Below are 237,500 nucleotides of genomic sequence, written 5' to 3'. Positions count from 1 at the left end.
TCATAACTGATGCATGTCTCCAAGGAATTGACAAAGAATTCCGAGAACAAAATGTGTCTGGGTCACTTCGTCATATCAGCAGTAGAAGATTACTCGTAAGGTGACCGCTAGGCCGTCTATGTATTGGTATCGCAGGTCATTAACATTGGCTGAGATACGATCGTCTGACAAAAGTTTGAACGATGTTACATCGAACAACAAAAGATGGACACGAAATAAAATTGACGTAAAAGAAAATCGACACGATGTAAGATTGACGCGACAAAACGACGGACGATCTGTTTACTTCATATGGCACACAAGCTGTAAATGAATTGGTGCATGTCGCACGTGCTCTGTATAATAATGTCTGTGCCCTGCTGTCACAGGTGTGATCGCTGGGCTGCAGAACCTCGCCCAAGCCACCGCCAACACGCCCGCGCCCGGAAAGAGAGATGTCGAGTGAGTGCACATTTTACACCCGAAGATGGAGTGTGGCTGCCCTTAATGGTTGGGCACAAAGCCCCATAGTTATGAGGAATTCCAGTCTAGCTGGGAATGTATGCCCACGAATGCAAAAGAAGAAGAGGAATCCAGGCTGAAAGGCTGAAAGGCTGAAAGGCGGTACTTTCCGCAAAATGATAAAAGGCGACCAGACTTTTGACTTTGAAAATGTCACACGCATACGAAGTATTTAAATACTTAGATGTGATATAGAGTTTGACTTCCTATTTGGCGGGATGGGGGAGGGGAGGGGGGGGGGGAGGGGGCATGCGCGCATAAACCAACTCATTCAAAACACGAGTGTACTAACTATACGCGAGAGGTCACAGCAGCCCGCAAACGCAGAAGAAGTACAAGAAGAAGAAGTTAGCTTACAGGGACATCATTTTGAGAAAAAATGCCTTGGAACCAGAGGGAATAATGTTTCAAAATTAACCCTTCCTAATACAGAACTCCCAAAAGGTGGAAACTCTTCTTTCCCGCACATACAGTAACTGTTCTAAATAAACCATAAACTTAATCTCTTCAAATCTGAAAGGCGTCCAACGAACCAGCATTGCTATTTGACTCGACTGATGCGCAATTTGAATGCATCAATTGTTGTACAGAAAATAGACTCAGACAACAACAAAAATGATTTACTGATATTGTAAGTACGCTATTTACATTCAATTTTGCTACCGACACTCTAAGACTGGCGCGATATCCGGAAATAACTCTGTCAAGTTTGTATGGGTTGTGAAAAGAGTTGTTTTTCCTTGTTTCCATAGAAGCATTGAGACAAGCCTAAATATTACGTGTAGCTTGCCTCACTCTTTTTATGAAAAAAACCCAGAGGAAAACAAGGGGAAAAGGGAAACAAGGGGAAAAGGGAAACAAGGGGAAAAGGGAAACAAGGGAATTCTTCCAACTCTTCCCCACCCCATAAAAGCCCGACAGAGTTATTTCCGAGCATCGTATATTAAAAGGATGTGTGTTGTTCCAGCATGGAGACAGTCTTGAAGGTGGTGGAGTTTGTGGAAAGTCACCGCAACCTTCTCGATGACCTTGGCAACATGGTGCAGAACGTCACCCACGTGACCTTGGACAAGATCGACGGTCTTGCCAAGCAGTTCCTGGACAACCCCTCCGAGGAGCTCCTGACCAAGATGATTGCCTACCTCCGTTAGTATACGTTTATACAGTGGAGCCCCCTTTAAAATCCCCCCCCCCCCCCCCATTATTTAAAACTTCCTCCTTTTTAAAACCGTCTTTCTGAGATGTTCTGTTGTTAACCTCTGCTTTACTACCGCTTTAAGACTTCCTCCTTATTATTAAGACCTGGTTTTCTCACATTGTTCAAGGTCGTAAAGGGGTGGGTGGGGGTGGGTGGGGGGGGGGGGGTCGAAGCGCATACATGATTGTTGATAGTTTATTGCCGTTCCTACTATACGTACTGACTTTATGGTCTGTCTTATGATGATATTTAGTGTTCTGAAGTGCTGTTCTGGATACCTTTTATATCATAGTTAGATTACGATCAAGGGTATATAGATATTATATTGCCACCATAAATGCGTCGCTTCCATCCAGTGGAAAGCTAGCGGCAACAAGAGTCTCGCTAATCAGCTGTAGGTGTGTTTAGGTGTAATCCGCCACCTGCGCTTAAGGCAGAATGACCGAGGTCTTTTACGTGCCACTGTGGTGACACGGGGGTAGGGCATAGATACGGTCTCTGAGTCTGCACATAAAGTTGACCCGTGTCTGTCTCGGCCTGGATTCGAGCCCGTGACCCAAGGATCATAAGCTCAGTGCTCTACCAACTGAGCTACTAGGTCGGTCCCCTACATAATTGTAATCTAAGCATTATTTATCTATGTCTTCATGTACTGTTGTCCGTGTCGTTGCAGAGGCTCACCACATCATCCAGAACAACATCATGCAGTTCCTGGAGAAGAACGGAGCTGGTCTGGTCTCCATGGGCCTCCAGGACCTGCTGACGTCACACAAACGTGACACGGACCTGCTCGGTCAGGTGACGCAGGTGGGATCCAAACTCGCCGACTCCTTCGGACCCATCGTCAGCAGTCTCAAGGGCGTAAGTCGTCACTATGTTTGTTTGTTCCCTTTGACTTTTGGCAGAATGATTGAGGTATTTTACGTGCCACGGTTGTGACACGGTGGTGGGACATGGATACCGTCTCTGAGTCTGATTTGCACATTTGAAGTTGACCCATGTCCGTCCCGGCTCGGAATTGAACCAGTTCATGCTCAGCCAACGCGCATATGCACACGATAAAGATCCCAAGCTCACATCGAAAGTCTCGGGGCTTGGAAAACACGAATACACGCATGCAGGAAAAAAGAAGAAGAAAATGAAAGTGCGATTCTGTCGCCGCACGCTATCCTCAGGGAAAGCAACCCAAAGGTCCTTGAGAACGTTACTCAAGGACAATAAAATATACCAAATACATCCCTGCCACCCCCCCCCCCCCCCCCCCCGCAACAGCAACAGCAACAAAAACACAACAAAAAAACAACGATAAAAAAATAAAAATAAAAATATTTGAACACATTTCTGTAACAAGTTTTGAACACAAAGTAGCACACATAGTGTCCACTAGTCTTTCTTTATTTGGTGTTTAACGTCGTTTTCAACCACGAAGGTTATATCGCGACGAAGTGTCCACTAGTGTTCACATAATAAACACAAAGTGTTCTGAAGTATGCATTTGAACACCATGTGTTTATTATCTGTGCCTCTTTCACTAGTAGAACTATGTACATGTACTATGTCACAAAGTGTTCAAAACTTAGAACGCGTACTTCCTATTGTTAATCATATCTTTTGAATGTCTCTCTGCTTCATTTGTTAAAGATTATTTTTGTGTTCAAAACTTGTTGCAGAAATGTGGTCAAAATGTGTTACAGAAATGTTTTACAGAAATGTTTTACAGAAATGTGTTTCAGAAAGGTGTAACAAAAATGTGTTACAGAAATGTGTTACAGAAGTGTGTTTAACATGTGTTTAAAATGTGTTTAATTCTGCTTAGAGTGTTGATAACCTTCCTCTTTCTGTGTGTCCAGTTGGTCAGCGGCCTGGGCACCCAGTTGCTGGGATTCTTCAAGAACCTGCTGCCCAATGCTGACCAGCTGGTGGCGGCCTTCAAGCCTCACCTGTCCGCCCTGCAGGAGCACGGCAACAACCTGCTGGACACAGCCAAGGGCGCTCTGGACGCGGTCAAGGACGCTGTCGGTGACATTCTGCGTGAGTTACTTTCTTCTTCTTCTTCTTCTTGTGCGTTCCTGGTCTCTGTGTGTGTGTGTGTGTGTGTGTGTGTGTGTGTGTGTGTGTGTGTGTGTGTGCGTGAGTCTGTCTGTGTCTGTCTGTCTGTCTGTCTGTCTGTCTCTGTCTCTGTCTCTCTCTCTCTCTCTCTCTCCCCCCCCTCTCTCTCTCTCTCTCTCTCTCTCTCTCTCTCTCTCTCTCTCTCTCGCGCGCGCGCTCTCTCTCTCCAAAGTTGTACAAAACGTCGAAATAAAGTTATGGAATCCAGGCAAACACCGACGTCGTGTGTTTTTTTCTGCACCACACCAGAACCACGTTTGTACTCAGTAAGACAGTACAAGATATTTACGAATGTAAACACTTGTATTTGCGAACAATGTTACTTTAAGCCTAATTCCATTTTTTTCAGAGGAAACCATGAAACAGAGCGCCCCACACGTCAACGGAATCCTCGGCCACATCGCCAGCGCTGTGCAGAGCATGGCCGCCACCACCCCTGCCCCTTAATTGCGTCATTGCTAGTGACGTCAGCAGACTTTTAGCAGAAGAACAGTATAGCTTTTGTATGGATTCAAATAAAACTGCACACAACCGGATGTAGATCGCGTAATAAAACGTTTTATTGAAACCTCTTTGTAGTTACGATTGAGTAAGTAAACCTACGAATATTTGTTGCGCGCGCAAACGTGCGTGCGGGCGTGTGAGTATGTTTGAGTCTGAGTGCTTTAGAGAAACACAGAGACAGAAAAACAGACAACAAACAAAAAATGTAAGTCGTTGGAACGTTGTTATTAAAAAAAAAACACGTTACAATCACAAATATATCGACCCATCGGTCTTTTAAGTGAACAGACAAATAAATAGCCACAGAAAACTGAACTTAATGGAATCAGTTTTCACCCACTCGCCAGGAAGCCGAGCGAATTTTGTAGAAAGACAGACAGACTGACAAACAAACAAGTTCACAAACAGAGAAGAGCTTGCAATAAAAACAACAACAAAACATTATCAACAACAACAACAACAACAACAGAGACAAACAGACAGACGGACAGACAGACATGCAGGGAAGAACTTACAATAAAATAAAAACAACAACGAACATAAAAGCAAGAACACAAACACCCAATAATCTTGCTGATAATTTGTTCCTATTTTTCAAAAGTGAGTAAGACTACATTTTCAGGTGTTTTATTTTTTTTACTACACCAATACCTTAAAAAGGAAACACAACTTCAATGTTCAACCAAAACTCTACATAAGTCCATCGTGCCTTCATTCAAACGGGTACAGTAGTAGGATTTATTTGTAACCGGTTGTCATGGAAATCTCCGCCTTCGCGGTAACATTCATTTCAGCCGCCTAAGCTGTTATAAACTCGGAGGCAAAAGAAACGCAAATAAAGGATGCGTTAATTAAACCTTTATGGACTTGAAATAAAAAGAAAATCATGATACTAGCATGTTCTGCACATGTTGTTTTGGCGGTCTTATCTTGTCAGAACCGTGTTTGCCGTTATCTGGGTCACACGCGAGGTCTTGTTGACGGGGATCCCAAACCGTCATGGGGACAACTTTTAGCACGTGCAAAATGTGGAAAAGCAGCGTTTCGTGTTCAGAGTGTTCAGGCAAGCTGTACCGTACTCACAAAACTGTTACAACATTCATTTCTGCGACACAGGCGCGATGCCGAGACTATCACCAGATCAGCGCCAACAGGCGATCGGGAGACTTGATACCGGACAATCAGTTCAGCAAGTTGCTAGGGCATTTGGAGTAAATGTCACCACGGTTTATCCCCTGCAGCAACGTTTTCATGTCACTAGCAGTACCTGCGATTTACCAGGACGTGGCAGACCCCGGGTAACAACTGACCGACAAGATCGCCATCTTGTCCATCAACACCAGCGAGACTGATGCATTCGAAACTGCCACCAACACAGCCCGTAACACATTCGGGGTGCACGGATAACCCGTCAGTGCCAGAACTATACGCCGGCGCCTTGGTGGGCAGAACCTGGTAAATCGGCGTCCTGCTCGACGTCCTGTCTTGACAGCTCAGCATCGCCTGGATCGTCTGGTCTGGGCCCAGCAGCATGCCCAATGGCGCCATCGGGACTGGCGAAGGGTTCTTTTTTCGGACGAGAAGCGCTTTTGCCTGGAACCTGGCGATGGGCGTGTCCGGATCTGGCGAAGACCTGGACAGCGGTTTGCTAACAATAACATCCTGCAGCATGATCGATGGGGAGGTGCCAGCGTCATGATATGGGGCGCCATTGGTGTCAGTCAGCGAGTGGGACCTGTCGTCTTTCAGAACGTCGGTCAAGGTCGTGGGAATGGTGTCAATGCAGACCGCTACATCAATCAATTCCTGCGTCCCTATGTGGTTCCATTTGTCCAGAGGCACCGGAACTGCCTGTTCCAGCAAGACAATGCCCGTCCCCTTCTGCACGTGCTACCCAGGACTTCCTGCGTCACAACAGCGTGAACCTTCTGCCTCATCCTGCTCATCTCCGGATCTCAACCCAATAGAACACTTTTGGGACATCATGCAAGGAAGGATTAATGCCCTTGCCCGGAGACCCCGCACAGCAGCAGAACTGCGTGCTGCCGTGACCCAGGTGTGGGTTGAGGTCCATCAGCAGCAGATTAATCACCTCGTCCTCTCCATGTACCGGAGGTGCGCCACAGTCATCAACGCCCAGGGAGGAGCAACACGCTATTGACTTTCAACAGTCTTCAAACAGTGTCCGGTGGAACATGGCACGTCATGCTCTCATCCCAATACACTTTTCCGTATGGTTTTTGTATCGGTCAATTCGTTTCCTTGTTATTGTTAACCCGAAATAATTAATTCGACATTAAAATTCATGTGTAACCCATCTTCACTGCAGCATTTGCGTTTCTTTTGCCTCTGAGTTTAGTTGGAATTTCAGTTGTCGTTACCATAGTTGTTGTTGGAACTGCAGTAGTTGTTACCGTAGTTTCAGGAACTTTGGTCGTTGTCACCGTGGTTGTTTCCATAGTTGTGCTCCCCAGTGTGGCAACAGCCACACGGCAAGGTCAAGGGCAAGGAATTGCAAGGTCAGATACAAGGTCAAGATCAAACACAAGGTCAAGATCAAACACAAGGTCACGATCAAAAACAAAGTCACGATCCAACTCAAGGTCACGATCAAACACAAGGTCACGATCAAACACAAGTTCACGATCCAACACAAAGTCACGATCCAACACAAGGTCACGATCAAACGCAAGGTCAAGATGAAACACAAGGCAGGGCCGGACCCAGGGGGGGGTGTTCCAGGGGTTCCAGAACCCCACCCCTGGAAAAAGCATGTACCTTGCTTTGAGTGGCTTTTTTTGTTGTTTTTTTAAAAATAAATTTTGTGTGTGTCTCTAACAAATTTTATTCAATGTGAAACCCTCAAAACAAGGCCCAGAATGCACCAGATTGCACAGATTTTAACCGTTTTTAAAAAAATTTCCGGGGGAGCATGCCCCTGGACCCCCCTAGCCACTTCGCTGATTTTCCCCCCCAAAAAAAGGAGGACCCCCCCCCCCCCCCCCCCTTACAACTCATTTGGTCCGGCCCTGCAAGGTCACAATCAAACACAAGGTCACGATTAAACACAAGGTCACGACCAAACACATGGTCACGATCAAATGCAAGGTAAATTGAGGTCAATATCAAAATAAATGCTAAGTCCAGGTCACACATAACTTCTGACAAAATGAAGATGTACAGCAACAGTTAATTCGCTGCAGCACGAGCTCGAAAGCGGCGTATGGCTAAATGGCGGGTTAAAAGCCGTCATACTCGTAAAAACCGTGGGAGTTTCAGCCCATGAACGAAGAAGAAGAAGTAAGCTGCAGCACGAGGATGTATCACTTCTTGAAACAAGTCAAAGTCAGGCTGGCTGTGCCGTACCATAATTCGCGATGTAAATGAAAAGAAAATAACATCAAATGAAGAAGAAAAGTTCGGAACGAAGAGGAACCACACATCCACAGTGCAACACTGATGTACTTCATCTTCTTCTTCTTCGTTCATGGGCTTTGACTCCCACGTTCACTCATGTTTTTAGCACGAGTGGATTTTTCCATGTATGATCGCTTTTACCCCGTCATTCAGGCAGCATACCCCGATTTCGGGGGACTGAGGCATGCTGGGTATTTTCGTGTTTTCATAACCCACCGAACTCTGACATGGATTACAGGATCTTTTCCGTGCGCACTTGGTCAGTCTTGTGCTTGCGTGTACACACGAAGGGGGGTTAAGTCACTTGCAGGTCTGCACATAAGTTGACCTGGGAGATCGGAAAAATCTCCACTCTTAACCCACCAGGCGGCAGCGACCGGGATTCGAACTCACGACCTCCCCGGCGATTAGGAAGCGGCCGACGTCTTACCACCACGCCACTGCGCCCGTCACTGATGTACTGAACACCCTCGAGATCAGCAGGTGCGCCACAGGTGTCTTCCTCTGACAGATAATTGACCAAAGGATTATGCAAGGTGTCCTTTATAGGAAGGTGTCCTCTCATTAGAGAGACCGGCTTTAATGACAGCCTCATACACCTGCGCTGAAAAAAAAGCATGATCACCAACTCCGTGGGACTTTTTGTGAGTGTTTTTGTAATTTTGTAAAAGGCAGAAATGTGGGCCGGGGTACCTCAAGGTCATATGTGACCCTCCACCACGAAATGAGTCGCATGTCACCTCGCGCGGTTCTGCGCTAGGCTTAATATAAGTCCGGGGAGTGTCTGTTAACAGTGTGAGGGTCACCTTAGTCACAGGCTTATAACTCAAACAGTTTTCGCTCTTTTCCAAAACGGTTTTTACCACTGGATAGAGCATAACAAACTCTGTAGGAAAATGTACAAATATGAAAATCATGCAAAGGTGACATGCGACTCATTCCGTGGTGGAGGGTCACATATCTGGTGCTCGACTGTCGCATTAGTGGTTCCAAAGCAGCGTCCACTCTGAGAAAGTAACACTCCTTATTGCTCTTCGCCAGTAAGACGTTCTGTTGAGAGAAAACAAACACCTAAGACTGTATTGGTTTCGGTTAAACGCACACCCAGGCATAAACACACGCTTGCACGTACGGACACAAAGCACAGGCGCATGACTGCACGCTTGCAAGGCATGAGTGAACACACCCAGCCGACACAGACAGACAGACAAACAGACAGACAGATAGACAGACAGATAGACAGACAAAGACAGACAAACCGTCAGACCGCACACACACACAGAAAAGCAAATGTCTATAAGAACTAATACACACACTGGCTACCTGACTCTATGCATAATCCATTAACGAGCTCGTTCATGTCTTTTTTTTTTTAAACGCAGGCACAGATATTTGAGAAATTCAGTGTTTTTTTTTTAATGAAATAGTCTTGAAATGGATCTAAGAATGCAAGGTCTTGAAATTGGAAAATGAGACATAGGTAAGGGCGAAGTAGTGGAGGGGAGGGGAGGGGAGGGGAGGGGAGGGGAGGGGAGGGGGTGTCTTAAAATGATGTTTCTACTCTACTGATTTACTACACACGCACACGCAAACACTGACGCACATACACACACACACACACACGCACACACTGACACACACACACACATACACACACACCACACACACTACACACTGACACACATACACACAGACACACACTGACACACACACCACACACACGCACACACACGCACACACACACACACACTCACACACACTCACACACACACACACTGACACACACCACACACACACACACCTCACACACCACAAACACACACACACAAACACACACACACACACACACACACTGACACACACTGACACACACACACACACCACACACACACACACTGACACACACACACACACACACACACGCCCACGCCGACACCAATAAACTCTTGTTTGTCACGGCCTCAACCCCCCCCCCCCCCCTCCCCGCCATACGGTACCCTCAGTTGTTAAAATCGTAATTTTACAACACATGGTATAGGTCAAATCGTGTTTTGGTTTGCATCAGCTATACATAAGACAAGAAATTCCTCCGAGGTAGGAAAAACACCCCCGTTGGTCAAAGGGAAATAACCATTCTCACTGCCACCAACTGAGAAGGTTATTTCCCTTTGACCATTAATATGTCCCGCTATAAGTCCTTGTAGAATCTTAATCCACCAATAACTCCCTAACCGTGTGTTTGACTGGTCCCAATTTTTGTAAAGACCGTCTCAGGAATGTATAGAACCTGTTCACCAAGTTTGGTGACGATCGGTCCGTTCATTCTTGAGATCTATATGCGAACACAAACACTCACCCAAACAAACAAACAAACACATCGAGCGAAACCTATACACACCCCTATACCGGGGGTGTAATAACGGACCATCTTGCGAGAACTGAGACCTACAACACTGACACAGACAGCAACAAGTCTCTGTCCTGGATGTGTTGAAACAGAACCATGAATATTACGTGTTTGTATATCTGGTTTGCCTGTTTGTTCGTTTGTCTATCTGTTTGTTGTCCAAACAAAAAAGAATTAATGTAGGCTATGTGTCAAACTTTAGCGTGGAAAGTGGAGTTCTACTGTAGGCCTATTCACAAATGATAAAGAGGGGGAGGGAGGGGGGGGGGACGTAAAAAGCAGCAGATTTAGAAAAAAGTAGACTTGGAAGGAAGTAGACTTAGAAAGAATAGACTTAGAAAGAAGTAGACTTAGAAAGAAGTAGACTTAGACAGAAGTAGACTTGGAAGGAAGTAGACTTAGAAAGAATAGACTTAGAAAGAAATAGACTAAGAAAGAAGTAGACTTAGAAAGAATAGACTTAGAAAGAAATGTTTCGGTAGTACATGTAACTGCATTCTCTCCATCTTTCCCTCCCCCCCCCCCCCCTCACTCACATCCATCCTCCCTCTCTCCATGCACCCCTTCCCCCCATCTCACCCTTTCCCTCTCTTGATTGTTCTTCTGGATACTCCGGTCACACTGACAAAGCAGACAAAGAAACGCAAAAATATACAATAAACTTTATTATTTTTCAACAAACACAGATGAATGTGTTTATACATCAAACATGATTTAAATACTTGAGCAGTAATAAAAAATATTCAGTGTGCTTGTTTTAAAACAAAACAACAACATAGAAAATAAGGCTTCAGTGTGTTTGTTTTTCAACATAATTAAGGACACCACACACTAGAGGCAAGTACCTTTTCTCAAGGCTTTGTGAGACAGTAGGTTTCCTGCAAGAGAGATGTTTGATAGTTCAGATCACAGTGCAACAACCCCTTTTAAGACCCACAATTTTAAGACTCCCTCCTTTTTAAGACCTTGTTTTCCCCATTTTCTGTTGATAACTTGTGAAAAGGAGGAAGGGAGGTTGGGAGGGATGGGCAGCTAACATGATCTTTGGGGGTCAAAAAGACCAAACTGATGACAAAAGGCACGAAGAATAATTACAAACTGCATGAAGAATAATTACAAACTGCATGATATCACACGGGAGACGAAAACGGACATGCAACGAATGTATCACAGTTCAAGGTAAAATACTCCTTCATGGTTTAATACGCATGTAATACTTTGTTGTGAGCAATGAAAGCCAAAAAAGTGCTTCAGTATACATATAGAAAAATGTTTATAATTGTTGACAGGAAAGCAGTAATAATGAATAAATCACATGGCATCATACCATGAAAATACAGAGAAGAAAAAGACAATAAATACACCCATAAAATGATCAGTTATATCAGCAGCTTTTCTGCTACTTTCTTCATAAAAATCTTTCTGCCAAGAATACTGAGTAATAAAAAAGGCTCGCATCCGGAAATCCCAATGAAGATCACCTTTAAACCAAGGCATCAAACAGATAAAATCTCTAGTCCAAGAATCCATTGTTAGCATTTTAAACAGACATCATATACATCTGTAGTACACATTATAACCAAGTAATACTGATTGTTATACATTTACCCAAGTTTAGCTTGTGTTACTGGAATCAGAGATGACCTGAGATCAGATTATGGCGCCACAATTTTGCTTCTTAGTGGTTTTAGCAAATTAGCCATTGAGAAAGTTTTGGTGATTCACGTTTTGCTTTGTAACCACTCGAAAAACAGGCTTCATTGTGAACAACACTGAATTAAATCATTGTAAAATCACAAGGTTGAAACAAAATAAGGCAAACAGCAAGTGCTTGAAGCCAGTTCTCACAAATTCCTATCATGATGTTAAGCTGGTGAGACACTAAAAAATAGATATGTAAATATCACAGCAAAAATGTAATACATGCCGTGCTCTTTGCACTGAACTTGTACAAATCCACATAAAACCGAAGAAAAGAAAAACTGAGACAGAAGCATTTACAATAAGCACAAACAATAGTTTGTATCACATGTATTATCGTTTCTGGTTCAATGACAATAGGGGAAAAAAAAGAAGCATGCTCTGATGCAATAATACTGATTATAATCCTACCACATTGATAATGCTGAACAGTTATAATCCTACCACATTGATAATGCTGAACAGTTATAATCCTACCACATTGATAATGCTGAACAGTTATAATCCTACCACATTGATAATGCTGAACAGTTATAATCCTACCACATTGATAATGCTGGTCAATTTAACACTGTGTCCATACTCATTTGGTTCAAGTGAAAAAAATCTTCAGCATTCTGTACAGATAGTGTTACCTAAATTCTAGGGTTTATCTCCAAGTGCGTAAGCTTGGCAGAATTTACAAATATATTTTCTTTGGTAAAAAAAAGTGTTCGCAATAAGACTTAAGTGTCCAGATGCCTTCACAGATGGAATGCTGATATGGTACAATGCAAAACATCTGACACACAAAGGAGAGAAAGCAAACACGATATCTACATGCAATTGTTATATGCTTGTGTGCTTCAGCTGTAAATGATACGTACAGCACCAAAAAAAAAAAGAATATAAAGATAAAATAAGTTAATTAAAACTTATTTGACAAATTCCCCTTCCTTACTGTGCATTATATTCCACTATTCAACACTTAAATCTTGTCAGTTGTCATGCGTACAACCAGAAGAAGAAAAAAAAGTGGACTTAATAATCTTCTTCAAATTTTACTTTTAACTTCTGCAATTATTTAACTTCACACAAAGGAATTTTTCACCTCTGTATTTTTTTCCACGGACAAAGTATTTCCAAAATGACACATTAATACTTCATTGGGAGTTTTGTTTGTTTTAATACCTTTCAACCGAATATTAACTTCCAATAGTTTTTGTTAAACTGTTACTTTGCTGTCGGAGTCTGAGACGTCAGTCTTGTTTTCATTTCAATACAACTAGTGCTGTACAGAAAACCAAAGTAAATGCATCTTCGGATCTATTTACAAATTTTGGATCGCTGAATGAAAAAAAAAAAGACAAAGAGAGAGAGAGAGAGATAGAAAGAAAGTCAGGAAGTGTGACAGTGTGTAAGGCGTAAAAGACCCAGCCACCGTCCTCCAAAGCCAAAGGGTGACCAGCATCAAATTGAGACATGTGGAAAATCAGGGGGACAGGCGGTTGTACAGATGGAGCTCAAAATGGACGGAAGTTTCTCTGGCGACTTCATCATGGTATGACTACGAAGGTGAAGGTCCTTGAGGGTCCGGTTGACCGGGTGCAGGGTGGTGGACTCCATCTTGGGCGTAGCATAGCGCACCTTGACCATCTTGTCGTTGGGAATGTCTTGGTAGCTGACGGAGTAGGTGGACATGTAGTCACCCCTGGCCTGGTCGGCAAGCTGCGCTGACCACTCCCGGTGCATGTGACCCAGCAGGCCGAAGTTGGTCGGAGGCTCTGCAGCAAAAAACAAGCAAGACATGGTACAAATAATCTAAAGGTTAGCAAGCTGCGCTGCCCACTCCCGGTGCATGTGACCCAGCAGGCCGAAGTTGGTCGGAGGCTCTGCAGCAAAAAACAAGCAAGACATGGTACAAATAATCTAAAGGTTAGCAAGCTGCGCTGCCCACTCCCGGTGCATGTGACCCAACTGGCCGAAGTTGATAGGAGGCTCTGCAGCAAAAAACAAGCAAGACATGGTGCAAATAAACAAAGGTTAGCAAGCTGTGCTGAGCACTCCCGGTGCATGTGACCCAGCTGGCCGAAGTTGGTCGGAGGCTCTGCACCAAAAAGCAAGCAAAGAGTTTGTTTTTAGCTTATTCATAAGCAACAAACAAACTAAGGTAAACAAGTGTAACCGAGTGCCGAAACACAACGATCACCTCGGGAAGCGAAGTGCAATCAAACAGGATTGAAAATGTTAGGGCTAATTTCTTAGCCCTATAAAAACTGTTATGCAAACCCGAAGGTTTCCATGAACATACAGGTCGACAATCGGAAACCACCAGACCCCATCACAAACAGAATCTCACAATCCACGGGTGTTGACTTTAAAGGCCAACAACTCGGGTGCAGAGTCTGCTGTGAAAGGAGCGGTAGCCTCCCCTGGATGTAACCGAGTGCCGAAACACTACGATCACCTCGGGAGGCGAAGTGCAATCAAACAGGATTGAAAATGTTAGGGCCAATTTCTTAGCCCTATGAAAACTGTTATGCAAACCCGAAGGTTTCCATGAACATACAGACAATCGGAAACCACCAGACCCCATCACAAACAGAATCTCACAATCCACGGGTGTTGACTTTAAAGGCCAACAACTCGGGTGCAGAGTCTGCTGTGAAAGGAGCGGTAGCCTCCCCTGTCACACAAGCAAGAGTCAGTTTTCATAAGCTTCTTGTCATTCTTCTCTCTGTTCTATTGTCTGTCTTCTTCTTTGTTCGTTTTGTGTGTTGCCTGAAGAAGACCCTATGGTTGAAACGTCGCCATTACTTGTTGGTTATTTCTTCGTTCACACGTGAGTAAAGTATTTTTGGTCGTTTTGTTTATTGCTCTCACACGCAGTCATCTGATTGTTCTTCTGCTTTTCATAAGCAACAAATAAACTAAGGTTAGTAAACAAGAGTGTTTGGAGTTTAAAAGGTCTGGCTTCAAAAATATAAGAGAAAGTGATAACTTTCCTTTCTTCTTACACATACTCGACCCCTACAATTCTCTTGAACATTGACGAAGGATCAACCAGACTTGCTGCTTATCTGGAGGACATCAAACTTTAGTAATGTGCAACGTTTCACAGCTCTAGCTTCAATAAGATCCCAGGAAACCTACACACGGCAAGCCAGCCGGACGGCCTAACACTGCAGGGCTGGGGTGCACGAAGCGAAAGTGGGTGCCACCTGAGCGGGAGAGAACAAACCGCGGGGTCTGATTGGTTGAAATTGCAACAAATCTCAATTTCAACAAATCAAACACTGCGTTTGGCTCCCGACCGGTTGGTAACTTTCTTGTGCACCTCATCCCTGATTACTAAGAGGCATCTGATTACTAAGAGGCATCTGATTACTAAGAGGCATCTGATTACTCGGGAGAGTTACAAATATGGCTGCAGCAAGGGTGACATTCTCACCTTGAACGGGGTGGTCGTTCTTCTCCGGGATCCAGGCCAGCTGATGTGAGTTCCAGCCTCTCAGTTTGGGCAGAGTCTTCTCCCTCCAGCGCCCGTTGTAATCCTCGTCGTACCACGACACCATGTTGCTGGAATACCTGTTGCCGTTGTGGTGATGGATGAGGAGCTCTGCCGGCAGACCGTGGTTACGCAGCTCCCCCCTACGTCGCACGGTCACGTCTGGTGCTTGTCCGCCGAACTTACGAAAGTCGGTGCGATGCGTGCTGTTGTGTTTGAAGTCCCCTTTTATGAACTGAAACAAAGATGGAATTTAATAACAAAGGGAAGTAAGCGCTCTACAGACTGTGGAAACCTTCCTTTTAAAAACTTCTCATGTAAGACATCCCCCTTGTTCAGATTTTATGTTAATACAAGGTATATAATTTTACCCCCACTTTACAACTCAGACTTGCAAATAGAAGAGATATCGGCTCTAACAGAAGGACTTACTGTACAGGTTATGCAAGAGTAGCTTCCAAAATTTATATGTACAATGCACAGAAATAGGTACAGTGGAACCCCCCTTTTAAGACCTCGTAAAATCTAAGAAAATCAGATCTTAAAAGGGAGGGAATCTTAAAATGGAGGTCAATTTACAAGGGTTATGAACAGAAAATCAGATCTTAAAAGGGAGGGAATCTTAAAATGGAGGTAAATTTACAAGGGTTATGAACAGAAAATCAGATCTTAAAAGGGAGGGAATCTTAAAATGGAGGTCAATTTACAAGGGTTATGAACAGAAAATCAGATCTTAAAATTGGGGGTCTTAAAAAAAGGGTTCCACTGTATCATACATTCTCCTTGTCTTTGACCCAGTTCCTTTGTCTTTAAAAGTGATTCGTTTTGCTGCATGAAGAAAGCTAATTATCTCTTGTCTGGAAGAGCATAGTTCAGACTGTCTATTCATAGGGAAATCTTGCTTTGAAATAAATCTACTTGAACGAAACCCGAGTTCATTCCCTTATTAGCAGGACATGGGTTCAGCCTGTATCAGGTAGGTCCACTAATTTTTTCAAAATTACTTCAAGTATGTAATTTGTTGACCGCGTGTAGCCCCGTCACGATATAACCTTGAATGGTTGAAAACGACGTTAAACACCAAATAAAGAAAGAAAGAAAGAAAGTAGTCGGCGTGCTAACTAAGAAGGTTGCAAAATTTCAAGGATGTATGACAAATTGTTTCAGAGATATGGACGTTCAAATTTGCCATTATTTGGCGTTATTTGCTGTTTTGCGTTGTTGGTCATTTTTGCGTCGACACAACGCTGGCAATGTTTGTTGTAGAAATGTAAAGTTTTTTGGATAAACCGACATACACATAGTGTATATCTCGAATTTTTTTCAAAGCTGTATCTGCGTAATCTGGTGAAATAATGTGCCCCAAAAATGACAAAAATGACAAAAATCACAATAATGGTCAAAAAATTGAATTTTTGTTGAAAAATCACTTCGGGGGCAGTTCTTAAAGGCACAGTAAGCCTCCCGTAAACCATCACAGAGCTCCCCGAGCGTCTAAATACAGTACAAGCATACTTCCATTTGAACGCTCACCGGACGGGAACATCCTGGCTGCTTTCTGTCGAGCGTGAGACATTTTCCAAGAATTTATTTTCGTAGACTTGTTCCGTTAACAACAACGGCGCCTCGTTTTTGCGCTAGACCTAACTTTTAAAATCTAAATAATAAATTGACAGCTTGTTACACAAACATTCTTTAATCATAAAAGAATTCGTTTTTCATCAAGACAAGATCAGAACAATTCGAAGTTGTGAAAGTTTAAAAAAAGAAAAGCCCGGAAGCAGGGTCACGCAAGGGTCGTAGCAGACGACGGCCGGTTTATCAGTGCAAATCGCCGTTCCTCTCAACAGTCAAAAGCCATCGCTAGAGTTCTTGTGAACCACAGCCGTTGTTTCGTGCATAAAAAAAACGTGCTATTGTAGATAAGCTCACGTCGAGTCGCATTCAAATGACTAACTATGACGACTGCATTGTGAAAAGGGAAAACTGGATCACACGGGTTCACGATGACTCAGGGGTAAGATAAACCACGCAAAAATAAATTCTTTGAAAATTGTTCGCTCTTTACGGAGGGCACCTAGGATGTTCTCAATTGGTGAGTGTTTAAATGAAAGGGTGTTTGTACTGTGTGTAAAAGCCTGACCGTATCTGTGATGGTTTACGGGAGGCTTACTCTGCCTTTAAACATTATGAACAGTGCCAAATTATACATCGTTGGAAAGAGCAATGCCTGCTCTTTATTCTGACCTAGGGTATACTGCATTTATGTGATACTCTCTAATCTACACTTGAATGAAACAAGAAGAGCAAACGCTCGATCGAGTCACTTTCGCAGTTCTGAATATTATATGAGGCATCAGATGGACAGGAAGAAATTGCTATTCACAACACAATGAGTCACGTTCACATAAAATTTGAGCCCGGTCACTTTTATAGTTTCCGAGAAAAGCCCAACGTTAAGTTGTGTGTTGCCGAACAGAAAAGGCTAGTTATCTCCCTTGTTTTTCTGATAACGTTCGTAAAAGGCTACAGATGTAAATACTTTGATGTAAAGAATAATCCTACAAAGTTTCAATCACATCCGATGAACTTTGTCAAAGATATAAAATGTAGAGAAAGGGGGAATGTACGTTCTGGCTCACCGATTCCGACAGACCCTAAATATTAACGCAAAATAGGCTTCTGGACTAAACTTTTACTAAAATGAAACATGCGACAAAATCAGAAAAATACTGCATAAATCCATACAAAAAAAATACAGTAAAGTAAGGTTGTTTTGAACCAATGCCGGGTCTGTCGGAATCAGTAACCCAGAACGTACATTCTCCCTTTCTCTTATACAACATTCTTAAGCTCAATACGCTCTCTCATTTACAAACTTTACTTCATATGTTCTTTCACTGTTAGAATTATATCTGATACATGCAATGTGACTGTCTAAACGAATAGTTAACTCTTTACAAGTGATTCTATTTTTACTTTTTCTTCCCGTCCTATTTGAATCCCCTTTTTTAAAAACTGCTTTTTCAGATCTTCTATATCGATTGGCTTGTTATATTCAGCTCGTGTTTTTGTTTGAATACTTGCTTTCTTACTTTTGTAGTCATCAAAGTCTGTTTGTATCTGTTTGAATTCTTCGTCAGAAACTTTTGAATCTTCAAGTGCTTTACTGATAGACAGTTTTAGGCTAGACAATTTTGATGATGCAAGAGTGGAAATGGATTCGTGTTTTTCAAGCTTTTTCACAATTTTTTTCATTATAGCTGATGCTATAAATGATAAACCACCAACTGCTGCTGCGACACCACCTAGGATTAGAGAAACTGGAGTCCCTACTCCGGTAGCTAACAGAATTGTTCCCGTTACACCTGCAGCTGATGCAAGGATAGTAGAACCAGTGCTGGCATTAGAAAGGCTGTTGTAAGTTGTTGAGTACTTACGTCTAGCGCGAGAATATTTTTCTAATTCATCTTCTAGTTGTTTTTGTATATTACTAATGTGTGCCAGTCTGAATTGTTGACTTTCTGCTGCACTTTCATCAATATTAGGATAAAGCTTCACACTGCTAGTCATCTTTTTAATGCAAAATATAAAATATTTATCTTAATTCTCACTGGCCAGTGTTTCTGCTAAGCTTTGAAGCTGTTCATTGCTTAACACCTTATCTGTATAGTAGAAAGCAATCAAATCAAGATAAGTAAGATTAATACTTCTTATTTCTGTTAAATTATTTATATCTGCGTTAACAACAACATTTTGGTTTGACGTCTGTTTTTTTATTGTGTTAGAATCCTTTTGAACAGCAATAAATACTCTGACTTCTTCAACATTTAATGGTCTCCAGTTGAGATTTATTCCTCTCATTAGAACAGTGTTTGTGGTTTCTTCCCTTTTCCTGACAACTATATCAAATATCATAGTTGCATTCTGCCCTATTGGAAGCTTGGGTATAAAATCGACAATGGTGTCAGCGTCCTTTTCAACACTTTGTTTTCTGTGAATGAGATAGTTGTTCTTATGGAAAGGTTTAACTGCAACTTCTCCCCTGCTGTTAAACGCAGGAACAAGGCTAACAATTAGTGGTTTAGCATTGATTGACTTACGGAATGTGTCGTCTTTTCCAACAAGAGTGTATGGACTCACAAATTCAAACTTCATTTCCCAGTCAATCTTTTTCATAACAGGACTAAGTACCCATTTTTTATTCTGATGTTTCCACATGTAGTATATGTCATCGACAATTGGATCAGGTACATTAACATCACGGATTTGACCTAGTTTGAGAAATCTTGGTTTCTTTTCATCGTCGATTTCCTTTCTCTTGTAATGACCGGTGTCTGTAAACTCGAATGCATACACTGCACCAACTTCAGCATTGCTCTCAAAGTCGATAGCGTCTGCTAAATCTTTCAACTCTATAGTTGAACATGCAACAGGATAAATTATTGTAGGTCCACTCGACATTTTAATACTCAATATTTTATGGAACTATTTCCAATGTAATGTTAAACAAACAATCAACTGGTTGTCCACTTTGATTTTTCAGATCAATGTGTAGGAATTCATGACACCCTTCCTCCAAGTCCTTGAACTGAAGTGTCTTAAATGTTGGCACGTGCATTTTACAAAAAGAGGCATCACTCGGTGGAAGAATCCTAAGCAGATCAGAACGCTGATCATTAAACAGATTATAGGATGTGTTAAGCTCTCTCATGTGAACAAACAGTACACTGTTAACATCCATGTCAATGGGACGTGTTCCCTTGTATATTTTTGTAATTCCAAGCATATCAAGGAGTTTGGTTGGAAACTCAAATGATCTGTTTACTTCTCTAGTTTTGGGCATAGTAAGAGTAGCAATGAGACTTGCATGATTTAAACTCGCTGTAATACCTACTGGAGCAAACAATTCTTTCTCTAAAGTGCAGAAGTCATAGTAACCATCTTCTACAGAATGTGTTTTACCATTAATTCTAACCCAGTTGTTATTCTTTTTTTTACTGATATTATACCAAGTAACCTTGTACATAATTTCATGCAGTGCAACTTTCATTCCTCCATTTTGATTGTTGATAGGGGTTGCAAGTTTAACTGGCACACTAGTCTTCACATTTGTTAGTGTGATAAACATTTTTTATTCAACAACAAAAATGAGTCAGTATAAATTCAACAAAGACGTTAAATACAAAACTGGACCATATTACAATCCAAAGACTATTTCTTTCCATGAGTTGGACTTTGCTGTAACAGAAACAGAATCCATTCGCGTTAAAGTGCCTGACCCATTCCATTCTTACCTAAATCCCCCAATCAAAAATGATAGTGTTCCAAAGATGTGGAACTCTCACCCAATTCAGTTCTATCAGAATCAGTTAAACTTTGCAATATTCTGTGCAACCACAGGATGTGGAGTGTCCTATGCAGACCACATGAATAATTCAAACTTACTGACAAAGTGTGTGTACACATTTCACGTTTACTATCAGTGCAGGAGAATCTTGTCTGAACTTCAGGCACCAATGCCGCATGAAAAGAGCTGGAACCCATTCAACAATAGGATAAACATGAAAGTGTATGAGCGTCTCTGCAATGAATTCAATATAGATTTTAAGACCGACTTTAGGCAAAAGCAAGACAAAAACCATGGCATGGGAACACTATATTTATGGGGTGTCCACAGGAGGTATAATTTTGATTACTGGCCAGGTCATACATCTTTTTCTTCAAATGTGCAGGTACAGTTAGGATCAATAGAACAAGAGCACCACAATGCATGGACTACTTTTATATTAGACACCGGCAAAGGTTTCACTGGATCAGGTGTTGAAAGGATCAATGAATCTATCCGAACATATGCGTGGTGCTTGCTAGGCTCGCAGGCACAGACACGATCAAACATAATGAGAACAAGCACAGGGTTTGGTGCACAGAAACAGTTGTTATCAAATTTAGAAGATGTCATAAACTCTGCAGTTGATCTGCCTTCCAGCATCAAAAGGTATCAAGACTCTCTCCGTTATGCAAGATCAAAAGTTGACTTTGCTGTTGGTAACGGCCTTTACATGTTACCTTCTGATCTCCAGCTGCAGATTGGAACAATAACAAATTATAACAATGAAATCATTATTGCTAGCGACACCCAGCCGCTTGGAAAGGGTGAAGAACTGAATTCAGAAATCAGAACGATGTTACAGCCATATCACAATGAACAGAAACAAAGCGTGACAAGTGAAGATCACGCTGCAGGTGAAGATCATTCTGTCACTAGTGATGATCAAGCTGTTAGTATTAGTGATGATCATGAATCGCAGAAGACTGCTCTAGTAATTGGTGGAGTGGGTGTAGGCTTACTTTTGCTTTATTCTCGTTAGCAGAACACCTGCAATTAAAACTATTAGAGTCCAGAGATGTTCAGCCATGAAACCAACAACTTTACCTGCAAAAGATAACAGCCAGCTAACAATTGAACCAATGATTCCTGGAAGTGCATCCAAAGCTTTTGCTGCTAGTTTCTTTAATAGTTCTGCAATGTGTTTGAGTTGTTTCTTTACCCATCCCGGATCAGATGGAGATGAAGGTGAAGGTGGAGGTGGAGGTGGAGGTGTGACAGTGCCACCTGTGAGTGTTAACACTAATGTGCTTATTGCAAATCCTAACGCAGTTAGTATACTAGCTATTGTGATTCCCTGCTCTCTGAAAAGCGTTCTAATTCTTTCAGCAAGAGTTGTGTCTTCGTAAAGGATTCTTTGAATTGTATTTTTTATTCTGCTGACCTGTGTTCTCAGTTGTTCTCTATTGTTACTTAGAACTTCTAACCTTATGGCTTTCTCCTCCTGCAAATCTTTTAAACGCTTAGAAATTCTGTTTTTTACTTCTTGTTCTAGGTTCAAATCATCAGCATCAGCAAGTTTTTGTTTCTCTTTGTTTATATCTTCATCCAGCTGACCTAGTTTTGACAGATTATTTGCTATTTCACCTCTGATGGTTTGTAGTGATTGATTAAGGGCTTCTATTTCTCTCATAGGTAATAGTTCATGTGGAGTCTTCAGTGAAGTTTCCTCAGAAAAAGAAGTCTCTATCTCTTGTATAAGTTGATCAGCCTCATCTGCAAGTTTATTAAGATCTTGCAATGGAACAGATTCTATTTGAGTAGCAGTTGGTAGTCCTAGTTCTGCTTGTTGAAGTAAGGAAACAACCTGGGAAGGTGATGACCGTGTGCTAGGCACAATATCTAATTGCCTAAGTCGATTAGCAGTAAGTTTTTGTTTTAGTGAAACTTTTGATAGAAACTTAGCAGGATTAGATTTATATGTAAGTTGGACTTTTTCTCCTTTATCGTTAGTTGTATATAAATGATTTGCTTCCATTTTGAACTGGTTTGGATCTAAAACATCAGGTTCTTCTCCTAAACTTTTGTAGAAATCTCTAACTTTACCTTCCAGAAGTTCATGTCGTGCCACCTCATAATGCAGTGAATGATGGTAGGGAACCAAAGGGATTGCTTCGCTCATGTCGTCCGCTGGCTCAAATAAATCTTCAAATCCACCTTCTGCCATTTGTAACTTATTTTTTATTTTGAAAATAAAAAAAGATGGCACAATCGTTCGGTTCTGTTCTTGATCCTTACAGAAGGCTGAAAGAACCTCTCGGGGTAAAAGGAATAAGGCAAACAGTTATAGTTACAAATAATCCTTCTACTATTGATCAGAATGAAATACTTACTGTTAGGTTTCCTAATCTGGGTAAGAACGATGTTATTGTACCAGGCACTGTAAGACTATCATTCAAATTAGAATTAGAATCTGGCTCAGATGAAAATAGGACTTTGGCTTATAATGTAGGAAGAGCAATTGTGAGGAAGATTACTGTCAAACTGGAAGGGCGGGAAGTGATGTCATTGAATAATGCAGATGTATTTTTAGTTTATGCAGATAATTGGTTAACTGACAATGAAAAGAAAAACAGAGTGTTTCAAGGGATTCAGTCAGACAATGGGATAAAAGTTAGAATAGGAGCAGGAGATAAAGCTGACAACAAAAAAGATAACGCTGTCAATGTTGCTTTTGGAAACAAATTTTGTATTCCACTTGACTTTGAACTCATAAATTCACATCCTCCCTTCTATCAAGGAGCATTGCGTGACAGGCTGTCATACGACCTGACTTTCAATAGTTATGATCGTGTTATGCTTTCACAAGACCCGGAAGCAAAGTATAAGGTGTCTGGAATTTCTTTAGAGTTTGATGTTGTAAACCATCCTGAACTGGCTAGACTTATAGAAAATCAGTACAGTTCTAAGCTGCCTATCTATTATGAAAGAGTGTTGAATCACAGTACACTTTCAAAAAGCCAGGCTGATCCAATCTGGAACATTAACTTGAATACACCAGCTAGGTCAATGAAGGGAATACTTATGTTGTTTGAGGAACCAAAAGATTCATATGAAAGGCAAATAGAAAAGTTTTACAATCCACTAATCAATAGAGTATATTGCACAATTGAAGGGCAGCCAAACCAAATATTTGCATCTGGCATGCTGCCATACCAACACTATGATGAAGCAAGAAAGTACTTTACTGGAGGAAGATTGAAAGACCCAACATCTGATCTTGTGGCTAAAGATCTACATTTACACGGTGTTGGCGTAGAAGATTTCTTGACAAATAAATATGCGTTATGGCTGGATCTCAGAACAACTGACGACAACAAACTGCATGGAAGTGGAAGGCGAATTGAAAACGGATCAGAAGGAATCACAATACAAATTGAAAAGGAAGTAGGGAGTAGTAGTAAATCAGTTAAGATCTACGTGTTTATTGTGTCAGATGCGCAGTTAAACATCTCTGAAAGCAGATTACAGGATATTGTTTATTGAACGTGTTAAAATGAAGTATCTAGATTTTCTTCCAAAAGATCCACACTGTTCTTTGATTTGTGGGGCAACAGGTTGCGGCAAAACAAGATATGTTTTGGATTTATTACAGACTGTTTACATAAATCACTTTGAACACATAGTCATATTCTGTCCAACCATAAAGCATAACAGAACATACAAGGAGAGAAAATTCATATGGTCTGATCAAAATATATTTATTGTAAATCCTTCTGATCGTCTAAATGTTTGCTTGGAGCATTATTTCGATCTTTTTCAGAACACGCCAACACTGTTTATTATTGATGACTGTGCAGCAGAACGTGACATTGTTAGAAAGAAAAGTGCACTAGCAAAGCTTGCATTCAGTGGACGACATGCATTAATATCAGTTTGGATATTAACACAAAAATACAATGCAGTTCTGAAAGACTTTAGAGAGCAACTCAAAACAATAACATTGTTCTATTCAAAGGACCGTGACAGTTTTGAAGAGTGCCTTCGAGAAAATGATGTCATTGAAAACAAACAGGAGAGAGAAAGAATAAAGAATAATCTGAAATCTTCTAAGCACTCGAAACTGGTTTTAAAAACTGATCAACCAGTTCAGTATGTATGTTTGTAGAAATCCTTGCTAAGTTCTTACTCAAGTTTTTACTCAAGTTCTTGTCAAGTTCTTACTCAAGTTCTTACCCAAGTTCTTGTCAAGTTCTTACCCAAGTTCTTACTCAAGTTCTTGTCAAGTTCTTGTTAAGTTCCTACCTAAGTTCTTACTCAAGTTCCTACCTAAGTTCTTGTTAAGTTCCTACCTAAGTTCTTACTCAAGTTTAATTACTAGATTTTAATTTTATTCTGCATCAAAATAAAATGAACTGTGATGAATTGCTGATGCAGACTGCTACAGATATTGAAATCTGTGACAGTAGGACTATACCTGATAAAAAAGAAAGATTGTATTCACTTGCTGTTTGTGGAAAAACAAAACACTACCTTGGGCAGCAGTTAACTGTGGAAGAAGTACAACATCTTTCCTCAGAAGATATAGAAAAGTATCATGGACGGTATGAATCAGTGCTTGGTTCTAAGATGGTTAGAAGTATTGGACAGACTGTTATAGGTTTGTACACAAAGATTTTTGGACATTTTACACCTCTCGACTCGGAGGAAGACTTAACACATGATCTAACTCATGACCCTGTTGTTTCCAAGTCCCTCGAATCTCTTGCCTGTGGCCTGTATTATCGATTTGGTGCTTTATTAGTACCATTTGTTGCTGGATTAATTACTTTCAAACACATTAATTTTCAGAATAAAAAAGATGACGGATCAGTTGAAGCAGACAGTGGAGCAGACGAAAATACCAGAAGTGAACACAGTGACAAAGAAACCTGGTAGAGTAGAAGCAGGAAAAAAACTAGCCGAATGGAACAGACAAAAAAAGTTAAATCAAAAGGCAAAGCAGAACATTATGTCTGAAGTTGAGCAGACACCAAACATTCCTGAAGTGACTAAGGTCACACAAACTGATCAAGAATTAAAATCTTCATTTCTATCATACAGAAAAGTAGCTGTAGCAGCTGTTGTTGGAGGAGGTGGATACTTGCTTTACAAACTTTGGCAAGGCAAATATAAAGTGTCAGAAAAACCAAAATCAGAAACACCAAAATCAGAAACACCAAAACCAACAAACAAAGCAGTACAAACAATAACAAAGCCCACAGTAGTACCTGCAGTGGATTCATTTCATATGGAATAATTTTAATATTTTAATTTTGATAACATAAAAATGAGTTCTGAAAAGACAATAGTTAATCTAGTTTATCACGCTGCAGTGATTGGAGGCTTGAGTGTAGGTTACACAATGCTGGGTAAAAGTCTCCTCAGAATGAAACCAGCCGACTTGGGAAAGTTAGACTTCGAAGACGGTGCTAAACTAATTGGTGTTGTGACAGCTTCCTTTGCAACAAAAGACTTCCTGGTGAAGCAAGGAATTATTCCAGAAAATATAAACATGTAAGACAATAAAATGGCTAGCTTGGTTATGATGGTGGGAGGTGCGATTGTAAATGCGCTTGCATTTTCTGGCAGCAACTATTTGTTTTCTAAACTGCAAAATGGTGAAGAGAGGGAAAGGCACAACAAAGCCATGGAACAACTGGCGAAAGCACAGGATGAATACGAGAAGAAACGAATTGCGCAGTTAGACTTTATGAATGATAAACTCAGGCAGCAAGGACATGCAAACAAAACCTTTGCCAATGTTGATGCAGCCATTCAAGAATACTATCTTGTAACTGGAAAGAAAATGAAGACAAGTGCTCCTCCAAAACTGGGTGACTTTTATCAGCCTTCAGAAGAGCAGAAGGTGGGCGAGATTGTTTTCATTGTTATTGGTATGGCTGTTGTTTACTTTATTGCGCGTGCTGTCAAATCTTAATATTCTGTCATTTAAAAAACCATGAGTGATGCTTTGTTATCTAAAATATATTATTCCCCAAAAGGATACTGGAAAGGAAGAACTGCTATTGACAAGCTCAGTGACGCAGCAGGTGTTTCTCAAGATATAGCAAAGAAATGGTTGTCAAAGCAGGCAGTTTGGCAGATCTATTTACCTGCACCAAGAAAAATTACACGACCACACTTTGTTAACATTAAACCGAATGACACTCATCAAATAGACCTGCTGTATTTACCGCATGACACAGTCAGAAGGAAGAAATATAAGTATGCACTGACTGTAGTTGATGTTGCAACAAGATACAAAGATGCTGAACCGTTGACAGAGAAAAGTGCTATAGCTACAGCTGTTGCCCTGCAAGAAATTTACAGACGTGGACCACTAAAGTATCCCAGAATGATTCAGTGCGATGATGGTAAGGAGTTTAAAGGAGCTGTCAACCAGCTTCTGTTAAAACATCATGTTACAGTGAAGAGAGGTATTCCAGGAAACCACAGGTCACAGGCTATTGTTGAGAGCTTTAACAAACAGTTGGCAGAAAAACTGTTTTCATATCAGTACCATCAGGAATTTTTGGACACAGAAAGTAAATTGCGTAACACTGAATGGGTCAAAAGATTACCATCAGTACTTAGAGCAATGAATCTGGAGGTATTTAAAGCTACAGGGTTAAGACCAGTTGATGCAATCAAACAGAAAACAATACCTGTTGCTCCAAAGTCAACAACACCAGTGGCATTACTACCTTTCAATCAGAAAGTCAGATATTTATATGCACCCGGTGAAGCTGAGGGTGACAGCAGGAAGCGTGCAACGGATCCAATCTGGAGTATTGACATTCATGAAATCAAGAGAGTAGTAGAGACAAATCCACCTATATATTACTTGAGAGAACCAGCACCGCAAAGAGCCTTTGTAAAAGAGGAATTACAATTAGTTCCACGTGGTACAAATGTTAAATGATTTTTTATTTCAGATTTTATAGTGTTAACAAAAATGGAAGCAACTTCATTTTTTTGATTTATATTTTTATTTTGAGTTATAAAATCAAACTCACAGCGATGGAAGACTCTGTATTAGAATCTTTATCGACAGTATTTGACACCGTTGAATTACAAGTAACGGATCCTCAAAATGTGCAGTCCAGTGTGCAAGACGCCATTGAACAAATTCCAAACAATTTGTTGATTGAACCTCCAGTAAAAGTGCAGATAGTCAGTTTAATAAAATACAAAACAGTCAGTGATGAGGTGCTAGAAGTTCATGTTTCAACCAGACAACTAGCACTTAATTCTATGGCAGAATTGAATGGAAACTGGGCAGATGAAATGATGAAACGGTTTGAGCAAGCTGCAGAGGATGCAAAGATGAAAGGATCCGGATGGTCAGAAGGTGAAATTCTAAAAATAGAATTGAAGCTAAGTAAATTTGCCCCCATCAGAGGTAGAAGTTACATACCTTTACCTCCTGCTCTTGTCAAAAAACGTGCTGTGCTGAACATAAAGAATGATGATGACAAATGTTTTATGTGGTGTGTTCTGGCAAGACTGTACAGTGTAAAGAAAAATGCAGAAAGAGTGTCTAACTATCATGCATACAGAAATAAACTAAACTTTACTGGTATTGAATTTCCTGTCAGCATTACAAGCATTGACAAATTTGAACAGCAAAACAAACCCATCACCGTAAATGTTTACACGTGGGATGAGGAAGATGAACTGAAACCAGTCAGAATATCAAAGAACTCACCAACGATTGGCGATTGTGATACTAACCATGTTGACATGTTACTAATGACTGATGGTGTAAAATATCATTACACTTTGATTCGTACAATGAGTAGACTGATGGCGAGCACAAGCAATCACAATAGTAAACAAGACTTTTGTAGGCGATGTCTCTTGCGTATTCCATCAATTCATGCAGCACTTATACACAAGCAACATTGTAAGAGCGTTGATGATGCGGTTGTGAAGTTAACAACACCGCCGCCAGACAGCAAAGTGTATTTTAAGAATGTATGCAAACTACAGAAAAATCCTTATGTTGTTTATGCTGACTTTGAATCTATCATTGTGCCATATGAAGGACCTTTACCAAAAGACCTACCTAAAACAGTAACTCTAAGTAATCATCAAGTCTGTTCATATGCATTTATTGTTGTTAGTTCAGATGGTAAACATTCTAAACCGCAATTGTACAGAGGACCTAATGCAGCAAAGAACTTCTTACAGCAAATGAACCAAGTGCGAAATGACTGCTCCAAACAACTGAATCTTTCAGACATTGTTATGAAACCTGAAGACCAAGAACAGTTTAACTCTACCACACAGTGTTGGATATGCGAACAAAGTCTAACACCAAACACAGACAATCCAATAGTAAGAGATCATGATCATGTAAGTGGGCAGTTCCGAGGAGCAGCACACAGCAAATGTAATCTACAATTAAAGTTTGATCCTAAGACTTGGAAGCTTCCAATCTTCTTCCATAACTTGCGCGGTTATGATTCACATCTGATCATGCAGGCAGTAACTGATGAATACAAAGCAAGATGCATTGCGCAGTCTTCAGAAAAGTACATGGCCTTTACTCTGAATAGTTTACACTTCTACGATTCTGCTCAACATCTGATGGGAACACTTGAGTCTTTATCTTCATCACTAACTGCTTTCCCAATCACATGTAAGTACTTTGACAGTGACTTAGTTAGAAAGGGAGTCTATCCATATGAATACATGGATTCGTGGGAGAGGTTTGATGAAGATGAGTTACCACCAAAGGATGCTTACTTCTCACGGCTGAAGGGTAAAGGTATAAGTGACGAAGACTATGAACACGCTAAGACTGCATGGAATAAATTAGGATGTAATACAATGGGTGATTATCATGATCAATATTTGTTGGCTGATGTTTGTTTACTTGCAGATATATTTGAGAATTACAGAAGAACATGTATGAAGCACTACAATCTAGATCCTTCACATTACATATCTGCACCAGGCATGAGCTGGGATGCATTTCTTAGATTTACAGGAGTAAAGATTGACTTGCTATCAGATCTTCCTACACTTCAGATGATTGAAAATGGACTACGTGGAGGAATCAGTATGGCTTCACACAATTACTGCAAAGCCAACAACAAATACTTGGACGACTTTGATCCTATGAAACCTTCTAATTACATCATGTATCTAGATGCAAACAATTTGTATGGTTGGGCAATGTGTCAGACGCTTCCACTTCGGAACTTTAAGATCTATTCAGGACCATTTTCACAATGTGTTGTGCTGACAATATTAAAAGCAGGCCCAGACAGTCGAAAGGGATGGATACTAGAAGTTGACTTAGACTATCCACTATCACTTCATGATCTACATAATGATTATCCTTTAGCGGCTGAGAGGTTAAAAGTAAACCCAAGAGAACCTCCAAAGCTGGTGCCCAATCTGTTTCACAAAAAGAAGTATGTGTGTCACTACAGACTGTTACAGTTTTACATTAGACATGGATTAATTTTGAAGGCTGTTCATCGTATAATTTTATTTGATCAAGAACAGTTTATGAAACCTTACATCATGAAAAACACAGAACTGAGAACCAAAGCCGCTGATGCATCAGAGAAAGACTTTTTTAAACTGATGAACAACAGTTGCTTTGGTAAGACAATGGAAAACCCACACAAGAGAAAGGATGTTAGACTTGTTACAAGAGAAAATGAGGCCATCAAGCTGACATCCAAACCACAGTATCAAGACTTTAAATACTTTCATGAACAGCTGTATGGTATCTTAATGAAAAAACTTGTAGTCAAGCTTGACAAACCAGTATTCATAGGCTTTACTGTGCTAGAGTTGTCAAAACTGTTGATGCTTGAGTTTTTGTATGATTATTTGAAACCAAGATATCCCAAATCGAGAGTACTTTACACAGACACAGATTCATTCTTACTTGACATTCCAGCGAATGACATTTACAAAGATCTAGAAGCTGAAAGTCCTGCAGTAAAAGGAAAAGATTCTTTTTATGACACTTGCGACTACCCTAAAGAATCACCATTGCACTCAAATGTTAACAAGAAGGTTATTGGAAAGATGAAAGATGAAATGAATGGGAAGATAATTAAGGAGTATGTTGGATTGCGTGCAAAGATGTACAGTGTTGCAAGTGAGAAAGGGGTGGTTAAAAAAGCAAAGGGTGTAAGCAAACAGGTTGTAAAGTCGAGCATATCGCATGATAACTACAAGGAAGCACTGTTTCAGAAGCGAGTGTTTCACCATGACAACCCTAAGATCAGTTCCGCGCTTCATCAGATCAACACAACTATTGTAAACAAGAAATCTTTAGATGCTAATGACACAAAGCGCGTTTATTCATCACCAGAATATTCTTATGCAATTGGGCACTGGAGAACAAACGCGGCTTCAAATAGTCTGAGTGTGTAATAAGAATTTTTGTCAATCGGGAAAACCCGCTATGACAGCTTTGTTTTGACTGCAGCGGGGGAGAGGACGTTGCTTGCGTTTGGGAAGTGTTTGTGAAAGGGGAGTTAGTAGGCTTTGTTGAGTTTCAAAGCAGCCACCAAGTACACTTGTCAAAGCTTGAATCAATAAACAAGTCATTTGCATAAAGTGCACTCGGCGGCCGCCCGAAGGCAGCCTTTGAAGCGAAGCGAAGCGAAGCGAAGCGAAGCAGGGTGTTGACCTATTTTGGCGCAACTGCCAGTTGCGTGACCTGATTGCAGTGTTAGCTCTAACTCTTTTTTCCTACTCTTGTGATTGCTGTTGATGTATATTTGGAACCATTGACGTCACTTTCTCAGCCCAATCGCGAAGCAGGGTGTTGACCTATTTTGGCGCAACTGGCAGTTGCGTGACCTGATTGCAGCCTACTCTTGTGATTGCTGTTGATGTATATTTGGAACCATTGACGTCACTTTCTCAGCCCAATAAAGCCTGATATCCTCATTCTTTTCAAACATGGTTTTGAGTTCTTTTCTCATGTTGAAGACTTCATAAAAAGACATCCCAACTGTGCTGAATTTGGCTCTGTATGGAAATAGTAAACGGGCAATCTCCCTCAATCTCCGTGCATACGTAGAAGAAATTTTAACGTTTCTTTCCAACCAGCCATCCCAGGTCTCATTATGAATGCCTTGTTCTGCTTCATAAAACTTAAATGCGATTTCTAGAACCATTCCATATTGCAAATTGAAGCCCATTGAAGTTGCCTCCTGTCTTTGTATGTGTCTATATCCCTCAACTAACTTTTCAATGGCACTTGCTGATGATGTGATATCTTCCGGATTAAAAAAGAACACTTCCTTCCTAACTTTCATGCTTACATCAACAATTTTTGACTTTAAATATTCGTGGAGTTCATTGAACGTCATTGTTGTTTTGGTTTTCTTTGGTTTTCCTCCATACAAATCTGAAAGTTTCCGTTTTGGGCGTGAAGGAAATTTAGGTAGTTTTCCACTCGGAGATGGCCCTTCATTTTTCATTTGCGATAATACTTCAACAAAATTGTTGAGGTAACTGAGGTGCTCTTCAATAGTTAAAAACTGCTCAGAATTCCATTCACTCAATGATTCCGGTATATCCATAGTTGGTGAATGTAAAATTAAAGTTGATGACTGTGTTGAAAAATCTAATAGATTTTGATGAGCAACTTGTGATTCAAGAATTTCTCTCTCTAATTCTTCAGAAATGCTATCTTGAGACATAAATATTTAGCAAATATAGTGACAGTAAAAACACTTCTCTCACAGAAAACACAACCGCACGGCAGGCGAGTCCGGAATGAAATGACAAAATCACCAGGCTATGTTACAATCAATACCAAGTGTTGGGCGGACGTGACGTAACTGTTGCTATCACATGATTTAATCTTGTCTTGCCATTGGAGGAATATAGAAGACAGGCTTGCTGTTTGTTTTTACCAGATCAATACGGTAGTTATGGCAGATTGGATCAATACGCACGCTGGCTGCAACTAGTTAATATTTCAATGGAAACTAAATTTAGCGTTGCACAGAGAGAAAGGGAGAATGTACGTTCTGGGTTACTGATTCCGACAGACCCGGCATTGGTTCAAAACAACCTTACTTTACTGTATTTTTTTTGTATGGATTTATGCAGTATTTTTCTGATTTTGTCGCATGTTTCATTTTAGTAAAAGTTTAGTCCAGAAGCCTATTTTGCGTTAATATTTAGGGTCTGTCGGAATCGGTGAGCCAGAACGTACATTCTCCCTTTCTCTAATGTCTAATTTTTCCTTTGACGCTGACCTGTGACCTTGAAAAAGGTCAAAGGTCAACGAAACCATCGTTAAAGTGTAGAGGTCATTGGAGGTCACGACTAAACAAAATATGAGCCCGATCGCTTTGATAGTTTCCGAGAAAAGTCCAACGTTAAGGTGGTGTCTACGGCCGGCCCGCCGGCCGGCCGGACAGACTAACACTGACCGATTACATAGTCACTTTTTCTCAAGTGACTCAAAAAGGCAATATTTCAGTCTTTCTCGCATTTATATCCTTTAACATTGTTAGTATACCCCAGACCAGCTTACAGTCCATCCTCTTACCTTTCGTTCCATGTATTTGGTTTGTCTGTACGTATAGATTAAAGGGTGCCCCCGAAGCGATTTGAAAACACAACATTTGCAGGCTTCAAAAACGCCATTGAAAAGCTTAACCACGAGTGTTTTAGATCTATTTTCATGCAGGGGCGGAGCAGTTAAGCCAGAGGGGGGGGGGGGGGGGTTACAACCTGGGGTCCAGGGGTAGACCCCTTGTGGGGTACATGGGCAAGGCCCCGTTGAAGATGAAGATTTTTTGCTATTTTATGAACAATTGTTCTAGTCGGAGTGGATTTGAAGAAATGGTGAGCTAAAAACGCGACTGTTTCCATGTCGCAAAGGAGTGGACCTACATACCTGTATACACACAAAAAAAGGCTTTAGTTAACTTAAAAACCTTCCCATGCCATACCCAGTAAAATATACACAGATAGCATGAGTATTTTTCTACTATCGTCAACTTTAACTATCCGCATTATGCCATATGTCACATCCATACACACACTCAACTTGATATTCTGTGGTAATCTTTACGTGAAGGTACAAAAATAAACAATGTCCTTTTTTTACACTGGACCCACTTACATTATCGCGTTCTTCCGACCAGTTGCCAATCAAAACACCCGGTGCGAATTTCTGTTCGATTCTCCATCCAGGTAAATTCCATTTTCTCGGGTCCTGTATAGCTCCCGACATCTTTATTTAGGTTTTTTTCAACTGTAAACCTCTTCTCGTCCTTACACTTTCTCTCTCTTCTCTGACCGCGTGCAGACGACTGCGCAGGAATACTTTCAAAGTTCGCGTTTCTAAATTCTCTCTCAAGTCGACAATGTTTATAAAACAATTATAAAGATACTACACAATTCTACGGTCTACAGATCTGTAAGAGAAAATAAGGGTCTTGTATCGTCTTCCAGAAACTACTACTCTCTGAAGCATTGAATTATTTTGTTGCGGCGGCACACAACTGTGTAGAGTTCGCGCACCGTTGCTACCAACGTTGCTATTTCTTAGAGTTCTTTCCCTTGGTTTAAAAAGTAAAAGGTATGGATCGGAAAGCAAATGTCCAATGAGTCGGTCCATTTACCTGCGCGGGAACAAAATGTCGCCAATGTTGTTAATTTTACGTAGAACTTGGATGTTGATATTAAAAACACAGGGACTTGGGTGTTGGTTTTCTTTTACTTCCGATTACAATGAGTGTTTTTTCTCTCCAAACCGAGGCTGACCGGTGTGACGTTTTCATCTTTCGCCGTGTTGATATTTCGCTTCTCGGCCTCGTTGATCTAGTATAAACTCTACACTGAACAAAAAAACACCCTTCGATAGTACTGATGAGCGACCTTGTGTACCTTACATTCGTGGGGCCAAATTTGTCCAACCAATTTGTTTTATTTAACTTAGAAATTTGATTCATCCTAAAATGTTTCCCTTCTCATTCAAGGGACGTAACCACTCAGGACACGTTTTCGAAGAATTCGATTTTGGGGGTGAAATCTATTACATTTTACCACCAATTTTCTTCACATGCAAGAAACTGACATGCTTTTCGTCCTTAAATAATTTCACTTCTTAATTTTACCAGGTGAACAACATTTCAGTCCCGACACCGTGACCTAACTACTCAGTGATAGGCCGGTGTGACGTTTTCATCTTTCGCCGTGTTGATATTTCGCTTCTCGGCCTCGTTGATCTAGTATAAACTCTACACTGAACAATAAAACACCCTTCGATAGTACTGATGAGCGACCTTGTGTACCTTACATTCATGGGGCCAAATTTGTCCAACCAATTTGTTTTAATTAACTTAGAAATTTGATTCATCCTAAAGTGTTTCCTTCTTACTCAAGGGACGTAATTAACCACTCAGTACACGTTTTCGAAGAATTCGATTTTGGGGTTGAAATCTATTAAATTTTACCACCAATTTTCTTCACATGCAAGAAACTGACATGCTTTTCGTCCTTAAATAATTTCACTTCTTAATTTTACCAGGAAACAACATTTCAGTCTTGAGTATATGTCGAGGGGGAAATATGTACACAGACGAAAGATGAAATCGTGACACCGGTCAGCCTGTCTCGTATGGCAATCCGAATGGTGCAAAAGTCCCTTTTAGCTCTTGATGTCTAAATAACACATTGTTTAGCTAAATAACGCGTTATTTAGCTAAACAATGCTTTATTTAGCTATATCATGCATTATTTAGCTAAATAATGCATTGTTTAAATTAAACAATGCATTATTTACAGATACAGAAAAAAGAGAGCCCAGAGCACTAAATAATGCATTGTTTAGCATAAATAAGAGATTGTGTTTGTAAATAACTCATTATTTATAAATAATTACGCGTTTTCTCTAAACAATATATTATATGTAAATAAAGTGTTATTTAAATAAATAAAATATTATTTAGATAAATAAAATATTATTTATCTAAATAAAATATTATTTAGATAAATAAAATATTATATGTAAATAAAATATTATTTATCTAAATAAAATATTATTTATCTAAATAAAATATTATTTAGATAAATAATTTATTATTTAGATAAATAATTTATTATTTAGATAAATAATTTATTATTTACTGTTTTTGCCTTGAAATAGTATTATTACACTAAATAATGCTTTATATAGCTATATAATAGGTTTCCGCTATATAATTCATGATTTGGTAAATAATACATTATATACCGTAAATAAAATATTATATACCGTAAACAATTCATTGTTTAGCGCATCGCGAAGCCGTTTTTTCTCTTGTTGTTTTTTTCCACGTGTTTCCGTGGATCCACGAGAGCTCTGTTGATTCTCAAACTGACCAATCAGACAACTAGCATCTGTACACTAATTAAAGTCCCATTGTTGAGTGTGACGAAAACTCGTGGTGACGATTTTAAAACATGTTGGGTCACGCATGGTCCAATCTTACATGGTCCAATCTTACATGGTCCAACCTTACATGGTCCAACCTTACATGGTCCAATCTTACATGGTCCAATCTTACATGGTCCAACCTTACATGGTTCAACCTTACATGGTTCAATCTTACATGGTCCAATCTTGCATGGTCCAATCTTACATGGTCCAACCTTGCATGGTCCAACCTTGCATGGTCCAATCTTACATGGTCCAATCTTACATGGTCCAACCTTACATGGTCCAACCTTACATGGTCCAACCTTACATGGTCCAACCTTACATGGTCCAATCTTACATGGTCCAATCTTGCATGGTCCAATCTTACATGGTCCAACCTTGCATGGTCCAACCTTGCATGGTCCAATCTTACATGGTCCAACCTTACATGGTCCAATCTTACATGGTCCTACCTTACATGGTCCAACCTTACATGGTCCAATCTTACATGGTCCAACCTTACATGGTCCAATCTTACATGGTCCAATCTTACATGGTCCAACCTTACATGGTCCAACCTTACATGGTCCAACCTTACATGGTCCAATCTTACATGGTCCAACCTTACATGGTCCAACCTTACATGGTCCAATCTTGCATGGTCCAATCTTGCATGGTCCAACCTTACATGGTCCAATCTTACATGGTCCAACCTTACATGGTCCAACCTTACATGGTCCAATCTTACATGGTCCAATCTTACATGGTCCAACCTTACATGGTTCAACCTTACATGGTCCAATCTTACATGGTCCAATCTTGCATGGTCCAATCTTACATGGTCCAACCTTGCATGGTCCAACCTTGCATGGTCCAATCTTACATGGTCCAACCTTACATGGTCCAACCTTACATGGTCCAATCTTACATGGTCCAACCTTACATGGTCCAACCTTACATGGTCCAATCTTACATGGTCCAACCTTGCATGGTCCAACCTTACATGGTCCAATCTTACATGGTCCAATCTTGCATGGTCCAACCTTGCATGGTCCAATCTTACATGGTCCAACCTTACATGGTCCAACCTTACATGGTCCAATCTTACATGGTCCAACCTTACATGGTCCAACCTTACATGGTTCAACCTTACATGGTCCAATCTTACATGGTCCAATCTTGCATGGTCCAATCTTACATGGTCCAACCTTGCATGGTCCAACCTTGCATGGTCCAATCTTACATGGTCCAACCTTACATGGTCCAACCTTGCATGGTCCAATCTTACATGGTCCAACCTTACATGGTCCAATCTTGCATGGTCCAACCTTACATGGTCCAATCTTACATGGTCCAACCTTACATGGTCCAATCTTACATGGTCCATATATATTATTGGACCATGTAAGATTGGACCATGCAAGGTTGGACCATGTAAGGTTGGACCATGTAAGATTGGACCATGTAAGGTTGGACCATGTAAGGTTGGACCATGTAAGGTTGGACCATGTAAGATTGGACCATGCAAGGTTGGACCATGCAAGATTGGACCATGCAAGATTGGACCATGTAAGATTGGACCATGTAAGGTTGGACCATGTAAGGTTGGACCATGTAAGATTGGACCATGTAAGGTTGGACCATGTAAGGTTGGACCATGTAAGGTTGGACCATGTAAGATTGGACCATGCAAGGTTGGACCATGCAAGGTTGGACCATGTAAGATTGGACCATGCAAGATTGGACCATGTAAGATTGGACCATGTAAGGTTGAACCATGTAAGGTTGGACCATGTAAGATTGGACCATGTAAGATTGGACCATGTAAGGTTGGACCATGTAAGGTTGGACCATGTAAGATTGGACCATGTAAGGTTGGACCATGTAAGGTTGGACCATGTAAGGTTGGACCATGCAAGGTTGGACCATGTAAGATTGGACCATGCAAGATTGGACCATGCAAGATTGGACCATGTAAGATTGGACCATGTAAGGTTGGACCATGTAAGGTTGGACCATGTAAGATTGGACCATGTAAGGTTGGACCATGTAAGGTTGGACCATGTAAGGTTGGACCATGTAAGGTTGGACCATGTAAGATTGGACCATGTAAGGTTGGACCATGTAAGGTTGGACCATGTAAGGTTGGACCATGTAAGATTGGACCATGTAAGATTGGACCATGCAAGGTTGGACCATGCAAGGTTGGACCATGTAAGATTGGACCATGCAAGATTGGACCATGTAAGATTGGACCATGTAAGGTTGGACCATGTAAGGTTGGACCATGTAAGGTTGGACCATGTAAGATTGGACCATGCAAGGTTGGACCATGCAAGATTGGACCATGCAAGATTGGACCATGTAAGATTGGACCATGTAAGGTTGGACCATGTAAGGTTGGACCATGTAAGATTGGACCATGTAAGGTTGGACCATGTAAGGTTGGACCATGTAAGATTGGACCATGCAAGGTTGGACCATGCAAGGTTGGACCATGTAAGATTGGACCATGTAAGATTGGACCATGTAAGGTTGAACCATGTAAGGTTGGACCATGTAAGATTGGACCATGTAAGATTGGACCATGTAAGGTTGGACCATGTAAGGTTGGACCATGTAAGATTGGACCATGTAAGGTTGGACCATGCAAGATTGGACCATGCAAGATTGGACCATGTAAGATTGGACCATGTAAGGTTGGACCATGTAAGGTTGGACCATGTAAGATTGGACCATGTAAGGTTGGACCATGTAAGGTTGGACCATGTAAGATTGGACCATGTAAGATTGGACCATGCGTGACCCAACATGTTTTAAAATCGTCACCACGAGTTTTCGTCACACTCAACAATGGGACTTTAATTAGTGTACAGATGCTAGTTGTCTGATTGGTCAGTTTGAGAATCAACAGAGCTCTCGTGGATCCACGGAAACACGTGGAAAAAAACAACAAGAGAAAAAACGGCTTCGCGATGCGCTAAACAATGAATTGTTTACGGTATATAATATTTTATTTACGGTATATAATGTATTATTTACCAAATCATGAATTATATAGCGGAAACCTATTATATAGCTATATAAAGCATTATTTAGTGTAATAATACTATTTCAAGGCAAAAACAGTAAATAATAAATTATTTATCTAAATAATAAATTATTTATCTAAATAATAAATTATTTATCTAAATAATATTTTATTTAGATAAATAATATTTTATTTAGATAAATAATATTTTATTTACATATAATATTTTATTTATCTAAATAATATTTTATTTAGATAAATAATATTTTATTTATCTAAATAATATTTTATTTATTTAAATAACACTTTATTTACATATAATATATTGTTTAGAGAAAACGCGTAATTATTTATAAATAATGAGTTATTTACAAACACAATCTCTTATTTATGCTAAACAATGCATTATTTAGTGCTCTGGGCTCTCTTTTTTCTGTATCTGTAAATAATGCATTGTTTAATTTAAACAATGCATTATTTAGCTAAATAATGCATGATATAGCTAAATAAAGCATTGTTTAGCTAAATAACGCGTTATTTAGCTAAATAATGTGTTATTTAGACATCAAGAGCTAAAAGGGACTTTTGCACCATTCGGATTGCCATAGTCTCGCGACGCGGCCGGACTCAGAATGGCCGAAGTAATGTTGCGTCACTGAGTTGACCTTAGTTGGCCCATGGCCAGCTGACCTCACTGTGACCTTAACCGCCGCGTCGGTCATCTCTGACTGACCCCTAGAGAAAGGGGGAATGTACGTTCTGGCTCACCGATTCCGACAGACCCTAAATATTAACCCAAAATAGGCTTCTGGACTAAACTTTTACTAAAATGAAACATGCGACAAAATCAGAAAATTACTGCATAAATCCATAAAAAAAAAAATATAGTAAAGTAAGGTTGTTTTGAACCAATGCCGGGTCTGTCGGAATCAGTAACCCAGAACGTACATTCTCCCTTTCTCTTATACAACATTCTTAAGCTCAATACGCTCTCTCATTTACAAACTTTACTTCATATGTTCTTTCACTGTTAGAATTATATCTGATACATGCAATGTGACTGTCTAAACGAATAGTTAACTCTTTACAAGTGATTCTATTTTTACTTTTTCTTCCCGTCCTATTTGAATCCCCTTTTTTAAAAACTGCTTTTTCAGATCTTCTATATCGATTGGCTTGTTATATTCAGCTCGTGTTTTTGTTTGAATACTTGCTTTCTTACTTTTGTAGTCATCAAAGTCTGTTTGTATCTGTTTGAATTCTTCGTCAGAAACTTTTGAATCTTCAAGTGCTTTACTGATAGACAGTTTTAGGCTAGACAATTTTGATGATGCAAGAGTGGAAATGGATTCGTGTTTTTCAAGCTTTTTCACAATTTTTTTCATTATAGCTGATGCTATAAATGATAAACCACCAACTGCTGCTGCGACACCACCTAGGATTAGAGAAACTGGAGTCCCTACTCCGGTAGCTAACAGAATTGTTCCCGTTACACCTGCAGCTGATGCAAGGATAGTAGAACCAGTGCTGGCATTAGAAAGGCTGTTGTAAGTTGTTGAGTACTTACGTCTAGCGCGAGAATATTTTTCTAATTCATCTTCTAGTTGTTTTTGTATATTACTAATGTGTGCCAGTCTGAATTGTTGACTTTCTGCTGCACTTTCATCAATATTAGGATAAAGCTTCACACTGCTAGTCATCTTTTTAATGCAAAATATAAAATATTTATCTTAATTCTCACTGGCCAGTGTTTCTGCTAAGCTTTGAAGCTGTTCATTGCTTAACACCTTATCTGTATAGTAGAAAGCAATCAAATCAAGATAAGTAAGATTAATACTTCTTATTTCTGTTAAATTATTTATATCTGCGTTAACAACAACATTTTGGTTTGACGTCTGTTTTTTTATTGTGTTAGAATCCTTTTGAACAGCAATAAATACTCTGACTTCTTCAACATTTAATGGTCTCCAGTTGAGATTTATTCCTCTCATTAGAACAGTGTTTGTGGTTTCTTCCCTTTTCCTGACAACTATATCAAATATCATAGTTGCATTCTGCCCTATTGGAAGCTTGGGTATAAAATCGACAATGGTGTCAGCGTCCTTTTCAACACTTTGTTTTCTGTGAATGAGATAGTTGTTCTTATGGAAAGGTTTAACTGCAACTTCTCCCCTGCTGTTAAACGCAGGAACAAGGCTAACAATTAGTGGTTTAGCATTGATTGACTTACGGAATGTGTCGTCTTTTCCAACAAGAGTGTATGGACTCACAAATTCAAACTTCATTTCCCAGTCAATCTTTTTCATAACAGGACTAAGTACCCATTTTTTATTCTGATGTTTCCACATGTAGTATATGTCATCGACAATTGGATCAGGTACATTAACATCACGGATTTGACCTAGTTTGAGAAATCTTGGTTTCTTTTCATCGTCGATTTCCTTTCTCTTGTAATGACCGGTGTCTGTAAACTCGAATGCATACACTGCACCAACTTCAGCATTGCTCTCAAAGTCGATAGCGTCTGCTAAATCTTTCAACTCTATAGTTGAACATGCAACAGGATAAATTATTGTAGGTCCACTCGACATTTTAATACTCAATATTTTATGGAACTATTTCCAATGTAATGTTAAACAAACAATCAACTGGTTGTCCACTTTGATTTTTCAGATCAATGTGTAGGAATTCATGACACCCTTCCTCCAAGTCCTTGAACTGAAGTGTCTTAAATGTTGGCACGTGCATTTTACAAAAAGAGGCATCACTCGGTGGAAGAATCCTAAGCAGATCAGAACGCTGATCATTAAACAGATTATAGGATGTGTTAAGCTCTCTCATGTGAACAAACAGTACACTGTTAACATCCATGTCAATGGGACGTGTTCCCTTGTATATTTTTGTAATTCCAAGCATATCAAGGAGTTTGGTTGGAAACTCAAATGATCTGTTTACTTCTCTAGTTTTGGGCATAGTAAGAGTAGCAATGAGACTTGCATGATTTAAACTCGCTGTAATACCTACTGGAGCAAACAATTCTTTCTCTAAAGTGCAGAAGTCATAGTAACCATCTTCTACAGAATGTGTTTTACCATTAATTCTAACCCAGTTGTTATTCTTTTTTTTACTGATATTATACCAAGTAACCTTGTACATAATTTCATGCAGTGCAACTTTCATTCCTCCATTTTGATTGTTGATAGGGGTTGCAAGTTTAACTGGCACACTAGTCTTCACATTTGTTAGTGTGATAAACATTTTTTATTCAACAACAAAAATGAGTCAGTATAAATTCAACAAAGACGTTAAATACAAAACTGGACCATATTACAATCCAAAGACTATTTCTTTCCATGAGTTGGACTTTGCTGTAACAGAAACAGAATCCATTCGCGTTAAAGTGCCTGACCCATTCCATTCTTACCTAAATCCCCCAATCAAAAATGATAGTGTTCCAAAGATGTGGAACTCTCACCCAATTCAGTTCTATCAGAATCAGTTAAACTTTGCAATATTCTGTGCAACCACAGGATGTGGAGTGTCCTATGCAGACCACATGAATAATTCAAACTTACTGACAAAGTGTGTGTACACATTTCACGTTTACTATCAGTGCAGGAGAATCTTGTCTGAACTTCAGGCACCAATGCCGCATGAAAAGAGCTGGAACCCATTCAACAATAGGATAAACATGAAAGTGTATGAGCGTCTCTGCAATGAATTCAATATAGATTTTAAGACCGACTTTAGGCAAAAGCAAGACAAAAACCATGGCATGGGAACACTATATTTATGGGGTGTCCACAGGAGGTATAATTTTGATTACTGGCCAGGTCATACATCTTTTTCTTCAAATGTGCAGGTACAGTTAGGATCAATAGAACAAGAGCACCACAATGCATGGACTACTTTTATATTAGACACCGGCAAAGGTTTCACTGGATCAGGTGTTGAAAGGATCAATGAATCTATCCGAACATATGCGTGGTGCTTGCTAGGCTCGCAGGCACAGACACGATCAAACATAATGAGAACAAGCACAGGGTTTGGTGCACAGAAACAGTTGTTATCAAATTTAGAAGATGTCATAAACTCTGCAGTTGATCTGCCTTCCAGCATCAAAAGGTATCAAGACTCTCTCCGTTATGCAAGATCAAAAGTTGACTTTGCTGTTGGTAACGGCCTTTACATGTTACCTTCTGATCTCCAGCTGCAGATTGGAACAATAACAAATTATAACAATGAAATCATTATTGCTAGCGACACCCAGCCGCTTGGAAAGGGTGAAGAACTGAATTCAGAAATCAGAACGATGTTACAGCCATATCACAATGAACAGAAACAAAGCGTGACAAGTGAAGATCACGCTGCAGGTGAAGATCATTCTGTCACTAGTGATGATCAAGCTGTTAGTATTAGTGATGATCATGAATCGCAGAAGACTGCTCTAGTAATTGGTGGAGTGGGTGTAGGCTTACTTTTGCTTTATTCTCGTTAGCAGAACACCTGCAATTAAAACTATTAGAGTCCAGAGATGTTCAGCCATGAAACCAACAACTTTACCTGCAAAAGATAACAGCCAGCTAACAATTGAACCAATGATTCCTGGAAGTGCATCCAAAGCTTTTGCTGCTAGTTTCTTTAATAGTTCTGCAATGTGTTTGAGTTGTTTCTTTACCCATCCCGGATCAGATGGAGATGAAGGTGAAGGTGGAGGTGGAGGTGGAGGTGTGACAGTGCCACCTGTGAGTGTTAACACTAATGTGCTTATTGCAAATCCTAACGCAGTTAGTATACTAGCTATTGTGATTCCCTGCTCTCTGAAAAGCGTTCTAATTCTTTCAGCAAGAGTTGTGTCTTCGTAAAGGATTCTTTGAATTGTATTTTTTATTCTGCTGACCTGTGTTCTCAGTTGTTCTCTATTGTTACTTAGAACTTCTAACCTTATGGCTTTCTCCTCCTGCAAATCTTTTAAACGCTTAGAAATTCTGTTTTTTACTTCTTGTTCTAGGTTCAAATCATCAGCATCAGCAAGTTTTTGTTTCTCTTTGTTTATATCTTCATCCAGCTGACCTAGTTTTGACAGATTATTTGCTATTTCACCTCTGATGGTTTGTAGTGATTGATTAAGGGCTTCTATTTCTCTCATAGGTAATAGTTCATGTGGAGTCTTCAGTGAAGTTTCCTCAGAAAAAGAAGTCTCTATCTCTTGTATAAGTTGATCAGCCTCATCTGCAAGTTTATTAAGATCTTGCAATGGAACAGATTCTATTTGAGTAGCAGTTGGTAGTCCTAGTTCTGCTTGTTGAAGTAAGGAAACAACCTGGGAAGGTGATGACCGTGTGCTAGGCACAATATCTAATTGCCTAAGTCGATTAGCAGTAAGTTTTTGTTTTAGTGAAACTTTTGATAGAAACTTAGCAGGATTAGATTTATATGTAAGTTGGACTTTTTCTCCTTTATCGTTAGTTGTATATAAATGATTTGCTTCCATTTTGAACTGGTTTGGATCTAAAACATCAGGTTCTTCTCCTAAACTTTTGTAGAAATCTCTAACTTTACCTTCCAGAAGTTCATGTCGTGCCACCTCATAATGCAGTGAATGATGGTAGGGAACCAAAGGGATTGCTTCGCTCATGTCGTCCGCTGGCTCAAATAAATCTTCAAATCCACCTTCTGCCATTTGTAACTTATTTTTTATTTTGAAAATAAAAAAAGATGGCACAATCGTTCGGTTCTGTTCTTGATCCTTACAGAAGGCTGAAAGAACCTCTCGGGGTAAAAGGAATAAGGCAAACAGTTATAGTTACAAATAATCCTTCTACTATTGATCAGAATGAAATACTTACTGTTAGGTTTCCTAATCTGGGTAAGAACGATGTTATTGTACCAGGCACTGTAAGACTATCATTCAAATTAGAATTAGAATCTGGCTCAGATGAAAATAGGACTTTGGCTTATAATGTAGGAAGAGCAATTGTGAGGAAGATTACTGTCAAACTGGAAGGGCGGGAAGTGATGTCATTGAATAATGCAGATGTATTTTTAGTTTATGCAGATAATTGGTTAACTGACAATGAAAAGAAAAACAGAGTGTTTCAAGGGATTCAGTCAGACAATGGGATAAAAGTTAGAATAGGAGCAGGAGATAAAGCTGACAACAAAAAAGATAACGCTGTCAATGTTGCTTTTGGAAACAAATTTTGTATTCCACTTGACTTTGAACTCATAAATTCACATCCTCCCTTCTATCAAGGAGCATTGCGTGACAGGCTGTCATACGACCTGACTTTCAATAGTTATGATCGTGTTATGCTTTCACAAGACCCGGAAGCAAAGTATAAGGTGTCTGGAATTTCTTTAGAGTTTGATGTTGTAAACCATCCTGAACTGGCTAGACTTATAGAAAATCAGTACAGTTCTAAGCTGCCTATCTATTATGAAAGAGTGTTGAATCACAGTACACTTTCAAAAAGCCAGGCTGATCCAATCTGGAACATTAACTTGAATACACCAGCTAGGTCAATGAAGGGAATACTTATGTTGTTTGAGGAACCAAAAGATTCATATGAAAGGCAAATAGAAAAGTTTTACAATCCACTAATCAATAGAGTATATTGCACAATTGAAGGGCAGCCAAACCAAATATTTGCATCTGGCATGCTGCCATACCAACACTATGATGAAGCAAGAAAGTACTTTACTGGAGGAAGATTGAAAGACCCAACATCTGATCTTGTGGCTAAAGATCTACATTTACACGGTGTTGGCGTAGAAGATTTCTTGACAAATAAATATGCGTTATGGCTGGATCTCAGAACAACTGACGACAACAAACTGCATGGAAGTGGAAGGCGAATTGAAAACGGATCAGAAGGAATCACAATACAAATTGAAAAGGAAGTAGGGAGTAGTAGTAAATCAGTTAAGATCTACGTGTTTATTGTGTCAGATGCGCAGTTAAACATCTCTGAAAGCAGATTACAGGATATTGTTTATTGAACGTGTTAAAATGAAGTATCTAGATTTTCTTCCAAAAGATCCACACTGTTCTTTGATTTGTGGGGCAACAGGTTGCGGCAAAACAAGATATGTTTTGGATTTATTACAGACTGTTTACATAAATCACTTTGAACACATAGTCATATTCTGTCCAACCATAAAGCATAACAGAACATACAAGGAGAGAAAATTCATATGGTCTGATCAAAATATATTTATTGTAAATCCTTCTGATCGTCTAAATGTTTGCTTGGAGCATTATTTCGATCTTTTTCAGAACACGCCAACACTGTTTATTATTGATGACTGTGCAGCAGAACGTGACATTGTTAGAAAGAAAAGTGCACTAGCAAAGCTTGCATTCAGTGGACGACATGCATTAATATCAGTTTGGATATTAACACAAAAATACAATGCAGTTCTGAAAGACTTTAGAGAGCAACTCAAAACAATAACATTGTTCTATTCAAAGGACCGTGACAGTTTTGAAGAGTGCCTTCGAGAAAATGATGTCATTGAAAACAAACAGGAGAGAGAAAGAATAAAGAATAATCTGAAATCTTCTAAGCACTCGAAACTGGTTTTAAAAACTGATCAACCAGTTCAGTATGTATGTTTGTAGAAATCCTTGCTAAGTTCTTACTCAAGTTTTTACTCAAGTTCTTGTCAAGTTCTTACTCAAGTTCTTACCCAAGTTCTTGTCAAGTTCTTACCCAAGTTCTTACTCAAGTTCTTGTCAAGTTCTTGTTAAGTTCCTACCTAAGTTCTTACTCAAGTTCCTACCTAAGTTCTTGTTAAGTTCCTACCTAAGTTCTTACTCAAGTTTAATTACTAGATTTTAATTTTATTCTGCATCAAAATAAAATGAACTGTGATGAATTGCTGATGCAGACTGCTACAGATATTGAAATCTGTGACAGTAGGACTATACCTGATAAAAAAGAAAGATTGTATTCACTTGCTGTTTGTGGAAAAACAAAACACTACCTTGGGCAGCAGTTAACTGTGGAAGAAGTACAACATCTTTCCTCAGAAGATATAGAAAAGTATCATGGACGGTATGAATCAGTGCTTGGTTCTAAGATGGTTAGAAGTATTGGACAGACTGTTATAGGTTTGTACACAAAGATTTTTGGACATTTTACACCTCTCGACTCGGAGGAAGACTTAACACATGATCTAACTCATGACCCTGTTGTTTCCAAGTCCCTCGAATCTCTTGCCTGTGGCCTGTATTATCGATTTGGTGCTTTATTAGTACCATTTGTTGCTGGATTAATTACTTTCAAACACATTAATTTTCAGAATAAAAAAGATGACGGATCAGTTGAAGCAGACAGTGGAGCAGACGAAAATACCAGAAGTGAACACAGTGACAAAGAAACCTGGTAGAGTAGAAGCAGGAAAAAAACTAGCCGAATGGAACAGACAAAAAAAGTTAAATCAAAAGGCAAAGCAGAACATTATGTCTGAAGTTGAGCAGACACCAAACATTCCTGAAGTGACTAAGGTCACACAAACTGATCAAGAATTAAAATCTTCATTTCTATCATACAGAAAAGTAGCTGTAGCAGCTGTTGTTGGAGGAGGTGGATACTTGCTTTACAAACTTTGGCAAGGCAAATATAAAGTGTCAGAAAAACCAAAATCAGAAACACCAAAATCAGAAACACCAAAACCAACAAACAAAGCAGTACAAACAATAACAAAGCCCACAGTAGTACCTGCAGTGGATTCATTTCATATGGAATAATTTTAATATTTTAATTTTGATAACATAAAAATGAGTTCTGAAAAGACAATAGTTAATCTAGTTTATCACGCTGCAGTGATTGGAGGCTTGAGTGTAGGTTACACAATGCTGGGTAAAAGTCTCCTCAGAATGAAACCAGCCGACTTGGGAAAGTTAGACTTCGAAGACGGTGCTAAACTAATTGGTGTTGTGACAGCTTCCTTTGCAACAAAAGACTTCCTGGTGAAGCAAGGAATTATTCCAGAAAATATAAACATGTAAGACAATAAAATGGCTAGCTTGGTTATGATGGTGGGAGGTGCGATTGTAAATGCGCTTGCATTTTCTGGCAGCAACTATTTGTTTTCTAAACTGCAAAATGGTGAAGAGAGGGAAAGGCACAACAAAGCCATGGAACAACTGGCGAAAGCACAGGATGAATACGAGAAGAAACGAATTGCGCAGTTAGACTTTATGAATGATAAACTCAGGCAGCAAGGACATGCAAACAAAACCTTTGCCAATGTTGATGCAGCCATTCAAGAATACTATCTTGTAACTGGAAAGAAAATGAAGACAAGTGCTCCTCCAAAACTGGGTGACTTTTATCAGCCTTCAGAAGAGCAGAAGGTGGGCGAGATTGTTTTCATTGTTATTGGTATGGCTGTTGTTTACTTTATTGCGCGTGCTGTCAAATCTTAATATTCTGTCATTTAAAAAACCATGAGTGATGCTTTGTTATCTAAAATATATTATTCCCCAAAAGGATACTGGAAAGGAAGAACTGCTATTGACAAGCTCAGTGACGCAGCAGGTGTTTCTCAAGATATAGCAAAGAAATGGTTGTCAAAGCAGGCAGTTTGGCAGATCTATTTACCTGCACCAAGAAAAATTACACGACCACACTTTGTTAACATTAAACCGAATGACACTCATCAAATAGACCTGCTGTATTTACCGCATGACACAGTCAGAAGGAAGAAATATAAGTATGCACTGACTGTAGTTGATGTTGCAACAAGATACAAAGATGCTGAACCGTTGACAGAGAAAAGTGCTATAGCTACAGCTGTTGCCCTGCAAGAAATTTACAGACGTGGACCACTAAAGTATCCCAGAATGATTCAGTGCGATGATGGTAAGGAGTTTAAAGGAGCTGTCAACCAGCTTCTGTTAAAACATCATGTTACAGTGAAGAGAGGTATTCCAGGAAACCACAGGTCACAGGCTATTGTTGAGAGCTTTAACAAACAGTTGGCAGAAAAACTGTTTTCATATCAGTACCATCAGGAATTTTTGGACACAGAAAGTAAATTGCGTAACACTGAATGGGTCAAAAGATTACCATCAGTACTTAGAGCAATGAATCTGGAGGTATTTAAAGCTACAGGGTTAAGACCAGTTGATGCAATCAAACAGAAAACAATACCTGTTGCTCCAAAGTCAACAACACCAGTGGCATTACTACCTTTCAATCAGAAAGTCAGATATTTATATGCACCCGGTGAAGCTGAGGGTGACAGCAGGAAGCGTGCAACGGATCCAATCTGGAGTATTGACATTCATGAAATCAAGAGAGTAGTAGAGACAAATCCACCTATATATTACTTGAGAGAACCAGCACCGCAAAGAGCCTTTGTAAAAGAGGAATTACAATTAGTTCCACGTGGTACAAATGTTAAATGATTTTTTATTTCAGATTTTATAGTGTTAACAAAAATGGAAGCAACTTCATTTTTTTGATTTATATTTTTATTTTGAGTTATAAAATCAAACTCACAGCGATGGAAGACTCTGTATTAGAATCTTTATCGACAGTATTTGACACCGTTGAATTACAAGTAACGGATCCTCAAAATGTGCAGTCCAGTGTGCAAGACGCCATTGAACAAATTCCAAACAATTTGTTGATTGAACCTCCAGTAAAAGTGCAGATAGTCAGTTTAATAAAATACAAAACAGTCAGTGATGAGGTGCTAGAAGTTCATGTTTCAACCAGACAACTAGCACTTAATTCTATGGCAGAATTGAATGGAAACTGGGCAGATGAAATGATGAAACGGTTTGAGCAAGCTGCAGAGGATGCAAAGATGAAAGGATCCGGATGGTCAGAAGGTGAAATTCTAAAAATAGAATTGAAGCTAAGTAAATTTGCCCCCATCAGAGGTAGAAGTTACATACCTTTACCTCCTGCTCTTGTCAAAAAACGTGCTGTGCTGAACATAAAGAATGATGATGACAAATGTTTTATGTGGTGTGTTCTGGCAAGACTGTACAGTGTAAAGAAAAATGCAGAAAGAGTGTCTAACTATCATGCATACAGAAATAAACTAAACTTTACTGGTATTGAATTTCCTGTCAGCATTACAAGCATTGACAAATTTGAACAGCAAAACAAACCCATCACCGTAAATGTTTACACGTGGGATGAGGAAGATGAACTGAAACCAGTCAGAATATCAAAGAACTCACCAACGATTGGCGATTGTGATACTAACCATGTTGACATGTTACTAATGACTGATGGTGTAAAATATCATTACACTTTGATTCGTACAATGAGTAGACTGATGGCGAGCACAAGCAATCACAATAGTAAACAAGACTTTTGTAGGCGATGTCTCTTGCGTATTCCATCAATTCATGCAGCACTTATACACAAGCAACATTGTAAGAGCGTTGATGATGCGGTTGTGAAGTTAACAACACCGCCGCCAGACAGCAAAGTGTATTTTAAGAATGTATGCAAACTACAGAAAAATCCTTATGTTGTTTATGCTGACTTTGAATCTATCATTGTGCCATATGAAGGACCTTTACCAAAAGACCTACCTAAAACAGTAACTCTAAGTAATCATCAAGTCTGTTCATATGCATTTATTGTTGTTAGTTCAGATGGTAAACATTCTAAACCGCAATTGTACAGAGGACCTAATGCAGCAAAGAACTTCTTACAGCAAATGAACCAAGTGCGAAATGACTGCTCCAAACAACTGAATCTTTCAGACATTGTTATGAAACCTGAAGACCAAGAACAGTTTAACTCTACCACACAGTGTTGGATATGCGAACAAAGTCTAACACCAAACACAGACAATCCAATAGTAAGAGATCATGATCATGTAAGTGGGCAGTTCCGAGGAGCAGCACACAGCAAATGTAATCTACAATTAAAGTTTGATCCTAAGACTTGGAAGCTTCCAATCTTCTTCCATAACTTGCGCGGTTATGATTCACATCTGATCATGCAGGCAGTAACTGATGAATACAAAGCAAGATGCATTGCGCAGTCTTCAGAAAAGTACATGGCCTTTACTCTGAATAGTTTACACTTCTACGATTCTGCTCAACATCTGATGGGAACACTTGAGTCTTTATCTTCATCACTAACTGCTTTCCCAATCACATGTAAGTACTTTGACAGTGACTTAGTTAGAAAGGGAGTCTATCCATATGAATACATGGATTCGTGGGAGAGGTTTGATGAAGATGAGTTACCACCAAAGGATGCTTACTTCTCACGGCTGAAGGGTAAAGGTATAAGTGACGAAGACTATGAACACGCTAAGACTGCATGGAATAAATTAGGATGTAATACAATGGGTGATTATCATGATCAATATTTGTTGGCTGATGTTTGTTTACTTGCAGATATATTTGAGAATTACAGAAGAACATGTATGAAGCACTACAATCTAGATCCTTCACATTACATATCTGCACCAGGCATGAGCTGGGATGCATTTCTTAGATTTACAGGAGTAAAGATTGACTTGCTATCAGATCTTCCTACACTTCAGATGATTGAAAATGGACTACGTGGAGGAATCAGTATGGCTTCACACAATTACTGCAAAGCCAACAACAAATACTTGGACGACTTTGATCCTATGAAACCTTCTAATTACATCATGTATCTAGATGCAAACAATTTGTATGGTTGGGCAATGTGTCAGACGCTTCCACTTCGGAACTTTAAGATCTATTCAGGACCATTTTCACAATGTGTTGTGCTGACAATATTAAAAGCAGGCCCAGACAGTCGAAAGGGATGGATACTAGAAGTTGACTTAGACTATCCACTATCACTTCATGATCTACATAATGATTATCCTTTAGCGGCTGAGAGGTTAAAAGTAAACCCAAGAGAACCTCCAAAGCTGGTGCCCAATCTGTTTCACAAAAAGAAGTATGTGTGTCACTACAGACTGTTACAGTTTTACATTAGACATGGATTAATTTTGAAGGCTGTTCATCGTATAATTTTATTTGATCAAGAACAGTTTATGAAACCTTACATCATGAAAAACACAGAACTGAGAACCAAAGCCGCTGATGCATCAGAGAAAGACTTTTTTAAACTGATGAACAACAGTTGCTTTGGTAAGACAATGGAAAACCCACACAAGAGAAAGGATGTTAGACTTGTTACAAGAGAAAATGAGGCCATCAAGCTGACATCCAAACCACAGTATCAAGACTTTAAATACTTTCATGAACAGCTGTATGGTATCTTAATGAAAAAACTTGTAGTCAAGCTTGACAAACCAGTATTCATAGGCTTTACTGTGCTAGAGTTGTCAAAACTGTTGATGCTTGAGTTTTTGTATGATTATTTGAAACCAAGATATCCCAAATCGAGAGTACTTTACACAGACACAGATTCATTCTTACTTGACATTCCAGCGAATGACATTTACAAAGATCTAGAAGCTGAAAGTCCTGCAGTAAAAGGAAAAGATTCTTTTTATGACACTTGCGACTACCCTAAAGAATCACCATTGCACTCAAATGTTAACAAGAAGGTTATTGGAAAGATGAAAGATGAAATGAATGGGAAGATAATTAAGGAGTATGTTGGATTGCGTGCAAAGATGTACAGTGTTGCAAGTGAGAAAGGGGTGGTTAAAAAAGCAAAGGGTGTAAGCAAACAGGTTGTAAAGTCGAGCATATCGCATGATAACTACAAGGAAGCACTGTTTCAGAAGCGAGTGTTTCACCATGACAACCCTAAGATCAGTTCCGCGCTTCATCAGATCAACACAACTATTGTAAACAAGAAATCTTTAGATGCTAATGACACAAAGCGCGTTTATTCATCACCAGAATATTCTTATGCAATTGGGCACTGGAGAACAAACGCGGCTTCAAATAGTCTGAGTGTGTAATAAGAATTTTTGTCAATCGGGAAAACCCGCTATGACAGCTTTGTTTTGACTGCAGCGGGGGAGAGGACGTTGCTTGCGTTTGGGAAGTGTTTGTGAAAGGGGAGTTAGTAGGCTTTGTTGAGTTTCAAAGCAGCCACCAAGTACACTTATCAAAAGCTTGAATAAAATAAACAAGTCAATTGAATAAGTTAACACTCGGCGGCCGCCCGAAGGCAGCCTAAATATTGAAGCGTAGTGAAGCGTAGTGAAGCGTAGTGAAGCGAAGCGTTGAAACAGAGTGAAGCAAAACCAATAACACAGCTGAAGCAGGGTGTTGAAGCAGGATGATTAAGAAGACAGCCAAAGCAGGGCAGGCGCAGCAAACCGTACATGCATGATCGTTACTATATTTAGAATCACGTCATTACTATTTTTGAAACCGTACATGCATGATCGTTACTATATTTAGAATCACGTCATTACTATTTTTGAAACCGTACATGCATGATCGTTACTATATTTAGAATCACGTCATTACTATTTTTGAAACCGTACATGCATGATCGTTACTATATTTAAACACTTGTCTAACAGTGCAGGCGCAGTGTGATACTTCTGTTGTTGCGCACAAACAAGCACTGTAAGTCTAAGACTGGGACTGTTGGAGCTCTGATGTGACAGGAATATGCGGCGTTTCTGACCAGTACTCTCTGTACTCTTCGATCTGGAGCATCTCTTCGATTTGTTTAAGTTTGCCCATGATAAAACTGATTGGCAAACCAACAGTGGTAAATCGCGGAAATGCATAAAGCGATCTAGCAACGGCGCGTAGTCTACGCGCATGAACATCGGAATAGCCAGTTTTTGCTTTCAACCAGTCAGCCCACGTTTCTTTCATTCTCCCTTCTTTTCTTTGCTTCTCCTGCCATTGTTTGCACATAATCAAAAACTGTCCAAACTGAATGTAAATTAAGATTTGTTGTGCGTCCTGTCTTTTGAGATTTCTCATCCCTTTTTGCAGTCTTTCCACAATATCTTTTTCATTTTCTGCTTGAGCAAAATAAGCATTTGTGAAAGCTTCTGTGGATATAGCATGGCTAACATCTGCTTGGTTTGAAACGAGATAGTGATGTAAATCATTTGGCGTTGTTGGTTCTACTCTCTTTTTCTTTCCGTCTTTTTCTTTGAACAAATCTTCTATCTTCCTTTTTGGTTTTTTGGGCAGTCTCATTAATCCTTCTGTTTTAGCCTTAACTGCTATTAAGGCCATCTGCTCAAAATATTTTCTATTCTCTTCTAGTACATGCTGTTCTTCTTCTGTCCAAAATTCTGATGGTGTTGGCGCTGGTAGTGGGACATTACAAGCTTGTTCCATGTCAGGTAGAATTAAAGTTGTTGACCGCCTAGAATAATCTAACAATTCTTGATGAACATTTTGCGATTCAAGAAGCTCTTTCTCTAATTCTGCGACATTCACCTTGTTAAATTAAGCACTTTTTTCACTGAAACACATACACGTCCTCACAGAACAGCACCGCAATACGAAATGGCGAGACAGGTCTGCCTGGTTGCTAACAACACAAACTAGATCGGGTTGTTATCAACAGACAGTGGTGGGCGGAAGTGACGTAACTGTTGCCAACACATGATTTAATCTTGTCTTGCCATTGGAGGAATATAGAAGACAGGCTTGCTGTTTGTTTTTACCAGATCAATACGGTAGTTATGGCTTACCGACGAACGGGCAGATTGGATCAATACGCACGCTGGCTGCAACTAGTTAATATTTCAATGGAAACTAAATTTAGCGTTGCACAGAGAGAAAGGGAGAATGTACGTTCTGGGTTACTGATTCCGACAGACCCGGCATTGGTTCAAAACAACCTTACTTTACTATATTTTTTTTTTATGGATTTATGCAGTATTTTTCTGATTTTGTCGCATGTTTCATTTTAGTAAAAGTTTAGTCCAGAAGCCTATTTTGGGTTAATATTTAGGGTCTGTCGGAATCGGTGAGCCAGAACGTACATTCCCCCTTTCTCTCCCCTGATGGGACGCCTCAGTCACTGACTGTGTGGCCAAGCAGTTCTCTCGGGTGCGTATCGCTGGCGGCGCTACGTGTCATTTGTGCTACGTGTCATTTGTCCTACGTGTCATTTGTGCTACGTGCCGCTATCGCTACGTTGATTAGTGCTACAAATAATTTGTCTATGAGTTGCTATCATTCGTTCATTATCACTACGTGTCGAAAGCACTACATCTTTTAGCGCTACGTGTCATTATCACTACGTGTCGATACCACTACTTACTGACGACTCTCTCTTTGCTCTCGCTCTCACTCCTTCTGGTTTGTGTGTGTGTATGCATGTCTGTTTGTGTGTGTGTGTTTGTGTGTGTTGTGTGTCTGTGTGTGTGTGTATGTGCGTGTGAGTGTGTGTCTCTCTATCTTTCTCTCTCTCTTGCTCACTCGCTGGTTCACTCACTCTGTCTTTGTGTGTCTCTGTGTGTCTGTGTGTCTGTCTGTCTGTCTGTCTCTCTCTCTCTCTCTCTCTCTCTCTCTCTCTCTCTCTCTCTCTCTCTCTCTCTCTCTCTCTCTCTCTTTGTGGCCTTAATATAATAAACCATTCTGAGTTCTGAGTAATCTCTCTCTCTCTCTCTCTCTCTCTCTCTCTCTCTCTCTAGTCTCTCTCTCTTTCTCTCTCTCTCTCTCTCTCTCTCGCTCTTTCTCTGTACCTCTTTAAAATCGCACTCTCCTTGTCTCTCCCGCTCTCCTCTTCCTCTCTCTCCCCATCTGTCTTTCTGTCTTCTCTCGCTCTTTCTTTCTCGCTCGCTCTTTCCCCCTCCCCCTCTCTCCCTTTCTCCCTCTCTCTCTCTCTCTCTCTCTCTCTCTCTCTCTCTCTCTCTCTCTCTCGCATTATACCGTATATACATACACGGATGTTTTTTTCTGTGTGTGAGTTTGTGTGTACGATACCGTTAGTATGCATGCGTTTGTGCGTGTGTGTGTGTGTGTGCGTGTGTGTGTGAGAGAGAGAGAGAGAGAGAGAGAGAGAGAGAGAGAGAGAGAGAGTGCTCAGAATGGTTTAGGCCACAGACTCATATATATATACAAACCACGCAGGATGGGGGAAGAACAAAATCAAAACAAAACAAACACACACCAACAACATCCATGAAATAAATACGTGGTTAAAAAAAGAGAGAGTGAGAGCGATCGAGAGAGAGAGACACACACACACACACACACACACACACACACAGACAGACATACAGATCCGACAGACAGCTATGCAGACAATATTATTACACACACTCACACGCACACACAAAGGAAAGTGTATGCCGTTTGAACATGTAGTAGTGCTATCGACACGTAGCGCTATCAACACGTAGCGCTATCGACACGTAGCGCTACAGTACATTGGTTTTTCAAAAATAGTGATATCGACACGTAGTTCTATTGAGACGTAGTGATAATGGCATGTGTGTATTGTGGCAATAGCACTACGTGCCGATAGCACTACTGTTTTTGGCAATTTGTGTCGATAGCACTACAGAAAATAGCGCAAACGACACGTAGCGCTAGCGGGACGCACCGGTTCTCTCTCTCTCTGTCCCTCTCTCTAACTCTCTCTGTGTCTCTGTCTGTCTCTCTCTTGGCTGCACAACTTGACTGAACGGCATTTCCCTAATTGAAACAAAACAGGGTACATACTGCCTTTTTTAAATTCTTTTGTGTGCGTGTGTGTGTATGCCTAATTCAGTCATGTTGTTGTTGTTGGTTTTATTCGCTTGATCTCATTTCAAGTCATTTTTTTCGCTTGGATATGCAGATGTGTAGACAGTCAGTCTTGGTCGTTATCGCAAGGAACCCGACAACTATGATATCGCTATATGGCACTGAAGGAAGAGAGTGAGGAAGGCAACAGGATCATTCGCCAGGATGCCAGATTTCCGGCTCAGTGACAATGTGACTTCAGTCACAGTGAATGCAAATCAGGTTACCTCTCAGTCTCAGCGACCATGAGACCAGCAAATGTTCCAAAATTAGGAAACTAAGCCGGGGTCCAGGGGCTGCATAGGCCCCTGGTCGGGTCCAGGGGCAACGCCCCGGTAGGGGGTTCAGGGTGGCAAAGCCCCCTGACGGAAAATCAGTGAATGTTAGAATTATAAAGGCCATTTTGGGGCCTCTCCTGATAGCAAAAAATTAGATCATGCCTTTTTAAAAAGCCATAAAAACCACAAGAATAATATGTTTTAGCATTTTAAACAAAAGTGTAATTTATAACAATCACACACACACACACACACACACACACACACACACACACACACACACACACACACACACACACACACACACACACACACAAAAAACTTACCCCAAAACTTTTCGATCGTAAGAGCTTCCACAGCCGACAAAACAATACGGAATCCAGACGCCATGATGCTACATTTTTCACCTTCGGCGTTTGGAGATCGGCAGCCAATCAAAACAAACCGCAAACCGCCATCGGTGAATAATTAAGCCTAGGCGATAATCGTCGGAGATCGACAGCCAGTCAAACGCGACCCATGATACTGCTATGGGTTCACGCGAGTGCTGGGGTGCGAATGCACTGACTTCAGACGCAGACAGCTTCAGCTGAACGGTTCATACCACCACCACCCCCCCCCCCCCCATTTTTTTCTCAACGAATTTGCATCGATCTCAAGAATGGTCTGTGAGCTAAGAAAAATATCGGAATTCCGATAAAATTCGGACCAGTCCCATGTCTGAAGTGTGACTCAGACACTGATTCAGATGGCAACAGGCACTGACGATCAACAATTAACACTGACCGTAATAAAAATATCATCATTGTTTGTCCCATGTGTTCGTCTAATCAGAGATATTGTAGCAAGCTCTACAGAATAATTTTCTAATCAAGTTAGGGGAAGGGCTCCTAATATGGACCGGCTCCTAATATGGACCACCTCTTGATCTGACAAACTAACGGCGCTAGAGCGCTAAAAACAATTTCATTCGCTGTATTCACCCTATCTGGATAACTTGCGCGTGTCAAAACAGTTGCAGAAACACAAACCTCAAAACTGTTAGGCTTTTTATCTTTTTTTTCACTTTTGGCAGCGTTCACTCTAACCGTCTTTGACGCCTAAAACGGACTCGTTTCTGTCCACAGCCAAAGCTTTTATCACACAAACATTGCTATATATGACAGCTAAGACCGTATTTGTTACATTTTAGCAGTTTTGACCCGAGTTTCTACTGCAAACAAAAATAATAGCAAAATCTCAAAGTATGTGTGAGTCCCCTAATATGGACCACCTTCAACAAATCGAAGAAAATAAAAGCTAAAGGCTATTTTCATTAATTCATTCAAAAGCTTGCTGAAAATAACCTATAACTAGCCTTCGAGCTTTCAAAAAAATATATCAAATTGTCTTCTTTTTGCGGAAGTTGATAATTTCACTTATTTTCACTCTGTTTTTGATAAGCTTCTTCAGTTTCCTGGTGTGCTTCAAATAATGCTCTCATCAACCCGAAACAGATAAATCTAAAGCATATTTGAATTAGTCTGACATGCACAATAAGTTGTATCATGTTATTTTGAAGTAAAGGGGGCTTTTGACAGTGATTCGTGAAGGCTGCTTCACTGGTCCATATTAGGCGCCCAGGCTCCTAATATGGACCCTTTGTGATTTTTTCTGTATTTAATTTTTGCTGAATATCTATCAAAGCTATTTCACTCTAATTAGGCCTAACGGTTAACCTAAGAGAGAAGGACTACCAAACACAAAATGAAACTTCTTCGCAAGAAAACAAGCTAGTTATCAGCATGAAACAAAAAGTGGTCCATATTAGGGGCCCTTCCCCTACTGATAAAATCCCGGCGCCTCCTCCGCCGGCCGTGTGGGCGCGCGAGCGGGCGACCGACTAACTTAATCGGATCCACACAAATTAAGCTCTACTAAGGCTCTACTCTGTGCCAGTGTCAGTGTGTGTGTGTGTGTGTGTGTGTGTGTGTGTGTGTCAGTGTCACTGTGCCACGGTGTGGGTACAGTGATGATCATACTGACTGCATAACTAAACTATGATCAATTAAGCCTGTACTAACAGGTTTTTATCGTCATCCAGCCCACATTTTTTGCAAATAGATCCATTTTTTTGCTTTATCAGCTAGCAGTTTCGTATTACATGTTATTCAAACTGATGCATTCGATATGAGAGTGATTCAAGGTTTGGAAGACTGATTCTGGCCAGTCCGGGCATCAGTGTTAGATTCCGCTGGTTTCCGCTCTCGTGCGAATCAGCAACAACCACGAGGCAAGTCATGTGATATAGTCTGGTCGTTTCATTGGCTAGTCATTGTGCTATTCCTTTCGTGGGCTGTGTACTGTTTATACCTCACACCTAACGGATTGAGGATGGGAGACAGAGGTAAGAACTTGCTTTCATTACATTTCGGTTATTTCGCCACGATAACTGCTGTAGGTGGGCATGTGTGTTCATTGGTAGGATAGCTTGCGCTTGTGTGTTTCACAACGGAGGTTGCCGGTAACCACGGTGTGAAAAAACGGCGAACATTTCTGCGCAGTGGTTTCCCAAAGGGGGTCGTGTCATTGACTGTGCAGTGATTGCACGAGAGGGGCGTTCCGCTGTGAAGCACGTGAACATGCTGGCAATGTTACCTGTGCAGCTCGTTTTACAAGTCGCTTCGTCGGGATTTTTATTATGTCTTCCACAGTCACGCCACAAACCTATTGATTTAGACCTTGAAACCCCATATGTTGCCACACGACTTAACACACAGCTACGGTAGTTTCTTAAATGCTGCGGATGCTAACACAAAGTAACCGGTAATCTTGAACTTTAGCGTGTTAAATTCATAGCTCAGAATCCAGAGGCATTTAACTTTTTAAGTCTCCAAATTTGTAGAACCTGCACTTGTAATCATAACAAGTCATTTTAGATCCATTTGAAGTTACGGAATGAACTCCGATGAACTGTACGAATGCATTTTGTTTACATGGGTCAAAGAAGGAATTATCCGTAGGATCAGACAAGGGAGACAATTCTTTCGTGTAAATGATGTCCCATGGTTGACAACGTACGCCATTTTCAGTGCATTTTCGTCGATTGAACAACCAAATTAATTAATTATGCTTTAGTTTAAAGCTCAATTTCACGACAAATGTTCTTTGGCTTGCTTACATGGACTTGTATCAAAAATAAGTAAAGAATGTCACTGGATTCTGAGCTATGAATTTAACATGCTAAAGACAAAGTTCAAGATTACCAAGTAACCTTGGTTTGCAGAATACACTTGCCAGAGTTAGATGTAATATTTTGATATTGTGTTCTTCTTCCATGTAGCACGCAGGGTCTTCAGGTAGACCATCGTCAGGCCCTACTAGCGTGTTAGTTTCTTTACCATCACTTGGTCTGTCAGTCATTCATTTTTACAAAGTTTAGGGTTAATTACTATTACTAGAGTCTGAAAGTGACATGAAGAATTTCTTAATGTTGTAGGGTACCCAGACTCTGACAGCATTCCATCCCCAGAGAAATCAAAAGTAGCTTTCATCTTGAATACGAGACCCTACTTTGGAAGAGATGTGTCATGGGCCGGGTGGTGATGCCTATCTATCTTTGTTTCTTTACTTCGCTCTACATGTTGAGTCCACAATAATACAACTTTTTTTTCTACTGTTTTAACAATATTTAAAATAAACAAATGCAGTACTTGTTACAGTATTTATAGTGGTAATTGATGGGTGACAAATCAAACACCTGTCTTGATATAACATTCTTTGAACAGAGAACTGAAAGTAAGACTGCAAAGTTTTGCGTTCCCCCCCCTCCCCCCCCCCTCCCCCCCCCCCCCTGCAGTTGAGATCAGTTGCCATATATATGAGAGAGAGAGAGAGAGTTCAGACAGAGATAATCCAGACATAGAATAATGATAGTGTGTGTGTGACTGTGGTGTGTGTGAGAGAGAATCGAGACAAAGATATAGAGTATGGGTACGTGCAGTGAAGGATATGAGACCAAGAAACGGATGCAAACACTTGTCTTGATACAATATAATTCTTAGAACAGAACTGAAACTGAAAGTATCAAGTTTCCACCTGCTATTCTGATGTCAAGGTTAGGTAGCATGGCGGTTGAGTAGGAGTGCGTGCATGCCATGGAATATATGAGATGAAGAAATGGATGTCAATAATTTGCCATGTGCAATGTTGCAGAGGGGTCTGCACCTTGTCATTTGTCACAAGCATTATTTTTAATTTCTTTGAAATCAGCGTGCCCTAAATTCTGTTATCAGCAAGTTTTTGTGAGTAAAATGAAAGTTATGTCAAGAGATATCCTTTCCCAGAAAAGCACAGAAGCATTTTCATGCTACATGTATCATTTTCTCTTTCTGTCTATAACCAGTCCACAGCCTGTGGTTCTCCCACACCTATACTGGCCTGGCTTTTGTACCTTGGCAAACCTCCCAGAGGGAGGTGCTATTCTTGTGTAATGGCTCTTCTCCCCAAATAGCTAGCAGATGATATTAGTTAAGATGTTTAGTCATTGCAACATGATTTATAACTCTTCCCATTTGTTAGTTTATGGTATGCTGATACATGTACAGTACATACTCTGAAGATTTCAGTATTAGGGAAGGTAGCATGCAGAAACGTGAGTGATTGTATTCTCATTTACTTTACTGATGGCACACACCATAATCTGTAGTCGTAAGAATGTATTGCGTAATCTCATTGGCTGGGGATGTCAGAGAGAAGAATTAGGGGTTATCATGCACTGTCTGGTGGTACAACAATGGGCCATGTTCCACTTCCACAACCAGACCAGAGACTTACAAAATGATGCCTTTCTACTGGTGTACACAATCATCTACATCACCACAGACAATCAATCAATCAATGAGGCTTATATCGCGCATATTCCGTGGGTACAGTTCTAGGCGCTCTGCAGTGATGCCGTGTGAGATGAAATTTTATACGGCCAGTAGATTGCAGCCATGTCGGCGCATATTTACCTTTCACGGCCTTATTCCAAGTCACACGGGTATGGTAGACAATTCTTAAATGTGCCTAAGCAATTTTGCCAGGAAAGACCCTTTTGTCAATCGTGGGATCTTTAACGTGCACACCCAATGTAGTCTTCTTCTTCTTCTTCTGCGTTCGTGGGCTGAAACTCCCACGTACACTCGTGTTTTTTGCACGAGTGGAATTTTACGTGTATGACCGTTTTTTACCCCGCCATTTAGGCAGCCATACGCCGTTTTCGGAGGAGCCCAATGTAGTATACACGGGGGGTGGTTCGGACACCGAAGAGAGTCTGCACACAAAGTGTCTGTGAAATAAATTTCCGCCGAACCTGGGATCGAACTCACGCTGACAGCGGCCAACTGAATACAAATCCAGCGCGCTACCAACTGAGCTATATCCCCGCCCCATATAGACAATCATCTACATCACCACAGCCACAAATGAACAGCCTGGCTGCTTTCTCTGCAGAGTGGGATTAGTTTTGCTGAATTAATTTTGCAGATTGCAATAGGTGTTAGTTACATATATTACGTGTATATTTTTTATTCAGAACATAATTCCAACTCCAGACACAAAACAACCAGGCCTCAATGGAAGAATACTCTTAGTCGTATCCCAGGTAAAAGCAAAGATGGATATCATGATTACACAAAGATTTGCAGGGGGAGGAAGGCATCCTTCATCTCACAGAAATGGAGGTAGAAGTTTCTCTTTGCTGCACTTGCCCAGGTTTCACAGTGTGACAGTGAGGAATGCAGTGCTCAGCACTACAGCAGTGCCTGTAGATTGGCAGTCACAGCTCAGGAGACTAAAAAGATGTATTGCATTACTCTCTGCTAGGAGACTAAAAAGATGTATTGCATTACTCTCTGCTTCAAGTAGATTTTCTTCGTTGTGGTTTTGTTTTAGCACTAAAAAGATGTATTGCATTACTCTCTGCTTCAAGTAGATTTTCTTCGTTGTGGTTTTGTTTTAGCAGCATCTTCATCCTTATACTGGAGGGCTATTCAGTGTGTGCAGTCTGGCATCCACCGCTCGGGAGACTGAAATGATGTACTGCATTTTTCTCCGTGTCAAGTAGCCTTCTCCCTTTTGTTTTGTTCTTTCTTTTTTTCAAGCAGCATCGTAGACTGGAGGGTTGTCGGCCTCCATTCAGCAGTGAATGTCGTAATGTCTTGTTGCTCAGACACTTCGTTTTAGACCGGCACGGTTGGCCTAGTGGTAAGGCGTCCGCCCCGTGATCGGGAGGTCGTGGGTTCGAACCCCGGCCGGGTCATACCTAAGACTTTAAAATTGGCAATCTAGTGGCTGCTCCGCCTGGCGTCTGGCATTATGGGGTTAGTGCTAGGACTGGTTGGTCCGGTGTCAGAATAATGTGACTGGGTGAGACATGAAGCCTGTGCTGCGACTTCTGTCTTGTGTGTGGCGCACGTTATATGTGTCAAAGCAGCACCGCCCTGATATGGCCCTTCGTGGTCGGCTGGGCGTTAAGCAACAAACAAACAAACTTCGTTTTAGGGTGGGTGCGCCATTGTGACATGCCAGTGCTCACCATCATGCACTGATGCAGGCATGCACAAATGCACATGAACTCATACACACAGATGCACATGAACTCATACACACAGATGCACATGAACTCATACACACAGATGCACATGAACTCATACACACAGATGCACATGAACTCATACACACAGATGCACATGAACTCATACACACAAATGCACATGAACTCATACACACAGATGCACATGAACTCATACACACAGATGCACATGAACTCATACACACAAATGCACATGAACTCATACACACAGATGCACATGAACTCATACACACAGATGCACATGAACTCATACACACAGATGCACATGAACTCATACACACAAATGCACATGAACTCATACACACAGATGCACATGAACTCATACACACAGATGCACATGAACTCATACACACAAATGCACATGAACTCATACACACAGATGCACATGAACTCATACACACAGATGCAGACATGTGCACACACGTACACATACATGGTGTAGCGTACTAACTTGAAAACGGGGACAGACTTGGGAGAGTGAGGGTGTCAAAATGAGATGCCTATGGGTTAAGTGATTTTAAAATTTGCGTCGATGTTTAGAATACATTAATTGTACTGACTTTTTATATGAGCAGTGCCTAATCCTTGGATTCTTATGTCTGGCCCACCTGAGTAATAATTCAATAAGTGAGTCTTACTTCTGAGCAGTGTTTGTCTGTATGGACGACTGTCGGGCAGGAGATGTAACAACCATTAGTTTCGTTGTACGTGTAGCTGTACATGAAGTTTTATCAACAGTGATTTGTAATTGCAGGAAAGAGCTTCTTCCTTATGAGTTTGAGCTTCCCTTTCCTTCCAAGTTTTGGTGGAAGTATTGAATGCAATAGTTAAGTGTCACACTTGTGGAGTTTTGCTGTGTGTGCAAAACTTTCTCGGTCCTTTCCTGTTGAGCACACACGCCTGGTCAGCTTCGTTTACGGGAAGATAAACTTGCGTTTACTTGCAGATAGACTTGTGTTTCAGTTGCTGTTAACAGAAAGAGACATACTGATTTGTCTTCAAGTATGGTTTTGAGCAGTGAACTCTTCAGTTAAATGAGATTATAATTGACGAGGAGAAACTTTGTTTTGTTTCACTTGCTCCTACCGCTGTGGGGGGTGGGTGGTGGGGTGAAAAAGCTCTGTTTTGTTACTTTTATTAATTCACAAACAGGACAAACGGACAACGCTTGCCATTTGTAGACTGAAATATCACAGTATCATCAAGGGCTGATTCAGGTACAGTGGTACCTGAGATGTGAGGCCCCTTCGATGAAGGGACAACTTTTTTATAAAGGAAACTTTCTCTAGTTCCCTGGGCTAGAGTTCCCTTGGCTAAAATGTTAAGCAAAATATACTTGTCATGACATGGTGCCTACAATATATATATACATGTGACAGTTTGGGCTTGTTCCAAGGGTGTCCTTTCACCACAGGTACCACTGTAAATTCTAATGAGTAAGGGCAACATGGGTGCAGTGGTATTGTTGCTTCGCAAAATTATTAGAACAGCACGCACACACAGTCACTTTACTTATCAAGTTGTGACATCATTGACTGATATGATTTCTCTTGTTGCAGGAACGCGAGAGGCGTGGGTAACGCTAGCTACAAACGATGCGTATGCATTGGGAGCTTTGGTGCTGGGCAATTCCCTGCGAAGGGTGGCCACCACGCGGCGAATCGTGGTGATGCTCACAGAGGGAGTATCTCAGGAGATGAGGTATGGCCTGATTATAATGACTAACAAATAGTAATATTTAGCTAAGACGTAATTACTAATTTGGGGTTGAGTCTAATCTAATAGGCCTGATTAAAATGACTCAACATTGAGCCAAGATATTATCACAAATTTTGGGTTAAGTCTAATCTAATAGGTCATTGATCAGTGATTCATTGACATGCTGTTACAATAACAATGTCCATTCTCAGGAATGTGAAAACAAGTTAGTAGAATGTGGCTTAGCTGCTAATGTGGGAACTGTGATGCTATTTTCTGGTTCCTTGTGAAGACTATGGAGATGAGAAACACCTAAACACGCATACACCTAGGTAGCGCGACTCTGTTGCTGCTAGCTTTCCACTGGGAGGAAGCGTCCCGAATGTCCCAGTGATGGGACAATAAAGTAATGAAAATGAAGTCTGTGCTATAGTTTCTCAATCACTTCAAAGGGACATGCTGAGTTTAGACCCCTATTTTTTTCTTGGAAAAAAGGTGTGTGTGTGTATTCTGTGTAGTTTGAAAGCACCCTGCCGTCAGGAAGAATAATGAACAAACATCACCCCCTAGTTTTGCAACAGTTTAGTGTTGATCAGAAGCGCTGTCCCTCAGAGGAAGAAAGCTTGCTTGTTGGAGTAGAAGGCAGTATCTGCCCTGTATAGCCTAGCCCTGGTTATCAGTGGTAACCTTTTGATAATGGTGGCCTGTCTAGTCTGTCGGCTCCCATTAGGGCCTGCTTTTGCTCATCCTAATAGGCTCTGCTGCTTAGTTTCCAACTCACAGTATTACATACTACCAAAAAGTACCATGATTATGTTGGACAATTTGAATCACACTCAAAAGCACACTTGTTGCTTGTTGGACTAGGCCAGCTTCTTGCTTGTGGACTTGACCTGAATGGGACCAAATAGTCTGTGTTTCTTTCGCAATCCAGTACTCTTTTTTGGGGTAAAGTATTTTAGGCAGAAGAAAGTCTCGCTCTGGTTCTGTTCACCGGAAAACTTTGAAAATACCAGCAACTAGTCATACCAACAGGTTGATACTCTATTTTGTTCTATTTTGCATTTGAAATTAAAATGTAAATACTTTTTAAAAGGTTAATACTTTGTGTAAATCATGTCAGGATATGTGGCCTTTATAGAGGTGGTGGTTTGAAAAATGACCAGGGTGATCACCAAGATACCATGCTTGATTACGGACTGAAGTAAAGATGCTTTTGTATAAACTGACGAGAAGAGGCGACCTGCTTGTACTGTGGTTGTATCAAGAGAATGCATCAGAAAACCTTGTGATCTTTGTCAAGAAAGAGAAAAGAATGAGACCGTAGTCAGATTATGCCCTCCAAGCAATCCTCTTATCTGGAGTTCTGGCACCTGTCCTGCTAAGTCTCAATCAACTCGGCTGGCACCGGACTAAATCATCCTGTCTTTTTAGCCTGTATGCAGGGAATCACTGACTTGTGCTTTCTGTGTGGCAAGAGTCATGCAACTCTGAATGTCTAGTTTAGGCTTGATGGGGGCCCCGGTAGCTCAGTTGTTAGAGTACTGGACTTGTGAGGTTAAGGTTCAAGTCCGGGCCGAGACGGCACAGGTCAACTCTTATGTGCAGACTCAGAGACAGTATCCATGTTCCACGCCCGTGTCACCACTGTGGCACCTAAAAGACCTCCATCATTCTGCCATAAGTGCAGGTGGCTGATAACACCAGAACATGCATACTCTGTTGCTGCTAGCATTCCACTGGGAGGAAGCGACCCGAATTTCCCAGTGAAGGGACAATAAAGTAATGAAAAAACGGATGAAAAAAAAGGTCAATAGACGAACTTTGGAAATAAGTCAGTCGGGTTTTGTATGGGTTATGAAAGCGTGAATACTCTTGCTTATATTGAGACAAACTTTTGTGAAACACACCCCTCGCTTGTCACTGGCCTATAATGTCACGTGTTTCAGACACGCCCCTCGCTTGTCACTGGCCTATAATGTCACGTGTTTCAGACACACCCCTCGCTAGTCACTGGCCCACGTGTTTCAGACACACCCCTCGCTTGTCACTGGCCTATAATGTCACGTGTTTCAGACACGCCCCTCGCTTGTCACTGGCCTATAATGTCACGTGAGAAAGTTTGCCTCGATAAAAGCAGGACTATTCACTATTTCACAACCCATGCAAACCTAACAGTTATATCCGAACATTGTCTATTGGTGTGCATTTGTGTGTAGACACAATTCATGAGAGAATTTACATTTGCACATACACACAGTGACACACAGACTGAAACGGACAGACACAGTCACACACACACATGGTAGGACATGAACAGGTAGACTGAACAAGTGTATGCAAACCTTGCTTTTTAATCAACTCGGAGCATGAATATGTTCATGTCGCATGCAGAGAAGTGTATACAATGAGTATACCCTAACCCTAATCCTACGTGTGCGACATGACTTTTCAGAGAGCACATCAAATGGCTCTGGCCGACATGACTTTTCAGAGAGCACATCAAATGGCTCTGGCCGACATGACTTTTCAGAGAGCACATCAAATGGCTCTGGCCGACATGACTTTTCAGAGAGCACATCAAATGGCTCTGGCCGACATGACTTTTCAGAGAGCACATCAAATGGCTCTGGCGCATGCTATGCCCTGTGATTATTAATGTTAGGCCAGCCGTTTTCTGAACAGGTCTTGTTTTGCAAGCTGTACAAATCCTGGCTCTCCCAAAAAACATGGAATGCCAAGCAGTCAGATAAAGTAATTACACTTTATACTTTTATGATTGCACAGACGAATTAGCAGCGGTGTGAAGTCGACTGCCAGTCTGTTACCGATTTTATCTCTGTTATTTTCAGATTGGTAAAGGTTGAAAAAAACCATACTGGAAATGTGTAGTTAACGCAATGAGTGCTAAACCAAAGCCTAATTGTTTGCGTGCAGAGGTCAGCTACAGGCTGTGTACGATGAGTTGGTGACCGTGGGCACAGTGGACAGTGAAGATGAACGCAACTTGGCCTTGCTGGGTCGCCCCGACCTCAACCTGACCTTCACCAAGATCCACTGCTGGGAGCTGACCCAGTACCAGAAGTGTGTCTTCCTCGATGCAGACACTTTAGTGAGTAGCCCTCGCTTTTTTCACGTATCTTTCCTTCTTGCCTTTCCTAAGTCAATCAGCAGCTTGTGTTCTTGCTTGTATGTTATTTATGTTTGGTTGTTTCTTTGTGTGTTCAATTGTTTGCTTGCTCGCTCGTTCTTCCGTTTGTTCTCTTGCTTGCTCATTCCGTTAGTTCCTTGTTTCATTCGTTTGGTTTTGTGTTTTGTTTGTGTGGTAGAAATGTCTTCTTGGATGTAGACACCTTAGTGAGTAGCTTTTGTTTGTTTCCTTATTCATGTATTCACTATTTGCTTGTTTGTTGTAAATTCTTTATTTGATCACGCATTGTTTACTACCAAGTGAAATGGGCTGGGTTATCCTGACAAGAGAGAAAGATACACACTCACAACAAAGACGAGGGAGAGGAGGGAGGGAGAGGAGGGAGGGAGAGAGAGGAGGGAGAGAGAGAGAGAGAGAGAGAGGGAGAGAGGGAGAGGGAGGGAGAGGGAGAGGGAGAGAGAGGGAGAGGGAGAGAGAGAGAGGAGAGAGAGAGAGGAGAGAGAGAGGAGGGAGAGAGAGAGGAGGGAGAGAGAGAGGAGGGAGGGAGAGAGAGGAGGGAGAGAGAGAGGAAGGAGAGAGGAGGGAGAGAGAGGAGGGAGAGAGAGAGAGAGGAAGGAGAGAGGAGGGAGAGAGAGGAGGGAGAGAGGAGAGACACACAGACACACACACACACACACAGACAGACACACAGACAGACACACACACACCTGCCAGTACAAACACACACCCCCACACATCCCTTTACCATTGCTTGTCAGTGTCAATGTGCAGGCAGTTCTATTGACCTGGCTGTTCTTGTGGTGTGCAGGTCTTACAAAACAGTGACGAGCTGTTTGATCGGGAAGAATTGTCTGCGGCTCCTGACGCAGGGTGGCCTGACTGTTTCAACTCCGGCGTTTTTGTTTTTCAACCGTCATTAGAAACGTACCAGCGGATAATGGCATATGCACAGTCCATAGGCTCGTTTGATGGTATGTCGCTCTTCATTTGTATGTTTTGCGGCATTTGGACATTGTTGTTAGCTGAAATGAACTGGAAGCATGACCAGCAATTTGGTTTATGCACTGGGGCTTACAATTTCAGAAGTGTTTGTTTATTTTGATGGGCAAAAGATGGAATAAATGCCAGTCATAATTTTATTTTATATTTTTTTTCTATAAATATTCATGGTGTTAGGGTTATTAGAGTTATTCACTTACAAAAAAAAAATCAAATGCGATTTTTAATCTTTTTGGAGTTAAATTGGCCGCATCCATGAGTAATGGTCTAGATTTTGTGATGATGAAAAGAATTAGTTGATCAGCCTTACTGACACAGGTTTACAATATTACAAGCTGAAAGGCCGTTAGGAGATGGCAGCTCTAGTTCTAACTTAAAAGTTAATTAGGGATTGGCAGCTCTAATTCTAAGTTTAAAGTTAATCTGAGATTGGCTGCTCTAATTCTAGTGTTAGTTGGGGATTGGAGCTTTAATTCCTAATTCTAGTTTGTAAGGAATTGGCAGCTCTATTTCTAAGTTAAAAGTTAGTTGTTCCCTTTTGCAGTACTTAAGATGTGTGAATAAGTTACAGTGACTGAATTGTGAATCAATCAAGATGCAGGCAAGACATATGTCTGTCGTTTGCAGGTGGCGACCAGGGGTTGTTAAATAGCTACTTCAACACGTGGTCAACACAGGACATCCAGAAACACTTACCTTTTATCTACAATGTTGTGTCTCAGGCATTCTACAGCTATCTACCTGCTTTCACACAGTAAGTCTGACATCGTCAAACAGTAACACTGGAACCCTCCTCATTTAACACGCACCCCCTTTTGTCTACAATGTTGTGTCTCACACAGTAATTCCATCGTCATACAGTAACGCTGGAACCTTCCTCATTTAACACGCGCCCCCTTTTGTCTACAATGTTGTGTCTCACACAGTAATTCCATCGTCATACAGTAACGCTGGAACCTTCCTCATTTAACACGCGCCCCCTTTTGTCTACAATGTTGTGTCTCACACAGTAATTCCATCGTCATACAGTAACACTGGAACCTTCCTCATTTAACACGCACCCCCTTTTGTCTCCAATGTTGTGTCTCACACAGTAATTCCATCGTCATACAGTAACGTTGGAACCCTCCTCATTTAACACGCGCCCCCTTTTGTCTACAATGTTGTGTCTCACATAGTAATTCCATCGTCATACAGTAACACTGGAACCTTCCTCATTTAACACGCACCCCCTTTTGTCTACAATGTTGTCTCACACAGTAATTCCATCGTCATACAGTAACGCTGGAACCTTCCTCATTTAACACGCGCCCCCTTTTGTCTACAATGTTGTCTCACACAGTAATTCCATCGTCATACAGTAACGCTGGAACCTTCCTCATTTAACACGCGCCCCCTTTTGTCTACAATGTTGTCTCACAGTAATTCCATCGTCATACAGTAACGCTGGAACCTTCATTTAACACGCACCCCCTTTTGTCTACAATGTTGTGTCTCACACAGTAATTCCATCGTCATACAGTAACGCTGGAACCTTCATTTAACACGCGCCCCCTTTTGTCTACAATGTTGTGTCTCACACAGTAATTCCATCGTCATACAGTAACGCTGGAACCTTCCTCATTTAACACGCACCCCCTTTTGTCTACAATGTTGTGTCTCACACAGTAATTCCATCGTCATACAGTAACGCTGGAACCTTCCTCATTTAACACGCGCCCCCTTTTGTCTACAATGTTGTGTCTCACCAGTAATTCCATCGTCATACAGTAACGCTGGAACCTTCCTCATTTAACACGCACCCCCTTTTGTCTACAATGTTGTCTCACAGTAATTCCATCGTCATACAGTAACGCTGGAACCTTCCTCATTTAACACGCGCCCCTTTTTGTCTACAATGTTGTGTCTCACATAGTAATTCCATCGTCATACAGTAACACTGGAACCTTCCTCATTTAACACGCACCCCCTTTTGTCTACAATGTTGTGTCTCACACAGTAATTCCATCGTCATACAGTAACACTGGAACCTTCATTTAACACGCGCCCCCTTTTGTCTACAATGTTGTCTCACAGTAATTCCATCGTCATACAGTAACGCTGGAACCTTCCTCATTTAACACGCACCCCCTTTTGTCTACAATGTTGTCTCACAGTAATTCCATCGTCATACAGTAACGCTGGAACCTTCATTTAACACGCGCCCCCTTTTGTCTACAATGTTGTGTCTCACACAGTAATTCCATCGTCATACAGTAACACTGGAACCTTCCTCATTTAACACGCGCCCCCTTTTGTCTACAATGTTGTCTCACAGTAATTCCATCGTCATACAGTAACACTGGAACCTTCCTCATTTAACACGCGCCCCCTTTTGTCTACAATGTTGTGTCTCACACAGTAAATCCATCGTCATACAGTAACACTGGAACCCTCCTCATTTAACACGCGCCCCCTTTTGTCTACAATGTTGTCTCACAGTAATTCCATCGTCATACAGTAACGCTGGAACCTTCCTCATTTAACACGCGCCCCCTTTTGTCTACAATGTTGTGTCTCACCAGTAATTCCATCGTCGTACAGTAACGCTGGAACCTTCCTCATTTAACACGCACCCCCTTTTGTCTACAATGTTGTCTCACACAGTAATTCCATCGTCATACAGTAACACTGGAACCTTCCTCATTTAACACGCACCCCCTTTTGTCTACAATGTTGTCTCACACAGTAATTCCATCGTCATACAGTAACACTGGAACCTTCCTCATTTCACACGCGCCCCCTTTTGTCTACAATGTTGTCTCGCACAGTAATTCCATCGTCATACAGTAACACTGGAACCCTCCTCATTTAACACGCGCCCCCTTTTGTCTACAATGTTGTCTCGCACAGTAATTCCATCGTCATACAGTAACACTGGAACCTTCATTTAACACGCGCCCCCTTTTGTCTACTATGTTGTGTCTCAGGCATTCTACAGCTATCTACCGGCTTTCACACAGTAAATCCATCATCATACAGTAACACGGGAACCCTCCTCATTAAATTACATATTCCTACTCCGAATCACATGTAGCATTGACACAATCGGAGATGCTAGGTTCTGTACAGGCTAACCGTCTAAGGGAAGCAACCCCAACCACAAAAGTGTAAACGTAGCCATGGTAATGCCCATACACCCGGGGAGTTACCTCCCCTCGTGCATGCCACGTCACCACTGCTACTGAACACGTGGTTCCTATCATTCGACCTTACAGCTTTCGAGGGAGCAGGTTGTTGTATTTTTTGGGCTCCCCTGTGGCTGCGCTGTTGGTGTTGTTTTGACACCCACCGGCCACGTTACCGTCTATCTTGCCTCCTGCTTCGTAGTTGGTGAGCTCTTTCCATTTTGGTCATTATTTTGACAGGAAATTTGTGGTAGTTGCTGATTTTCGTCCGTGTTTGGACCTGTGATATTTCAGTGACTACTGTTGGCCGCCATTTTTGTTGTCAGCATGAGTTGACAGATTTTTGTGGCTAGGCCATATCTTTTGGAGGTAAACGTAATTTTACCTTCTTACTTGCTTTCTGCTTTGTTTAGCTGGTAAGCTTGTTCCTTCTTGTCTTTAGTTTGACAGGAATTTACCTATAGTTGCTGACTTTTTTGTCCGTTTGGACTCCTAAATGCGTTTCAGTAACTTATCTTGTGGCCGCCACGTTCGGTTGCTCAGCTTTCCTGACAGCTTATTTATGTGGCTAGGCCTATGTTATGGTGAGGTTCTCCTTACTTTACCTGCGTTTTTGCCTTCTGCTTTGTTAGTTGGTAAGCCATTTCATATTTCGTCATTTCTTTGACAGGAATTTTTGTTTTTGCTTAATTTTCGTCCGTTTTGGACTTCTAAATTTTGTCCAGTAACTTATCGCTTGGCCGCCATTTTGTGTATCAGCGTCGCTGACAGTGGTTTACTTGGCTAGGCTTTAGCAGGTATCTACCAGTCCGTAGGACTTGTCGTGGTTTCGGATTTAACATGTTTTTTATGTTTTGTTCGTTACTCTTTCTGCCTTGAACAAACACTTTGTGGGGCAGTCATATACTGTTGTACGTCCTGTTTCTTCTCCTCGCCTTCTCTGCCGTTAGCAGATCAGGTGTTGCAGGTGTCTGCGTTATCTTTGTGAAGAAATTGTCGCGTGCCAAGCCTGCGTCTTCCGTTGGTCCCGCTGTCTGTGGGCGACGTCACCTTGTTGGCTTCTTTGACGCTTCCGGCCGAGACGTTGTCTAGGGCGGATGTTTTGCTTCTTCGTCTTCTACCGCTGTGGTTGGCGATTCAAGTAAGTCGAGCTGGTCCACAGGCCCTCGTGAGGCCGTCGGACAGTCCCTGCTGGGACACAGCTCTTTTCGGCGGGTTCACGACCCGCAAACCCCTGTTCAGTCGCACCCTGGCTTCACTGAAGACCATTGTGTGGCTGAGCAATGGCGGCAGTTGGTTCCGGCTACTTCTCCGACGTACGCACCCGCTGGGGTCGTTTCCGGAGTTGTCTAGCCGTTTCCGACTGCTGCGCTTCCGGCACTCGCCGGAAGCATAGGTCCCCCGATGTACGCACCCGCTGTGGTCGTTTCCGGGGTTGACCAGGTCCCCCGATGTGCGCACCCGCTGTGGTCGTTTCCGGGGTTGACCGGACGTTGCCCACCGGGCATTCGTCCTCTGTTCAGTCGCACCCTGGCTTCCTCGAAGACCATTGTGTGGCGGAGCAGTGGCGGTAGCCGTTTCCGGCGCTGCGCTTCCGGCACTCGCTGGAAGCATAGGTCCTCTGACGTACGCACCCGCTGTGGTCGTTTCCGGGGTTGACCGGACGTTGCCCCCCGGGCATTCGTCCTCTGTTCAGTCACACCCTGGCTTCCTCGAAGACCATTGTGTGGCGGAGCAATGGCGGTAGCCGTTTCTGGCGCTGCGCTTCTGGCACTCGCTGGAAGCATAGGTCCTCTGACGTACGCACCCGCTGTGGTCGTTTCCGGGGTTGACCGGACGTTGCCTTTAGGGCATTCGGCTTCCGGCCTCCGTCCTCGCATTCGGCGCTTCCGCTTTTCGCGGTCTCGTCTGGTGCTTTCCGGCTCCGCCCGGATGTACTGCTCCTTTCGCTTCCACTTCCTTCAGGATGTCGGTAGCTGAGGAGCAACGCCAGCCCTTCGGGCAGGTGTTGTCTTAGCCCTGGCCGATGTAGTCAGCGTTTCAACCTTCGGTTGTCGCGTCGACTGCCGTTCCGGTGCCGGCGGCTGCAGACTTGCCGTCTTCTCTCTCTTAGCCTGGTCAAGGCATGAGTTAGGACGACGTCGGGGGGGGGACGGATTTCCGGTTTTCCGGTTATGCCGTTTCACCGGCCTTCCACCAGTACGTGGACTTCGGTTTTTTCGCTGGTTGTGTCGGACATTCAGTCTGTCGTCAGCGATTCCACACGTGCTGGTTATCGGGAAAAAGGCTTAACGCTGTCCTCTTAGCTGCGGCAGAGGTCACGTCGAAGTTTTTTCCCGGACGGGGCTTCGGCCTCCTACACTTCCTGTCTGGAAGCATAGGTTCTCCATCACAAGCGCACGTTGTGGCTTGTCTGGGGTTGATCGAGGACTGGCCTACGGGCGTTCGGGTTCCGGCCCCAGTCCTCTTCTGTTCTGTCTCACTCTTGTTCCGTCGTGGGCATTTGTGTTTCACAGGGCAGCAGCCGTTGTCGGCGTGGCGTTTCCGGTTTTACTGGAAGCATAAGTCCTCCATTTCAAGTACACTTTGCGGTTTTGACTGGAGTTGACAGAGGACTGGCCTACGGGCGTTTGGGCTTCCGGCCTCAGTCTACTCTATGCAACTTTCGCTTCCGTTTTTTGCGGTTTTGTCTGCTGCATTTCCGGCTCTGTTCGGATACACTTCTCCTCTTCCTGACACTCCTTCGGAGGTCGGGGGGTGAGGAACAGCGGCTGGCCTACGGGCATTTAGGCTTTCAGCCTCAGCCGGGGCAGTCTTCACTTTACCTGTTGGGTGTTGAGTTTACTGCCTATTCAGTTCGGGTGGCCCTGGACGTTTCCCCTATTCACGACCGTCATTAGGGGGATGAGTCAGGTCTTTTTCCGGTTGGATGGTTTTCCGGTTTCCGGTCATCTCATTCATCAGTTTACCACCAGCAACTGTGACTTCGGTTGCGTTCGTAGCTGAGCTATTCTGGTTTTCAGTCTTTGGTCAGCAATCGAACACGTTCTGGATTTCCGTCGAAGCTCGGAGCTTCGGCTCAGGATTTCCCGTTGGGTGCATCGACATTGGTGGCTTCCTTGTTGGTTGACTTTGTTGTCGATGTCGGACTTCCGTTCCGTGAAGATAGGATGTTTTCCTACTTCCGGTTCCTTAGTCACCTTTTGTAGGTACCACGGTTTGCAGGTTTTGGCTAGGCCATCTCCTCCCGAAAGTGGTATCTCTAGTGTTTTGGTTCTGCCGCTGTTTCTACTATGGTTCAGTTCCGGAACATGCTCAGCCTTGACTGGCCTCGGCTACACGGGCTTCACCTTCTGTTCCTTCTTGCTTATTCAGCCTTTGGAACTTGCCTCCTTTCTCTACTCTGTTGGCCAGCCCTTGCTAGGGTGGGCATGGAGCAGATGAGGCTGCCCTTCCTTCACTACGCTCGTACGGCGGGTGTCGGAGGGACTCGTTTCTTTCGCATTCTCAGTTCCCTGAACAGTCAAAGAGAGTCGCTTAAACTTTGCCTGCAGTAGAGTTTCAGTCGAGTAGAGATCAGCAGGTCTCTGACTGCTTTACAAGGGTTGAAGGAAGGTAAGGCTAGCATACTCAGAAACATGCTTAGCAGAAGCATGCTCATTCCTCTGGTTAAGCTAAGCTGGCAGCCTATAGGCAGCCTTGGCTGGGCAACAGCCATTCCACGTTGCGGCGATGGTGGTTGTTGCCTTCCCGTTTCTTGTGGCTTCGGACTTCGTCTTTTCTTTCCTTTGTTCTCTCTTTTTAAGAGATTGGATAGGACGATTTTCGTTTGGGTGGGGTTCTCTGGATTCAGGTTACCCCTGTTTGGCCACAAACGTTTGGACTTTGGTCCTTGTTGTCTTTCATCGAGTCGGACTATGTCTTTCTCTAGTGATCAGACGCGTTCTGGTGTTTCGTCCAAACTTAAGGTACGCTTGAGTTGGCCTCGGAGGTAACATTCAGATTTTCCTGAGGGGGCATTGTCTTGGACAATGGATGTTTGAGGAGTAGTTCTTTGTGGCTTTCCTCCTCTCTCTCAGGTTTTGGCTACTCTTCTCCTTCGGGCAGAGGTTTAGCTAAGGTTTGGTTCCTGTGACTTCAGTCTTGGGCCTTTCCTCTCTTCTTCCTCATCTTAGTATGAGGCGAGTCCGGATGACGTCCGTTGGGTCGGGTTTCCTTACAGTCGCCCGGCTACAAAAGGCAACTTTGTCTAGGGCCGTTGTCCGTTTTTCTCCGCGTTGGACTCTGTCTTCAGACAGGGACAGACGCGCTCTGGGTTTCTGGCCAAACTCAGGTAGGCTCTTGATTTGGCTAGGAAGTTAACTGCCTGTTTTTTCCCTGAGAACGCTGGTTTCGGGAGTCTTATGGCTGGCTGGCTTCACGGTTTACGTTTACCAGTCTTGGTTTTCTGCTTTAGGTTTTTGATTCACTCTCGATTACCTTCAAGCAGACTGTTTTGGGAACATTCTGGCTTTTAGCCATTTTGTTTATGGTTGCCAGTCACATCGGTTTTGACCACCGTGAGTCCTCACTTCCGGTAGCTTACGCACAGTCGTAAGTGGCTGCTGTCGGGTGCTACCTCTCTCCCTGCGTTCGCAGGGACTGGTAGGGGATGGCTGGCGACCTTCTATTGTGAGTTTTCTCTTCGAGGTGGACTCTGGTACGTAGTGCTTGGATGTCTCTCTCTCGCTCTTTCGTGGGGATTGGTCACTCTTATTTTGAGCTGACTTCTTTCTCACAAGCCTTTTGGGCTTTACTACATCCCAAGGTTTGCAGACTTTGGCATGGTTGTCTTAAGGTCACCGCGGGGGTTCGTCCTTCTCAGTTGAGGGGACAACCTTACGCACGGATCTTCTCAGGACATTAGCATTTCCTTCCAATAAAAGGGGGGGGGGGGAAGCTTGTCTTTCCCTTGGCTCGCCAGGGTTATTAATCCAAGGCTTGGGTCTATTCCTGTGCTGTTTTTTACGGCTAGGAGATTGGAAGAAGTGCTGAGCACAGCTTTCTGGATCTCTGAGGTTGTCTCTTACGCTTTTGCCTGAGATACTTCTCGGCTGTCAATCAGGACTTTCCTCGGTTCCCTCACTGCCTGTTGGCAGTGGGCCAGCCCTGCCAAGGGCTTTTTGAGTGGGTTAGATTTTCTTTCCCACTGGGACCGCCCTGATTCTTTGGCAGCGGTCCAGGTTTTCGGCAAGGTTTTTTGAGTGAGTTGGATTTTTCTTTCCCACCGCCTTGTTGTTGCAATCTGCTACATGTGATTCGGAGTAGGAATATGTAATTTAATCGAAAATTTTATTGTAAATTTTCATTTAATAAATATACCTACCCGAATCACATAGTATATTCCCTCCCGCCAACCCCGCTTTTGATTTGGAGAATTTATTCTTTAGGTCGAATGATAGGAACCACGTGTTCAGTAGCAGTGGTGACGTGGCATGCACGAGGGGAGGTAACTCCCCGGGTGTATGGGCATTACCATGGCTACGTTTACACTTTTGTGGTTGGGGTTGCTTCCCTTAGACGGTTAGCCTGTACAGAACCTAGCATCTCCGATTGTGTCAATGCTACATGTGATTCGGGTAGGTATATTTATTAAATGAAAATTTACAATAAAATTTTCGATTTAACTTGCACCCCTTTTAGGATACTTCTTTCTCACATTTTCTCATGTAATGTCTGAATGTGGCTATGTTATTTCTTCTCTCTTAACTTTAAGACTGGATCTTCCATATGCAGATCCCTGGAACACCCGCCACACATAATGATACCTATGACACATATTTATTTCCACTTCTACTGGCTTCCTGCAATGTTTGAACATGCAGTTATAATTTTGAAAAACTTGCTTCAGTTACTTTGCTAGGATTTGTTCAAGTTTAAAAATGACAGCTACTTTCCATGCCTTGGGGGTCAACGTGTCCTTCTCCTGACCAAGCTCTCTTGTTATGACTGCTTCAGCTTTCGGGGGAAAATCAAGATAGTCCATTTCATCGGCGCCATCAAGCCTTGGCACCACCCCTACAACACAGCCACCAAGACGGTGACCACGTTTCCAGAGACGGGCCACTGCCAGGAATTCCTTCAGCTCTGGTGGGATCTGTTCATGGAGCTGGTACAACCCCGACTCGACCCCACCTTGGTAGGTGACACGTAGTTCACAGTGCTGATTCTTTGTTGGCAACAATAGTCATGCTAACAGGGATGGACACTGATAAAAGTTGAGGTTTACTGTTGGTTTCAGAGTAGGATTAACTTCGGTGATAGGGGATATGTTCGGATTAGCTTTTGTTTTTATTCAAAATTGTCGCTGTTTATGAGTGAAAACATGGGTTTTTTATGAACTCAACAACCACAAAAAAGAAGAGAGAAAAAGCGTAGCAAAGCATATGGTAGACTTTTGTGTCCATTCCTGTACCAATGAATTCAATAATGAAGGAAAGAATTAGGAATGCCTGCTTGTGTTCCATTGAATAATTGTGTGCGTTTGTGTTTATGCATGTCTATTTAGTTAGGTACAAACAAAGTTTGGTGAATGCCTTTGATTTACAGTGTTGTGAAGCCAATAACACAACTGACATTCAATTAATACACACAAAACAGACAACCACAAATAGATAAACAGTTTCTCAGAAAAAAATTATAACGCAAATCAATGTTTCATGAACCAGCAATTTTTGTGGTGGTCATCTTTTTGATGGTACATGTATAACAGTCGCTGTCATAGCTTGTGAAATATTGTATTTGAACAATTTAAAAAAAATTACATTTGATTTTCTTTGCTGGTGAAACTATGAACAGGTGTCCTCAAAAAAAGAAAAGAGAATAGCTCTGTATCTTGAACTTTTCTTGATTTTGTTTCTAACCTGAACCATACAAAATGTATTGAAAACGTGCCTTGTTGTCTTTTGAATGCTGCATTAGTTCATACACGAATTAGTAAGTATTCAGCTACTTCTGTATTACTGTATTACTTGAGTGAGGAGGGTATAGTACTAATTGTCATTTTTCACAGAATAGTACTAATTTTCATCTTTCATGGGGTAGTACACATTTTTGTAAAACAAATTAATTTACGGGTCTTGACAAGTTTAAATACACTTTTATCTGTGAAAAGATACAGTGACAAGACATTGAAAGTTGAAATAAAATTGAGATTGAACAGTGTTTTCAAAACAACGAAATGAAAATTGCTTTACACTTGCAGAAAGATAAATGTTTCCACACGTGGGAAGATATTGATTTCACATTGTGTAGGCTTCTTCCCTCTTTTTTGTAGGGTTTTTGTGTCAGATTTGTTAAAAGTTCAAGGAAAACAACCTGAAAAAATAATAAGATTGAAACTTGAAAAAGGTTCTTGATATCTGCTTCATTTTATGTTTTTGCATTCATATTTTTTTGTATATTTCAAGGCACCTCCTAACATGTTTCTACAACTCTGTTCATTTATTAATTTTCAAGGTAAATGACGAAGCCAAAATATAGTTACAAGATAAAAAATAAAAAAAATTGAAAAATATCTCTTGAAATCTCTTAATTTTTGTATTTCATATTTTTTGCTTCAAAAGGGAGACAAGGTAAGAGAGCAGTTGCTGGTTTAATAATTTGTGGTATTTCTTTCATTTCTTTTTGGCTATTTCATTTCATTGTTGTCGGCATAGCCAACGTTAAACTTTTTGTTGAATATCTAGCATGGTAGTTTGCACAAGTTCACGCCTTTGGTTTTAAACGTTATATGTGTTGTTGGGTGTACACTTCACAAGAGTAGTCAGTATACACGAAAGAGAGTTTAGAGCACGTTTAGTATTTTTTCTCCATTTTTACATGCTTCCGACACCTTGACAGTTGAGGACCTCATTTCTCATCTGTATCTCCTTTCTGACGCTCTACTTTTCCTGCCTTAGATGTGCAATCCAATCACTTTGCCCACCCTGTAATAAATCCTGCAAAAGAAATTGGCATTAACAAAGATAAGAACTCAAACTTGGTTAAGTAATATTGAGGTGGCAGTAGTTTTTTGTTTTCTTTGTATTTGCTATGTTCGTGATTAGAGACAGTTTCTTTTTCTTGTCAGCTTCCATGTGTTGTAGGATAAATGACTCCTTTTATTTTCTTGTCAGCTTCCATGTGTTGTAGGATAAATGACTCCTTTTATTTTCTTCTGCTTCTTGTTATCCCTTATCCTTCCTTGAGATTGTCTGGTCGGTGGTATTTCACTCTTTCTGATGACCCATCCTCTATCTTCCCCTAGCAAAAACCTGCACACAAAACCATGCGTGTATTGCAGATATTGTAGGAAAGATCTTTTTACTAGCACATTTCAAAATAATGAGATTATCTTGAAAGTGTGATTATTTTCTATTTCCCATCCCTTTTATACATGGAGGTTAAGAAAACAGCGTCATATGAGCCTGTGTCTTATTTTTCTCATTTTTAATAAATGAATATTTAATCTTGCTAAGGACCAATGCTGGAAGATTGTTTTTGTTGAATAGCTGTGAATGACAGTTAAACTGTGAGATAAAAGTGAGCTCTAGCTATAGTTCTCTAGCTGTTAACCTATTAAATACACACTTAATTCACTTCCCTGTCACAACGTGAGGAAAAAAAGGGTCAGCAATTGTCAACACAGATTTGCAAGAGATAACAGATCCAGGATACACTGAACGTCGTTTTGATTTTGACATATGCACAGGAACTGTTATCTTGCTGTAATCGATGAGCCCATTCATACAGGCTGTCATCAGCCTATACCAACCCTTTGCCTTCAGTCACGACCTAAGTGCACAACTTGCGTTCACTTCCATTATCAGTCTGTGAGGCAGGCTTGGAAGAATATAGGTGACTGAGTTCCGTTAAACATGACCAGTTCTGTCAAACATTACGTCTATAAAAGCGTCTGGTCTGGATTGTCAAGAAGTGGGTTAAGATCATTGTTTGCCCAGGGCGGTTCAACCAGTGACAGGCAGTAGTCATGAGGTGGCATTGTGTAGAATTTTGTGATGAGGTTGTAATGTGTAGAGTTTTGTCATGCGGTGGTATTGTGTAGAGCAGTGAATGAGTGCAGAATGATGAAATGGGGCGTAAGGGCTGTACTGGGAAACAATGGCTGAGCTTGGCACCAACATGTGCAGGTTATTTGAACACTGGCAGCAGACGCCAGAGAAGCACATGCAACTTTGGGACTGGTGTCCAGATGGGTCTTGGGAGTATTTCTCAATGTGGAGCATTTCTCAGTGTGTCTGGGATGGGGAATTTTAAGAAAAAGAAGTTGGGTAGTACCATTGTATTTTTTTTGGGGTGGGGGGGGGGGGGGGGGGAGAGAGAGGAGAGGAACAGTGTTTTGTGGCAGATGGTATTCAGCATTTTTGTGCTGAGGCAGCAGTACTGATTAGCTGACACTGTTTTCTGGGACCTCATTTAAAAAAAAAAAGTTCCTCCATTGCTGTTCTATTAAAAACATACTGTAGGTACAAATGAAACCCGACATTGTTTCCTGAGGCCGAACGAGAAAGTATTTATTTTTGTTTTGGTTGTTGTTCACTCTTTTGAAAGACTAACTACAGGAACAAAACAAACTACCCGACAGCAACGGGGATACAAATCTGAGTCAAAATCAGAAAGTTAAATAGGGTAAAATCCATGAGATGAGTTTGGCCACCAGTATCATGTTACCCAGAGCATCACAGATGTACAATCTAATCCATTGTGTTGGGTGTGAGTCAGTGGAATGTTCGAGTGTCCATGTACTGTCCACATGATCCCCCTGTCACCACTTTATGTTTTAGCCATGTGCTGACTGTTGTTTAGATGTTTTGGTTATTGCTTGAAATTGATTTTGAGCCTTGTTATAGTGACTGGGTGCTGTGTTTCATCCCTTGGCTTAATCGTGGCTTTGCCAGGCTCAAAGATTTCATGAAACTTATCCAGTCTTCTTTCTTTTAACGTCTGTTATTTTATGTATCCTATCCCTAATTTAATGTGTCCAGCTTGATTAATTTTGCGGTTGCAATTAGAAGGGCTCGCAGCTGTAGCCAAAGGGAAGAATAAGAGAAAACGTCAGGAGGCCAAGGGAATTAAGTTGTTTGAGTGTGATTGGGTGCTTCCGTGTATAATGGAGATATGTCGTGTGAGTTGTACGCTGCTTTTTCGTGTGGAAGGGGTTGGCATGGGGGGATGGGTGTCATTTTTTTTCAGGAGAAGTATTGTTTTGTGCAGGTGAGGACATTTGTAGGCTTGTGTGCAAGACTTGTTTGTCCAGTGCAGCGTATTGCTAGTTTTCATTCAGCGTACAGCGTAACTTTAGGAGATATGGCCAGATCTCACACAACCTTTTTGTCCACTCAGTCGCAACACTTCAGAAGGATGCCGGCCAACTGGACACTGAAAATGGCAAGACTTTCAAAAGAAATGACCTGTCAAATTTAACTTTTTTCTAAATCTTCTTACTAAGTAACCAAGTTCAGAATTGACTCCTCGGTCTGTGGTAATACCACATCACACTTTCAAGTTTGAAACGCACTCCCCCTCCCCCTTTTATTTTAAGAATCCTTGTTTCATTTTCTAACCAGATTTTTTTCATGTTATAAAAGTTAACCTCATTTTTTCCTCGTTTTTGTTCTGGGACGCCCTTTTCTTTTTCTAACTGCAGGTTATGAAGTTAATCCTGTTTCTGTCAACTTAAAATGTTGTGCTTTTGTCAAACCAAGTAGCTTTTGAACATGATCGAGCTTTTGTTTGCATGCGCTTTATTTTGTTTGTTGCGCCTGCTTGTTGCACGAATGTTGCGCCTGCTTGTTGCACGAATGTTGCGCCTGCTTGTTGCACGAATGTTGTGTCGGTAGTGAAGGAGTGTGGTAGTATAAATGTAGTTGGTAAAATTTATCTTTGGCTCTAAGGAGGAGGCAACAGTGATTTGAAGAATGACATTAACTCCACTGAAATAGACCGACTTGGAAACAACTTTTTCAGGTTAGTATGGGTTTTAGGAGAGTGAGTACTCTTGCTTTTACCGAGGTAAGTTTTTGACACATGCTCCTTGTCAATGTGTTTGACACACCCCTCGCTATACTTACTAGCCTGTGATGCCATGTGGGGAAAGTTTGACTTGGTAAAAGAAAGAATATTCACTCTTACATAACCCATACAAACTTGACACTTATTTGCGAGCAATTTGCTGGTAGTGTGTAGATAGGATAGCAAGCGTTTAGCCACTATGGAAGTCAGCTGTGTAGATAGGATAGCAAACGTTTAGCCACTATGGAAGTCAGCTCAGCCCACGCTGGGACGGGAGATATTGTAAAAGAGAGATCGCTCACTCCTTCTTTGGCCTTGCAATGGAAATTGAAGCCAGAAATGTCATTTTGACCAACCCACAAGAAATCATTGAATTGTCACAAAGAATTGTGGTCTCACATGCTTTCAGCATGTCCAATTTTTCCTGCCTGCACTATTATGACCAAGATGGCTGAAGCTTTTCCAGTGGCATACATTATGGATTGCTTCACCTTATTGACTAGAGTGAGAGATCTCTCTTTTGTAGTGTCTCTGCTGCCAGCTGAGCCGAGGCTGGAAATTGACCTTGTGGTAGCCAGTGGAGTCTTGCCATGGGATGGAACACTGCCCCAGAGGGTTAGGCATGGCAGGGAGGGATGTGTGTGTCTATGGCCGTGGGCTAGCATGCCGTGTGATCTGCTCTGTGTGCAGACACCCTTTATTCGCTATGAGTACGTCCTGCCCTCCACCTCCCACCCACCTCCTCCTCCTCCCTCCTCTGGGCATGGCATGGAGGGGTCTGACCGTCGTGAGGGCCAGCCTACATCCTATCAAGTCATGTACCCGTACGTGCCCCCGGCCCTCGACCAGCAGTTCTACACCCCTCCGGAACCTTGCCCTCCCCCACCTCCCCCTGCAGAGTGGGGTTCTCGGGAAGAGCATCATCGCGAAGAACACAGTGAAGGTCAAGGCTGTTCAGATTTTCCCAGGGTGGTGGACATGCCCATAGTGTCGCGTAGCTTTCACCATTACGAAACTCACTATGCCGAAGATTCCTTCCTTTTTGTGGACCCCGACTCCCCGCCACCGTCTGCGTACCAAAGCAGCCAGTTTGAGAGCAGTCTGGTCCATGAGGCGGAGAAGCTGCAGCCGGAGGAAGAGGGAGAACTTGTCGTTTCTGTTGAGGACGAGACTCCGCAAGGCGCTGCAGAAGACAGAACCAGTGTTGAAGCAAGTGTAGAATCCGGTGCAAAACAGACTAGTCAAATTTCTGCCGGTGATGTTAAACGTGAGACAAAGAAACAGGGTCCAAATTCCCATCAAAAACAGCAGAAAAAAGAGGCGGTAAGTCTTGAACCTGATAAGTCTGTTGCTGTGTATTCAACTGCAAATTGTGTATTCTGACGGTTGTAAATACAGGCGAAAATACAGGCGAAAACCCCCTCACCCAACAACCCGTCAACGGTGATAGTCAGAATTAGAACATTTTGAATCGCTCTTCATGCCACCACTGCACACTGCATCTCCCCCCCCCCCCCCCTTCACCATTTTTCTTGTTTCATTCACATCCCATCCCCACCTCACCCCCCATTATGGCATCCATTAGCTCCCTCTCCCCAAAAGGAAATAGGCCTGTCTACCTATATATCCATTTTCCCCTTCCCCCTATCTCATGTAGTACTCCCTGAATGCCCTCTGAATTCCCTTTGACCTATATATCAATGTGGGGGGGGGGGGGGGGGGATTCAGTGTGCAGTGGTGGCATGAAGAGCAGATTAGGTAGGCCTATAATCTTTGGGAGGGGGGGGGGGGGATGATGGCCAATCTGTCACATAGCAAACTGAAGTGTGAATGAAATGGAGAGAGGGGTGTGTGTGTGACAAGTGGTGGGATTTCAAGGTGGCAGACAGGGAAGGTTGGTGGTGGTGGTGGTGGTGGTGGGAGCAGCTGTGGTTGGAAAGGAGGGGAGATGGTGGTAGGTGGGTAGAGAGTATGTATGTAACCCTGACCCTGATTTGGGGTCATGTCTGATATGTGTGCCACACGTATAGCCAGTGGTTGTGCTGATCTGTGCACTCTGTAGTAACACACCACTATAGGAATGGAGAGAGGTATGCAGCGCGAAGGTGGGGGAGGGTGTGTGTCACAGAAGTGATGTAAGGTGGAGGGAAGGGGGAGGGAGCTGCAATGTTGTGTGAGGGGAGTGGGGTTGAAACAGAGTAAAATAGGGGTGAGGGGGGGGGGGGCGGAAGGGAGCTAAGGTGGAGGGAAGGGGGGGGGGAGGGAAGGGGAGGGAGCTGCAGTGTTGTGTGAGGGGAGTGGGGTTGAAACAGAGTAAAATAGGGGTGGGGTGGGGGGGGGGGGGGCGCGGAAGGGAGCTAAGGTGGAGGGAAGGGGCTGAAGGAAGGTTAGAAAACTGAAGAGTGCTGTGGGAAGGGAGGGGGGTGAACTTGGGGAGGTTGCACAAGTTGGAATGATGGAGGGGGGGGTCCAGTGACTCCAGTGTTGCCAGGGTATAGGGGGGGGTCCAGTGACTCCAGTGTTGCCAAGGTATAGGGGGGGGTCCAGTGACTCCAGTGTTGCCAAGGTATAGGGGGGGGTCCAGTGACTCCAGTGTTGCCAAGGTATAGGGGGGGGTCCAGTGACTCCAGTGTTGCCAAGGTATAGGGGGGGGTCCAGTGACTCCAGTGTTGCCAAGGTATAGGGGGGGGTCCAGTGACTCCAGTGTTGCCAAGGTATAGGGGGGGGGTCCAGTGACTCCAGTGTTGCCAAGGTATAGGGGGGGGTCCAGTGACTCCAGTGTTGCCAAGGTATAGGGGGGGGTCCAGTGACTCCAGTGTTGCCAAGGTATAGGGGGGGGTCCAGTGACTCCAGTGTTGCCAAGGTATAGGGGGGGGTCCAGTGACTCCAGTGTTGCCAAGGTATAGGAAGGGGGCAGGGGGGGGGGGGGGGGTAGAGAACGTGGAAAGTAACCCAAGTTGTGGAGACAGATGTGGTAATAGAGTTCAGTGTTGTGTTGTGTGTGTGTGGGGGGGGGGGGTGGTAGGGGGATGCAGAGGTAAGGGGGGTAGTAGAGGGGGAAAGTGGAGAGATGGTATGGTTCCTAACATGATGGTGGAGTGGGGGTTGGGACGTGAGGGTGGTGTGTGTGTGTGTGTGGGGGGGGGGGGGGTTAGGGGTATGCAGAGGTAAGGGGTAATAGAGGGGGTAAGTCGAGAGATGGTATGGTTCCTGACATGATGGTGGAGTGGGGGTTGGGACGTGAGTGGCTGATTTAAATTGAAAGTAGGCTATCAAACGCATGTTTAAAGACGTATAAGCTGTAGATACGTTTGTGTATATCCTGCTCGCCTTGTTGAGGGCACTTATACACTCGACCGGCTTTGTTCTGGATCGATTTGTCAGTTATTTGTCATCTTATCCCCCCCCCCCCCCCCCTAATCTTCCTCGATCCGACCACAGGCGGAAGGTATTGTCCACTGGACTACTACTATCACAGAAAGTCTTTCTGTGATAGTAGTAGTCCAGTGGACGATACCTTCCGACTTCAGGTACATGACGCTGGTCAATTTTAAATGGCGTGGGGGATGTAAGTGTGCGTAACCGCAGCTGAGAAACTACCCCCCCCCCCCCCCCCACCTCGATACATGTAAGTGTCATGTGCCTGTGTATCAGACAACCCCCTGGATCCCCGCCCGGGCCGTGCCATTTGCCAGGTGAAGGAATGACCGATGATTTGCTCTCTTCGATCTTGATCACAGACTGATCTGGTTCCCTCAGCCAGTGCACAGACTGATCTGGTTCCCTCTGCCAGTGCACAGACTGATCTGGTTCCCTCAGCCGGTGCACAGACTGATCTGGTTCCCTCAGCCGGTGCACAGACTGATCTGGTTCCCTCAGCCGGTGCACAGACTGATCTGGTTCCCTCAGCCGGTGCACAGACTGATCTGGTTCCCTCAGCCGGTGCACAGACTGATCTGGTTCCCTCAGCCGGTGCACAGAGTGATCTGGTTCCCTCAGCCTGTGCACAGACTGATCTGGTTCCCTCAGCCAGTGCACAGACTGATCTGGTTCCCTCAGCCAGTGCACAGACTGATCTGGTTCCCTCAGCCAGTGCACAGACTGATCTGGTTCCCTCAGCCAGTGCACAGACTGATCTGGTTCCCTCAGCCAGTGCACAGACTGATCTGGTTCCCTCAGCCAGTGCACAGACTGATCTGGTTCCCTCAGCCAGTGCACAGACTGATCTGGTTCCCTCAGCCAGTGCACAGACTGATCTGGTTCCCTCAGCCAGTGCACAGACTGATCTGGTTCCCTCAGCCAGTGCACAGACTGATCTGGTTCCCTCAGCCAGTGCACAGACTGATCTGGTTCCCTCAGCCAGTGCACAGACTGATCTGGTTCCCTCAGCCAGTGCACAGACTGATCTGGTTCCCTCAGCCAGTGCACAGACTGATCTGGTTCCCTCAGCCAGTGCACAGACTGATCTGGTTCCCTCAGCCAGTGCACAGACTGATCTGGTTCCCTCAGCCAGTGCACAGACTGATCTGGTTCCCTCAGCCAGTGCACAGACTGATCTGGTTCCCTCAGCCAGTGCACAGACTGATCTGGTTCCCTCAGCCAGTGCACAGACTGATCTGGTTCCCTCAGCCAGTGCACAGACTGATCTGGTTCCCTCTGCCAGTGCACAGACTGATCTGGTTCCCTCAGCCAGTGCACAGACTGATCTGGTTCCCTCAGCCAGTGCACAGACTGATCTGGTTCCCTCAGCCAGTGCACAGACTGATCTGGTTCCCTCAGCCAGTGCACAGACTGATCTGGTTCCCTCAGCCAGTGCACAGACTGATCTGGTTCCCTCAGCCAGTGCACAGACTGATCTGGTTCCCTCAGCCAGTGCACAGACTGATCTGGTTCCCTCAGCCAGTGCACAGACTGATCTGGTTCCCTCAGCCAGAGCACAGACTGGTCTGGTTCCCTCAGCCGCCAGAGCACAGACTGATCTGGTTCCCTCAGCCAGTGCACAGACTGATCTGGTTCCCTCAGCCAGTGCACAGACTGATCTGGTTGCCTCAGCCAGTGCACAGTCTGATCTGGTTCAGTGGTCTCAAACAGCCTGCATTCTGTGCATGAGAATCGTATCATTCTCTTGTTCTGAAGATTGCCGGGGGAGGGCAGGATACATGATTTTAGGTACCGGCACGGTTGGCCTAGTGATAAGGCGTCCGCCCCGTGATCGGGAGGTCGTGGGTTCGAACCCCGGCCGGGTCATACCTAAGACTTTTAAAATTGGCAATCTTGTGGCTGCTCCGCCTGGCATTATGGGGTTACTGCTAGGACTGGTTGGTCCGGTGTCAGAATAATGTGACTGGGTGAGACATGAAGCCTGTGCTGCGACTTCTGTCTTGTGTGTGGCGCACTTATATGTCAAAGCAGCACCGCCCTGATATGGCCCTTCGTGGTCGGTTGGGCGGTAAGCAAACAAAAAACAAACAAAATGATTTTAGGTATGACGCCAATAACTGCTTTTATCGCGCTGCAGTGAAAAACAGAATAGACAGAACAGGACAGACAGTTGTTTAAAACAGAGAATAGACAGAACAGGACAGACAGTTGTTAAAAACAGAATAGACAGAACAGGACAGACAGTTGAGTTGTTAAAAACAGAGTAGACAGAACAGGACAGACAGTTGTTAAAAAGAGTAGACAGAACAGGACAGACAGTTGTTAAAAACAGAGAATAGACAGAACAGGACAGACAGTTGTTAAAAACAGAATAGACAGAACAGGACAGACAGTTAAAACAGAGAATAGACAGAACAGGACAGAACAGAATAGACAGAACAGGACAGACAGTTGTTAAAAACAGAGAATAGACAGAACAGGAGCTGGACAGTTTATCACCCTTTTTACGGACCGCGTTTTATAGTAGGACGAAGTCGTACAGCAGTCCTGGCCTGACCACAGGCGGAAGGTATCGTCCACGACTACTATCACAGAAAGACTCAGTGATAGTAGTAGTCCAGTGGACGATACCTTCCGCCTGTGGCCTGACTACCCTGTGCCAGTGATGTACTGCAGACAGTAGACTGTTGCTTCACACGGCATAACATGCGCTTTCCAATCGTCTGCCACTAGTGTACCGAGCTTGCGTGGAGGCGGCTTTGGCCTACCAGCCAGGAATATCAAACCTTGCGTTTCGCATACAACCTTCACCGTGAAAGCTGACCTTTTATGACCTCGCGACAGGGTTCAAGGTTACGTGTGGCAGACGCGAACTCCGCGCGAGGACACGCGATTACGAAGCTGCTTTATTGGTGCAGACGATCGTTTGGCACATTTCGCTGTTGTGTGCGAAGTTTACTCTACGTGAGTGTGGTTTTGGCTTTGCTAGCTAGCACACCGGTGTTTTTAGGAGACCGATGTGTATGTGCACAGGTAGGGGTAGGCGAGTCCAGTGATGTGTAGCTCCAGACATGGGAGGTGAGAGGGGGGGGGGGGGGGCTGGGTGTCACTAAAAGTATCTAAAGCATGTTTGAAGACGCAGAAGCTACATTTCTATACTTTGCTCACCGTTGTAGATGAGACTGACCACGGTGTCAGTGCGGTTAATCTGGTGTGTCCTGACGCATAATTTTACGGCAACGTCATAAAGAAAAAAAATAAGCAAGTCGACGTAAAGACAACATTTAGTCAACCATCGGCTCCCTGCAACGCTGTATACCGGAACCAGTGAAGCTTGCGCGGCAGAGCCGGTGTCTGTGGTTACAATCTGGTGTTGTAGTTGAGTCAGCTCTTTTCATTCACCGGTGCGTAGTACAACACACACACTGTAGGTATAGTGGAGACAGGTGACTGTACACGTGACAGGGGTCGTGGTTGTATCTACAATCTCTACACCTAGTAGCGTAGTGTCTCCCACCACCACCTCCGACCGTTAAAAAGGTGTGGGGTGGAGAGGGGGGGTGAACACGCCTGCTGAAGGGCAGTGTCCTTTTCCTGCTCAGTGGTGGGAAGGTGGAGGGAGTTGTAGATTGGGGGGGGGGGGGGGGATGCTCACTCACTGAAGCACCGTCTGCCTTTCTGTGGTGACAGCGGCCTAGATTTGTAAGTTGGAGCCAATTGGCCAGTCTTGTTTGCATCTCACTTATCCTCCGCCCTCTTCGGATAAACAGACAGGCTATCAGACAGGCACGCCTACCACCATGACTGACCTCAGCAAGGTCAACCGTCTGCCGGTCCCATGACACCACCCCCCTTCCCTCCTCAGCTTGCTTGTAACTTTAGGTATTTGCCTTCCTGGCTGTCTGCATCTCTCTTTCCCCTGTCCCTCTCTATTCCTCTCCTCCTCTGTGTAAGTTTGTGTGTGTGTGTGTGTGGGTGTAGAGAGAGAGAGAGAGCAAGTATGTGTGTGTGAGAGAGAGCAAGTATGTGTGTTTGAGAGAACGAGTAGCCTATGTGTGAGAGAGCACAACAGTGTGTGTTTGGTGTGCGTTCCAAGCCGCAAAGGCTGAGTTAATTAAGTTTACCTCCAGGGGAGTCCTTATGCGTTTACTGCACCCAACTGGACCCGGCAATGCAAAGGGTTTTAAAGTCAGAACATAAGTTGCCATTGTTCAAGTCCAGTTCTCACTGTCTACACATCTGTCATGGCAATGATTCCTTGCTCTTTTGAACTGAAAAGCAGAGGCAGGGTATGTTGCCAGGATATATTTTCTGCAGCAAAATTATCAAAATGGCTGTAATGGATTATGCACTTTGGGGAAAGGTTTATGCATTTTATGGAAGTTTTAGGCATTCCTTGGTGTCTTTCCCACACTGTGAAAAAGTTTAACAAGTCTGTCGAAATGGGGGCAAAGCTTTTGGCAAAGCTTTTGGCGATTTGAGACAAGTTTCAGTGTTTCGCTGACGCGGAAGAAGGGCTCTGGGCCCAGACAGTTTTGTGTTTTTGAGATGTTCCCTGCGCCCCCTGCTGGATTGACAGGCCTAATAGCTTCCTGGGGGGAAGGAACATGGCTTGTTCATTGGTTTCCCACCTGTTGCTTGCTTGGGGCACAGGGAGGGGGTGTACTGCCTGGCTTTGGTTCCATTTGTCACACCTGTCACCTCCTTGTATTGCTGGCTGGGAAAAAGGCTTTTTGTAGCAGAGGAAAACAGTGGCTGCCTCTATTCCTTCATTCATTAGTATAAGTTGCGTAGTGCTTGCTGATAGGGTTATTAATGGTCGAAAAACGTTTGAAGGAGCAGTTCGTTATGAAGTCAGTTGGAACTCAAAATCCACATTCTGATGAATTTGAGTGTGCTTTGTGCAATGTTGTAAATTTTTTGGAGATTCTCTCCTTCTGCATCAAATTCTGTTGGCTGAAAAATATTACAGTTCCTGCATATCTGCTTGCAATGAATTGCCATTCCCCCCCCCCCCCCAAAAAAAAAAGGAATAAAAAAAAGGTTCTAGTTCTTCTGTGTTTAGTCCTTATTTGTTTTTGCCAAGTTTTTTTGCAGGCCCCCCTAACTCTTCACTCTGTGCCCTTGCCTGAACATGTTTCTTAAATATAAATCATTCATTTTTCTCCGATTTTATCTGTTTGGGTTTTCTGCTTTGCAAAACCTAACTGCACTTTGAGTATATTTGTTCATTTTCTAATGACTAACAGCATGACTTATTACTTGTTCATTGTTTCTTGTACCTATGGCTTAAAGCTATTAATGACAAAATAATTTTGCATCATTTCTTAGACCTTTATCTTGAAAGACTATCACTGACTTCCTAATTTTGCATTGTTTGTTAGAACTATAGCTTAAAGCTAGCATTGGGTAGTTTTCGTTCTTTGGGTTCTTTGAAGTGATAGATGTGACTTTATGTTATTTGTTTGCATAAAATAAATTGTGTAGCCTTGTGCATGATTCAGGAAGCACTGTGTGCATTATTTTGTTAGATTTGGTAGCATACTGAGTTAGTTTTCATGCTAGTTTGTTGACATGTTTTGTTAGATTTTGTTAGTATTTTGAATGATGCATTCTTCATTAAAAAAAAAATGGGGGGGGGGGGGTGGAGGTGAGAGGGAGGGGGGGGGGGGGTTGTGACTTCAGTTTATATTTTCTTTCTAGTTTTTGACTCACATGCGAAGCAAAAGTGAGTCTATGTACTCACCCGAGTCGTCCGTCCGGCCGGACGTCCGTCCATCCGGACGTCCGTCCGTCCGTCCGAAAAACTTTAACGTTGGATATTTCTTGGACACTATTCAGTCTATCAGTACCAAATTTGGCAAGATGGTGTATGATGACAAGGCCCCAAAAAACATACATAGCATCTTGACCTTGCTTCAAGGTCAAGGTCGCAGCGGCCATAAATGTTGCCTAAAAACCAGCTATTTTTCACATTTTTCCCATTTTCTCTGAAGTTTTTGAGATTCAATACCTCACCTATATATGATATATAGGGCAAAGTAAGCCCCATCTTTTGATACCAGTTTGGTTTACCTTGCTTCAAGGCCAAGGTCACAGGAGCTCTTCAAAGTTGGATTGTATACATATTTTGAAGTGACCTTGACCCTGAACTATGGAAGATAACTGTTTCAAACTTAAAAATTATGTGGGGCACATGTTATGCTTTCATCATGAGACACATTTGGTCACATATGATCAAGGTCAAGGTCACTTTGACCCTTATGAAATGTGACCAAAATAAGGTAGTGAACCACTAAAAGTGACCATATCTCATGGTAGAAAGAGCCAATAAGCACCATTGTACTTCCTATGTCTTGAATTAACAGCTTTGTGTTGCATGACCTTGGATGACCTTGACCTTGGGTCAAGGTCACATGTATTTTGGTAGGAAAAATGTGTAAAGCATGTGAGTCGTATGGGCTTTGCCCTTCTTGTTCAATTTTGTGTGCATTTGAATGGAATGATGCCCTTAGCGCATGTTACAGCCTAAACAAATCTATGATGTAGGTATTACTTGGTAAGGAAAGTATTTTCAACATGCTCATTTTAGGTTTTGTCAATTCCCAACATTATCTGCATGCTTGACATGCTTTTGTTTTTACACTGTTTGCATGCCGCGCCATGGACATGTAAAGCTTGCCTTTTTTCACAACAGACAATAAGTGTTTGTTGTTGTTTTGAAACGTTTTAAATGGCGCATGTTTTGCTGATTGCAGGGAGGTCTTGTGGGAGAGTTGGCCCAGATGAAGATCGGGGCAGGCGAGGCGGCGGCCGATTACATCATCCTGGACGACCGAGAGCGACGGTTGGCGTGGGAACGAGGCCACGCGGATTACCTGGGAGCTGACAGCTTCGACAACATCAAGAGGAAGCTGGACGAGAAGCTGGTGCCGTTGCCGCCCAGCAAGGATCCCAAGGATGTCACCAAGCAGCGCCAGATCGGCCAGGGGGAGGTGTCGGCTGACAAGTCCACCGAGGTAAAGCAGGCCCTAGATCTCAGCCCTGTGGATGCGCCCGTAGCTAACGTTCAAGGGGTAGATGATTCCGCAGGTTCGCAGCCCTCCGTTCCCCCTCCCATTCAGCTGGTAGAGAGGGAGGTAGAAGCTAACGTTGAGGGGGGAGATGTTTCCACAGATTCCCAGCCCACTGTTCCCCCTCCCATTCAGCTGGTAGAGAGGGAGGTAGAAGCAAAGCCTGAACTATCCCCGGGTCTCTCGGGACATCCGGCCTTTATACCGGTAGAATCTCCTCCCGAGCCAAAGGCAGAGTCGCTGCCCACGCCCATAGAGCATCCGGATGTGACTGCCGTACCAGACGTTGAGTCGGCGTCCTTCCCTCTCCCGTCCCAGGCCCCGGTAGCGGAGGCAGACGTCGAGCCTGTCCAGGCCTCCGTCAGTTTCCCCCCTCCCGCCCAGCCTGAGGCGTCTGCCAGTGTCTCTCTGGGTGGCAAGGAGACGGGGGAAGCTGTCACGGTCGCGGATGTCTCCTCTGCTACCTTTTCCGCCCCACCCCCTGTTGCAGAGGCCAGCCTGGCACAGGACACAGGGGAGGCCATCACAGTGGCTGACATCTCCACGGCAACATTTACCGCCCCGCCCCCAGTAGCGGTTGAGGCCAGCTTTGCTCCTCCTGCGGCACCGGTAGAATCGGTCAGTGTGTCCTCCCCCCCGGTCCCTGTAGCACAGCCCTCAGTAGTGGCCACACCTGTCGTGCCACAAGCCGTGTTAGCGACAAAGCCAGCCCCCCCTGAGAAGCCCGCCATCCCCTTCGTTACGCCCGCTGGTCTCAGTGCAAAACCCGCTCCTCATGAGAAGCCTGTTGCTATCCCGCCTAAGCTCCAGGATAAACTGCCGCCTCTGCAGATAGGCAAAAAGCCCTCTCCGCCTACCCCTGAAAAGCCTGCTGGTGTGCTTCCCAAGTTTCCCCCGCCCCCGCTATCTCAGAAACCCATGTCGCCCCTATCGCCTGGCGGGGCCAAACCCCCTCCTCTGGTGCCGGCCAAACCAGCCTCCCCTGCGGCCACAGGTATCATGGCGCAGAAGAGCATGTTTGAAACCACCCCCGTGCAGCCCAAGCCGACCCCTAAGGTAGGCAGCTCGGTCTCGGCTTTTGCGTCTCGCTTTGAGCAGAAGCCGGAGTCGAAGCCCACCCCAGGGTTTATGGCCAAGCCCTTTTCCCCCCCCTCTGCTGGGGTAGGTCCCAAACCAACCTCCCCCGGGGTGGGTCCCAAGCCAGGTTTCCCTGCCGCGGGTGTTGCTCAACCCACTGCTTCGGGTGTGGGTCCCAAACCCACCACGCCTACTTCCCCTTCGGCTGCCTCTGCTCCTGCTGCCGGAGCTAAGAACTCAGACTTTTTGTCCAAGTATGGGCTGAAGAAAAAATGATTCTCTGCTAAGGGTAGGGTCTGCTAAAAAGACTATGGTCAATCCTGTATTGCGTTACTTTTACTTGTCTTTCTGTTTGCACTGTAGAGACTTTCATTTGCCTGTACCTTATGCGGTGATCATTTTGCACTGTAGAGACTTTCATTTGCCTGTACCTTATGCGGTGATCATTTTGCTCTTTCAAATCCATGTAGTTCAAACAAAGGAAGTCTTCTGTGACGAGAAGAGTGAGTGTGTTTGTCGGTTTGCGTTTAAATTATTTTTATTGTGCAGCACTGACTGTGGTTATTCAGTTTCTTTTTCTGCAAGTTGTCCGTTTGCAATTATTACAGCTGGAGAATGATATGTTAAGACTAAGAGTATAATTTGCCCTGTTGACACACATAGAAGTGTATGTATCGATTGGACATTGGATTTCCCTTCTTTGAGCCATGTGACGTCAGAGGCCTACAAAACTTCATATTTGGGCGTTTCAGGTTGACCGAAACTTTAAAGGAACTACAAAACACACGTCATGTGTTTGATTGCATGTGTGTGTGCTGTTCAATGTCAAAACAACAACAAAGTCAGTACATGACGTGTGTTTTGTAGTTCCTTTGAAGTTTGGTCAACCTGAAACGCCCAAATATGAAGCTTATGTGTTTGTTTGCATGTGTGTGTGCTCGTTCAATCGTCAAAACAACAACAAAGTCATAGTACCTGAAAGGAATTCGATCGATACATAAATGTTATTTGCGTTTTTGACCAAAATATGACATTTTACACAGATCGAGACAGCCATTGTTCACCTCGACCGCTAGCGCGGTCTCGAAGAACAATGACTGTCTCGATCTGTGTAAAATGTCATATTTTGGTCAAAAACGCAAATAACGTATAATATTTCAACATCACTGATCAAAGTCTAGTTGGTAGACAATTTGTGAAACATGGCTGACTTGCCTTTTTATTGATGCCAGTTTAAAAAAAAATTTGAGCAGTCAAAAAGAATATCATTTTAAGGTTGAAGAGAATCATTATACTGGATGACAAACGTTTGTTAGTCTTCACTCAATCTCTCTGCAATTTCTCTGTCTAAAAAAAAAGTCATGAACATTTTTATGCCAGTTGTAAAGTGAGCATTGAGATTCCACGAGGGATGTATCAACAGAACATACATTTGTAGAGACAAAAGTTGATGCACAAAAAATATTGTTCACGCACTGTGTTCTTATTTTAGATAAACTGATTTTCTGTGATGGGTTGCTTCGTTTGGGTTTTATGTTATTTCCATCCTTTGATTTTGTGACTGAATTTGAATTGAAATTCTCATTGTGTCAACTGAAAATGCACATTTTTGTATTTGTCGGCACACTTTCTGTTCAGTTTTAATTTTAGCTTTTTGACTCCTTTTTGTATGAACATTTCTTTGGTTGGAGCACTGAATTAATGTTTCCTCTGTTTGGGCATACAGTAAAAGAAGGCATTGGTTATTCATATTCTGAATATGCAGAAACTGTTTACTTTTTTATTTATTTATTATTTATTTATTTTTGTGCGAGTGTGGGTTAGAAATTCACTGATTTTCCAGTTGTTCCTTGAATTCATGAACAAAAATGTATGATAGTTCTGTGAGGTAATAATATGCCGAGTTTGACTGCTGATGGAAAGTCTCAGAGCAAGTAAACCATGTTTCAAAGTTTGATTGCTGATGGAAAGTCTCAGAGCAAGTAAACCATGTTTCAAAGTTTGATTGCTGATGGAAAGTCTCAGAGCAAGTAAACCATGTTTCAAACAAAGTTTGGATCAAGTTCCACTTGCCTCATCAGTCAAAAGGAAACATAGCGGTCTGCTTTCCCTTAGTTTGTTGATGCAGTTTTCCAACTGTAAGTGTAAGGGTTACTCTTATGATAATTGTGAATAACTGAAGTAGATGAAAAGGAGGAACTTGTGATGTAGTTACACGATACGAATGTCACTTTTAATGTCAACATGTGTAGAGGTCGTCTTTTAATGTAAACATGTGTAGAGGTCGTCAGAAGCGACGGAAAAAAAAGCAGCACAAAAGGCGCTTAGCAGACAGCGCAGTAAGAGTTTGGGGGAGGCGGCGACCCTCAAGGAAGGGAAGGAGGCCCTCGGTGAAGGGAAGGAGAAAACTGACTCGTGAGAAAACACCTGAGTTATTGTTAATGGTTTTAATTTTCTGACATTTATTCGACATTTGTTTTACCGTTGGGTGAGCATGTTCCAGTTCAGTTCAATGAAAAATTGTTCCTGGTGTCCACTTTTCTCAATTCTTTCTTTCCTTGTTTTTGTTGTTTGATATTTTACTGTAAAATCATCGCTGCTTCCACCCAATGTTTTTATTTCTGCGGGATTCAACTGTTGGGCTCCTTTTGCTTTTGACCAGGATTCACATAACTCCCAAGTTTGGTTGTAGAAACATCGAATCGCACAACTGGCTTAGCAAAAAGACAATAATTATAGGACAAGGTTGAAATGAGCGTGACAACACAGGCCTTGAGGAGAACGGCAACAGTGATGCTTTGACCTTGTCATTATTCTCATAACGCCAAATTATTTTGGCTGTGCGGGAGTGAGGAGAAAGGGCTGAGAGGTGAGGTTAATGCAGGCGGCCAATTCCCTGAAGAAAACCAAAGATGTGATTCCTCTCAGACTTGATGCCTTCTCTCAAAGTGAATCACTTGAATTCCTTTTTCGCTTTCCCTTGAGTGAAGAGACCTGTGTGTGCATGAATACGTTCCATGTTTGGGTGGCCCCTTTTTACTGTGGGTTTTTACTGAGCTTTTCACTTGAACGTTTTCTTGGTTTGGCATGCATCTTATGACTGCTGTGTGAACTGATCTGCCTTGCTGATTGTATTTGTGCGACACTTTATAGCTGCAGACAGGAGATAGTCATTTTGCACTCGATGAATGTTCTAGTGATGGGGAAATGGGGGATTTTCATTTCGGGAATCGCTCTTGTCAGGATTCTATGGGTTGTGAAAGAGTACCCTTGCTTTTTTTGGACAAACTTGAGACACGTGGTTCTTGTACTTGTGTATGTGACACTACACACCCTGGCTAGTGACTGGCCTATAATGTCACGTGGTTCTTGTACTTGTGTATGTGACACGTACACACCCTGGCTAGTGACTGGCCTATAATGTCACGTGGTTCTTGTACTTGTGTATGAGACACGTACACACCCTGGCTAGTGACTGGCCTATAATGTCACGTGGTTCTTGTACTGGTGTATGAGACACGTACACTCCCTGGCAAGTGACTGGCCTATAATGTCACCTGGGAAATGATGTCACTTGGAGTCACTTTTCCACGTGACATTATAGGCCAGTCACTAGCGAGGGTGTGTGTATCATACACGGGTACAAGAACTGCGTGTCGTAAGTTTGTCTAGAAAAAGCAAGGGCACTCACTCTTTCACAACTCATACAAACTCGACAGTTTGTCCGGAATTTTTTTCTCACCTTGAGTTTGAAGAAAATCAGTTTTGATTAATTTGTGCACTTTAATTTGTTTGTTGATACCTAATCTTCATTGTTCAGATAAGATGAAGTTTCATTGCTAATAATCAGTGATTTGGGATAGTAAGAAAGAAAGAGGGTCAGGAGTTTGAATAAGTCTCATCTGCTAGGCATTTGCTACCATGACTTAGTCCATGCTATTCAATTACAAGTCAGCGCCATGGAAGGCGGAGAGGTCACCAGAAGAAAGACTCAAATATGTCATTTTGTTGTTGTCATCTTTACTAATGCTCATCACCCTAGCTTGTTTTGACGTCAGGAAAATGTCAGTGACAGATGGAGAGCACGCTCGGCTTGGTTCGTCTGTCAGGGGCAGTCAACGGCGTTCACATTTTATCAACCCTTTTCAAGGCACCCTTTTCCCCACACTGATCACCCTGTCGGTGACCTGCATTGATATGTCCAGACTTTTTGGAGGTAGTAGCTGTTACAAGATGAGGGCCCCCTCCCACTGGGACACATACCAACAATTTATTTTTAGTATGCATCCAACTAAAAGGAAGATATCGCAGGAAAAAAGTCTGGACGTATCTATTGCGATTGAAAACTATGGTCCAGTACAAGGGAAGGAGGGTGCCTTGAGCTGGGGTGACCTGTCTTGATCATTTACTCACACCATGTGCTTTGACCCCTGCTAACAAGTTGTGTTTCTCTTTCCTCTCTGTTGGACAGTAAGACAAACTAAACTGTGCCTGTTGATGATGCTCTGCATGCGACGCTTGACCCCACCAGCCAGTTTAAAATGACCTTGGAGGAAGATGACCCTGAGATGACAACCTTGACCTCTGAAGATGATGACCTTGACCTCTGAAGAGGATGACCTTGACCTCTGAAGAGGATGACCTTGACCTCTGAAGAGGATGACCTTGCCCTCTGAAGGGGGTGTGTGCATGCTTGGAACACGGCAGAGATCAAGGCACTGCTCCTTTTGTTGAGGCTGCTACTGCTGCTTTGACTCCCTACACCTCAACCACCACCACCACTATCACCATCATCACTACTGCTACTGTCAGTGTCAGAGCCAGTGTGATATTTATGGCCGGCCCCCACATGCTGACGCAAACAGTATGGTGACATACTGCCACCCCCCTATGTGGCTCAGGGCTGAGAATATGTGCATCAGTCAGTAGGTGCTGCTGTGATTCTAGCTGTTCTTTTCGTGTGTGTGTGATGGGAGGGGTTTTGTTCAGTCTGGAGTGATACAGTGGTACCTGTGATGTCAGGCCCCTCTGATGAGAGGACACTTGGCAATAAAGGACACCTGGACTTCCTTTAATATCTTTTTTTTTTTTTTTTTTTCTCAACCGAGCAAAATTTAATCACAATGTCCACCAATACTAGCAAGAATAAGGTTATATACTGCAATTCGTTGTCTGTCAATGGACAAATCCACCATCAAATCAACAATCAACTCAGTGCTGTAGCACCCAAAAAACTACCCAACCTATCAAAATCAAGCCGTCAATTGAGAATTAGTTACAGAGCCAGAGAGTCAGAACATGATACAGTGATCGGGCTAGCCATTATCCAGACCTTTAGGCTACCTTCTTAACCTTCGCCCGACCGGGTTATCGACTACACACGGAAGGAAAAATATGCATACCCTTCCGTAGACCCATGCTTTCCAAAGAAGCAAAAACGTGCATCCCCTTCCGTAGGCGCCGTGGTTAAATTTCCGCGAGAAGTAATTAAATTATTTTTTTAATTATTACCGTGCTCACTAAAGCTTCTCAAAAAAGGAAAAACGTGAATACCCTTCTGTAGACGTCGTGGGGCCGTGTAGACCCACATTGTTATGTATTAATTTCTCCTTTAATATCTTGACAAAAATATATGTTAAGAGGCCACCTGCAATGTAGGGACACTTTGAACCTGGACTCGAGTGTCCTTTCTTCACAGGTACCACTGTGCTGCTGCCAGTGCATGTATGGTTTGGTGTGGTTTGATGAATGATCCAGTGCCATTCTCTTTCATACCATTTTTGCCCTTTCAATGATTTTGCTTTTCTTTTTCTTCCTTCTCTGAATAACATTATGGATGGAGTTGTGTGTGTGCCATCTTCTGTCCTGAGACTCAAAGAGAAGTACTAATGGCAGGAATGTTTTGTCTGCCCAGGGCTTTGATAACATTGTGTGTGCTCCCCTGTGACGGAGGCTGAAAGTTTGCTTTCTAATGGAGATTTTCCACGAACCTCTCGGTGAGAGCATTCATTTGTATATCGTAGCTTTGTGTGGCAATGGCAGACAGGCATCTGCAGTCTGTTGCGAAAGAGACAGTCAGAACATGAATTTTGTTTGCCATATAGCGTAAAAAGCTTGCGGTAATTGTTGTTGAAAGGAGATCAGCATTACCGTCTTCTACAGGGAATAAGTGAATGAGGAGAGTATATTTCACAAAGTAAGCTATAATTAAATTTTCCTAATCGTTCCCATGTCAACACAACTCGTTAGGTGTTCTCTTGACATGGGAACGATTAGGAAAACTTTTCATCAAGTCCTTGCCATAGTCCGTCCAGTTTGACGTCGTTTGCAAAAGAAATTTGTAGATCAAGGCACAACTCGGCCAGGAGGAGAACTTGATTGTCATTGTGTGTTAAAGGAGTCTAGTCCCAAGTAAAAAGAGTAATACGTATTATGTGTGGAGTTTGTGCAAGAAATGTGAAAGAACTTGATCTAGGAACAACTCCATCACGAGAAGCAAGTGTTTGTCATAGTTTGTAGGTAAAAATAGTCGGAAATCCCAGGTATAAAGTTTAATATTATGTGTAGCTTGTAGTCTCGTCATATTGAATGTGTTGCAAGGATGACGGATAAAACTGGGCTATATGTTGTGTGGGCATTTATTGGACACTTATTTCCAGCATACGAAACTTACTAACATTTCTTTTCGATCCCTAGTGTTCTTTGTCAGTATTAGTTGTTTTTCACTCTTGTTTTGTAGCTGATAAGTGTTGATTCATACGCCCTGTTAGTAGCTTGCTTTGGTGACCAGTGTTAAAAAAGTAGAGAAAAGTTGTTGACTGTCGGAGGGCTTTGATTTGCATGGTTTTGTAGTGGTTTCATTCACCCTGCATCTTGTGCTTGCGTTGACGCCAAGTGTGTTCACTTTGAGTTAACCTTTTAACTACCAAGTTTATTGTTGTGTAGACTCCCTCAGCTCCCAAGTTATTTTGAGCAGAGACGGTCAAAAACGGGTATGCGTGTTTAAATTATTATTACTCAGTTTCTCTTTGTCAGATTGATAAAAAAAATTGGTATGTTATTGGATAGGGATCAAACTTCAAAGAGTATGTGTTCTTCTTCTTGGTGGTATGTATGTCGCAGTGTTATCATGATTTATCTACCTGTTGACCTGTCAATAAAGTTGAAAAATTACGCTTACTTGTTGCTCCGGTATATCATCCGTTTCGCTGTCACTTGTTGATATTCATTGAACGATCAAAGTAGGTCAGATCAGCAGTGTTCACAGAAATGCTGATGTCGAAGCCAGAATCTTCTAATTGATGTCTATTTTCGTGGAGATAATCCAGCATAGTCATGAAATCAGGATCACTGTCATGTCGGCACCAAGCGCCCAACAAATTTGGTGAAAAAAGATCGATTGTAACTCTCACAGAGATCGAAAGCACATGGGGAAAAAACAAGGCGGAAGTGAGACAATCCCACAATGCATTTGCAACCGTCTTATTACTACTGCTCGCGCACAACAACCGCAAACAACCGAAACAGACGCTACACCGGCGAGGGGCGGTATCGGGCGGTATGGGAATGGCGGCAATGGCGGAAGACGGGCGGTATCGGGCGGTATGGTAGTTAAAAGGTTAATCGGGTTCACAGATGGGAAGAGTTGATCATTTTCCAGTGTTATTCATAAACACCTGTGTAATATTTTCATATATATATGACTAAGTGCCAAAAGGTGCGCACGAAAAGCGGACAAAGGGGCTAAAAAATAAAAGTTGACAAACACGACTGATATTGTGATTTTTGTTAAGACAACAGATGCTGGAACCCAATTACGAAAAGAAAAGATAAATTTACCCAAATGATTTTACAAATAACGATAATTTTGTTCGTTATATCATTCAAAACGGCACTGAGTCATAGCATTAAGGTTATCTCGCACGTTTTTAAAGCTAGGGCTTTGAAACTTGGCACACAACCAAAGTATAATGACCTCCAGGTATGGTGCACATCACATTAAACAACATTGAATTTCAAGGTCACAGCGAGGTTAAATTTCCTTTGCAAACTGGAAAATTGTCGTTGTCACGTCTTACATGTTTTAATACTAGATCAGTTAGACTTTACACACTTCACATACTTTCAGCATTTTTATAAAACCTCATTAAAAGTGACCTGCTTGTTAATCTTTGTCAAAGTTCAAGGTCACAGCGGGGTCACATCTGGTCCAAATGTGGAATATTTTCAATTTATTCAGCGCGTTTATAGCACGAGCTTTGAAAATACACACAGTTCTAGTGTATAATGTTCACACACGATTAAAGTCTGGTTGAAAAAGTCAAGGTCACAGCAGGGTCGCGTTGAGGTCAAACATATACATTTTTCAATGAGGTTTTCTCATATGTTTTTGAAGCTAGGGCCTTGAAACTTGGCACACTACGCAAGTTAAATTAAACCTCATCAAATTCCAAGGTCACAGTGAGGTTAAAGATCCTTTAAGGATATTTTCTAAAAAAGGTGACCGCCTGGTTAATGTTTGTCAAATTTCAAGGTCACAGCAGTGCCATCTGGCTTAAACTTTGAAAAATTGTCAATTTCTTCAACTAGTTTTATAGTGTTTGAAGTCATTCACACATGATGAAAGTCTGGTTGATAAAATCAAACGTCAAGGTCGCAGCGGGGTCGCATTGAAGTCAGACACATACAATTGTCATTTTCACGAACGCCTTTTAAGCAACACCTTTGAAACTTCACACATTCCAAAGTTTTGATGTTGTTTGGTTATAATCAAAGTGTGGTCAATTTCCATGATTGAGAGCATTCAGAGGGGTCAAGTTGAGGTCACACAAAAGAGATTAAATTGTCGACACAACAGATGAGACTGGCTACCACTGTTTATTTTAATACACTTTTATGCAAATTTTAAATTGTGTTCAACCATATACACCAAACTCACCCAAACTCCGGAAACATCCAAGAAAAGGAAAAATGTGTCCAAGCAAGGAAAAACGCCATTTCTTCAAAGGCTGGAATAACTACAGAGGCAGCCGCGTCATTACACACAATGCAATTACGTCATACATCATACATTTCTATGAGTCATGTTGAATGGAATGGTGGCATGTGCCTCTATTCTAGCTAACAACAAAGCTGAAAAAATGAATATTATCTGTTTGTTTTGTTTGCTTTACCCGTACGAGACCTTTCTGTGACCTTGACATGTGACAAGGATCTACCTTAACTTCTTTAAGTCGGAGTTGAGAGTTGTGTGATGTTTGAAGGCTCTCCCTTTAAAAACAACTGAGATAATGATGCATTTTCGTGTTTTTGATTTGCCCATGTGACCTTGAGATTCGACAAAGGTCAACAAGACTTTAACCGTGTATGGAGGCTATTAAGCCCAAAGATGTGAACTTTCAAGGTTCTTGCTTTGAAAAACTCTGAGAAAAAGGTTATGTTTTTTTTTTTTACCCACACGAGACCCTGCTGTGACCTTCACATTTCTCAAGGATCAACCTTGAATTCTCCATGTTGAACAATCATTAAGCAAAAGCGTTGTTTGAAGTTTGAAGGTTCTAGCTTCAAAAATCTCTGAAAAAATATGTTTCATCCGTTTTCTGAACCACATGTGACCCAGCCGTGACCTTGAAATCTGACAAGGGTCAACAAGACTTTTACCATGCATGGGGGCGATTAAACCCCAAATGTGTGTGAAGTTTCAAGGTTTCAACTTAAAAAACGTCTGAGAAAAATATACATTTTCCTTTTTGGACAATGTGTTGCACGCAAGACAACACGACAAACGCTCGTGTTATCATTCTTTTACTTTAAGGTCGACTTGCGTGCCCGCTCTTTCGCTAATCTCAATTAAAATTCATCTTAGAAGTTCGGTTTTATTACGCTTTTAATTAAGAAGATTAAACTAAGACAACAAATAGTTAGTTTTACCCATTAAACTCGATAAGGTAGTGACATTTTATGTTGAACGCAAGAAGGTGTCGCACGCAAGATCTGAAAAGATGTTGACGACATAATTTCAACACTTGATAGCGCAATCGTGGTTCGTGATTTCTTCACAAATTTTGAACACAGAATGTGTCACGTGGTTCCGTAAATGAAGTAGATCTTTGTACATGTAAATTTTGTTTTTAAAAGAAAATAACCGTTAATTACCGAACATTTTGTCGCACGCAAGATATGACGAAATTTTCAAATCGTTTTCAAAAATGCTGTTCAAAAGTTCTGCAGTCTTTGCTGGATTACTTGAAAGACAGCAGTTTGATACACCGTTATCGCTTGACGTGTCGACATCAATTCCAGAGTTTTTGAAAAAGAAATTTAGTAAATATCTGCGATTGAAAAATGTATGCCGTGATGACGAATCATCTTGCGTGCGACACCTTAAAATTCGGTTATCGAAAAAAAAAAATTCTCTCGAGATTTAGATTTGACGTTTGGTCTCGTCTGTAAAGCGATGTTTCAGGCATTCAATCAAACTAAATGCAATTCATTTGTGCTTCTTGTTATTTTTCTGTGGCATATTCAAAACACGAGGTATCACGATGTCCTTTTTCAGATGGCCGGTTTTGGCGTTATTTTTGACTTTAAACAAAGATAACTTCAAAACCGTTCAAGTCAGACACACGAAATTATGTCCACTATCTCTTCGCACATTCATCCACACACACACCAATTTTCAGCAGACACACGTTTTTAGAAACATTTTTATTGTAAAACAAAGTCGTCTTCTGTTCTGTGAGCACCTTTTGGCACTTAGTCATATACACATTTTGCAATCCATGTATCAGTCTGTGTAGATACTACCACAACTGCCAGTCTTCCATGGACCAGTCAGATTGATTTGTGTGTGTGGTTTGTTTGGACATCTGTGGGGTTTGCGTAACGGGAGCTTTGAGATGACAAGGAAATATAATTGATAGGTTTGCATTGGGGACTTCAAGGGTCAAGATTAAGAGCACTGAGTTATCATTCATCATTGGTGTAGAGAATCATGGTCAATGCATTTCCTGGTAGTTCCCTTTTTTCTGCATTCAGACTTTCACATCATGTACGAGAGCAATTTAACTGCAGCACTTGCTTTATTTTGATGGTTTTTTCCTTTCTGAAATTGCTTGGTATTAGTTTTGCAGTGAAGAGTCTGAAGTATTATGTTTATACTGAACTGCGTTCAGATTAGTTTGATGTGATAGAATATTTTCCTTTTTCTCTCACCAAAGTATTGATATTTACTTTTACCAGATTGTTCTGTGGGAAGCTTTTGAAATGCTTCAAGCAACAAAACATTTTTTGAGCATTTTTTTGCTCCTCTGTCTGCTATTTCAGGAATTTTTTTGATAAATGTTTTTTAAGGACTCTGGCAGCCACTTTAGACCTAGCTTTTATATGCAGAAAATGTTCATTTGAAAGCTGTGCTTCCTTTCGTGATAAATGTATGCCAGTTGCTTTGCATGTTGACCATTGCTTTTTTGTGTGTTCTGATATTTATTTTAGATAGAATGTTAGTCGTTAAATTTTGTTCTTTTATTTTGTTCCATTATCAATTCTGAGTAAGACTGCTTTAATATGTACTGTTTATTACACTATTTTTTCTTGTTTGACAATCCAGTCGCTCTGTACAGTACAGAAAGTTGTGTTAATGAGTGGGAATAACCACGTTTGTAGGTTTGTTTTGTCCCTTGTATCGAGCCCTTTTGTATATATATTTTTTTTTACAGAAATTGTAATCCATTTCTCATACACAACTCTTTGTCATGAAAGATCTGTGAACGATGATTAACATTGACAATACCATTGTTAGATTGGGTATTTTGTTTGTATATTAAAATTTGGTTGAGTGCTATTGAGTGATTGGCTTACACGTATCTATATATATTTTGCTGTGGAAAGTGAATGTCTGCGCATCCATTATGTAAAAGTGGGTTGTGATCTGTATACCATCTTTTCTTTAAGCGTACCTGATAGAAAAGCAAGGGAAGCTAAGGTATATTGCACTTTCTAATAGAAAATGTGCCTAAAAAACCGTACTGATTCTACGCAAAACAAAGGGGTTTAAGGTGAGAGGGCGCCTGGCAGGGGATGAAAGGTGGGGGGAAAGATTTGTGTTTAGAGCATGTTGTACAAGTTGAACAGTATTTTGTTGAATCATTTTCTTTCTTTGCTTGCTGAGCATGGCAGGAGTTCCATCTCAAACAATAATTATGTCAAAAGTGCGAGTTTAGTTGTTGCAGAATGTATCGGCAAGAGCTTCATTCGGTTTCTACATATTTGTAGCCAAGGAGAAATCTGTGTTCGTAATTGATATAATTTCACCAGTGATAACTGCCTCAGAACTACAGTACAGTAATTTTATGTTATTTTAGTTTATTTTGTTTCCAACAGATCAAAGTACCCGTCAGTGCAATTTCTTACACAAGCTGTTTTGTTATGAGTGTTGAATTGTTCTGCTGGATAATAAATGTGGTATTTATCCCTGTTATTTGTATCTGAGTGTATTTATTTGTGTGTGTACATCTGAATGTATGTGTTCTGCGCGAACTTAGAATCCGGTTTCATTCTAGAATGGACCGGGTCCAGGTTGGAATTCTAACCCTGCGCAAGTACAGGGGTGCCATTCTAGAATGAAACCCTTGAATAAAGGGGGCCGTAATGTTTGTAGATAAGACAGAGTTGTCTTCCCTTGAATTATCTCCACCTGCACCTTCCCTTTGATAAAATGGGGCTGATTTGTCTACCCCTGAAAAAAATCCTTTGGCGATCTTGCGATGTCATGTCATGTCAAGAAAGTTGACACTCCTGAGTACGCAATAAACAAAGGCAGACCATAGCAAGGGGGACTACCAGGGCGGTAATGTTTGCAGGGCAGTTGTTTTTGTGATGAGAGCCGGTTGCGGCCGCTTGCAATGTCAGCGCTGTCTCCCTCTCGGAAATGTCCGGTTTTTTGACAATTTTTTTGACACTGAGACAGACAGACAGACGGTCAGACCGACTAACCGACAGACTGACAGACCAACAGAAGGACAGAGTGAGTTATAGAGCTGTTGTCACAGGTTTAAAAAAAAGTTGACATTATATCTTCACAATTCAGAAGACCAACTTCATGTATATGAATAAGATTAAAAGTTACAAGCGAGATCAGCAAAACACTGTCAGTCCGGAAATTTCCGTTCGTAGCGATCAGTGCTGAGTGTCTCTCAAAATCGTAATCACTTTCAGAACATCACAATCCCAATTCACGGTGTCTTTGAGTAAAGTGTAAAAAACCCGAAAAAAAACCCAACCAAACACACAAAAAACAAAAACAAACAGAAAATCCACATTTGTGGCTTTGGCTGTGTGATAGTATAACTGAAATGACTATTCCAACTTGGACCCAAATTCCAACCTTGCGCACGGCCGATTCTAGAATGGACCAGCAACAAGGGTTTCATTCTAGAATGGCACCCCTGTACTTGCGCAGGGTTAGAATTCCAACCTGGACCCGGTCCATTCTAGAATGAAACCGGATTCTAAGTTCGCGCAGAACATATGCATGTATAAATTTTTTTCTGCATGGATACAGTATCTGAAATGCAGAAGCTCACTCTCCAGAACCATGGGACTTGTTCCAAGAATGGTGCTTTGCTGGTTAAATTAAAAGCAATTTAATGAGTCGGCATGAATTGATGCTAGAGACTCACGGAAAACAGGTGCTTGTAAGGGTAGTTAAAAAAAAGCATACCCAAGTTGCAAGCTATAAGAGACGACATTAAGTTTTGTATGGGTGGGACTGAAAAAGGTCATGAATCCTGAAGAACCAAAAACAAAACAAAAAGAGAGAAGGCCATAATGGAATCTGGATTTCCAGCATATACCGGAAGAATCCTACCCATGGGTTTGTTAAGAACGTCAGAGTGAAAGTGAAAGAAAGAAATAGCACAAGTTGGAGGTGGCCGACTCCATCTGGTCTGGAAGCTACTGCATGCACACATTGACAGCTTTCCTCGTTCATGATTAGCCTGGTAGCGCTGACCTCATGAAAAGATTGCCTGTATACTGAACATTAGAAAACGGACATTATAGAATCAACCTTAATCTGTTTTTGTTGTAAAGGGAGACATGTACGCAATATAAATGTAGTCCACATGAGAGAACAAAGTTCAAAGGTCTGCCTTGATTATGGGTTTTCTCTAAACTGAGATTTCCAGAAACTGGCGGTGTCTATAGCGATAAAATCCCTGTTACCTTGACATTTGTGTCAGGAATTCACCTGCACAGCCTTCCAATAGACCATGTTCGGAAATAACTGACATGTTTGTATGGGTTGTGCAAGAATTGCTTTCACCTGTTTTCATAGAAACACTCAGGCAAGCCTACAATGTCATGTGCAGCTTGCCTCAATGTTTTCGTGGAAAAACAAAGAAAAGCAACTCTACCACAACTAATAAGAACATGATAGTTATTTCTATCATCCTTTTTAAGGCCTGATTTTCTCAGATTAGTGAAGATCCAAAGTAGTTCCATAGTGTAAAATTGATAAAGCAGATTATTGTCACATACTGTCACAAATAGTGAATGATTACTAACTTTCAGTCAAGTGTGTAATGGTAGCAGTATTCTTGTGTGTACTCATTCATACACCATGGTTCTGAAATGAAAAGCCTAGTTGATTACATATTATTCAATGTGTAGCAATTTACTGGACTGTTGAATGCAAATTTAACCATTAAAGTTCAGAAAGGCAACACATCTTTATTGTTGTGTTTGTATATTGTTGTGTTTGTATATTGTTTGTATATTGTTGTTTGTATTTTGTATATTGTTGTTTGTATTTTGTATATTGTTGTTTGTATATTGTGTTTGTATATTGTTTGTATATTGTTGTGTTTGTATATTGTTGTGTTTGATTTGTGAAAGACCTGTTTTTTTGTTTTTAAAGTTCAGTGCTGGAACATTGTAAAACATGAACAAGATTGGGCATTCAGAAACACATCAACTGTCACAAACGTGCCGAGCTGCTAACTGCTTTCAGCGTGTAGTAGAAATTGCAATGCTGTTACCCAAGCCAAAATTTGCAAGGCTCAAACAGTCAGAAAAAGTTCCAGGGACAAAAAGATAGGGGAATGGGAAACGCTGATATATATATTTTTTTTAACGAAGATGAGGCTTCACAAGGGTTGCAATGTGGCAAATTATAATTGTTTTTGAACTTTGAGCGTAGCAAATGGTTTTAAGTATAGCATTGTCTAAAATGTATTCGCGCATCCGCATTTATGCTATTTCGTGCATGAAACAGGAACATAATTCCCAATAGGGTTTGTCTGCAGTGCCCCTTTTTAGTGTGGAAAATGTATGATCCATATTCTGACCACTATACGGAGTAAGAAGCAGAAATGAATACCAGGACTCGCAAGAAAGAGCAAACCATTGCATGCTTGTAATAATCTGTTTAAGCGTAGCAATTTTAAGCTTGGCGTAGGATGCTACGTTTTAAGACAAATTTCTACACCAAGCTTAAAATTGCTACGTTTAAACAGATTATCACAAGCATGCAAAGGTTTGCTCTTTCTTGCGAGTCCTGGCATTTGGAAGCTCTATTCTCATCACATACATACAGCGACACACTCTATCTCTTTCACACACTGTCAGCATGAAGACTCACACAGTCTACATACAGCGACACACACTCTATCTCTTTCACACACTGTCAGCATGAAGACTCACACAGTCTACATACAGCGACACACACTCTATCTCTTTCACACACTGTCAGCATGAAGACTCACACAGTCTACATACAGCGACACACACTCTATCTCTTTCACACACTGTCAGCATGAAGACTCACACAGTCTACATACAGCGACACACACTCTATCTCTTTCACACACTGTCAGCATGAAGACTCACACAGTCTACATACAGCGACACACACTCTATCTCTTTCACACACTGTCAGCATGAAGACTCACACAGTCTACATACAGCGACACACACTCTATCTCTTTCACACACTGTCAGCATGAAGACTCACACAGTCTACATACAGTCACAAAACCTACATTTATTCATATATTTACACAAGTGTATCCATTTCTTAACCTATTTACATTCAAACACAATGCTGTGTCCGTGTGATTTTGTGTGTATGCAAGAGAAAAAGAGAAAGGATAGGTAGTTTTAAATACGTATTTTGATTTGTGCTCCAAGTATGAAGTGCAAATTTTTTTTTGTTTAAATTAATTTTCTTCTACCAAGTAGATAATGACCTAAAAAATCCTGTTATGCAAGAAATACAAGAGCGAGACAAAAGAATAGTGCGTGTGTATGGCAGTAACGAGTGCATGCTAACAGTTGAAAATGAGATAGAGAATTGCACAATTCCACAACCATTATCCCCACTTGACCCTAAAGTCGGACTACACTTGTAGGGGGATGCAGCAGTCTCAAACATTCTTCTTCTTCTTCGTTCGTGGGCTGAAACTCCCACGTACACGTGTTTTTTGCACGAGTGGAATTTTACGTGTATGACCGTTTTTTACCCCGCCATTTAGGCAGCCATACGCCGTTTTCGGAGGAAGCATGCTGGGTATTTTCGTGTTTCTATAACCCACCGAACTCTGACATGGATTACAGGATCTTTTTCGTGCGCACTTGGTTTTGTGCTTGCGTGTACACACGGGGGTGTTCGAACACCGAGGAGAGTCTGCACACAAAGTTGACTCTGAGAAATAAATCTCTCGCCGAACGTGGGGACGAACTCACGCTGACAGCGGCCAACTGGATACAAATCCAGCGCGCTACCGACTGAGCTACATCCCCGCCCCGTCTCAAACATTAACAATTGTCTTAAAGGCACACTCCCTCCCATGTAAAGTGTTCTGCTCACCGTCTCAGATCTGGTCAGGCTGTTACATGCGATAAGGCCATCATGCCTACACTTGGTCACATACACACAAATGAACAGTAATCACGCAGTGGGATTGTTTTGATGAATTAATTTCATAAAAGCCACTAGTGGCGTATTTACGCAAATGGCGTGAAAATTGGTGAAAATTTGTCAGAGTCTATCTCTGGGGTTTATCATTGCATCTTCATAAAATTGTGCACACTAATGTAAATATCTATCAGCATGGTATGACACTAATGTAAATATCTATCAGCATGGTATGACATTAAAGCCTGAACAGATCTGTGGTGGTTTACATTTTGTTTTCACAGAAAAGAAGTAAAGTACTGCACCTTTAAGTTTTAACAATACATTCAACCTGGCATTTAAATACATTCCGCTATAAACCACCAAACAAATATGCAGCAAATGCCAAACGAACACAACGGGAGCACGTATGATCACACGAATCAGAGTATATACCCTCCCAAGCATCTTCAAACTTTGTAACACAGGCAGGGAGTTGAATTTAAAGGTCCTTGTCTACATTTTTATACCGAAATCGCCATTTGACCATTAAAATGCAGTCTATTATCTACAAATATCAACAATACACCCCCTTTCGATCAGGAAAGACGAAGCCAGTGTAGCCGTTTGAAAATTCATTGTAGTATTCCAGCGTAGTACTCATAGTAGGATATCCTTATTTGGAAAATGCCAAGCGCAAAACTTCTCTCAAATCCCGTGCATTTCGTGCGTTTAAAAAAAAAGCGTGGACAGCGCTCCTGTGTCAAACTGTTGCTGCACTTGTTTGGGCGTGGCTATAAGCATAGTGACATGAATTTGATTGGTCAGTATTTTTAGGCAAAGCACATGTTCTCAGCAAACAGAAAACAAAATATTGGAAGCGTGAGTCACGCTACCCAAAAATAAAATCTTTTTTTACATATATTTTTTTTCTATAACTTTTTTCCCCATGGTTCATTCATCATTTGACATAATTTTGTATCGAAATCTAACCATAAGATTATTGAAACAAGAAGAGCAAACGCTCGATCGAGTCACTTTCGCAGTTCTGAATATTATATGAGGCATCAGATGGACAGGAAGAAATTGCTATTCACAACACAATGAGTCACGTTCACATAAAATTTGAGCCCGGTCACTTTTATAGTTTCCGAGAAAAGCCCAACGTTAAGTTGTGTGTTGCCGAACAGAAAAGGCTAGTTATCTCCCTTGTTTTTCTGATAACGTTCGTAAAAGGCTACAGATGTAAATACTTTGATGTAAAGAATAATCCTACAAAGTTTCAATCACATCCGATGAACTTTGTCAAAGATATAAAATGTCTAATTTTTCCTTTGACGCTGACCTGTGACCTTGAAAAAGGTCAAAGGTCAACGAAACCATCGTTAAAGTGTAGAGGTCATTGGAGGTCACGACTAAACAAAATATGAGCCCGATCGCTTTGATAGTTTCCGAGAAAAGTCCAACGTTAAGGTGGTGTCTACGGACGGCCGGCCGGACGGCCGGCCGGCCGGACAGACTAACACTGACCGATTACATAGAGTCACTTTTTCTCAAGTGACTCAAAAAGGCAAAAATGTAGACGACCACCTTTAAAATAAACAAGTCGTGTAGGGCGAAAATACAACATTTAGTCAAGCTGTCGAACTCACAGAATGAAACTGAACGCACTGCAATTTTTCAGCAAGACCGTATACTCGTAGCATCGTCAGTCCACCGCTCGTGGCAAAGGCAGTGAAATTGACAAGAAGAGCGCGGTAGTAGTTGCGCTGAGAAGGATAGCACGCTTTTCTGTACCTCTCTTCGTTTTAACTTTCTGAGCGTGTTTTTAATCCAAACATATCATATCTATATGTTTTTGGAATCAGGATTCGACAAGGAATAAGATGAAAGTGTTTTTAAATTGATTTCGATTATTTAATTTTGATCATAATTTTTATATTTTTAATTTTCAGAGCTTGTTTTTAATCCAAATATAACATATTTATATGTTTTTGGAATCAGGAAATGATGAAGAATAAGATGAACGTAAATTTGGATCGTTTTATAATTATTTACAATTTTTTTTACAATTTTCAGATTTTTAATGACCAAAGTCATTAATTAATTTTTAAGCCACCAAGCTGAAATGCAATACCGAAGTCCGGCCTTCGTCGAAGATTGCTTGGTCAAAATTTCAATCAATTTGATTGAAAAATGAGGGTGTGACAGTGCCGCCTCAACTTTTACAAAAAGCCGGATATGATGTCATCAAAGACATTTATCGAAAAAAAGGTCCGGGGATATCATTCCCAGGAACTCTCATGTAAAATTTCATAAAGATCGGTCCAGTAGTTTAGTCTGAATCGCTCTACACACACACACGCACAGACAGACAGACAGACACACATACACCACGACCCTCGTCTCAATTCCCCCTCTATGTTAAAACATTTAGTCAAAACTTGACTAAATGTAAAAACTAAAAACAGATTACTTTGAAAAGTCTTTTATACAATATCACTGATTTCTTCAGCTTATTTTGACTGACTGAGTGACCGGTTTCAGAAGAAGCCAGGCTTTGTGCTTGCAAACAAAACGTAGTTTGCAAAGTGGCTAGCGATATCACTGTCCTATGCACTCGTGTTCACATCAAAACGTGGAAGACCTTTAACAGATGGCATGCAGCAGTCACACAAGAGAGAAAGATTTCCACTTCCAGTCTGCACACGTTTCAATCCACACAGGAGTGCTCCTGGAGAACCTCTGGAGCTGCCACTAACACCCGCAAAAACCTGCATGGACTTCATCCACCAACCAGACTTCAAACTTAACTGTACCACACAAAATCTGAATGCAGGATGTCAAGAATTCAGACACACACACAGAGGAGAAGACGTGACAGATCTGGTCTTAAAACGGGGGAGGGGTGGGGGGTGTGTCTTAAAACGGGGGTGGGGGGTGTGTCTTAAAACGGGGGAGGGGTGGGGGGTGTGTCTTAAAACGGGGGAGGGGTGGGGTGTGTGTTATAAAACGGGGGAGGGGTGGGGGGTGTGTCTTAAAACGGGGGAGGGGTGGGGGGTGTGTCTTGAAATGAGAGCTCAACTGTATTAGCCAACAGAGGATGACCTCCTCTATACCACTTTGCACACAAATTCACATATATACACTTCCAAGTTAAGGACAGATGTCTGTCGTTGGATCAGATGGCGCGAGATCTCTGTCGGTAGCCGGCGAGCGGTGATCGTACGGTGGGCTCCTTGACCTTGTAGTGCTGATTGAAGTCAAGACGGAAGGACAGGAAGCGCAGACTGACGTCAGGGTGAGAGGTCACCATCACCAGGAACCGCAACACCATGTCCTGCACAACACACACACAACGCGTCGTTAGTACATAGTGCACAGCGGGGTGAGAGGTCACCATCACCTCTGTATATTTACAGTCAACGTGCGTATGGCGACCCAAAGGACCAACAGTGGTAGTTACAGACAGGTGTCACTGTGGAAAAGTTAATTATATCTATACATATAAATAAAAGAGAGTGTCTGTCTGTCTGTGTGTGTGTGTCTGTCTGTCTGTGATCGCCAAAGCTCCGAGAAGGGAGGGTGCAGGAAGACGATGTCGTGCATGTGCACTCCTGTGACTGTGAAGATGTGCACCTGACCACCACCGCTGCGCTGCCAGCCCTCCAAGTGTCTGTCTGTCTGTGTGTGTGTGTGTGTGTCTGTCTGTCTGTGATCGCCAAAGCTCCGAGAAGGGAGGGGGCAGGAAGACGATGTCGTGCATGTGCACTCCTGTGACTGTGAAGATGTGCACCTGATCACCACCGCCGCTGCCGACGCCGCTGCGCTGCCAGCCCTCCAGTGTGTGTGTGTGTGTGTCTGTCTGTGGTCGCCATACCTCTGAGATGGCAAGAGGCAGGAACAAGATAGTGTGCACGTACACTCCCTAGGTGGCGCAGATGTGCACCTGGGTTTTAGTTTCTTGATTCATTGTTTCCTTTCTCAGATTATGGACCTCCCATTTATTGAATACAGCCTATATGGTGCAAGACCAGTTCAGTGCCTACTGTTCACCTGTAGCAAGCACATCATGCCAGTGATATTAGAGACTTGCTATTGCTCCTATGAGGGGAAGAAATGAAGAATGAAAAATTAACTGGACAGTTCCGGAAATTTCTAGAAGGTAAGGGAGATAACTCTTTTTTTGTATCCAAACAAAGGTAAAGCTAATGATAATGGGATAGCGAGCGTCTTAAATTGCTACAAGGCTCTGCTTACTCCCGGGCGAAGCCGGGCTTAACTCTATCTATCTATACATATAAATAAAAGAGAGTGTCTGTCTGTCTGTGTGTGTGTGTGTGTCTGTCTGTCTGTCTGTGATCGCCAAAGCTCCGAGAAGGGAGGGGGCAGGAAGACGATGTCGTGCATGCACACTCCCTAGGAGCCGCAGATGTGCACCTTGGTTTTAGTTTCTTGATTTATTGTTTCCTTTCTCAGATTATGGACCTCCCATTTATTGAATACAGCCTATATAATGCAAGGCCAGTTCAGTGCCTGGTGTTCACATGTAGTAAGCACACTATGCCAGGCATATTAGAGACTCTGTAAGGCTCCTATAAGGAGAAGAAATGAAGAAAGAAAATTAACTGGACAGTTCAAGAAATTTCTAGAAGCTAAGGGAGGTAACTCGTGCTTTGTTATCCATGGACAGGAAGTAACTCTTATCACACCAACACATCGCATCTACGGGTGTAGCATGATCAGTTGAACCTGCAGGTCAATTATCTGGAATTTTCTCAAGAAAGGGAGGTAACTCATTCTATAAAAACCATGTAAGTAGGAATTGAATATATATTGTGACACTCTCAGTGGGCAGCACATGCCTTTCAATGCTTTTGAGGCCACCCCCGGGCGAAGCCGGGCCCTGAATGCTAGTATATGTAAAAAACACAGCTTGTCGACGATCCTTTTGGAGAGTCGTTATCGGAAGGGAGTCATTATCGGAAGGGAGTCGTTGTCGGAAGGGAGTCGTTGTCGGAAGGGAGTCGTTGTCGGAAGGGAGTCGTTATCGGAAGGGAGTCGTTATCGGAAGGGAGTCGTTATCGAGAGGTGTTCGCCAAGGCAGGTTTGACTGTACAGGCAAATCCGGATAAGACGAAATTGAAGGGACCGAATTGTTATTGTGTCCTATCCGAAATTTCGACTTGGTCATAGTACAGTGGAACCCCTCTCTAGCGACCTTGAAAATGTTGACAAAAATCGGTCCTTATGGAGGGGGGTCCTTACAGAGGGAGGGGGCGGGGCCACAAAGAAAGTCACCTCAGATTTTCTTAAAAAAAGAAAACAGAGAAGTTTGAGTTGCTGACGACCGTTTCCTCAAGCAAACTGCTTCGATTTCATGTTTGACATTGTCGATGGTGTCCACCAGTTCTGGTGCATGTTTCAATGCAAAAAGAGTTAGTTTCTGAGCAAGCATTTCTTTACAGCAGTCCCTGCAATGATGAAGGCCCTCCGAGAAAGAGAGTGAAAAATCGGCCACCGTTCTCAGCATCGCGTATCTGTGTGTAACCTCTTTCATTGACAAGATACTCTTGTTTCCCTGCAGCCTTGACCAGTGAGTCGGTTACCTAATCTGTGAACCCTTCAGTTGTGTTGCTTTGTCAAAAGTTAGACACAGTCAACTAGTTTTGCTCTGAGTGAACAGTGCAGCTGGCCTCAATTAGCCGGTGACACCTCTCTGGCCACAGCACCAAACAGTACATGGCTGGGGGGAGAGAGAGAGAGAGAGAGAGGGGGGTGGGGGGGGGGGGGGGTAGCTGGCTAAACTCAGTGGGGTGTCCGGTGTCACTGAAGTCAGCAGGAAGAGCATTGGAGAGAAATAGAGAGGTGTACTCTTCCAAACAATTTCCAAGGATCAGTTGTCAGGGCTTAGGGTAGTCAGTGAGGGAGAGTGAGAGCGGTTTGTGTACAGTCCGACTGAAGAGTGAAAAGTCACTGCCACAAGATCGGCATGCAGTCAATAAAGCCAGACAAGAAGAATGATTATGACATGCGGCTCTATCTGCTGTTTTTTTTTTTATTCAAACTGGTTTTCAACGCTTATTCTCACAAAGCATCTGCACACCTGCCTCTGCCTCTGTGCTGTGTTTGTGTGGCTGCTTTCGTATGATGTCAGTGCATGGTGAGTGCGTTCACTGCCTTCCTAACTTCAGTTCATACTTTATTGCGTGCCGACTGACCAGTCGGTGTGGCGTCCGTGTAGAGAAGAAGGGAATAAGGTTACACAATGCGCTAGTGTGAGACGCCAAGTTTCGTGTTTCGAGTTGCTGTAGTAAATATAGAGTAAACTTTGTCTTTGGGACTGACTTTCTGTTGTGTGCTATCCGTCTTTCGACTTACGTAAGAGAAATCCCATTTCGAGCTCAGGGTACTTTGTACACATAGATAAAGAGGGATAATTCCGGACCAGAATTTCTTTGTGTGCTAAGCGAATTTTTGACTTAACCGTTTGTGAGTTAGCTGGATTTGCCTGTACCTCCATTTTCAGACTCCCTCCTTTTTAAGACCTGATGTTCTCAGATTATTGGAGGTCTTAAAAGGGGGGTTCCACTGTACAAGATAACAATGGAAATGTACTGGCCAGATACAAACAGGGTTTTGAATCATGTCTTCTTCACCAACAAAATAACATCTCATTTTGTTCCTAAAGACAAGACTAGTCGAGTAAGGTGAAATTACTACATTTAGTCAAGCTGTGGAACTCACAGAATGAAACTGAACGCACTGCATTTTTTCACAATGACCGTAGTCCGCCGCTTGTGCATAACGGAGTGAAACTGACGAGCCTGTTCAGCGCGGTAGTGGTTTCGCTGTGCTGCATAGCACGCTTTTCTGTACCTCTCTTCGTTTTAACTTTCTGAGCGTGTTTTTAATCCAAACATATCGTATCTATATGTTTTTGGAATCAGGAACCGACAAGGAATATGATGAAATAGTTTTTAAATCGATTTCGGAAATTTAATTTTGATCATAATTTTTATATTTTTAATTTTCAGAGCTTGTTTTTAATCCAAATATAACATATTTATATGTTTTTGGAATCAGGAAATGATGTAGAATAAGATGAACGTAAATTTGGATCGTTTTATGTGTGAGTTTAGATAGAGCGGACAGCGTCAGATAAACTCTATTTAAACGAGACAGATTAGCCGCGGGTGGAGGAGGAGGATGTTAGATACTTGAGGTAGGCCTAAAGGGATCAGTGTTGGCAGGTAGGGAAGAGAGGGTAGTAAAGCAGGATATCAACACTTAGGCCCGTAATTAGAAAGAGAGGGGAGAGGAGGACTTGTGAAAGTCAAGGAGAATAGCCCAGCCGCAATGTCCATGTTGCCGGGGGGCTTGCACGTGTGATGCATCAGCGGGGGTCTATAAGAACGGGAGAGCAACACATTGTGGCGAGTCCTTACCTACACACGTAATCAACAAATTTATTACAATTTTCAGATTTTTAATGGCCAAAGTCATTAATTAATTTTTAAGCCACCAAGCTGAAATGCAATACCGAAGTCCGGCCTTCGTCTAAGATTGCTTTACAAAAATTTCAATCAATTTGATTTAAAAATGAGGGTGTGACAGTGCCGCCTCAACTTTTACAAAAAGCCGGATATGACGTCATCAAAAGTATTTATCGAAAAAAAGAAAAAACGTCCGGGGATATCATTTCCAGGAACTCTCATGTCAAATTTCATAAAGATCTGTTCAGTGGTTTGGTCTGAATCGCTCTACACACACACATGCACAGACAGACAGACAGACAGACAGACATACACCACGACCCTCGTCTCAATTCCCCCTCTATGTTGAAACATTTAGTCAAAACTTGACTAAATGTAAAAAAGGAAGTGTGGAATTAAGAAAACCACACCACACATGTGACCCAACTGTTCAGCTTTGCTTTCTGTGGCTTTAAGTTTTGACGGGCATTGAAGAGTAAGGCCACTGACCTGATAGGACTGAGCCAGCACCGTCATCTGAGCGCGCGTGGAGGGAATGATGTTCTTGAGGAACGTCCTCCTTCTCTCCTGTTCCTCCTGTTCCTGCTCCTCTGTCACCGCCCACTCCCCCTACACACGTAAACATTATAATCATCACATTTGTTGGTTGCTACGCTCAGCAGTTTTAATCCATTTTAAGTTTAACTACGGAAAAGGGAGACGAGAGAGAGCATACAGAGGAAGATAGTGTGTGTGTGTGTGTGTGTGTGTGTGTGTGTGTGTGTGTGTGTGTGTGTGTGTGTGTGTGTGTGTGCGTGTGTGTGTGTGTGTGTGTGTGTGTGTGTGTATGTGTGCGGGCGAACCTGCGCGTGTTAATGTGGGTGTCAGTATCCATGAGCGATTGCTTAGAATGGATGTTTTTAGTGAAATTTTGAACTGTTTGTGAATGAGATGTTTTATGTGTTTTAAACTGCCTAACATTGCAAGACAATTTTCCTTGTTGTTATAAGGACATTAAAATCTTTGAGTCTTTGAGTCTTGTATATGTTTGTTTGCTTCAAACATCCACAAGGTCGACAAGCTGGCGAAGGTCTGTATTGAATGTTATCAACCTTCACTGCGCCACATACGACCGAGAAGCTAACAGAAACGTCTGTATTTCTGACAGTACTTAGAGTATTTCTTTCGAATATATAACCTAAACTTAGCGAATAGAAGTTACCTTACTTACGAGTGCTAGACAGAGAAAGTGTACCTTTTTACCAATGAATAAAACAAGGTTGCCAACTTTAAGATTTTTGTCAGTGTACCATTAGGGGGAGTAGCCTCTCTTGCTAGTAGTACTAGTGTTTTTTTTGCCCCCCCCCCCCCCCCAAATCAATTTGTAATCCTGAAACACCAAAGGATCTCCCCTCAGAGTATATATCAACCCGTTATACTGGTTATAAAACCCCACAAATAAACAATTATGTAACTTGAACCTCAGCAGCGCTGAAAGTCCACAAAAAGTAGCACTGGCCTTTGGCTCGTACTTCTCATAATTTACTAGCCAGAGAGCATATTTTACTCGCCAAACCAACCATTTGTTTCAGCAACTTTACTCGCATTTGGCGAGTAGATTAACATTTCTACTCGTCATTTACATGTTTCTACTCGCCATGGCGAGTAAAATACTCGCCACTTTCAGGCTTGCTCAGTCACACAGAGTGGGTTATGTACGAGCCATACCCTACCAAAAAGTTCATTCCCAGTTGCAAGAACACGTTACAGTATCTGGAAGCTGGCATCAAAACTAATCAAACCTATTAAACTTAAAGGCTTTAATTGTATAAAGGATATTCACAAGAATCTGTACTTTTTGCAGTTGACCAAAATGTGAACATTTGACACACTTCAAGCACATGTCCAAACAAATATCACCAGCATGGGCTTGGGTAACATGCAAAGGAAACAAGGGCAAAGCCCATACGACTCACATGCTTGACCTTGACATGACCTTGACCTTCAGGGTCAAGGTCAAATAACTAAACCTAGCAATGACATCATACACTAAGAACTGCTTTACACATTTTTCCTACCAAAATACATGTGACCTTGACCCAAGGTCAAGGTCATCCAAGGTCATGCAACACAACGCTGTTAATTCAAGACATAGGAAGTACAATGGTGCTTATTGGCTCTTTCTACCATGAGATATGGTCACTTTTAGTGGTTCACTACCTTATTTTGGTCACATTTCATAAGGGTCAAAGTGACCTTGACCTTGATCATATGTGACCAAATGTGTCTCATGATGAAAGCATAACATGTGCCCCACATAATTTTTAAGTTTGAAACAGTTATCTTCCATAGTTCAGGGTCAAGGTCACTTCAAAATATGTATACAATCCAACTTTGAAGAGCTCCTGTGACCTTGACCTTGAAGCAAGGTAAACCAAACTGGTATCAAAAGATGGGGCTTACTTTGCCCTATATATCATATATAGGTGAGGTATTGAATCTCAAAAACTTCAGAGAAAATGGGAAAAATGTGAAAAATAGCTGTTTTTTAGACAACATTTATGGCCCCTGCGACCTTGACCTTGAAGCAAGGTCAAGATGCTATGTATGTTTTTTGGGGCCTTGTCATCATACACCATCTTGCCAAATTTGGTACTGATAGACTGAATAGTGTCCAAGAAATATCCAACGTTAAAGTTTTCCGGACGGACGGACGACTCGGGTGAGTACATAGACTCACTTTTGCTTCGCATGTGAGTCAAAAACCACAACAAGAGGCGAAGCCTTCAAGGCTCCCGTAAGAAATCAACAAACAGTAACATAACACAAACTCACTCACTCCGTAACACACACACACACAAACACACACACACACACACACACACACACACACACGCACACACACACACACAGTTAAAACTAACGCATCATATCAACTCCATGTATAATTTTCAAAAGAAGGCAAACAGATAAAATGACTAGGGTAATAGGTTAGGTACCTGCCATGTGGGCACTTTTTCCACTGCTGTCCTCAGTCCTATACTTTTCATCAAGACTTGTCACCATGCCGAGTAGATCTAAATTCGGAAGTCTTCATGTGGCTGAGGCATATATCTGACATAGCGTCGATCTTGTTGTAGGTTAACCTCCTTTCTGAAACAAATGGCAAAATATGATTAGTTATGATGACTACAACAAATATAAACAGTGTTTTGAAACAGAATAGTCAGGTTATACAAGCCACTTTACCTATGCAGCATGGTAACCCTACAATATGCGAAACATGTCGACTGCAGCAGCCTGGTTCTTAAAATAATTCTGACGGTCAACACAGCCAGAAATGCCAACAAAGACAAGAAAGCTGTGGCAAGGTAAGCTTACCAAACGTTACATAGCGAATCATATGATAGTGCGTAAACAGCAAACAGTAGATCTACAATCAAAGAGAGGATCGAGTCTGGAATGAAACGCGATACAGATCTAGCATTCAAAAACTGTCTTTCACGTTCAAGGAAGTTGTTGCAAAGTACTTAAGACTTACTAAATTGTACAGACAAAACCATGACAGTGCATGTTTTGAATCTGAGGAAAAAATCGTGATCATTTTGACTTTGAGAACAGATTCATTCCGTTTCCTTATATCTGCATGTTCAAGTAAATGGTGGACAGTTTTTTTCGGGCAGAGTAAACTTAACTTGAGACTCTACTGCAAGTCTTGAAATTCACATAAATCGAACCACGAGCAAAGACATCCAAACATTACAGGCACTTTAGATCAACTCATTTCACTAGAGGTGACTGCCTAGCACTGTGTTTGACATCCGTGTCTGCTGAAATAAAAAGAAATTAAAACAAAACGGATTAACAGTAGGTGACACGTTATCAGAGTGGGAGACACTAGATCTGTCTCTGAACTTACCGGGATACGGCTGCAAGATCGACACTGACTGCCGCGCTTTCGACAGCTCTTCCTCGCGTGGACATTGGAAACACGCTGTGCAGATCAAATTGTAGGAAATCTCCCTTTGGTATCTTCTTTATTTACTTTTCTGGAGCTTAGAAACCGAACAACATGAAATCGTCTTCCCCGGCGAATCGGCGAGGTGAGAACTGGACCACAATCCTTCGCGCGACCCCTGACCTGATCTTGACACCTGACCTGCCGTCTACATGCCAAACACGACACAAATCAGTCAACTGCTTGTACCCCTTCAAAACCCCCCACCACCCGTTTTCTTTGGATACACGCTTTAACTACACACATGCCGACACAATGTTGATCATTGCTTCAATAATTTGAAGATGGTGCTTGAAAATTAACCACGTGAAATGAGTATTTCGGTGTTTAGCCAAAAATGTTAAAGTTTCTACCACAGACATACACACATACATACATACGCACGCACGCACGCACAGACAGACAAAGTTTACCATCGCATAGGCTACACTTACGTGAGCCAAAAACCACAAACAAATAAATGTTAACTGCCAAGAACTTGAAAAACAAGTAACTTAACGTAAAGTAACGTATAATTCTTGACAAAACAAAACTTTCACAAGCACATCGACCTATTACAGACCTGTTTACCCCCCAACACTTGACAGGAGTAATGGTCAAGTAAAAACGTAGTAATCTGGTGACCAAAATAGTAACCCAGTGGTTACAAACGCCAACATTAGCAACACAAACCTAATTTGAAGCACATTTGAATATCGTAGTCTGGACTCAAATGGAGTATTTTTCCCCCAAAATCCAAAAAAATAGTAATAAATTACTCCAAAATAGTAAGGGTAAACAGGTCAGCGGACAGAAAAACAAACAATTAACATGAGATGAACGAAACTTACCTGACAACGTTTTTTCGTTGAATCTCTTGCAAGGTGGGACTGTCACCGAAAGGCGATTTTGTAAAAATGTCAAAAATTAAACGTTACATTAACAAACCATTCTTGATTTTTTATTCTGAATTTGGAACGCTAGCAGTCTATGTTTCTTTACATTTTTGCCAAGAACTGAGTGGCTGAGCGGCTAATTCCTCTATAATGTGAGTACAAAAGAAGTGTACCTCCTCGGTGCGTTTGTGTCGCTGCTGGTCAAAGTGGTTGCGAGAGTCCAGCTCCTCGTTAGCGGCCTGGTACAAGTTGTCCTGTGCCGTCTCAAACTGGATGATCAGGTCAAAGATCGTCCGCAGCTGGGTCAGTATTTCCTGCAGCACACCATTATCAATTAACATTTGTGTGTCTGTTGTCGGAGAGCGGTTTGTTCACCATGGGGGCCATCATCTCCTGAATGTTCTGTATTGTATTTCAGACCAAGAAAAAAAAAGTCAATGTTTTTGATTCCCCGACTGACCCTATTTTTTCCAACCAAAGCCCTGATGTTGTTGGCCTTGTCATCCGAATCAAACATTACAATTTTGTGTGTGTATTATCAATTGGCAGATGCCTTACATTTTTGAGTCTTTACACAAAAGTCGTTTTGCAGCTGGGTGACATCTTGTTTCAAAACCAGGACCGCTAGTGTCTGAGCTATCTCCCCGCCCCTCTAGTCTACTGACCCTTGACTTTTCGTCCAGCAGACAGCGGCAGAGCAAGGTGTTTTCCCCCTACCATTTAGGTCGTCATACTCTGCTTTCAGGGGAATAATGACAGGGCATAGCATTGGCAAAAGTGAGTTGGGCGTATAAAAACAAAAAAATTTGAAAATCGGGAATTCCCGATTAATTCCTTCTTTACAAGACTAAAAAATAAGAATAAATAAATAGGTTGGCGTATATACGCCGTTTTGTGTACAATGCAAGGCCCTGTAATTAGGATGGAAACTTGGTGCACTGACCCGTGACTTTTCGTCGAGCAGACAGCGGCAGAGCACAGTGTCCAAGAACACCTGGTGAGCGGCGATGAGGTGGTCAAGGTCCGCCGCCTCCTGGACCTTGTGCAGCAACTCGTCCCACGAACACTCCAACACCTTAATAGTGCCAAATAAGGATAAGGATAAGATTGATATCGTCCTGTCAGGTTACCCTCATGGAAATTTGGGCTGCTTTCTTCCTGGGGAAAGCGAGCTGCCATACAGTATACGGCGCTACCCATTTTAAAATATTTGTTCCTGCATGCGTGTATTGATGTTTCCAAGCCCTGAGACTTTCGCTGTGACCTTGGGTTCTTTATCTTACGCATACCTGCACACGGGGGTGTTTGGCCACCGAGGAGATCCAACACACGCTGATAGCGACAACTGGTTTTGAAGCCAGCGCGGCTGCCGACCGAGCTATTTCCTCACGTCTGTTAGACATTCTACTCTGTGGGGCAGCACCCAGGACCTCAAACTGACAGCCCACTTTGTCAACATCACAGGCCAAAGAATATAGACACTGTACAATCGTCGAACGCTGAAGAAGAAGAAGAAGTCATTCCACTGTCACTGTCCCACAAACACCTGTGAGGGGCAGTCACGCACTGTAAGAAACTCAGCCAGGCACGAGATCATGCTATTGTAAACTTCTTCTTCTTCGTTCATGGGCTCAAACTCCCATGTTCATTCATGTTTTTGCACGATTGGGTTTTTGCGTGTACGACTGTTTTTACCACGCCATTTAAGTAGCCATACGCCGCTTTCAGGGGAAGCATGCTGGGTATTTTTGTGTTTGTCAGAAGACGTCCTACATGTCAGAACTATCGGACGGTTGACCGGCCAGGGGTCAGAGCAATGCGTCAGATTAAATAGGTATGTGTCATTATAAGATGTCTGAGAACAATACTGGGGGGAGTTTGAATGCAGAGAAGAGCACTGACCTCAAAGTTGATGTAGTACTGGACCTGCTGAATGAAGTGTTGCATCTCACAGCCCAGCATCTGACACTGGTGGAGGATGTGGCCCAGCTCTGAAACACACACCGCACAATGTACACACTGCAATAAAACACCCACACACACACCACACAAACACAAACAATGTACACACACATCACACAAACACAAAGAACAATGTACACACACATCACACAAACACAAAGAACAATGTACACACACATCACACAAACACAAAGAACAATGTACACACACATCACACAAACACAAAGAACAATGTACACACACACACACATCACACACAAAGAACAATGTACACACACATCACACAAACACAAAGAACAATGTACACACACACACCACACAAACACAAAGAACAATGTACACACACATCACACAAACACAAAGAACAATGTACACACACACCACACACACAAAGAACAATGTACACACACATCACACAAACACAAAGAACAATGTACACACACACACCACACAAACACAAAGAACAATGTACACACACATCACACAAACACAAAGAACAATGTACACACACATCACACAAACACAAAGAACAATGTACACACACACCACAAACACAAAGAACAATGTACACACACACCACAAACACAAAGAACAATGTACACACACACCACAAACACAAAGAACAATGTACACACACATCACACAAACACAAAGAACAATGTACACACACACACACAAACACAAAGAACAATGTACACACACACCACAAACACAAAGAACAATGTACACACACACCACACACACAAAGAACAATGTACACACACACACACCACACACACAAAGAACAATGTACACACACACCACACACACAAAGAACAATGTACACACACACACACAAACAAAGAACAATGTACACACACACACACACAAAGAACAATGTACACACACACCACACACACAAAGAACAATGTACACACACACCACACACACAAAGAACAATGTACACACACACACACAAACAAAGAACAATGTACACACACACACACACACAAACAAAGAACAATGTACACACACACACACCACAAACACAAAGAACAATGTACACACACACCACACACACAAAGAACAATGTACACACACACACACCACACACACAAAGAACAATGTACACACACACACACCACACACACAAAGAACAATGTACACACACATCACACAAACACAAAGAACAATGTACACACACATCACACACACCACACACACAAAGAACAATGTACGCACACACAAAGAACAATGTACACACACACACACCACACACACAAAGAACAATGTACACACACACACACAAACACAAAGAACAATGTACACACACACACACCACACACACAAAGAACAATGTACACACACACAAAGAACAATGTACGCACGCACGCACGCACAAACAAACACACACACACATCTCACAGCCCAGCATCTGACACTAGTGTAGGATGTTGCCCAGCTCTGAAACACACTCGCCATCCTATAAAAACACACACCTCCCATCTGCTTAAGTACATCAGTATCGGTATCAGTCAAGGGACAGTCGTGACCTAGCAGCAGTCAATCACTCACCTAACGTTATGTATATGAACACTTGAAATGTTCTCACAAATATTCTCATAGGATGAAACCATGCTGAACATACAATTCCACTGCTTTGCTTTTTCTTGGCCCAGACAGAGCGACCGACTCAGAATCAACGTCAATACAAGAAGAAATGAATTAAAAGCTCAAGTGATGCAATTTCACTAAAAAAAATTCTCAGAAACTTGTGGAGCATGCCTTGAGAACTTAACATGGGAATGAAGGTACGAGTATTGAACATCCGGTTCTTCCAGATGCAAAAAGACTTTGATAATTTACCTGGGATGGGGATGAGGGCACGAGCGTTTGACACCTGGTTTTTCCAGATGACAGCCAGGATGTACTCCATTCGCTTGGCACGCCACAGGAAGTTGAACACTCGCAGGTACATGATCATACACTCCGGGGTGAACACCTGTTACAAGAAGAAAAAAAGGTAAGTTTATGGTTCAAACACCTGTTCCAAGAAGAAAGAACACAAAAAAGGTAAGTTTATGGTTCAAACACCTGTTACAAGAATAAAGAACACAAAAAAGGTAAGTTTATGGTTCAAACACCTGTTACAAGAATAAAGAACACAAAAAAGGTAAGTTTATGGTTCAAACACCTGTTACAAGAATAAAGAACAAACAAGAAGAGCAAACGCTCGATCGAGTCACTTTCGCAGTTCTGAATATTATATGAGGCATCAGATGGACAGGAAGAAATTGCTATTCACAACACAATGAGTCACGTTCACATAAATTTGAGCCCGGTCACTTTTATAGTTTCCGAGAAAAGCCCAACGTTAAGTTGTGTGTTGCCGAACAGAAAAGGCTAGTTATCTCCCTTGTTTTTCTGATAACGTTCGTAAAAGGCTACAGATGTAAATACTTTGATGTAAAGAATAATCCTACAAAGTTTCAATCCCATCCGATGAACTTTGTCAAAGATATAAAATGTCTAATTTTTCCTTTGACGCTGACCTGTGACCTTGAAAAAGGTCAAAGGTCAACGAAACCATCGTTAAAGTGTAGAGGTCATTGGAGGTCACGACTAAACAAAATATGAGCCCGATCGCTTTGATAGTTTCCGAGAAAAGTCCAACGTTAAGGTGGTGTCTACGGACGGCCGGCCGGACGGCCGGACAGACTAACACTGACCGATTACATAGAGTCACTTTTTCTCAAGTGACTCAAAAAAGGTAAGTTTATGGATCGTTTAATTATGGATAAAACAAAACAATCAATGTTACATTCCCTATGTTTTAAATTGACTGTTCTCTAGATTCACTGTTACTTTTACTTTCAATAATACAAATAATAAAATGTCTTCTACAGCGCTATTCACCGAGTGCTTTACAAAAACTATTTGACATTCAAAATTAACATTAATTTTGATTACTGTTAAGTAAACACCTGTGACAAAGAGCAAAATGAAAGAAACACTAAACAGGCCAGACTCTCCAGTCTAGAGGTCAACAGAAACACTAAACAGGCCAGACTCTCCAGTCTAGAGGTCAACAGAAACACTAAACAGGCCAGACTCTCCAGTCTAGAGGTCAACAGAAACGTTCCACAGTGCAAAACGCATCAGGTAAACAAACAAAAAGATGAAAGATCAACACCAAGACCGCAAGTCACATGTAAGAATGTGAAAAATTCATAAAGATCTAATATTTTCAAAAACACACACACACACACACACACACACACACACACACACACAATCTCTTTCTCTCTCTTCCAGCAAGAGTTAAGAGCAAACAGAAAAAACCCGGAGTCAATGACTCAAGACACGAAGGAGAAAGAGAGTTAGCAACTCACAGTTCTGATAGGACCATCCACATGATAGTCCAGGCTGAAGACGTCCCACCCCGTGTCACCTGGCGACACCTGTCACACACACACACAACACAATCAGGTTAGTTTCACTTTACACTCAACTGTTTCTGTCACCTGGCGACACCTGTCACACACACACACAACACAATCAGGTTAGTTTCACTTTACACTCAACTGTTTCTGTCACCTGGCCACACCTGTCACACACACACACAACACAATCAGGTTAGTTTCACTTTACACTCAACTGTTTCTGTCACCTGGCGACACCTGTCACACACACACACACAACACAATCAGGTTAGTTTCACTTTACACTCAACTGTTTCTGTCACCTGGCCACACCTGTCACACACACACACACAACACAATCAGGTTAGTTTCACTTTACACTCAACTGTTTCTGTCACCTGGCCACACCTGTCACACACACACACAACACAATCAGGTTAGTTTCACTTTACACTCAACTGTTTCTGTCACCTGGCCACACCTGTCACACACACACACAACACAATCAGGTTAGTTTCACTTTACACTCAACTGTTTCTGTCACCTGGCGTCACCTGTCACACACACACACACAACGCAATCAGGTCAGTTTCACTTTACACTCAACTGTTTCTGTCACCTGGCGACACATGTCACACACACACACAACACAATCAGGTTAGTTTAACTTTACACTCAACTGTTTCTGTCACCTGGCCACACCTGTCACACACACACACAACACAATCAGGTTAGTTTCACTTTACACTCAACTGTTTCTGTCACAGGGCGACACCTGTCACACACACACACACAACACAATCAGGTTAGTTTCACTTTACACTCAACTGTTTCTGTCACCTGGCGACACCTGTCACACACACACACACAACACAATCAGGTTAGTTTCACTTTACACTCAACTGTTTCTGTCACCTGGCCACACCTGTCACACACACACACAACACAATCAGGTTAGTTTCACTTTACACTCAACTGTTTCTGTCACCTGGCGACACCTGTCACACACACACACACAACACAATTAGGTTAGTTTCACTTTACACTCAACTGTTTCTGTCACGTGGCGACACCTGTCACACACACACACACAACACAATCAGGTTAGTTTCACTTTACACTCAACTGTTTCTGTCACCTGGCCACACCTGTCACACACACACACAACACAATCAGGTTAGTTTCACTTTACACTCAACTGTTTCTGTCACCTGGCGACACATGTCACACACACACACAACACAATCAGGTTAGTTTAACTTTACACTCAACTCTTTCTGTTTGTCACAATTCTACTGCTATTTCGCTGAGTAGAACCTAGAACTATGCTAGGAGTAGGAGTTGCGCCATATAAACACCCTTATTATTATTAGCAGTGGTGGGCTTAAGTGGTTATGGTGTTGTCCTCGAGAACACAATTTGGGTGTGTGTTTGAATTTCATGTCTATCTTTCATTAGTGCTACGAAGAAGGAACTCTGAGAATACAGAGCACTTGCCTTGGATGAGAGTCAATATTGAATTTTTGTCCTGCAGTTTCAAAACTCAGATCTGAAGAACTTAAATGGCAGGGGTCGACACTAACTTATTTGATGGAAATTGCTGGGGCGGAAAACAAAAATCTGGGGCCCACTCTTATTCATGCTAAGTATATATATATGGCAGTGGGCTGCCACTTGAAATTCTTTGTTTGGCTTTTCTTTTCCTTGATTTTGTTATATATATATATATATATATATCTATATATATACTAGATGAATATATATACTAGACTAACATCGAGAACTTTGGCCGTGCATCGCGAACACACACACACACACACACAGAGACAGACACAAGCCGTATCTATACGGCTTGTGTCTGTCTGTGTGTGTGTGTGTGTATGTATGTGTGTGTGTGTATGTGTATGTGTATGTGTGTGTGTGTGTGTGTGTGTGTGTGTGTGTGTGTGTGTGTTCGCGATGCACGGCCAAAGTTCTCGATGGATCTGCTTCAAATTTGGTGGGCATATTCAGGTAGACCCCGGACACAACCTGGTCAATGAGAATTTTCAACACGTGCTCTTAGCGCGCAGCGCTGAACCGATTTTGTTTTTTTTGTTCATCTTCCCAGATCCATTCCCAGTAACTCTTCCTTATCTTCTTCAGTGTTTTGCGTTTATCTCCCTTCCTTCATGTGGCGTCAATCCATATTCCCGTTACTATTTTTAGAAGGTCACTGTCCACAACGCTTTCATCCCGGCGAAGCCGGATATTCCCGTTACTATTTTTAGAAGGTCACTGTCCACAACGCCTTTCATCCCGGCGAAGCCGGGTATTCCTCTACTTCTTCCCGACGAAGCAGGGTATTCGGCTTTACTTCTTCCCGGCGAAGCCGGGTATCATTCGACTCTACTTCTTTCCGGCGAAGCCGGTATTCATTCTAGTATATATATACAAAAAAATTAATAATAAAAAACACAAGAGAAGTGAAAAAGAGTGTACTGTACCCCACGATTTCACATTTTCTTGCGGGCCGGGTGCGCATCCAAATTTGAATTTGGTGGGAATTAAATTTCTTTTCATTTTGCACGATCGCTCTCATCGCGCGTCCTAGAATCAACACTGTTTATTACTAGTTGTTCTTTTACTTCATATTGATGAAAAAGGTATAACATTACCTTCAGAATCCCCACTTTTTCCAAGTGGTTCTCCGCCATAAGATCTGCACGGGCGGCAATGCATTGTCTGTTTTTCTTCATCGTACTGAAGCCAGGGAAATTCTTTCAACCATTTGACATTGAAATTACAACAGCGCTTCGCGCTTTTGGCTGCATCGGTCTCCTTTTTTCGTTTCTCTACACCCTCTTCTTCATCTTCATTTCCATGTCTTTTTACACCAGGGATGTGTCGCCACATTTTGCGTTTGGCATTTGAAGGCGATACTTATCTCTCACGCTAAAGAGCGCAATCTGGGAGTTATTTCCCTTGCGGCATTGTCCTTCGACGATTTCAATGTTTTTTTTCCTTGACTGCGGCATTGATCGTTACGCACATTTCAGTGACAACTTTGACCGGCGATTTTTAGTGATTGGCTCTGGCATTAGAATTTTCGGTTTGTCATTGTTGGAATTTATCCTGGGGCGGAGTGGGCCCCAAGCTTCGGCAATGTTTGGGGCGGAACACAAAACTCTGAACCCTGAATGATATCACTTTAAATGGAAATTGTTCCATCAGTTGTGTCAGAACAACTGATGCAACTACGGAGACCAAAAAGGAAAACAAATTGTATGAATGCGCATGTTCCAGACTTGTTTACCCCCAAAACTTGACAAGAGTAATGGTCAAGTCAAAAAGTAGTACAATGCAATCTGTTGACCAAAATAGTAACCCAGTGGTTACAAACACCAACATATTAGCAACACAAACCTAATTTAAAGCACATTTGAAAAACGTAGTCTGGACTCAAATAGAGTATTTTTTCCCCAAAATCCTAAAAGCAAAAGTAATTAATTACTCCAAAATAATAAGGGTAAACAGGTGTGAATGGTTCTGACCAACCTCAGCAACATAAACCTAATTTAAAGCACATTTAAAAATCGTAGTCTGGACCCAAATGAAGTATTTTTTCCCCAAATCCTAAACAAATAGTAAATAATTACTCAAAAATATTAAGGGTAAACAGGTGTGAATTGTTCTGACCTCGAGCAGCCTGACGTCGAGACGTTTGAGAATGTCAGCGTCGTCGTACTGAGCGTTGGTGGCTCTGATGGCCGTCTCCAGGATGCCGTTGAGGTTGTGCAAGTACAGATTGCCCGCCGGCTTGGCCAAGTCCTCCCTACACACAGCCTTAGTTTATAAAGTCTGTCCCGATGGCTAGCGGAGGACGTTTCTAATTATTTAAAAATATCAAAGCAACTTTTACATAGTGCTTAAGGAGAAAAGTTGTTCCGGTTCGATTAGTACTATCTTGTGTTAAAAGGGTGAAGTGCTATCCCTAATTGTTTTTTCTCTACCCTCCTACATGTCTTGTAAAATACCATGCCGCATGTATTTAAGTGTAGATATGGTTGCGGTTATTCTTCACACATACACACAGCTACCAACCCCTATAAAGCTGAGTGTAGCAATTCAGAATTTTAAGGGTAGCAATGGTTGCGGTTATTCTTCACACACATACACAACTGCCAACCCCTATGAAGCTGAGTGTAGCAATTCAGAATTTTAAGTGTAGCAAATGGTGTTTCAGTGTAGCATTATCTTAAAATCAACCACACATCAGTGTTTGATTGCTCAACCAAGAATATATACTTTTAGTTACTGCATTTAGGCCAGGAAAGAACAGAAGGAACATATACCCATTACATTTTTTAGAGAAAGTCTGCTACAGTGGAACCCCCCTTTTAAGACCCCCCATTTTAAGACTCCCTCCTCTTTAAGACCTGATTTTTTCAGATTGTTAGAGGTCTTAAAAGGGGGGTTCCACTGTAAACCTGTTAAGCACCTGCAGTCGCTTCCAGAGAAAGAGAGAGAGAGAGGAGAGAGAGAAAGGGAGAGAGAGAGGGGGGGGGGGAACGAGAGAGAAAAAGTGAAAGAGAGATAGAGAAAAAGTGAGAGAGAGAGAGATAGAGAGAGAAAGACAGACAGCGAGAGACTATACTCACTCCAGGAGATCCATCAGATGGCGAATAAAGTCTCCCTGACCCAGCAACAGGTATCTCCTCATGGCCTGAAAGCAGCACAGAAAACAACAGTAAGCCACTACCCTTGCAAACACCAAGGAGTATCTCCTCCAACAATTGCTAGTTTTACAATCTGAAGCCCTTTTTGAGGATGAAAGTTGCTTGTTCATTTCAATGCTTGTTATTGTCTCAGCTGCCAGGGGATTGATTCTGCAGAACTCTCACTTACTCTGTTGCACATAAGAGCGTTTCTTTCCCTTTGTTTCTCAGATCTTAAAAACTTACAATTTTACCTTGTACTTCAAACAAAGACGCAAAACAAAACAAAATCACTCAGGCACAATTTTATTGTAAACTTTCTGCAAATGTTGTTGTCTTCATACAGATGTTTTCCCCTTTTTACAATTCGTTTTCTTTTTCGTCTTCATACAAATTGATTTTTCACGAACGTCATTTTCTGTCTGTATACAATGCATTGTCTTTGCAGTAAATTAATCTAATTCAGACCTAAAATGACCTTGACCCTGACCTTGAGATGGTCCATGAACTTGTACTTTGCGTGCAGCACGTCCAGGAGGTGGCGACTGGTGTCGGTGTAGACTCCGTCAATCATCTTCTGGAACGATGCATCCTCATCCTGAATGAACATGCTCTGGCCTGCACGCCACAATCACAACTTTTTAGATTTTTGGGGGGAATTTTCAGCATAGCAAATGGTGTGTTTTAGTGTAGCATTTTCTTCAATTCATTCCCACATCCGAATTTATGCCACCTTGCACAAGAATACACATTTTTAGTAAAGTTTCATGAGCATACAGGAACATAAAATGGCCATTAGAGAGTATCTGCAGAGCCACTTTTCAGTGTGAATGATGTTTTATGACATAAGACATAAGACTTTATTTCAACCATGTGCAGTACACTAGGGACATGTTTTGGCCAGAGTACAATCAATCAATCCATACACGCCCTTCCAAACATCGCTTGCAATCTCAGTCACACACACGCTCACGCACGCCCGCATATGACCCATGTTGTGAGCGCTACACCGGGTGGGAAGCAGTAAAGAGTACCAGGACTCACAAAAAAGAGGGAACTGTTGCATGCTTTGTTTAAGCGTAGCAATCTTAAGCTTGGCCTAGCAATTGCTCTTAAAACCTAGCATGAAAAAAGCATAGCTGTTAGCAGCTCTGTGAACGTTAGAAAGGCGAAGTGAGAGGGTGAAAAGACGCACCGTGTTTGATGTCGGTGTTCATGGCGGAGTCTCTTCCCCTGATGGCTGTGCGGTCCTGACATACCTGTCTCAGGAAGTTGATGGACTTGCCCGTCAGCAGTATCTGCACCCACAAACACAGCCCACAATGATCTCAACACACCATGATCTCAACACACAATGGTCTGTACACACAATGGTCTCAACACACCATGATCTCAACACACAATGGTCTGTACACACAATGGTCTCAACACACCATGATCTCAACACACCATGATCTCAACACACCATGGTCTCAACACACCATGGTCTCAACACACCATGGTCTCAACACACCCTGATCTCAAATCACCATGGTCTGAACACACCCTGATCTCAACACACAATGGTCTCAACACACCCTGATCTCAACACACCATGGTCTCAACACACCCTGATCTCAACACACCATGGTCTCAACTCACCCTGATCTCAACACACAATGGTCTCAACAAACCCTGATCTCAACACACAATGGTCTCAACACACCCTGATCTCAACACACAATGGTCTCAACACACCCTGATCTCAACGTACAATGGTCTCAACACACCATGATCTCAACACACCATGATCTCAACACACAATGGTCTCAACACACCCTGATCTCAACACACCCTGATCTCAACACACCATGATCTCAACACACCCTGATCTCAACACACAATGGTCTCAACACACCATGATCTCAACACACCATGATCTCAACACACAATGGTCTCAACACACCATGATCTCAACACACAATGATCTCAACACACCATGGTCTCAACACACCCTGATCTCAACACACAATGGTCTCAACACACAATGGTCTAAACACACAATGATCTCAACACACCATGATCTCAACACACCATGGTCTCAACACACCCTGATCTCAACACACAATGGTCTCAACACACCCTGATCTCAACACACAATGGTCTCAACACACCATGGTCTCAACACACCATGGTCTCAACACACCACGATCTCAACACACCCTGATCTCAACACACCCTGATCTCAACACACAATGGTCTCAACACACAATGGTCTCAACACACCACGATCTCAACACACCCTGATCTCAACACACAATGGTCTCAACACACAATGGTCTCAACACACAATGGTCTCAACACACAATGGTCTCAACACACAATGATCTCAACACACAATGGTCTCAACACACAATGGTCTCAACACACAGTGGTCTCAACACACAGTGGTCTCAACACACAGTGGTCTCAACACACAGTGGTCTCAACACACAGTGGTCTCAACACACCATGATCTCAACACACCATGATCTCAACACACAATGGTCTCAACACACAATGGTCTCAACACACAATGGTCTCAACACACAGTGGTCTCAACACACAGTGGTCTCAACACACAGTGGTCTCAACACACAGTGGTCTCAACACACCATGATCTCAACACACAATGGTCTCAACACACAATGGTCTCAACACACAGTGGTCTCAACACACAGTGGTCTCAACACACCCTGATCTCAACACACCATGGTCTCAACACACCATGATCTCAACACACAATGATCTCAACACACCCTGATCTCAACACACCCTGATCTCAACACACAATGATCTCAACACACACTGATCTCAACGCACACCTGTCTCAGGAAGTTGATGGACTTGCCTGTCAGTAGTATCCACAATGTATCTTCTGTGAACATAATGTACTCACAATGTACAGAATATTCGCAACACACACCCACAATGTACTAAACATGTACAGAATGAAGCCACACTGCACAAAATGTATCTACCATGCAGGGCATGTTTACAACCATGTACACAATGTATACACAATGTGCAAAATGTATACACAATGTACCAATTATAAGAAATGAACCGATCATGTACCAAATGAACCCATCATGTACCAAATGAACCCATCATGTACCAAATGTTTCCCGCCATGTACAAAATGTTTCATAATTAAGAGAATGTTCATCATTCTGTGGAGAATGTTCCACAATGTTCTCACCATGTAGAGAAGAGCTATCTCTGTGTTACAGTATCACTAATACAGAAGTGAACTGCATTGTAACCTACCCTGCGAGCCTGGTCGGTGGAGAGCTATCTCTGTGTTACAGTATCACTAATACAGAAGTGAACTGCATTGTAACCTACCCTGCGAGCCTGGTCGGTGGAGAGCTATCTCTGTGTTACAGTATCACTAATACAGAAGGGAACTGCATTGTAACCTACCCTGCGAGCCTGGTCGGTGGAGAGCTATCTCTGTGTTACAGTATCACTAACACAGAAGTGAACTGCATTGTAACCTACCCTGCGAGCCTGGTCGGTGGAGAGCTATCTCTGTGTTACAGTATCACTAACACAGAAGTGAACTGCATTGTAACCTACCCTGCGAGCCTGGTCGGTGGAGAGCTATCTCTGTGTTACAGTATCACTAATACAGAAGTGAACTGCATTGTAACCTACCCTGCGAGCCTGGTCGGTGGAGAGCTATCTCTGTGTTACAGTATCACTAATACAGAAGTGAACTGCATTGTAACCTACCCTGCGAGCCTGGTCGGTGGAGAGCTATCTCTGTGTTACAGTATCACTAACACAGAAGTGAACTGCATTGTAACCTACCCTGCGAGCCTGGTCGGTGGAGAGCTATCTCTGTGTTACAGTATCACTAATACAGAAGTGAACTGCATTGTAACCTACCCTGCGAGCCTGGTCGGTGGAGAGCTATCTCTGTGTTACAGTATCACTAATACAGAAGTGAACTGCATTGTAACCTACCCTGCGAGCCTGGTCGGTGGAGAGCTATCTCTGTGTTACAGTATCACTAATACAGAAGTGAACTGCATTGTAACCTACCCTGCGAGCCTGGTCGGTGGAGAGCTATCTCTGTGTTACAGTATCACTAATACAGAAGTGAACTGCATTGTAACCTACCCTGCGAGCCTGGTCGGTGGAGAGCTATCTCTGTGTTACAGTATCACTAACACAGAAGTGAACTGCATTGTAACCTACCCTGCGAGCCTGGTCGGTGGAGAGCTATCTCTGTGTTACAGTATCACTAACACAGAAGTGAACTGCATTGTAACCTACCCTGCGAGCCTGGTCGGTGGAGAGCTATCTCTGTGTTACAGTATCACTAATACAGAAGTGAACTGCATTGTAACCTACCCTGCGAGCCTGGTCGGTGGAGAGCTATCTCTGTGTTACAGTATCACTAACACAGAAGTGAACTGCATTGTAACCTACCCTGCGAGCCTGGTCGGTGGAGAGCTATCTCTGTGTTACAGTATCACTAATACAGAAGTGAACTGCATTGTAACCTACCCTGCGAGCCTGGTCGGTGGAGAGCTATCTCTGTGTTACAGTATCACTAATACAGAAGTGAACTGCATTGTAACCTACCCTGCGAGCCTGGTCGGTGGAGAGCTATCTCTGTGTTACAGTATCACTAATACAGAAGTGAACTGCATTGTAACCTACCCTGCGAGCCTGGTCGGTGGAGAGCTATCTCTGTGTTACAGTATCACTAATACAGAAGTGAACTGCATTGTAACCTACCCTGCGAGCCTGGTCGGTGGAGAGCTATCTCTGTGTTACAGTATCACTAATACAGAAGTGAACTGCATTGTAACCTACCCTGCGAGCCTGGTCGGTGGAGAGCTATCTCTGTGTTACAGTATCACTAATACAGAAGTGAACTGCATTGTAACCTACCCTGCGAGCCTGGTCGGTGGAGAGCTATCTCTGTGTTACAGTATCACTAATACAGAAGTGAACTGCATTGTAACCTACCCTGCGAGCCTGGTCGGTGGAGAGCTATCTCTGTGTTACAGTATCATTAATACAGAAGTGAACTGCATTGTAACCTACCCTGCGAGCCTGGTCGGTGGAGAGCTATCTGTGTGTTACAGTATCACTAATACAGAAGTGAACTGCATTGTAACCTACCCTGCGAGCCTGGTCGGTGGAGAGCTATCTGTGTGTTACAGTATCACTAATACAGAAGTGAACTGCATTGTAACCTACCCTGCGAGCCTGGTCGGTGGAGAGCTATCTCTGTGTTACAGTATCACTAACACAGAAGTGAACTGCATTGTAACCTACCCTGCGAGCCTGGTCGGTGGAGAGCTATCTCTGTGTTACAGTATCACTAATACAGAAGTGAACTGCATTGTAACCTACCCTGCGAGCCTGGTCGGTGGAGAGCTATCTCTGTGTTACAGTATCACTAATACAGAAGTGAACTGCATTGTAACCTACCCTGCGAGCCTGGTCGGTGGAGAGCTATCTGTGTGTTACAGTATCACTAATACAGAAGTGAACTGCATTGTAACCTACCCTGCGAGCCTGGTCGGTGGAGAGCTATCTGTGTGTTACAGTATCACTAATACAGAAGTGAACTGCATTGTAACCTACCCTGCGAGCCTGGTCGGTGGAGAGAAGAGCTATCTCTGTGTTACAGTATCACTAATACAGAAGTGAACTGCATTGTAACCTACCCTGCGAGCCTGGTCGGTGGAGAGCTATCTCTGTGTTACAGTATCACTAATACAGAAGTGAACTGCATTGTAACCTACCCTGCGAGCCTGGTCGGTGGAGAGAAAGCTGGGGATCATGGATTTCCTGAGACTGTACTTGTCGTGCCACAGTCGGTCGTCTTTCACCGTCGGGTCCGAGGCAACGAAGAACTGAAAGATGGACCAACATGTGTATATGTAATTACACTTGGAAATCTTTTACAAATGTCCGAGTTTTATGTAATTAATCCTTTGTTCTGTACCTGAACAAAATCCAGAAACTGAAACGAAGAAACAGTGCAAAACTCACACCTGAAGACACAAACTTAAGACACTTCCACTTTACTCTTAACAGGGTAATGTGCTTTAAGACTGTCAAACAAGACAAACGCATCTGCTGATAACCTTAGCAAAAAATCTTCAAAACTAATTTTTGTGTGTGTATATGATGAAACTGGTAGCAAAAGAGACGTTATTTCAACAGTGGATCTCGGTACATGTAATCTCAAGGAAAAACAAGTCGCGTAAGGTGAAATTACTACATTTAGTCAAGCTGTCGAACTCACGGGATGAAACTGAACGCACTGTATTTATTCACTAAGACAGAGCAGCTTCGTCAATCCCTGCATGAAGAAAATCGCTCACCTTCCACGTGTGATATTGACACGCCAGATTAGCGCGGTAGCGTATTGTGCTAAGCAGGAAAGCGCGCTTTTCTGTATTCTTGTTAACTTTCTGAACTTGTTTTGAATACAACCTATCATATCTATATGTTTTTGGAATCAGGAAATGATCACGAATAAGATGACATCATTTTTGGATCGATTTCTTACATTTTAATCGTAAGACTAATTATTCTATTTTTGTTAATTGTGATCACATTTTAAGAGTAAACATGACATAAATATATATATATTTTTAGATTCAGAATGTGATGAAGAATACGATGCAATCAACTTTAAATCTGTTTGCAAAATATCGATTTTAATGACAACTTTAATGAGCAAACTCATAAATTAAATTTTAAGCCTCCAAGCTGAAATGCAATACCAAAGTCCGGGCTTCGTCGAAGATTACTTGACCAAAATTTCAACCAATTTGGTTGAAAAATGAGAGCGTGACAGTGCCGCCTCAACTTTCACGAAAAGCCGGATATGACGTCATCAAAGACATTTATCAAAAAAATGAAAAAAACGTCTGGGGATATCATACCCAGGAACTCTCATGTAAAATTTCATAAAGATCGGTCCAGTAGTTTACTCTGAATCGCTCTACACACACACACATACACCACCACGACCCTCATCTCGATTCCCCCCTCTACGTAACATTTAGTCAAAACACGAACAAGCAAAGACTTCCTGCTTTGAAAACTGACCTCATGGTATGTGTCCTCCAATTCTCCGTCATAAATCCATCGCATCAATGTGGAGTAGATAGGTTGAGACACCTGTGTAATATAAACCTCGTAATTTGTAACACTTATACTTCATAAGGTGCATGATAATAGGAAAATAAACATGATCAGTGATACCAGTGAAACATGAAGTCAAATATTTATGACACCCATACAACACATAATGTATGGGATAAAAATAGAAAAAAATATTAACAGCTATTGTGTTTTCAGCGTAGCAATAGGGTCCGATATTTAGACGAGACAAATATAATGCCGACGAGTCGAAGACGAGTCGCATTATACTTGTTCGAGTCAAAATATCGGACCCTATTGCTACGCTGAAAATACAATAGCGTTTATATAGCTGTTCTGACCTTGATTTGCTGTTCCACACTTACAAAATGACAGTTTTTGCGTCGATGCGTTGATCTCAGGGTTTTGATAGCAGACGCCATTTCTTATGCGCATTAGATTTGACAACACAGCTGTTAAACAGCTTTTTATTAGTTCATTCGTATACAACAAAAAAGAAGTTTGATTTTTTTAAAATTTTGAACAAGACTACTTATGAAGAAGACCAAAACACAACATCAACGGAAAACTAGAAACAACTGAAGAACTAGGATGCAACAAGGGGAGGAGAAGAGAACAGCTAATCCGTACAACGCGAGCAGACGGCAGCGAAGTTTTTAGTTTGGGTGAATGGCATTTATACTTGTCTCGTCATGAAGCGAATTTTTCAACCTCAGTTATAAACGACTACATGAATGTTAGTGCCATGGGTTGTACATCAATACTTCAGAGGGGAAGTGGGGTATTTAGTATGGAGTTACGAGATAAGAAAAGCCGAATGCGAAAGTTTGTGTCAGTCAGCAACTGAGCTCACACAGGCACACAAAAACGGCTGTTCCGTTTTACTCCCCTGTTTGTACTACATCTTTCGACTTTGGGCATTTTGTGGTGTTTAGGGACAGAAAATAATTGGTTTAGTCCTGTTTCATCGGGAAGTTAGCAGAAAAGGGTATGCTATCGACATTTGTAAAGCATAAAAACATTCCCGAGAAGAATTTCAAGTTGTCAGTGTGTGCTGTTGTCAATACACCCTTTCGGAGTCTCAGGCGACAGCAAATCCCATTGCATGCTGGGGTTGCAAATTGTACCAAACACGAGGTCTTCAGAAGAGGTACATTGCCGATTGCGTTCAAGTTTTCCCTCGTAAGCTCTTATCTCTTTGATATTTCTGTGGTTTTTGTCCCACGATAGTCACTGCTCTTTGTGTACGGTACACTGCAGAGTGTTTGGTACAACGGAGCGCCCCCTACCGCCAAAAATGTGACTAGCCGCGCATGCGCACTCGAAACTCCGAAGGGGTGTATTGAAACATCGTGTGGTACAGATGGGTAAACCGGAACCATGCGTCTTTGTTATTGCCAATATGCTTTTGGGTATTGGCAAAAATGGCTGACTTCCGTAGCATTATGCTTTGATGATCGGAAGAGACCATCCAATCACAGCCCCCGAATTGCCCCACGTGTCCATCAGAATAGCTATATATATACACACATAGTGACATGGGTGTCGCACCAAGCTGATCATTTACATCACCCATACAACGCAAAGTTCATAAACAGTGTGCCCAGAAAATCAGTTGGAAAACAGGAGGTGTCGTTATTAGGAGGGGTCATTATGGGAGGTTCCACTGTACACGAATGATTGTGATCAAGTGTCACCAACTTTATAAGAATAAAGACAAGGGTAAGATTTCCTAAAGTCCTGCGAGGAAATTGTGGCTACTTTCTCACCCCGGAAGCAAGCTGCCGTACAGTACGGCGCTACCCAATTTCTTTTCCTGTTCTTTTTCCCGCATGCGTGTATTCCTGTTTCCAAGCCTTGAGACTTACGCTGTGAACTTATCTTCTTTATCGTGTGCATGCGATAGTGACAACTGGATTTGAACCCCGAGCTATTTCCCAGTAATCTGTGGGCAATTTTACCCCCCAAACAAATGCTTCCAGTAAACGGTGTGAAGCATGCTACGTACCAGAGTGAGCGTGTGCTTGTTCAGAGCCTTGATGTAGGAGAGAGAGAGAGAGAGAGAGAGAGAGAGAGAGAGAGAGAGAGAGAGAGAGAGAGAGAGAGAGACAGAGATAGACAGAGAGAGAGAGAGACAGAGAGACAGAGAGATAGAGAGAGACAGAGAGAGACAGAGAGAGAGAGAGAGAGAGAGAGAGACAGAGAGAGAGAGAGAGAGAGAAAGAGAGAGACACAGTGAGAGAGAAAGAGAGGGAGAGACAGAGAGAAAGAGAGTAGGACAGAGAGAGAGAGAGAGAGAGAGAGAGAGAGAGAGAGAGAGAGAGAGAGAGAGAGAGAGAGAGAGAGAGAGAGAGAGAGAGAGAGAGCAACGCTAGTCGCAATACACTACATACCAGAGTGAGCGTGTGCTTGATCAGAGCCTTGATGTAGGGGTCTCCATGCTGCATGTAGGCGTAGACAGTCGACGCCAGCGCTCCCCCTTTCTTGCCTGCAACACCAACACACAACTGACATTCATATTTTATTTATTGGGAATTCAAAGTATCTTTCACATTTATATTTCGACTTTGTTTGTATTTTCCATACCCATTCTATTTGGCCAAGAAAAGATACACCAATGATTCCCATTCCCCATCCGACACTAGAATGTTTATTTATCCCCCCAAAAGTTAATTAAAAACAACTTTTCAGACTTTACAAGAAAAGTTACTCTTCTCTGACACCCAAGGGACACAGCTTGCATGATTTCCGGCCAATAAAAAGCCACAGGTGCCTGTGTAAATAAAAAACGAACTTCAAAGAAAAAAAACGTGAAAAAAAACCCTGACCCACCAAGCCTTATTTTGCTGTCCTTGCCAAAGGAAACATGCAATCAAATCAGAACTAGGATAGTGGCACCCGCCTTTTTAAGATCTGATTTTCTCAGATTTTGAGAGGTCTCTGAAGGGGGTTTCACTGTAACACCTTCCAGTAGTTTCATATAAAACCTGTTGAGCATATTGGACATGTTCAGTAAATGTCAACACTGTATGACAGACCTTTCCCAGCATCAACAAGGGCGGCCAACATCTTAAGACGGAGGAGAGGGTCGTACGTCCACACCACCAGTCGCTTCAAGGTCAACCTGTCACCTTCACCGATGCCCTGGTCGTCGTCCTCTTGCTGCAGCTGTGCACAGAGAAATGCTACAAGTTGACACATGCACTTCTAAGCTATTTCACTCATGAAGTATTTTAGTGCTCAAATAAACACATGCATCTCTGATTTCCTGTCAAAAGTGTTATTCAAACTACAAGAACCCCCTGAAAATTGAGTATAGCTGCCTGAATGGCCGTGCAAACATTTTTGTGTGGTTTAAATGGGCATATAGTGATAACCCAAATATTAGACACTCCATGAAACGAACAACACAAACATGAAAGTTTTCTCTGCTGTATATTTAAAACAAGTCGCGTAAGGCGAAAATACAATGTTTAGTCAAGTAGCTGTCGAACTCACAGAATGCATGTTAATTTATTTTTAATATACTTTCTTATGTGATAACCAATGTGCTATATTTTCTCAGGACAAAGAACAAATGTTTATTTTGAATGTTTTATGTATGTTATTATTACGGACACAAACGCGCAGCAATGTAATTTCTCTTTTAGAGATTAATAAAGTTATTGTATTGTATTGTATTGTATTGTAAACTGAACGCAATGCCATTTTACTCGTAGCATCGTCAGGCCACCGCTCATGGCAAAGGCAGTGAAATTGACAAGAAAAGCGGGGTAGTAGTTGCGCTAAGAAGGATAGCACGCTTTTCTGTACCTCTCTTTGTTTTAACTTTCTGAGCGTGTTTTTAATCCAAACATATCATATCTATATGTTTTTGGAATCAGGAACCGACAAGGAATAAGATGAAAGTGTTTTTAAATTGATTTCGACAATTTAATTTTGATAATAATTTTTATATATTTAATTTTCAGAGCTTGTTTTTAATCCGAATATAACATATTTATATGTTTTTGGAATCAGCAAATGATGGAGAATAAGATAAACGTAAATGTGGATCGTTTTATAAATTTTTATTTTTTTTTACAATTTTCCGATTTTTAATGACCAAAGTCATTAATTAATTTTTAAGCCACCAAGCTGAAATGCAATACCGAACCCCGGGCTTCGTCGAAGATTACTTGACCAAAATTTGAACCAATTTGGTTGAAAAATGAGGGCGTGACAGTGCCGCCTCAACTTTCACGAAAAGCCGGATATGACGTCATCAAAGACATTTATCAAAAAAATGAAAAAAAACGTTCGGGGATTTCATACCCAGGAACTCTCATGTCAAATTTCATAAAGATCGGTCCAGTAGTTTAGTCTGAATCGCTCTACACACACACACACACCACACACACACGCACGCACGCACACACGCACGCACATACACCACGACCCTCGTTTCGATTCCCCCTCGATGTTAAAATATTTAGTCAAAACTTGACTAAATATAAAAAACTGCTTTCTGTGACTTCTTTTTGCTCCAAAACCATTAAACTTCCACATTAAAAAAGCATTAGACAGCAACAATTTTAATGCGCTTTGTCACCCCTCCCCCCCCCCCCCTCCCAAAACAAAAACAAAAATAAAAAATGTGGTATTGGATTGGATCAGGACTTTTTATAAAAGCTCTGCTAGGCACTTACCTGTGCTTCCAAAACTGCTATCAAGCGGTAGTACTCGGTCAGCTCTTGGTGTAGTGCTGCACAGAAACTCTGAAACACACAAACATGACTAATAAATTTAAAATTAATTCTTGTTTTTGATACAGTAGAACTCTCTCTTAGCGAACCCCCTGTTTACGACCACCCCCTTTTTACGACCGATTTTGCTACCACGGATGCATTCTACTATATAATGAACCCCCAGTGAACGACTCACCCCAAAACGCGACTTACGACCGAGCTTTTGGGGGTGAATTACGACTTTCGCGCATTTGTAGTCGAGCAGACGAAAACAATACATGGCAACTCTTGCTCCTCGAACTATCGCGAGACGAAAAAATAAAAAAATCTCGAGCACAATAGAATCCGCGGCGATTCCTTAGGAGTCGGGAAGACGCAAATCCTGTGTATCGTCAAGGATAATGACCCAAAACGCAACATACGACTGAGCTTTTTGGGATGATTTACGACTTTTGCGCATATTTCGAGCAGACGAAAACACAACATGGCGGCTCTCGCTCCTCCAACTATCGCGAGAAGAAATAAAAACGAAATCTCGCGCGCGCGAGATCCTGATACATCCGGTTTTTTTCTGCACGCTATCTTGTCACGACGACTGTCTTGTTGACAAACGAAGATTCGCGAAAGAAAAAGAAAAGCGCCGACTCTTGAGTAGAGAGCTAATAAAGTAATCGCTAATCGAGCGAAGTGGCAATCCGCGGCGACTTCCTTGGGAGTGGGGAATACGAAAATCCTGTGTGTCGTCAAGGATAATGACTCGGTGTTATCTAGATGCTGAGAAGGATAGTGAAGCGAAAGTACGCAAAGAGAGGAGCCTGTACGAAGACCTCAACGATCGTGGTCAAGTTTAGCGATGCAAGACGACGAATCATTCATATGAGCGGAAAGATGATTCGGGAGAAAAGTCGTTATGCTTTCTATCGAGTTAGAACATTCGGATTTTACTGGTTGCGCCACAATGTCAAATGTGCTTCACTCAGTGGGGAGCGAGTATTACGCCATGAGTAAATTTTCTTTGAAATTTGAGTTCAAGTTGTTCTGCTGTAATGTGTTTGGGTGTGTGTGTGTGTGTTTTGATATGACAGTAAACTACAACTGTGTGTTTGTGTGTAAACATGACAGTACATACACTGCAACCAAATTCATGACCAACCGGCCAAAAACTCAAACCCCCCTTTTAAGACCTTTTTACGACCTAATTTTCAAGGTTTTTCCAAAGTCGTAAACAGGGGGTTCTACTGTAATTAAAAAAAAGTCAGTGAACAATCAGTACACCTTGAGTCAATCTCACCTGGCCAATCAGTGCACCTTGAGTCAATATCACCTGGCCAATCAGTTCACCTTGAGTCAATCTCACCTGGCCAATCAGTTCACCTTGAGTCAATCTCACCTGGCCAATCAGTACACCTTGAGTCAATCTCACCTGGCCAATCAGTTCACCTTGAGTCAATCTCACCTGGCCAATCAGTTCACCTTGAGTCAATCTCACCTGGCCAATCAGTTCACCTTGAGTCAATCTCACCTGGCCAATCAGTTCACCTTGAGTCAATCTCACCTGGCCAATCAGCCCAAAGGCCTTGTCTTTACTTCTGAAGTGAGCGTAACTACATACTTTGTTGTACAGCTAACTCTAATCATAAAAATTCAGTTCACCATGAGTCAATCTCACCTGGCCAATCAGCCCAAAAGCCTTGTCTGTGCTCCGTGACTGAAGAAAGGTACGAATCTTGTTGTACAGGTCATCCTAATCATAAAAAAAATCAATCTTACCTGGCCAATTAGCCCAAAGGCCTTGTCTGTGCTCCTAGACTGGACGTAGGTACGAATCTTGTTGTATAGCCAGCCGCACTCAGACAGTTTGCTGACAATGTGTCTCACCGCTTTGGGTATTCCTGCCTGTTGGACACAGCATTTTGTGATGAAAACAACATATAATCACACTGACAGCTTGCTCACAATGTGTCTCACTGCTTTGGGTATTCCTGCCTGTTGGACACAGCATTTTGTGATGAAAACAACATATAATCACACTGACAGCTTGCTGACAATGTGTCTCACCGCTTTGGGTATTCCTGCCTGTTGGACACAGCATTTTGTGATGAAAACAACACATAATCACACTGACAGCTTGCTCACAATGTGTCTCACTGCTTTGGGTATTCCTGCCTGTTGGACACAGCATTTTGTGATGAAAATAACACATAATCACACTGACAGCTTGCTCACAACGTGTCTCACTGCTTTGGGTATTCCTGCCTGTTGGGCACAGCATTTTGTGGTGAAAACAACACATAATCACACTGACAGCTTGCTGACAACGTGTCTCACTGCTTTGGGTATTCCTGCCTGTTGGGCACAGCATTTTGTGGTGAAAACAACACATAATCACACTGACAGCTTGCTCACAATGTGTCTCACTGCTTTGGGTATTCCTGCCTGTTGGACACAATATTTTGTGATGAAAACAACACATAATCACACTGACAGCTTGCTCACAATGTGTCTCACTGCTTTGGGTATTCCTGCCTGTTGGACACAATATTTTGTGATGAAAACAACATATAATCACACTGACAGCTTGCTGACAACGTGTCTCACCGCTTTGGGTATTCCTGCCTGTTGGAAACAGCATTTTGTGGTGAAAACAACACATGAAAGTGATCATTTTCAAAGTGAGTTATTAACATTTGACATCATTGTAAAAACTGTCCACGCTGTTTTCCCAGAATTGTTTTTTTGAGCACTTTCTTCTTCTTCTTTTCGATCGCCGATCACACTTGGAGTCCAGATCTTGAAATATAATTAGTGGTCCTCTGCAGCGCAGCCACTGGCCCGTACAGCTTGTTGTGCAGGGACTCCGGCATTGGCCAGATTTCCTCTCTCAGCACCTGGTGGTTCCTGCAGTCTCGTAGGATGTGGGCAGTGTCCTGCTCTGCTTCCCCACAAGAACACATGGGGGAGGGCACAACATGCAGCTTCTTGTGGAGATGCTGGTTAAGTCTGTTGTGTCCCGTTCTCAGGCGGAAGATGACCACCTGCTGTGGTCTGGATAGCAGGTGGTAGCTGTCCTGTGGCTGGGGCGTCCTGTGCAGAGACTTAATGATGGTCTTCATCTCTGTCAGGCTCACAGGGTTGTTCTCTTGCTCATCTTCTGCACCCAGCTTTGCCATCCTGTCCGCCTCTTCGTTTCCTTGTACACCACAGTGGGAGGGGATCCATTGCAGTACTGTCCTCAGGCTCTTGATGTTGTGTAGAGCGTGTTCCAGCTGAGGCAGTTTGCTACTGGTCATTGCTTGTAGTACTGACAGAGCGTCAGTCAGGAAGACCACCTGGTTGTCATGGTTGACTCTGTCGTTGATGGTGTATGCTGCATGGATCAGTGCCTGTACCTCAGCTCTGTAGTTTGTACAGTGGAGGCCTGTTGGTATAGCCTCTGCTTGCCTCTCTCCACTGGGGTACTGGACATACACCCCCGCTCCTCCATTTTTGACGGCCTCTGTGGCTGACCCATCAGTATACACCCGTATCCATGCTGCTTGGGGGTACCTTTCTTCAAGCATGGCAAGAGTCAGGGCTTTTTTCGTCACATTGCTCTGCTCGTCCTTTGTTGTGAGGTAGGGGACACTGGTCTGTATGTCCAGGTTTCCTTGTCTGTCTTCCCAGGGTGGGGCGTCAAGGGAGAAAGATGGTGGCTCCACTAGCTCTGGCATCTCTGTCTGATGTTTCTTCTGCAAAGCCCTTGCCTCAAGAGCGAAGCTTGATCTTTTCAGCCTGCCTGAGGACATCTTCTTGAGTCTGTCACTCATTGGATGGTCATGAGTGCACTGGTACTTGGTGGCTTGTACCATTGTTTTGCAGTCTCGCCTTTTGCTCAGTGGAGGAATGCCAGTCACCTGTTCCATCTTCTGTATGGGTGTTGATTTCATTGCGCCCGTGATGATTCTCAGCGCTTGGTTCTGTACTTTGTCTAGGGCCTGCTGGTGTGTCTTGGCTGCTGTTGCCCAAGAGCTTGATCCGTACTCAAGGTGCGGTCGTACAGTCCCCTGGTAGACTGATTTCAAGATCTTCTCGTTTGCACCCCAGTGTGATCCTGCCAGCTTCCGCATGATGTTTAGTTTTCTCCTGGCCTTTCCCTCTGCATTCATGATGTGTTGTTTCCAGGTCATGCGCTTGTCATAGGTGACCCCCAGGTATGTTTGCTGGTCTTCAAATTTCAGGGGTGTGTCACCCAAGGTCAGTTTGCCAGGTGTCGCTTTGGCAGAGAGTGTGAAGAGAGTGGCAGTGGTCTTCTCCCTGTTGATGGTCACACACCAGTCTTCCGCCCACACTGCAACCTTTTCTAGGGCAAGTTGCATCCTGTAGGTTGCTGTGGTTGCATACTCTTCCGAGCACCAGAGAACAAGGTCATCAGCATACAGTGCCGCTTGGACTCCCTTGGGCAACTCTGGTACCAGGTCGTTAATGAAGAGTATGAATAGCGTGGGGGAGAGTACTCCTCCCTGTGGAACTCCTTGGCGTAGTAGCACCTTTCGGCCACAGTGACCGTCCACCAGCACTCTGGCCTTTCGGTTGTGCAGGTACGACTTGGTCCACTGGTACATGTTGCCTTTGACGCCGGAACGTAGGAGCTTCACAAGGAGTCCATCTTTCCAGACCTTGTCGAAGGCCTTCTGCAGGTCAATGAAAGTGGCCAGGGTGACCTTCTGGGCCTGGTAAGCATCCTCTATGACCTGGCTAAGGTGTGTTGTCTGGTCCTCCGTACTTCTGTGCTGTCGGAAGCCGGCTTGTTCTGGGACGATGATGCTTTCTGATTCCAGGTACAGCTGCAGGCGCTGGTTGACAATGCGCTCCATGGTTTTGCATACGCAGCTTGTCAGGCTGATGGGTCGGTAGCTCAGGGTTTTGGTCTTGTTTTTCCCTTTCTTTAAAACTGGGATCATCCTGGCTTCCTTCCAGCACTGAGGTACCTGTCCCTGTCTCGAGCTGAGGTTGAAGATGCCCAGTAGTTTCTGGAGGGCCGAGTTGCCTATGTGTTGCAACATCTCATTCGTAATGTTGTCTGGACCTGGAGACTTCTTCTTTTTGAGCTTCTTGATGGCATTCTTCAGCTCGGCCATGGTGATGTTTTGTTGCATGGCATCCTGGACGTTTCTTTCTGTTCTTTCTCTAATTTTTGTTCTGACTTCCTTTTGTAGAGGCAAGGGTATGGTGGTGTCGCTTTCTCCCCGATATGCTTGGGCGAAAGCATTGGCAGCGGCTTTTCCGGTGAGTGTTCTTCCTTCCTCCTCCAGGGTGATCTTCTGTCCCTTGTTGCCCTCTTCATTCAGTGCTCTTGTAAGTTTCCAGAGCTTTGTTGTGTCTTTTTCCATATTCAGCCCTGCGGTCTTTTCTCTCCAGCCTCTTCTCTTGCACTCTAGCTTTGTCTTCAGATGTTTTGCTTTGCTTTCTTGGAGTTTGATGTTGTTCTCCTGGCTAGGGTTCGTCTCTGCCTCTTCTCTCATTCTTGTGAGTGCATCGTGCGTCTTCTGCAGCTCATCGGACCAGTATGGGATGTAGTCCTTCCTCACTCCACGTGGGATGCTGTCCTTGGCTGCCTGGATTATGCTAGCATTGAACTCCTTTATCACGTTGTTGATGTTTCTCCCCTCTGTTTCTATGGCTCTGGTCAGCTCATTTGTTCGTATGTTGAACAGTCCCCACTTTGCCTTTTTGTAGTTCCATCTCGGGTGTTGTGGATGCTCAGATGCTGAGTCTCTACTGATGGTAAGGAGAACTGGGCGATGGTCGCTTCCACCCAGCTGTTCATCCACTTTTCTTGAGATGTTTTTGTGGATGTCATCCGTGCACAATGCCAGGTCTGGTGTTGTTGTTGAGTGCCAGCGGCGCGAGTAGAAGGTAGATGGATCTGTGGGGTCGTTGACAAGGATCAGGTGGTTGTCGTCCTGCCAAGATTCAATGTCTTCTCCTCGCCTGTCTAGTGTTTTATATCCCCAACTCTGGGACTGGCTGTTAAAGTCTCCAGCGATGAGGAAGCCACTGTCAGGGACCTGGATTGTGTCAAGCGACAGCATCTTGTCGTTGGGGCAGTAGTAGTTGACGATGTTCATCTTGCTGTCATTGGTCGTTATCTTGACTTCTATGTACTCTGCTTCTTCCATGTATCTGTTGGTTTCACTGGCATTTATGTTGTTCCTGACCAGAGTCATCACTCCTCCTTTCTTCCTCCCTTGTCGGTCACTCCTGAACACCTGGTACCCTCGGATCTTAAAGGGCTTCCCTTCTTGCAGGTGTGTTTCCTGAATGCAGCAGATGTTGATGCTGTTTTCATAGAGGAAGTGCTCTAATTCTTCCTTCTTATTGGATACCCCCTCTGCATTCCAATGCATGATGTTAATAGTGGGGTTGTCCTTGGCTCTGCTGTTTTTCCGGCCAGTCGCTTTCCTTTCTCGTCCCCTGGCTCCACAAGACGAGATGAAGGGACCTCCAGTAGCTGAGGGTGGACTCCTTTGAGGCGCGGAGCCCGGCGCTGCACCTGCCTGGTGGATCCTCACAGGGCGAGCACCATTACTGTCAATTCTGTTTCCAAGTGTCATAATGGCAGTTGATGCGTAGTGTTGTGGTTTGTTGGAGTGCGCCGTGCGGCCCAACACATACGTCTTCAGCACTCGAGGTTTCTGTCAGGGTTACCTCACCCTTAGCTCATGGCCCAAGGACCTGCCCTGTGAGCACAAGGTTGGTCCATATTAGTCTGGCCTCTACCCTTCGGCCTGTCCAGCTTGGGAAGCCCTGCCAGGAGTTTACACTCCCGCTGGCATAGCTCTTAGGGTCACCGAGACACGCAAACCACCACACCACGTTAAGGAATGGGCCATGTGGTGGGTTTTGAGCACCAGTGCCATCATTGGAAATACGTAATTTCTGACCCATTATTAGCATTAATCATGAAAGTATAACTTTTAAGGGAAAACACTTGCGGGCCTGAGAAGTGAATTCTGGCCAGAGATGGTGGACCTAAAGGATAAACTTTGGGGCCCAGCGGAGTCCCTGCGGCGAACTGCATACTTCGTCACATCAACAACCTTGACAGTCTAGCATGGCAACAGGAACTCAGAAGAAGAAGAAGGGAAAACACAACGACAAAACTTGTTTGGATTTTTGTTGTTGTAAAAAGGACCTTGGAAAGTGAAATTGACAAGCTTTCCAAAGAACCAAATCAGAATGTTCATGTCATATGTGCCTACAATGGATACGGTTAATGTGTGAGGCTTACCTGTGAGTCAATCCTGTAGCCATCGCGACCGGCATCCAGCTTGATCCACTTGCCCTCGATGCCCTGAAAGGTGTAGATCAAGTCCTTCAGCAGCTCAGACTCTGGGACCTCACTGGCTGCTGAAAACACACAACACAACGCATTACACACAGCTCTATTGAACACACAACACAACACACACAGTTCTATTGTTCACAAGAACACAACGCATCACACACAGTTCTATTGAACACACATCACAACACGTTACACACAGCTCTATTGAACACGTTACACACAGTTCTATTGAACACACATCACAACACATTACACACAGCTTTATTGAACACACAACACGTTACACACAGTTCTATTGAACACACATCACAACACGTTACACACAGCTCTATTGAACACGTTACACACAGTTCTATTGAACACACATCACAACACGTTACACACAGCTCTATTGAACACACAACACGTTACACACAGTTCTATTGAACACACATCACAACACGTTACACACAGCTCTATTGAACACGTTACACACAGTTCTATTGAACATACAACACAACACGTTACACACAGCTCTATCGAACACACAACACGTTACACACAGTTCTATTGAACACACAACACGCTACACACAGTTCTATTGAACACGTTACACACAGTTCTATTGAACACACATCACAACACGTTACACACAGCTCTATTGAACATACAACACAACACACACAGCTCTATTGAACACACAACACGTTACACACAGTTCAATTGAACACACATCACAACACGTTACACACAGCTCTATTGAACACACAACACGCTACACACAGTTCTATTGAACACACAACACAACACGTTACACACAGTTCTATTGAACACACAACACAACACGTTACACACAGCTCTATTGAACACACAACACGTTACACACAGTTCTATTGAACACACAACACGTTACACACAGTTCTATTGAACACACATCACAACACGTTACACACAGCTCTATTGAACACATAACACAACACACACAGTTCTATTGTTCACACAACACAACGCATCACACACAGTTCTATTGAACACACATCACAACACGTTACACACAGCTCTATTGAACATACAACACAACACACACAGCTCTATTGAACACACAACACGTTACACACAGTTCTATTGAACACACATCACAACACGTTACACACAGCTCTATTGAACACACAACACGCTACACACAGTTCTATTGAACACACATCACAACACGTTACACACAGCTCTATTGAACACACAACACGTTACACATAGTTCTATTGAACACACATCACAACACGTTACACACAGCTCTATTGAACACACAACACAACACACACAGTTCTATTGAACACACATCACAACGCATCACACACAGTTCTATTGTACACACAACACAACGCGTCACACACAGTTCTTTCCGAAAAGTGTCTTCTGGTATTGATGACAGAAAATGCTGTGAGAAGGGAAGCAACTCACTGTTGTCGTGTTGTGCTCGACCGGTCAATGTGCTGGATGTCATTGCCCTTGAACTCCGTAACACCAAGGCAGTCTCTGTGCAAACAAGACAGAAACACTATTTCATTCATTACACAGAAAACATTTAAGTCTAAGAAATTAAACCGTAAGGTGAGAAGTGTTTTTCTGTTGGTGATCACTTTTGTCTTTTAAGTGTAAGAGAAAATGTTTTAAAAAACAAAAAAGGTTTAAACATTTAATTCAGGACAAAACAAAAAAGGTTTAAACATTTAATTTAGGACAAAAAAAAATTCAAATGAAACTTGGCCTAGTGAACTTTTAAGTGGACATACAAGAGAGAAAAATAAGATGATGTGACTTATCTCAGAATGTCCCCAAGATACCAGAAAGTTGCGCTTAACAACGACCGCTAGCATGGTTATTGCCTGTAATGTACGGGCGACACTGAGTATCACCTATTGCAGCGTGCCCCACTGTTGGGATATACATTAGAAAAAAGAAGTTTGTTTTCAATGACAAGGCCAATTAAATAAAGGTCATATTTGGTTGTCGTTGGTATTTTGTTGATACTAGTCCTATCCTTTTTCTGTTTACCCAGCCGCATGTGGCTTTCACAGACCGTAACTTGTACACGTGCATGACAAAGAAGAGAAGCTTTTCTTGTGAAGTCGGCAGAATCGAGTTTTGTCATTTTTGTATACACATTTTTTTTAAGGTTTGGGAGAAAGAAAATAGCGTCAGTCGGAGAGTCGGAAACAGTTAATGCTGAATTTTTTTAAGGCCTTATGGGTAGAAGTGGTTCAAGTCGACCCCCATAAGAGAAAGTACAGTGGACAAAGACATTGACCATTACCTGGTGGCCTGAAGACAGACTGGCGGTCAGTTGTGTCTGGAGGTCTGCGTGACTGTTCCTCTCGCCACGGGGTGCAGGGAGTGGTGTAGCCGCTGTGGTTCACATACACAGGTAGTGGGTACACGTATACAAAATAATAAACTGTTCCAAAAAAATGATTGCCACAACTTTCCTACCCTAACTAAAGTATTCATTACCCTGGAATTTCATTCAAACATTCTATGCCATATATACTCGGCTATCTGGTACACTTTTTGGATCAACGATTTCTTTTACAGGGGTCATTTCACTGCCACTCATATAAGGGTACCCCCAAATCAACCTGACACAAAGGTAAAATGCTGAAGTGAAAAATGCAATATTTATGCAACATTTCCCCAATAACCACAACTTCTGTTATAAAAAAAACCACCTTCCAGATCAACCTCTGAAAATATCCGATCATCTGACACTTTCCATGCCTGGTGGTTATTTTCTCACCTGGGCAAGAACATAAAATACTGAAAACTGAAATATTTATGCATATGGACTGGGTGGCCGAGTGGTAACGCACTTGCGCTCCTGGGTCAGGGCGTTAGCAATTTTCTCCCCCCTTTCCTAACCTAGGTGGTGGGTTCAAGTGCTAGTCTTTCGGATGAGACGAAAAACCGAGGTCCCTTCGTGTACACTACATTGGGGTGTGCACGTTAAAGATCCCACGATTGACAAAAGGGTCTTTCCTGGCAAAATTGTATAGGCATAGATAAAAATGTCCACCAAAATACCCGTGTGACTTGGAATAATAGGCCGTGAAAAGTAGGATATGCGCCGAAATGGCTGCGATCTGCTGGCCGATGTGAATGCGTGATGTATTGTGTAAAAAAATTCCATCTCACACGGCGGCATAAATAAATCCCTGCGCCTTGAATATGTGCGCGATATAAATTGCATAAAATAAAAAAAATAAAAAAAAATAAATCCCTGTGCTTAGAACTGTATCCATGGAATACGCGCGATATAAGCCTCATATTGATTGATTGATTGATGCATTATTTCCCAATAAGCACAACCCCTGTTATCTAAAAAAACAACTTCCAGATCATCTGAAAGCTGACTCTTCAAATTGTCTGCCAGTAAAAAATCCGCCGGGCTAGTAGAAACAGCCTGGAAACTCGTCTGGCTGGCCAGTGAAAATTTTGGTCAAATGCAACACTTGTGGTTGTAATATCGAGTTTCAAAGTGTTATAAACACGGCAAATGCAGCAACCGTGATATGTACCAGGCCAACAACATTTCTGGCGGGCTAGTTACTTTCTTGAAGTTACTAGCCCAGCTAGCAAGTTAAAATTTGGAGGTTTGGCCATCCTCGTGCCAGCTGTTCTCACCTGGGCATGAAGGACTGTGGAACGGGGGTGGGTCCGTCGCTCTGCACGTCCCCCCGTATGCTGCTGATGCCGCTGCTGAGCGTGGTTTGCTGGGAGTGATGGGAAGTGGAGGATGACGCCCCAGCTAGCGGCATCAAGGAGTCGGTGGAAGGCTTGCTGGTGACACGCTCCGTCGCACGGTTTTCTGTGTAGGGGGTGGAAGACGGGAAAGGGGTGGAAGTGGCCGGTGCCCCCAACCTCAGTCCTAACATGGCTTCACCCACCGCAGACTGAAAAACAAAAGAAAAACAACAGCAAACATAAAAATTATTGGAAGTATATCATCAGGCATGAGTTCATGCAATGGAAAACAGCTGGAAGTGGAAAGCATAATCCGCAACCCTTGTCCCAACATGGCGTCACTCTCACTGCAGACTGAACAAACAACACAAATACAATAATATAAGATGGTGAAATTGTAAAATAAAAAAACATGAGCACATCTGCCCCATCTGAGAATCTTTAGAAAGATCCCTGGAGCTTTGAAATGCCAGAAATCTGACAAAATCTCATGCCTGAGAAAAAAAATACAAGAAGTACATTTGTACAAAAAAAACCAACCTCTTTGCTTCTAATGGAGTATCTTCACTTCAAGAGAGTGTAATTGAAAAAAACAAAGAGAAAAGGGTATCACCTACTTTAACAGCGTATATCAAATCATGTCCCATATAGGTCATACCTACCCCAGAGGACGTAAAAAAACCAATAGTCAGTCAGTTGTATCTTCTACTTTTCAAATAATGTTTCTGGTTAATCAAGATCAGTTCCACTGGCCTCATACTGAATTGGAAACGTTTTTTTAAATCACGCTTTACTGGCAAGCCCCTGTAGATGACAACACCAGTCCATGTACATGTAACACACTTTACTGGCAAGCCCCTGTAGATGACAACACCAGTCCATGTACATGCAACACTTTACTGGCAAGCCCCTGTAGATGACAACACCAGTCCATGTACATGTAACACACTTTACTGGCAAGCCCCTGTAGATGACAACACCAGTCCATGTACATGTAACACTTTACTGGCAAGCCCCTGTAGATGACAACACCAGTCCATGTACATGTAACAGACTTTACTGGCAAGCCCCTGTAGATGACAACACCAGTCCATGTACATGTAACACTTTACTGGCAAGCCCCTGTAGATGACAACACCAGTCCATGTACATGTAACACTTTACTGGCAAGCCCCTGTAGACGACAACACCAGTCCATGTACATGTAACACACTTTACTTACCCTTTGACTGGTCTCCCCTGTATCGCTGAGCGTCACGAAGAGATGCAGCACCGCCCAGCGGTTCCGCAAAACACCCTGCAAATCACACCACCAATTACACTTCTCACACAACAAAGCAATGCCCTGTATTTCTACTGCGTTCTTCTTCTTCTTCGTTCATGGGCTTAGACTCCCTCGTTCACTCATCTTTTCCGTGCGCACTTGGTCTTGTGCTTGCATGTACGCACGAAGGGGGTTAAGTCACTAGCAGGTCTGCACATAAGTTGACCTGGGAGATCGGAAAAATCTCCACTCTTAACCCACAAGGCGGCAGCGACCGGGATTCGAACTCACAACCTCCCTATTAGGAGGCCAACGTCTTACCACTACGCCCGTCTCTACTGCATTCAAATTGGGAACTCATCACAAAAGAAGTCTGTAGCGCAATAGGTAGCACGCTGGTTTTGTGGCCAGTTTTATTACATGTACTTTTTTTTTACCATCCCTGGGAAAATTCGGGTCGCTTCCAGCTAGTGGAAAGCTAGCAGCAACAGAGTCGCGCTAACCAGGTGTGTGCGTGATTAGATGTAACCAGCCACCTGCACTTAAGGCAGAATGACCATGGATGTTTACGTGCCACAGTGGTGACACAGGGGTGGAACATGGATACTGTCTCTGAGTCTGCACATAAAGTTGTCCCGGTCCGGATTCGAAATCCTTGAACCTCAGATCAAAAGTCTAGTGCTCTACCAACTGAGCTACAGGGCCCAGGTTGAAACACAGGTTCGACGAGGAATGATTTCCCAGTCAACTTTGTGCAGACTCTCTGTGTCGGAATACCAATGTGCAAACATGCCAACAAAAATAATCTGAAGGGCATAGCCAAAGTCTCTGGGCATAGAATTTACAAATACACACAATTGCCATCTATCATCATCTGCTGTCAGGATGGTATGTCAACACTTTGTCAGTCAAGCTTAATTAAGTTAATGCCGGCGAATCAAATAAGCATTTGGCTTGTTGGAGTGAAAATATCATAACATATACTTTGAACAATTACTAATCAACGTCCAAAAATAGACCAACTGTTCTGAGAAGACGTTAAAACTCGAATTGTTAGTCAAAAGAACTGGACATATTATGGCAAGCCAGGCACCATGCAGATTTTGTCCGACCATGAAATTTCTCCACTTCCATATCTGGAATAATGAAGGCAATGGGCGTGTGGTTAAATTGCCCAGTATTAGTAACAGGTGAAGTATTTCATAAAATTCAATCAAAACCTTACCTGGGAGTGTAGTTTGCGGTGCATCTCAGAGAAAGAATCTGCATCGCCCTCTCTGCCTCTTCGCACCACTGTCAACAAACACACTGGCATCAGTACAGAGGAACCCCCCCCCCCTTTAAGACCCAGGCATGGGAATTCCAAAATAGAAAAAACTCTGAAAATAGGCTAAGGTCCAGGGGCAGCCTTGGCCTTGGCGGGGTACAGCGGCAGAGCCCCGTTGGGGGGACCAGGGGGGGCAAAGCCTTCCGGAAGGAAAACGAATGTTAGCATTTTAGACCAACATTTTGATAGTTCTTGTGTAAGTAAATAATGGATAGAGCTCGACAATAGTATACATATAATTTAATTTACCTTTTTTTTGCCGCGGACAATTTTTTTATTTTCGCCGAAACGTAATTTCCTTTTCGCGGAAATCTGTGATTTCATGGACAATTAACTTACATTGGCGCTTAATTTTTTGGACGACTTGAAATTCATCTGCGTCAACTGGCGTGGAATTGCTGTGAAAGAAAAGAAAAAAACATTAATTAACATTTAACTATTAAAAAGTTACTGTTAAGGTTACTCACTTACTGTCAAATTTTCCTTTTTTATATACTGTTACTAGATAATTATTCCAATTCCAAAGAAAAACATGAGCAAAGCAGCTAAGGAATTGTTATACTTATAGTTCTTCAAAGATTAACTCGATCAAAACAAGAATACACTGTATGAAATTATATATAACCAAGTGTTCTAACTTTTTAGTTTTACCAGTTTTATTGAGGTACTTATAAAAACATGAACTATATATATCCTTCCTATTGATAATGAATTATGGAAACAAACCATAGCTGTATTACAAAACAAATAATTACCTTACTGAGACTGAGAGTGAGACTGAGAGAAGAGAATGACAAAGATACAAACCTTCCCAAAATGCGAAGAGCAAACTGGTAATGAGGAATCACTGAATCTGAAGTGAAAAGCAACAGCCATTCATGATTTATTCGTTTAAAATAATTACCAAGATCTCAAGAATATTTAATTTGTGTGTGAACTGACTGAACTCAGAAAAGCAGACTTCCAGACTCCGGACTACCTTAATTGCATGACTACAAGCAAACACACAGTTCAGGCCAGGACAAAGAAAGGTTGTCAATTTTATTTGATTAATTTGAAGGGACTAAATCACAAAATGATAAACTGATGATAAACTGATAAACTAATCAAGTGCCATTGAATTTATTTGTTAATGATTGCAATGTGTTAAGTCAGATCAAGTATACACTGTCAATGTATGGGTGCATGTCAGGATACGTTAGCATTTATAATACACTACCAATACACTAACATACTGACTTTAATTTGTACGAGTGTCTCGCACTTAAAACGTTTCGCGACACACATTCACAATCACAAGCATCCGCAGACTACAGCGATAAGGAACTCCAGGTCAACAAGTCCGGGCTAGCCAAACAAACCATCAGTCAGTCCTGTTATCTTGCAGCACAACTTCTGCAGCAGTGCTGCTGCTGTGTTTCCTTCTCCGGAACTTCTGACTGCCATATCCTCGCCAGAAACAACAGTCTGATAAGATCAGGATCACAGTAGAAGCACAGAAAAGTGAATTTCACTCCAACATTTTAGTTGCCGCGCCACATCTTGCAGAGCTGTCACTTCCGGTTAGAAGTTTCGAAAACATGTCGTGGCGGTACGGAGGAATGACAGTGTGAGGTCCAGAAAGTTACAGAACAAGTGGTTTTTGCAGACTTCGCAACAGGTGTGATGCTGGTGAGTACAGAATACACCAAGAATAATACATAGGTCTTGTTTTTATATTTTTCTGAAGGGCAGGTTGTGAATGAACTTTAAAGTTCAAACGATGGAAATTAGGTGTGGTCGTGTTCAGAATGTAAACATTAACAATGCCGTTTTTCCAGTGTCTGATGTAAAACACGTGTAACGCTATGCTAAATTCGCTCGTATATTTCATAAATTGGTACATTTTGAAAATTTTCCAGATGGTTTTCTTTGTTTGGCAAAATAACTGCGCCATACAACCGGGAATTTTCTGGGAATCCGGGAAAGTCCCAAGAAGTGACATTAGTTACAGGGGAGAGCACAACATCCTGGACTGTGATTTCCGTGTTCGAGACACCTGATGTAAATAAACAAAATAGGCCCTCGAGACAGGCTCTCCGATATTTAACATAGAGTAGAAAATGAAACTTGTGTCATAATTATTCCACCCTATCACATACTAGTCTACAATGTCCTATACTGAGTAAAGATGTTACAGTTTCAGACTTGACCTCATGCAATGTCTCAGGTCAGGACAGGTTCCCCCCAGGGAAAGAGGGACATGTTTCAAAATAATATAATATGAATGAAATAAAAAAGAACTATTTTTAGTCTCACAAACTTACACATAACAAACCCAAAAACAAATCCTCCTATAACAATAATTAAAATTAAAATAAATAACAAAAACAACTAAATGAAACAAGTCACGTGAAGCAATATAAAAACATTTATCCTACATATATATGTGAGAGAGACACCCGTGAGATAATAATCGTTCAAATCACACGTGTGTGTATCATGTAAATAAGGTCATGTCAAGCAAGTCTGGCAGGGACCTGTTTTTCCACTGCTCATGATGCCAAAGTCACCGAGACAAACGTCATTATAGAAAAAAAATGGCGTTCGCTAAATACCCTCAATGAATTTTTAGAACTAACACGTCACGCCACACTTTCAGAGTGACGTTTCTTTGCTTTGACGTAATAGATTGCACGAGGCTTTAGAGAAGAGATCGAGGTTCCAAAACAAGCGTCTTCAAGTTAGCTGCCTCGACTGCAGGACATTTTCAGTCAAATACACGTAAGTACAGTATGTAGGATAAACAGAATACTACATGGCTTGCTGTGTCGTACCAGATTTACACGAGTTGCTTTTTCAAATAGTGAACAGCTCGCTTTCGCTCGCAGTTCAATATTTTTAAAAACAACTCGTGTAAATCTGGTACGACACAGCAAGCCATGTAGTATTCTCTATATAGTCAGCCGGTATCAAACTAAAAGATCAACACCTCAAACCAGTCATCGCCGAGACTACATTTAGTTAGTTTCAGCTAACCATACCTGAAGACCGAGACGGGTCACGCTCGTCTCCACGAAGCATGCAACCTTACTGAACATATTTTCTTTCATTCTGAGCAAATTTTTAGAGTAAACAGTCAGTTTCTAGATATTTTTGTTAAAAAACAAAGGAATACTGTACTCACCGATACGAGACAAGACGGTACAAATTTTCGCTTATGGAAGCTTCATCAGGAAAAACAAGAACACAAAAGACAACAAAAAGCAGACGCAACACGGAACGAACAAGGTTTGAAAGAAAATGGAGGGGAAACACGCAAAAAAGGGAAGGAACTTCGTTGTTTAGATATTTTTGTATTTTAACCACAGATCTATGAGGAATACAAAGCAGTCATTTTTTAATCTGCTTCTGGTAATTTGATTTTAATGAAAAATTTAATGAGCTAACTAATTAACTAATTTTTAAGCTTCCGAGCTCAAATGCCATCCCATGTGTGTCAGTGTGTGTGTGGGTGTGTGTGTGTGCGCGATTTTACCAACACTACGCTAAATTCCTTGTGCTTAAAATGTTTTTTTAATGTCACTTGGCTCAATAAATACTGTATTCTGTATTCTGTATTCTGTAAAGTCCAGACTTCGTCGAAGATTGCTTGAATTAATTTTTAATCAATTTGGTTGAAAAATGAAGGTATGAGATTGACCAGTGCAGCCTCAACTTAAAAAAAAAGCCAGATACTATGTCATCAAATACATCTATCCCGGGGTGGCCGAGTGGTAACGCACTTGCGCTCGGAAGCGAGAGGTTGCGAGTTCGACCCTGGGTCAGGGCGTTAGCAATTTTCTCCCCCCATTCCTAACCTAGGTGGTGGGTTCAAGTGCTAGTCTTTCGGATGAGACGAAAAACCGAGGTCCCTTCGTGTACACTACATTGGGGTGTGCACGTTAAAGATCCCACGATTGACAAAAGGGTCTTTCCTGGCAAAATTGTATAGGCATAGATAAAAATGTCCACCAAAATACCCGTGTGACTTGGAATAATAGGCCGTGAAAATTAGTATATGCGCCGAAATGGCTGCGATTTGCTGGCCGATGTGAATGCGTGATGTATTGTGTAAAAAAAATTCCATCTCACACGGCGGCATAAATAAATCCCGGCGCCTTCAATATGTGCGCGATATAAATTGCATAAAATAAAAAAAATAAAAAAATAAATCCCTGCGCTTAGAACTGTACCCACGGAATACGCGCGATATAAGCCTCATATTGATTGATTGATCTATCCAAAAAATGGTAAAAAATGTCTGGGGATATATCATACCGAGAAACTCTCATGTGGAGTTTCATGAAGATCGTTCGAGTAGTATTCTCGGAATCGCTTTATACACACACACACACACATGCATGTGCATACAATAATACATACGCCATGACCCTCATCTGGATTCCCTGTCTATGTTAAAACATTTAGTCAAAACTTGACTAAATGTAAAAAAAGGGCATGCACAAAAACGCTCCTCCCCTTTTATTGAAAATTGAGATCCTACCCCCTCCACTTGACAATTCATTAAAGACTGATTCCTGTATTTTCCTCCCTGCATGTACTGTGTTATATGTAGCGAAGAGAAACAAGTCGCGTAAGGCGAAAATACAACATTAAGTCAAGCTGTCGAACTCACAGAATGAAACTGAACGCAATGCAATTTTTCAGCAAGACCGTACGTAGCATCGTCAGTCCACCGCTCATGGCAAAGGCAGTGAAATTGACAAGAAGAGCGGGGTAGTAGTTGCGCTGAGAAGGATATAGCATGCTTTTCTGTACCTCTCTTCGTTTTAACTTTCTGAGCGTGTTTTTAATCCAAACATATCATATCTATATGTTTTTGGAATCAGGAACCGACAAGGAATAAGATGAAAGTGTTTTTAAATTGATTTTGAAAATTTAATTTTGATAATAATTTTTATATTTGTAATTTTCAGAGCTTGTTTTTAATCCAAATATAACATATTTATATGTTTTTGGAATCAGAAAATGATGAAGAATAAGGTGAACGTAAATTGGGATCATTTTATAAATTTTTTTTTTTTTAACAATTTCAGATTTTTAATGACCAAAGTCATTAATTAATTTTTACGCCACCAAGCTGAAATGCATTACCGAAGTCCGGCTTTCGTCAAAGATTGCTTGGCCAAAATTTCAATCAATTTGATTGGAAAATGAGGGTGTGACAGTGCCGCCTCAACTTTTACAAAAAGCCGGATATGACGTCATCAAAGACATTTATCGAAAAAATGAAAAAAACTTCCGGGGATATCGTACCCAGGAACTCTCATGTCAAATTTCATAAAGATCGGTCCAGTAGTTTGGTCTGAATCGCTCTACACACACGCACGCACACACACACATACACCACACCCTCGTCTTGGTTTTTCCCCTCTACGTTAAAACATTTAGTCAAAACTTGACTAAATGTAAAAAGGGACAAGGAAAAATGATCATATGATTGCGTGTGTGATTTTTCTGTGTTCTTTGTTTGTTTGTTTGTTTGATATTTGTTTCAACATTTTCACAAGGAAGAGATATATATTACCAATTAACATGCTCAAGCATGCATACAGACAGACAAAGACATTAAGACATGCTCACTGTGACCCAGTCACACACACACACACACAACACTCACACACATAAACACTTGCATGGTTCCAGTGGGAAATTGATGGTTTTTTCCACCAAGTAGAGCTAGACAAAGAAAATATTAGTATTATTGAATTAAAACCACATACATGTATTTTGAACATAATTAAGTAAACTGAAAAGAGATTACTCAATTCCTTTCAATATTTTTCTATTTATAAAATTCGGTACCTCTGCTCAAGCTTGTTCAGTTGTTGGTTGAAGTGTTTTTTTCCCGCTTCTAGTACTATAGTCTTTATTTCACTGCACTGATGATAGTGTACCGATATTATCAGTATATATATAATTATAATGCATGTAGTAGTCTAGTACAACTACAGAGCTGAAGATAACATGTTTAGACATATCGATTGTATCTGTCCTACATTCTGCTTCTTGATTACAATACTAGCTATGATTATTATTAAGGCAGTTATACTCACCAGGAAAACATTCCCTCTGCTATTTCACAATAGTGACACAATTTATCTGGTGTGGATGATATGTCAATCATGTGCAGGATGACACAATTTATCTGGTGTGGATGATTTGTCAATCATGTGCAGTGTGATAACCAGGCCATGTGATATTTTTTACTTGTGATGAGGCAGAATTTCCTTACTGTCTCATTTCTGTTTTCCTTTTGTTGCGTACAGCACTCTGCACATGTGTATATATAAATAAGGACATTGGTATCTGTGCAAAGCCTCAGCGTGGTATATGGAGCTTTATCTATACTCACAAGAATCTGATACAATATAATTACACTCGTACTCAGTAATCAACTTGAAGTTAATGTCAAGTGTGGACAATTTGCTTAACTCATCAATTGTCCAACGCTGTTTTGCATACATGTGGATATCTTCAGTTTTGGTGATGTCTTCTCCTGCTGTTTGGATCTACTTAACTGCAGTCAGTGTGTGACTGCAAAAGTTTTTTTCAAGGACTACATTTGGTGTTATTTGTGTTTGTTTTTTGTTACGTCAGTCTAAAGTACAGTTTTGAGAAAGTTTTACAAAATTAATAGCTGTGTTCCATTGCTGAAAGGGAAATCTATGTGTTCTTGTTGCTGACCAGTCTAAAGTGCAGTTTTGAGGAAGTGTTAGAAATAGCTGTGTTCCATTGCTGAAAGGGAAATCTATGTGTTCTTGTTGCTGACCAGTCTAAAGTGCAGTTTTGAGGAAGTGTTAGCTGTGGTTGTTTAACTCTCTTCTGCTGAAAAAATGCTGCGAAGACGGAGGGATTCATTACTGGATCAGTTGACACCTATTGGTGATGATGATGATGTTGTTAGCATGGTTGCATCATCTTGCTGCAAGAAATACCTAGAGGATAACTGTTGTTTTTCGGCAAGTATATTACTTGATTGTTTTATTTCCCTTGTTTTAGTACTTTTACTTCTTTTGTTTATCTGTGTCTGATTTTCTTTATTATCTGTGTCTAATATCTCACTACATGTTGTGTAATATCTGTCTGGTTTGATATTTCTTTGTCTGAAAAAGACAGAGAGAGTGAGTGTGTTTGTGCGCATCATACTTGTTCTTTTGTATTTCCGTGAGATACTCTAAACGGCTCAGGTTTTAATCTACAGACCTTTCACAATGACAATTAGCTTGTTGGAATGCTTTTTATTGTGATATTACCCCCAAGGAAGATATTAAACTAATGAGTTTTCAGTAACTACATGGGTACTACATGTAGTTGACTATAATGCATTCTCTTATACGGCCTTTCCTGTGTGCAAAATGGAATTACCACTTGAGCAAATAAGACGCTTGTTTCATTCAACATCCAACAAAAGCCAGATTAAGTTGATAAACCTGTGCCATGTTTGATAATAAACATAGTTTTCAAGGACCAGTTTTGAGCAAATCATTAGCAGGCTCGTGTAAATTTGTCCGCCTGTTTGCATAAGCCTGTAATGGCACTGTTTACCCGTTGATTTGCAAACACACCTCCGTTGTGAAGTCTATACCTGGTTGAGTGAGAGGACATGTTACAAGCTGGATTGATTGATCCCACAGCAAGTCTTGTGGAATGCCATGCATGTGGGTGGAGTCTGAGGATCTAGCGTTGCGTGAAGATGATCAGAGAGAGAGTGTAATGTCTGCGTGGCCGTGAATTATGCATCGCTGTGTTCCGTGACCATCTCACTTTTTGTCTTTCGCTGAAGCCGAAGGAGGCGGGCTAAATTACCAAACATTCCGCAGAACTATACACGTCTGTGTGTTTGTGTATGTGTGTCTATATTACAGCAGTGTTATTCCCAAACTCAGAAGGCAGTAAGTCAGTTGGACCTGGATTAAAACTACTGTATGTTTAGGTCCAAATTCCCTGGATTTGTTCATTAAGTCGAAAAATGGATGGTCAGAAGTCCTCCTTGCACATGTCAAAACTATCGGAAAGTTGACTTACCAGGGGTTAATTAGACCAATGCATCAGATCAAAAAAAGTGTGCGTCAGTTACGGAAGAACGAGTCCTACGAAGAACACAGTTGCAGAGCTAAACTTGTGTGAATGATTTTTTTTATCTGAGGATGTGTAGTGTTCAAGCAAAGACCGCAAACACATTAACGCTTGTGTTGAGTGTTCTTCCTGCAAATAATTATGTTGCTTCATTTCAGAATGCAGAGATGATAATATTGCGAAATCGTAAAACTGCTTTCGTAAAAGTGTTTGTACAGGTGGGTGTTTTTAAATAGAAAATACGATGCAACTGCAGGAATAGGTTTTGAGCATTCAAGAAAGTCGGTACAGTGTAGGAAGAAAGGGGGAACAAGTGGTGTGAAAGTCTTTTCACATGCAGAATAAAGTTTGTCAAAATTGATCACATTAACCCTAAGATCTCCAGGTTGCAGTTGATCAGCCACACCATGTCTCGGCCAATATTGACATCACTTGATAATTTCTTGTCAAGGAAAAGAATTAGAAAGAATTACTGTGAAACTCCCGTTTTGACTCAAATAATCTGAGAAATTCAGGTCTTTAAAAGGAGATAAATTTACAGAGCTTATATAAACAGAAAAGCAAACAGGTCTTGGGAGGTCTTAGAATTTGAGGGTCTTAGTACTCTTACTTTAAGGTTTTATGATACAAAAAAAGGTCATAATGGTTCACTGGTTCAAGAGAATTATAAGCAATTGAAGAGTGAGAAACTAAAAGTAGAAAAAGTAGAAAAGTTCGCTACAAAATGTAGAATTAGAACGGGTGTGGCTTAAAGGGTTAAACTAAGCAATGCAATTCTTTCCCTGTTGAAGTGAATCACTGGCCTGAGTGTTTTGGGCCAGGATCAATGTGGTACAGATCCATTAACTGCAGAGGATAATAAAAATGATTTGCCATAAATGGATCTTTATTGCAGTTTCTTTATCGCTCATCTTTTGATTGTGTTCAGCGGAACTGTGTCATGGTTTTGGCCAGGGTTAATGTGCCACACCCACCCACCCCCCCCCCAAAAAAAAAAGAAGTGTGTTGATTTGACCTAACTTATTTCTTTCCTGCCGACCATTAACTTCTTTTCTTTGAACAAAAAAAGTTAAAAGAAAAAAACACAGACACACACACACACACAAATCAGAGCAAGCAACAACAAAAAAGCTTGTCTCAGGAAAAAAGGAATAAAAAACCCAGTTAATTTACCTATATGTACCATATTTTTTCCCCAGTACGTTTACCTTAACAATGACAATTTTTTTTTATTCTTATGAACTGCAGTGTCATCAAATGTTCTGCTAGTGAGCTCTATATGGATCTTTATATTGCAATTTCCTAATCTTTCATCTTTTGATGGTGTTAAGCCGAGCTGTGTTGATAACAAGAGCCCTCCCTGTTGGAGTCCGCCCTTGTGACAAATGATTGAATCAGTTGTGTAGACAGTGAGTGTTCCTGTTTATACCTGACACAGTGCTGAAGTTTCTCGATCAGGACCATTGCAGAAACCCACATTTTTATGGTGAACCAAAATGGTATGTCTGGTAAGTGAAATGGGATGACATATATGTCATACTTTTTTTGCATTTTATTTGAAAGAAAACTGATGAATCGATCTTCCTGATTGTGTTTTCTTCTTCTTCTTCTTTTTCTTATTTTGTGTTCTTTTCAGTCTCACCTTATGGTAGGCGGCACGGTGGCCTAGTGGTAAGGCGTCCGCCCCGTGATAGGGAGGTCGTGGGTTCGAACCCCGGCCGGGTCATACCTAAGACTTTAAAATTGGCAATCTAGTGGCTGCTCCGCCTGGCGTCTGGCATTATGGGGTTAGTGCTAGGACTGGTTGGTCCGGTGTCAGAATAATGTGACTGGGTGAGACATGAAGCCTGTGCTGCGACTTCTGTCTTGTGTGTGGCGCACGTTATATGTCAAAGCAGCACCGCCCTGATATGGCCCTTCGTGGTCGGCTGGGCGTTAAGCAAACAAACAAACAAACAAACCTTATGGTAGGACTGGTTTGCCTGCCATACTATTGTTTACCTTGGCACCTTGGCAGCATGATGCAGTCTTTGAGGGTTTGCGTGCTAGTTATCTGTGTGTTTCCAAGTCCCTAGACTTTCACTGGAAACTCGGGGTCTTTAACGTGCGCATCCGTGTTTGTGCATGCAGGTGCACACCAGGATGGTACAATCCTGTTTGCTTTAAGTGACTGCACACCAGGGTGGTACAATCCTGTTTGCTTTAAGTGACTGCACACCAGGGTGGTACAATCCTGTTTGCTTTAAGTGACTGCACACCAGGGTGGTACAATCCTGTTTGCTTTAAGTGACTGCACACCAGGGTGGTACAATCCTGTTTGCTTTAAGTGACTGCACACCAGGGTGGTACAATCCTGTTTGCTTTAAGTGACGGCACACCAGGGTGGTACAATCCTGTTTGCTTTAAGTGACTGCACACCAGGGTGGTACAATCCTGTTTGCTTTAAGTGACGGCACACCAGGGTGGTACAATCCTGTTTGCTTTAAGTGACTGCACACCAGGGTGGTACAATCCTGTTTGCTTTAAGTGACTGCACACCAGGGTGGTACAATCCTGTTTGCTTTAAGTGACTGCACACCAGGGTGGTACAATCCTGTTTGCTTTAAGTGACTGCACACCACCAGGGTGGTACAATCCTGTTTGCTTTAAGTGACTGCACACCACCAGGGTGGTACAATCCTGTTTGCTTTAAGTGACTGCACACCAGGGTGGTACAATCCTGTTTGCTTTAAGTGACTGCACACCAGGGTGGTACAATCCTGTTTGCTTTAAGTGACTGCACACCAGGGTGGTACAATCCTGTTTGCTTTAAGTGACTGCACACCAGGGTGGTACAATCCTGTTTGCTTTAAGTGACTGCACACCAGGGTGGTACAATCCTGTTTGCTTTAAGTGACGGCACACCAGGGTGGTACAATCCTGTTTGCTTTAAGTGACTGCACACCAGGGTGGTACAATCCTGTTTGCTTTAAGTGACGGCACACCAGGGTGGTACAATCCTGTTTGCTTTAAGTGACTGCACACCAGGGTGGTACAATCCTGTTTGCTTTAAGTGACGGCACACCAGGGTGGTACAATCCTGTTTGCTTCAAGTGACTGCACACCAGGGTGGTACAATCCTGTTTGCTTCAAGTGACTGCACACCAGGGTGGTACAATCCTGTTTGCTTTAAGTGACTGCACACCAGGGTGGTACAGTCCTGTTTGCTTTAAGTGACGGCACACCAGGGTGGTACAATCCTGTTTGCTTTAAGTGACTGCACACCAGGGTGGTACAATCCTGTTTGCTTTAAGTGACGGCACACCAGGGTGGTACAATCCTGTTTGCTTTAAGTGACTGCACACCAGGGTGGTACAATCCTGTTTGCTTTAAGTGACTGCACACCAGGGTGGTACAATCCTGTTTGCTTTAAGTGACTGCACACCAGGATGGTACAATCCTGTTTTCTTTAAGTGACTGCACACCAGGATGGTACAATCCTGTTTGCTTTAAGTGACTGCACACCAGGGTGGTACAATCCTGTTTGCTTTAAGTGACTGCACACCAGGGTGGTACAATCCTGTTTGCTTTAAGTGACGGCACACCAGGGTGGTACAATCCTGTTTGCTTTAAGTGACTGCACACCAGGGTGGTACAATCCTGTTTGCTTTAAGTGACTGCACACCAGGGTGGTACAATCCTGTTTGCTTTAAGTGACTGCACACCAGGGTGGTACAATCCTGTTTGCTTTAAGTGACTGCACACCAGGGTGGTACAATCCTGTTTGCTTTAAGTGACTGCACTGAACGTTCACTGTGGAAAATCCAATAAAATCTCCCGCTTTACCTGCATGGGCCTCAAACACGCACTTAGATGGTGATAGTTACAAAGTTAGGCGCACTACCCATTGAGCTACGGAGGGAGGCACCCGATGTTCCCCCAGGTCTAATATCTTATGTAATATGTCAAGTGTCATGTCATGTCATATGACATGGCAAATGACACAGGATTGCATTGCGGACCTCAGTGATTGGATGTCTTTAAACAAACTCCAGTTAAATAGTGACAAAACCGAAGTTATGCTGGCCTGTCCCAAGAAATTTCTCAATCACCCTTCTCTTCCTGCCTCTCTCACTGTCAACGAACTACCTATCTCTTTCTCTCCGTCTGTCCGCAGCCTTGGCGTCACTCTCGATCCAACTCTCTCTTTCCAAAAACACATCTCTAACATCTGCAAGTCCGCCTATCTAGAGCTGCGCAAGATTAGTTCAGTCCGTCACTACCTCACCACTGATGCAACCAAAACGTTAGTGTGTTCTTTAGTCCTCCCTAAGTACCTTTTAGATAGACTTCAAAGGATCCAAAATAACGCTGCCCGCCTGGTCTTCAAATCTTCCAAGTATGAACACGCCACACCCCTTCTTCACTCTCTACACTGGCTGCCTATCACTAAAAGGATCGAATACAAACTCTCCTCTCTTTCTTTTGCCGTCGTTTCTGGTTCTGCCCCAGAATACTTCTCAGAACTCCTCAATCTCTACACCCCCTCTCGTCAGCTTCGCTCCGCCGCCGACACTCGACTCTTCCGACTCCCCACAGTGCAAACAAAGACATGTGGCGAGAGGTCCTTCGCCTATCAAGCCCCTGTGACCTGGAATAGATTACCTCTGCCTCTCAGACACACAGATTCTCTCACTACATTCAAGACAAATCTCAAAACACACCTCTTTCAGCGCAAGTGATTTTCCCTCCAGCATCTCCCCACCCACCCCATCCCGCCCCGCCCCACCTCACCCCCTACCTAGTGCCTAAAATAACGTATATATATATTTTCTGCGCTTTGTGTCAGCACTGTTTGTGTGTGTGTAAATAGTATTGTTGACACGTTTTTATACAGTAGCCTTATGTGGTTCTTGTGCCTAGGCTGTGTATTGGATTGTCATTGTATGCCTGCATCATTAGTTGTCAGTAATTATTACATGTGCTGATTGTTCTCTTTGCCTGCGCGCGTATAGTATGTTGGTTATGATTGGTCATAGTATGTTTGTTTATGTTTGGTCGTTATCTTTGCCTGTGCGTGTATTGTATGTTTGGTCGTTTTCTTTGCCTGTGCATGTATAGTTTGTTGGTTATGTTTGGTCGGTTTCTTTGCCTGTGCGTGTATAGTATGCTTGGTCGATGTATGTATTGTAAAGCGCTAAGAGTAGACATTTTTCTAGAATAGCGCTATAAAAGTTTGCATTATTATTATTATTATTATTTCTGTCCTGGGGGAACTTCGAAATGTCTAGAAATCTGAAATGGAGTAAACTCTGTGTGGGGTGTGTATATACTTGGGTGTGTACTTTTCCCGCCAACAATGTCTCCAAACTGCCCGTCATTTCCCAAAAAGCCCAAAAGCGGTAGGCCCACAGGGCGCCTACAGAAGTTACTGCATTCCGTTGCAATTACACAACGGATCTACTCTTTTATTCAGCCTCTCTCTTGGCCTGTTTGTTGGTAGCTAGCCTACTGACAAAGCTTGGGTTTTCAGTGGAAGGAGCAGCTGACTACTCTTTCTGCCAGTACATCCTTACTTATAGAGAAATTCAGGTTATAAGGGCTAGAAGCCCAAGACAGTCAATCTGAAGCTAGGCACTTCCACTTATTGCCAAGCGGCAAGCAAGCAGATTTCTCTGTTCAAAATGGATGAAGCACGTCTTGTAAGAGGTGACAGCTAGAGGGGGGAATATTTTGATTTTCAGAAGCTTCCGTTTTCATGAACACCAGAACAGAGGACGTGACATATGACATGACACATGACATGACTTATAGCACGATATATAGCATGACATATGACACGACATATTGCTTGCCATGACATGACATATGACATGACATGGGACATGGCATATGCCATGACATATGGCATGATATTTAACATGACACGTGACAAGACATGTGTGGCATGACATGTGAAATGACATATGGCATGACACATGACCTGACATATATGACATATGACATGAAGCACACAAGGAAAATTCTTGGGTAGGATTTCTGCTTCCATGGCAAATGTGCTGTTTGAGGAGGAAATAAGTGGATGATTGAAGGGTTGTTTGGTCACTAATTTTAGCCTCTGTGATCATTGGTACCCAGGAAAAATTACACAAAGAAATTTGGGGAAAAATTGACTTTCCTCTCAGTGCAGGTCTACCTCAGAATAAAGTGTTGAAAGTTTTGTGAACAGATGGAATAATTTTAGTCACAGTTTTATTTGCAGGCTTCTGTCATTTGTGGTATTGACAGTAGCTGTTGTTATTTGTTTTGTTTATTTTCATTCCAGCTGTTTGATGTGTTTTGGTCAGACTGTACTGAAAAATATCACTTTTAACAAAACGGTGCATAAATCAATAAACAAAACTATAAAATAAATGTATCCGAAAGTGTGTGTTTTTAGTCACTTGAGAAAAAGTGACTCTATGTAATCGGTCAGTGTTAGTCTGTCCGGCCGGCCGGCCGTCCGGCCGGCCGGCCGTAGACACCACCTTAACGTTGGACTTTTCTCGGAAACTATCAAAGCGATCGGGCTCATATTTTGTTTAGTCGTGACCTCCAATGACCTCTACACTTTAACGATGGTTTCGTTGACCTTTGACCTTTTTCAAGGTCACAGGTCAGCGTCAAAGGAAAAATTAGACATTTTATATCTTTTCTCGGAAACTATCAAAGCGATCGGGCTCATATTTTGTTTAGTCGTGACCTCCAATGACCTCTACACTTTAACGATGGTTTCGTTGACCTTTGACCTTTTTCAAGGTCACAGGTCAGCGTCAAAGGAAAAATTAGACATTTTATATCTTTGACAAAGTTCATCGGATGTGATTGAAACTTTGTAGGATTATTCTTTACATCAAAGTATTTACATCTGTAGCCTTTTACGAACGTTATCAGAAAAACAAGGGAGATAACTAGCCTTTTCTGTTCGGCAACACACAACTTAACGTTGGGCTTTTCTCGGAAACTATAAAAGTGACCGGGCTCAAATTTTATGTGAACGTGACTCATTGTGTTGTGAATAGCAATTTCTTCCTGTCCATCTGATGCCTCATATAATATTCAGAACTGCGAAAGTGACTCGATCGAGCGTTTGCTCTTCTTGTTAAAACTTCAGATCAAAGCAGGGAGTCACACATATATATATATACAGTATAATTATATCAGACATGTAGATTTATGTTTGTCTTCGAGTAAACCCGTTTCATGCAGAGTTTAAATTGGTTTTTATCAAGTCTCCCAATAATTTTCTGCCAGAAACAACACTAATTGAGTGCATGTGCACCCAGGATATAGAGTGCACACGCACCCAGGATATATGCAGCGCAGATATACATCCGCATTTTACTGCTCTAAACAGGTTTTAAGAAATCTTTTGTTTGCATGCAGTTCTACGCTTGAACAAATCTTCAGGTGGTCATGTTGGTTAGATAACAATTTCACCGGTTTTTTTTATTTGAGTTATTCTGAGGTTCAACTGTAGACTAAATACGAAGTTTGAAATGTTTTAAAGGCTAACAAATATTACTGTGACATTATGTTTATACAGTGGAACCCCCCTTTTAAGACCCCCCAATTTAAAACTTCCTCCTTTTTAAGACCTAATTATCACAGATTGTTTGAGGTCGCAAGAGAGGGGTTCCACTGTACAACATTAAGCTATGGTCTGTGTCGACCATTGAATCCCAAACCAAGGGATTCACACATTCAATCACCCAAGCGTAAAATGTGCACTTGAAGCGGGTGGGGGCTGTGCACATGAAGATTTCTCTCATCCTTTTCAAAAGAAGTGAAGGCTGCAGAATATTAGAAAAAAGATATATTTTACAGTTCTTTTGTCAGTGTGTGTATGTACGCAGAGTCTTGAGCTGAAAGGGTGGCTGTTTATTTTTGCACAGCTGAATTTGTTGACAGATACATAAGGTGTGTGCTGCACTAGGTTGGTTCACAGAGGTCGGTTACCTGCACCTGACCCTAATCTGTCAGCATGAGTTTTGGGAGAATTACAATTAACTGCAATGTCGCCAACTAAGGATGGCAAAGGCGACTATGAGGTACTGTTGATGTACATGTTTTGATATTAATTCAAGTTTTATTTTACAGCTCAAAGTTTGACTCAATGCACAGAAAGCGGTTTACATTTTTGCAGGAAAGAAGGCGTTATAATTTTCAGATGTTAAGTGTGTTTGTTGATATTAATGCTTTAATCAGTATCAACATAATTAGCTTTATTTTACAGCTGAATTTGTCACTAGAATGTACATAAAACAATTAGCATGAGTGCAAGAAAGAGATGTGATTTTCAGATTTACAGTGTTAATTTTATATTCGTGTGAAAACGAAAGCAAAGTATCTGTTTTGAGTTTGCATCTTTGCTGACACACAGGGTATTATTGTGGTATTAATTATTAATTTGGGTTGATCCTTAAGCATAAAGGCATTATTGAATCTTTGATTCTTAGGTCCCAAGTTTAAAATGTTTTTTGAATTCTGCATTTCTTAAATCTTATTGCTGCAATCATTATTTTATTTTATTCAGATTGCTTTTTTCACTGTGGGTTACATATCTTCAGTATGTTTTATAGCAGTCCTGTAGTGTAAATTTCTTTGTTGTTAAAATTGTTTTGGGATTGCATAGAAAAAAGCATTTGAAACAATTAGCTGTGGTGTGTGACAATTATAAACGTTCCAGCACTGGAGGATTTGATTTTACTTAGGCATTTCATAGCTATTGTTTAAAATCAAGTTTCAGTTTGCACCCGCTTTAAAGGAACACACTGCAGGTCAATTTACTAAGACAGACAGGAAATGCTTGAAAACGAAAAAGTGTGGGCTTATCTGGAAGAGAATTAGTGTCAAGAGAGAAAGCAACTGCATCAATGTCCTGGTTGATTAATTAGTAACATTGATTATTCAGAGGCATGGTTGTGCCTCCATTAATGTGTTATCAGGTCCACTGGTGAGAACTAAATGCACCACACAGTGAAGATAAGATAACAGGCATGATGGGTATTATAACTGTAACAGCTCATTTTGGTTCGTCTTTCTTACAGACAAAATGTGATTCTTGTGCAATATATTTGGTTTTACATGTTAACATCAATCTTGTGAATCATGTAAATTATAATTGTGAGGTGTTTTTTGTTTGTTTGTTTTGTCTCTCTTATTTTTGTCTGTATTTGTGATGCAGTTAGGATACACTAAGGTAGTGCGGTAGTGGTTTAATTATTTTTGTGTTCATTTTTATATTTAGTCAAGTTTTGACTAAATATTTTAACATCGAGGGGGAATCGAAACGAGGGTCGTGGTGTATGTGCGTGTGTGTGTGTGTGCGTGTGTGTGTGTGTGTGTGTAGAGCGATTCAGACTAAACTACTGGACCGATCTTTATGAAATTTGACATGAGAGTTCCTGGGTATGAAATCCCCGAACGTTTTTTTCATTTTTTTGATAAATGTCTTTGATGACGTCATATCCGGCTTTTCGTGAAAGTTGAGGCGGCACTGTCACGCCCTCATTTTTCAACCAAATTGGTTGAAATTTTGGTCAAGTAATCTTCGACGAAGCTCGGACTTCGGTATTGCATTTCAGCTTGGTGGCTTAAAAATTAATTAATGACTTCGGTCATTAAAAATCGGAAAATTTAAAAAAAAAATAAACATTTATAAAACGATCCAAATTTACGTTTATCTTATTCTCCATCATTTGCTGATTCCAAAAACATATAAATATGTTATATTCGGATTAAAAACAAGCTCTGAAAATTAAATATATAAAAATTATTATCAAAATTAAATTGTCGAAATCAATTTAAAAACACTTTCATCTTATTCCTTGTCGGTTCGTGATTCCAAAAACATATAGATATGATATGTTTGGATTAAAAACACGCTCAGAAAGTTAAAACAAAGAGAGGTACAGGAAAGCGTGCTATCCTTCTTAGCGCAACTACTACCCCGCTCTTCTTGTCAATTTCACTGCCTTTGCCATGAGCGGTGGACTGACGATGCTACGAGTATACGGTCTTGCTGAAAAATGGCATTGCGTTCAGTTTCATTCTGTGAGTTCGACAGCTACTTGACTAAATATTGTATTTTCGCCTTACGCGACTTGTTATTACTTTGTTGTCGCTGGAAAATTCGTTTGCTAATCCTCCCAGTGCAAATTTACGTCATAGCAGCAACAGAGTCTCACTACCCAGGTGTACGTGTGTTTAGGTGTAATCAGCCACCTAGCTCACACTTCTTATGGCAGATCGAATTACCCAGATTTGTTACCTAGTGCCACTGTGGTGACACGGGGCCGGCTGGGACAGGGATACCGTGTGTGAGTCTGCTCATAAAGTTGATCCATTCCCGGCCAGGATTTGAACCCGTGACTTGCGGATCACAAGTCTATAGTGCCCCTATAGACCCCTGTATTTTAGTACCCTTTCCCCTCTCTCTTTGTTCTTATCAGATGACACACTTTGATGATATAGATGCAAGTGTCCATTTTTGAGTCAAGTGCCCCTTTCAGAGACAGGGGTGGGACTTTCCCGCGAATCCGCGGATTTCCGATGACACAACTTACGAATTCCGCTGGAGTAATCTATTTTTCCGCGTCCCATTTCATCACAGTTACATATTTATAACTTGTTGACTGAATGATATGGAGAGAAGTGAAGATGGAACAGAACACTCCAGGAGGCTTGAGAGTTAAATTGTGCTGACTGAAAACTCCTCATAACTAATAGTCATGTTGAGCCTCTGAGTGCATTAGGGCGTCACTTGGATCATACTACACGTATTGCCAGTATTGGATTATGGATACATGGTTCATTACGTAAATATGCACCATTACAATGTTACCATTGTTGTGTGAAAGTGTTTTTTATGTTTGTTTGAGATTTTTTTTTTTTGGGGGGGGGGGGGGGGTGCGGAGAATGTCTTTTTTACCTGATCCAAACGAGTTGAATTTTAGTCTCAAATTGCACCAGATTGCACAGGTTTTATTTTATGTACCATTTAAAAAAATTCCGAACCTGAACCCCCCTACAAAAAAGGGATTTCCTCTTTTTTCATCACAAGACAGTCCCACCCATGAGAGACCAGAATTAGTTTCTAGTTTTTCTCTGTGTATTGATGTGATTGATAGTCCGTTCAGTAGTTATCTCCTTTGAATCACATTGAAGAGCTGAAGAAGTTAGATTGATTGAGAGTTATATTATGTTAGCATTTGCAAAAATTTTGCTATTTTATAGCAGCTGAGTGCTGTAGTACTTTCACTTTCACACGTTCTTTGACTTTCAGTCTTTCAAAGTGAATGAGATGTTCATTACAACAAGAATTATAAATAAAAAACCTAAACAACGAAGTGACTGTGGTAAGATGAACAAAGTTAAAAAACAAAGGAATACTGTACTCACCAATACAAGAACGAGACAAGACGGTACGAATTTTCGCTTACTGTGGATTTACGGTACGTGTGTGTGTGTGTTTGTGTGTGAATGTGTGTGTGTGTGTGTGTGTGTGTGTATTCATGTGTTTGGTTGTGTTTGTGTGTATGTGTGCGTGTGCGTGCGTACGTTTGTTTCCCCCCCTCCCTTTTTTTTTTCTTTTTTTTTTTTCCCTGCCCCCCCCTCCCCCCCTTTTATGAATGTGTATCACTTTTAGTCTAGTATGCCTGTGCCCATGACATCATCCTTCCACTTCTCTCCCCTTTCATTCATTTCCGTTCCTAGAGTTCCTTCCCTTTTTTGCGTGTTTCCCCTCCATTTTCTTTCAAACCTTGTTCGTTCGGTGTTGCGTCTGCTTTTTGTTGTCTTTTGTGTTCTTGTTTTTCCTGATGAAGCTTCCATAAGCGAAAATTCGTACCGTCTTGTCTCGTTCTTGTATTGGTGAGTACAGTATTCCTTTGTTTTTTAACTTTATAAATAAAACAAAACAAAACAAAGGTGAATAAATGGGTTTTTTTTCAATCTCAACTTCCAATAGGTTTAGCAATCTGATTCTGTTTCTTCATTTGAAAGAGTTTTATAGACGTCAAAAAATGAAATTGATGAAATTACACAGAGGAAATGATGTGATGTACTGACTGACCTGGAACAATGATGTGATGTACTGACTGACCTGGAACAATGATGTGATGTACTGACTGACCTGGAACAATGATGTGATGTACTGACTGACCTGGAACAATGATGTGATGTACTGACTGACCTGGAACAATGATGTGATGTACTGACTGACCTGGAACAATGATGTGATGTACTGACTGACCTGGAACAATGATGTGATGTACTGACTGACCTGGAACAATGATGTGATGTACTGACTGACCTGGAACCATCTTGCTCAGTTTTAAACTTATATTGTTAAACTTATCTTTTATTTCTTCTTGTTTGTTACCCCTCAATGGGCGAGGGCCGGATGAAAAGAAGCATGTATACATTGGTCATTGCTTATTCTGTCACCCTCGTAAAATAAATTTGAATTCAATTCAATTCAATTAAAGTACTTATCCCAATAATAGATTATCTCAATTTCAAGTGTTTCCAGTGGTTGGATCAAGTTGCCAAATTTGCCTGAGTAGGGCAGTCTCAAGTTGGCTCAAGTTCAGGATATATTTAGCCGGATCATGTGTCCACAGGCTCCTTAGTTGTGAATGAAGATCTGTTGAGAAGCTGCAGTTTGTGAAGTGTTTGGGTATCACATACATGTGTATATATTAGCCCCTGAGAGCAGAATGGTATACAACGCCACTGTGATTGTGACACACCTGTTCTTCACTCAGAAGGTGTGTTAATGTGTGTGTGTGTGTGTGTGTGTGTGTGCACTGAGATTGAGAGAGATAGTGGCTGTGTGGTCTAATGTGGCACTGAGAAAGAAGAGTTCAAATTTATGTGAGAGAGAGAGACTCAGAGAGAGAGACTCAGAGAGAGAGAGAGAGAGTGCGTTTGTGCCTTTGTTTCATGTGTGTGTGACATGAGAGATCGAGAGAGAGTCTGTGTATGTCGACACATCGAGAGAGAGAGAGAGAGAGAGAGAGAGAGAGAGAGAGAGAGAGAGAGAGAGAGAGAGAGAGAGAGAGAGAGAGAGAGAGAGAGAGAGAGAGAGAAACTGTATGTAAGAGAGAGGGTCCGGGAGAGATAATGTCTCTGTGCATGTGTGTGTGTGTATGTGAGCATATTTGATGCTGTCAGTGTGTGACTGCATCTCTTCCTGCATATCAATGTCGGCAGTGCCCCATTGCGTGTTTGAATGTAATTGTCTCGGCTGGGTGGCCATTTATAGATGTTCACTCAGGTGTGAACGCAAGCTTGAAAGAAGACGCTCGACCTGATTCGAATGCACTTAAACCGGAAGTAGGAAGGTTGGCAGACCGTCCCCCCAAAAGGTGTAACGCTTCATGCAATGCATACACATGGACAGTACTTAAGCACTAGGGGAACACAGGATAAAGAATTTCCGTTGGTGAATGTTTTGAAAAGAACATGCTGAGATCTTGCAGAGTGTGTAAGGTAACTAAATTAAGTAGACGTCATCTAATGCTGAATTAATGCTTACTTGGTGTGTGAATTAAACGTCATCTAACGCTGAATAAGTGATTACCTTTGTGTCATAATTATAGTAGTAATCTAATTGTGAATTAGTGCTTTCCAGAGCGAGTGCAGTGAGTGGTACCTGGATAAGCTGATCTAATAATACATTGCAGCAATTACAAATCAACATTAAAATAGAGGAGTGTCAATTTGCAGCCAGTACTTGTTCATTCAAACTGGGCGCTGCAAATATGTCATACATATGTACAAGTACAAATAAGGATTGCGTATACAGTGCCAACCACAAAAGTAATCTATTCGCATTGAACAATTTAACACCTAAGAAACATGAAGTACGAATGAAGAAGGAACTGACTGACTTATGGGTGGACAACACGTATTCACAGTTGCCACAAACAGATATGTTACAAATACCCTCCCAGTTGCGTAGAAGGCTTCAAATGTTTTGTTCGGCCCAGCCATTCAGGTGCCAACAGTTTTAGGGACATTAGGATCTTCATAGCAGGCACAGAGGTTCACAGGACTTTTCATGCGACATTAAATGTTATGACCCATGGCTGGTGCTGCGTTTGAAAAAAAAAAGGACATTAGAATGGTCACAGCAGGGTACTTTGTTTTGTGTGACAACTAAAGTAATGGCCCTGGCCTCGATTGCCGGTGTTTTGGATGTCCGAGGGAGCTTTGAAAGATTTCAGGAAATGGTAAAACTCTGATACGGATTTTCGCATAACTGTGTTAGGAATTTCTCGTGTGATGACACTGATTTTTAAGAACACAATCAGTAACTGTTGCATGAGATAGGAATTTCTGGTGTGAGAGGACATTGATTTGTAAGAAAATGAACAGTGAATGATGACGTGATATATAGTTTGTTTTCTGTGATGGTTATTTACTATTGTAATATTAAAATGTTGTGGAAATACTATTGCTTCATTTGTGAAGGGCAGTAGCAACAAGCATGAGCACTGACCATGTCTTATTTTCTGTTGAGTGTGTGATTTTCGTGTGTGTTTTGGTTGAACATGGCCGTCAGAATTATACTGATCAAACTGACAGTGCTTTTGTGTATGCATGTTTCAGATATGTGTGATATTACTGTATAATAGAGCGCAGTGTGTTATTGTCATTGAATGTGTATGATGTCAGAGCTCCCCACGGACGCCTCTCCTAGAGGGTCCATGGACCCCCACTTTAAAGTTTTAGAGGGTCCATGGACCCCCTCAGTGGAGTTTTAGAGGGTCCCAAACTGCAGGAGCCTCAAATTCAAAGTGTGTCAATGTGCCTTTGAGTGTGTGTGTGTGTGTGTGTGTGTGTGTGTGTGTGTGTGTGTGTGTGTGTGTGTGTGTGTGTGTGTATGTGTGTGTGTGTGTGTATGTGTGCTTCTTCTTCTTCTTGGCGTTCGCAGAGGTTACACAATCAGTCCAGCACTGGTGATAAATGTTGTCGTTTTCTCCAACTCCTGTCGACTGCCGTATAGTTTGGTCTGCAAGGGAGTTGGTGACGGCCACACTTCTTTTCGTTCCTCATCTAGTAAGGGACATCGCTGTAAGATGTGTTCCGCTGTTTGGTCCTCTTGACCGCAGGCACAGGTTGGTGATGGCGCCAGCTTGAACTTTCGGTTCATGTGAGCATTGAGCCTGTTGTGGCCAGTACGCAGCCTGATGAGGTTGACTTGCTGCTCTCTGGACATTGTGTGGTAGTCATCTCTGTTTGTCCTTGGCCTCATCAATGCCTTGATGATTGTCTTCTGCTCACTAAAGCTGACACTGTTTTCAGGTTGGTCTTCCACGGCTCCTTCTTTTGCCAGCTCATCTGCCCTTTCATTTCCTGGTATCCCACAGTGTGCTGGTATCCACTGGAGGACAACTCTCCTGGTTTGTCTGACCATCTGTAATGCTTTGGCCAGCTGTGGGAGTTTGTCGTTCTCTAGGGCCTGAAGGACTGAAAGGGCGTCCGAGAGGAAGACAACTTGGTAGCAAGGGTCTGCGGAGTCCTGAACGAAGGAGGCGGCCTGCATGAGAGCTTCTGCTTCTGCTTTATAGTTTGTGCAGTGTTTGCCAGTGGCAACGCTGGATGTAGCTGTATGTCCCCCAGGGAACTGGATGAGAATGCCTGCACCTCCATTGAGCACGGCGTTAGTTGCTGATCCATCGGTGTATACATGGATCCACGCCTCTTTTGGGTACTGTTCGTCGATCAGGGCTAAGGTGAGTGCCTGTCGAGCTGTGTCATTCTGATCTTCTCCTGAGGTAACATGTGGAACACTGGTGCAGATCTGGATGCCTGGTTTCTCTGTTGCCTTGGGGGTTTCCTCTTCTTCTTGAGTCAGAGGTAGAGTGTTCTGTGGAAGGACTTCCCTGTACTGTCGAGAAAGTCTCTTGCTCTCGTGTACAAAACTGCTCCGTTTAAGCCGGTTCTTGGTGAGGTTGCTCAGTCTGTGCTTCATGGGGTGGTCGGGTAGGCACTTGAGCTTCTCGGCCTGTACCATAGTCTTGGCTTCTCTTCTCTGACAGAGGGGTTGGATGGTGGTAAGCTTCTCCATTTCCTTGATGGGCGTGGATTTCATTGCACCGGTGATGAGTCGGAGGGCCTGGTTTTGCACACGGTCAAGGGTCTGCAGGTTTGTCTTGGCTGAGGTTGACCACGCTGTGGAGCCGTACTCGAGGTGGGGTCTGATTGTTCCCTGGTATACTGTCTTCAGTATCTTCTCGTTCGCTCCCCAGGTGGTACCTGCCAGCTTCCTGAGTATGGCTAGCTTGCGCCGGGCCTTTGTCTCTGCCTGTGCAATGTGTGGTTTCCAGGTCTGCCGTCTATCAAAGGTGACACCAAGGTACGTTGCTTCTTCATCCTCTCTCAGAGGAGTTCCACCAAGCCTAATGGTTCCGGCTTTCTGCTTTGGCGACAGTGTGAATAGGGTGGTGGAGGATTTCTCCTTGTTGATGGAGACGCACCAATCTTCTGCCCATGCGTTCAGCCTATCTGCCGCTTGCTGCATTCTGTAGGTGGCAGTACTTGCGTGCTCCTCCTTACACCAGATCACAAGGTCGTCTGCGTAGAGAGCAGCTTTGATCCCCTTGGGCATCTCAGACACCAGATCGTCGATGAAGAGAAGGAAGAGTGTGGGGGAGAGGACTCCGCCCTGAGGGACGCCATGACGAAGGAGGAACTTCTTGCTTTTGGTCTGGTCGACGTTAACTCTTGCCCTGCGGTTATAGAGGTAAGAGCGAATCCACTGGTACATGTTGCTGGACACGCCTTTCCTCAGCAGTTTTACAAGGAGTCCATCTTTCCAGACCTTGTCAAAGGCCTTCTGAAGATCTATCCAGGTGACGAAGACCAGCTTCTGTTCCTGAAAGGCATCTTCAACTTCTTGCGCCAGGTAAGTGACCTGATCTTCAGTGCTGCGGAACTGTCGGAATCCAGCTTGTTCAGGGGCGAGGAGGTTCCTGGATTCCAGGTACCACCTGAGGCGCTCGTTCACAATTCTCTCCAGGGTCTTCACAACACAGCTGGTGAGGCTGATTGGGCGATAGCTGGTGGCCTTCTTTGGATCCTTCCCTTTTTTTAAGATGGGGATCATGATCGCTTCTCGCCAGAGTTGTGGTAGCGATCCTTCTTGCCAGCTGCTGTTGAAGACCTCGAGTAGCTTGTTCTCTGCTGCACTACCAAGGTGGGTTAGCATCTCGTTGGTGATGCCGTCTGGGCCAGGGGACTTCTTCGCCTTTGACTTTTTCAGAGCTGAGTGCAGCTCGTGGAGTGTGAGTGGTTGACTCATGGCGTCCACTGTCGACTGTCTGGCAGGTCTCTCTCTTTTCTCTCTTCTTGCTTCTCTCTGTTTCTCGGGGCTAACATGGAGGTTGCTCTCAGCTGCATAGCTTTCAGCAAATTGGTTGGCAGCATGCTTTCCAGTTAGCACCTTCCCGTTCTCTTCTAATGCGATCTTTCCTCTGCTGGTGTTCTCATCATTCAACTGCTTGGTGAGCCTCCAGAGCTTTCTGCCATCCTTCTCAAGGTTCAGAGAGCTTGTTTTCTCTTGCCAGCTTCTCCGTCTTGCCTGTAGCTTCTTTTTGAGAAATTTGGCTTTGGCTTCCTGGAGGCGGATGTTGTTGTTTTGTGACGGGTTGACTTCTGCTTCCCTTCTGGCGTCTGCCAGATCATCATCCAGTTCCTGCAATTCATTGCTCCAGTAGGGCTTATAGTCTCTCCTGGCACCCCTGGGAATGGACTCACGCGCTGCTCTGAGGATGCTCATGTTGAAGTCCTTCGCCACCATGTTGATGTCTCGACCCTCGACTCTGATGTCTTTGGTGAGTTCGCTGGTGCGGTGTCTAAAGAGGAACCAGTTCGCTCTTTTGTAGTTCCACCGAGGGAAGGAAGCTTCAGTGCAGGACTCCATGCCCAGGGTCAAAAAGACTGGCCGATGGTCACTTCCACCTAGCTGTTCTCCGACCTCTCTGCTGGTTAGCTGGTGCATGTCTTCCGTGCAGAAGGCTAGGTCAGGAGTTGATGTAGTGTGCCATCTTCTGGAGTAGAATGTAGGGCAGTCAAAGGGACTGTTCAAAAGGATGAGACCTTTGTCGTCCTGCCAGTTCTCCACCTCTTCTCCTCTCCGATCCAGGTGGTCATATCCCCAACTCTGTGAATGACTGTTGAAGTCACCCACCACGATGAAGTTGGAGGCCTTTGCGGGGATCGTGTCAAGGGCGAGGTGTCTATCATTGGGGCAGTAGAAGTTGACAAGATGGAATTCTGATGTCTTCGTCTGGATTCGAATCACCTGATATTCGGAGTCCTCCATGTGCGTTTCTATCAAACAGGCATTGATGTTGTTCCTGATGAGGGTCAGGATTCCTCCTTTGCTTCGGTCTGTTCTGTCGGACCTAAGGCATTGGTAGCCTCTCACTTTGAAGGACTTTTGGGGTGTCAGGTGCGTCTCCTAGAATACAGCAGATGTTGATGTTCTTCTCATGCAGGATATGCTCCAACTCTGTCTTCTTGTTCAGGATACTTTCTGCGTTCCAGTGCATGACCTGGAAAGGTCGCTGCTGACTGGGTTTCTTCCTGGTTGTGGTGGTGCCAGTCACTTTCCTCCCGCGTCCCCTGGCGTGACAAGACGGACGGGAGGGACCTCCAGTAGTTGGGGCTGGGTCCCTTTGAGGCATGGGACCCGACGCTGCTCCACCCTGGGGGGTCCTCAATGGGCGAGCGCCATTTCCATCTGTGCTGGTTGATTGTGTCATCATTTGCGTAAGTGCGTGTACCCGTGGTTTGTTAGAATGCGCCGTGCGGCCCGGGTCCTCCGTCTTCAGCATTCGGGGTTTTCTGTCGGGGTTACCTCACCCTTAGCTCATGGCCCGTACGTCCTACCCTGAGAGCACAGGGGGGAGGATTTTCCGGGATCCCACCCGGAGCCAGTTTGGTCCGCGGCCGCAAGCGGCTGATCTCCATATCTGAAGACCGTTCCCCTATCCGCCACCCGGGGACGCGCTGGGTTGGGGGTGGTCGCCCCACTGAAAATCCCACACTGGGTTAAGAAAGATCAGCCTGTCCCAGGTGTGTGTGTGCACTTTAGCATCCTTTCCGATGTACATTGTTCCTGCATGAAACTGGCATTTTTGCTTGCACTAGACTTACACTGAAAACAACAGTCTGAAAACAGTACCAAGGGTACGCACGGTACCATTGATTTAGTGCATCCCTGGACTCGCTCGTTTTAGATTTAGTGTGTCTCGATCGGGACCCCCTCAATACATTTCTGGTACGTGTTTTCAGCTTCTAGTGCATATTAGGCGCAGGGACGCGCAGTATGGGGAGCCCTGGATGTGTGTAGTAACACTGAGATGTGTGATACATAATGTATTGGTGTATATAATACTTGTCATTGAATGTGCATGATGTGTGTGTGTGTTACAGAGATGTGTGATACATTGTATTGGTGTACAATATATAATACTTGTCATTGAATGTGTATGATGCGTGTGTGTTACAGAGATGTATGAAACATGACCGTCCTGAGACTCGAACTGTGCACGTGGGCAACAGAGCTAGTGCCGCCCTCGGCGACGAAGCGTACGTCCCAGAGAAATTCATTGACAACCGAGTCATCTCATACAAGGTGAGGCTGCAGGTCTTTCTTGTTTTGATGTGGGTTTATTTGTTGTTTTTGTGTGCGGTTTTATTTATTTTTAATTTTTTTATTTTGTGGGGGGGGGTGGGGGGGGGTGGGGGGGGGTGGGGGGGGTGGGGGGGGGTGGGGGGGGGTGGGGGGGGTTGGGTCTGGTTTTGAGCTGTTTGTGACACAGCCTTGATGTTTTATTCAGGCAATTTTACATTTTTTCATGCAATGCACAGAAGTTACATAATGGCAAAGTGGATATGACGGATAAAAACACATTGTTTGGTGCATTTTCCTTAATCTTTTTCATTCCTTGTATCTGTCTCTTTTGATCTGCACATTGTTCCCTGCACCTCTCTGGGTTTCTGTTGTCTGTCTGCCTGACCCCTCCCCCCCTCTCTCGATCTCGACTGGATACCATGATAGAAAAAAATGTAAAATAAAAGGGTTATATTATAAGTGCTTGTGTAATTGATTTGGTAACATAAATCTTGTTTCATTGTTATTAACAATTGTTTTGTCCTTGCAACAAACAAGAAAAGAAGGACACTGGGTTTACAACATATATTCAACATTTCTAAATGTTACTTTTGTTTCCATGTTCAGTAGCTGAATTATGGCCAGTACATTTTCTACATAATTAAAATGTAAGAGATCATGAAAATGTTGTTTGAGGGTTTTGACGGTTTGTATTCCTTTTGATTTCTTTTAAAATTTACTATTTGTATCAATGTTAGATTTGTTTAACATCTTCTTTGAACCACTTGTCATTTTGTTGTTTTCTGTTTGTTTCAGTACACTCTTCTGACCTTTTTACCCAAAAACCTGTTTGAACAGTTCCGTCGTATCGCCAACTTTTATTTCTTGGTTGTTGGAATTATTCAGGTGATTGTGTTTGTGTTGCTATAAATGTGTTTGTCAGGTTTGGTGAAATGTAGATTTTTTGAATAAAATCAGTGTTGCCTTAAAAGACAGTTCTTCCCCTGAAAACAGTTGCACTCACTATCTTAGAACTGTCCATGCTTTATGTGGGATAAGACTTGGCATCCCTCCACTTGGACACATGTAAAGCCTGGCCAGGTCTGAGATGGCCAGGTCTGAGATGGCCAGGTCTGAGATGGCCAGGTCTGAGATGGCCAGGTCTGAGATGGCCAGGTCTGAGATGGCCAGGTCTGAGATGGCCAGGTCTGAGATGGCCAGGTCTGAGATGGCCAGGTCTGAGATGGTGAGGTCGTGTCATTTAAACTATGGTCACACAGCGGCGATTCAATCGTACGATTTGTTCCATACCAGGCGCTCGTCAATTGACTTGCATGCAGCAACCCATCACACGGCAAATGCACTGTGCGATAGCAGACGATTTTTGGAGAAGCGGCTATAATGGTAATGTTCAAACATTGCTCTCACTCTCTCTAAAAAAAGACCTGTAAGCGTTAGGCCTTCGTACAGACAGTTGCATCTGATGGTTCCCTACCGTAGTACACGCCTAAAATGTCTCCTTTGTAATTGAGTAAGAAACTGTTCTTCTGAAAAGTTTCGAATGGACGAAGAAACGCTGTTCGCCATTTTTGTGTGAAGGCCGCAACGGCTCGTTCAGATTGGTCCTCACCTGCGATTTACTCGCAGTGAATTATAGAGCAGGTTCTATCGCCCGAAGCAACGAGAGAATCGCTTGGAAGTGACTTGTAGCTAGATCGTAGCTTAATTGTAAGTGCAAATTGTTCGATGTGACGGGGTGAATCTTTGAACATGATGGCTGCATTACAGGGGGAGGACTGTGCCTTTAAACAGTGTGTATAACTTTGCTGTAGTTAGGTTGCCTGAACTGGAGAGCTTTGCTGTGAAATGTAAGAGATGATGTTTGGAAATATAACTCTGTCTGGGTGTTGTCTGTGCAAAAGTTGCCCCCCTCCCTCTTTCCGAAAGAGTAAAGTAAACACACTCCACTGATTTCTTTGACTGATCTGGCAGTAACCAGGTATGCTTGCCTCAATTGTTTGAATGGACATAACTCTTAATCAGCCAGTTAATCCACAGACAGAGTTATTTTCAGAATTTGTCTGTTGTGTTTTTTTTGAATGTGTTTATTTCACAAACTGCAATGAAGAATTTGCCTGATTATGACATGGTCTGCCTTTTCCCCATCAACTGAAAGAAACTGTATTGGAAGGGTCTTATGAGTAACAATAGCTGGGTGTTAATTTATATCTGTGGTTGGTAAAATGAATTTTAACTTTATTTTATTGTACCTTTTATTTTTAACAGGAGTTCTGGAGTAGTATTTTCAGATTTTTTATGTTTATTTTTTAGAGCCATCTTCTTTTCTTTGCATTTGATTTGTCAAAGCTTTAACTCAATTTTTTTAATAATTTTTAAAATTTGTCTTTCTTCTGATTGTCTAATGTGATTCTGGGGAATTTTTTTTCTCAGTTGTCAGTGATGTCTTATTTGATTATATATTTTCTGTTGTTTTGATAATGTGATTGTTGTTTTAGTTGTTGATTGACACACCTGTGACCCCCATTACCAGCATCCTACCTCTTGTTTTCGTCATCTCCGTCACTGCCATCAAACAGGTACAGCAAAGGTGTTTTGTTGTTATTTTGGAAATGAGGATAATGTCAGTTAATGTCAGATAATGTCAGCTACAGCGGATCCCCCCTTTTAAGGCCTTCACAAATCTGAGAAAATCGGGTCTTAAAATGGAGGGATCGAGTCTTAAAATGGGGAACATTTTGTTTGTTTGTTTGTTTGTTTGCTTAACGCCCAGCCGACCACGAAGGGCCATATCAGGGCGGTGCTGCTTTGACATATAACGTGCGCCACACACAAGACAGAAGTCGCTGCACAGGCTTCATGTCTCACCCAGTCACATTATTCTGACACCGGACCAACCAGTCCTAGCACTAACCCCATAATGCCAGACGCCAGGCGGAGCAGCCACTAAATTGCCAATGTTAAAGTCTTAGGTATGACCCAGCCGGGGTTCGAACCCACGACCTCCCTATCACGGGGCGGACGCCTTGCCACTAGGCCAACCGTGCCGGTGGGGAAAATTTACAGAGGTTATGAACAGAAAGTCTGAGAAAACAGGGTCTTAAAAAGGAGGGAGTCTTAAAAGGGGAGTTCCACTGTAGTTGAAGAACTTTTCTGTCAGGAAATATGGAATTTATAGGCGTTTAGATTTGTTTGCCTCTTGTGGTTTCACTTTTTTCTGTGTAGGTCTCTGTTCATCGACACCCATGATGTTTTATGTGTCACTCTTGTGCTGCATGTTTCTGCCTTTAACTTTTTTAAGCCCAGGTATATTGTTTGGTGTTGGAAATCTCCAAGGTACCTTAATTTAATTCAAATTTCAAATGGCCAAACATGTTGTCATTAATTTTTTTTATAACTTTTTCATGGTGGGAGGAAAGCACTGCCTTCACTTCTAAAAATTAACCAAAATTGTATGGCCATTTTGGCAAATTTTCCAAAGAAGGTCCCTGAAGTTTTGCATGTTTATAGACATGGTAATATTCCCCTCCGCTGTGAAACCTGGACACTACTAGCCGAAACAGAACGAAAGATCCAAGCCTTCGAGTTCAAGTGCTTGCGCAGACTGCTGCGCATCTCATACTTGGAACACAAGACGAACGAGTACGTGCGGAACACAACAACGGCACTCGTGGGACCCCAGGAACCCCTCCTGGCAACTGTCAAACGACGCAAGCTTGTCTGGTTCGGTCACATCACCAGGCACGACTCCCTGTGCAAGACTATACTTCAGGGAACTCTGGAGGGTGGTCGTCGCCGTGGCCGACCGAGAAAGAGCTGGACAGACAATGTCAAGGAATGGACCTCGCTTCCCATGGATGAGCTGCTCACAACGGCCCAGAACAGACCCGAATGGAAGAGGACTGCTGTCTCGTCGTCCCTCATGCCCCCCCCGACGGCCAGATCGGTCAAGGGAATGAAATGAATGAATGAATATTCCCCTCTAAGCGTGATAGTGTGGTGTTACTTTTTTATGGTGGGGGAACAGTAACGCCTAGCTAGGGCTGCCTTAAACTTCTGAAAATTAACCAAAATATTATGGCCGTTTCGGCAAATTTTCCAAACAAGGTCCCTGAAGTTGTGCATGTTGAGACATCTTGTATTCCCTGGTACCATAGACTGAGATGTAAGTTTTGATGTTTTAAACATGTTAATTGACAGGGCTATGAAGACTGGCTGCGTCACAAAGCCGACCGAGATGTCAACAACAGGAAGTCCACTGTGGTGGAAGGGGGGAGTCTCAAAGATTGTAAATCCATGCACATCAAGGTAAGAAGTAATGGTGATAGTGATGGTGGTACCTGCACGGTGAGGCCCTCTGATGAGAGGACACCTCTCAATAAAGTGCATGTTTTGCTGTCCCTTTGTCTAATGTCTTGATATAATAAACATACCTGTCATGTTTCCAAAGCTCCAGAGAACATTTTTGAGACCACCTGATTGCACCATTTTGCATACATTTTTCAAAAAGAAATTCCTGGGGGGCAGCATACTTTCAGGGTTTTAAACAAAATGTCATGATCTTGTGTGTTTGTTTTGTTCATGGTCTGTAACTCCCACGGCTTTTATGTGCATGATTGTTTTTACCCCGCCATTTAGGCTGCCATACACAGCTTTCGGGGGAAGCACGCTGGGTATTTTCGTGTTTCTATAACCCACCGAATTCTGACATGGATTACAAGATCTTTTCTCTGCGCACTTGGTCTTGTGCTTGCGTGTACACACGAAGGGGGATAAGGCGCTAGCAGGTCTGCACATGAGTTGACGTGGGAGATCAGAAAATCTCCACCCTTGACCCACCAGGCGGCCGCGGCATGGATTTGAACTCACGAAACTCCAATTAAGAGGCCGATGTTGTATCCACTAGACCACTGCGCCGTCATGTGTGTCGACTGATCTCATGCTTGATGTTTCTGTGTTCCTGCACTTCAGGTGGGAAACATCGTGCGTGTTCAGATCAACGAGGAGTTCCCCTGTGACCTGGTCATGCTGTCGTCCAGTGATCCCGAGGGAAAGTGCTACGTCACCACAGCCAACCTGGACGGTGAAACTAACCTCAAGGTCAGATTAATCGCAGAATACCATGGGCCTATTACTGCTCCGGTAAAACTACCATACATCCCCCAAAACAGGTCTTAATTCAAAAGGGAGGGAGTCTTGAAAATGGGTGTAAACATTTACAGAAATAAGCAGATGAGTATGCAAATCTAGTGAGATCACCATCTTTGAGGAAATAAAACCCTACGATTAAAAATGCACAGCAACAACTAACAAGAAAAAAATTTGTATGGTAATTAAAAGAAAAATTATTAGAAAAAATGAGCTCCTGTCTTTGAAAAACCCCACCATAAAGCAAATACAAAATGTGCAGCAATGATTAGCAAACACAATAACAATAAGGAAACGATGAGTTGGAATGAATTTGAGTCTTATGATAATATTTTCTTTGACATCTTTAGCAGGATTAGCTTCTCTCTTTGCTGCAAACTCTCTTCTCTTGCCATTTTTCCGACTCAGCTGAATAATCAGGAGAGTGTCTAGAAACTGTAATGGGACATGATGAAGGTGAATCATATAAGCAGTTGCTAGTCTGTTCTTTGCAGACGTTCCTCTGTAATGGGACATGACAAAGGGGAGTCCTATAAGCATTTGTTTTTCTTTGCAGACGTTCCACTGTAATGTGACATGACAAAAGGGAGTCATATAAGCATTTGATCTTATTGTCCTTTTCTTTGCAGACGTCCCACAATAATGGGACACAATGAAAGGGGAGTTGTTTAAGCATTTGAGTCTCTTGTCTTTTCTTTGCAGATGCTCCACTGTAATGGTACATGATGAAGGGGAGTCATATAAGCATTTACTTGTTTGTTCTTTGCAGACGCATGTGTGCGTGCCAGAGACAAGGAGCTACCAGAAGGACAGTGACTTTGATCGGCTGGAGGCCAAGATAGAATGCGAGCAGCCCATGGCCGACCTCTACCGGTTTGTGGGCAACATGCACGTTGTGCGCAATGGGGAAAAGGTTGTGCACTCGCTCAGTACGGAGAACGTCTTGCTGCGAGGCGCCAGGCTCAAGAACACCACTTATGTTTTTGGTATGGGAATGGCTTCTTGTGTTTTTGTGTGTGAGGTTAGTTTCGTGTGGGTGTGTCTGTGGGTGTGTCTGGTTGTGTGTGTGTGTACATGTACAAGTGTCAGTTTGTGAGTTTGCATGTGTGCCAGAGTGTTTGTGTGTGTGTGTGTGCGCCCTGTGTGTGTGTGTGTGTGTGTGTTTGCTTTTCAGAAAAGTCATTTTTCTGTGTTGTTGAAATGACTGATATGTGCTTTTCATGTGTGCCTACGGTTGAAAGACAGTTTTTGGCTCACGAAGTGTAGCCTATGCGATCGTAACTTTGTCTGTCTGTGCGTTTGTGCGTTTGTGCGTGTGTGTGTGCGTGTGTGTGTGTGTTTGTGCGTGTGTATGTCTGTGGTAGAAACTTTAACATTTCCGAGTCTATGTGTGAGTGGTTATCCAAGACTATGGATAAAGCTCGCATAAGATTACGTCACGGTCAAAAGTGTTTGACGTCAATTAATGCATCATGACGGCATTCCTCCCTGTAGTCTTTCTCTCTCGCGTGGTGTGTGTGGTCTCGGTCATTGTTATTTTGAGCGGGCCGAGACTATTTGGCAGTCGTGTCCCTGAAAGTAGGCTACATGCAGACAGACAGATCTAGATCCACAGTGTCACCTAAGCTTACTGTGTGTGTGGGTGTGTATGTGTGACGGAGTGATTGAGTTTGTGTTACTGTTTGTCTATTTCTTACGTGAGCCTTGAAGGCTTCGCCTCTTGTTCTTTTTGCAGGGTGTGCAATATACACTGGCCAGGAAACAAAGATGGCGTTGAATTCCAAGTTCAAGAAAACCAAATTCTCTCGTGTGGAATGGTGAGTGCTTTGTCAATCAAGTTTTGATTTTTCCTGCACTTTCCTCCCCTTATAGAACATGCATTAATAAATTCTTCTTCTTCTTCTTCTTTTTCTTCTTCTTCTTCGTTCATGGGCTTAGAATCCACGTTCACTCATGTTTTTAGCACGAGTGGATTTTTACGTGTATGACCGTGTGTGACCGTTTTTACCCTGCCATACGCTGATTTCGGGGGAGACATGCTGGGTATTTTTGTGTTTCTATAACCCACCGAACTCTGACATGGATTACAGGATCTTTTCCGTGCGCACTTGGTCTTGTGCTTGCGTGTACACAAGTTGACCTGGGAGATCGGAAAAATCTCCACTCTTAACCCACCAGGCGGCAGCGACCGGGATTCGAACTCATGACCTCCCGATTAGGAGGCCGATCAATGTCTTACCACCACGCACGCCACTGCGCTCGTCTACATTAATAACAATATGCCACATTGTTTTCTTCTGTTTTCCGTTGTCTTAAAATGCGCGTTTTTGTATTAGGTTAATATTCAGAAAACTTAAATGCACATCATTTGAAAGATATTTTCAGATTTGTTTGCTTAATGCTATTGTTTTTCTTAACTCCAATGACAGCACTTGTATCAGAGTCCTTAAACTCTGAGCAAACTATTTATGAAGCACATTTCAGAATTGTAGGCTTGTAGCAACTTTCCAAGTGATGCTAAGTTAGGTTTCTGTTTTGTATGCAGCGCCGTGACTTGGGAAATATATATAAGTATGCTGTTAATTTTGGATTGTCTCAATATGGCTGTTGTGAACGTTTTTGCTTTTTTTTCTTGTTGTGCTCTTCGACACATTTTTATTGGATTTTATTGGTGTTTAATGTTTTTGTGTTTTTGTTTGATATTTAGTTTTTGTTAGTTTGTTTGCTTGGTAATAACAGAATAATAATAGTTTACTTCTAGCTGAATCACAGAAAGTATGATGAATTATGAGAACAGTGTCTCTCTTTCAGGACCTGAAAAAAAGGAGAAACCTTGGGTCTTTTAAAGGAGAGAGTCTTAAAAGGGGGGGGGGGGGTGGGAGGGGGGGGGGGGGGGGGGAATTTACAGAGGTTCTGAAGAAAAAGTATGAGAAAACAGTTTCCAAAGGGACACATGGGGGTTCCAGTAGGTGACAAGACACAGGAAGAAAGACAATTGTGAGAATTTTGCTTTATGTAAAATGTTGAAAGTGTTCAGGGATAACACATGTAGCAATTCAAATAGACAATTTAGGGAAATAACTCTGGGTTTTTATGTGCTGTGGAAGATTCGTGTCCCTTAGAAAGAGTGAGGCAAGCATTGCCCTACATTCAAACAGCCGAGGTCATCACAGTGAAAAGCATTAGCTTCAAGTAGTTTTTGTGTGCTTAAGTGTCCAAAAGGACTTGATACGCCCTTTTGTTTTGAAGTTATTTGGCACATCAAAGCTTGCTGTTTACTGCTGCTTTGATTGCTTGTACAGTGGAACCCACCTGTTAAGACCCTCCTTTTTAAGACCTTGTTTTCTCAGACTTTCTGTTCATAACCTCTGTAGAATTACCCCCATTTTAAGACTCCCTCCTTTTTAAGACCTTGTTTTCTCAGATTTTCTGTTCATAACCTCTGTAGAATTACCCCCATTTTAAGACTCCCTCCTTTTTAAGACCTGATTTTCTCAGATTTTTGGAGGTCTTAAAAGGGGGGTTCCACTGTATTTCTTCCACAGCCTGTACAAAATTGACATAGTTCGTTCCCAAAATGTTCTAGGCCCCCAATGAATAAAATGATTGTTTCCAATAATACAGCAACAACAACCCAAAAATGAGGGATCAGTAGCTCGGTTGCTTTTTAACAGTTTTTTTAATCAAAGTTTTTAAAGGCGCATTTTGCTTTTGTAAACAGCCGGTTATCGTGAGAGCTGTGTTCCCTTGATGTCGGGGACCTTTCTTTGTATAGTCTGCAAAATTATTGTTAAAAATATTTAACTAATACTTTTTCTTGAAGGGTTGAAACATTTTTCTAGGGTCAGGAGAAAAAAATATTGTCAGTTGGGGGATCGGAAAAAATTGAATATTTGTCTTGGCCTTATATTTTCTCTGTGATGCGCATGTTATGTAGTGTGTGTTGAGTTGACCCTTGTGTTGGTGTGTGTGTCCCAGGCGCATGAACACCTTAATCATCCTGTTCATCCTGGTCCTCTTCACCCTGTCCTCCCTGTTCACCGGTCTAAAACACTGGTACACCAAGACCTTTGACCTTCCCTGGTATGTCCCCCCTGGCAAGGATGACCTCACGGTGAGTGACCTTGACCCACTGTAATTGTCAGTCTTGCCATTGTGTTTATGACATTTGAGTTTAGCATAGTCCCAAATTAACCCGGTGGATGTGACGTCATAATTACGGAGAGAAGAGCAAATCTGTTTGAGATTCACTCAGTGGGTCGGTGAACCTTACACGGGGCATATATCAGGCTATGGCCTTGAGCTTAAAATGTGGACTTGCATGTACCTGCATTTTGTACATCAGACCTTTCTTGGTTTGTTCTTTGTAGAGATCAGCATGACCTTGTGGTGAATAACCTTGACCTTTTTCTAACGCCAATGTCTTGATGGTTGATTTTGATTATCGCTGTTCCCGGGTCTGCACAATCATCCTGTTACTCATTTCTGGCATGCTGTTAAATGTTCAAATGACCTTGTAGAAATGACCTACAGTATTAGCAAATGACCTTGACCTCTTGTTGTTGCTAGTTGTATTTATGTTTGTTTTGTGGATAAAGTTCAAAGAACTTTTGAACAACAGAGGATTGGTTTCTTGAATGATAAAGTATAGAATTGCTTTTAGTTCATGTAAAATATTTCAATTTTTTTTTGAATAGACCCCTTAATTAATGAGATGTATGGTTGTGTTTCCAGGCGAGCTATGTGGTTGAGGACTTCCTTGCTTTCATGGTGCTGTTCAACTATATCATCCCCATCTCTCTTTATGTCACTGTGGGTAAGTAACATGCCACCTTTTATAACTGGACAGACAGAGAGACAGACAGACAGACAGTCAACAGACAGACAGACAGACAGACAGACAGACAGACAGACAGACAGAGAAAGAGAGTGTGTGTGGTGTGTGTGTGTGTGTGTGTGTGTGTGTGCGCAGAGCCTTTTTATGATTTTTCTCAGGCTCAGATTTATTTTGTTGTGGTACCTTTATAATTGAACTGACACACATACACACACACACACACACACACATACACACACACACACACACACACACATACACACACACACACACACACACACACCTCACACATACATACACACACACACACACACACATACACACACACACACACACACACACACATACACACACACACACACACACACACACACACACACACACACACACACACACACACACACACACACACACACACACACACACACACACACACACATCCTCAGAGTCTAAAATCAGAAAAAAATCAAACTGCCCTAACTGATGTTTTTTCACTCTGTCTCTGTGCACAGAAATGCAGAAGTTTATCGGCTCCATGTTCTTCTCGTGGGACTCTGAGATGTACGATCCGCGGACTGACCTGCCAGCGCAAGCCAACACCTCTGACCTTAACGAGGAGCTTGGACAGGTGAGAGACACTTACCTTTGTCTTGATAGATTGCTTAAAGATGCTTTCCTTGTTGTGCAAACCATCATGTATGTCATAGCAGGTCTGACAAGGCTCTTACAGGGGTTAGGAGCTTTTATGATTTTTCTCAGGCCTATGATTTATTTTGTGGTGGTTCCTTTATAACTATGTTGAAGACTCTTTGAAGGACACACTGACACACGCACGCATACACGCACACATGCACGCATGCACACACACACACACACACACACACACACACACACACACACACACACACACACACACACACACACACACACACACACACACCCACACACACAATCTTTCACGCTTGAACATGTAGGTTTTTTTACCTGTTCATATTTACCTGCATTTCTATTTCCCTGTGCAAGGTGGAGTACCTGTTCACGGACAAGACGGGGACACTGACAGAGAACATGATGTGTTTCCGCCTGTGCTCCATCCAGGGGGCCGTGTTTGAGGAAATCGATGGTCAGCTGTGTCCCTTCCCGTCACCCGGGCAACTTCAGCCCTCACCTGTCACGAACTGGACGGTTGGTTTCTTTATTTGTTGTGTCTGCTTAACCACCTTGCAGAATTTCCTCTCACCTTTCCAGGCCAAAATGGCTGTGCCAAAATGACATAAAAAGGTTTTCCCGGATTTTAACCCTTTCGTTGCGTGTAGGAATTGTCCGCTGAAGTCCTTGGTAACTTTCTTTCACGGGCAACAAACTGTTCAAAAAACAACAAAGCAGAAGAAGAAAAACAACAAACAAACAATGTGTGAGTGTGTGCTGTGTTTATTTATACATCAAGGGCACACTGCAAGTTGTCAATTCAGGTCAATACAGGTAATGCTTTGTTTACTAATAATTTCTTGCAGCGAACTGGTCAATACAGTAATACCTGCAGTGAAAGGACACCTTTGGGATGAGCTAAAAGTGTACTTACAGTGTGGGTGTTGTGACATGACAGGTTATACTTCAGTCAAGTCTATAGAGAAAGGAACAAGAGGTGGCATCTTTTACTGGGAGGTGTCCTCTCATTAGAGAGATCTTACATGGCAGGAGTTTTTCACAGTGTTGCTGTTGTTTCAGGACAAAATGGCCGAGTTTTTCACCGTGTTGCTGTTGTTTCAGGCCAAAATGGCAGAGTTTTTCACCGTGTTGCTGTTGTTTCGGGACAAAATGGCAGAGTTCTTCACCGTGTTGCTGTTGTTTCAGGACAAAATGGCCGAGTTCTTCACCGTGTTGCTGTTGTTTCAGGACAAAATGGCAGAGTTTTTCACCGTGTTGCTGTTGTTTCAGGACAAAATGGCAGAGTTTTTCACCGTGTTGCTGTTGTTTCAGGACAAAATGTTTGAGTTCTTCATGGTGCTAGTGCTGTGCCACACGGTGCGAGTGGACAACGTGTCCGGGGGGGACGCAGGGTTCGGGGCGTCCACCGTCTACAGCTCGGACGGCCAGGATTACGACTATCACGCGTCATCACCCGACGAGAAGGCGCTCGTGGAAGCTTGTCGCAGGTAGGCTTGCTGTCTAGCTTTGCTTGTTTAACCTTCACTGGATCACGCTTTGGACTACACAATCCATATGATGTGGGTCATGTACGACCCATACTTTCTTAAGAAGGATGCAATGTAAAAAGTATGGGTCGTACACAACACACGCCATCCGAATAGGGATAAACTCTTTACCGCTTCTTTGCAGAGTATGGGTGGTACACAACCCAAGCCATCCGAATAGGGATAAACACCTTAAAATACCTTCTTTAATTCCACGACCCACAACATCCGGGCTGTGTAGTTCAAATTATGTCATTGTTTTATTTGTTGGTTTACAAAGATAATCCTTTAAAAAATGGTCAATAGGAAGGTTCTATGGTGTTTGAAGATTACATGGAGTCTCAGTTAAATACTCCAAATAGTTTTAGAGATACAGACTCTTTTTTGAGGCTGTGGGTTGTCCACGGCCCAGGAAGCACGGTAAAGGTTAAAGGCATATTCCTGCCTGTGAAATCAGTTAGACTCACTGTCTCTCATGTTAGACTTCCTCCCTTTTGACCCTGTTTTCTCAGACTTTCTGTTCATAACCTATGTGAGTTTACCCCCATTTTAAGACTCCCTCCTTTTGGGGATCTAATTTTCTCTGATCTTTTGAGGTCTTCTTCTCCTTCTTCTTTTGCGTTCGTGGGCTGAAACTCCCACATACACTCGTGTTTTTGAACAAGTGGAATTTTACGTGTATGACCGTTTTTACCCCGCCATTTAGGCAGCCATACGCCGATTTCGGAGGAAAAAATGGATGCCAACTGCACCCGGTGTTCCCAGGCGGTCACCCATCCAAGTACTAACAGGGCCCGACGTTGCTTAACTTCGGTGATCGGATGAGAACCGGTGCTTTCAACGTGGTATGGCCGTTGGCTTTTGAGGTCTTAAAAGGAGAATTAAAGGCGATATTAAAGATTAAAGATTTTAACATTGCTGTATGTCACTGTGCCTCATGTCTACTTTGCTTGCAGGTATGGCATCATTTACCACGGCATACATGATGAGCTGATGGAGGTCACTTTCCCCACAGAGACGGAGATGCGACGTTACAAGGTTCTGCACATCCTTGACTTCAGCCCCACTCGTCGCTGTATGAGCATCATCCTAAAGAATGATCAAGGTGAGGTCGGGTGCAGTGGCATAGTGGTTAAAACATCGGCCCTTTGTGTGGACGGTTCCGGGTTCGGGTTCGAAATCCCAGCCGCGCCCGTCTAGGCAGTCAAGCAAGTGCCGCTGGATTGGACCACTCAAGGATTCTTTCCCTTCTCCTGTTACCCCCCAAAAAGAGACTTATCCCAACATGGCAAAGGCCTAGTAGATAAGACGCCAGCCTCCCAAGCGGAAGGTTGTAGGTTCGAATCCCTGCTGCGCCTTGTTGGTTAAGGGTGGAGATTTTTCCGATGATCTGGGTCAACTTATGTGCAAACCTGCTTGTGCCTTGTCCCGTTATGTGTGTACAGGCAGGCACAAGACCAAGTATATACGCATGATAAAGATCTTGTAATCCATGTCAGATGTTGGTTGGTTTTAGAAACACAAAAACATCCAGCATGCTTCCCCCGGAAGCAGAGTATGGTTGCCTAAATGGTGTCGGGAAACCTCCCATGAACAACAGGTTGAATACAACACGAGTATACGTGGGAGATGAACCCTTTGAAAACCTCACGGTTTTAAGTCTTCAGGTTTTTTTCAGACAATTTTCTCAGATTTTCAGTTGAAACCCTCTGTAAAATTGCCTCCATTTTAAGACCCTCTCTCTTTTTAGACCTGAATTTCTCTGTTTGAGGATCTTTAAACTAAAAGAGGGGACTACTTTGCCAGTGAAATGTGCTTGAAAGATACAGTGGTTGAGTTACCTGTGTATTATTTGTCCCTGTGCCATGGCAGGTGAGATCTACCTGCTGTGCAAGGGAGCGGAGCTTGCTGTATTCAACAAGATTGCTGCAACAGACAGAGGAGACTTACCGGCTGCTAGAACTCACGTCGACCAGTTCGCTGTGGTATGTAGTTGATAGCGGGTGTTTGTGTGTGTGTGTATGTGTGTGTTTGTGTGTGTGTGTTCTGTTCTCAATCGAATAGAATAATCCATGGAAAATGCCAAATATCTTTGGGAATGAAAAAATCCAGGTCTAAAACGGGATAAGGCTTACATTTAAATGGGTCAGGGGAATGGTTTGTGAGAGGGGGAGGGGGGGGGCACTGTACCACTTCATAATGCCTGAGAATCAAGTGTGAACATGTTGACATCACAGCTAGTGTTTTTGTGTGGTTTCAGCTGGGCCTGAGGACGCTGGCCATTGCCAACAGGAAGTTGACGGCAGAGGAATACCAGCAAATAGAGGCCTTGCTCACAGAGGCCAAAACTTCACTGCAGGACAGAGAACAAAAGGTAGGTCAGAAACGGTGTTTGTGTGTGTGTGTGTGTGTGTGTGTGTGTGTTTGTGTGTGTGTGTGTGTATGTGTTGTGTGTGTGTGTGTTTGTGCGTGTGTGAGCGTGCACGCTTTTTGTGTGTTTGTGTGTGTGAGTGTGTGTGCGTGTGCGCTTTTTGTGTGTGTTTGTGTGTGTGTGTGCATGTGTGTGTTTGTGTGTATGTGCGTGCATGCTTTTTGTGTGTTTTTGTTTACCTCTTAGAAAGGGTTGCAGTCCCAGAAGCCAGGTTTGGTCCAACAGATAATTTTAACAAAAATGTCGGGGTTTTTTTGCTTACCAGATAGAAGAAGAAAACTGCTGTCGAGTCCTTCTAACCTGACTGTAAGGGATCACCCTGATTCAGATAGTTCACTAAACACTGGATCCCCCATTTTAAGACCTACACAAGTCTGAGAGGGGGTGGGGGGGTCTTAAAGGGGTGTTAAAGGGGTGGGTGGGGGGTGTTCCAGTATAAATCAAAAAAGTTAAAAATAACTTGCTGGGTGTTGTTTTTACATTTAGTCAAGTGTGTCTGTGTGTGTGTGTGTGTGTTGAGCGATTCAGAGTAAACTATTGGACCGATCTTTATGAAATTTGACATGAGAGTTCCTGGGTATGATATCCCCGGACGGTTTTTTCATTTTTTTGAAAAATATCTTTGATGACGTCATATCCGGCTTTTTGTAAAAGTTGAGGCGGCACTGTCACACCCTAATTTTTCAATAAAATTGATTGAAATTTTGGCCAAGCAATCTTCGACAAAGGCCGGACTATGGTATTGCATTTCAGCTTGGAGGCTAAAAAATTAGTTTATGACTTTTGTCATTAAATATGTGAAAATTGTAACTAAAATTATTTTTTTATAAAACGATCCAATATTACGTTCATCTTATTCTCTATCATTTTTTGATTCCAAAAACATATAGATATGTTATATTCGGATTAAAAACAAGCTCTGAAAATTAAAAATATAAAAATTATGATTAAAATAAAATTTCCAAAATTGATTTAATTTAAAAACAATTTCATCGTATTCCTTGTCAGTTCCTGATTCCAAAAACATATAGATATGGTATGTTTAGATTAAAAACACGCTCAGAAAGTTAAAACAAAGAGGTAGAGAAAAGCGTGCTATGCAGCACAGCGCAACCACCCCCGCGCTAAATAGGCTCGTTAATTTCACTGCCTTTTGCACGAGCGGCGAACTACGGTCATTGTGAAAAAATGCAGTGCGTTCAGTTTCATTCTGTAAGTTCCACAGCTTGACTAAATGTAGTAATTTCGCCTTACGCGACTTGTTATTTAATTTTTTTGTTAAAGCTTGAGCAAGATTTGCTGTACACAAATTTTCACTGTACCTGTGAATGATTTGACAGGTGGAACAGGTGTACAACGAGATTGAGCAGGAACTAACACTGCTGGGAATCACGGCCGTTGAGGACAGGCTTCAGGAGGACGTTCCCGAGACCATCACCGCTCTCCGGCATGCTGGCATCAAGGTATGATTTTTGTTATCTGCTTTTCTCCTTACAGTATGTGTCATTTTTTCTCTGCTTTAAAAGGAGGGGGGGGGGTTTGCAGTTGCATGAAAACTAATATGTGACCCTCCACCACGAAATGAGTCGCATGTCACCTCGCGCAGTTCTGCGCTAGGCTTAATATAAGTCCACGGAATGTCTGGTAACAGTGTGAGGGTCACCTTAGTCACAGGCTTATAACTCAAACAGTTTTTGCTCTTTTCTAAAACGGTTTTCACCACTGGATAGAGCATAAAAACTCTTTAGGAAAATGTAAAAATATGAAAATCATGCAAAGGTGACATGCGACTCATCCCGTGGTGGAGGATCACATATGTGCCCGAGATGATGTTACCTGTGATGATGTTACCTGTATGATGTTACCTGTATGTTACCTGTGAGGACGTTACCTGTGAGGACGTTACCTGTGATGATGTTACCCGAGATGAATTTACCTGTGATGATGTTACCTGAGATGATGTTACCTGTGATGATGTTACCTGAGAGGATGTTACCTGAACATGATGTTACCTGTGATAATGTTACCTTTAATCTTCTCTCTTCTTCTTCTTCGTTCATGGGCTGAAACTCCGACGTTCACTCATATTTTTGTACAAGTGGATTTGTTTGTGTATGATCGTTTTTACCCCGCCATTTAGGCAGCAAAATGACGCTAATTTTGAGGGAAGCATGCTTGGTATTTTCGTGTTTCTATAACACACAAAACTCTGACATGGATTACAGAATCTTTTCCGTGCGCACTTGGTCTTGTGCTTGCCTGTTACCCACGAAGGGGGATAAGTCACTAGCAGGTCTGCACATAAGTTGACATCGGAGATCGGAAAAATCTCCACCCTTAACCCACCAGGCGGCTGCGATTTGAACTCACGACCTTCCCATTAGGAGGCCGATGTCTTATCCACTGCGCCCGTCCGTTACCTGTAATAATGTTACCTGTGATGATGTTACTTGTGATGATGTTACCTGTAATAATGTTACCTGTGATGATGTTGCCTGTGATGATGTTACCTGTGATGATGTAACCTGTGATGATGTTACCTGAGATGGTGTTACCTGTAATAATGTTACCTGTGAGGATGTTACTTGTGATGATGTTACCTGAGATGATGTTACCTGTAATAATGTTACCTGTGATGTGCGCAGGTGTGGGTGCTGACGGGGGACAAGGAGGAGACAGCGGTCAACATCAGTCACTCCACCGGTCACTTTCATTCCGGGATGGTGGAGTTGAGACTAACCAACATCACATCCTCTGAGCAGAGCTTGGAGCGTATGACTGATCTCCAAAAGACGTGAGTGACATTGGCTTTGCTGGCAATTATGGGGGGCGGGGGTCTGAAGGTGTTGTTGAGGGGGGGGGGGGGTGGTCAGTTTGGGTTTGGGTGTGGGTTGGGGGTGTTTGTGGGGCTGGATATGATGGGAGTGTGTTGTGTAAGTGTGTGTGTGTTGGGTGTGTGTAAGTGTGTGTGTGTGTGTGTGTGAGTTTGTGTTTTTAGATATATTTTTTTAGTTGATAATTTTATTTTGATTTGTTCTGTTTGGTTGTAATGGTGGCAAACAATAGGGTGGAGTGTTGTATCAAACATACAGACTGATCTCACATTTACTCTAAGAGCATCCGAGAAAGGAGGGTCTTTAAAAGGCAGCTCTTAAATGGGGGGTGGTTGAGGTGGTCTAAAAACAGAGGTTCCACTGTAGTTTTATACTGGACATTTCCGTTTGACATGATCCCCGTATATGGGTTATTCTCCGGAGCTGGGTACCATTTTGTGACATGAATTGTCAGTCCTTTAAATGATTGTAATGTTTATCCTACATACGTGAGAGACACCCGTGAGATAATAATCGTTCAAATCACACGTGTGTATATCATGTAAATGGGGTCATGTCAAGCAAGTCTGGCAGGGACCTGTTTTTCCACTGCTTATCATGCCAAAGTCACCGAGACAAACGTCATTACAGAAACAAAAATTGCGCTCGCTAATTACCCTCGATGAATCTTTAGAACTAACACGTCACGCCACACTTTCAAAGTGACGTTTCTTTGCTTTGACGTAATAGATTGCACGAGGCTTTAGAAGAGATCGAGGTTCCAAAACAAGCGTCTTCAATTTAGCTGCCTCGTCTGCAAGACATTTTCAGTAAAATACACGTAAGTACAGTATGTAGGATAAACAGAATACTACATCAATCAATCAATCAATGAGTCTTATATCGCGCATATTCCGTGGGTACAATTCTAGGCGCTCTGCAGTGATGCCGTTGCTTTTTCAAATAGTGAACAGCTCGCTTTCGCTCGCAGTTCAATATTTTAAAAAAACAACTCGTGTAAATCTGGTACGACACAGCAAGCCATGTAGTATTCTCTATATATTAAATGACAAATAGATTCAATCAACAAAACATAAAATATATTTTGGTTTTCTTTATTTTGAATGTTTGTATTTATATCCATGACACCTCCTCTGGTTTCCATGTTACGCGAGTGATGTATTTTCACATGCTTGTAATGTACTGAATGTATACAATCAAACTGTTTAGGTATTTCTAATTCTTTCTCTACAGGCCAAGAATAAATGTGTAACCAGTGTTTATTAAAAGAATTGATTTGTATGATTAAAATGTCTGTCAAGTAAAGAAATATAACTGGCGTAACATGGTTTTCACTGGTACACATGTCTGTCAAGTAAAGATATGTAACTGGCGTAACATGGTTTTCACTGGTACACATGTCTGTCAAGTAAAGATATGTAACTGGCGTAACATGGTTTTCACTGGTACACATGTCTGTCAAGTAAAGATATGTAACTGGCGTAACATGGTTTTCACTGGTACACATGTCTGTCAAGTAAAGATATATAACTGGCGTAACATGGTTTTCACTGGTACACATGTCTGTCAAGTAAAGATATATAACTGGCGTAACATGGTTTTCACTGGTACACATGTCTGTCAAGTAAAGATATATAACTGGCGTAACATGGTTTTCACTGGTACACATGCGGCTCTGGAGAATAACCCATATGTGCTTTGTGTTTCAGTGTAACGATGGCGGAGAATGGGGTGGAGCATGTGTTGATCGTCAGCGGTCAGTCCTTGACCTTTGCCCTCGCTGACCACCGCAACGTCCTCCTGCAGCTGTGTCAAACGTGTGTGGCTGTGCTGTGCTGCCGCATGTCCCCCATACAGAAAGCGCAGGTAAGCAATGTTTGTGTGTGTAGTGTGTGTGTGTTTGTGAGTGTGTGTTTGTGTGTGTGTTTGTGTTTGAGTGTGTGTTTGTATGTGGGTGTGTATGTATGTGTGTGTCCGTCGCGATATAACCTTGAACGGTTGAAAACGATGTTAAACACCAAATAAAGAAAGAAAGAAAGAAAGAAAGAAAGAACGTATGTGTGTGTGTGCGTGCCTGCATGCATGCGTTTGTGTGTGTGTAACATTGTGTTATGGTTGTGTTGCTGTGCTGTGCTTCTCGCTGGGATGTCGTCCACAAAACACAGGTCTGTCATGAAGTTTTGTGTGTGTGTGTGTGTGTATGTGTGTAGTGACTGGCCGTTACACGTGTTGCTGCAGAATGTCCCCTGTGCAGAAAGCGTGGGTCAGTTTTGAAAGAGTTGTGTGTTGTGTGTGGGTGCATGTGTGTGTCTTTGCAGAAACATGCGCGCTCATGGTTTTAAAAACGTTATTTGTATATTTGACCAAAATATGACATTTTACACAGATTGAGACAGTCAGTGTGAGGTGAGGTCAACAATGACTGTTGAGATCTGTGTAAAATGTCCTATTTTGGTAAAAAAACCAAATAACATTTATGTATCGATCAATTCTGGTTCGAATGTTTTTAAGATCGAACGCACACAAACATGCACTATATTGTAGTCTCGGCTGGCCGCCTTAATATGAAGTTTTGTCGGCCTCTGATGTCACATGGCTCAAAAAGGGAAATCCAGTGTTCAATCGATACATTGCTTTTTGTTTTTGATTTTTTCGCTCACATGTTTTTGTGCGTGTGAGAAATGATGCTAATCAAATAAAGCAGAGTGTGGGTGAGAAAGGATGCTAATCAAATGAAGCAGAGTGTGGGTGAGAAAGGATGCTAATCAAATGAAGCAGAGTGTGGGTGAGAAAGGATGCTAATCAAATGAAGCAGATTGTGGGTGAGAAAGGATGCTAATCAAATGAAGCAGATTGTGGGTGAGAAAGGATGCTAATCAAATGAAGCAGAGTGTGGGTGCCTTAAAATGGAGGTTTCTCTGTTTGACAGAGGGTTTGATTATTTGAACACTTTGATCATTTGGATGCTGATGACTTTGGTATTCATGTTTCAGGTTGTGCGCCTGATCAAACAGTCGCCGAGGGAACCGGTGACTGCAGCCATTGGGGACGGGGCCAATGACGTCAGCATGATACAGGAAGCTGATGTTGGTTTGGGTGAGTTATCTCCCTTCCCCTTCTCTGATTCCTGACATGCACCGTATCTGAAGAGAAGTAGTTCAGGTGTGAAATTTTGTCGAGCGGAATCAAGCAATGGATTCACCAGTTGGTCATTTCTGGGGTTGAGACTACATGTATTGTTTAGTCAAGCAGTGTTACATGGTAGACATACATGTAGGACCATTGTTGAAGTGACTCTGAATATGCTAGCAGAAGCAGTAAGATTCTTTGTGAAATGTATCCCCTTGACTATCACAATAAAAGTCAATACTCTGAAAAGGGAGACAATTGCTGTTAGTTGGCCCTTGACTCCCCTCGAGACCATTTTCTTAGTTTTGGGTTTGGTGCTTGGTTATGCCTTATAATATGTTATGAGTTTCAAATGAAATTTCTCCTGTAGTCAAAGGGTTAAAGCAGTGACTTTTCATCATCCTGTAGTCAAAGGGTTAAAGCAGTGACTTTTCATCATCCTGTAGTCAAAGGGTTAAAGCAGTGACTTTTCATCATCCTGTAGTCAAAGGGTTAAAGCAGTGACTTTTCATCACTTTACATCTTGGCTTGCTGATACATGAATACAAAACTTGGATCTTGTAAATGAGTGTGATATTACCTCTTAATCATATTTAACTGTCATTCACAGGCATCATGGGAAAAGAGGGGAGACAAGCAGTGCAGAACAGCGACTATGCGTTTGGCAAGTTCCGGTTCCTGTCGCGCGCTTTGTTGCTGCACGGCCATTACTACTACGTTCGTCTTTCTACTCTCGTGCAATACTGCTTCTACAAAGTAAGCGGCAGGGTTCAATGCTTTGGTTAATTATTAAGTGTTTGTGTTTCTGGAAATGTTCAGTATTTGACCGTTATTTGTGTAAAAATACCAGAAAAGAAATGGTTCGCCTCAACTTTCACTAAAAGCCGGAAATAACGAAGTCATGGAAATGGCAAAATATGGGATTGCTTACTCATCACAACTCAGTTTTACCGATTGCTTTCTTCATAGGTCACATTGTGCTTATTCTTTCGAGTACAGTGGAACCCCCCTTTTAAGACCTCCAAAAATCTGATAAAATTAGATCTTAAAAAGGGATTAAAAGGAGGAGTACTGGGGGTAAATTTACAGATGTTTAGAACAGAATATCTGAAAAATCAAGGTCTTAAAATGGTGAAAGTGTTATATTGGGGGAGGTTCCACCGTACATTACATTTCACACTCAAAGCTTTATTCATTGTGTAAATCCATTGTGATCAGAAAGGCTTATTTCACAAAATGTTGTTTTTCACCTTGTTTAAATGATTGTACCATGCACCTGCAATAATGATTGTACCATGCACCAGGAACCAGCAATAATGATTGTACCATGTACCAGGAACCTGCAATAATGATGTACCATTCACCAGGAACCTGCAATAATGATGTACCATTCACCAGGAACCTGCAATAATGATTGTACCATGCACCAGGAACCTGCAATAATGATTGTACCATGTACCAGGAACCTGCAATAATGATGTACCATTCACCAGGAACCTGCAATAATGATTGTACCATGCACCAGGAACCAGCAATAATGATTGTACCATGCACCAGGAACCAGCAATAATGATTGTACCATGCACCAGGAACCAGCAATAATGATTGTACCATGCACCAGGAACCAGCAATAATGATTGTACCATGCACCAGGAACCTGCAATAATGATTGTACCATGCACCAGGAACCTGCAATAATGATTGTACCATGCACCAGGAACCTGCAATAATGATTGTACCATGCACCAGGAACCTGCAATAATGATTGTACCATGCACCAGGAACCTGCAATAATGATTGTACCATGCACCAGGAACCAGCAATAATGATTGTACCATGCACCAGGAACCAGCAATAATGATTGTACCATGCACCAGGAACCTGCGATAATGATTGTACCATGCACCAGGAACCAGCAATAATGATTGTACCATGCACCAGGAACCAGCAATAATGATTGTACCATGCACCAGGAACCTGCAATGATGATTGTACCATGCACCAGGAACCTGCAATAATGATTGTACCATGCACCAGGAACCTGCAATAATGATTGTACCATGTACCAGGAACCTACAATAATGATTGTACCATGCACCAGGAACCTGCAATAATGATGTACATGCAAGGAATTTTACTGTTTTATGTTGTTACGTTTTATGGTTTGTATGTTGTCTGAGGCTGTGATACACCACCCCTGAGTTTCTCTTCCTGAGATAATAACATTTTCTATTTCTGTGTCTATGTCTAAGACAAGCAGAAAGCATATCAATAGTTAATCATTTTGTGGCCTTTTTTTTCTTTTCCAGAATGTAGCTCTCATCACTCCACAAGCGTTTTACCAGATCTTCTCAAGTTTTTCTGCGCAGGTAAGAATCTTTTCTTTCCATATTTAATCTTTTCTGTTACTTTCACAACTCTAAACTGGTTTTTTTTTATGCAACAATTCATGATACGAGAATTTCTGCTCACCGAAATAATAAGAATACAATAAAACTGGTACAACTGTGAAGGATGAAAAGGTAGGCCATGTCTGTGGTATGTGTGCTTCATTTAAATACAGTGGAACCTCCTTGCTCTTGTGGCCCTTCATGCCCGGAGCTCTCATGGTGACCTTGGTCTTGTGGCCCTTCATGCCCGGAGCTCTCATGGTGACCTTGGTCTCAGTGTTCCTGTTCCTTCCTTCCCTGAATAGTACTTCTGCTTCAGTCTTCAACGTGTGACGTTCTGGGGGGTCGACGGAGGGACGTGGTGGCGGTCTGCTCTCTGGAGGGGACCCTCACTCAGTCTGGCTCCGCGACTTAGCAGTCGATGTCGTTAGTAGGGGGCATAGTAGGTAGTGGGCTGCGTCCGTTAGCTCGGGACAGACCCACTACTGAACACCGTCGAAGTGACTCAGCAGAAGTGCAGTGTCATCTTCCGAGGGTAGCCTACCGCAACGACCCGACATCCCTCCCTGGAGCGTCTGTAAAATCGACAAGTCTGGCAGCGGAACGAAATTCAGATGTGGATGGAGCAGCGAGTGCAGGGACGGGGCGGCGTGAGAGCACACCGGGACAAGGAACAGGTGTAAGGAAATAAAATAAATAAATAAATAAATAAAATACAGGGGAACCTGTGCTGGTGACCAGCTCTTGATAGCGATCTTCTGCGCTCAACCACCACCTTAAAGCATCCCTGACAAGTTTTCTTCTGTATAATTCACCTTTCTATAGTGACTACTTGTCTGAAACAACTACTTTTTTCAAATCCTTGGGTAGTCGTTATGGGGGTGGTTGTTGTGGGGGTAGTTGTTATGTGAGTGGTTGTTATGGGGGGGGGGGGGGGGGTGTTATGGGAGTAGTCGTTATGGGGATGGTTGTTATGGGGGTGGTCCTTATGGGGGTGGTTGTTATGTGGGTGGTTGTGATGTGGGGTTGTTATGTGGGTGGTTGTTATGGGGGTGGTTGTTATGGGGGTGGTCGTTATGGGGGTGGTCCTTATGGGGGTGGTCCTTATGGGGGTGGTCGTTATGGGGGTAGTTGTTATGGGGGTCGTCGTTATGTGAGTGGTTGTTATGGGGGTAGTCATTATGTGGATGGTCGTTATGGGGGTGGTCGTTATGTGGGTGGTCGTTATGTGGGTGGTTGTTATGGGGGTAGTCATTATGTGGATGGTCGTTATGGGGGTGGTCGTTATGTGGGTGGTCGTTATGTGAGTGGTTGTTATGGGGGTAGTCATTATGTGGATGGTTGTTATGGGGGTGGTCGTTATGGGGGTGGTCGTTATGTGGGTGGTTGTTATGGGGGTAGTCATTATGTGGATGGTCGTTATGGGGGTGGTAGTTATGGGGTTGGTTGTTATGGGGGTGGTCGTTATGCGGGTGGTTGTTATGGGGGTAGTCATTATGTGGATGGTCGTTATGGGGGTGGTTGTTATGGGGGTGCTTGTTATGAGGGTGCTTGTTATGGGGGTGGTCGTTATGCGGGTGGTTGTTATGTGGATGGTCGTTATGGGGGTGGTTGTTATGGGGGTGGTTGTAATGGGGGTGGTCGTTATGGGGGTGCTTGTTATGAGGGTGCTTGTTATGGGGGTGCTGGTTATGGGGGTGCTTGTTATGGGGGTGCTTGTTATGGGGGTGGTTGTAATGGGGGTGGTCGTTATGGGGGTGCTTGTTATGGGGGTGCTTGTTATGGGGGTGCTTGTTATGGGGGTGCTTGTTATGGGGGTGCTTGTTATGGGGGTGCTTGTTATGGGGGTGCTTGTTATGGGGGTGCTTGTTATGGGGGTGCTTGTTATGGGGGTGCTTGTTATGGGCAGGTTGAACTGTGTCCAAAGTGTCAACAGCAACTGTTGAAAAATGGTAGATAACTTGCTGTGTGTCTTATATGTAAGGAGTGAATGTGTGGGTGAATGATTGTTTTCCACACCAGGATAAATACCAATGGCTAATGTCTCGACATGTATTTCTCTCCCTCTTGTCTGTATACAGAGATAAGAACAGCCTCGCTTTCACCTAGATCCTGCCTAAAAACAATGTTCAGACCTCATGTTCAGACTCGGCGTAATGATTCCGAAAGGACTACTTTTTAGCGGTCAAGTTCAGTCGTCCGCATACTTGAAAGTGAAAAAAAGATGAAACGTTTTGCTACAGTATCGGAGGATGAACTGTCGAAGAAGAAAAAGAATCTCGTGCCAACCACTACGCAGAAGACCATCCGAGTTGTCCAGAAGAAGTTCTGAAACACGTCACGTTCCAAACCAAAAGACGACATTCTATTCTCTTACGTCACTATTCTTGGTTTACGGTACCATTCGGCGACTTTGCTACGAGTATGCCATAGTCTTGGTTGGCCGAGACCTTGAGGTGGAATGCGAGTGATTAAGTTTTTTGATTTTGCTCGGAGAAGTGGTCCGTGTTCAAGCAAGTTTCTTTCTTCTTTGAAAACAAAAACCCTAAGACCAGTAAATGTCGAGATATATATATGTTAATTGGATCTGTGATCCAAACATGCCTTTTGGTCAATCTCGATGGCAGTTTATTCCACTCGCCCTACGGGCTCGTGGAATAAACTTCCATCTCGATTGACCAAAAGCCATGTTTGGATCACAGATCCAATTAACGTATATTGTTCTTTTTCTTCTTGTTCTTGTTCTTGAAGTGCTAAATAATTGCACTTTTGACATTCTCTCTCTCCAGACTGTGTTTGATCCGTTCTTCCTGCTGTTCTACAACATCACTTTCACCTCTCTCCCCATCCTGATCTACGGCATCTTTGAGCAGCACGTACACAGAGAAAAGCTGCTGCATAAACCTACATTGTACAGGTAATGTGTTTTGGTACAGTCATTTTCTTGCACTGAGACAGGCAGGCACACACACTGCAGAACATTTTTTTGTACAATTCTGTGGCATGTAGACAGGTCGCATTCAGGCTCACACACACACAAGCATGCATGCACACACGCACACATGCAAGCACATACGCATGCAAGCACACACGCATGCACACACACACACTGCAGCATATTGTACCCTTTATGATATGTATGTAGGTGTAATATAGGTGGTTTGGGGTGTGAGTGTAGACTAGATGTGTATGTAGGTGTAATAATTATAGGTGGTTTGGGGTGTGAGTGTAGACTAGATGTGTATGGAGTGTGAGAGTAAATGAGAGAGAGAGAGATTGTGTGTGTGTGTGTGTGTGTGTGTGTGTGTGTGTGTGTGTGTGTGTGTGTGTGTGTGTGTGTGCATGTGTGTCGTGGAGAGGGTTGGGGTGAAAAATAATACTGCAGTTTTCTTTCACAGAGACTGTTTATTGGTATGCACAAAGTTATCCCGAGTATGAGATTTTGGTGGGTTGTAAAATATCATGTCCATTTTTCTGTTTAAGCATATGTGGTTCAGTCTGTATAAACACATTAATTGCATTGGTACATTAGATGTTTGTAAATTGACTGACTTAACAGATGAGTGTTCTTTGCTTTTTAGGCGGATATCACGGAATTCCAACTTGTCCTGGATGAAGTTCACACAGTGGAGTGCTTTAGGTAATCTGCAATATTTGTTGTAGTCATTAGGCCACAAAAAATAAATAGGTCTGTTTACGGTAACATAGGCCCATAGGTAGGGTAGGTCGGGATTTTTTATTTTTATTTATTTTTTTTTTTTCCAAAAAACCATATTTTTACGTTATTTTGCCTTTTTTTTTTCTTCCCCCAAATGCCAAAAAAAAGTCTAGGGTCGCGCGAAAAAAATAGGGTCGGTCGGGTTACCGTAAACAGACTATTTTTTTTTGTTGGCCTTAGCATCGATGTGGTTTGTAAGACAGTACAAATAAAGTGTGACCTCCATTGTACGTAAGACCTACAATAGTGCGTGAAAATCAGGTCTTAACAAAATGAAGTTAATTTACTGACTGTGTGATCTGAGAAAAGAGAGTAATAATAAAAAAGGCGAGTCTTCAATCATGTGTCTTAAGAAGGGTGTTCCTTTGTGTTCATAACTCTCTGTGGCATTTGCAGTAACCCAACAACAGAAATCAATGGTTACGCGATATGCTGTTTCTATCTTTCTCCGGTTTGTTTGTTTGCTTGTGGGTGTTTATATTGTTCTTTTTGTGTGAATGGTGCTATACTGAATGAAAGAGTGTGACATGAAGTTCTTGTACATCATTGTAAAGAGTGTGAATGACGTTTTAGTTTAGATGTCAAGCGCTTAGAGCAAGCCTTTTTAACGAAAGTTTTTGATTTAGCGCTATATAAATGTTCTTATTATTATTATTATTATTTTACCTCCCCTTGAGTAATATTTCTCACAGCTGTGTTGTGTACATTCTTTTGTTTGAATATATTTGTATTATTCTTAATGTGCCCAGGACATTGATTACAACTCAATGGTTGTGTCATGTTTTGTTGATGCAGGCTTGTGGCACGGCTCAGTGTGTTTCTTCGGAGGATTTCTCCTCTTTCAAAATGATGTCTCCGTTGAGGAAGACGGAAAGGTAAGAGTCTTCTTCTTCTTCTTTTTCTTCTTCTTCTTCTGCGTTCATTGGCTGAAACTCTCATGTACACTCGTGTGTTTTGGACAAGTGGGATTTTACGTGTATGACTGTTTTTACCCCGCCATTTAGACCCCCGAACATCGATTGCGGGAATGCCATTTAATAATTTTTCTATGACCCAACAAACTCTGACATGGATTACAGGATCCTTTCAATACGTAGTTGGTCTTGTGCTTGCGTGTACACACGAAGGGGGATAAGGCACTAGCAGGTCTGCACATAAGTTGACCTGGGTGATCGGAAAAACCTTCACCCTTAACCCACCTGGTGCGGTCGAGATTCAAACACTCAACCTTCTGCTTGGGAGGCTGGCATCTTATTCACTAGGCCATTGCGCCGTCTATTATTATTATTATAGTGAGTATTTCTACGCACATACCCTCCCAGAGGGGAGGCTCATGGCGTTTACAATATGCCGTGTGAGATGGAATTTTTTACACAATATATCACGCATTCACATCGGCCAGTAAATCTCAAGCGTGTTAGGCGAGTATATACTTTTCACGGCCTATTATTCCAAGTCACACGGGTATTTGGTGGACATTTTTATATATGTCTATACAATTTTGCCAGGAAAGACCCTTTTGTCAATCGTGGGATCTTTAACGTGCACACCCCAATGTAGTGTACACGGGACCTCGGTTTTTCGTCTCATCCGAAAGACTAGCACTTGAACCCACCACCTAGGTTAGGAAAGGGGGGAGAAAATAGCGGCCTGACCCAGGGTCGAACACGCAACCTCTCGATTCCGAGCGCAAGTGCGTTACCACTCGGCCACCCAGTCTAACAACACTGAGTACCCTACTTTTGGGACTATAAAGAGCAACTTTTTTCCTCAACTTTTACCACAGCACCCCATTATATGTATAACTAAAGAAGAGTACAGATGTACCGACATCCTGAGGTCACAAGGCCAAACAGCTCGGAGAATGTAGACTCTTTTTTCTCACCGCACATCGGGGAGAAAATGTATTTCCACTCTAAATAATACTTCCTTTGACTTGCTGACAATGCACCCGAAGCGCCTATTGTGTTGATTTGTATCATTTTTAACTAATAAAAGTGGGGGTTGCGCCTTATAGTCCAGAAGATATGGTAATGATGCGTTTCTGTGTTACAGCTGTACGGGCTGAGGGCGTGGGGCAGCATCGTTCACATCGCTGTCGTCTTCGTCGTCAACTTCAAGGTACAGTGGAACCCCCTTTTAAGACCTCAAAACATCTGAGAAAATCAGGTCTTAAAAAAAGGGACTCTTAAAATTGGGGTAAAATTTGAACAGAAAATCTGAAAAGTGAAAGTCTTCAAAAGGGGTAGTCTTAAATTGGGCGGTCTTAAAAGGGGGTCTACTGAACTTTTGGGGCAAAGGAGGTTGGGTAGTGGTGGGAGTTGGGTGGAGGGGTGTTTGAATTATGGGAGGGGACCACAGGGTATGAATGCATAATTTGTCTCTGAATGCATAAGCGTGCACCCCTGTGTACATAAACATGCACGCGCGCACACACGCACACACACACACACACACACACACACACACACACACACACACACACACACACATTCACACACAAACATACATATGCGTGTTCATGCATGCATGTGTGTTTCCGCATACATTCATGTAAGTGTGTGTGTGTATGGATGCGTGCGTACCTGTGTTTGTGCATGTATGCAGTTTTGTGTGCGTTTCTGCATTCATGCACATTGATGTATGCTTGAGTGTGCGGTTTTTGTCTTCATCTCTAATCTCTGTTGCATCTGAAAAACTTTTAAACCCAGCAGTATCTTTGACCAGAGCTGCTAATTGCAAATAAGACGTGTCTAAAATTCACGTTTCTATCTGTTTCAGCTGGCCTTGATGACGTACTACTGGTCGTGGCCGATCGTGGCCGCCTTCGCCTTCTCTGCTGTGGGCAATCTGGCCCTGTCCTTTGTCGTCACTGGTTTCTTGTGGCCGTAAGTCATTGACATTGGTGCCGTACAGTGCAACCTCCCTTTTGAGGCTCCCCAAATCTAAGACTCCTCCCTTTTGAGGCTCCCCAAATCTAAGACTCCTCCCTTTTGAGGCTCCCCAAATCTAAGACTCCTCCCTTTTGAGGCTCACCAAATCTAAGACTCCTCCCTTTTGAGGCTCCCCAAATCTAAGACTCCCCCTTTTGAGGCTCCCCAAATCTAAGACTCCTCCCTTTTGAGGCTCCCCAAATCTAAGACTCCCCCTTTTGAGGCTCCCCAAATCTAAGACTCCTCCCTTTTGAGGCTCCCCAAATCTAAGACTCCCCCTTTTGAGGCTCCCCAAATCTAAGACTCCCCCTTTTGAGGCTCACCAAATCTAAGACTCCCCCTTTTGAGGCTCCCCAAATCTAAGACTCCTCCCTTTTGAGGCTCCCCAAATCTAAGACTCCCCCCTTTTAAGTCCTTGCTTTTTCACATTTTGTGTTCATAGCCTTTGTAAAACTACCTCCATCTTATAAGACTTACGACTCCTTCGTTTTTAAGACCTGATTTTCCGATAACCTCAGACTGACTTGATTTAACAGACACAAATAAAGTGGAGCACCCCTTTTAAGACCTCCAAAAATCTGAAAGGTTCCGGTCTTAAAGGGAAGAGAGTCTTAAAATGGGGGCAGGTTTACACAGGTTTAGATGAAATAAAATCTGAAAAACAGGAGGTCTTAAAGGTCCTTGTCTACATTTTTATACCGAAATCGCCATTTGACCATTAAAATGCAGAGTCTATTATCTACAAATATCAACAATACACCCCCTTTCGAACAGGAAAGACGAAGCCACTGTATCCTTTTGAAAATTCATTGTAGTATTCCAGCGTAGTACTCATAGTAGGATATCCTTATTTGGAAAATGCCAAGCGCAAAACTCCTCTCAAATCCCGTGCATTTCGTGCGTTTAAAAAAAGCGTGGACAGCGCTCCAGTGTCAAACTGTTGCTGCACTTGTTTGGGCGTGGCTATAAGCACAGTGACATGAATTTGATTGGTCAGTATTTTTAGGCAAAGCACATGTTCTCAGCAAACAGAAAACAAAATATTGGAAGCGTGAGTCATGCTACCCAAAAAGAACATCTTTTTTTACATCTATAACATTTTCCCCATGGTTCATTCATCATTTGACATAATTTTGTATCGAAATCTAACCATAAGATTATTGAAAAAAAGCAAAAATGTAGGCGACCACCTTTAAGAGGGGGGTTCCACTGTACTATTTGTGACCTCAGTCTGACTTGATTGGACCTACATGAAGTATGAAAACTTTGTCTTTTAAGAGGAGATTCCTCTCCATGTTTTGTACATTTCCTCTTTTAAAAAAATGTTCTTCCTAATAAAATCTAACCATTTCATTTTTTTTTAAATTTAAATGCTTTATTTACAAGTCTGTCTCTAGTCAGGGACCCGAGCTCACATGCACATCAGTACGTTTAAGTATTCATTTAAGGTTATGAAAATCTAGAAAAGCTACATCCCTTTCAGCTACAGAGGGCTTTGTACCCTGGCTCCCTGCTAGGAATATTGCCCCATGACCTTACTTTGCATCCCATGAGAGGCGCCCCCCCCCCCCCCTCCCTCTCTCTTCCCCCACGCTGTTCCTCTTTTTTTTCCAGTGGAACCTGCAATTTCAGACCTCTTTCTTTTAAGAACTTCTTTTCAAACTGTCTGTTGTTTACCTGTAAATTTACCTTCATTTGAAGACACCTGCCTTTTTAAGACCTGATTTTCTCAGACTTTTACAAGTTTTAAAGAAGGGGTTCCAGTGTATTCATCTGTTTTTATACTACAGCAAGTGACCTCAGTCTGACCTTGACCTACGTGATTGCTTGCAGGAGCTGGGCCACGGACACCAACAGTTTTTACTGGGTTCAGATCCAGCTCATGTCCAGCCTGACCGTCTGGCTCTTTTTCCTCGTCATCGTTTCCATCGCCCTCCTGCCCGACCTCCTCATTCGCATCGTCCATGACATCAAGAACCACAGAGCTATTTATAGACCCGTAAGTGACGCTTCACACAATTTTAATTTTTGTTATTTTAACAAATGTTATTTTATTTTTGCATGTGTAAACATTTTTGCATGTGTTTTCTTACTTTCTACTTTTTTTAATTTTTTTTACATGTTTGAAATGAATTTTGCTTCAATACTAAAGAATGGCCTTGATTTGTATAGTTCTTCAGTAAGTAGATCATCAGAAAGGAAAGACATGTTAATCAAAAGATAATGATTGAATGAGAGAAGGGAAAAAAAGATTTTAAAGATAAGCTAAAGTTACGATGTTGAATCAAGTGGAAATTTGAAACGGAAAATTGGCTCTACTCTGCTATGCTTTGCATTCTCTACTGCTTTATGTGCATGACTTATATAACCAGAAAAAGGTTTGAAATGTTTGCAAGACACTGAACAGATTTTATTGATGTTGACGTCATTCCAATCAACTGAAGATTTGATTAGCTATTTGACCGGCACAGTGGCCTAGTGTATAAGATACCAGCCTCCCAAGCGAAACGTTGTGAGTTGGAATCCTAGCTGCGCCTCGTGGGTTAAGGGTGGAGATTTTACCGATCTCCCAGGTCAACTTATCTATGCAGACCTGTTATTATGCCTTATCATCCCCCTTTGTGTGCACACGCAAGCACAAGACCAAGTGCGTACAGAAAAGATCCTGTAATCTATGTCAGAGTTTGGTGGGTTACAGAAACATGAAAATACCCAGCATGCATCCCCCGAAATCGACATATAGCTGTCTAATTGGCAGGGGAAAAACGGTCAAACACATAAAATCCTACTCGTGCAAAAAACACAAGTCTACGTGGGAGTTTATGCCCATGAACGCAGAAGAAGAAGATGAGCTGTTTATAATTACATAGAAACAGCAGCTGTCAAGATTTGTATTTGACGGAATTCAAGCAGACAGTACACGCACACTCAGGATTGTTGTGGTGGAGATAATGGAAACAAATCTGGTTTTTAATTTCAAGACAACACGAGCTTCTACCATTTGCTTGCCTCAATAAAAAGAATTGAGAGCATTCGTTCTGCTGAGTGTGTGGCCATTAACATCGTCATCGACACACAATGCTTGTCAATAATTTCTTTATGCACGTCAAATTTCCTTTGTAAAATGACCTAAAACATTTTGTGTGAAGATTTACTCAAAATATAAAAAAAAACTACATATTTATTTTATAATAATTTTTAGCATTTATTCTTATTATCTGATATAGTAAAGTAGCCGTTCTCCATTGTAACACAGTTTAGATCTGCATCTGTAAAGGACATTATTTTTTTAAAAACTTTTGATAAAGTTTCCACCGAATCTAGAAATACAGTCAACTTTTCTAAGACACAGAATTTAGCAGCGTTTCTTGCTTTTCGTAGTTGATAATGATGTAGAATTTTTTCTTTTCTGAAAGTTGAAAACGTACCAGCTGCTGTTTTGTTGATGTGTCAGTAATTGTAAATTGTATAAGCTGCTGTTAAACTAATATGTTTGTAGCGATGTAAGGTTGTGTGTGTGACAATATTCCTGTGATTTATTTGTGGATTGGTAGTTTTTTTATTTAATTTTTTTATTCAGGGCAGTTAAGAATTTTGTGTGTGAAAAGAAGTGGATAACATTAGATTATGTTGTTTAGTTGCATCTTGCAGTTATTTTCATAAATTTAAGTCACATCTTCAGACAAATGGGTGCCTATTTGTTGTTGTTATTGTTGTTGATGTTGATGTTGATGTTGTTGTTGATAACTTGCAAGCAAACAGTGGTAGTGGTATGTTTACAAAACCTGAGATCAAGCTGCAATTTGCTTTGTGTTAATCATAAACAGTGCATGTTGGGACTAACAATTGCAGCATAAACCAGAACAGTGCCTTTGATTCAAGATAAAAATGTGGGGTTGGTTTTTTTTGTACAAAAAAGGCCAATGGAAGAATGCACAGAAAGTGATAATGCTCATATTGAAAATGAGAAAGCAGAGTAGAGTCCTTAACAAAATACTCGGGTGTCTTCTTTGTATTGAACAGACCTGTAACTTCTTTAATGGACAAATTCCGCAAAATAACTCTCAGGTTTTAATGGGTAATGAGAAAGAGTGAATACTCTTGCCTTTAGTGAGACAATCTTTCCACACAAGCTCCTTGACTACATGTTTCAGACACACCCCTCGCCAGTTACTGGCCTTTAATGGTACGTGGGAAAGGTTGGCCGTGGGAAAGTTTGACTCACAAAAAGGGAGAGTATTCACTCTTTCACAACCCATACAAACCTGAGTTATTTGTGAACATCTTCTATTGTCAGAATTCTTGCCGTCATCAACTTAGACTGGAGAGCTTAATCTTGACGCCCATGTATAAGCAGAACGTTTTGCCTTATTTGCACCTCAGGATCTGTATGTACCCCCCGGCGACCGCTTCACCATATCTTTTACCAAGCGGTCAGGGACGCTTACCATTTCCCAGGAAGCCCTGGTCACATGACCCGACATATGGCCGCACCCCTTATAGGGTGTGGGTCACCATGGTATTATAGTGGTGGGTCTTTTTATTACCTGGATACCTGGCTTTTTCTTGACACCTACCTATGTTTTGGTTTTCACTCTGTGGCTACTGTGCTCTTCAGTTTGTTTTTCTGTGGCTAGCTTGGCTTTCTACTTCTTTTAATCATTTTATTTATCATCTTTCTGGTTTAATCTCTTTCACGTGATTTTGGTGGATGGAAATATTAGCTTGAGTTAAATGGGGCTTATGCAGCAAGGAAAGTCAAAAAGCACATCTGAAAGATGTTATAGAAATAAATAAATATCAATTTAAGAAAAATAGTTACCAAGTACAAGAAAAGCAAAGAGAAGAAGATTGCAAAGTAAGGTTACTTGGGTTGAACTTGTAACTCCAGAAATAGCTTTTAACACTTCAATGCTTTGACTTTTTTTTGCCATCAGCTAATGTTGGAACGAGTTTTGTGGATTAATGTTTTTTGTCCATCTTATCTTTACTAATGGTAGGTGGGAGGTTTTATTCATTTCTCAAACTTGGATGCCAGTGTCGTTCTGCATACTAGTTTGTTCTTTTAATAATATCTTTTAATTAGTTGTATTTTTAAGTACTCTTACTTGTAACAAATCTTAATATTCTTACTGCTTTTTAAACTCTGTTACTGTTTCCTAGTTGTTTATTTTTGTTTGTTTTTATCTGGCTTTTAATATGCTATCTTTTGGCCTGTAGAATTAGTTGTTTTCTTCTCTGGCTTTTAGGCCAATCTTTTGACCTGTAGCAGTGACAAACCATTCATTACCCATTCTCACAAAAGGGTTAATATAGAGCAACCAATATAAACCCTTAGACTGCCAAACATTTTTAATGAAAAAATCAGATGCAGAATCATAACATACAGTCTGAAACCACAAGCCATATGAGAATTGAGAAAATGGTCTCCAGGGGAGGCAATGAGCTGGCTGCAAGTCAAAGGGCAATTAACACCTGTTGTTTCCTTTGTCAGAGAATTAGGATTTTTTTTTCTAGGTGTTTTCATTGAACTCTGGCAGTGACAAGGCCAATTTCTAGCCCCACTTTATAATAATAATAATAATAATGGTGATTTCTATAGCGCTTTCGAACACACAAAGCGCTTTACAAAAGCAATAACAACATCATTACCAGAATGACGCCATTGACGGAATAGAACACAATCATAAACACTTTACAACGAAAACCAAAAACAAAACATAAATGTTACAAAAATCCAGAGGCTCTTACAGGAACGAACTCTCAGTATACACAACAATTATGATGCACACATACACACACACCCACACATGTCCACACACACACACACACACACACACACACACACACACACACACACACACACACACACACACACACACACACACAGAGTAAACATTGTTCATCCGAAAGTGCACATTTACAGGGTCGCGACAACTACATCATCATAGAATGCTTCTCTGAAGAGGTGAGTCTTGAGATTTGCTTTGAAAGAAGGCAGAGATGGACTGAGACGTAGAGACAAGGGGAGTTTGTTCCAGATATGATCAGCTGCGACTGAAAGACAGCGGCCACCATGATCGTCCCTCTGATACTTAGGAGCTTTGACAAATTTATTTTGGGAGGCAGAACGGACAACCCTTTCAGGATTGTTTTTCTGCACGAGATCGGACAGGTACTGTGGAGCCGTGCCCGCGGCAATTTGATAGAAAATGCAGCAGATCTTGTATTTAATTCTTTGTTCCACTGGAAGCCAATGTAGCTGTTTGAGTAGAGGCGTGACGCTTTGTTTCATAGGTGTTCGAAACACGAGTCTAGCGGCAGCGTTCTGGACTAGTTGCAGGGGCTTGGTGACAGATTTGGGACTTTCAGCGAGCAGTGAATTACAGTAGTCTAATCTAGAGAGTATGCCGGAACAGACTAGTCTTTTGGTTGCGTCTTCGGTAAGGTACTGTCGAATGGAACCTATACGCCGGATCTCCATTCGCGCTGCTTTACATGTTTGGACTACATGCTGTTTCATGCTAAGATCTTTGTCAAAAAAGACTCCGAGATCACGGGATGTATCCGAGAACTTGATGTCAATATTGTTCAAAGAGATGGCCTGTGGGAGTTCTGAAATAGACTTAGCATGGGTAGGGGTGGAGTATGAAAAACGCATGGCTTCAGTTTTGTCGTCATTTAGTTTGAGTTTGTTCTCTTCCATCCATGCCCCGACATCTCTCACACACTCCTGTAGCGACAGAACCAAATCTGGGTACTTGTCATGTGATGCGGAATGATTGATCTGCGTATCATCTGCGAAGATTTCGTGTAGCACACAATGATTCTCTATGAGAGTTGTCAGCGGTGTTGTGTACATAATGAACAGCACCGGGCCTAACACAGAACCTTGAGGAACACCAAACACAAGAGAGGTTTCAGCAGATTGTTGGCCATCGATCAGAACAAACTGTTTCCTGTCTGAGAGATAATTTTGAATCCAAGAGAGAGCCATCTCGCTAATGCCAAAGTAGTGCTCTAGACGATAAAAGAGAATGTCATGGTCTATCGTATCAAAAGCCGCAGACAGATCTAAAAGCAAGAGGACGGATGTTTTGTCCTGGTCTAGAGCGGTCAGAAGGTCATTCAAAATACGAAGAAGAGCCGTTTCCGTGCTGTGCCGTGGTCGATAGGCTGACTGGTGGGCACTAAGAAGGTTGTGGGATGAGAGATGTGAGGGATCTTTGGAAAGAAGAGATCTCAGGTGTAGGATCTTTGGAAAGAAGTCTCAGATCTCAGGTGTAGGATCTTTGGAAAGAAGAGATCTCAGGTGTAGGATCTTTGGAAAGAAGAGATCTCAGGTGTAGGATCTTTGTAAAGGAGAGATCTCAGGTGTAGGATCTTAAAACAGATGTTCGATTGTAAACTTGGAAAAGTCTAAATTCTTGTCGTCTGTCCAAGGATGCAGATATCTTGCATGCATTTTGAAAGATTTGATTGTGTCCCCCCTTTTGTGAGAACAGTTCACATTTTCTTACGTGCTGTTTGTCTAACACTGGTATTTCAATACCTCAATAGCAATACCACTTCTTTAGTTTTCATGTTGAGACCTAGTTTTTGTTCATTCTCCTTCACTCTTAACTCCAACACTTTTCTCTGTAGCCTGATTCCAGGTCTCAGGTACTTCAGTGTATCACTGTAGACATCATATTAATGTGAATGTTGTTATTTCTGTCATATTTTGATGTTATCGTCACAACCGTCACATTTACCATCTTGTCATATTTTGATCTTATCGTCACAACCGTCACATTTACCATCTTGTCCAATGAAGCACATGCAGCTGTCATCACCCTGTTTTGGTCTGTTGGGTTGAAATACATATTTTGGTCTTTGGACAGTACATTCCTGCTGTCTACATATTTCACTTTTCCACAATGACCACCTGTCTATAACTACCACCTGTGTATAAAGACCACCTGGGTATAAAGACCACCTGTGTATAAAGACCACCTGGGTATAAAGACCACCTGTGTATAAAGACCACTTTTGGTCAGGCCGGTGGTGGTTAGTTGTGGACAGGTTCTACTGTCAATGTGTTTTTGGTGCTAGCTAGCGCACCCCTTCCCCCTCCCAACCTTTTTACCACTTCCCTCCTGTATGTGATCACAGTGTTAAGGTATTTAATGTGTTTTTTCTCTGATGTATACATGTAGTTAGGTGTTAGGTGTGTAAGTGTTTGCTAGCCCCAAAACCCTAATCCCCTTGCAAGTACATTTGTTTTTTAATTTGTTAATGTTATGGTATCACAGCAACACATGGAATCCATTGGTATTAATCTAAATTATCTGTCATTTTAAGTCATACAAAAATTAATTGGCAACCAGAGTTTTTCAATCAATTTTTGTTGCATTTTTAATTACGGTAAGTTTAACATATATCTTTACTTACCTGTTAATCTAAATTTTCCCTGTAATTGTATGACAACTTAATACTGACTCTATTCCTGGCCTAACTAAACTTGATTTGTCTGTAATCTGTAACCATAACATATAATTATTGCATGCATACATATTTTATTGAATATCTTATTGGTTGTCAGTTGGATCAACTGGATAATGTGAATGTAGTGTTTTTTATTCAACAGTAATTGTTTTGATTTTATAGTTCTTACTGTAGGTGTTTGTACTCGTGTTTGTCTGCGTGTGCTTAATCTGGAGTTTAATTCTGCTTCAAATCATGCTTAAATTGCTTACTGGTTACCAGAAATAGCTTTGTTAAGTAGAGGAAGCACATTTGCCAGAAAAAAGCTAAATGCTGCAAAACTTTGAACGTATTTTGCTCATAAATAACAATTTGCATCACAGTGAGAAAGGATACAGAGCAGTGCATGAATGACTCATAAGATTGAATTCTGCATTCAGTACTGAATGCACACACACACACACACACACATGCATGCACACACACACACACACACACACACGTGCACACACACGTGCACACACACACACACACACACACACACACACACACACACACACACACACACACACACACACACACACACACACACACACACACACACACACGTGCACACACACACACACGTGCACACACACACACACACACACACACACACACACACACACACACACACCCACACACACAGTGACACACAGCTGCAGGCTGCAAATGAATCACAACAAGAAAAAAACTGTACAAGACATCTGAACACCACACCAAACCAAGAAATTTGTTAATTAGTAGAGAGGCATTATCATTTTATTATTTAGTACATGTGTAGTTCCATGACAGAGATAATCCATGTGCATAATAGGACAAGATTAATGGTTGTCTTTCTTGTTTATTACTTCTAAACAGACTATTTGAACTATGACAAAAGCTATTGTCTTTATTCAGCAATGGAGGAAAACCAGTTCATCACTTTTTGACTCTGTGTTACAGTGTTGTTCCGTTGGGGGCGCATCCACTATCTTCCCAGCAGAGTTCAAGGACACTGAGCACCAAGGTGAAGGTCAACAGAGGTCAGCATTCCAGAGTTCATTGTCATGACAATGACCCCAGGCTTCCATCACTGTCTTCTCACCATGAGTGTGTGTGTTGGGGGGGGGGGGGGGGGGGGGGTTCAGTGCAGCGTCTGTTCTCCAAAATCCAAACCAGATAGACCGCTGATGTTCAAATTTAAACCAGGATCGAGAACAAGAAAGGTTAATGCTTGGAACTTGTAACCAAAGAAGCAAATGGAAAAGAAAGTGCAAATGTATGTTGTGTGAGTTTCAAATCAATTCAAGGTCGTATCAAAGCTTCCAGGAGAAGACAGATCATCAGTGAAAGTCTGCATTCATGCTGAAAACTTTGAGCATCATGAGTCATAATCTGGATTGTAGATCACTTATTTTTACACCCCCGGTATAGGGGTGTGTATAGGATTCGGTCCATGTGTTTGTTTGTTTGTTTGTTTGTTTGTGTTCGCATATAGATCTCAAGAATGAACGGACCGATCGTCACCAAACTTGGTGAACAGGTTCTATACATTCCTCAGACGGTCCTTACAAAAATTGGGACCAGTCAAACACACGGTTAGGGAGTTATTGGTGGATTAAGATTCTACAAGGACTTATAGAGGGACATATTAATGGTCAAAGGGAAATAACCTTCTCAGTTGGTGGCAGTGAGAATGGTAAGGACGGGGGTGTTTTTCCTACCTCGGAGGAATTTCTTGTTGTGGATGATACACACCCATGCATGCACCGCCTGGCAGTGACCTCACACGAAATCAAACTGTGGATACCCAGACTTTGTGGTCAACATTCTTTGCTGTTGCCTGGTTGAGGCACACATATAGAAAGTGACAGGACTTGTTGTGATGTTATAATGTGGGTTGTGATACTTTGTTTCGCCTTTTGATGCCAGAGCTTAAAATGTGAAAAAGAAGGCCAGAAGCGACACCTTGGTTTGCAAGATGTATGTGTGTTCACACTTTCGTTCAGTGCCAAAGACACACGGGAATTCACGGGATGCCACTTCAACTGGAACTGTCATAATTCCAAACTTCAGGTACAAGAGACTTCAAGCACACAATGCTAAGATGGCAACTCTCTTCTCACCTGAACTTTTCTCATTCGCACTCTTTTTAACTTGAACTTTGATTAAAGTTGCTATTTATAAACCATGACATCCTTTCAGATGGTTGCTGTATCTCATTTAGAATAGGAATGTTGGAAGCAATTGTTCCATGAGACGGGTTTTACATTATTCAAGTTTAATCAATGGGAGAGTCTTATGGCACAAATTTCTTTATGCAAAGTTCAGAATACTGGATGTAGAAAAGAAATTCTGCTAGGTTCAGCATAATTTGTGGGAGTAGTCTACCACACTGTATTAAAATGGTGACTTGAAGGCTGACCATGCACTCTTCCCAGTGAAAACAGTGTGCCTCACAGTCTCAGGGTCTGGTCAGGCTGCAACATGTGATCAGACCATCCCTCCACTTGGTCACACAACAAAAATCAACACCCTGACTGCTTGCTGCGGTGAGTTGGAATTTATTTATGAATTAGTTTCCAAAAAAGACACTGGTGCCTTTTACGAAATTAATTCTTTAAATAAATACCAGTGTGCACAGAGAAGACTGTTCATTGTTGGTATGTGACCAAGCGGAGGGATGGATTTATCACATGTCAAAACCTGACCAGATCTGTGACGATGAGGCAAACTATTTAAATGAGGCAGAGACTGGGCCTTTAAATAGAAGTAAGGCAAATTGTTCACTCCTCACAGCTGCTGCTCCGCCTGGCGTCTGGCATTATGGGGTTAGTGCTAGGACTGGTTGGTCCTGTGGCAGAATAATGTGACTAGGTCACACCAGATCTAAAGAGTATAACCAATACCTGTCCCTATATATGTATAGGCCAACTGGTCTAAGAGGATGTTAAACCTTAATAGTCAGTCAGTCATAGGCCAGGGCTCAACTATGGTGTCAGTGTTACATCATGTCAGAATTTTGCTACTCTGTGACTTATGTACGGTAGCATGTTTCTTTCTGTGAAAATTTATGGCAGCAGATATTTACGGGGACTGGAGATGTTGGTTTTATGATTTGAAATCCTTGAAAATTAATAGTTTTAGAACTTGGTCAAATCATGTGTCTTTTTGTGCTACATAATGGATGCAATGCAGCAACAAATAACTTACTATACCTGTCCCTAAAATTCTGTGTTTGTTTGTGTCTCTGAGTTTATTGTAAGTCACCTGTAGCGAAGTGGTTGTTTATTGTACATGTATAACCCAAACCCTGCCAAACCTTTGAGAAGTCTTTCACGAATGAGCACATATCTCCAACTGCTTATTACTTTGTCGTGTCATTTGGGCACATTTTCAAACACTGCTTGAGAAAAATTTGTAATTTTGCCTGTTAAGTGACTTTTACACTTTTCAGTTTTACGTGTATCAGTTCAGATTTTGATGGCTGGTTTTGTATGTCTGGTTTTGTTTTAAAGATTCAAGGAAGCCCTTGTAAATATGAAGGTCTATGAATAACTTTTCTGTCATGGGTTACCTGCACCATAGTACGTTGACTGTACAGAGGTACCTGTGATGAAAGGACACCCTTGGGGCCAGCTATAGTGTCCTTATATGACAGGTGGCCTTTCATGGCAGATATATTGGTAAACATAATGGACAAAGGGACAACAAAAGGTGTCCTTTCATTAGAGGCATCCTCTCATCGGATGGGCCACACATAACAGGTACCACTGTATATTTGAGATTTTTACATTTGCTCCGATAAGTTTTTTGCTTACTGCTTCATGGCAACTGTGTTGTAAATAGTTTTTATTATTTACCATGTCTTTGCAGGTCCCGTAGTATTTTTTACCCAGCGTCTTTGTGTGAAAAATCAGAAGTCAACTCTTAAAGAAATGTGTTCTATTTTGAGGATTCTTGTTTTAAAATGATAGCTGTTCATGTTTCCACCAAAGAGCTGTAAAAAGACTGAATTGCAACCACAAAAAAAGAAGGAAAAAAAGGACTTTTGTGGAATAGCTAGATTTCCCAATAAGACTTTCACATTAAAGTTTACCACAGATTTCTTTTCTGTTGTTACTGTCTAGTTACACCCCCGGTATAGGGGTGTGTATAGGTTTCGCTCGATGTGTTTGTTTGTTTGGGTGTGTGTTTGTGTTCGCATATAGATCTCAAGAATGAACGGACCGATCGTCACCAAACTTGGTGAACAGGTTCTATACATTCCTGAGACGGTCCTTACAAAAATTGGGACCAGTCAAACACACGGTTAGGGAGTTATTGGTGGATTAAAATTATACAAGGACTTATAGAGCAACATCTTAATGGTCAAAGGGAAATAACCATTCTCACTCAGTCACTGCCACCAACTGAGAAGGTTATTTCCCTTTGATGGGGGTGTTTTTCCTACCTCGTAGGAATTTCTAGTTTTTCATGAGTTTGACTGCTTCACCTTTATACAGCGGCAGCTTTCTGGGGCAATGGTTTATAGTTTATTTATCATCCCATCAACTGATAAGACTGTGCGGGACCATGCAATGTCAGTTTCTTTTTCTCAGTTCACACCTCAGTCTCTGTCATAGCTGCCAAACCTCCCGAATTTTCGGGAATCTCCCCATATTTGAAATCCGTCACGAAATCCCGAAATGTGTTCGATTTACCCGAAAAGGAAATTTTCTAAAATAATTTGTGAAAGCAGCCTCTTTTTGGGGGACGAAACTGGTGAAAAGACGCTCTGGTTAACCGAGACCAGCCACGTCAATGTGCGCATGTACGGAAAATAAGTTGTGCTTCTTTCCGGTTTTTGGCCTTCTAAAAATGCTGTCGAAAACAACGAAATGAATGGCAATTTTGAGCATAACATACCAGAAATAAACATATTTGGCACCTTCATTTACACAAAATCTTCAGCTTCTGCGGCCCCCGGACCCCCACGGGAATTTCAAAGTCATAAGGTTGGCAGCCAATGCTCTGTGTTTTTGGGGCAATTGTTTGATTTATATATAATTTTCAGGAGCTCCTGTTTGTCAGTTGTGATTTTTATTTTTTCTCGTGTTTCTCTTTGTGTTATTTTGCTGTCTGCTCAAAAAGAAAGGTCACAGACTGTGTGATAAAGTACCATGTCGGTTTTTTCTTTTAATGTTGAGAGGAATAGTTAGGTTTGGAAAAGCAAAGGCTGCATAAATCCCATCTTTGCAGACATTGCATAGCATGTATATTCTGATGGCTGTAAATAGTCATGGCATCATTTGGAAATCTGTTGGCTTGAGCTCAAGTAGACTCGACATGGTGCATATTTTTTTGTATGCAGCTATAATTTGGCTGGTTTCAACTCAGGGCTTTAATGCAGGACGACTGCAGGTTCGGTTCATTGCAAATAATTATTTATTTTTATTTTATTTTTTTTATCCCCGACCTGCTGCCTTGGTTGCTCAAGAGTGTTCTTTTCTTCTGCACTTTCAGGAATGTCCATCGTTTTTAGAGTACTATAAAACCCCCCTTTTAAGAACCCAAAACATCTGAGAAAATCAGATCTTGAAAAGGGGGCCGGGAGTGTTAAAATGGGGGTTTTAAAAGAGAGGTCCCACTGTATTCCTTTACTTCTTTCTTTCGTTGATCTGCTTCAAACTTCGCAAGGATGATATGTTGCGGCCATAATACACACTTATGCAAATAATTCCACCTAACTTGTTAACTGTTGTAATTATGGTCTGTGCTCCCAGTTTGTGAACCGTCTGTGCTCCAGTGGAACCCACCTTAAAGACCCGCCAGTTTAAGACTCCTTCTTTAAGACCCGCCAGTTTAAGACTCCTTTGAGACCCGTTTTCACAGATTTTTTCCGTTTATAACCTCTGTAAATTTACCCCCATTTTAAGACGCCCTCCTTTTTAACTCATTGTCTCCCAGGTACGGATATATCCGTACCCACTCATATGGCTCTATCTGACCAGGAACGGATATATCCGCTCAGACTGTTAGCTTCAGTCGCTTTCTGTAACGTCGATCTAACGCCTACATTCCAGCGTGTTGATACACAGTTACTACAATTCTGTGTGACAGCTGCTGCAGCACAGCTGGTCTCGGCAACAAAAAAACGTGGTCAACATAGGTGGGGTCAACATAGGTGGGGTCAACATAGGTGGGGTAGAAAGTGTTAAGACCTCATTTTCTTACATTTTTTAAGGTGGTAAAAGTGGAGGTCCACTGTCCTGAGAAGTGGCAGACATTTTCTTCCAAGTTTAGACCGGATCACTGAAAAATGTGCTCAGCCCTGTGTCTAAAATAAGTACATGTCCATGTGGCCAATTTGCATATATTTAAAGAATTTTTACTTCGACAGTAGTACTGCGCCGTCAAAGAAGGTTCAATTTTGAAAAGAAGGGAGCATTTTAATGTACGCTGTGCTTTCTAGTAAATGATTATTTGTTATCTTACATGCGTGTGTGTGTGTGTGTGTGTGTGTCATCCTGAACTCAGGTCAAAATGAGTTCGGCTCATTCTCTCCCTGATAGCTAGGATGCCTTGAGTTTCCTTGTCCTTGTCTGGCAAGGAAACCGATTTTTTTTTTACATATTTAGAGCTTTTTGTAATGTATTATTAATATAAGCAGATTTGCGATCGTCGATAATGATTTTTCATGGTGTTTTGTAATTTTTAAATTACAAAGGAATTGATATGTAAGACAGTTTCAAGCGAGCTATTTTTCGCGGCTGTTACCGTGCAAACAACTCTAAATATGGCAAAAGTGTCACGTGATAATCAACCGTTTGGTTTTGGCGTTCACTGGAGCAGACGATTTTTTCTGTAACCAGTTGACAGTGATGAAACCATATAATTATTACGGTCTCCTTCCGGCAGCAGTCCCAAAATTTCGACTTGTTTTGACCTTAGAACGATGTCTTTATCATAACTGTGAAGAACAGAACGGAGATCACTGTCGAAGTCGGCCAATCTGCAATCATTTTCGTCTCGCGAACACTGATCTCAAATTTAGATCAGTGCTCACGAAAACCATTTGGAAGATAACTCTGTATTTTTGTTTTGATAGATTCGCGTAGGACTGTAGCGTCCGGTCAGGGATAGAATGAGCCGAACTTATTTTGACCTGAGTTCAGGATGGTGTGTGTGTCTGAGAGAGAGAATGTATGTGTGTGTGCGTGTGTGTGTGTGTGTTATCTATAAAAAAAAAATTCCAACATCAAGGGGTTAATTTTAAGCCAAACTGATGTGGAAGAGAAAGAAACAATGTTTTTCAAGCAGTGTATTATTTTTGTACAGTGAGAAAGTTTACCATTATAACAGCGCTGAGTCTTTTTGTCTGCAGTCCCTATCGTTCTTGTTTTTCTCCCAGATGATTGGTTCTTTGTTGAAAGTTTATGGTTTCTTTTTGTCTAAAAATGTGAGAAGTGTTCATGGTATGATCTTCCTAATTTATATTTTTATAGTGCTCATAATAATTTAGTTTTTACTGAATACTTTTTGATTCATTACTGACATTACATTTATTATTCACATTGATTGTAATCATTTCTTTGATTTTGTGTGTAGATTTTGTAACTGCTTGAGAAAAATATGTTTTAAGTATGCAATGTTATTCAAAAAGGTAAAAGAGACAAAAGTCATAGCATGGATATATGCAAGTTGGAAGCTGTGTGTGTGTGTGTGTGTGTGTGTGTGTGTGTGTGTGTGTGTGTGTGTGTGTGTGTGTGTGTGTGTGTGTGTGTGTGTGTGTGTGTGTGATATTGTATGTTTTTTGATCTAACGTCTGTAAAAAAAAATATATACAAAATCAATATAAAGAAAGAAAAAAACAGAAGTCTGTGTCATTTTAAGCTGGCTTGTACAGTCAGCAAGTGCCTTGTATGATTTGTGAAAACGGTTTTTTTACCACCACAGTCTTGGTGCTTTACTTAATAGTCCCTCTGTGTTTTGTTCTTTGAATCCAGAAAGGTATCCATATTTATTGTTTTAAGAATCCTGCTTACATATCATGCCTGCATAATCTTATTTTTACAGAGTTTTGAAAATAACAGCATAATTGTTTGCATATCAGAAGAGGCCTTTTTGTGTCGGTGGCATTGCCATGATTGGTATGTTCGTGGTTCTGACTCTGTTCTCGCATTCTCTATCTACTTTTTAAGATAAAAAAAGAAGAAATCCTTTTGCTTCGATTCTTCATCTCTACGGGCTTATATTTCGCAAGAAACAAGAACATATTGCGTGTACATTTTTCAGCAGCAATTGTTTATGCCCTAAAATGTGCATTGGGTGTTACTGAATGATTTGCTCGTCTCTGAGCTTAGACTAAACAAATGCCGGGAACAATTTTTAATTCATTTGTAAAGGGTATTTGATTGACAAGATTTGTTTGTGGCTAAGAATTCCACACACCGCTCGTGATGGTGCACATTCTTTGGGGTATTTTATTTTTGACGAGCAAGTACCAAAGAAAATAATATTTGTTGATAAGAAATCGACAGAAAAGTCCAACAAGATCCAACATATCATCCCTTTTTGCGCGGATATTGAAATTCAGTTTGTCAGAACATTTGTGTGTGTGTGTTGCTAATTTAATTTGTTGCTGCTTATAACATTTCTACTGTGTGTTTCTGGTTTGTTTGTTTGACTACCAATATAAATTATATCTACACAGAGTGGAGTAGGTGGAAGAAAAGACTAGGGGAGAGTTTATGACGCTATTTGGAAAAGGTACACTCAAGAAACTAGATCTAAATACAGGACTTCACCGCTAACACTACATAATGGCACATGTTATTTTGTTTGTATGTTGATTCTGAAAGAAAAAATATTATGTATATTTTTGAAAAGCTTTGCTTATGAGTTTTGTTTCTCTGATTCTACGATATTAATAATTGTGCTCAGTGTTTTGATTCCGAGAAAAAAAATTGTTGTGTATATTTATGGCAAGTTTTGCTTATCAAAGTTATGAGTTTTGTTTAACTCTGATTCTACGATATTTATGATTGTGTTCAGTGTTTTCATTCTCAGAATTTTTTATTTTTTATATTTATGACAAGTTTTGCTTGAGTTTTGTTTCTCTGACTCGTGGATATTTATGGTTGTGTTCAGAGGTAACACTTCTTGAATGTAACCCTGTGATTTTAACAACCTGTCAAATGTGTTTTGTGTCGGAACTGACACATTTCCCAAAAATGATGTCCTTTTTTGATCGATTCATAGATACAGAGGCAGGAGGGGGTGGGGTAATGAAAGTGATTTGGTTTTAATGAAAGCTCCCTGTGCCATATTTGTTACGGGAGCTGTCATTTTGTTAAATGTACTACTCGTCAAAAGAAACTGTCTGGCTTGTTTTGGTGTACAAGCATGCCTGTGTGTGTGTGTGTGTGTGTGTGTGTGTGTGTGTGTGTGTGTGTGTGTGTGTGTGTGGAAATCCCATTACCATTGCTTCTGCTGTTACATAAATGCATAGGAAAACTTGAAATTAAGTGTGTGTGGGTGTTTGTTTGAAAAATAATTTCTTTGGGGTTTCTTGAAATCCAGGATATGTTGTCTGCATTAGAAGTGATACTAGTGTTTCCCCAGATGATGCAGCTTCATACATATCTGCAGTTTCATTATTTGACTCCCTAAAGCGGGGCACAACTCCTCTACAACGCTTACAAATCCTGACATTATTTCTGGAAAACGTCAATTAGACTATGTGCTATGTTCCTTAGTCTGCCAACACAGTGGTCACTTCTCGCAAGGCATATACACCTGTTATATTTTATGTATATCCACTTTGAATTGTTGACTAATTAAAACCATGTATGATTTTAAAAACACATCAGGATGTGTGTGTGTGTGTGTTTGTGTGTGTGACTGCGTGTGTCTGTGTGTGTGTGTGACTGCGTGTGTGTGTGTGTGTGTGTGTGTGTGAGAGAGAGAGAGAGAGAGAGACTGTGTGTGTACTGTGTGTGTGTGAGTGTTTAACAGCTTGATGTTAACATTCAAGCTACCTACTGTCCTTGCGAACAGGAGACCAACATAAAACTTATTTGGGCAAAACACCAACTGTTGGTTGCCCCGTCTGAGTCCATATGAAAATACAGTAAACCATGTACATGTTAGATCTCGTCAAAGTTTTTATTGAAATAAGGTCATCCTTCACTCGGACTCATACCAAAAATCAAACACTTGGATTCTTTCCCTGCAGAGTTGGATTTGTTTAATGAAATAATCTCATAAAAGCCACCACTGTCAATCTTCAAAATTAATTATAAAACAAGTCGCGTAAGGCGAAAATACAACATTTAGTCAAGTAGCTGTCGAACTCACAGAATGAAACTGAACGCAATGCAACGCAGCAAGACCGTATACTCGTAGCATCGTCAGTCCACCGCGCATGGCAAAGGCAGTGAAATTGACAAGAAGAGCGGGGTAGTACTTGCGCTGAGAAGGATAGCACGCTTTTCTGTACCTCTCTTCATTTTTACTTTCTGAGCGTGTTTTTAATCGAAACATATCATATCTATATGTTTTTGGAATCAGGAACCGACAAGGAATAAGATGAAGGTGTTTTTAAATTGATTTGGACAACTTAATTTTGATAATAATTTTTATATTTTTAATTTTCAGAGCTTGTTTTTAATCCAAATATAACATATTTATATGTTTTTGGAATCAGAAAATGATAAAGAATAAGATGTACGTAAATTTGGATCGTTTTATAAAAAAAATAATTTTTTTACAATTTTCAGATTTTTAATGACCAAACTCACTCATTAGGTTTTAAGCCACCAAGCTGAAATGCAATACCAAACCCCGGCCTTCGTCGAAGATTACTTGACCAAAATTTCAACCAATTTGGTTGAAAAATGAGAGCGTGACAGTGCCGCCTCAACTTTCACGAAAAGCCGGATATGACGTCATCAAAGACATTTATTGAAAAAATGAAAAAAACGTATGGGGATTTCATACCCAGAAACTCTCATGTCAAATTTCATAAAGATCGGTCCAGTAGTTTAGTCTGAATCGCTCTACACACACACACAGACAGACACACACACACACACACACACACACACACACACACGCACATACACCACGACCCTCGTCTCGATTCCCCCCTCTACGTTAAAACATTTAGTCAAAACTTGACTAAATGTAAACAAGTCGCGTAAGGCGAAAATACAACATTTAGTCAAGTAGCTGTCGAACTCACAGAATGAAACTGAACGCAATGCCATTTTTCAGCAAGACCGTATACTCGTAGCATCGTCAGTTCACCGCTCATGGCAAAGGCAGTGAAATTGACAAGAAGAGCGGGGTAGTACTTGCGCTGAGAAGGATAGCACGCTTTTCTGTACCTCTCTTCATTTTAACTTTCTGAGCGTGTTTTTAATCGAAACATATCATATCTATATGTTTTTGGAATCAGGAACCGACAAGGAATAAGATGAAGGTGTTTTTAAATTGATTTG

At 42.1% G+C, this 237,500-nt stretch overlaps 5 protein-coding genes, 1 long non-coding RNA gene and 1 other non-coding gene across 14 annotated transcripts in view; 4 read left to right on the top strand and 3 right to left on the bottom strand.

Moving 5' to 3' along the window:
• LOC138945748 (uncharacterized) overlaps positions 1-4,380 on the top strand; it is a 7,864-nt gene extending 3,484 nt beyond the window's left edge. The window contains exons 3-7 of the mRNA XM_070317248.1: positions 369-441; positions 1,469-1,647; positions 2,373-2,560; positions 3,550-3,730; positions 4,158-4,380. Coding sequence (XP_070173349.1) covers positions 369-441; positions 1,469-1,647; positions 2,373-2,560; positions 3,550-3,730; positions 4,158-4,255 — 719 coding nt within the window. The 3' untranslated portion in view covers positions 4,256-4,380. The remainder of the gene's footprint in view (positions 1-368; positions 442-1,468; positions 1,648-2,372; positions 2,561-3,549; positions 3,731-4,157) is intronic.
• A 6,404-nt stretch (positions 4,381-10,784) lies between these two features.
• Positions 10,785-34,218, bottom strand: LOC138945747 (cilia- and flagella-associated protein 107-like). The gene is made up of 3 exons (XM_070317247.1): positions 33,819-34,218; positions 15,268-15,559; positions 10,785-13,600 (listed from the first exon to the last, which is right to left on the bottom strand). Exons 1-3 carry the CDS (start codon positions 33,927-33,929, stop codon positions 13,287-13,289), a joined length of 717 nt encoding a protein of 238 aa, XP_070173348.1. The 5' UTR covers positions 33,930-34,218; the 3' UTR covers positions 10,785-13,286.
• A 25,138-nt stretch (positions 34,219-59,356) lies between these two features.
• LOC138945745 (glycogenin-1-like) lies at positions 59,357-99,929 on the top strand. Of its 4 annotated transcripts, none has more exons than XM_070317243.1 (11): positions 59,357-59,452; positions 65,242-65,383; positions 68,318-68,492; positions 69,340-69,502; positions 70,158-70,284; positions 78,695-78,875; positions 84,440-85,072; positions 93,889-94,149; positions 95,751-95,783; positions 97,562-97,695; positions 99,752-99,929. In XM_070317243.1, exons 1-11 carry the CDS (start codon positions 59,440-59,442, stop codon positions 99,762-99,764), a joined length of 1,875 nt encoding a protein of 624 aa, XP_070173344.1. In that variant the 5' UTR covers positions 59,357-59,439; the 3' UTR covers positions 99,765-99,929. The 4 variants fall into 4 exon arrangements, with proteins under 4 accessions (XP_070173344.1, XP_070173346.1, XP_070173347.1 ...); XM_070317245.1 differs by lacking the exon at positions 84,440-85,072 and adding an exon at positions 79,658-79,672; XM_070317246.1 differs by lacking the exon at positions 84,440-85,072.
• Positions 99,930-108,807: 8,878 nt separating this feature from the next.
• Positions 108,808-110,005, top strand: LOC138945746 (uncharacterized). The gene is made up of 2 exons (XR_011449102.1): positions 108,808-109,716; positions 109,761-110,005. It is a non-coding gene; the product is annotated as an uncharacterized lncRNA (long non-coding RNA).
• A 5,183-nt stretch (positions 110,006-115,188) lies between these two features.
• On the bottom strand, positions 115,189-161,793 carry LOC138945741 (gamma-tubulin complex component 3-like). Of its 3 annotated transcripts, none has more exons than XM_070317237.1 (27): positions 161,484-161,793; positions 160,930-160,975; positions 160,462-160,520; positions 160,021-160,088; positions 158,754-158,828; positions 157,472-157,740; positions 156,108-156,199; positions 155,255-155,329; positions 153,761-153,876; positions 148,261-148,386; positions 146,452-146,520; positions 144,802-144,931; positions 144,157-144,251; positions 141,710-141,781; positions 140,392-140,502; positions 135,798-135,900; positions 135,093-135,220; positions 134,546-134,610; positions 133,584-133,719; positions 129,876-129,944; positions 128,350-128,485; positions 126,445-126,533; positions 125,486-125,617; positions 124,716-124,856; positions 124,498-124,536; positions 120,160-120,279; positions 115,189-115,514 (listed from the first exon to the last, which is right to left on the bottom strand). In XM_070317237.1, the coding sequence occupies exons 1-27, from the start codon at positions 161,566-161,568 to the stop codon at positions 115,356-115,358; spliced, it is 2,805 nt and encodes a 934-aa protein (XP_070173338.1). In that variant the 5' UTR covers positions 161,569-161,793; the 3' UTR covers positions 115,189-115,355. The 3 variants fall into 3 exon arrangements, with proteins under 3 accessions (XP_070173338.1, XP_070173337.1, XP_070173339.1); XM_070317236.1 differs by having other exon boundaries at positions 153,761-153,879; positions 161,484-161,792; XM_070317238.1 differs by lacking the exon at positions 124,498-124,536 and having other exon boundaries at positions 153,761-153,879; positions 161,484-161,790.
• LOC138945740 (phospholipid-transporting ATPase IF-like) lies at positions 161,668-235,862 on the top strand. 3 transcript variants are annotated; one of them, XR_011449101.1, is made up of 30 exons: positions 181,359-181,758; positions 187,790-187,915; positions 188,711-188,800; positions 190,411-190,491; positions 192,113-192,220; positions 192,884-193,012; positions 193,830-194,046; positions 194,796-194,877; positions 197,039-197,174; positions 197,795-197,876; positions 198,410-198,525; positions 198,921-199,082; positions 199,878-200,053; positions 201,049-201,202; positions 201,970-202,077; positions 202,353-202,466; positions 203,864-203,986; positions 205,169-205,317; positions 207,067-207,223; positions 208,351-208,453; positions 209,097-209,242; positions 210,796-210,855; positions 213,666-213,793; positions 214,458-214,516; positions 215,390-215,469; positions 216,650-216,715; positions 217,376-217,482; positions 219,361-219,526; positions 221,911-222,057; positions 226,978-235,862. XR_011449101.1 is itself a non-coding variant. In XM_070317235.1 (29 exons), exons 1-29 carry the CDS (start codon positions 161,788-161,790, stop codon positions 227,083-227,085), a joined length of 3,339 nt encoding a protein of 1,112 aa, XP_070173336.1. In that variant the 5' UTR covers positions 161,668-161,787; the 3' UTR covers positions 227,086-235,862. The 3 variants fall into 3 exon arrangements, 2 of the variants coding, with proteins under 2 accessions (XP_070173336.1, XP_070173335.1); XM_070317235.1 differs by lacking the exons at positions 181,359-181,758; positions 221,911-222,057 and adding an exon at positions 161,668-161,793; XM_070317234.1 differs by lacking the exon at positions 221,911-222,057 and having other exon boundaries at positions 181,355-181,758.
• Positions 200,833-200,951, bottom strand: LOC138946413 (5S ribosomal RNA). Its single transcript, XR_011449275.1, has one exon. It is a non-coding gene; the product is annotated as a 5S ribosomal RNA (ribosomal RNA).
• Positions 235,863-237,500: the final 1,638 nt, after the last annotated feature.

The sequence above is a fragment of the Littorina saxatilis genome, linkage group LG13 (assembly GCF_037325665.1).
Source record: "Littorina saxatilis isolate snail1 linkage group LG13, US_GU_Lsax_2.0, whole genome shotgun sequence".
Taxonomy (NCBI): domain Eukaryota; kingdom Metazoa; phylum Mollusca; class Gastropoda; order Littorinimorpha; family Littorinidae; genus Littorina; species Littorina saxatilis.
This window is presented reverse-complemented; position numbering and strand designations above follow the sequence as displayed.

Excerpts from the sequence above, each read along its gene's own strand:
- LOC138945745 (XM_070317243.1), top strand. Across the intron at positions 85,073-93,888 it reads AACAGCAGAAAAAAGAGGCG|GGAGGTCTTGTGGGAGAGTT; the intron begins GTAAGTCTTGAA and ends TGCTGATTGCAG. Across the intron at positions 95,784-97,561 it reads AGTCTTCTGTGACGAGAAGA|AGGTCGTCAGAAGCGACGGA; the intron begins GTGAGTGTGTTT and ends AAACATGTGTAG.
- LOC138945741 (XM_070317236.1), bottom strand. The coding sequence starts at position 161,568 with ATGGCAGTCAGAAGTTCCGGAGAAGGAAACACAGCAGCAGCACTGCTG. Across the intron at positions 157,741-158,753 it reads CAGGGGAGACCAGTCAAAGG|TCTGCGGTGGGTGAAGCCAT; the intron begins GTAAGTAAAGTG and ends TTTGTTTTTCAG. Across the intron at positions 148,387-153,760 it reads GCTACAGGATTGACTCACAG|GCAGGAATACCCAAAGCGGT; the intron begins GTAAGCCTCACA and ends TGTGTCCAACAG.
- LOC138945740 (XM_070317234.1), top strand. The coding sequence starts at position 181,732 with ATGCTGAGATCTTGCAGAGTGTGTAAG. Across the intron at positions 187,916-188,710 it reads ACCGAGTCATCTCATACAAG|TACACTCTTCTGACCTTTTT; the intron begins GTGAGGCTGCAG and ends TGTTTGTTTCAG. Across the intron at positions 194,878-197,038 it reads AAATTCTCTCGTGTGGAATG|GCGCATGAACACCTTAATCA; the intron begins GTGAGTGCTTTG and ends TGTGTGTCCCAG.
- LOC138945747 (XM_070317247.1), bottom strand. The coding sequence starts at position 33,929 with ATGTCGGGAGCTATACAGGACCCGAGAAAATGGAATTTACCTGGATGG. Across the intron at positions 15,560-33,818 it reads GGTCGGAAGAACGCGATAAT|TTCATAAAAGGGGACTTCAA; the intron begins GTAAGTGGGTCC and ends TCTTTGTTTCAG. Across the intron at positions 13,601-15,267 it reads GAACGACCACCCCGTTCAAG|AGCCTCCGACCAACTTCGGC; the intron begins GTGAGAATGTCA and ends TTTTTGCTGCAG.